The sequence below is a fragment of the Rhineura floridana genome, chromosome 7 (assembly GCF_030035675.1).
Source record: "Rhineura floridana isolate rRhiFlo1 chromosome 7, rRhiFlo1.hap2, whole genome shotgun sequence".
Classification (NCBI taxonomy): domain Eukaryota; kingdom Metazoa; phylum Chordata; class Lepidosauria; order Squamata; family Rhineuridae; genus Rhineura; species Rhineura floridana.
This window is the reverse complement of record NC_084486.1, coordinates 67,239,266-67,527,623: the sequence shown is the minus strand read 5'-3', so window position 1 is coordinate 67,527,623 and position 288,358 is coordinate 67,239,266. Positions and strand designations below refer to the sequence as shown.

The 288,358-nt window shown below is 41.8% G+C and overlaps 4 protein-coding genes across 10 annotated transcripts in view; 3 read left to right on the top strand and 1 right to left on the bottom strand.

Moving 5' to 3' along the window:
* BAG3 (BAG cochaperone 3) overlaps nt 1–24,145 on the top strand; it is a 25,117-nt gene extending 972 nt beyond the window's left edge. Inside the window, exons 2-4 of the mRNA XM_061635834.1 lie at nt 19,034–19,387; nt 21,402–21,767; nt 22,881–24,145. Of these exons, the coding sequence (XP_061491818.1) occupies nt 19,034–19,387; nt 21,402–21,767; nt 22,881–23,651 (1,491 nt within the window). The 3' untranslated portion in view covers nt 23,652–24,145. The remainder of the gene's footprint in view (nt 1–19,033; nt 19,388–21,401; nt 21,768–22,880) is intronic.
* A 49,974-nt stretch (nt 24,146–74,119) lies between these two features.
* INPP5F (inositol polyphosphate-5-phosphatase F) lies at nt 74,120–163,934 on the top strand. Of its 2 annotated transcripts, none has more exons than XM_061635833.1 (20): nt 74,120–74,233; nt 97,415–97,495; nt 115,841–115,977; nt 120,115–120,243; nt 125,288–125,455; nt 125,623–125,679; nt 126,443–126,641; nt 127,612–127,791; nt 129,078–129,145; nt 129,677–129,801; nt 130,237–130,314; nt 132,529–132,649; nt 133,029–133,157; nt 150,009–150,126; nt 151,101–151,299; nt 158,994–159,065; nt 159,204–159,277; nt 159,815–159,943; nt 160,792–160,879; nt 161,298–163,934. In XM_061635833.1, exons 1-20 carry the CDS (start codon nt 74,137–74,139, stop codon nt 162,460–162,462), a joined length of 3,414 nt encoding a protein of 1,137 aa, XP_061491817.1. In that variant the 5' UTR covers nt 74,120–74,136; the 3' UTR covers nt 162,463–163,934. The 2 variants fall into 2 exon arrangements, with proteins under 2 accessions (XP_061491817.1, XP_061491816.1); XM_061635832.1 differs by lacking the exon at nt 74,120–74,233 and adding an exon at nt 97,762–97,841 and having other exon boundaries at nt 97,424–97,495; nt 161,298–163,933.
* Nucleotides 163,935–170,555: 6,621 nt separating this feature from the next.
* On the bottom strand, nt 170,556–204,523 carry MCMBP (minichromosome maintenance complex binding protein). 2 transcript variants are annotated; one of them, XM_061635829.1, is made up of 16 exons: nt 204,126–204,523; nt 201,062–201,147; nt 199,263–199,403; nt 197,916–197,957; nt 197,077–197,178; nt 194,966–195,095; nt 192,573–192,724; nt 190,414–190,514; nt 187,804–187,976; nt 182,834–182,957; nt 179,433–179,550; nt 178,068–178,233; nt 174,503–174,636; nt 173,876–174,040; nt 172,276–172,364; nt 170,556–170,931 (listed from the first exon to the last, which is right to left on the bottom strand). In XM_061635829.1, the coding sequence occupies exons 1-16, from the start codon at nt 204,181–204,183 to the stop codon at nt 170,805–170,807; spliced, it is 1,908 nt and encodes a 635-aa protein (XP_061491813.1). In that variant the 5' UTR covers nt 204,184–204,523; the 3' UTR covers nt 170,556–170,804. The 2 variants fall into 2 exon arrangements, with proteins under 2 accessions (XP_061491813.1, XP_061491815.1); XM_061635831.1 differs by having other exon boundaries at nt 204,339–204,522.
* Nucleotides 204,434–258,770, top strand: SEC23IP (SEC23 interacting protein). Of its 5 annotated transcripts, XR_009764004.1 has the most exons (20): nt 204,434–204,679; nt 211,743–212,275; nt 214,175–214,376; nt 215,639–215,832; nt 222,427–222,516; nt 222,782–222,902; nt 223,742–223,831; nt 224,966–225,107; nt 226,103–226,311; nt 226,612–226,730; nt 227,343–227,504; nt 229,953–230,048; nt 244,063–244,278; nt 244,641–244,796; nt 246,066–246,168; nt 247,181–247,366; nt 249,429–249,591; nt 253,310–253,418; nt 255,145–255,636; nt 258,329–258,770. XR_009764004.1 is itself a non-coding variant. In XM_061635828.1 (19 exons), the coding sequence occupies exons 1-18, from the start codon at nt 204,499–204,501 to the stop codon at nt 253,389–253,391; spliced, it is 3,042 nt and encodes a 1,013-aa protein (XP_061491812.1). In that variant the 5' UTR covers nt 204,434–204,498; the 3' UTR covers nt 253,392–253,418; nt 255,145–256,873. The 5 variants fall into 5 exon arrangements, 4 of the variants coding, with proteins under 4 accessions (XP_061491812.1, XP_061491811.1, XP_061491810.1 ...); XM_061635828.1 differs by lacking the exon at nt 258,329–258,770 and having other exon boundaries at nt 249,432–249,591; nt 255,145–256,873; XM_061635827.1 differs by lacking the exon at nt 258,329–258,770 and having other exon boundaries at nt 253,310–253,392; nt 255,550–256,873.
* Nucleotides 258,771–288,358: the final 29,588 nt, after the last annotated feature.

Sequence of the window (288,358 nt, the reverse complement as noted above, 5' to 3'; positions counted from 1 at the left end):
GGCAGTGTTGTGTGTGTGACTTCCCCCCCTCTCCTCCTTCCCTCGTTATACAGTATTGTTGTGGTGACTCAGGAATAATGCTGTTCAAGGTTCTCAGTTCTTGGCAATGGAAATGGAGTTGGGGAGGGGACCCGCGGGGGACCGAAGACACTGAAGGGCACTTAGTAGCTCTGCTTAGCTTCAACTGATGATGGCAATGCTTGAAGGACAGCGGACGAGCACTTCCCTGAGGCCCTCTTAGCAATGCAATGCAGTGGGGCAGTGCCAGGAAAAGCCTGTCCTCCCCCCTCCTTCTCAGTACATGGCAATGCAGTGAGGCTAGGAGCTGGCTTTTGTCTCTGACGCACTGCAGTCCTTTTTATGTGCGTTAAATCATTTGATACCTCAGTCCTCGCAGTGCTTATTTAAAGTTTGCTAAGTCCACCTCAGCCTGTAAAGAGTAAACTTTTGATTTATTTCGCCAGGGTGTACACCTCAAGCATTGAACAGCAATTCTTTTAAACTCCCTTGTCTAGGGGGTTTCCTTTTATTTAAAGCACACACACACACACACAAGCTTGATCATGGAAGGATTCCTAAATATGTTACTATCAGTGGAAAAGGACAGCTCAGATTGCCACAAAAGGAGGCACAATTTTCTTTTTTTAAAAACTTTCCTCTCTGAAGTTAAATTGGATTGGTCCTGAGATGAGTAGATTATGTAAACGCACACACAATGTTTTTGTTCTATTGCAATTAATCTGCTGTTTGTTATGCAATGGCCAAATGACTTGTCTGAACGAAGAAGTTATTAGCATAGCAGAAAATAATTGTTGGGTCTTCTTCTGATTCATTTGCAGGAATTTTTGATATGTTTGTTTTAAAGAGCAATACAGTATTTGAACAATTGGCATAAGTGCCATGACTTTTTTGGAAGACATATTCATCTTGGTCAGAAGTATGACTTGCGTAGTTATCAGGGTCTTGTTGGGCATGCTGGAGCAAAGCTCCAAAGTGCTAGTTAAATATATTTGAGTGGTCTCACCCGAACAATGTTTTTATTTGGCTTTCATCCTAAAAGTCTCATACTTGCAGTTGTCAGGGAGGGTTCTCGATGTTCTGGAAAACAGCTTTCAGCTTTACTATTAAAAATGGTGCTGTGCCGGTGGTCTGAGAGCTGTAAAGCAAAAAAATCCTCAAAAAGGTTTTTGTTGGTTTCTTTTATAGATTTTTAAAAATATATTTTAAAAAACATTTATATGCCACCTTTTCGAATAAAAACCTCTCCAAGGTGTCTTACACTTGATGTATTCTTATTTTATTATGTAACAGAATAAAATAGTCCCCCATAAAACTCCCAAAGAAAAATCAAAATAACAAATTCTATAGAACATAGCTAACAAAAAAAAAACCAGTAAAAGATCCTTACAGCTAAATAATGTTGCCCATCTAAAAGCCACCTGAAACAGGTTTTCACAACTTTTTGAAAAAAAAGTGGTGGACTTCTGGATATCAACAAGGAAGGAGCTTCAGAGGCATGGGACCACCACAGAAAAAAACCCCTCCCTCTTGTAGCTGCCAATCTCACTGACTTAGGTGGCAGGCAAACAAGGAGGGCCTCTGTTGTAGATCTCAAGGGTGTGGGTAGGACAAGGTGGGTGCAGGCAGTTCTTCAACTAGTTGGGCCCCAAATGTTTAGGGTTTTAAAGGTTAAAACCAGCACTTTAAATTGGGCATAGAAGTGCACTGGTGACCAGTGCAGCTGATACAATAATAGTGTTATATAATGATCTGATCCTCTAGCACCTGTTAGGACTCTAGCAGCAGAAGCAGCCTTAAAAGTCAGCTCCACATAGAAAGAGTAATCAATCCTGGACATGACCAGGATATGGATTCCTGTGGCCAGGTCAGGCCTCTCTACATAGGGCTACAGCTGTTGCACCAGACAATAACCGTATGTTGAAAATGCCCCAGGGTTTCATATACATAACCAAATGACGCTAGAGGGAAAAATCTTCCTTAGTTCACTTATATTCACTTTCAGATATGGTTTAATTAATTAATTAATTGCATTTGTATTCCACCAGTATAACTAGGTTCTCTGGGTGGTTTATAAAGACATTCAAATATACAAATAGAGTTAGAACTCCACATGGCACACAGGAGTGGTTGTGGACATGCTCCTTCTTATAAATTAATACCAAAGATATTTGGTGCAATTTCCTTAACCTTACATAGTCACTCCAATGCACTACACTGGTACTAACTGTAACATTTCATCTTGACACTTTTTAACGTATTGCTAGTATCTAGTAATAGCTACATTGTTGTATCTTGCTGTATCAGCTCTGTGGAATAGGAATTGGGGGCATGGAGTTATAATAGTTTTGGTCCTACCTATGGCAACGAATCCAGAGAGTGGCATGGGAAAGTGGTTTTGGGCCATCTAGCTGTCACATTATTAGGTGCCGCAGGATGCTATTTTATCCCCAATGCTATTTAATATCTATATGAAGCTTCTGGGAGAGGTCATTAGGAGTTTGGGGACAAGGTGCCATCAGTATGCTGATGACACTCAGCTCCCTTTCCCCATAACATCTGAGTTGGGAGAGGCTGTGCTGGTCCTGGACTGGTACCTGGATGCAGTGGTGGGATGGATGAGGGGAGGTAAGCTGAACTTGAATCCTACCAAACTGAGGCTCTGCAGGTGAATGATTCTCGTGCCTGAAAAATTGGTCAATGGCCTACTCTGGACAGGACTGCACTCTCCCTGAAGGAGCAAATACATGATCTGGGAAGCTTCTGGATCCAGCTTTGTCACTGGAGGCCCAGGTAGCTTCAGTGGCTAGAAGCTTTTTTTAACCAGCTGAGACTGGTACAGCAGCTATGGCTGTTCCTGAACTGAGAGACCTTGACCACAGTGGTTCAGGAATTGATTGGTGACTTCAGAGTTGGTTTACTGCAATGCCCTGTATATGGGGTTTCCTTTGTGCTTGATGTGGAAGCTGCATTTAGTGCAGATTGCTGCAGCATGGTTACTGACAGGAGTGAGACCCTGTCAGCATATTACTCATGGTTTACTGATTTGCTCTTGGGCCAAGGTCAAGGTGTTACTATTAGAATATAAAGCCTTTAACAGCTTGGGGCCAATTAACTTGCAGGATCGCCTTACCTCATATATGTCCACTTGACCACTTCAATATGCGGAACTGGCATTGTTGCAGGTGCCACACAATACTCATTCTGCAGTTGAAAGAAAACAGTATTTTAGTGTGCTAGCACTTAAGTTTTGGGACTCCTTGCCTATTGATATCAGGCAGGCACCTTTGCTGTACTCTTTCTGGCATCTGCTTAAAACATTTTTGTTTAGCCAAGGCTGCCTAGGCATGTAGAAGTTGTATGTGTTTTAATCTGTTTTTAGTTTATTATTGATTTTAACTCGTTCTTGAATGTTTTTAAATACCTTTTTTATTGTCTTTTATTGATAATTTTAATGTTTTTTGTAAACTGCCTTGAGGTTTTATTACAATTGAGCAGTATATTAATTTTGTTAAATACTATTTGAAGCTTGTATTCTGCATGCAGAGATGCATGGTTCCATTTGCTGTTGAAAGTTCCTCCTCCCCAAAATCATACGCTGACTGAAGTATTTGAGAGGCAATGGAACATACATGGCTTAGCTTGTTCCGTGCTTGAATTCTGGCCTCAGTTTTGAATATATCAATTTTCACATTTTCCTAATAATGAGCTACATGTACATATTAAATTTCACCTTTCTGAGTGGCCTGAAATTATCTTGATCATGTTGGTGTACAGTTTCCTCTTTCTTCTAGACAGAAACTTACAAATGTCTCCCTTTCAGCATTTTCTGGAGAGTCTTGGGAACTGTGTATGTGCCAAATTCTAGGTAGCTTGGAAACAGTGACAAAGGGCAGAAAATTTTCCACTGTTATATTTTTCTTCAGAAAACTTTCCACAAATGGATTGTAATTAGGAGGATAAATTAAAATGAAAGGTACACATAATCTACACGTGTTAAATCAATCCTAGTTGATTTTGGACCTTGGAAAATTATTTAATGCGAAATTTTCCAAGATAACATAATTGTCTAGAAATATCTTAACCATCAGGGTATACATATTGACAGGAGTGATGTACAATTGTTCTTCCCTGTCTTGGATTACATGTGAAGCATTTCAGAACTGTCTCATTAGAAAATACCCTGTAATTTTGATACACCAAAAGTAAATCAGTCAGTGAACCCCAGTTTTCTGTTGAAACAAGCTACCTTAAAATAGAGGCAGGCCTACCAAGTTTATTGGTAACAGCATGTGGACTGCATGTGCATGAACTTAATTTATAGAATTAGGCAATTTGAAGTTCTTGTATGCGAAGTTATACTTTAGCTTGTGGAAGAGTAATGCAAATTTCCCCCTTCGGACATATCACATGAAGTCAAATATAGTACATGTTAAAGTTGGAAACAATAAAGCCATGCCCTCCTAGGAACTTTGCATTCAGTAGATTTGTTGCTCTGCTTCTTTGGTAAACAGTACCTTCAAAAAGCAAGTATCTTGTGGTTTATGTGTTTGTGCAGTTAATATGATCCTAAGATTTCTCACATCTGCCATAGGGTAAGTGCATTAGTGTGTGATGCAGGAATTGGATATGTTGAATCAACATATCCAGGTCCCCTGTCCCCCAGAACAACAAAAATCTAAGTGTTCATGCCACAGATGTAATATTTAGAGAATGTAATGTTTTTTATTTTGTGAATTTTAGATTGAGGGATATTATAATTGTTCACTGTTATAAGTTACAGCTAAGAGCTCAAATATATTGCTGGAAAAGTAGAGACCTCATATTCGCATTCCATTGATGAAAATTAGGGGCTTGTTGCATTTTATTTGACATATGTTATGTTAAATTAAATTAGGATTCATATCACTTGAGTTGCAGACATGTGTAACAAGTGGAGACATGGTGTACTGCTTTTCTCACCTACTAAAGACTCATTTACTGAGGACCAATTAATTGCTGCCATATGAATGCTGGTGAATATGTTTCTGTGTAGCCGCCGCTGCCCCATGTGGCCTCTGTAATGTGTAGGAACAGCTAACCACTTGGATTGGCTCTAACATGTGAAGAATCTTCATGGAAGCACTGCACATTCTTGGGAGTGGTTGGTGCTGGCATGGAGGCTCGTCATATAATGGGGGTGATCCATCTCATAAGCTTCTTCCACACATTACAGAAGCTCTGTGCAGTCACTGCCATAAGAAGGCCATTTCACTAGCCTTCCTATAGCTTTAAATTTTTTTTAACATATCTTTATTGCATTGATGTTCCCAGCACTCTTGAGTATATTATATGCTTTTAACATAGCACATGGAAAGGTTTCCTTGCTTTTCCAGGGTACAGACTGCGAAAGCAGGAATGGGAAACATCAATTTCTACAGTATTAAGTTAAGATGGTTGATCGCTGATGATACTAAAAGTGTATAGTCATTATCAGCACTCTTAATTAGACGGGCAATGTACTAGGCCAACTTGAAATTTCCCTACTTAAAAATTAAAGGTTTATGAATAGAAATAGTTTGTGATTATTACACTATTTTTTGCCATTTCTCTGAAAACAGTATTTTAGTTATTCACCAAAACATTAGAAAGTGGAGTGGAACTTTTAAAAAATCAATAGTTAATGTGCTTTCTATCCACTTGCAATAATGGAAGGTGTTGCTGCTGTGAATAAACTATAAATACAGGCAGCATGTACAGTGATGGAAATATATTAGTAATATTATAAATATAGAAGTAGGAAACAAATTGCGATAATGTTTGAAGAACTGGTTGGGAAATAATGTTTCATAGGAAAAGGAAATTGATTTTTCCCCTTAGGCTTGATTAGACTTTTGTTTTTGTTTAAATGTGTTGATTTAAAGTTGTGTTGTTAATTTGTCGAGAGAGTATAAACCATGGATATAAGACTATGGCCTAACATAGTTATTGGAATTTGCCAGTATGTCACACACATTCAAGCTATGTTGCTTGCAGCTGGTAACCTTGATCAGCATTGTGATTTCATGCTTTAAAATAGCAGAGCTAGGACTACATATAAATTCGCATGCCAATAAAGTGGCCTTAAAAGTAATTCTAAATTGTTTCATAGCCAATTTTAAAATATGCCATCTCCTGATTGCCATTTTGTGTGTTTGTGTGCAAGACCAGAAAGGAAAGAGATTTCACTGAGCCAGTTTTTTTCTGGTGAAAACCACTGACTCAATAGTGCTGACTAAGGAAAGTAATAGATTTTATAAGAATGTAAGAAGAACCCTGCTGGATCACACCAAAGGCCATTAGTCCAGCATCCTGTGCTCACAGTGGCCAGCCAGATATCTGTGGGAAGCCCCCCTCTTTTTTTAAGGCTTGGGCATGGCCTTTTAAAAGTGATCGGTATTTGTGTGTGTGCATGCACACATATGTCTGCACCTTTGCATCTTTGAATGAGCAAGGAAGTAGAATTCAAAGGTAGCTGTATGCCTCCCATATCACTGTGTTAGTTAATACTCCTAGGGAGCAAATGGAGTATCTTCCAAATATTATTTGGGCATTTACTTCCCTTATGTCCATCCTTGTGAACCTTACAGCATGTCAGGTTTGTCCCAATATCTGTTCATGTACTAGCCTCATAATTGGAACAGCTATGAGAGTTACCTACCAATGTTATTTTTAGGTCATCTTTGAAGACAACTTAAATCATTTGTTTCTAGACTTTGTAGAGTTGGTATGACAACTGATAAGTGTGTTTTCTTCATATATAATATTATTAATTATATAATTCTTAAAGGAAGAACCTTCTGTTTTAATGATTTTCTACCACATGTCATTTAGCTTGTTAAATTTTGTTCCTTGTACCTGCCCAGCTTCTAAGATACCTTTCCCACCCACTCCCCCAACATAATTTTGTCCCCAACCTGAGCCAGCAGTGGCCACAACAATCAGGGATTCTTATAACCCCACTTTCCTTCAGCAGTCCTAGTGGGCCCATGACCCACACTTTGAAATCTACATGACTAGGCTTGCTTACTTTCTGAGAAGCAGGCAGTTCTGGTTATTTATTTTGCATTGTGGCATTGCAAGAACCTTATTATGGCCCACTGAGCATTACAATAATATACAGGTTCACTGCCCTGCCTCTGAGACACATTCATGCTGTAAAAACAAATAACTTGCCAAAATTGTCTTCATCTTCCGCAAGAAAAAGTTCTTTGTAGCATTCTTTTTAAGGGCCTTATTTTAATCCTTGCTTTTAAGTCTGGTGAGATGAAGCAATGATGCAAGTTCTCTTTATGCAACATTTATTTCATCACCTTCTGATGGAGCCTACTTTCCATTTATAGGCATGTAGGGTGAATGGCTTGATATACTACAGGAAAGCCAGGGCATTGTTGCCAATGAGGGTCCATCTTTGTGCACAGACAAATGGTTTAATTTTGATTATTAAAATAATGTGGCGTAGTGGTTAAGGTGTTGGACTACAACCTGGGAGACCATGGTTCAAATCCCCACACAGCCATGAAACTCACTGAGTGACCTTGGGCCAGTCACTGCCTCTCAGCCTCATGAAAACCCTGTTCATAGGGTCGCCATAAGTCAGAATCAACTTGAAGGTAGTACATTTTCAACCAAGACACAGAATGTAATTGTGCATTTTCTGAGTTGCCTGGAGTTCTGTTCCTCCCTTGCCAGCATGTTATCAGTGGCACTGCTTCAGAAACAATCAGAAAGCCTGCTTAATTAGCATAATTAAAGTGTGAGATAAAATTAATTAAGATCTAAAAAGTAGACTGGTGCATAAAGACACTACATGATAATAAATATCATGGACTAAAATGAAAAATGAGTCAGCTTGGCTTTCTTGAAGTATTCTTGGCAAACACTGATTAACCCTGGATTGAATATACGCAAACACTAAAATGTGGGGAATGAGACAGTGCAAATCAAACACATAAATGCTTGCAAAATAGGTGGCCATAATATACTACAAGAAGTGTCTTGGTCGTTTGGGCAAGTAAGAGGGGAAATATCTTTGTCAGGTGCTTAAAGTCATATCAATGTAAAGCGCTTCTATATATAATATAAATAAGAGCATAGTAAACTGGCAGCCAGGAAGGAACAAGCCAAAAACCACTAGAAACAAGTTTAATGGCGGTGAATAGTTACTTGTTTCTGAGAGGGGTGGTAGAGGGAAGCAGGTGACGATTCTCTTTTTTTTCTGATTCTGGATCAGCTAGAGTTCCAGCTAGAGAAGTTATCCTCCTCTCTCTGTTATTTTTCTCTGATCCATTTGTTTATACAGACAAAATACTAGCCAGAAAAATGCACATGTTTAGGGCAAGAGGCAATGGGGTAGTAATAGAGGCAGGTGTGGCATTGGGAAAGGTTGGATCTGATGTCCTCTGACTTTTAGGTGTTTGTGCTAGCTATATTTTTGTAAAATTACTGTCTGAATAGTTTGCACTGAACAATCTGCACTCATTCTGTTCTTGTTAGTGCTGCACTTTCATCATGAAGTTTTGTCATAATTCTCCCGATCTTGGCTATTGACTGACTACCTTTTCTATTTTATTGACTCAGGCTGCAATCCCATGCAGTTACTAGGAGTAAGCTCCATTGAATTCAGTGGAACTTGCAACTTTGTAAATGTGCACAAGATTGCACTGCATTAATTGCAGCTCATAATTCTTGTATGAATGGAAAATGTACTAAGAGAGCAACAGCCAACTTTGACAAACCAAACCAAAATATGAAGACCTGCAAAAGGTGTTTGTGCAGATGTACCCTCAAATTAAGATTGTGTTGTAAATCTGGTGTCAGCAGAGCTCTTCTTCCTCTTACACATACTCTCAAATTAAAAATCATGACACTGACATACCATTGCAACTACTGCAGCATTCCTGCAAATTTCAAGATATGGCTAGATCGTATGAGCGTTAGCCTACATAAGGAGTACATGAAAGCTGGGCAAGATTCATCTCGCCAATGGAAATAACTTAAATCTGCTGTGGATAAATGTTTGCAGAATCCTCTGAGAGATAACATGGACTATGCAGGTGTATAAAGATTGTCATATTTACCTTTTATATTTTTGCTGTTGAAGGACTTTTTTCACATCTACACCATATATTTATGACACATTGCTTTTCCCAATGAACCCTGGCAGCTGCAGTTTATCCCTCACAAAGCTACAATCCCCAGCCCCCTTAATCAACTGCAGTTCCCAGGATCTTTTGGGAAAGCCATGTACTTTTTAAATGTATGATGTAGATGTGACCTCAGGTGTAGTGAGTATGGCTTAGATACTTTATTTCATATCTGACTGTGACTTCTTCCTGGGAAATCATATGAAGGATATAATGATGGAACATTTTTCTTCGTCAGCTGCACATTTGTTTATCTTACTGGTGACCTCACAATAGCAACCATACTTTTTAACAAGACTATTCTTGTGATTCCCCTCTAGCAAGTATTCTACTATGCTTTGGCTCTCCAGCATGTCTTTCCCTGGTTTATAACTAATAATAATAATAAATAAATATTTTATTTCTAGGCCGCCTATCTGGCCGCGGCAGCGGCCACTCTAGGCGGCGTACACATAAATAAAATATAACATATACACTTCATATAACACAAAATCAATATAAAATTAAGCTAAAAACCACCCATAGCTATGGCAGATAAGATTAGACTGTTCCCGGGGTCTTGTAGGCCTGCCTGAATAGCCAGGTTTTCAAGGCTTGGCGAAAACTTGGCAGGGAGGGGGCATGGCGAATATCATAAGGCAGAGAGTTCCAGAGGGTGGGGGCCACGATTGAAAATGCCCTCTCTCTGGTCCGCACCAGCCTAGCTGTTTTAACCGATCTTACTAGCAGGCCTCTGCTGAGTGAGGGCAAACTCCTTCCACAAGTGGCCTGCAGGTAAGAATAGCCTCTGATCCCTCCCTCTTCCTATATGTAATAGCCAGGAAGAATGGGTGGAAGTGTCTCACACAGAACAGGAAGAGGTGTCAGAAAGTCTATAGTGGCTTGGAAAGCCAAGAGAGGAGGAAGAGCATGCAAGCAACAGAATTATCTTCACACACTTCTGTCTCCATCCCCCACCTCTAAATGAGGAGGAGCTGGATTGAACCTACTGGCCTACCATTTTCCAGACCATACTATAGCCCTATTCAGTTGTTCACCTACACACTTTCAGAACGTATGGAGAGAGGAGTGGGGCCATGCACATTGACCTCACCCTCAATGCCCCTGCCCTGCTGGCTCCACTCTTGTCCTTTGTTCATTGGGTGGGAAGATCTGAAGGAGAAATCCTCACATGTTCAGCTGAACATGCTTCGAATTCTCCATGGAAATGGAAACCTCATGTGGTCCTGTTTGCATTGAAGTTTCTAAGTGAATGAAGCTGAGCTCCACACAAAATGTGAGGGCTGGAAATGGAACTGGTAGGGATAGTGGAGGTGGAGCTAATGTGCACAGCCCTGTTCCTCCTCCATGGGTTGGAGGCAAACCCCTGAACACAGTTTATACGTCTTCTTTGTATTGTTGTAGCAGTTGGCTTTCTGGTTTAAGAATGCCCGATCATGCAGTTCTTTACAGAGTGATTTCTATAAAGCTGTTGATTGAATATCATATAATACATTTTAATGCCTTTTAAATTGTAAGAATTAGAAATGTGGCTGGAACTTAGGGAATTGTTTAAGGTGTGTCTCCATTCCTGACACATACATAATTTAATAATCTCACTCCCTTCACAGCATTAGAGAAAGTGAGGCAGAGATAAGATGCTTGGCTTGGGCCATATGTGCTCATTTTATACTATTTCGTTATCACAGATTAATATTGGACTGTTGTGATATGTACTGATTTGATTTATTTAAGATAATTAAGATAGTAAACATTCCCAGGATGTTTTACATAAAACAAAAATAATCAAAATACAAGTAAATCAGATTCAGTAATCATAAATATACAATACATAAAAGGCAGCAAGATCTTAAAAGCTGAATGAAAACAATCACTCAGGCTAAAATTGTGCCTGAAGGCCCTTGGAAAATAAAAAAAATCTTTACCTAGCACTGAAAGGACAACCAAGTTGGCCCCAGACATATATTTGTGGGAAACGCATCCTATTACAAAGTACCATTAAAAGCCAGCTTTTGTTATAAGAATAGTAGCCTGGAACTGAGAAGGAAAGTTCTGTTTTGGCCTGGAGGCAAGGAGAGAGCCTTGCCTCCGAGTTACAGTAACTTAGTCAGGGAAGTTCAAGCAAGCTGATTTAGCATCCTGCTACATCCATTGATTTCTGTCTCATCCACTGTAAATCTTGGTCACTTATCAATTTCAAGTTAAACAAGAGAACATCAGACTCCTTCTGGAAGTGTTAAGCCAAGATAAGATCACCTAAAATGTCACTCCTTCCTTTCCCCCCTGTCCCCACAATAACTAATGAAGAGGTTTCAGTGGTCTGAGCCCTCCACCAGAAAATCCCAAAATATATGTTAATCTCTTTTCTCCCATCCACCTGGTTAGCAGAATGAAGGCGCATTTTTAGAAGCCGTTTCTCAAATATTTAGGACAAACTTCCCTGGTAGCACCACTTAAAAACTTTTTTTAACACTCATTCACTATCAGGAAGACTTTTAGTCTTTTATTCCAATTAATTATATTAAACTCAGATTTGGCCATAAAAGCTGCTAGAAGCCAGCTCAGATTTAGGGAGCTTCTCTCCAAGGAGAGGGCTTTTCTTTCTCGTAAGGATTCTTATGGGCAGAGCAATCCAACTGCCGGGCAGCCAGCGGAGGGGGGGCTTGCGGAGGAAAAGCCGGCGGAAAGCCCCGTGGGATCCTCCTCCCGTATGGGAGCTCCGCGGAGTAAGCGCTCTCCATAGGCGTGAATGGGAAATAAAATGAGTTGTTTTTTTTACTGCGCCGGCCTTTTAGCTGGCGGAGTTTGAAGAGGGATCGTGACCCGGTGGAGGGGTCTGAACACGAAAAGGATCTCGCGTAAGTCCCCTCACCGCAGCTCTTTCTCCCGCCATGCCTCCAGAACGTCCCGTTTTCGGGCCTTCTGCAGGCTTCCGCTGGGCCTTCGTCCGCCGAGCTGGCCGTCCCCGGTGACGTCCAGAGGCTCCTAATGGAGCCATATCTCTGCTGAAGCGGAGTGCTACAGCCGGGACCCACACCATCCGACCCACCGCAACCCAGCGGAAGGTTGAGTTGGATTGCGCCCTAAGGTTGCAATTTGTGACAGACCCCCTCCATTTGCAGTTGCAAGGAACTGGGGTCTCTCCTTCGTAGAACAGGTTGCATGCCCTTCCTTAATATTGACTCTCCTTTTTCTGGAACTCCTTTTTCCTTTGTTACTTTTGTTGTACCGGGATAGCTCAAGGGAGACACAAGCAAACTCTTCTGTGCATCACGTACCAAAATACTCTTTTGCCCGTATTTCTATAAGCTTATCTTACTCATCTCAAGATACCATTTCCTTCACTTTCAATCCAAAATCCCCTTTACTCTCTGTCTCTTCCCATTTCCTCCCAGACTTTTGTACAAGCCCCGTCAAGCTTCTCCGCTGGGTCCCCCCCTCCTGTTTTTCTACCTTTCCTGTTTCTGTTAAGAAGGCCAAATATCTCGCTTTGTTAGCTGCTTTGAACTTTCCAGACGTGAACTCTTTGCCTCTTCCCAGTCACCCCCAAACCTCCCTCATTTATTCAACTTACTAAATGGTGTCTGTCTTCCCTTCTTCCCCCTCTCTAAAGTCTGCTACACCTGTGTAGTTTCTCTGTGGTATGTTGAGCCTTAAAGCTGATGTTTTAGAATCCAGTTTCCTTTATTGCTGTGGGCAGACAGCCCCCCCTTCCCAATACTTTGCTTGACCAGGTCTAAGTCTATGTTAGCTGGCACAAAAATATGTGAACATATGTTAATTTCCTTTTGATAAAATAAAATTACTTTTTATTTATTGTTCTTGTTAACCCTTGGGCTGTCAAATTCTGGAGTTCGTTCAGAACTCATTGTTAAAAGATTGTAAAAGGAGTGTCAAGGTGGCATGTGAGGATTGTAGGCTTGTGTGCAAACTGCACATTTCATAACAATCTCATAAATGGTAGCCACCAGCCTGGTCTCAACATACAAGTAGGTACATACTCTGAACATGTTGGAGGACTGAAATCCTAAGTGATTATTGCCAAGTCCATCAAACATACTTTAGCTTATGCCAGTGTGGTTTGTAAAAAGTAAGCTTTTTAATAAGAATTATACTTATCAGTTTCCAAATGCAAACTTCCAAGGTAAACATAATTTGCTGCACATAACAGAAGCTAAATCTTAAGATACTTGTATGATAATGCTGGAGGAAGTACATTTCAGAAGTATGAGTGTCATTCAAAAAGCATTTAGTGAGAAACTTTAGGAGGCCAAAATCATAGTCCTTGGTGTTGTGATGGAAGTTTGGAAAAGTAGGCAGTGTCTGCTAGAGACAGATCAGGTGTAGGCTGTGTAGGCCTCCCAGTAAAGCAAGGCTAGACCTTTGGTCTGCAGGCCTAATCTGCCCCACCTGGCCTCCCCATTTGGCCTGCAAGGCTGTTTTGGACAAACCATGCCCACCTGCCCTACACCTGAGACTGACATATATAAGGTGTGGGGTAAGTGTGGGACTTGGCCAAAAGAGGTTTTGCAGGCACTAGGCACTTCTGAAGCGCTGAGCACAGGGCTTGTAATAGCCCTGTATAGCATCTCCCAGCTAGTTGTTGGGTACTGCTGTGCAATACGGCTTTGCAGGCACTACCATTTGGGAGTTACTGCAAAACCACTTTTGGCCAAGCCCCACCTTTACATGTCTTGGGAAGGGCTGAGCACAGGGCTTACAAAGCCCCTTGCACAGCAATTCTGAAGTGCTGTGGAAGGGAATTTGACAGGTGTAAATCACCTGATGTCATTATATGATTGACAGCTGTGTTGGCCTGCCCACCTATCAAATTTGACCCACAGGGGTAGGTAGGAGATAAGGATCTGGACCATCAAACCAAAAAGGTTTCTCTGTCCCTGCTCTATTCCAGAATGTCCCAGGGTTGTTTCATTCTCATATCAATTTTGTGGTTGTTATTGTCCTGCACTTCTACTCAAGTACTTGGGCTACTGGCACGTATCAGAAATAATAATTACAGAATACAGAACAGAAACAATTATAATAAAATGTAATACTAATAAGCAAGTAACAATATAAAACTTATTCTATTTTGGCCAATCTGTTCACCTCTCTGAGCCCTTAAGAAAATTCCCAAACCTACTAGAAGAGTGTAGCAAAAGCTATAGGGAAACAGCAGTATATTACTCCTTTTTCTATTACATTTTGTTTTTAAAATGAGCATATGGAGGGTATAGTATATATAAACCACCAAGAAATACCAAATCATTATAAATGCCAAGAGTTGAAATAGCAAAGAAAATAAAGAAACTTGATGGATTCCTTTTTCAGGACTGGTTCTAAAGGATCTGGGACACATTATATATGGTGAAGCTTAACCCATTTGATTAGATATCAGAAAAGGAGAGAAAAAGGAGCAGGACTTGCTATCTGTTTTTACTGTATTGTTATACAGATTAAAATGTTTCATCAAAATTATTGACATTATGAGACATGTTGAAAAAGCAATGACATATACATAATCATTTTTAATAATACATAATTAAAATATTTATATATTAATATAATTATTTTATTTTTTAAAAGTAGAATATAATACAGAAATACAAGACTTAGTTTCAATCCCCGATTCTCCATATGATGCTCTTGCTGGTCTGAGCAGCTGTAAGAAGTGTATTAACAGGTGTACAAGTTCATGCTGTTCCTTATAAACCCTCTAGTATTGCAATACAATTTTACTCCAGCCAGAAACTCAATACAAGCAATTAACCTCTGCCCTTCTTGTCAGTCCAGTTGTGTTACATGTTCAGGTTTTTCTGAGATTGACAGTGTATATATGTGGGACTCTAAAAGCAGCACATTTAGAGAAAGTATACAGTTGGCATTGCCTTGTTCCAGTGGTTTCAGGAGATAATTTAAAGGAGTCGTCACAGGTAAAGAAGACTTTTCCAAGGACTTCTTCATTTCTGACAAGGGTGGATTTTTTTAAAGGGCGAGGGAGAGGACAACCATGAGTTGGGAGAGCTAATAGTGCAATCCTATACATGTATACTTAGAAATAAGTCCCATGAAGTTTGCTGTATAGCAGGGTTGGGGAACCTTTTTGGCTCCATGGCCAGTTCCTTTTCAGGATCTGACTCACAGGGTGATCGGGGACATAAAGGGGGAGGGGAGAGACTTGGAAAATCCTCTTCCAAGTCTATTAAAGCCCTTTGCCTTTTCATTCTTGGCAATTGGGGACTTAAAAGGAAGAGGGGAAGACTTGGAAGAGATTTTTCTTATTAATCTTTCCCCTTTACGTCCCTGATCACAGAGATTGAAAGGGGATATGCAGGGTGACTTGGAAAAGGCTTTAAGACAGCCTCCACTTTCCCATTTGAGCAAATGGGAGCACAGGAACTGTCTTAAAGCCTTTGCAAAAGCATCTTTCAAGTAGCTTGAGCTGCTTCAAATGGTGTTTTTGCACAGGGCTTTAACCCCATTCAGCAGATGAGCAGGGATTAAATCCAGCTGTCTTGTTCCTTGCTGGGAACAGGATTGCGTAGCCAAGGCAGGAGTAAACCCTGTCCTCCCGCCCATCAGCTTAAGTCTCTGGTAGGGAGAATGGCGTCAGGGGCCATAGTTGGCTCAGAAGCCAGAGATTCCCCACCTCTTCTATATAGAATTGTAACCTGAGTTATTCAGATTTCCTAAATGAGATGAGGAAAGTTACTATTTCTAACCATTGTTCTTCCCACAGACATGGAGGATAGTGGGGAATATCTATTTCACTGTGAGATTAAATACTGTGAAACACTTAAGTACTGTAAGTGCTTGTAAATACACTTTGCTTGGTAACCTATGGCAAATAAGAATGGCTTCTAAATTATGACTAGCACAGAAAGGTTTGTCAGTTGAAAGAGCTGATTCTTTCACTTTCCAGGCTGTCAGTGGGCCACTGTTAAATAGAGGTCAGTGTGAACAGGAACACTGATAACTTTTGTGGGTAGTAACTTTTTTTAAAAAAATTGCAAATTTGTACTATCCACTCATATCTTTTCTTAGTTTATTCTCATCTCCTGGCATCAACACCTGAAGATTATAAATCTCATCTTCTTAAAACCTTCAGATAGGGTCAAACTCTGTGTGATGGTGATGTGTGTGTCTATTTATTTATTTTTATTTATTATTTGATTTATATCCTGCCCTTCCTCCCAGCAGGAGCCCAGGGTGGCAAACATAAATGCTAAAAACACTTTAAAACATCATAAAAAGATCTTAAAATACATTAAAACAAAACAATGTTAAAAACATTTTTTAAAAAGCTTTAAAAACATCTTTTTTTTAAAAAGGGTTAAAAACATTATTAAAGAAAACATATTAAAAGCAATTCTAACACAGACACAGACTGGGATAGGTCTCAACTTAAAAGGCTTGTTGAAAGAGGAAAGCCTTCAAAAGGTGCCGAAAAGATAACAGAGATGGTACCTACCTAATATTTAAGGGGAGGGAATTCCACAGGGTAGGTGCTGTCTCTTTAAATGCAGGCATGTTCTGTGGAATAGAAGTGCAATTTAAGGAGCAGTGAGAGAGAGCCAGTGTGGTGTAGTGGTTAGAGTGTTGGACTACGACCTGGGAGACCAGGGTTCGAATCCCTACACAGCCATGAAGCTCAGTGGGTGACCTTCGGCCAGTCACTGCCTCTCAGAGGAAGGCAACGGTAAATCACCTCTGAATACAGCTTACCATGAAAACTATTCATAGCGTTGCTCTACGTCAGGATCAGCTTGAAGGCAGTCCATTTCATTTTTCAAGAGCATATGAATGAGGGGCTGTGAACCTTCTGCCACCTCCCCTCAGCCACTTCCCCTCTGGCTGCTTTTTACCCAGTAGGGCTTACTTCTGGTTTAAGAGCCTGACCTGATGGGAAGTGGGGAAATGCCCTGGAAGACACGTGTACTGTAGTTTGGCCCTTTTTGAATATTTATCCTGTAAGCAACAGCAGTACTTGTTACCTGATCTCACTTGGAGATTCATCTGGAATATGAGCCCAAAATAGAAAGGGCACTGCAGGAAGAGCTTCATTAAAGGTCTGGGGGGGTGGGGGGGATTTCTTGTTTAAAGTTCCGTTTCCATCCTGTATAGTGTTAGTATCACATTACAAGCATATTTAAGCTTGAGAGCCTTTATCTTTCATTCTCTCTGAATGTTTTTTCTTTTGATCTTCCTACTTGTACTTCCTTTCCCCCACACTTTCACTCTCACATTGTTGCAGCTGATAAACTTATTTGATATTTGGTAGATCTATCTGTATCCACCATCAGTAACATTTTTAAAATTGCAACTAGAAGGACGATACCAACAATGTCCCCCACATTGTGTCCCATTCACTTAGGTGTTTTAAACATTTCTGTACTACCAATTTTATTGTGGAGAAGAATATGCTGTTTTCAGGCATTGTTTGTGAAGTTGTGATGATGACACCAGGGAAGATACATAAACTTCACTCAGAGTTTAAACAAAATGGCACATTTTGCAGATTTGATAGAAAATTGCCCTTCAGTTTTTAAAAAATAAAAGTTCACTCTTAAGAGCAACCACTACAGCTCTGACTTCAGTTTATTGAAATGAGCATGTGCAAATTCTCACTTTAAGCAAACCTAGAAAGCAGCTGTAGTAAGATCCACAGGGGTTAGCTGATCAGGGGCTGTCTTCCAATCTCCTTCTCACTTAGCTTCACAGCCTTCAGTATTTCTAGTATCCCTGTTTCTGGCCTGTATCTCAGCACACAGTTCTTCCTGTATCCGCACTCTGGAAAGATTTGCTGCTAAGCAGAAGCGGCTGGTGGGGCAGCATTGCTCACCTGGCTTCCTAACATGGAGATTGTGTCAGTAACAGAAGGGAGGTTGGTAGTAGCTCAACTACTGCACCTTCACTATACTGACCTCCCTGCTGCCTCGTCTCTCCCCCTCTTAGTTGCTGGTAGCAACTTTATTGGGAAGCTAGGTGAGTTAGTGCTGCCCTGCTGGGCCGGCTGCTACTGCTGGGTGTGACAGACCTTCCTCGTAGTTGTGCCGTGCTTCTGAGCCTCCCTAATTCAAAACTGGAATGTTGCGCTTTTCTTGTCATGCTCAAAGAGAGTTTGAACTATCACCCTGGAGAGTGGAGTTGTTGACCCTTTCATCTAATGATGGCATGCTCCAACATCTTGTGTTGAATCAACAGTAGGCGCTGCTGCTTCAATACTGGGGAAATCTATTGATGCTGCACACAAGCATTGTACAGAAGATTGGGAGGATGGGTGGAGAGGAGATCTGGTAGGACCCTGAGATTTATTCTAGGAACATAGGAATCTGCCTTATACTAAATCAGGATGTTGGTCTATCTAAATCTGTATTGCCTATGCTGATTGGCAGCCGCGCTTCATTGTTTCAAACAAGACTTTTCCCCAGCTCTACCTGGAGATACCAGGGACTGGATCTTGGCACCTTTTGCATGCAAATCACATGCTCTGTTGGTGAGCTACAGCCTTTGGCATAGACCCATAGTTTGTAATACTTTGCCTTTCACCACATAGCTCTTCTCTCCTTGTCCCGTGAAACAATTTTTTCTATGCACTGCATCAGCCACTGGAAGGTAAATGATAAGGCTGTAAGTCACACAGATCTGAGATCTTTTTAAATCTCTCTCAAAAACTGTATTGAGGTATGTCAGTAGTTAATATCTCTTAACTAAACAACACAATAGAATAAAAACATATCACAAGGAACAAGTTCTGGTGTGTAGACTGACATTATTTGCTAACAACTTGTTCTTAACTGTATAGATCCCAGCTTCTAAATCTGCACTGTGTGATCTGTTTGTTTGTCTAGGAAAGTCAATCATCAGCAAATGGTCCATCTAGAAATAGTCCAAACCAGTCCCAAGTCAGAGACGGAAACATGGGATACCCAAAGCTTCGTGCCGGTTACATCCTCATTCCAGTCATACATGAAGGTGGAGAGAATAGACAGCAGCGTTCATACTATCCTGGCTATCAGCCTGGCACGCGAGTCAAGGCAGACACCATTCCCATCACAGGACGGGCCCCATCACCTCTAAGAGGAAGCTTTGCCCGTTCGCAATCCCCTGCTAGAGGACCTGCAGAAGCTGGCCAGACAGATAAACAATGTGGACTGGCAACAACAGCTGCAGCAGCCCAAGTACCCCTCTCACATGGATCCGAGGTAAGTTGCCAGAATTGCTGTGGTGTGTTTTGCACTGGAATCTTTGCATGGTTTAGAATTTAGATATTAGCGTGGATGTGAGTTACAGTGGCCACATAATAGGCATTTCCTTTACAAGGTTTACAAGGCTTGTTTTATTGTTTTATATTATTATTTGTATTTTAAATTGTTTTTAGATTTTTAAGTGCCTTTTACGGTTTTAAGGTTGTGCATAGTTTAATTGTATTTTAATTGTATGTTTTTCTATGTTTATAACTACATGTAGTTCTATTTGTAAGCCTCCCTGAGTTCCAGTTTGGAAAAAGGGTGGGGTAAAAATAAAGTTTCAATTCAGTTCAATTCAATTTCCTCCTGTACTGTCAAAATATTACCAATTTCTTATATGCCCTTCCGCTATACACTGAGGCAGTTGACAGGTTTTGTTTTTTCCTCCAGCATCGTGTGTATAAAACGAATTTCATACAGGGTTTTTTTGTTAAATAAATATATAAACATTCAGGGCATAACTCGTATCCAGCGTACTGATCAGTTTTGAAGGAGATGCATTCCATTGTAATAATCTGTGCCATAGATTCACTACTTTCAGAGATAACTAGACAGTATTAAAAAGGAATTTGTTATTAAATTGATCAGGATATAGGCTCTGAACCCTATAAAATAGACAAGTTTTCTTCACCAAAGTAGATCAGACAGTGCAAGTCTGTGACAGTAAAGGAGAACTGGACTTGTTGCATAAAGTTTAACCCTTCTCTTTCAGGAGAGAAACTCTGAAATAAGGCTGTACATGATTTTCAGCTGTGAAAATTTATACATGATTTCTATTTAAAGCTATAAAATCTCAAATATTTTCTAAATATGATCATAACTACCTCATTCACCAATATGCTGTGTTCTTTGGGGTTTGTCTGCAGAGCTGCCCATGATTACAGGGCATCTTTTTTGTTATGTCTTTAATATCTTTTTTATTATGTTGTGACAAATTTTAAATCCAAAAGGTGGAGTTTCAAGTTGTAATTTTTCCACTGGTAAAATGCAAGAGGAATTGTAGTGGAACATAGTGCTTGAAAGGGAAGGACAATGCTTTGTTAACACTGCATCAACTCTGGCTGCAGCACAGATGTCATGCAAAGCAATATATGACGTACAAATCAGCATGTGCATTTACTCAGATAGGACCACTTTGATAGTTTTGTGCTGCACTCATTTTTTACATAAGGATGATTGGAAAGAGCCACTCAAAGAACTTCAGCGTTTATTCCTTCTGAAATTTAAATCACTATTTAAATTATATATAATTTCTTTTTTCATTCAGTTTGCCCCAAGAACATAACCAGAAATTATGGTGCTGAAATGGGCATGTGCAGTACATCCAGAGCCCTGTAGCTTTGTATATGACAGCTCTTGCTAAGCCTTTAGTCACTCTGTTAAGCCAGATGCATCAAAGCTACAGAAGCTCACTGTGCATCTCCTTAAAGCAGTGGAATCTGCTGAGTCAGAATAGTGACAGAACATGTTGTCCAATCCACATTTGCTTTACTAACTATGCCTCATGAGCTGTACATCTCTTTGATTTTTTCAAAATTAATTTGTTTGTAACTAGTTATTATAAAACTATTTAAAGTAATAACATAACAGGACAACTTTAAAGAAATCATTTCTTGATTTTCACATTTTTCCAGAGTTTCCAGATTAGGGCAAGGAAGAGATCCAGAGGGAGCTTTTCTTATGATTAAAATATGCTACCAAGTGCACTTCAACCTGCTTTGATATGTGATAGTTCTTCAATCCCCATGTAGAATCTGTTAGTCCAAGCATTGTGTTGTGACATGATATTTGTAATATCTATATCAGATTAGGCAAATCTGCCCAGGCTCTGTGCCACTTGGCTACTGTCATTGCAATATCAGAGACTTACAAACCACTGCTTTAAATACTTTTAAAATCCTGTTTGAAAGTTAAACTTATTGCAAACATGATAATAGACATTATTAATAAACGTTTTTTCCTCTGGCAGTCTCCATCACCTGTACCGTCTGAATCACCAACCATTTCCCCTCAGTCATCAGGCAGGCCCGGTTCAGGAAGCCACCAGCTCCCTCGTGGATATATTCCTATCCCTGTGATCCATGAGGGAAACGTTCCAAGGCAACCATCACAAACCTTTCATCAGGCACAGAAGACACATTATCCAGCCCAGCAGAGCGATTACCAAGCCCACCACCCAGTGTATCACAAAATTCAGGTTGATGATCTGGATCAGAGGCCACAACGGGCACAGTCACCAAACAGGGTGCCACAAAGAGGTTCAGCAAGTCGTGAAAGTTCACCAGCTAGAATCCAGTCTCCAACTCTCAGAAGAGTGCAGTCAGTGAGACCTCAGGTAGGTGCAGTGAGCCTATACAAGGTCCTTTTTTGATTTTCATTAGCAATTATTCTGCTGATTAATTCAGTTAATGAATTCATGACAGATTAAAAATTATAGCTCTGTTTTTAAAAACTGAAACTGTATCTGGGCTTTGCCATAACACATCAAAAAGATCTTAACTTTTGTCTGTTCGGCACACTTTGCTTTTATAGTCCCTGTTGGCTGTGGGAGAAGCGGTTCAAGAATTAGAGTAAAGATTGTATTGTGCAACCATTTCTCCTCAGTTGAAGTAACCTTCTGGAGTCTTACTGATAAAGCCTTATTACTGAGGGTTAATTTATTTTATGTACAGTTCAGTTGAGGTAGCTCAATAACTAGCCTTTTGAACTTTTTGCCTTATAGGGCAGTGGCGAGGAACATTCTGTTTGGTCCACGGCACGGTATGGCCCAAACCATCCTGGCCTGCCCATCACCTGATGTCATATGACATCAGGCACTGGGCAGGTAAAGCTGTGGTACCAAACTCTAAGTGTACTCCCAATTCTCCCTTTCTAGCCACTGGTAGAATTCAGCACTTTCTGAATTTGATACAGCATAAGAAAAAGCCTCCAAATTCAAAACGCACCAAATTAAATCTTGAGAAAAGTGTCAGAGTGCAATTAAGTGTTTACTCCCAGTTCTTCCTTTGCAGCTGCAGCCACAGCTTTAATTCAAGCTGGGGCTGCAATATCTTCCTTTGAATAGGGCATATTTTGCTCCCCTCTTGTAGATTCTCACTTTTTTTTGTTCTTCACGTTAAAAAATTGATTGTTTTCCTGTTGCTGTCTCTTCATGTTCCTTTACTGCTCTTCATGCCTATCATATCCATAGACATTTCTTTTCAGGCTGTGGCCTATTCTTTTGGCTATGTTATGATTAAAAATAATGTTGTATATGTGCAAGGTGAGTGTAAACCCTTATATACAAGCTTATATATAGTATATAAGCTATGACTGACCATTCAAAGGTGACATACAGTATCTGAAAATGTTGAACTCAATGTTGTCATATTATTTAAAGCTGAAATCCCTGTACTTGTTTTCTTGGTTCACATTCACCACCAATCAGCATGTTTTTCTCATTCCTCAGGCTTCTCAGCCACAAATGCCAACACAAGGATCACCACCAGCTCTGCCATCTGATGCCAGGCTTGAAAACAAGGCAGGCTCATCTGCAACAGAGATTCCTGCTCCATTCATCCCCATTCAAGTCATTCGTACAGATGCAGATACTAAGCCACCTCCACAGAAACCACCTCCTACAGCAGAAAATGTGGATAAAAAGATTCCTTGCCCTCCTAAAGCTGCTCATGTAGAAGAAAAGCTTGTCCCACAGGAACATGAACCACAGAAAACTTCAGAAGTGGAAGAACCTCAGAAGCATCCAGGAGTCTTGAAAGTTGAAGCCATTCTAAACAGGGTACAGTCACTGGAGCAGGCTGTCAGTTCCTTTCAAGGTAAGAAAAATGACAAAAAATATCTAATGATAGAAGAGTATTTGACCAAAGAGCTCCTGGCCTTAGACTCTGTGGACCCTCAAGGCCGTGCAGATGTTCGGCAGGCCAGGAGAGATGGTGTAAGAAAAGTTCAGAATATATTGGAAAGACTTGAACAGAAATCAGAAGATGCTCCAGAGCCCATTCAAGGGGATGGACTTCAGCCACCTTTGCCTGAGAATAATCCACTGTCCCAGGAAAAAATGGATGTTGATCCTATGGTAGAAAACCTTACCAAGGATGTAAGTAATGAGAATGCCAAGGAGCAAATCAAAATGGAAATGAATCAGCCTGAATCTAAGGAAGGAGTAGTCACCAACCTTGCCAAAGGAACAAATACACTTGAAAACATGACTGAACCATAGCCACATGCAAAAATTAAAGTCCTTGGACTGTTTAAGTTAAAGTGTGTGTTAAGTGAAATTTAACTTGCATGCATTTCAGGAGCTTTGCACCAATTGGTTTTTAATAAACATAGCAGCTTTGGACACTGTAAATGGGGCAGATGTGGGAGCATAAGGGGAAAAATGTAAACTATATTCTGTATATTGTTCAGAAGATGCGTTTGAAGAATATATTGTTAAACGGTTGCTTTCAAACCACCCAGCAAAAAAGATGTCTTGGGTCAATATCAGCAAGTGAAATGACTTACGTAAAATCATTACCTAACCACATCAGAATAACATGCCTTTTTTTAAAAAAAGACACTCTTAAGGGGAAAAATGTTTTCAGTATTAGGCGCTTTAAGTAATGTTGCCTAGAAAGTGTGGTAAGAAATCATAGAGATATTTATATGTATTGAGAACTTCAGTGCTATATTTTAAATGGGAAGAGAATAAAAAATACCATAGAAACTTGATGAACCTGTGTGGTTTATAAATGGGAAATCTATCTGTATTTCCGAACCATGATTATGTATTTCTAAAAATAGGTTTCATCTAATACTTCCTCCCAGCTTAGGAAATGCCTACTTGCACATGCTTTCTAATCAGTCTGTGATTTGTCACATTTACATGCATTCCATCCTGACCTAGCTGAAATGCCTGAAGAGGGACACACAAAGAATTCAGAGTTGCACAATCAGATGATGAGGTACACCCAAAATACAGAAATAACACACCTAAGCAGCCATTGTTGTTATTCCATTCAGGTTAGAGATGTAAACCATAATCTCAGCTGTTCCATATATAAGTGAAAGTACAGAATTGGTGCAAGTGAAAAGTGCTTGAAGTACAGAAGGACTTGAAGTTGTAATGATAACGTTTTGACTTCATTTGACATTTTGGTTACAAAACCATGAGATCTGAAGACCCCATTAGGATTTCAGAGATATGGGCTGATTGGTTCACCAAGAATCCCTTGCTAAAGATCTGTTTACACAAGCAGTTATCATTACATGACAACGCTTGAAGTTCTCTCCTTCCTCTAATAATTGCTTTATCTGACCAAGGGCTGAGGAGGGTTAAAACAAAGAGGAAAGGGGAAAATATTTTGAATAACCATGGTAATATCAGTAGGTGGGGGCAGTTGTGTGTATGTGTATGCTAAATAATTCTACCTGCTAGCCAATGCATTCCTGAAAATGTCCCTATGACCCATTTTTTATAAATATTTCACCCAGTTGAGTTCAAAATAAGCTTGGTTGATGAAAAATAACATTGCAGGGCAATTGTAGTACAGAATCAGCAGTGCAGGATCAGTTAAGCATCCCACCCACCATTTTCTCTTCTTAGGACATTCTTGTCACACTTTCATGCTACCTCTGCATTTGCTGACATAATGAAACAAGGTGTGTGGTCTGGATTTAGAGCATTTGTAAAAAAAACCTGAAGCAAATTCAGATATGTAATCTTCTGTATCTTGGGAATTGGATAAATAAGCACCCTGTAGGGGTTCTGCTACCACCTATTGTAAACCCTGATGGAGACAAGTTTATGGCATAATCTTCAACCTGTCAACTTGCGAGGACAGGACTGAAAAGATGTAAGGACCACTGGGTGAGGTTTTGAATGTTCCTTGAATTGCATTGTAACAGGTTTGAGCAATCTGTTGCATTGCAATTCAAGGGACACTGCAGACCTCACTATTGTCATAGCTTATGACTAGTGTACTTATCAGTCCATAGACCAGAGTTATTTATTTTAGTTTCACTTTGAGAGTCAACAAGGTTATATTCAGAACACTACACTTCCATTGGCAATACCATCATTCCAATATAACACAGTTTTTATATGAGCTCACCAGCTGCATACTCCTACAGATTTCATTTTGGCAGAGGATACACAGCTGACATCAGGGAACAAGAATATTGATTAAATTAGGGGAGTCACCCATAGTGACTTCCCATTGCAATATATAAACAGGAACTCTCTTGCTTTGTCCCTTACACATATGAAAATGGAAAATGGACTGCCTTCGAGTCGATTCCGATTTATGGCGACCCTATGAATAGGTTTTTCAGGGTAAGTGGTATTCAGAGATGATTTACCATTGCCTTTCTCGGAGGCTGAGAGGCAGTGACTGGCCCAAGGTCACCCAGTCAGCTTCATGGCTGTTTGAGGATTCGAACCCTGGTCTCCCAGGTTGTACTCCAACACCTTCACTACACCACACTGGCTACACACATATAGACACACTTTTATATGTCATGCTAAAATGATTTCTCCTGGGTTATTCAAGAAGGCAATCCAAGACTCTTTGCTACTGTCATTACAACTTAAATGCCTCTTCAAGCAATTTAAAAAGAAAAACAACTTGTATCTGAGATGAGAGTGCTCCATTCTTGAAATTGATAGGGTACTGTTAAAAAAAATAGTTTGCTGTGATGTTATTTACTTATTATAGGTATTCTTATGAAAATTATAGGTATTCTTATACTGCCCTTTAAATGTTCCCAGAGCAGTTATAAGAACCAATAAGAATAAATCAGTTGAAATGTAAATACAAACAAAATATAATAAGCAAAAAGTCACAAGATCACAAAAGCAGAACAAAGCAGCAGTATTTTCTTTGATCAAAGTCAGTGATGCTAAACTCAAGATACTTTTATAGCAAATAATGAACAGGAGGTGTTGGGTCTTAAGTGCAGAGGTAACTACTAACACACTTATCCTTCACACAAAACTTTGATGCAAGTTTGGTTTGAATAAGTTTAACGAATATGTTGAATAGGTTATGGCAGTGCCATCTATCAATGAGTTTTGTAGTCTAAGTCGTATCATGCCAGCATAATATTGACTCTTGGCTATATCACTTATAGCCAGTATGTGGATAGTGCCATTAGATGCTTTTGTCACTAGATGACCCTGGACTTAGTTGTATCTAGATGGAAACAGAGGTTCTGTTCTTGTGCTAAGAGAGACAATAAAGTTGAGCCTTCCATGACATGATACAGGTCAACAATTAAATCCACAAATTAGAAAGACAAAGACACAGTTTCTGCACCGGAAGCCTTTGGTTTTACTAATCCAGCAGCATGGACTGAATGGAAAAATCTGATTGCTTTCACATAGCCATAAAGCTCCACAAGGAGGTAGGTATGGTGCAGATAAGTTCAATCCTTTATGTTATGGAAGCCAGCAATGTTTATAAATCCTTCACATTTGCTGAAGAGTGCCATAAGCACATCTATGAGAGTGTTCTGGCCAAATGTGATCCTTATTTTGACCTCAAGAGGAATGTGGTTTATGAGAGGGACTGCTTTTATCAAAGACCTTAGAAGCCTAGGGAAATTGTTTTGTCATGTGTTAAGGCCTTGTATGAACAGGCTGAATACTGTGGGTTTGCTGATAAAAATAGAGGAACACTTTAAAGATTAGTACTTGGAATTCTAGACAACAAGCTTTCTGAAAGAATGCCGCTCATGGACAATTTAATCCTTCACAGAACTATAGAGGTGGCAAGGTGATCTGAGTTGATAAAGACTCAGATCAGGGAGCAAAAACAATTTGGGAGTGACTTGGAGGAGCTAACCTCGACTGCACAAAATATTTAAAGCAGCCGCCGCCATTTTAAGAAGGGTAAATTTGTGTGCCCCCACCTCCGGTTCCTTTTCCTTGTGTAGTGTTTTTAGATTTGAAAGCCTGAGAACAGGGACTGTCTTATTACTGATCATTGTGAGCTATTCAGTGAGCCTTTTCTTGGCTGAAGGGCAGAGTAAAACACTTTAAATAAATAAATTCACTCCTCAATTGTCTGCAAAAGCAGCATAAAAGAGCCCAGAAATAGCAATTCGGGCATTTCTAAAGCTCTCATGAGCAAAAATGCCTAGCCTTTCAGACAGCCTGTAAAAGAATAACATTAGAGGGAGTTGTCCAGGTTGAAGACCACAGTGCAGCGAGTGTTCAAAAATGGGAATACCTGCAAGACCATCTCAACAGAGGCACAGCCATTCAACCTACCACTGAAATCTACCCTATCCTGGGTTTGGGGATGAGATCAGGAGGCTGTCTTTACAATAATAAAATACATGATCTCGAGTGCATCAATCTTAACAGTTTTATGATGCCAGCAAGGTCACACACAATGGTTGGCAACAGCTATGGACTACAAGGAATTCTACTACAACTGCATGGTTTAGAATGGATGCCAGTTGCATTCTGCTCCAGAATACTTCTGAAAACAGAAAAATGCTATGTACAAATTGCGAAGGAGTGCCTTTCTGGTGTTCAGGCATGCTAAACCTTTCACAGCTACCTATGTAGCCTATCTTCTTTCAGTCTACACACAAACCATAAACCCTGGGTGGCCTTTATTAAAGGGAAAAAAACTTTGGACTGAGTGCTATTACAATATCAGCATCTTCTAAGAATAATGATAATAATGAGGTTCAACCTAGTAGCTGAGTATGTTCCAAGAAAAAGTTGCTCACAACAGCCACCTTGTAATAACGCCTCACAATGCAAGTTACAGGGGTGTATTAAAGCTTACATTTATGCTGTGTGCTTCCTTATCAGCATCATAGGTTTCATAAGATCAAAACAGCAATTCATGGGGATACAGAACTATTTATTATTAAATTTGTATCCCACCCTTCCTGCCAATGGAACCCAGGGTACCAGACATCAAAATGTTAAAATAATACAATTTAAAATAAAATAAACACATATAGAAGTTAAAAACCACCTAAAATATTTGAAAACATTTAGAACATCTAAAAATATTTAGAACAGCAAGAATTCTTACAGGTCATTGTCTGAGGGCACATGATGCAGCAGATAAGCACATCTGGGTCTGGTCAGTGCCTGGGTGGAAGACCACACAAGGGAAGATTGTGTATGCTGCTTTTGTGTTCCATGATCAGGAAAAAAATGGGATATAATACTAAATAAATACATATAGTACACTATCAGATGAGAATGGCTTAAATATCTTAGCAATGTTTCAGAGAATCATTTGACTGTGGACAACTAAGTGAATTAGAAGACTATGGAACCGAGCAGAGGGACGGCAACCCTGGACTTAATCCTCAGTGGGGACCGGGACCTGGTGCGAGATGTAAGTGTTGTTGAACCGATTGGGAGCAGTGACCACAGTGCTATTAAATTAAACATACATGTAAATGGCCAATTGCCAAGAAAATCCAACACGGTCACATTTGACTTCAAAAGAGGAAACTTCACAAAAATGAGGGGATTGGTAAAAAGAAAGCTGAAAAACAAAATCCAGAGGTTTACATCACTTGAAAATAATAATAATAATAATATTTTATTTATTGGTCGCCTATCTGTCCAGGTTAGTGGACACTCTAGGCGACTTACAATAACAAAAAGCTATACATAATATACATATACAAAAACAAACCACAGTCCTAAACAATTTAAAACCAATTTCCATTTAAAACATCATAAAATTAATCCTCCTTAATCCCACAAAAAAAAAAAAAAAAGCAGCACACAAAAAACAAACAAACACCCAGGCCACCCCAGCCAGCCGGCTTATGTATCCCTCCAAAGAGGGACAGGTGGTAGCAATCAGTCCCAGCTGGCTGGGTACCTGGGGCCTGGTCCTGCAGGATGCAGGTCTGCTTGGAAGTTGTTTAAAAACACTATATTAGAAGCTCAACTGGAGTGCATACCGCAGATCAGAAAAGGTACCGCCAGGGCCAAGAAGATGCCAGCATGGTTAACGAGCAAAGTCAAGGAAGCTCTTAGAGGCAAAAAGTCTTCCTTCAGAAAATGGAAGTCTTGTCCAAATGAAGAAAATAAAAAAGAACACAAACTCTGGCAAAAGAAATGCAAGAAGACAATAAGGGATGCTAAAAAAGAATTTGAGGAGCACATTGCTAAGAACATAAAAACCAACAACAAAAAATTCTATAAATACATTCAAAGCAGGAGACCATCTAGGGAGGCGATTGGACCCTAGGATGATAAGGGAGTCAAAGGTATACTAAAGAACGATAAGGAGATTGCAGAGAAGCTAAAAGAATTTTTTGCATCTGTCTTCACAGTGGAAGATATAGGGCAGATCCCTGAACCTGAACTAACATTTGCAGGAAGGGATTCTGAGGTACTGAGACAAATAGTGGTAATGAGAGAGGAAGTTCTAGGTTTAATGGACAATATAAAAACTGACAAATCACTGGGCCCAGATGGCATCCACCCGAGAGTTCTCAAAGAACTCAAATGTGAAATTGCTGATCTGCTAACTAAAATATGTAACTTGTCCCTTGGGTCCTCCTCCGTGCCTGAGGACTGGAAAGTGGCAAATGTAACGCCAATCTTCAAAAAGGGATCCAGGGGGGATCCCAGAAATTACAGGCCAGTTAGCTTAACTTCTGTCCCTGGAAAACTGGTAGAAAGTATTATTAAAGCTCGATTAACTAAGCACATAGAAGAACAAGCCTTGCTGAAGCAGAGCCAGGATGGTTTCTGCAAGGGAAAGTCCTGTCTCAGTAACCTATTAGAATTCTTTGAGAGTGTCAATAAGCGTATAGATAGAGGTGATCCAGTGGACATAGTGTACTGAGACTTTCAAAAAGCATTTGACAAGGTACCTCACCAAAGGCTTCTGAGGAAGCTTAGCAGTCATGGAATAAGAGGAGAGGTCCTCTTGTGGATAAGGAATTGGTTAAGAAGCAGAAAGCAGAGAGTAGGAATAAACAGACAGTTCTCCCAACGGAGGGCTGTAGAAAGTGGAGTCCCTCAAGGATCGGTATTGGGACCTGTACTTTTCAACTTGTTCATTAATGACCTAGAATTAGGAGTGAGCAGTCAAGCGGCCAAGTTTGCTGATGACACTAAATTGTTCAGGGTTGTTAAAACAAAAAGGGATTGTGAAGAGCTCCAAAAAGACCTCTCCAAACTGAGTGAATGGGTGGAAAAATGGCAAATGCAATTCAATATAAACAAGTGTAAAATTATGCATATTGGAGCAAAAAATCTGAATTTCACATATACGCTCATGGGGTCTGAACTGACGGTGACTGACCAGGAGAGAGACCTCGGGGTTGTAGTGGACAGCACGATGAAAATGTCGACCCAGTGTGAGGCAGCTGTGAAAAAGGCAAATTCCATGCTAGGGATAATTAGGAAAGGTATTAAAAATAAAACAGCCGATATCATAATGCCGTTGCATAAATCTATGGTGCGGCCACATTTGGAATACTGTGTACAGTTCTGGTTGCCTCATCTCAAAAAGGATATTATAGAGTTGAATAAGGTTCAGAAGAGGGCAACCAGAATGATCAAGGGGATGGAGCGACTCCCTTACGAGGAAAGGTTGCAGCATTTTGGGGCTTTTTAGTTTAGAGAAAAGGCGGGTCAGAGGAGACATGATAGAAGTGTATAAAATTATGCATGGCATTGAGAAAGTGGATAGAGAAAAGTTTTTCTCCATCTCTCATAATAGTAGAACTCGTGGACATTCAAAGAAGCTGAATGTTGGAAGATTCAGGACAGACAAAAGGAAGTACTTCTTTACTCAGTGCATAGTTAAACTATGGAATTTGCTCCCACAAGATGCAGTAATGGCCACCAGCTTGGATGGCTTTAAAAGAAGATTAGACAAATTCATGGAGAACAGGGCTATCAATGGCTGCTAGCCATGATGGCTGTGCTCTGCCACCCTAGTCAGAGGCAGCATGTTTCTGAAAACCAGTTGCTGGAAGCCTCAGGAGGGGAGAGTGTTCTTGCACTCGGGTCCTGCTTGCGGGCTTCCCCCAGGCACTTGGTTGGCCACTGTGAGAACAGGATGTTGGACTAGATGGGCCACTGGCCTCATCCAGCAGGCTCTTCTTATGTTCTTTAAAAAAAACTATTATACCCAACTAGGAGGGAAGACGTTGGACAAGGTCTAACCAAATGCACTGCACTAGCCAAGCAGGTATGTGGCCTAGTATTGGAAACCTACATAAAGATTACATAACAAAATCTTATCCTTTGCCTATTGCAGAATAGATCAAAGTATGGGAAAGGATTTTGAGTCCCTATACTCTTTCCCAATAGACCAGCCGTATCCAACTTGGTGCCCTCCAGCACTCTGGCTGGGGCTGAAGGGAGTTGTAGTCCAAAACATCTGGAGGGCACCAGATTGGCAAAGGCTGTGTTAGACCTTGGAAAAGGCTAGCAGCTGACCGGTGTGAAATGGAAGGCCCAGGTGATTAGATGGTGAACACCACTAACAGAAAACAACTTGGAACACCCATAGTGAAGAATCCAGTTCCACAGCAGCCTGACTTGGAAAAGTTGACACTTCAAATTCCAACGCTAAGAGGAGTTATGAATATTTCTATAATTGGTGCAATTCAGTTCATTACCTACCACATTTAGAACCTGGAAAAAGAGTTTATATCGAACAATGGAGAAAAAAAATCTCAGGCCCAGCTCCTGTACAGGAAAAAAAAAGTCCAACATCATATTTTGCTGAGACTGAACATGGAATACTTCACAGAGACAACTCGAATCAGAAGAGAGAGAATGGTAAATGCTATAATACAAGTGGGTGTTGAACTCATTTAAAAAGCTGTCTGCATCAAGTGTGTATATCATGTGGAGTGTGCTGTAACTAAGAAGCTTTTCTATTTACATAATTGCTTATTCTTGTATTAAAAAAACAAGAAAAGTTACAACATATGCCTAGCATTTATTATGAACTAAGCAATTCATTAAAAAAAAAAAAAACTAGAGCCGTGGGAATGCTCTTTTCCTATCAAATCCTTTTGTTGCTATGAAAACAGCCTGTAGAGTACTTTGAGCTTGAACTATTTTTCAGTTTTACTGTTTTGTTTTGGCAAGAATTGTGCTTCTCTTAATTTGGGACAATTCCATGATGCTGTGTTGGGATATCTTATAACTCCCCCACCCCTATCATAAGTTTTTTGTTGTATTCAGTCCAGGTGCTTCTCTTGACATAGTGGTTATTGCTGTTGCAGGAATATTGTATGTTCCTAGCACCGAATGCACTTTATTTTGTTCCTTTAAAAATGAGGGAGTGCATCCATTGCTACTATACTTGCTGCCTGGAATGTTCTGTAAGTGTCATGACCAAGTTCCTGGTGAAAAGTCATAGCACCTTTCAGTGGTGACTGGTGTCCCTTGGGACTGGTGGGGCAGAAGGCAGGGAGCCCACCAGTAGGTGGAGCTAGAGCCAATGACAAAGCCAACTAATCCTAGTTTTGTCTCCCACTGCTTCCCTGCTTAGTTCTACAAGGATAACACTGGGATTAAGGAGGAGGAGGAAGCTGACAGCCAATGCCACCCACTATACTAGTTTTAAGTAAGAAGGCAGCCAGATGGGGGCTAGCTGGGGCAGAATGAGGTTGGTGGGGCTGTGACCCACTTGCCCTAATGGACCAGAGATCAATGAGTCTATGAGATTTGGGGTGCATTATTTCATCAAATTAACAGATTGACAAATCAAGGTGAGTAGGAGCCATATCTTGTTCACAGATCATAATTGTACAAAATGGCTATATATTCAAGTTCCTGCTTTCAACAACCAGAAGGATCTGTGGTGGCAGGGTACAATGCTAGTAACAATCAGATGGGACCTTAGTCTGTATCAGTATAGAGTAGATTTTTTTATCCAAATCTGATCCACCTTCCTGCAGTAGGAGAGTTGTTAATATACCCAATAGTCTCAAAATCTGTAGTTTATAAAACCTTGAGTCAGGCAATATTGGAATTTAAAATTCTAATAATTCCCCCCCATAACTTACACCACTAGGCCCATATCCTTCCCACAACTGTTTGTCTATTTTTGCGATGTAATACTTTTGATTTTTTTTTCTGTAAAACTGAAGATTTGAGGGAATGGTATGACATCATGGATGTTTTTATTGTTAAATTGCTTGGGAATGTTTCATGGGAAGCGATTCATAAATGAAATGAAATGAAACAAATAGTTCTTAGCTTAAAGAAAGTCTCTGGCTTCTGGGTGTTAATATGATAAACAATATAATTACTGTCATTCCTGTATTCCAATTAAATGTCACGTCCTCCCTTCACATAACCAGGCCTCTGTGCTTGCACCTTAAATATTTCCCACTCACGTACACAGCTGCAGTATCTAGACAACAGTATTTGTTTGTGTTGTTATTTACGTCTTTATATGCTAGAAATATATTGAGTTCTGTCAATTATGTTTATGTTCTCTGAAACTATTATCATAATCAAATGTTCATATATTTGAACTAATGGATAAAGAAGTATGTACAGTTAAATAACTTGATTTTGCATTACATTTACATTCATTGGACTGCAGCTGCGCCCTGCTTTGATGTTTTCAAAAAGGTGTTTGAACTTCTTACATTTCTAAAACTTTTCAACTCCCTCCTCTTGTTTTAATATGCCAAAGTTTGTTACACATTTTAATGGGTTTGTGTGTGTCTATGTGTTATCTTATATTTTATATCCTACTGTTGTTTTGGCTTTTAACCATGCAGGTATTTTGGAGGGGAAGGGTTTGCTTGTGCAATAATTTATATTTTGACCTCTGTTTTGGTGCTTTTAAATATATATAAATGTCAGTGCAGACAACACTAAGCTAGATGGACCAATGGTCTAGCCCAGTATAAGAGAGCTTATTTCATAGCATCTGTTTAGTGCCATCAATGTGCTAGAGATACTTGCAACACAGGAGGGTAGAAATCAGGGACTGACAAAGACAGAGTGGGATGAAGGCTAGTCAGGTTGCCAGAGAACAGTATGCAAAGATAGAAGATCATCAGAGTTATACAAAGCCTGACCTTCTGGTTTCAGTAACTTCTTTCCCTCCCCCATACAGCAGAAGTGAAAGGTGCCCCCCCAAATTGGAGAAACCCAGGATTTATAGCTTATAGTAAGGGTAGAGGCTGGTTTGGATTTCCATCCAAAAATACACACACTTCTCCACTCAAGGTTGCACCAGAGGTCAGTCTACTACAAGATGCTCCCAGACCTCCTCCCAGCCAAAATCTAGAGCAAAAGTGCATTCTGAAGTGATGTGCTCCATTGACTTCCATGCAAACATTATGCATTTTTAAATGTTTAAAAGTAAAAGTAAAAAATATTAAAATACATGAAATAAGACCTGAGTTAGAAAGAGCATGAACTGTTCTGTTTGCTGTTACCTTCTGGGAAGAAGGTTGGATAGAGGGGCATCTGCTGCCCAGTCAGATGTGGTCTAATCCTGGATTTCTGTACTGATTTTTATGGATTTCACTTCTGCCCAAGGGATGTAAAAATGGCTTCCAATGAAAAGCCAGAAATAATCTATCTTGACATTAAGAAAGGCCAGTCTGATCATTTACTGTCCCTCTGCCCAATCATATAAAGACCATACAAACAGAAAAAAAGGCCCATCCCATCTATCTTTCATGGAGGAAAAGGCAATCATCTACTGATCCTGATGACTATGTTCTATTTCTACTGTCAGTATGCTTCTGAATTGCAGTTGCTGAAAACCACAGAAAGGGAGAGTGCTGTTATCTTCTGGTCCTGCTTCTGGGCTTCCCATCTGGTTGGCCACTTTGAGACAGGATGCTGGACAAGATGGGCCATTGGCTTGATCCAGCAGGGCTCCTCTTAAGTTCTTAACTTTAAAGGAAAAGGAACCCTGTATGGAATGTAGCAATCCTACTGTATAAAAGCGGCACCATGTAATTATAGCTTTCTTGCTATTAGTGCTCATATAAGCTGAAACCACTCAGATCAAGCATAGGGAAGATGAACTATGTTAGCACTTGGTGCATTTCTGCTGTGTGTGTGTACTGCCTTCAAGTTGATTTCGACTTACGGTGACCCTATGAATAGGGTTTTCATGAGGCTGAGAGGCAGTGACTGGCCCAAGGTCACTCAGTGAGCTTCATGGCTATATGGGGATTTGACCCTTGCTCTCAAACTTGCTAAAGGTGCAGGTTCCAAGTTGCAGCAAAAGAAGGCTGGCCCTCTGAGGGCTGTGGTGTGGCAGATACTTTTGCAAATATGAAAATGGAAATGGCCTGCCTTCAAGTCGATCCCGACGTATGGCTACCCTACTCAGCTTGCCACAGCTGCACAAGCCAGCCCCTTCCTTGTCCGCAACTGCCAGCTGGGGGGCATCTGGGCTCCTTGGGACTATGCAGCTTGCCCACGGCTGCACGAGTGGCAGGGCACATAACCCCTGAGCCACTCACTGTGGGGGTGATCTTTAGCTGGCCCTTTACACCCAGGAAACATGAGTGGGGATTTGAACTCACAGACTCTGGACTCCCAGCCAGGCTCTCCTCCCCACTGTGCTATACCATCTCTCCTTGCAAATATAGTCCCTGTTAAAAAATTATCCAGGGTGCAGCAGACCAACCTACGCTCCACCTAGTTTGGTCATGTATCAGTCTCCTTCCTCATCCCCCCACCCCCAACATGACGTTCAAAGGAGGCACACCCGCCAGATATCTGGAGCTGTTTGCTGAAATCTGATTCATTCATTACCAAAAAATACTCAAAAGCAATACATACTGTAAATACTCAGCCATATAATCACATGGGATCGTAAGCCTGCCCCAGCTTGCAGGAGTCAGTCAGGGTAACAGGCCCAAAGATCAGAGAAAACAGTCATTGTTCAGGATCTAAGGAAGAAGCTTCCACCTATCGTTCCAGCATCACAGGATTATTCACCAGCAAAATTCTGCAATCCTACCTTTCTCATCCTTTGTGAAATGTTACACAGGCCTGTAACCTAAGCAACAAAAGTTCAATTTTCCCTTAAGGCAGGGATAGTCAGTTGTTGGTCAGGAGACTGGATCAGGCTCCTGGCAAGACAGCATTATTTCCCAAGCTTTTCACATCTAATGAGCTTTAATTGTTTGTCTTACTGCTGCTTTATTATTCTGCTGCGTTGATTGCTGTTGTTTTACTACACATTTATGTTTTATTGTTGGATGAAAAATTGCCACTGAGGGGTGATGTATACTTTATAAAGATAAAATAAAACTAAAAACTAATTTTAATCAAGGCATAATCATATTTTTGCTCCCAGTTTCAGTTGTAATGAAAATGGTTCTCTTTTGCAGTATACATGAGAGAGTGAAAAAGATTCTATGCTTTTAATGTTGGGGATTTGTATGTAATAGCCCAGGCAAAAGATAAGACAAGTAATGAGACATCTTGTATATTTTGCTGTAGTTTGTTGATTGGGCAGTGGCCAGCTATCTCATAGCTCATTCTAGAAAGGCAAAGAGCCATCACTAGGTGACCTTCTGGGAATTTGTTTCTCAGATTACAATTGATGATCTCATGCAGCTGAAACACATTTGCTCCATACCTGAATTTCTTTCTTCACAGGTGAGAAACCTATAGTCCTCTATCTGTAGCTGGACATCGACTCTCATAATCCCTGATTCATTGGCCATGCTGATGGAAGTTGGGAGTCCAACAACATCTGGAGAGCCACAGGTTCCCCGTCTCTGCTATAAAGGAAAGCATCACAGTAGAGCTGGATTTACAGAGACACCAGAGTACAATTGCTTCAACTCTACTGTCTTAAAGAGTATCCACATCTGGGTTGAGGTAGGCAAGGAAAGCATGTTCAGTGCTCCCAAGCTGAGAGAGAAAAGGACATAGGTCTTCTTCCTCTCCCCTCCTACAAATATGCCAGGGATTTTGGGATATATGCATGCAGGGGTGTAGTTGTCCAGGGTCTCTGGGTGTCTTAAACCCCTTACATTTTTGGGAGCAGGGTCCCAATATCTCCAGGATCTTACAAGCCAATCAGCATGAAAGGGGACCATGTTAGCCACTGAAAAGAGTCTTCTAACATGCTTTCTTGTCGTTTCCTGCTCATTGGAGCCAATCAGAGTGAAAGGAGGTGAGTCAATTACTGAGAAGACCCTTCTCAATAGCTAAACCTCTCCCATTTCATGCTTATTGGCTCCTCGGAATGTCATGTTGTTGTGGGAGAAGCAGGTGTGTTTTCACAGCTGGACACTTGGGACTCAGTCCTGTTACTTTTTTTGCAGACGGCCCCCTCCTCTGTCTCTACAGCAAATCAAGTTGCTCAGTTCCCAACTGCCAAAAGTGCCTTTCCTGGTTGCCTTGGGAAAGAAGAGAGAGTCAGGAGGACCTGGGAGATAGATGTTTACATAGAGAGGAGGGTAGACAGCCAAGCCCAGGTACCTTCATATGAGCCCTGCAGGCTCAGGCTGCCAGCCAGCAACAAGCTTTGGGGAAGTGATTGGGGCTTGCTTTTAAAAAAGGTTGTACAGGGAAGTATGGAGCAGTATATGGGTCCTTGCATGCTGAAGATGCTGTTGTCTACCAGCGAGTACTTCCTTTCCTTTGCCCCAGGGAGGAGTTTTTCTGGGGGGTATTGTTCAAGGGGAGAGAGAGAGAGAGAGAGAGAGAGAGAGAGAGAGAGAGAGAGAGAGAGAGAGAGAGATTTTGTTCAATGGGGAGTTGCTCCTAAGTAAATGTGCCTTGGATGGCAGCCTTACAGCTAATTCCTATACATGCTTACTCAGACGTATGTCACACTGCATTCAGTGGGACTTGCTACCAGGAAAGTGTGTATCTCAATAACAACTCATGGAAAACTCATCATCATCAGAAAACTCTGACAATGCAAATGAAATCCCATGCGACTGACTGTGTGTGTGTGTGTGAGCTCCACTCTAAAGCAGTAACTAGAAAACTTCTCAGATTGGTACCTTACTCTTTTGGAGTAGAGAAAGTGTATTGCTAACTTTTTTTTAAGCCAAAAAAAGGGGGAGAATGTGTGGTTTTGTTCCTGCCCAAAGCCAGGAGTTAAGGAGGAAAAGAGAGAGAAAAATAAGTTAGGGGAGGTGTGTGTGTGTGTGTGTGTGTGTGTGTGTGTGTGTGCAGTTCCATACCAGTGGCTGCGAGTCTAGATGTTTCTGTTGGGGAGGTGGAGTTATGTTACTGTAGGTCTTTCTTTCACTTGCTGATCTTACATTGGTAATGCTACATTCAGTGCACAATCAGGTATTGTGTTTCAGATGGAGGGGATTGAAAGTGATTTAAGATTTATAGTGATTGGTTCAAATGTGCATGCTGGGATAAAATAAAAAATTAAATAGTTAAAAATCAAGTATTGATTCATTTGTTGTGGTTATCTATTAATAGTTCATAATAACTACAGAATTTTTTTCTTTTTCATTTCTGAGCAAAAAGGATTGGAAATCCCCACTCAGACATGAAGCTCATTTGATGCCCTTGGGCCCAACCTATCTCACAGGCTTGTTGTGAAGATATATAAGGAGGTGTAAAATGGCTGCAAAGGGGAACTTAGGCTGCAATCCAATACTTACTTATCTGGGAGTAAGTCCCACTGAACCCAATAGAGCTTACTTCTGAGTAGACATGCACTGGATTGCAGTCTTAATGCTTCTGTCATAGGCATCAAACTTTGTTTTCCTAAACCAAAATGATGTATCTTTATAAAGGAGGGGACATGTTTTGGTCTCTACCCCCTACTCCCCCTTAGTACACCTCCAGGCTTCAACCAATCTGGCATGATGGTGTTTAGATGCATGCATAAGTCCCAGTTGTATTAAAGTGTGTTTACTCTCAGCAGGGCCGGCGCTGGCGTGTTTGGCGCCCCCCTGCAAATTATAAATTGGCGCCCCCCTGCAAATTATAAATTGGCGCCCTTACCTTTTATAATTTTTTGTGTTCATTTTTCAATTCAAATGTTAGTAATTTATTATTAATTTTTCCAGGTGTTTTAAAAAAAAGGTTTCTGGGCTTAGGGGCGCCTCTGGTGCCCCTCAAGCGTTGCGCCCTCCTGCCATGCTTACCTTGCTTACTGAGTTACGCCGGCCCTGACTCTCAGATTGACGCGCACAAGGGGCCCTTTCACCTTCTCTGCCCCTTCCTCACAAGAAAGCCTAGGCTATAATCCTGTACTCACGTACCTGGGTGTAAGCCCCATCAAACACAAAGAGAATTGCTTCTCTGAGTAAGCATGTAAACCATGGGATTTTTTAACATCCACCCAAACTTACTGTGTAGTAGAATCTGCAGAAAATAACTTAGAAGGTTTACCTGATCTCAAATGGAGATTACAAGGAGACAGAACCCACTAGCTAAGTGCAGGGCCGGGGGGGGGGGGGACAGCAACTCTTTAGGACCACAGGGATTTATTTATATCCTGCCCTTCCTCCCAGCAGGAACCCAGTCAATCACAGAGACTGAAGGCTTATTTTTATTGAATAAAATACCATTTTATTATATTGCCACCCTGGGCTTCTTCGGGATTAAGGGCAGGATGTAAATTCAATAAATAAAATAATCTTAGAAGAGGACGTTTTTGTGAGGGGGCGTGGTGTGATTATTATGAAGGGACCCTGCACATCTGAATTTGCCGCTATGCTACTGTATGCATGCCTCTTTTGTACCTTATGTCTGGTCACCAGACACAGACTGAAACCTCTACCCACTTCACATACAGTATTTTGCTAAGAGACTATTTGCTGTCATTTTGAGACATCCATCCATGCTTCTTGCACTGAGAACAGACAAGAATGGGTGTTGCAGAGTGTAGTCTTCGTTCCTTCTTTCTTCAAAGCGAATCCCAAAGCAGATTTGATTTGATGGGAGAAAAAAGGGCTGGTTGGATCATTTTACTTTCCATGTAAAGAAGGAAAATAACTAAGCCAGTTTTCACAATCTTAATTTTGCAGGCTGCACGTTTATGTCCGGAAATATCTTCTGACTGAAGTTTCTCCCAACTCCATAAAAGTCAATCCATTATGCCCCCATTGTACTCATAAACATTACCTGTCCCTCAAAGTACTGAATGTTAACCCCTCCTAACACTCTTATCTCTTCAGTCACCCTCAAAATCAGAAGCAATCAGTCCAACAAGAACCATTCTTAAGAGGCCAAAAATACTTGTTGAAGAATAAGCTTTTACACAGCCCATGGGAGAGGTGGGTAGCTTTGGAAAAAGATGGAAAATTGTTTACATCCTTCACAACAAAAAACAATTGGGAGGCACTGTTTTAACTACCAGGGCACTGTTGTGACGAGTACTTAAGTAAAAAGTAACATGTAACTTTGAATGTAGGCATCCTCCTTGGAAAATTGTAATCTCACCCCTCCATTCTCCTTTCAACTTGGCATCAGTAATGGAAATGACAATGCTTACATCATGGAGATTATGTAAGGTTTAACTGAGGCTTGAAAAATGCTTTTAAGATGTATGAACGAAAGATGCTGTACAAGATCAGACATCATTAAGTCCCTCTAAGTTAACGCCTCACCCTTAGGTCTAAAACCACCAATTCCAAGGCAATGCTTCTTTGAACAGTTTGGCACAGTCAGTGTGATTCCTTTGAGGTCCAATTACAGTGTTATATCCTGCTGTCAAATTTTCGACTATGCAAAGCTCCAAATCCTGTCCAGTCAGCACAGTATGCACCATTAATAATTTGACTAATGGGGAAGCAGAGGCTATTCATGATGTGGTGGTGATGGAGCAGAGGGTGGGGGAAGGGAGGGAGAAACATTTACCAGGTTATTCAATGAAAATATCATCCCCATTTTCCCCTTACAGTCTCATTTTTAATTTTCATATATAGTTAACGTGTTCCATATAGTTTTAAAGATAATTTCCCACAGTTGCATTATCTGGCTATAGTTTCTCGAAATGGCATTTTACATATGAGTAAAACAAGCAGAAGTGTGGTATGCAAGATGACTCAGAATTTCCCTATTTTTCCTAATCGTCAGTTAAAGACCTCTCCAAGAAAATAGACAATAGGTTAATGACCCTTTATCATACATGTGGAGGAGCGTGTTTTATGGCTTTGTCTGTTCTATCAGTTGCTGGAAACCGAAGGAGGGGAGAGTTTTGCACTCAGGTCCTGCTTGCAGCTTTCCCATGGGCAACTGGTTGGCCACTGTGAGGACAGGATGGTGGACTAGATGGGCTATTGGCCTGATCCAGCAGTCTCTTCTTATCATAGAATCATAAAATAGTAGAGTTGGAAGGGGCCTATAAGGCCATCAAGTCCAACCCCCTACGCAATGCAGGAATCCAAATCAAAGCATTCCCAACAGATGGCTGTCCAGCTGCCTCTTGAATGCCTCCAGTGTCGGAGAGCCCACTACCTCTCTAGGTAATTGGTTCCATTGTTGTATGGCTCTAACAGTTACGAAGTTTTTCCTGATGTCCAGTCAAAATCTTGCTTCCTGTAACCTGAGCCCATTATTCTGTGTCCTGCACTCTGGGACGATTGAGAAGAGATCCCGGCCCTCCTCTATGTGACAACCTTTCATGTACTTGAAGAGTGCTATCATATCTCCCCTCAATCTTCTCTTCTCCAGGCTAAATATGCCCAGTTGTAATCCTCCCAGTTATGTTCTTATTCATGTATCTATAGCTGAAGTAAAAAACCCAGGTGTTAAATTGCAATTCCCTCCCCCCAATTCCATTCTGGTGGTTCGCATAAGCACAATTGACAATGGAAATGTACAGACATTATACTGTTGCGCACCTCCCCCAATCTCCGAGCGGTGAGATTTTGGGGGTGCCTGCACCCATCCAAGGTTTGGTTTCCTTTGGGAAGAAGGTCAGAGGAGACTGCGGAGTCTTTATGAAATATGGTTTATTTATTTACACACATTCCAACCTGAGCTCAGGGATGGAGGGGTTCAATGCATCAGCAGTCCAATATTCAGCTTTCCATCTGGGTGCAGGGGCATCCTATAGCCATCATGCAGAGGGATAGCCTCTCTGCATGCCTGAACACACTCCACAACTACCAGCACAAAACTCTCCTTGGCTCCAGGAGGGGGGGGGCAATGCTCTCCTGAAGAGTTTCCATAACAAAAGGATCTTCCTGGCCCATTTCACCAGTTGCCAGGGCAACTAAATAGGCCCATTAACTACCTGGCCACTCTTATTATCAAAACAAAGGACTCATGGGCCAGCAGAGCCAGTTCCTCATTCCAAGGTACAGGATTCCAAATCAGGGGCTGGAACGGTGACCCATAGAAATCATCCATGCCACCCCCCATGCTTATAACAATACTGTTGAACTCAGAAACATTCCCTTAACAACCCTGCCAGTTTTCATGGTGATATTCAAAAAACTCAGGGAGAATCTACAGGTTAAACTAAAAAAACTGGTGTAAAGAAACCCGAAAGTGGTTTGGACTTTTTTTCTGGGACGTTCTTTAATTTTTGCCCTCTAATTGTAAAACACAGATGAAACTACAGAGCTTGTAGTCCTATTCATTTTATTGCCCCATCATGTGAGGTGCTCCTTTTGTTGCTTTCAAGTTAAAAAACTCAGTGGTTTAATTTTTTAAAAAAATATTAAAATTAACATTATGGTCAATCACTATGCACTCAAACCACAATCAAAATGGCCTCTGGGAGTAAAAGGACTACAAACAAGACAGCAACAAGGAGTCTCCCTGTTTGCTTTGCTAATGAGGAGGTGCCGGTGGGGAGGGGGAAGCGGAAGTTTGAAAGAATGCCTGGGAACTGTTTGCTTTGCATCTGGGGTCCTGCCTGTTTGCTTTGCTGATGAGAAGGTAGTGAGTGGGGGGCTAGAAAGAAAATGAACTGGGTGTCTGTCTGTTTGCTTTGCTACAAGGAGGTGGTGATGGGGGGATTATTAACAGTGCTGTTATTTCTAAGGAGAAAAGAATGCAAAATAGTGACTTCAAAAAATTGCGGGGGAAAACCACTCCAACAAAATTGTAATCACCTTGGAATCATCAAGCAGATTCCATGGTTATTCTCTACTTTATTCTCTTGACAAAGGTTTGCATGTAATGTTTAAAAAAATTAACAATTGTGATATCTAAAGGTGGAATTGTAAGTATGATTGCATGGGAGTAAATCACATTGAATTCTGCAAAGAATCAATTTGCAGGGAAGATGAATGCCACAGAAGTCCCCTTTTTAAAGAAGATAATCCTGAAAAGGGATTGAAATGACACACATGACAACACATTCATGCTATGTAAGTTTGCACATTGTGGTGTTATGCTGGTCACAAGAATTGCTGCATGCAAAGCACACTTTAAGTAATATATGATCACATTTTCTTAATGCTAACAACCTCAAAGAAGATAATAAAGTTAAAATTACAGATTTTTCTTTTCATTTATTGGAGGGGGGAATATGTATTTTATGGGCAATGTAACAACTTCATTCAATTTAAGTTTTATTCTTCTAAGCTCATCAGATTTTGTTCTTAAAATAAAGTTTCTTCCCAGTTTACCAAATGAGAAAGCAAAACTATTAATACAATTCTATAATAAAAAACCCTGTCTGCATATATTTCTACCAAACTCTAAAAAGCAGGGATATTAGCCAGCTATAGTGAATGTGCTAACAGAGCGGGAGACCAGATCTCCTCTCTAAGATATTGTACTACTCTATAAATTTGTAAGAGAGCCAGTGTGGTGTAGTGGTTAAGGTGCTGGACTATGACCTGGGAGACCAGGGTTCAAATCCCCACACAGCCATGAAGCTCACTGGGTGACCTTGGGCCAGTCACTGCCTCTCACCCTCAGTGGGAGGCAATGGTAAACCCTTCTGAATACCACTTACCATGAAAACCCTATTCCTAGGGTTGCCATAAGTCAGGATCGACTTGAAGGCAGTCCATTTCCAGTTCACAAATTTGTAAAAATGCAAACACAATTTGGGTTGGTCTTTCACAGTCCAATCTGCTTCCTGTGTAGCTTGGAAGAATTTGATAACGTGCCTCTGAGCACATGGTGAGTGCTGGTAACACCTGCCATGAGCCCAAATAACAGAAACAAGACATATGCTATGCTGGTTTTGTTATAGCATGGAGAAAGCAACAATATAAAGACAGTTGACTGATATTTCACAGTCTAATTCACTTCCTGTGTAGCTTGGAAGAATTTGACAACATGTGCCTTTGAGCATATGGTAAGTGCTGGCAATTATTTATGGGTGTCTGGCAATGAATTGTCACATGTTATGTTGATCATGTTATGTTGGTCACAGGTAACTTTCCAGAAACCATTTTTTCCAAAGTTTCCAATAAACATTACCATTTGACACTTATCCATGAAATATTAGCTCTTTATGTATATTATGCAATTGGATTTTTTGTTATTATTAATACTTTTAGAGAATGCAGTCTTGCAAGACTGTTATGTTGGTCACATGTTTAAAATACAATAAAAACAAAGCATTTAAACTACCTGTGGCATACTTCTTGATTATTTTTGTAGGGAAGATCAATCCAGTTAACAAATGAACAGTTAATGTTAATTGGAGTTCAAATAATATTAGGTAAAACAGAAAATGTTTTACAATTTACAGAAGCTTACAAATGTTATGTTGGTCACTACGGAATTGCCCCACCACAATATCTGTTGGAGAAACTGCCTGGGGACAAGATCAAAGCTGATAAGAGGCTGATAATGAACACAAGCTTTTGATATGATCATAATTTTCACCATCTGCTTGACCAAAGGCTGTAGAAAACTTGCAAATAGATACAAACTGTTAATCTAAGGCAGGGATGGAGAATTTGTGCCATTCCGGATATTGTCGGCCTATAACTCTCATCTCATGCTGGCTGGGGCTCATGGGAGTTGGGAGAGGCAACAACATCTGAAGGTCTATAGGTTCCCCATCCCTGAGAAGTGTCAGCTGATCTAATTGGTGCTCTTGTTAGTTCTCAATGCTAGGAAATTGAGCTTTGTCTGTAGTTCATTTAAACACATTTAAACACACACACGAGTCAAATTTGAACCGATAACAAGATATTTGTATTAGTAATGGAATGTAACATAAAATGCTCTTCACCCTACTCAGGATTTAGGATACACAGGATCAGAATAATTTAAAAACCTACTGATTACAAATATCCAATTGTTAAAATCAGTCATAAAACATACTTCTCTCAGATTATTTGTTTATGTCCTCATACTTATATCCTACCCTTCCTCCCAATAGGACCATAGAGTGGCTAACAATAGAGCACAATAATAAAAAAATCATAAAAAATATAACAATATATACAAAGTAAGAAGGCTGATTACATTTCAGAGACCTGCATAAGCAAAAAGGTTTTCATTTTACACTTAAATGAGGCCAACAAGGGGACAACCAAATGTCATTTGGGAGGGGGGCTACCACAGAGAATGCCCTATCTCTCATTGTCACCAACCCAACAGAAGCTAAAGTGGAAATAACGAGCAGGGCAACCCCAAAAGATCTTAACAGATTGGTAAAGCAGTACTGGAGACAGCACTCTATTAGGTCCCACATGATTTAGGGCTTTACATGTTAATAGCAGCAATACCTTGAATTTCTGGAAGTTCACAGGCAACCAGTGTAAAGATCTGAGGATAGGGGTAATTGATCAATCCTCCCTTACTGTCCCAGATAACAGCCGAGAAGCAGCATTCTACACTAGCTGCAGTTTCTGGACCATCTTCAAGGGCGGCCCTATGTACAACACATTGCAGTAATCTAATTTTGGAGGTGATTAGCGCATTGGTAATTGAGGCCAACCTGACATGGTCGGGGAATGGCCACAGCTGATGGACCAGCTGGAGCTGGGCCTACATATTCCTTGCCACTGAAGAACTTGAAGCTCCAGTGATAGTTCACAATGTAGGAGATGTGAACCTGGTCTTTCAGGGGGAGTGTGACACCATCCAGAAATCGTTGTCTCCATAATTCCCAGCCCCAGGAACCATCTATGTCTGTATATTTTACATTTTTAATATATATATATATCACAAGTATGATCTGCCAGTATCAATTTACACATGCCAGCATAACAGATTTTAGTAAGTCACAACTACCTTGCACACTAAGCAAAAATTACAATGGTTTATAAGAAATGGCTTTTTGTGATTCTCCATCCTCCTTAAAAAGAATTCGGAGTCTGATTAATAAGCTCTTAATTTTTGACAAGAAGTTCTGCAGGATCACAATCTTCAAAAGCATGCAACCTGCCAGCTGATGGATGGTGCAAGCAGACTGAGTGGTGAAGCAAACTGCAAGCTTGCTCTGCAGGAAGATCAAATGAATCTGAGCAAACAGTCTCAAATGAGGGTGTGGCTATCTTGGGAGGGTTGTCAAGGGGGATGTGAACTTAGTTGCATCAAGAGCCAGCCTGAATGATGCATGCATCAGCTCAGCTGGTATGATTGCTTTGTGTTCCTGCACCTTCATGTCTATAGCAGAAAGGTGACCCTGGGTTATCCTGTTCCAACTAGCCCTTGTTTTCAGAGGTCCTGGGGCCACAATTCCAGATACATTTACCCAGGGAGTAGGTCCCACTGAATTCAATGGGGCTTATTTCTGAGTAGATGTATGTATGATTGCACTGAAGACTCTCAATACCTTTCATTCCTTGTCATGCCCCATCAGAACCTCAAGAAGGGAAGGTTAAGAAGCAGATTGTGCATCTATCACAGCTGCTCTGGGAAAGACAAGGCTTCATATTGTATATGGCAGCAGCTACTCATATACTAGGTCAGAGTGAGCTAGAATAAGACCAGTTACCAACCGAACCATACATACGCTTGAGTTAAGAAATTTAATACCATTAAATGGTCCTGCAGTTCCTCACACCTGGCATTTCACCACATTGAGGGGGTTATGTCAACTTCCCTAGTTTAGAGCCTAGGATAGGGAAGATCTGGGTTCAAATTCCTGCTCAGTCATGGATCTCAGTCACTGGGAACCTGGAGACCTGATGTTTATTTCCCCACCCTTTACATTACTCTGCTGAATACCATTTATACTGATGGGAATACATGCATACATGCATTAATCCGCGTACTGCAAGTAATTATTAAGAGAGTCCTGAGGGTGGGGAGGTTTCTGACCCTGTCAGGAGGGTCATATGTGACACTGGGAGCCTTTCTTGTCAAATAGTTTAGCAAGCAAGGTGAAGAACAAATATTACATTCTGTTGATTGGTCCACTGGTAAGTTGTGCTAAGGTAGCATGCCCCCACCATTGTGAAAAAGGCATATTTTGGGCTGATGACATAGACCAAGTTTGCACATTCACTTGGCCATAGATTAAGGTGGAAGAGTGGGTATGTATGTATGTGGTGTTGCTGCTACATAATAGGTAGCATGTGGCACAGGCATCATGTGAGTACATTCTTACATACAGATGCTTGAGCCACAAGATTTTCCTCCACCTCAAAAAGAGGGAGAGGAGAAAGATTATGCAAAGTGGCTCTACTTTGGTCAGGTTATACAGAGTGAGTTCTGTGGGCGGGTTGGTTGGGAGGCAGTGTTCCTCCACAAGCAATGGATCCCTGGCCATAAGCATGTGAATCTGCCTGTCGTTTTCTTGGAATCCTGTTGCATTGGCAAAGTTTCCTCAAAGAAAACTCATTTGTGAGATAGACACTCTATACCTGGGAAGATATATTTTGTAATATTCACCAGCAGAGGGCAGTTCACTACCATTTATATGAGAATAAGGCTTCTCTATCTTCCTCCTTTCCCATCCAGAAATGATTACTTGTTTGTAGGCTGTTAATCATTACAATTATTTCATTGTATGAAATATTAGATTTAACCCCCCCCCAAACTTGGAATATACAAAACTTTAAAAAGCAGTTTATGGGAAGCATGAATTGTGGTAGGGTTCAGAGTGAAGGCAGAAGCTCACAGAAAAACTGCAACAACCAACTTGTGGTAAGGTTGGTAAGTCACTTCTGCTCTACTTGCCTGCAGTATGATTTGGCTTTAATGGAGATAAAACATATTTTGGGACATTTATAAACTGACATGTCAAACTTCAAGATTCAGATTTAGAGATGTTGCTGTATTTTAAATGTCTAATCAGCTAAGTTGTTGTGGGAGGGTGAGTCTGCAGAACTAACACATCTCTAAGATGGCAAAATTCTCAATATATTTTTTACAATTGATTGATAGAAGGAAATGAAAAATTGAGTTAATGAACAGCCCACGTACCAGTTCATATCTTAGAATATACAAAATGTATACACATCATGAAAGCCACTGAAGAAGACTAACTGTCAAAACACGTCTGGCTATGGTATACGTTGTCCATTCTATGGGCATTGATTTATGTACATTGGCCACTGTTTACAAGTTGCCCTTGATTTCCACACTGATATTGCCTTGATTATATTATATATCTTGTATTTTATTGTGTTTGGGCACTGATCTGTTTACATATTCTTTGGCCATCTTTTTAATACTATATGAGAACACTTATAAGGATTTTATATTGATTGTTTATATATATTAAAGTTTTGATATTATTTTATAATAATGCATTTTATGTCTGTACCTTAATTTTGTTTTGGAGCACTGTTTTTGCATTAAGGTAGATTTTAACTTCACAGTACTTGTAGCTTCCTATGTCCCACAAAACTGGGAAAGCACCAATGGCAAGTTAAAAAAAAAGGTGCTTGAAATGACATTTATTTCAGGAGCAGAGTTACGGAACAAGTTCTTCCTCAGAGCAATGTCCCATGCCTTTGGTGTGAATTCCTTCTAAAAATGTGCCCCCGAGGAAGCATTTCTTCCAAAACATCTTGGGCCTGCAATAAATTTTATTTCAAGCACCTGGATTTTCTTCTTCTTTTTACCTACCATTGGTACTTTCCCAGTACCAACACGTGAATGCCTACACCCAGGTAAAGGGGTTCAGCATGTCAGTTTCTGAGTATTATATTGGTAATAAGAATCAAAGCGATATATATCTATCTTTTTAGACTCTTCCTAGATAGTCCTCCCCATTCATACTTTGGGAATGATTAATTACCAATAAATATGGGATGGTCTCTCTCTCTTTCTCCCTCTGGCTATGTTAAAAATTTTTTTTCCTTTGCTTATTTGTTCTTTTTTAGACTGGATGTAGGATTGAGCATGGCTGAATAACAGGCTCACAGAAGGAAGGAAGTGGCAAGTTCTTAACAGCACAATCATAAATGTTTACTCAGAAATAAATCCCATTGTTTTCAATGGGGGATACTCCCAGGTAACTGTATATAGGACAAAGTTCTCAAGTTCAAAGATGTTTGGTTCTTCTTACCAGGATTAATCTTTATTTATCACATTTTTATACCACCCTTTGTCCAAAACATTGAGGACAATGTACATGTTTCTTCCCTCCTCCACTTCTGTTTGGTTTTACAAAAGACCGTGAATTAGGCCTGTCCTGAACCCTTTTGGCTTCCAGTCAGCTTCATGGATCAGTGGAGAATCTGAATCTGAGAGCCCCCCCAGATATAATCTAACTGCTATGCCACACTTGCACTCAGGTCAGTTTTCTCTAGGTCAGTCTCTTTACACCGGACTTCTTTTGGAGGAGTGGGGAGACCACATTTAAACGGTTTGGAGAGAATATATGGATGAATTACACTTTTGGGGCAGCTGGCCCAGCACCCACCAAGCCAGTATGAAAACTCTGATTTTTTTTATTGCCAAGTCCTTTTTGATGAATACAAAGCTGTCTCTCTGCTAAGGTTATGAGAATGCGCTATACATAATTGCACAAGCAAAGGCAGCAGTAAACATTTTTAGCTTTCACGTGATAGAGATAAGCGATTCCATTTTTATGACTATAATAAAATAGCCTCAGAAGGAAGTGCTATTCTTTTTCATCTTTCTGATTACCTCTTTTGAGAATTAGAAACATTTCATTAAGAGCATGCTACTTAACAATGCAGAAAATATTCTAAAAGTAGCAACTGATACAAAAGCAGCAATGGAGGTTCCCTTCAGGCTCCAGACAGATAGGGAGACCTGTATGTGATGACGGTCTTTATTTTAACAGTCACCTGTTGATCCACTTTTTTGTGCTTGAATAGGCTCTCTCAAAGTGAGGTGCATGATATAAAACCAGATTAAGATTCCTGAAAGCTGCTGATAATAATCTGTGGATGCTCCAGGCATCTAGATCTCCCAAACCTTTGCAAAACAGACACACGTTATAGGTATATCGGACAGACATGCTTTTGCAGCAGCCAGCAAGGCATCTTCAGATTCATTTAAGCCTCTTCTAAAGCCATTAACACCTCCTTAAATCATTCCACTCTCAGGGACTTCCCCCCCCCAATGCATTAGAATGATGAAAAAATACTGAAGTTCACACTGATTTCTTTTAACTTCCAGCAAAAAAGGTCATTGCTACAGTAAACCCACTTTAAAAATGGTCTAATTAAAAGGAAGAGAATACCTGGTGGAAAGACCGAAAATGTTGAAGATCTTGGCAATTACCCAAGCATCCTTTGGGTAGTTAATCTGGATTTTGCGCAGCTCATTTGATGAGTTCACAGCATCTAGTCTGAAGAGTCATTCTGGCAGCCTGTATCATTTGTACATCATGGTGGATTGAATGTGGCCGTTTTGCAAAGGCTTTTTTCATAGGAAAACCACTTTAGTTGGGGAGGCTACATAATTATTGCCTGCTCTTATCAGCCATATGCAAATAGATATGCAATACCATTAAAACCTAGAAGAATCTATGACACTATTGCCTGGGCTCCTGCTGGAGGAAGAGCAGGATATAAATTTAATGAATAAATAAAATATTGCCCAACTATGGTTAAGCTCCAAATTAAATGTAGTCTCTGGTCCTGCAGCCAGATGATTCATAGGAATCTTCCTGCCTGCTGTTGCAAATGGATCACAGAAGATTTCAGCCAAAAAGAAAAAGAAAAAAAGGCCAAGAGAAAAAAAAACTTAAGGTAACAAGTGTGCCATTCAGAACTAAAGGCAGCAACCCAGCTTTGGCCTTTCCTTGCACTAGTCATTCCAATATCCTCTATTGTACATTTCAGCCTCACTTCAGCTCTGCCAACCTCTTAGCCCTGTTTGGCTCTTGATTGCGGTACTCAGAGTACTCTGAATCCAGGGGCCAAAAAGCCAATGTCTGTGTTGTGCTTTATTCTAGGTTAGGACCCATAATGGCATGAAACCTATCAGTTCAGGGTTCTGCTGTGTGAGTGTAAAATTTTAGATAGATTTTGTGTGCGCTTCCTGATCCTATGCACGTTGTCTAAAAAGTAAGTTCCACTGCGTTCAAAGAAACATACTCCCCAATTAGGGTGCATAGGATAGTAGCTGGGCAAAGCAATCCTAAGCACTCTTCCACACTGTTGGCAGGGGTTAGGATGTGATGGAAGTGCTGGTGGAGAGGCTCTGCTGCTTCAGAAGCTCCCCACTGCATCCAGCAAAAGTATGGTGGGATGCATGCTACTGCTGGCAGAAACCAGAGTAAGCCCTGAAATGGGTAGTTGCGGGTAGGGTAAGAAGCAGGGTCAGCAACGGATCTGTTCAACCAAAGCCAGCCTATTTCCTGAGAGCTGGCATAGCAGAAAAGAAGAATTACCTACGACCCTCTACCTGCAGGAGCCAGCAGGGTTGCAAATGTAGCAGGGAATCTGCTGCACTGCTGTGGCCACTGCCTGAGTTTGGTTCTTTAGACATTGCTTTAAAATGGGAGTTTTCCTGATCCCTATGAAGAGGTCAGCTTAAAAGTTAATTAAACATCAAATTACATATATACATCTAGGCACTATGTCCTTGCCTGAGAATACAAAAAATGGTTAGTGAAGATGGAAGCAGGGAAAAAATGCAAATATTTTGCATATTCATGTCTGGAAATATAACAACTAGAAATGATGATGCTTGGTCATAGGTAGGTTACTTAAAATGACAAAGTTGCTTGGGAACTGAGCTGGAAAACAAGGAAGGATGCCAGAGAAAGGAAAGGAATGGACGCTAGATTAGAATGATTTGGCATTTGTGGGTTTAAATCACATTATTCTGGACTTTTGCATTGATTAGGCCATCTATCATGTTGTCCCAGCAGCCAACAGCACAGTAAACACATCATAAAGGAAGTGTAATGATACCCCAGTTTTTGCCAGCTCTCCTTTCCTTTTATGAAAGATGTGGTGCCAATTCTCAGCAAATCTGACTGCACTTCAACAGGATGATTGTGCCAAGAATTCATGACCTGTTGTCTGACCTTGTAGCTCTTCTATATGAAGAGCAATGTATAGCTTAAGGCCCTGTAACTAATACTGAATAAAATATCTAGAAAAGAGATAAGAGCACTATCTTCTGAGACAAATGCATCTATACATTTGCTTGAATACAAATGATAATCTAAAAAGCTTCCCAATGTATCCCCCTGCTTGGGTAGTGGTGATTTGTAAGGGATGTGCTAATTTGTAATAATTTAGCAATGGCATATTATTCCATCTGATTTGCCCCCAGGCAGAGCTGCTCACTTGCTCAGTGTCCACCCCCCATCTATGTAGATCAAGTAGCTGATGTAAAGCCCCCATTTTATAAAGGTATTTACAACCTGATCTTGTTGACCTGCTTTACCTGCAGCAGCACAAGCTGTGACTTGCACCACTATAGTGTTATTCTATTTCTAGCAAGAGGAGCAGAGGTGCTCAGCGCTGAACAAATAGCCAGAAGGGATCCAGCCATCTCTCTGCTCTGTTCCTGGCTGAGAGGTATTAATAGCTTTATTATAAAGAGGCAGGGCTTGTTTGGTGTCCAGAGTCGATACCACATGTGGTGCCTTGTTCTTTTGCAATGGTGTTAGGACTCTAATGTCCATTCCTATAAACTGCCACATTCTCTTTATTGTGTGTTGTTTACCAGCTACTCAGCTGCAGCATCTGCTACTATATTTGTAGCTGCAGCATCTGTTACTACATACTGGGCTCCTGCTGGGAGGAAGGGCGGGATATAAATTAAATAATAAATAAAATAAATAAATACATTTACAAAGGGACCATTGGGAAAATAACTCCTTGGGCACTCAGATCACTCAACATCAAATAAAATATGAGAATAACAGCTAACACCCCCATTATGAGAATATTTTTTTTAAATAAAACAAACAAGCTATTTACATATTTACAGTTAATTGGGTGTTAGAACAAATTAAACCAGAACTATCATTAGAAGCTAAAATGATGAAACTGAGGTTATCATACTTTGGATACATCAAGAGAAGATATGATTCACTAGGAAAGACAATAATGCTGGGAAAAACAGAAGGGAGTAGAAAAAGAGGAAGGCCAAAGAAGAGATGGATTGATTCCATAAAGGAAGCCACAGACCTGACCTTACAAGATCTGAACAGGATGGTTCACGACAGATGCTCTTGGAGGTCGCTGATTCATAGGGTCACCATAAGTTGTAGTCAACTTGAAGGCACATAACAACAACAAAGCACAACTACACAGGCACACATCTGTCACTTACAGGAACATTCCGGTATAAAGTATCCAAGTCTAATTCATTTTATATGATCTCGGATATATACCAACAGTGAAAAACATTTTAAAAGTTCCAAATTATACTTCTGCTTCATGAAACGAGTGAAGGGGAAACAAGTTTTCTCATACTGCTTTTTTTTTTTTGCTCTGTCTTCCTTCTCTTAATCATATCAGTAATAAGTTTACACATCATGGCAATGTACCATAGTTTGTTAAATCACTCTTGTTCAACTGAATTATTTGAGCATTACATTTGGCTGCTATTAAGATTAATTTTTTTAATTAGCAGATTTCCCATGGGAATTATGATGTTGTGATTGTATATAATTTTTAAGTTAGAATTTGTAATGGATTCAATGGTATATTATATCCAAGCAAACCTTGTATAATATTAATAATTCTACCCACCCAGCTTATGATTTTCTTACATTATTATCTCCCCCTCAACATACCACAGACTTTGTATGTACAGAGCCAGTTCAGATCTGTCGGAAGGCAGAGCTGGGGTCCCAATCCCGGGGAGCTGGATCCCGGAGAGTTGGGAGAAGAGTATTCGGATGGATGGCAGAGGGAAGGGGGAGGAACTTTGGAGCGAAGACGAAACAGAGGAACTGCCAGTGATAAGGTCGCTTAGCAACGGGGAGCCTGAGCCCTCCCTGGACATTCTCACGCCTCCCCCTCTTTCAGGCTCAGAGCAAGAGGGGAAAGAGGGAGGTCTGCTCACAGCCGAAAAGCGGGGAGGCAGTTTACCATCAGCCCCTCCCCTATCCCCCATCCTGGAATCGGAAACTTCAGAAGAGGAGGGGGTGATGCTTCCCCCCTCACCGCGCACACGCAGACAGCTGAAAAGACAGGAGAGAAGGGGGGGAAGGCGGGCAGTACCTGAGGGGCAGTTAAGGAGGAGCGAAAGATTGCGTGCCCGTTTGGCCCCTTCTTAAAGAACAGGCGGGAAGAAGTCCCTTGCTCTGTCAACTTTCTCCCAATGCCGCAGGACCTGTATCCCTGTATTGCTTCATGAGAAAACGCAGTCTTTGTTTGGACATTACCCTAATAAAACACGAATTAACTACAGCCGTTGGTCTGGTTCCTGAGTCACATCCTGGGCCTGACAAGATCAGATCCTATTAAAAAACTGGAAAACAGAGGGAAAGGCAGGATAAAAAATGAGTTATTCCCTTTCTGACTTTCCATCGAAATCCTATGTAATAATCAGAGGTGTAGTGGAGCAGGAACATGGGACCTTTCTGTTTCCCAAGAAGACGAGCGATGATGTCATTATGTTAGAGTGCCAGGGTAACGGATGGCCCCTCCTTGCTCTGGCAAGTAAATGAAGCAATAATGAGGCTTTCAAGTTTGTTTCCACCAATTAGCCGAGGGGAAAGTTGGAGAATTAGGAAAATAGTCAAGCAGGGGTTATAAACTTCTTTCCATTTCTTTGATGAGATTCCTACTGCTAGCAGATTAAATGGTAACATTTCTTGCAGGATTGTTTGCATTTCTAATTAAAAGCTAAAGGTTGCATTTTGGCTAGCTGAACATCTTCAAAGGTCACTACAGGATTCCTTTTGGTTGTGTGAAGTGACGTATAAATTGAATAGACTAAATTAAACTAAATCTCAATGGAGTAAGAAGCAAGTACTACCGAGTTCAATGGAACTAATACCCAGGAAATGATACAGAATTGCAGTCATGCTGTCACTTACATGCTGTCAATTGCAGTCATGCTGTCACTTATAGGCAGCATGGGACAGAGGAAACATTTCAGTACCAAGAAATACTTGACCGCCTCCAGTTTTTCGTTCTGCTATCAGGGCAAACAGCATAGTCCTTCAGACAGTATTACTATCTGTTGCACAACCCTACAGCCATACAGTGTGGCTGTCTGCACTAGCTCAGTGCTCCCTCTACTGCTGCCATTCTTGAGTCACATCCTCCATCTGGTCTTTTGACTGGTGGAACCTCGGTTGCTCCTCTACTCCTAAGGACTGCATCAGGTGTGAAAAGAAAAACCTGCTTGATGTCTGGAATTAATAATAGCATCTGCGGTACAGAAGAGAAAGCAGTGGACAACAATCAAAGTGTAGAAGTGACTATTGTACTATTTTATGTATGGTCAAGAAGAGCTTGGAAAAGTTACTTTTTTGAACTACAACTCCCATCAGCCCCAGCCAACATGGTCACTGGACTGGGCTGATGGGAGTTGTAGTTCAAAAAAGTAACTTTTCCAAGCTCTGCAGATTGTTACAACAGCAGTGCCCTGGGATAATCTGAGACACATGGCAATATTGTTTCAGTTATCAATTTATGGTTATCATAGAGTCCTAGAGCTGGAAGATAAAAAGAACAATGTCCAGCCTTTCATTATAACCTGGTATAAAATTGTCAACTTTTGTTACTGGCTTCTTGCCTTTAACAGCAACTTGCCATGCACACATGCATATCTCCATGCTGTAAGAAGCTTCACTTGCTGACAACTGCATTCCAAGCTGCCCTTAAAAGCAAAGGAGAAACGTAGACTGGATTCCCCCCGACTAGTTAGAAGTACCCTAAACCAGTACAAAACCCCACTGAATGATTATGATAATAATAAACATCACACATACACAGTACACTTTGATAAATATGTTATTTGCTCAGTTGCACATCATATAATTAAACAGTGACTAAAACTGAGGGAAACTAACCTCGGCCTGGCAAAGAAAAGTCAACCAGGTTATTTATCTTGGTGGCTGCCATTTTATTTACCCACAATGTCTCAAACATGTAATTGTTCCATTGTGAATCAGATGACAGTTGCAGCGGGAGTGCCTTTTTTGAGGCAGCTTTCATTTATTTATTTAAGGTATTTATATAATATACCACGTAACTAGTGAAGTCTCTAAACGGTGTACATAAAAGTGATAAAAATCATACAGTGGGTACAGTCAGTTAAAACAGCCCCAAAACAACATCTAGACTAGAGCATTCTGGGTAAATTCAATGGTAGTTGCCAAGAGGCAACTAGTGACAAAAATCCCCATCAAAGCCAGTATGAGAAATAAAACAATAGCAATACATGTGAGTAATTAAATAAATAATGAAACAAATGAGATATTTGATAACAAAAAGAGTTGAAGGACTGAAACAAAAAACGTTCAGGCACACCTGAAGATTAAGGTTTAGCAGTGAGTATTTGGACTATTGCTAGTTTTTTTATTTATTTATGTCAATATGGACTTTTGGTAATGAATGCAGTTGAATTAAAAAAACAGGCTGCTTCTGAGCACATTCTGAGCCTAAACACTCATTTGCAGTACCAGAACTGCACTAAGCTCACAGTTTTTTCACATAAAACTCCACACCTGGTTAACTTTCATTTCAGCAGCCTATGGCTCTAGACACACTAGTTGCTTCAGAAGCAGCTAGGCCATTTTATCTGGCTGTGTTTTGAAATTACTCTGCTAACAGCTGGACACATCTTCTTTCCCCACTGCTGATTAGCCTGAAGCGTTTTCATTGCATATACCTAGAGTAACAACAGGGTTGATAGCCAATTAGTTTTGACGTCTGTGTGAGGTAAACTGCACTGGAGCTGCAACTTCTTAGTTTTGGGAGGGAAAGAGGGCAGAGTCTTACTAGTGTTGTGTGTCTCCACATTCAGAAAATGAAGGTGGAGGCACACTGAAGTCAGCACAACTGCAAGTATGTCTCTATCCCAATTTAGGGTGGAGAAAGTGATTGTGTTGCTGATGTTGTTCAACAACTGGGAGTCAGAAACTCTTGCTGATTTACTGCAAACCATCCAGACATCTACCAGTAGATGCTAATCCACCTTCTGCACACTTCTGTTGTACAGGACAAATGTATAAGGAGTCTGGAGCTTTAAATATTTTGAAGTATTCTTAAAAAATGGAAATCTGGGAAGTTACAGAACTGTTTATTTAACCCAAGTTATTAGTCTTAGAATGGATGAAGGTATCTTGATTTCAGATGACTGAGGGAGTTAACTTTTGGTACCCTGTATCTTCCCCATTCTATCCCCTCTCTCTCCCCTTTATGCCATTATTCAAGATAGAATAATGAGCTCAGCTCCTGGTGAAGAGCATTGCTGGGCAAAGTGACCCAGCTTCTCAGTTTACAAGGTGGTTTTATATTTCTTGTGAAAAAATACTGCTGACTATTGAGATTGCTCTGAATGGCTTTGTAGCCTAGGTCTTGGAGGACTTCCTAATGGACACCTAGAAGCATTATACTTGTTATGGGTTGGCAGCTGCCCCAAACTGTAAAGTAAAGTGAGGCTGGCAAATCAACTACATCTGATCATACCCATTACTAGACTGTGAATACCATGTATTTTCTCTCATCATGCACAAGGTCCCTTACATTATGAGCCTCCACAGAGGTAAATCAAGCACATTAAAGCAACTTAGGGGGTGGTAATATTATTACATTGCTCTGTACATATGTAAAGTTAATTTAATCATCTGTCCACCACCTGACAGCTAATCTGCAGCATGTTAACTGAATTAATCTAATGGAATAGGTTCTGCAGGCTCTTCTGTTACCATAAAGGGCCTAGTTTGACACTAGGAAGTATGACAGTAAGATAAAGCCAACGAAGTTATAGTAGAGATATATCCTTACATGAAAGGACAAGCTTTCAGGTTTCATAAAATCCCTTAATGCAATTACCAAATTTATTTTACTGACTCTGCTCCTGAGCTTCTAAAAGCAGGATGCACAGAAGTATAGCAAGTGAAAAAATTCCTGGCACGTTTTTATTTAAGCCCCAACCCCCCCCCCCATTCTTTTGGTGTAGCATTCCAAAACTTCTTATAGTTGAGACATATTCCCCCTCCCCATTAAAGTTAGAGCTGCACTTAATTCTTAAAGGCAAAAAACTTTTTTAGATTATGTAAGAATTCCTTGTCTTTGGGGGGGGGGCAGGAACAACCAACCCTTGAATTTGGGCATGAGTCACTGTTCCAGGTGTGCCTGTTTATTGGTTTGAAACCAAACCAAAGTAGTGACTCATGCAGGACACAGTGGGCAGCCTGCTTTGTGGGTGGGGAGAGACACAGGAAAGGGATAATGAGCAAACCTGCTGGACAGGTTGACCTAGCAAATCTCTTTTGTTAGGAAAAGGTAGGTTGCCATGGGAGCCAAATAGTTAGCAGATTGCTTCTCCATACAGCAGCTTTTGCCAGTCTGGTGCCATCTAGATGTTTGGGATTATAACACGAATCAGCCTCAGTCAACATTACAAAATGTTAACAAGCCTCTAGTGACCTCCTTCTAAAGGACACCAAACCTGATTAAGTACTGTGCCCCTGGAATTTCACTGCCTGGAGAAGTGGGGTCTATGTAGTTGTACTTTTACGTTCCAAGGAGCCTAAAGTGATTTTGCTTATTTATTTCTCAAAGCACTTTAGGCTCCCCCTCCCTTTCCATACAGTTTGGAAAGAACTACAGTCAAAGGAAAGCCCTGTCTGTTGGATTTCTGCCATAGGAAGATTGCGAGAAATATTTTTGCAGCCAGAAAACAAGGGAGCCATCCCTAGATGAGGATGTACTTAATTATGTTTGAAAGGGAGATAGCTGCCTCTTCTCAAGTGATTAAAGTAAAAAAGGTAATAAGGTGGTTAAGTACTCAGTTAAAGAGATTGGGATATGTGATCCTAGACAGGTATCAGAGGCTCACCACCAGAGTATCACTGTCTCACAACAAGATCATTCTTTTTAATGATCTAACAAGAAGGTTTTATTATTGATTTGCTGGTGTTCTCCTCCTGACCCTACAAATTCTTCTCCCTATTTAATAATCGTATCTCCAAACCAACAGTAGAAATGTCAAGAGGTGCATGAAAGTTGAACCAACAATATTTTTCTTTTGTCATGGGAAAATCAAATGCTACAACTGAATATTCTTCAGCTTCCTACATTTGAGCACCTCTGAAATTTTATCAGTTAGAATACATTTATTCCCAAATATCACCATACATTTATTTGCAAATATTCATAAGATTTATCCAGTGCCTGGAAAGACTACATGGGTTGCACATGCTCAGTGTGCCAACTGATAAATCCTACCAGCAGTTTGGCAATCCTTCACAAAACCTGTGTTGTGTACACCCCAGTCTCCAAGTGGTGAGAAACTTCAGAGAGTGTTTACCCTGGGTTCAGTTTCCTTGGAATGAAAGTGTTAGATTTGGAAATAAAAGGTGTTTTGATATAAGTGTAATATCGGTTTATTTCCTCATGACCTACTTCTAACCTTCCAGTGGCTCTGATAATAAAAGCCTATTCAAGCTGGATTATGCCTTCCTGATCATATATTTTATGCATAGTTGCTGTAATGGCCTATATAATGTTGCCATCCTGTATTACAAAGACATTCCTTCATTGAATTATGTGCTTGCAGGCCTTGACACGTATCTCGTTGTAAAACGTAAAATGGATGTCTTCCTAGTTTAATGATCTTGCATGAGTCTGTTCTTTCTCCCACACTATCTGCCTTTGTTTTGCTAAAGTCTGAAGCGCTTATCTCAAGGTCGCATATCTGTGTGAGCCCCTCTCTCAGGAACCAAGATGTGCCTTACTTTGTTATTCTAAAGTACCCCTCTTTCCATATCTATTATGTTACTTTGTCTAGCAAGAAGCTGAATGTCCCGGCTCATTCTTATCTCAAAGCACCCCAATTCTGTTCCTTGGATGTTACTATGACTAGCAATATTTTATGCAATTCTATGACGTGTAACCCCCCTTGCTGTTATCTTAAAGAAACTATATAATCTCTGTCTTTTCAATAAACGGGGTTCCCACTTCTGAAAGGCATCTTGCTTGAAGGTATTGGGTCCCCTTTGCAAAGGTAAATCTTGTGTTGTGTTATTCTTGGCCTCTGGTAGTGGATAATTGCACTCAACTCCGTACCTTCCCGGGTGTATGTGAGCTGAGGAGACAGTGACGGCTTGCGTGTTGGGTTTGTGCTTAACAAAAGTCAGTAGAGACTGTGGTGCCTCGATGCTATATGGTTTTATTTACACATATATACAATTTGAACTTAAGATGGTAGAACTTCCAACATTAATACGCCAACAGATCTTGTATTTTTCCACCTTCTTGCTCCAGACCAGACAAGCAAAAAACCAGCTCCTGGGCTATTGTGCTCCTGCATACAAGATGACCTCCAGCCAGGTGACGGGGAAAGGCCTATCTCCCCCTGAAACAGCATCACCAGCCAGTTGATCCTATGGCAACATATCTGTTCTTGACCAACTCTTTAGACATGAAAATAGGGTGCTTAACAGGTCGGCTAGCGCTATTAACTTAAAAAAGAAACTGGGTTGACCACTTCAGCAGTCCCCTCTACTACAGATTCCCATCTTACAAATACAAAATCACAGGCTTGAAGGGGATCCACAGGCATCATGCAAACCATCCCCCAATCCTATAACATCCTTACAGCTCATTGGATCCTGGAACTGGATATTCATAATCAACAACAGTGTTTTTAAACACTTTAGAGAGATTAATTTGGAAGTCTTATTATCCATGATCCCCCTGAGAGAAACCACATGTAACTGTTTTTTTATCAGCCAATAATTTTAATGATAACGTTTTACTGTTTTATATTTTATTGTATATATTGCAGAACACTTCCATAATATATTGTATGAATTGGCAGTATATAAATACTAGTATAAATAAAAATAAACAAAAATACATGTCAATGGAATCACTAAAGTTGAAATTGTATGTGCATGTGCTTGGAAGTCAGTCCAATTGAGTTTAGTGAAATTTACTTCTGAGTAAGCATGCATAAAATCAGGGCAGATGAAATCTTTCAGTTTTACTGAGTGAAAACATCATAAGAAAAGTACCTGTAGGGAGGAGGTAAATTAGTATTTTACATAAATAGAATTGCCCCAGACAGCATGGCCAATGGACAGGGATGATGGGAGTTGGAGAGCCACTGGTTACCCATCCTTTATCTACACCATTTTAAAAACATCAATTTTTGTTTTCATTTATTTATTTATTTATTAAATTTATATCCCACCCTTTCTCCTGGTAGGAGCCCAGGGCTGCAAACAAAAACACTAAAAATACTCGTAATAAAAACAGACTTTAAAATATATTAGACATATATTCAAAAACATATTAAAACATATTCAAAGACATCTTTTTAAAAAGCTTTAAAAACATCTTAAAAAGCAATTCCAACACAGACACAGACCTGGATAAGGTCTCTATTAAGAAGCTTGTTGAAAGAGGAAGGTCTTCAGTAAGATAAAAGGGATAGCGCCTGTCTAATATTTAAGGGGAGGGAATTCCAAAGGGTAGGTGCCACTACACTAAAGGTACACTTCCTATGTTGTTGTTGTTTATAGCCTGCCTTTTGGCCAAAGGCCCTCAAGGCGGCTTACAAAGAAAAATAAACAAGTATAAAAATACATCAATAAAAGCAATACAATTTACAAAAAATTAAACTAAATAACAAATAATATTATTAAGACATTATTATGTTGTGTGGAACAGACCTCCTGATAAGATGGTATCTGCAGGAGGCCCTCACCTACACAGCGTAGTGACTGATTTGGTATATAAGGGGTAAGATGATCTTTCAGGTATCCTGTTCCCAAGCTGTATAGGGCTTAGTACATCAAAACCAGAACCTTGAACTTGGCATGGTAGCTAATGGGCAGCCAGTGCAATTCTTTCAGCAGCATATTGTACCAGTTGCAGCTTCTGGACCAACCTCAAGGGCAGCCCCACATACAGCGCATTATAGTAATCCAGCCTGGAGGATACTAGTGCATGGACAACAGTAGTCAGGCTATCCTGGTCCAGAAATGGCTGCAGCTGTCTTACCAGCCGAAGCTAGTAAAAGGCACTCCTAGCCACTGAGGTCACCAGGGCCTCTAGCGACAAAGATGGATCCAGGAGCACCCCCAGATTATGGACCTGCTCTTTCAGAGGGAGTACGACCCCATCCAAGCTCGCAGCTGACCAATTATCTGAACTTGGGAACCAGCAACCCACAGCACCTCTGTCTTGCTACGATTCAGACTCAGTTTATTGGCCCTCATCCAGCCCATCACCGAGTCTAGGAGCCAGTCCAGGGCTTTCACAGCCTCTCCTGATTAAGATATTACAGAGAAATAGAGCTGGGTATCATCAGTATACTGCTGACACCTCACCCCAAATCTCTTGATGACCACTCCCAAGGGCTTCATATAGATGTTAAACAGCATGGGGGACAAGATGGTACCCTGCGGCTCCCCACAGCACAACTGCCAAGGGGCTGAAAGAGAATCACACAATGATATTCTCTGAAAATGACCCTGGAGATACGATCGGAACCACTGTAAAACAGTGCCTTCAATACCCATCTCACCAAGTTGGCACAGAAGGACACCATGATCAATAGTGTCAAAATCTGCCAAGAAATCAAGCGAGAATAACAGGTTTACACTCCCCCTGCCCTTCTCCCGATAAAGGTCATCCATCAGGGCAACCAAGGTACATTCAGTCCCATAACCAGACCTGAACTCAGATTGGAAAGGACCAAGATAATCTGTTTCATTCAAGAGTACTTGCAATTGCTGCACCACAACCCTCTCAATCACCTTCCCTAAAATATTTCATTGTCAGTGTGTATAAGATATGGGCCCCCTGACTTTTGTTACAAGTTTGTCCTGGGCCACCTGGGCCAGTGCTAATTGAGGTCTGATTACAGTTAGGTTCCAGAAGATATAGTTTCTCACAGGTAATACTTTGAGACAGAAACGTGTAATTTCTGCACAATGGTTTGCCATTAGTATCTGATCACCTTTCTTGTGGCTCAGATCATGTCACCTTTCCTAAATTCATGCCTTGGGTTCCTACACAGACCCATATTCAGCACAAATTCCTTGTCATTAGATTTAATAGCTGCCATTTTATCCCTGCCCTTATTTTTCCATCCTCATCTTTGCCTGCAACTCTATTCCTCCATCTTTCATATTCTGCCACTCTAGAGTTTCCCAGCTTTTCAAGTAATTCCTCCTATTCTCCCTGACTTGGAACTTCCTCCCAGAACACCTACTTGGTACCAGGGGCGTGCATGCGTGCATGCGCACGCACACACACACACAGAGGCTGAACATAAAACAGAAGGGCTCTTGGCATGAACACTCCAACAGATCTTGCTCCCCCATTAGCCTTCTGGAAATGGACTGTCTTCAAGTCAAATCTGACTTATGGCTACCCTATGAATAGGGTTTTTGTGGTAACCATGTGTTCTGAAAATATGTGTAGGTGAACAACTAAATGGGGCTATAGTATGGCCTGGAAAATTGTAGGCCAGTAGGTTCAATCCAGTTCCTCCTCCTTGTTCAGAGGTGGGGGGTGGAGACAGAGAGGTATGTGAAGATAATTCAAGGGGGTTGCACTCCCCTTAAAAGAGCAGGTATGCAGTGTGGGAGTTCTTCTGGATCCTGCCCTGATGCTGGAATATCAGGTGGCTGCGGTAGCCAGGGGTGCTTTTGGCCATCTCAAAATGGTCTACCAGCTGCGTCCGTTCCTGGAAGCATCTGACTTGGCCACGGTGACACATGCATTGGTAACATCCAGGTTGATTACTGTAATACACTCTATGTGGGGCTGCCTTTCAAAACGATTCGGAAACTACAGTTGATCCAGAATGCAGCAGCCAGAATGCTAACTGGAGCACGGCGCAGGGAGCATATCACCCCTGTGCTTTATCGACTCCACTGGGTCCCAATTTGTTTCCGAGCCCAATTCAAAGTGCTGTTTTTTTTTTTAAATTAATTTTTATTCCAATTTTCAAAACCAAAACAATACAAAAAGAAAACAACACAAATCAATAACTAGTACAATACAAAAAGAAATATATATATATATAAAAGAAAGAATATTGACTTCCGATTTGTCATAGTTCAGCTATAAATCTATAATATATAACAAACCTATCTCTTAATAGATTATAAAATCACCTTCCTCCAACGGTTATCTTAGTTGGTTTCAAATCTCATTAACATCATATCATTTTAATCTTCCACAAAAAGTCAAAGAGAAGTTTCCAATCCTTGAGATATATGTCAATCAATTTTTTTTTCTAAATAAACATGCCAATTAATCCAACTCATCAAATCTACTAAGTCCAGTAATTTTAAATCGCTCTTCTGTCATTATCCATATTGGGTCCATCTTCCATCTTCCATCTTTACGCACCCAAAAATCTTGCTGTCATAGTCATATAATAAAAGTCTGATAGGAATTTCCTCCATCACAGATATTTTCTTGCCATCAAATCCAAACGTATCACTGAAGTATTGTTGCAAAGCCGCATCTCTGTTCCTCTTTTCCACATGATACACTAGTACATCTCTTGAAGGTTTTTCCATTGACACAAAACAGGGATTAATTCTGTTAACTTTCTCCATTTCAAGTTCCATCAAATCCTTCCAGTCCAAGAATTTTTTTGAACCGATAATATCTTTATCTCCAATCTCTTCAATTCCTTCAGGGACAGCGCTGAATTCCAAACTGTAATATTTGTCTCCAGGATCCATCACAGCCAGGAAATCCAAATCTTTTGTCATGTCCATAATTAAGCCAATCTCCATAGTTTGAACCTTGCCTTTAATTTCTCTTTCATCCTTTTTTTGTTTTCCAGATCTATCTTTATTCTCCTTTCTCATAGAATCCTGAATTTCTTTCAGCTCCTGTCTCATTTCGTGAAATTCAATTCTCCACGCTTGTCTATTATTTCTCAGTTCATGTTTTATTGAGTTAATCCCATTCATTATTTTCTGAAACATGTCTAAAGATAAAGTCCCTTCTTGTACATCCATGATCTTCTTAATTGTCATTCTTAAAGCCAAAGGAACAAAACTCCTTCAATTTTCAATGTCCCAAACAAAGAGCAGCTTATTTCTTTAACCAGTTACAAAGGAGTTAATCTTTCCAACAAACTAACGTCACACGCTAGACAGCCCTTATCTCTTATCTGCCCGGAAGTGTAAGAACGGCTTTAGTTCACAGCGTCGAAATAGCTAGTAGCAGAGAGAATGAGCAGATTCGTCAAAAAAAAAGTAGTTCAGGAAAAATAGTCTCAGCCATAAATCAAAAAGATTTCTTATCTCTTCCAATCAGAAATCTCTCGTCCGTTGTAATCTTTAAAATGCTATTTTCCATGTCAGCTTTTTGCAATAAAAAAAAAGATAAGCTATTTATATTTTCTTCCCCCTTAGTTCTGTGAATAAAAAAAAGGAAAGTCTTACCTCACCTAGGTTATCTCAATTGCTGTTACTTTGACAAATCTCTTTAGCTGTATAGATAAGAAAATGATGAATGTAGACAGGAGGATGTTTGCCTGTTAATCCGTATAAAAAAAAAGGGTCACTTATCCAGCTGAGCTAGCATAAAAATCCTCGCTCTGTCTGAGCTGCTGGAAGACAGACAATTCTGACGAATTCCAGACTCCAACAATCAAAACAAAGCTATGTGGGAAATCTCACGTTTCTTCTTTAACCGGAAGAAATTATTCCCAGTCAGAAAAGAGCCTTCTGACTGAATTTAAACTGGATAAGTTTCATCCAAGACGGAACTCGTCTCAGAGGCTGCACAGGCGTAGGGATCCTCCTGGGAAGTCAATTCAAAGTGCTGTTTTTGACCTTTAAAGCCCTGAATGGCCTTGGACCAGTTTACTTAAGGGACCGCTTACGTCCATATGTTCCTTGCCTGCATCTAAGATAATCTACCTCTGGTCTTCTCTGCGTGCCTGGAATGAAAGATGTTAGATTGACAGGCACGCGGGAGACAGCCTTTTCAATTGTGGCTCCCAGACTTTGGAATTCCCTGCCCCAAGAAGCCTGTTTTGATCCCTCCCTGATGCCTTTCCGGAAACTTGTCAAAACTATTTTGTTTCGGAGAGCCTTTGGTTGGGACTGAAGGGTCAGCCTGACACTGTTTTAAGCTTTTTATTCTTCATTTTTAAATCTTAAGTTCTTTTAGTCTCACTTTTCTATACGTGTATGCACATATATACATGCATGTTTGTATGTGTACGCATAATTGCATTTTATGTTATGTGTATAATGCATTTAATGTATTTTAATAGTATTTTATGCATTTTAATCTACTGTAATGTTTTGTGTTTTTATTGTGTATTTTATTATATATGTATGCATTTTTATTGTAGCCGCCCTGAGTGCCCTATTGTAGGGCAGAAGGGCGGGATAGAAATATTTTAAATAAATAAATAATAAATATAAAACAGGGTTGGAGGGGACCTAATGGTGGTATCTAGACTAACCCCACAATCCTATAACAATATGTAATCTGCTCTAGCTGACTACTTCCAAGGTTCCTACCCAACATGATTTGAAACTGAAGGCAGTCAGAAAGTAGAAAAGTTGCCAGAGGGAAAAGGATGCGAATGGCAGCATTGCCTTTCATCATTACTTGTGTTTCATCAGCTCACACATTTCCTGTTGGCCAGTAGCTTCCAATAAATCTAAAAAATGCAAAACTCATTTGATTGCTGGCATGACCATGAAATCCCTGTCTAGTTGTCAATTCAAGGACTACACAGTGCAAGAGAGCAAATACTGCAATATTAAGTCTGTGTGTGCAGGAATCAGCACACCAAATTAGATCAAAATAAGCTTTGTCCTTGGATGTGTGCACATTACATGTATAAACATGCACTGGATTATGCTGAACATTTGGTTGGTATAGTTTAGATTCTGGTGACAGCTTTGCCCATGGGATGTAACTTTACATGAATCCTCTGAGAATAATTTCTAATTTTTTTAGGTATCAGAAATAAATGTTTAATCTTCAGATCTATCTTCTACTCCAGCTGAATATCCTCCACCTGTCCTTGCTCAGCAAGAAAGAGAGAAAAATAGATTAAAGATTGCTTTCTGTCTCCAGATAAGAAGGGCTATGAGTTAGAATGAAAATAAAATGAAGACGGGAGAGGAAGAAAAGAGACCTTGGCAAAATAAGATATCTAAAACTGAAAGAGAGAGAGAGAGAGAATGCGTGTGCATGTGGTAAATAAGAAAAAAAATCTGATATTTCCTGCACAAATTGTTAGGATGGATCCACCCTACAAGCTGTTGCGCTGCAGCCAACTCAGAAGGGACAGGAAGGGGGGAGGCATGAGTTTCAGGTGCCTCCGCAGCCAGAAGAAGCAGAGTTGGGGATTGTTGTGTCTGAGCAGGATCGTGCGGGAGGGGGGCAGCCTGCTCTCCAGCCAGTTCCCACGAGTAACGCCCTTTCTGAGGAGCCGAGTGCACCGCCCCCAGTTGATGAAGAGGACTTGTGGGGGGAAGCTTCAGAGTCAGTGCCAGCTCCTCCCTTGCCAAGCAGTTCCCAGGATTCCAGTGTGGCACCGCCCCCTGACCTCGAGCCCGTTGCTCGGGAGCAGGTGTCTTCAGATGAGCCGTTGGATGCGCGTCCCCTGTCTCCTCGTTCCCGTCACCGTGAGAAACGGACAGGGCAAAGACAGGAATTACGAAGGAGTCAGAGATTACGTTCAAAAACATTTCCTATATAAGCCTGCTGCTCCCAGTGGGGGTCGTTGAGTCAACTTCCTTCACACGCTGCAGAGCATGTCCAGAGTATAGTTAGGGACTCTAGTGAGTTAGCGTAGGGTTTCCTATGAAGCGCAATGCCTTTGATGTATCCATTACTCTAATAAAACAAGATTTACTTGCACACACACTCCAGCCTCATTCTTTCGGCTCTGGACGGGACACAAGCTAATGTACCATCCTAACCTCCATGCCAGCATTGCAAGGACACTATGTGGCATTTCAGGCAGCCATGCTGGCACAAACATTTAAAATGAGGGTTTAATGGAAGATGTTAGGTCATGGAATAAAAGGAATAACCTTCAGAGGAAGATTAAGCAACTGAAATATAAAACCTATAATATAAACTCTAACCATGCATGTTCATTCAAATCTCTTATTGCAAAAATGTTTCTCTCTCTCTTTCTTTAGCATGCTTCAAAAGTGTAAACTGTTTACAACTGCTACAACTTTTAAAATCAACAGCATGTTAAATCCCAAATGACCTGCTCCTTGCCTCAATTTAAACAACAGCACGCATACCAGTCTAGATGCAAAGCAAGGCTGATCTCATGTTCTTGACTTGTGTTAAGAAAGTATATTTCAATTATAATATACAGGGTATAATGTCATTCTGGCTTTTGTGGTAAAGCAATATTTCCTAATGGCCCTCATCCGGGTGCCTACTTGGAAGGAAGCTGGGAGGCTGGCAACAAGGGAGAGGGCCTTCTCAGTGGTGGCCCCCAAATTATGGAATGATCTTACTGACAAGGTGCACCTGGTGCCAATGCTGTTATCTTTTCAGCGCCAGGTCAAGACTTTCCACTTCTCCCGGGCATTTTAGCATATGTTTTTAAATTGTTTTTTAAAATGTGTTTTTAAATTTGTATATTTGTTTTTAATGTTTTTAATTGTTGTAAACCGCCCAGAGAGCTTCGGCTATGGGGTGGTATAAAAATGTAATAAATAATAATAATAGAAACTGGAATAAACCACATCATTTTATGCAAATTTTATATTCAGAGTTTATGTTCAAGTTCTAGTTTGGAAAATGTTTAACAATGAAATCTAAATAGCATCCAGGTTGTTTAGGTTTTAGCATTAAAGTAAAACAATAGATTGTATGCACTGTGACTTTGCCTAGGTAGAAAGTGCTTTTTTTCATGCAAGTCAGGGTATCCAAGCCCCTCTTCTTCCGCCCTCAAAAAAGATGTCCCTAAGATTTGGGGGATCCTCTGAAACATAATAGGATATCACACCTCAATGAAAATTAGGTGCCCTGGCTTGTGTGACCAAAACTGTTTTCCAAAGAGGCAAAGCCGCTGTTGGATAAACTCATTGTTAACAATGGCGTTACCCAGAGATTCAGCCTTATTGCTATTTTAACTTGACTCTTAGAATCTCCATTTTATCTTGAGAATCTGAGCCTTGGGCACCAAACAGCAGCCATATTTACTGCTGCCATCTATTAATATAGATCAGAGGTAGCCAATGTGATGCCTTCAAGATGTCAAGAATAATAAAGCTTCCCCTTCTCAATATATATTATTATGCTCACTCCACTTCTCTGAATAGAAAGAAATTCCAGGGGTGTAGTTGTGGCATTTACAAGGTCACTGAAGGGTTATTGCTATTTTGTAATGTTTGCATTTATTTACAAAAACGCAGGCTGAACATAGGTAGAAGCACATCTCAAAACATCCCAAAAAACAGCCAATGCCCACCACTCCCACATCAGATTTCTAGGTAGACAGCCAGCATCCTCAGTTTGTTTCAGAGCCCAAACTCAGTCCTCTGTGTCTTTTTCAGTCTCTCTTTGTGCAATCTATCCTTTTTCCTTCTAAGACAACCAGATCACATCAATCTTAGCTAAGAGGTAGGCTGGGAAGAGGAATCCCCCTTTTGGGTATTTTCTAGCCATTTGGCAGGCCAGCTACTGGGAGGAATCAGCCAATTTTCCTAAATAAAACAAGGTACTCTGGGGATTTTGCCAGGACATTAAGGGCAGCCTTCAGCTGTATTCCTGGAACAATTAACCCCTTCCCATCAAAGCTTCGAATCTTACAACACTATGCAATATTTAATGCTATAAAATGATCACACATTTGAAAATTACATGATCAATTTGTTGCTCTACAAGTATGATTAATTCATGCTGAGAAGAGGTTTGGATTCTATTTAAATGTGTATTTGCAGGGTTTGGACTTGTTCCTTCAACAAGAGGCCTTTAAATGCCAACCACAAGACACAATCAATTATTTTAATTCATCGTATACCCATCTGATATACCTGAAAATATCATTTGGTAAATAGATTATACTATGGAAAGCTAAGTAAGTGCATGATCTGAAGAGATGCCCTAAATTTTAAATTAGTGGGATTTACAAGCATGCAGCTCAATCCCGGAATATGGCTCAAAGAACTTGTTCTGCCTGATGAATATAGAGAGGTTATAGGTTCAATCCCCGGCATCTCCAGCTAGGTCTGGGAAAGACCCCCTATCTGAAAAGAGCTAGAGAGTTGCTGCCAGTTAGTGTAGAGAGTGAGACAGAAAATACTGAACAGTCTGACTCAGTATATGGTAGCATCCTATCATACATTCGGAGGAACTATATGATGAAGAACCAGAAATTTTAGAATGTGAGGTGAAAGCTGCTCTTAAAATTCTTGGAAGAAACAAATCACCAGGAATAGATGGCATACCAATGGAGTTGCAACAAGCTACTGAGACTGAATCTGTCCAAATTTTGACAAACATTTGTCAAGAAATATGGAAAACTAAACAATGGCCCACAGACTGGAAGAGTTCAATATATATCCCACTTCCAAAGAAAGGGGATCCCAGAGAATGCAGTAATTATCGAACTATTGCCTTAATATCCCATGCAAATAAAGTAATGCTCAAGATTCTACAAGAAAGGCTCTTACTACATATGGAGCGAGAAATGCCATATGTCCAAGCTGGATTTAGAAAGGGAAGAGGCACCAGAGATCATATTGCAAACATATGTTGGATAATGGAATGGACCAAGGAATTTCAGAAGAAAATCACCCTGTGCTTTATAGACTACAGCAAAGCCTTTGACTGTGTAGATCATGAAAAACTATGGAATGCTTTAGAAGAAATGGGGGTGCCACGGCATTTGATTGTCCTGATGCACAACCTATACTCTGGACAAGAGGCTACTGTAAGGACAGAATATGGAGAAACTGATTGGTTCCCCATCAGAAAGGGTGTGAGACAGGGGTGTATTTTATCACCCTATTTGTTTAATCTGTATGCAGAACATATCATATGGAAAGCAGGATTGGACCAAGATGAAGGTGTGAAAATTGGAGGGAGAAACATCAATAATTTAAGATATGCAGATGATACCATACTCTTAGCAGAACCCAGTAATGATTTGAAACGAATGCTGATGAAAGTTAAAGAGGAAAGCACAAAAGCAGGACTACAGCTGAACGTCAAAAAGACTAAAGTAATGACAACAGAAGATTTATGTAACTTTACAGTTGACAATGAGGCCATTGAACTTGTCAAGGATTATCAACACCTCGGCACAGTCATTAACCAAAATGGAGACAATAGTCAGAAAATCAGAAGAAGGCTAGGACTGGGTAGGGCAGCTGTGAGAGAACTAGAAAAGGTCCTCAGATGCAATGATGTATCACTGAACACCAAAGTCAGGATCATTCAGACCATGGTATTCCCGATCTCTATGTATGGATGTGAAAGTTGGACAGTGAAAAAGGTAGATAAGAGAAAAATCAACTCATTTGAAATGTGGTGCTGGAGGAGAGCTTTGTGCATACCACGGACTGTGAAAAAGACAAATAACTGGGTGTTAGAACAAATTAAACCAGAACTATCATTAGAAGCTAAAATGATGAAACTGAGGTTATCATACTTTGGACACATCATGAGAAGACATGATTCACTAGAAAAGCCAATAATGCTGGGAAAAACAGCAGGGTGTAGAAAAAGAGGAAGGCCAAACAGAGGGTTTGATTCCATAAAGGAAGCCACAGACCTGAACTTACAAGATCTGAGCAGGGTGGTTCATGACAGATGCTCTTGGAGGTCGCTGATTCATAGGGTCGCCATAAGTCGTAATCGACTTGAAGGCACATAACTACAACAATAAAGTTCCAAATACATCCAGATACCTTTTGCCTTTTCAGTTGTGATGCCCAACTTTGGAGTCTGCTTCCAAGAAAGGCTTGCCTGACATCAGCACCGATGCCTTATTGACACCAGAGGAGTATCTTTCGATTTCTTGTTGTATAATAATTTTACTTTTCCATCAGGTTTCTTCTTCTGCTGATGTTTTTATATGGTATTATTGTTTGGATTTTTATTTGTTTAGACTTTGCTAGCTGTTCTGAAGAAGTGGTATATAAATCCTTTTCATAAGTAAAATTTGTTGTTATATGCCTTCAAGTTGATTACGACTTATGGAGACCCTGCAAATCTTTTTTGGATATATTCATAGGGTTTTCATGGTAACAGGTATTCAGAGGTGATTTACCATTGCCTTCCTCTAAGCCCATGACACCTGGTATTCCCAGGTCTTGCATCTCAGTACTAACCAGGCCTAGGCCTGCTTATGTTCCGATATCCAAAGAAAAACTAGCATTGATTTTAATAGGGCAAATCCGCTGCTTTAAAATTATTATTATTATTATATCATTAGGGTGGTCTTCTGGTCTGCCTTCTTAAAGCTGTAGTAAGGAATCTTCTGAGATATTTCTGGCACTGACATTTGAGCAGCTGTGTGTATATTTATTTGTTTATATCCCTCCTTTTTCCAAGGACCTAACAGCAGCATACACCGTTTTCACCTCCCTCATGTTATCACAACAACCACCTGGTTAGACCGAGAGATAGTGACTGGCCCAAGGTCACCCAATAAGCATCGTGGATTAATGGCAATTTGAACCCGAGTCTCCCCAGTCCGAAATTTAACCCCCCCCCCCGAATCTTACACCTTTTCCTGTGCAGCTGCATGAAGAACACTGTCCGACAAGAGGTAGAGTAGGCAGAGGAAGAGAAGCGAACAAGCATAAATCACAGTGCTTTCGTTCTAGCTGAGTAGCCGTTTATATATGCGCGACTGCCTAACAGGAACTTCATCAACAGAACCCTCCTTCTCTCTCTCTTTGTATATGTCCCCTTCTTTATTCTGTTTAAGGCTGAACGGCTGCCGCAGCGCCACTGGGGCCACCACTAATCAGGGCACAGTGAAATGAATAATTAAAAAAAAGCTTGGCGGAAGGAGTCACGTGTCCGGTGGCTGGCGCGCGCCGGAACCCGTCCGGCCTGTGCAAAGCACCAACAGGAGTGACGGTAGCTGAAGGAGGCGGGCAGAGCCGGATGTTGTGTGCCGGGTTTGTGCGTGGCCTTGTCACTGTTCTCGAAGTAGCCGACGGCGTCTGAAGGATTTGTTCGGTGCTGGTGCTGGTGCTGTAGTGCGGAAAGGGGGGCAGATCTCTTTGCCGCGCCCCCTAAATCCGGCGGCTGGTTGAGGCGCGGTCCTTTTCCTCCCCTCCCTCTTTTTCTCCACACATTCCTCCCCCTCCCCGCGCTTTTCCTTGCACTCGCCCAGAATGGAGCTTTTCCAAGCCAAGGACCATTACATCCTGCAGCAAGGGGAGCGGGCGCTGTGGTGTAGCCGCGCTGACGGCAGCCTCCAACTCCGTCCGGGTGAGTCTGGCTGGTGGGGACGAGAGATCAGGTAGAAAGGGGCGCGCCGCCGCCGTTGTCCAAACGGGATTAGCCCCTTTGGCGGGAGGGGGAGTAGTAGTTCTCCTCAGATAAAAGTCTTGAGGGCGGTGGGGTAGTGGGTGGGTCTGCTGGCTGTCTAGTTGGTTCGGTGTGAGGGAGCTTTGAGCCTGGGTCGCTCAAGGGCGGCGGGAAGGAGGGGCACTTGCTGCGGGGCCCTCAAGCGGCTGGACGGAGGAGGGATGCTTGACGCGTTCTCAGTGTCGGTAGAAGTGAGAGGAGAGATTTTGATGGACCCGCCTGGGGAAGGCGCACAAGAGGCGGGCGAAGGTGGAGGCTGCTGGCTCACACGGCGGGGTTGAGGGGAAAGAGGAAGTTGTAGGAAAGTGCAGGGCAGCAGGTTCCTGAGAGAAGAGTGCGGGCAAGGGGGACTCTTGCGTCGTATCCACCTGGTTGGGTGAACATTTTGAATTTGGGATGATGACTGACCATCTTAAAAATGTCTATTTTTCCTGTTTCTCCAAAGAGACTTAAGGTAGCAAACAAACAGTAATACACACAGAATAAACAAACATGACCCCTACCCTCTCCCGTATGTGCTCAAATCATTAAACTAACAATATCCTTCATAGTTCTGCCTTTCATTATTTATAAAGTGGGTGACAGAACATGCAATTAATTCCTTATAGCTTGACCTTGCAGATTCATCTAGGACTAGGTTAAAAAACCTGGGATGATCCTGTTAGATCCATACCACTGTTAAGTATACAGAGTGTGTTATAGTATAACTGGGGAGGTGGACTTGTGCTGGTCACAGGTCTGACCCATTGAAAGAATCACCCACACTTCATTCTCACCCTTCTCCCAAGATGGTATAGTTACACCAGTTCCCCATGTCCTTTCAACTGTAGGTACATCCTGTAGCTTGCTGTGCTAGGTTTTTGAAGATTAATGGAAACTGTATGGAGATGCTTGCTAGATTGGCATGTCAAATGACATTTAAAATATTGTGCTAAACATGTGGATTTCCCCTTGAGCTTTACCTAGTGTTCTAGGACCTGAGTTGAGGGACTGGTTGGTTTTAGTCCCACAGTGTTGCTATCTGACCGCACAGTGGCATGCTGTGAAATGTTTACAGAGAACTTGGTCCCAGGCTATGGTCTGAAGGCACATGTGGCCAGCTCCCTGCTGAAGCAGGGTCAGGTCTGGTCAGTGCCTGGATGGGAGACTGCCTGGGAACCATATGTAAGCCCCCTTGGGTTTCAATCATGAAAAAGAAAGGTGGGGTAGAAATGTAATGAATAATAATAATAATAATTTTGAGGGCAAATTTGCTTATATTTGCTTCAAACTTAACACCATAGTTGAAGCAGGTCAGAGGGGAGGTATTTAGAGCACTAGCTGGTTAGTGTTCTTGGTTTCAGTTTCAGTTATGGTGGCCTGAGTTTGCAGACAGGACCCTTGACATTTGCAGGGGTGAGGCTCAACCATTGACCATCCTCGTTTAAATGATCTCTGTGAGAAGGATCAACTGGTTGGGTCCAGGAGTGGCTAATGCCTTGTTGCAAGAGGGTGTGATGCCTATCACATTAAGTGTGTGTGTGTGACCCCTCCTGAAGAGGCCCTCCCTGGACCCAGAGGTGTTGGACCACTACTGAGCAGTTGCAGATATCCCTTTTTTGGGAAAATAATCAAGGAGTGGCAGTTCCAACTGTACTTACTCTTGGATGAACAATCTGGATTTGCACCTGGGTATGGCACTGAATCTGCTTTGGTTGCCTTGTTTTATTATTTATTTATTTGAAGTATTTTTATCCCACTTTTCAGTTGAAAGGTTCCCAGAGTGACTTACAACAATCAATAAGATGGTCCCTGTTCTCAGTTTTACATTCTAAAAGGAGTGAGATGCAAGATAAAGGGATTGGGAAGGAGGAACAAAAAAAGCTAACTTAGGTACTATTACTTAGCTATGAAGGCCTTGTAAGTGTTCTTAATAGCAGAGTGAGGTGAAGCAAGTCTCCTGCAGTTGCTCCTCCTTTGGTTGTTGGATGGGGTGAAGTTGGTCTCCCCCTTGCAATGATGTTCTTTTTGAGAGGCTAAGGAGCATCTTCTTAATGGCCTTTAGTCTCCTGGCAGATAGTAGAGGCCAGAGTGTGGTGATGATGATGATGATTTATTACATTTGTATACCGCCCCATAGCCTAAGCTCTCTGGGTGGTTTACAACAATTAAAAACATTATTGTGAGAGAGACTGGGGGAGTGCTGCCTGTACTCAAATTACAGGGTAATTCTCATCAACCTCTACATGGCTTTCTGTGAGTTGGGTGTTGGGGGTACTACTACAGTGGTGTTAATTCTTACTTTGCAGAAATAATGTTGGAAGACTTCTGCTTGGCCCCATGGTATTTGCGTGGAGGGGGTCCACAGCTGTCTGTTTTGTCCTCGGTGCTGTTTAACATATATATGAAACTGTTGGAAGCTGTCTGGAGATTTGGAATGCAGGGATATCAGTATGCTCTCTCCATCTGTCTGATTCAGGAGGGAATGTGCAGGGGCTTGACCAGTGTCTGAATGCAGTGATGGGCTGGATGAGGGCCAGTAAACTGAAGCTGAATCCCAACAAAAAGAAACTTCTGTGGATTGGTGGCTCTCGTGTTCAGAAATTAGGTAGCCAGTTGTAAATAAGGTATCACTCCCCTTGAAGGGGAGTCTGCTTCTTGATTCCAAGCTGTCACTGGATGTGCAAATGGCTTCAGTGGTGTCTGTGCCACTTCTGGGTAGTTTACTAGCTATAACTGTTCCTGGATTAAGATAGCCTGTCCTCACTTTCCACACTTTAATAACCTCTTGTATAGTCTACTGCAGTGCACTTTATGTGAGACTTCTCTTGAAAATTGTCCAGATGCTGCAATTGGTACAGGATATTGTAGCTTGGTTGTTACTGGGTGCAGCTGGACAGGATCATAACATTCCAATCCTGAAGGCATTCCACTGGCTGCTGGTATAAACTGCCAGACCCAATTCAGGATATTGATATTAGTCTATAAAGCCCCAAAATGCCTGGGGCCTAGATTTTGGACAGTGTTTTTATTTATTTATTTATTAGATTTATGTCCCACCCTTCTTCCCAGTAGGAGCCTAGGGTGGCATTTTTTTCCTGACACCCCAAGCTTTAAAATCAGCTGGAGAGTCCATGCTCATGGTCCCACTGACCAGTGTGGCAGGCAAGACAGTGACATGAGACAGGGCAGTGCCCCGTTTGTGGAACTCCCTCCCATTTGAGATATAAAAATCCTACACATTACCTGTATTTAGTGACAAGTAAAGATGTATTTGTTTAGGCCTTTGGAATATGATAATGTTGACGCTGGTTGGAGCTGAGGTTTAGTGTTGCTGTTTTATAATTTTATTCTGTTTTGTCCATATTTTATATTTCTGTTACTATGTTGTAATCTACCCTGCGCTCCAGTCTGGAGTAAGGGTAGGGTATGGAAAAACAAGATACACATGCTGGGTTTTTTGGAAAGGCAGGATATTTATATGCCTCAGTGAAATGTCAGGCTCGCTGATCTAAAATGTTGCTCAACCAATTTGAGAAGGGATATGTAGGCTGGGGGTTTGCTTGAGCTAGTTAAGTTGATGGAAGTGCAGTACCTTCTGAAGTGGATGGGATTTGTGAAAGGATGCTGTTCCACTTAGGAACATTGGGTGGATTAATGGCAAAGTCCTTGACTGAATTGGTGGATAAGCTTGCTGTAGAAGGAAGTAGGTAGGAAGGATCTCATCTGGTGAAAGCCAAGGTAGAACAGGATGGCTGGGTAAGCAGAAAAAATGAAATACTTGATCCTGTCAAGAATAAGTAGGAACATGTCAGTTTTAAGCCTGAAATTTCCCCTTCCATTTTTTTCCAGGGGTCTTGGAAAGTGCAGGCCTGAAAAGCTTAGATTTCTGGTAATGGATTTCTCTCTCTATGTGTGTGTTATAGTTCAGACAGGTGAAATTGATGTTGTCTCATGTTCTGAAGTAGTATCAATGACACTTTGCTGACACGACCTACAAAAGGCAACATGGTGCTTGGTATGTTACAGTGTTTCCTTTACAGTATTTGGTATACTGTTGGAAATTCACATATGTTTTTGAACACTGTTCTGTGTATGTGTGTAATACAGCGTTCCCCAATCTGGTGCCCTGTAGATGTTTTGGGCTAAAACTCCTGTCAGCCACAGCCACCATTAGTGTGCTATCTGGTGTTGATGGGAATTGTAAGGGTTGGAGAAGGCTACTGTAATAGGGAGACTTTACTTGGTACATTTTTCTTACTGATTTGCAAGAAATTATGATGTTAGAGGGTATAACATATATAGAAGTGACTGTGCACCTGTTCTTTGTAGATATATTTCTTGCTTCATTGGTATTTTCATGTGCTTTGCTAACACTCATTTGTGTTCAGTTTGTGTACTAATGACCTATTGGAATGATATCAAAGTTTTGTTGCAGTGCTTTTGTTTGCTCAGGGCATGATGTAGATCAAGGATGGCAGAACCTTTTTTACAGTGCTGTAACTAGGCAGGTGCAACAGGTGCACAGGCACAGGGCCCAGGACGAAGGGGGCCCTGAAATGGATTTGCTGAAATGAAAATTATTTATAAACAATTGTTATACCGTATTTGTTTTATTATTATTTCCCCCCCACAAAAAAAAATTAAGGGGCCCAAAAATAAAACCTTGCACAGGGCACATGAAAAGCTAGTTACGCTACTGCTTTTTTACCCTTGTTTACTTGTGGTCAACCTTCTGGGGCCTTCATTCCATTGGTGGGTGGGGCCAAAACCAATAGCAGGCAGGGCAACAAATATGAGTCTTGCCTCTGTTACACGACACAGAGGCACACAAGTGCACCTTAAATCCAACCAGGCAAAAATTATTTTCATTTCTTTTTTCTGTTCTCTTCTCTCTCTCTCTCTCTCTCTCCCCCCCCCTGCAAAGTTCTTATTAACTTTTTTTTGGCATCAATTCCATCAATTCATAAAAGCTCTCTCCCACACCAGAAATTGCATCAAGAAAATACTGATGAGGATGAGTGCTTGTCAAGAGCTCTCAGGATCTTGTTAGCCTGTCTGGCAGTGGTACTTAGATGGGTTTTTCCTGGCCGTCTGGAGATCCTAATGATTTAATCTTGGAACTTGTTCACATAAAACACGTGCTCTGCAGTGAGGAATTGCTTTTCTCTTGTATGTGGAAGGAGCTTTTCCTAATACTGTACTGAGCCTTATAGATACTTCTGGAGCAGTGATACTGTTTCAGGATTCTACACTTTTTGGTTGACCTTTGTAGCTAAACCAGAATTTGTTGTTACCAGGGGACGGACGGACACACACACACACAGGTTCCTGACTGTGCATACTTAGCCATCTTCAAGTTGGGAAGATGGACTTGTTAAGTACGCTTCTGAGGTGCCATTATAGCAACCAAGCAATAGTCCTCCCAACCTTGTATGGAGATTACTGTGTACCTATGAGGATGATCCTTGCCCACGCTCCCCCCTTCCCCAGCTCCAAGATTGAGAGGAAGGCTGGGGCATATCATGTTTAGCAGTGGACAGCCACATGTTTGCTGTGTTGGGAACAAATTAGAACCCTGTACTATTTGCTGTTTTAAGTTCCCATTCTGCAGCTGCGAGCTGGGGAGGGCTCACTTTCTGCAGTCACCCTGAGACTTAAGCTCTGAAAAGTTTCAGAGAAGACTTTGTCTTCACCATTGGGATGGGGTTTGTCAGGGTTCTGGTGAGAAGCATTTTTTGCTGGCTATCAAGGCTAGCCCAATTTGTGGGCCCTTTGAATAAGAACAAAGTAATAACTTGTGCTCTACGCTTGTATTTTACTTATTAGAGTAGATGATGCTTTGAAAAACCGTTAGTGGAGCTACTGAGGGATGCAGTCATTATCTTGCTATGTCTCCATAGAACTAGCTTTGCAAGATGACAAGTAAAATATTTTTTCCCGTTTAGACAGTAACATGCTGGCCAGCTTCTCTTCCACTCATGAAATGGCAACCAACAGTTCTCGTTGGTTTGCAGTTTCATGTAGTTATGCATTCTGTTACTACAACTACTACTCATGAAATACAGATGTAATTACATAGTCAACTGGTCTGTAATTTCTAGGATCCCTCCACTGGATCCCTTTTTAAAAATTAGTGTTTCGTTGGCTACTTTCCATTGCATGATGAAATAGCATTGGGATAATGTATACATGGGAAAAACTAGACCTTACAAGGTAAATATGGGGGTTCAGACCATGTATTTGCTTTTATGCAGGTTTGGGCTGCTACAGGCACTTGCCTTAAAGGACTGTCTCTTGAGTGGTTCTTTCTATCTGCATTCCCACATCTCTGTTCTGACAAAGATCATCCATTGCATGACCAAGACAGATTCTGTCCCAGAACTGGTTCTGGACACAAATAGAAACCGGTGCAATTGACCCATTTCATCCAAGTATGCGTGGATATAATCTTAGAATTATGATAGAGGATTTACCAGTGTGTTGCCATAAGTAACAATGTCAATAAAAACAATGTAAAAGAGGTGGAATTCACTTATGTAAATAAGAGTTTATCTCTTAAGATCTGTTACTCTTCTTGGATCTCTCAGCAGCTTTTGATACCATTGACCATGGTATCCTTTTGGACTGACTCTGTGGGATGGGAGTGAGAGGCACAGTGGTTCTACTCCTATCTGGGGGATTGATTCCAGAAAGTAGAATTTAATGATTATACCTCTGCCCCCTCACAATCCTGCTATAGGGTGAAGCTGTTGGGAGTGGTTGCTAGAGAATTCAGAGTGCCATGTCATCAGTATGGTATTGAATTTTTTTTCTCGTTTTGTTGATTGTCTTTTAATATGTTCACAGCCATCATTCTTTTGACCCTTAAGCAGCCTGCCTGGTAGGCTGGGTTTTCAGTGGATGTGATGTGGACACTGTATAAGGTTTTGATTTACAAAGATGATAGAATTGGCTTAATGAACGTGTTCAGGTAGAGATGGCCATCTAAGGACCAATATTATCTGGATGCCTCCAAAAGGCTAAATATGTAAAAGCAGTGCCAGCCCTCTTTTTTATGACTGTTGGGTTAAATGATGGCATAATAGTTTAGTCTGAATTGTAGTTGGCAAAAACTGTAAAGAGAGAGAATACATGATGACCGTGCTGCATAACATGCAAAACCACAGTTAACATGCAATTAATTATGAGAGCCCTACTTATGCTTAAGAGAGCCAGTGTGGTGTAGTGGTTAAGGTGTTGGACTACAACCTGGGAGACCAGGGTTCAAATCCCCACATAGCCATGAAGCTCACTGGGTGACCTTGGGCCAGTTACTGCCTCTCAGCTTCAGAGGAAGGCAATGGAAAACCACCTCTGAATACTGCTTACCATGAAAACCCTATTCGTAGGGTCGCCATAAGTCGGGATTGACTTGAAGGCCATTTCCATCCATCCACTTATGCTTAAGTGAGACTCAAATGTATTATTGCATGCAGATGTCTTAATACTTTGTTTATTGGGAGGTTCTATTTTAAGCACTCTGACAGGTGTACAGCTTTTGCTGTCATGAAGCTTACATCTATGATTACTGAATCTGTTTTGAGGCAAGCACAAATCTATTTGTGTCATACTTACTCATCTTCAAAGCTACATGTCAAATTAACAACTTGCAAAAGTTGTCAGGAAGGAATTTTAAAAAAGCATTCTGAATATGAGGGTGACAAACCAACTTTATGACCTAAAATTATTGAGTATTGGAACATATGGCTGACTCAATTCCTCTATCAAGTTTGAATCCTTGCTGAAAGTTTACTAGTATATGACCACATTCACATATATAACTATAAGTGTGACTTTCTGACTTATGGTGGCTTATTGGGAATGAGCAGAGATCACCTACTTTTATTTATATTTTATTTAGTTTATTACTTATTTATAAGCCGCACTTTCATAAAAGTATATCAAGGCAGCTTACAATTGCAGAATTAAAAACCAATAAAAACATCATTAAAAACAATGATTTGAGCAGGATAAACAAACCAGGAAGCATTGGGTTCTCATTATGTTTGAACCAGGGATTGTGGTTTAAGAACATAAGAAGAGCCTGCTGGATCAGGCCAGTGGCCCATCTAGTCCAGCATCCTGTTCTCCAAATGCGGCCGCACCATAGATTTATACAACAGCATTATGATATCGGCTGTTTTATTTTCAACACCTTTCCTAATTATCCCTAGCATGGAATTTGCCTTTTTCACACCTGCTGCTCACTGGGTCGACATTTTCATCGTGCTGTCCACTACAACCCTGAGGTCTCTCTCCTGGTTGGTCACCGTCAGTTCAGACCCCATCAGCATATATGTGAAATTAAGATTTTTTGCTCCAATATGCATAATTTTACACTTGTTTATATTGAATTGCATTTGCCATTTTTCCGCCCATTCACTCAGTTTGGAGAGGACTTTTTGGAGCTCTTCGCAATCCCTTTTTGTTTTAACAACCCTGAACAATTTAGTGTCGTCAGCAAACTTGGCCACTTCACTGCTCACTTCTAATTCTAGGTCATTAATGAACAAGTTGAAAAGTACAGGTCCCAATACCGATCCTTGAGTGACTCCACTTTCTACAGCCCTCCGTTGGGAGAACTGTCCATTTATTCCTACTCTCTGCTTTCTGCTTCTTAACCAATTCGTTATCCACAAGAGGACCTCTCCTCTTATTCCATGACTGCTAAGCTTCTTCAGAAGTCTTTGGTGAGGTACCTTGTCAAAAGCTTTTTGAAAGTCTAAGTACACTATGTCCACTGGATCACCTCTATCTATATGCTTGTTGACACTCAAAGAATTCTAATAGGTTACTGAGACAGGACTTTCCCTTACAGAAGCCATGCTGGCTCTGCTTCAGCAAGGCTTGTTCTTCTATGTGCTTAGTTAATGTAGCTTTAATAATGCTTTCTACCAGTTTTCCAGGGACAGAAGTTAAGCTAACTGGCCTGTAATTTCTGGGATCCCCCTTGGATCCCTTTTTGAAGATTGGTGTTGCATTTGCCACTTTCCAGTCCTCAGGCACGGAGGAGGACCCAAGGGACAAGTTACATATTTTAGTTAGCAGATCAGCAATTTCACATTTGAGTTCTTTGAGAACTCTCGGGTGGATGCCATCCGTGCCCGGTGATTTGTCAGTTTTTATATTGTCTATTAAGCCTAGTAAAAACCTAACTACTGTATATTCATATTTGTTACTTCTAATAGCTTGTCTGTGAAGTGATAAGTATTGAATGCCTCAAAAGGTGGTGCACAAGAATTGGATGAATCAAGGCAGAAAGTAAATTAGCACTTTTTGCTAAAGCAAACACTTAGGTTGAAAATTCTAGTTCAGTGTTCATTCTTGTATTCACACTTGATAGGGTACTCCAGACAGATCTAGTCAGTAGACAAAAGCTAGTTCATGCGTACAACTCCATGTTATATATTTTTAAAAAGTATTAATGTCTTATTTTTAAAACATAGCTGGAGAAGGTACAGAAAAGACTTCCCTACAGCTAACAGGCTTCAGTACAAGGAAGGATAAACCATGAGGGACTTCATAGTTTAGAACAGCCTTCACCAGCTGGATGCCCTGCAGATGGTGCTAGCTATTTTGGCTGGGGCTGATGGGAGTTGCAGTGAAATGTCTGGAGGGCACCAGATTGGGGAAGGCTGGCTTAGACCATGGACAGAATGATAATAGATTTTTTTCTTCATTTAATATAACTTGGTCAGCTATCAAAAACATTTGATGTTATATTCATCATAAACAAAAGGACTTATTCATAGAATGAATAATTCACTTGGGAACTTGGCACCACAAGATGAGGTACTGGCTACTGGTTTAAATGATTTTAAATTTGTATGTATTCATGGAGGATACGTCCAAGCTGTACTAAAATAACATAGCCACAATCTTTCTGGATAGAAGAGATGTCACCATCAGATACACTGTGGACGGTGGCATTGGTGTTCCAGATAAGTGTCAGCAACTAAGGCAGATGGCTCTGATGCCAACTGTCTCATTGCCTGCTCCAGGAACATCTTGGCAGGTGGCTTTGCTGGCAAACTCACTCTTATAACATGCACAGTGATCCTAAAGACAACACTGATGAAAACTAGCCCAACTGCCTCCTCAGATACAGCCTTTCCTTCTCCAGGAAAAATGTGTTCTTTCTCAGTCTGGGGAGGGTGCCCCCCACTCATCATCCTGGGCTGCTGCGATGACCAAATGAATTGGCCTAAAGTTCTTATGATGGGCTGTGCCTGAGAAATTATGCAGCAAGCTGCCATGGTGCTTATCTAGAAATGAGGAAAGGGAGGGAGGCATTAGAATTCTGTTTTGTTCATGACTGTCGAGTAGCCAAAGATCTCTGAGAAAGAGGGCATTTATGTTTCCTGCCCAATTTCTGAGGTTGGCCAATGGTAAGAGGCCAATTCCAGTCCTTGATAGCAGACAAGGTGTTCAGGTTAGCTGCTGGGGTTCACAGAGGTGGTAAGGGAGAGATGGAGAGGAACCAAACTCATGTTTTGTGGAACAAACCACAGGGTTTTTTGCTCCTGTGCCAGCTGGGTACTGGCTTGTTCAACTTTATGGTTGCATTCAGATGCAAAACTAAGCCCTAATTTGTTTTAACTATGATTTGTTGATGTGACTTAGGGCTTTGTTGTCCAGATCATTTTAATAGTGGTAAAGTACCAGGCACTTGTTTCGTTTCATTGTTTCTGAGAAACTAGCAGTATCAACAGATCTATTCAAGTTGTCTAAATACAATAGGAATCAGGGTACCAAAGCAGCTGGCACCAGAAACATTTCAAATAGTGTTTAAATTGCCAGTGTCTGTAGACAAAAGGTCATCCGCTAGGTCTGACCTCTTCAGTCTTTCCAGTGTAGCTTTTAACCTAATCTTTTTTCTTAGAATAGATTTTTTCCTCATATAATTTTATTTTGAAATAAAGTTAAAATACATTTGTTCTGAGTAATAGTGTTACAAAACATTCCTTCTGAATAGCAATTTTAGTTTAAAGCTAAAGTGCCTTCATTTTCAACCTACATAGCACTGTTTCATGTTCCTAAAACCTTGATGGCATAGCCAACAGATATTTCTATCAAACTTTAAAAAGCAGGGTAATTGGGCAGCTATAGTGAATGTGCTAGGGGAGCAGGAGACCTGATCTCCTCTCTGAGATATTGTACTGCCTAAAGTCCAAATTTGTCAAAATGCAAACACAATTTAGGTTGGCCTTTCACAGTCCAACCCACTTCCTGTATTGCTTGAAAGAATTTGGTAACATGTGCCTCTGAGAATATGGCGAGTGGTGGCAACACCTGCCATCTCCAAAGATGGAGAATTACATTTTTGTGTATTTGTTGGTGTTCTTACTTTGCTTCTTTTCTGTGTTACTACTGTTTCTACAGAGAATCTAACCTAGAAAATTATATTTCCCTCATTATTCATCGTAGAAATCTGTGTCAAATTTATTTTTATTAATTTCAAAGCCTTTTTATTGGTCAGTGACATGTGGTGGTGAAGACAGCCTTTTGTGTTCCAAACTGGAGGCTATGTTCTATTTTGGGTGCATTAACAGTTGAATCTGAAACTGCAGTTCGATGTAAAATCAGACTGATTACAATTCATTCATTGGTGATCGCTTGTGGCTGAGTAAGATAGTTTTCCAAGATAAGGTCTTTAACAGAGGGTCCGTAAGTGACTGTGGAGGCCAATTCTGGATCCACACTGCCTCCCACAGTGAGGACATAGGTTTCCAGATGGAAGGTGGTCACGATGAGGATTTGTTTGACGTACCTTTGGCTTAGCTTGTTTGTCCCGTTCGCCCTGTATTCATGCTTCTTCGAAGTCCACAGCACCTTTGATAATAGCCGACCTCCATTTGGGATGTTCATTGGTCAAGACTTCCCAGTTCTTGATGTTCATGTTACATTTTTTTAGATTCGCTTTAAGAACATCTTTAAACCTCTTTTGCTGTCCACCGATATTCCATTTTCCATCCTTAAGGTGGGAGTAAAGTAGCTGCTTGGGAAGACGGTGATCAGGCATTCGAACAACATGGCCAGTCCAGTGAAGTTGATGTTGAAGAATCATTGTTTCAACACTTGTAGTCTTTGGTTCTTTCAAAACGCTAACATTGGTCTGTCTGTCTTCTCAAGTAATTTGCAGGATTTTCCGGAGGCAGTGTTGGTGGAATCTTTCAAGAAGTTGGGAGTGGCATTTATAGATGGTCCATGTTTCACAGGCATACAGTAAGGTTGGTAGTACAATGACTTTGTAAATAAGCATTTTGGTCTCCCTGCAAATATCCCCATCCTTGAACACTCTACTCTTCATTCGGGAGAATGCGGCACTCGCAGAGCTCAGACAATGTTGAATTCAGTATCGATGTCAGCTTTTACAGAGAGATGGCTGCCAAGATAGGGGAAGTGATCAATGTTCTCCAGCATCACACCATTAAGCTGAATTGATGATGCTACAGAAGGACTAGTTTGCACCTGTTGGTGAAACACTTTGGTTTTTTTAATATTAAGTGAGAGCGCAAGCTTTCCATATGCTTCTGCAAAGACATTTAGGATAGTTTGAAGATCTTTCTCTGAATGTGCAAAGACTACATTATCATCGGCATATTGAAGTTCTATGACAGAGGTTGACATTACCGTACTTTTTGCTTTCAGCCTACTGAGATTAAAAAGCTTTCCATCTGTTTGATTTATGATTTCCACACCAGTAGGAAGTTTCTCCTCAATAAGGTGTAGAATCATAGCAATAAAGATAGCAAATAAGGTCGGAGCAATGATGCATCCCTGTTTTATGCCTGATCTGCCTATGAATGGATCACTCTGAAAGCCATTGCTATCCAAAACTGTCACTGTCATGTTGTCATGAAGGAGTCGCAAAATATTCACAAATTTATCAGGGCATTCAGTTTTCAGAAGGATGGTCCGGAGAGCGGTTCGATTCACAGTATCAAAGGCCTTAGTCAGATCAATAAATGACATATATGAAGGTTGATTCTGCTCCCGGTATTTTTCCTGAAGCTGTCGTGCAGTGAAGATCATGTCCACTGTCCCCCTGGAAGGGCGGAAACCATTTTGAGATTCTGGGAGGACATCCTCTGAGATGGGTAAGAGGCGATTTGCGAGGATCCTTGCAAGGATTTTACTTGCGGTAGCAAGAAGAGAGATACTTCGATAGTTCCCACAATCTGTTCTATCCTTCTTAAAAAGGGTGATAATTATGGCATCCCTAAAGTCTTCCGGGATCTCCTCCCTCATCCAAATTTTTTTGATGAGCTTATGAAGTTGTGTAAATTCAGGCCCACCTTCTTTAAAGACTTCAGCAGGAATCTCATCAGGTCCACTAGCTTTGTTATTCTTCATTTGATTGATGACTTTACTGACTTCATCCAAATTAGGGAATACTGCAAGCTCGTCTCTAGTTTGTTGTTGTGGAATTTGCGAGAAGACCTCACGAGCCACAATAGAGTTACGATTAAGGAGGTCATGGTAATGCTTTCCAGCGCAGTGCAATAGTCTCTTTACCCTTAAGAAGTTTGGTACCATCCATTGAACGTAAGGATTCGTACCGTGATTTGTTGGTCCATAGATAGCCTTTGTGGCATTAAAAAAGCCCAGTGCATCGTGAGCATCTGCAAAGTGCTGGATTTCTTGAGCTTCTTTATCCACCAGGCATTCTAAGTTCTGTAGTTCTTCTTTGGACCTCAGCCTTTGCACTGGCATAGATTTTTTTCTTAGCAGCACAGTTAATGTCTTTCTGTCATATCTGGAAGGCTTTCCTTTTCTTGTCAATGATATTGTTGAGCCCCAACCCTCTTGTGAGGGCCTGGAAGGGGGGGGATATGAATTTGAGGCTTCTCAGCTGTCAGAGGGCGAGGATGGCCCAGGAGTTGTTGAGACTCCACAAGACCTTGAACGAGGGAGTAAGGAGGATTTCAGCCGGGGAGAGTGCACTGCCCCCAGACATGTCAGAGGAGCAGCTGGACGATGAGCTGGAGCGGGCGTTAACTCCCCCTTTACCCAGTGGCTCGTGGGATGAGTCCAACACTTCGCTGCCACCTGACCTCGAATCTCTGGCTAAGGAGCAGGTTCATTCGGACAAGGTGTTGGAAGCACGCCCCCCTTCACCATGCTGTTGATGCAGGGAGAAACGGATGGGCCAAAGGCAAGAATTGCGCAGGAGCCAGAGAGTACGCTCCAAGACCCTGCCTATTTAAGCCTGCCGCTTCCGGGTTGGAGCTGCTGAGTCAACTTTCTTTCAACGTTGCAGAGCATGCCTAGAGTGCAGTTAGGGAATTCTAGTGAGATAGCTTAGGGGTTTCTATGAAGCGCACTGCTTTTGATGTATCCATTACTTTAATAAAATATGATTTAATTGCACCCGCGTCTCCGTCTCCTGGATCCCGCTCAGAATAGGACAGTTATGTTCAATCTCACTATCATTCTCATCAAACCAATCCTGATGTTTCTTAGTTTGGTATCCAATAGTTTGTTCACATGCTGCAATAATGGATGTCTTTAGTTTAATCCAGTGTTCCTCAACATTTTCAGGGAGTTCTGTCGGTAGATGTTTCTTGAGAGTTGTTTGAAAGCAGGCTCACTTAATAGGATCTTGAAGGGCATGGATGTTCATTTTACACCTTGGTTTTCTTCCTTGGAGCCTACGTTGAGGAACAATATTAATGGCCATAGTGGATCGAATTAATCGGTGATCTGTCCAGTAGTCATCAGCACTCGTCATGGCCCTAGTGAGGAGTACATCAGTATGATCTCTGGCATGGACGATTACGTAATCCAGGAGATGCCACTGTTTTGACTGAGGGTGCTTCCACTGTGTTTTAAATTTATTTTTCTGGTAAAAGAGTGTGTTTGTAATAACAAGATTATGCTCTGCACATTTAGTCAAAAGTAGAATGCCATTCAGGTTGCTATTGCCAACTCCTTCTTTCCCAATGGTTTCTGGCCGTAAATCAAAATCATGCCCAACTCTTGCATTGAAATCGCCCAAGAGGATAATTTTATCCTCCTTGGGTATCTCTGATAAGATGGTGTCCAGCTGGTTATAAAATTTTTTCTTGATGTCTTCATCAGCATCTAATGTTGGTGCATAAGCACTTAGAATAGTTGCCTGCTGGTTTTTGGCAAGTTTTAACTGGAGAGTTGAGAGTCGTTCATTGATGCCAATAGGAACTTCTGACAAGAAATTCACAAGATCATTTTTAATAGCAAAGCCTACTCCATGTATTCGTCTTTCTTGTTCAAGCAGTCCTTTCCAGAAGAAGGTATAACCTCCTTTTTCTTCCTTCAGTTGTCCTTCTCCTGCTCTTTGAGTTTCTTGGAGTGCTGCTATGTCAATATTAAAACGTCTCAACTCTCTTGCGATGATGGTAGCCCTGTGTTCAGGACGTTCACTATCTTATTGTCCAGCAATGTCTCTCCATGTTCCATTGTCTTTTGCAGCCGCTAAGTGGTGACCTCACTGGACATGGTAATCCAGTCAGGGAGAGAGATGAGGCAGACTATGTTTAGGGCAACTTTTCTAGCCCCCTTCCCATATGGGGTGAGCAGAGTGGATCCTGAATAGGACTGCTCAGTCGTGGATATAGCTGCCGAACTAGTCAACTGCCTCAGTCCTTGAGCTAGGACGACTGAGTCTGTATCCACTGCCCATGTACCGATCCATGACTAGGGCTTCCGAATTTCACAGTCATGCCCCTGTCGCCATTCGCCGATCGCCAAGGGACTTTTAGTTTGGTTTGGTTGGAAGACGCCTGTGCATGAGTTTGTTTTATATGGGGAGATCAGTGCCTGACGATCCACACAGAATCTTGACAGAAAAAGGCTTTGATCCAGTGGCATGGATACCATGACGATTGGAAGTCTTTTATGTGCTGCAACCTTCATCCGCCTTCACAGCCATTGTTATTCTCCGCCTGTTCTGTCATTGAGGACTGTCTTGGATCGTTCTTTGTCTGGTTCCTCTCCCTTGACCTTATCGCCATGGGTGACCCTGCTGGGAGTACATGACTCCCGACGGCATCGCTCACAGGGTTCATTGGAACACACAAGCACACTCACCACTACAAGGTGACGATCCAGCGAGGGGACTGATTACAATATGTTGCTACTTAAGCAATAACTCTAGCTTTTGGAAAAAACACACTTGGCCTGCCCAAGATGCATGTTTTCAGCCTGCTGTGCTTAAATGACTCCACTTAAGGAAAGGTAGGCATGGTCAGTTAAAAATATAGAGCACAATTGTGCTAGAATATATTTCACCTCCCATTGTTTTATTTTGTGCAAACCAAGACACTCCTCATGTCCATTGGAAACTATTCTGCAGACTTCCGGGAAGGGTGACTTCGCTTGTGCCTGCTTTTTGAGACTCTCGTCTCAGAAGAAGCTTAATCAGCTTAAAAATCAGTCAGCACGTTTTTTTTTTGACTGGTGAAGATTTTCTCCCGGGCAGGGAGAAACGTAGAGATCAACCATAAAAGCCTGTTTTTGTTTGGGAGGACTGGATCTCATTAATTTATGAGAGAAGGTTCAGCCAGCAATGCCGGAGGACGTCCATCAAGCTCTAGCTGAATAAGCGATACGTTTATCTTTTTTTTAAAGAAGAACGGACTTAAACAAGCAAGCATCCTTCTTTCTATTGTTTTTTCATTTGGTTTAAATCATTGCAGCAAAAAGAGATTTGTCAATGAATCAGCTATAAAGATCTTCTGGGTGAGTTAAAATTTTTCTCTTTTATCCACGAAACTAAGGAGGAAAGAAATTGAAAAAGCCTATCTTAGTTTTTATTGCAAAAAGCTGGCCGGGAAGTGCATTCTAAAGATACAAACGGAAGAGGGATTTCTATTTCGAGGAGGGAAAAAAAATAAATTAAATTTGATTTATGAACTTTGGAGCATTATATGTTTGGGACTATTTTCTTTTTGGTCTATTTCATTTTGACGAATCTACTTGTTCATCACGCCACTAACTTTTTTGAAGCTGGGAACTAAATTTGTTTTGTATTCCTGAACATAAGAGTTAAGGCAGGCTGTACTGTCTACACTGTGACTTCATCAAGTCTGGAATATTACCCAATTGTGACTGAAATAATTTTTGTTTTTGTGGTTTTAAGAATGGCAATCAGGAAAGTGGCTGAGACCATGGAAGAACTTATGTTTCAGAAAATAATGGATGAGATTGAGATAACGAAACAAACCCTGACACAGGGTAGACAGGAGATGAAAAATGAATTTAGCAAAATGACGCAGGAGTTTAAAGAAATAGTAGATCTTGTGAGAGAGGAGATTGTTGAGATTAGAGTTGAGAAAAAAAAATTAAAGGGAAGATACAAGCTCTGGTGAATGGAACAAATGTAGAATTGGAAAAAGATCTGGAGTTTATGGATACTAGAAATAAAGTTTACTGTTTGGAACTTAACGTTTTCTCTGAAGAAATCAATGAAGATAATAGAGATAAAGTTATCAATGTCTTGGATAATTTTATGGACTGGAATGATGTGATGGAGCTTGATATAGAAAAAATCTATGGAATTGACTACAGATATGTGACAATGGAAAAATTCTTAAGAGATGAGCCAGTGCATTTTGTAAAAAAGAAGAACAGAGATATGACTTTACAACAATATTTCAGCAACATATTCAGAATTGATGGCAACAAAATATTTGTGATAAAGGAAATTCCCATCAGACTCTTATTATATGACTATGGCTATGACAGCAAGATTAATATGGGATATTGATAATAGAAGAATGGATACTGAAAATACTGGACTGAACAGGACTATTGAAGATGGAAGATGGAATCAATATTGATAATGGAAGAATGGCTGTTGAAATTATTGGATCAAACTGGTTTGACGAGATGGATTAATCTATATGTTTATTTGGATTATGGCTATGATAACAAGATTATTATGGGATACTGATAATGGAAGAATGGCTACTGAAATTATTGGACTTAATAGGATTATTGATAATGGAAGAATGGTTATTGAAATTATTGGACTTAACAGGATTATTGAAGATGGAAGATGGAACTAACATTGATAATGGAAAAATGGCTATTGAAATTATTGGACCTAACAGTTTTGAATGAGATGGATTAATCGACATGTTTATTTGGAGAAAAAATTGAAAGATATATCTCGCAAGGAACTGAAACCTCTCTTTGACTTTTTGTGGGAAGAATAAAGTAATGTTTATGAGATTTGATGATTAATTAAGATAACTACTGGAGGAAAGTGATTTTATAATATAATTTAGGAGACAGGATTGTTATATATTGTAGACTTATAACTGATCTGCGATAAATCGGAAGTCAACATTTTATTTTATTGTTTAATTATTTTTGTTTTGTTTTTTGTCTTTAAAAATTTGAATAAAAATTAATGATAAAAAAAAAGAATAGTCAGTGCCATTATTCCACAATTGCTTTTGGATTTTTTTTGGTGTTGCAAAATGTTGGTATACTTGACATATTCACAGAAACAGAAGCAAAAGAAAATTATTTACTATAGAAAATTTCCCTAAAATTGCAAAGTAAAACATATTTAAAGTGATTATGTGAACTCTATCAATTGTCTTAATATTGTTGCTTTCTCCCTGCCAAAATGAGATCAGGGAGATCTCATTTCTTGTTGTGTTATTTGGGCTGATTGCAGGTGTTGCAGGTGTTGCAGCCACTCACCATATACTCAGAGGCACATGTTACCAAATTCTTCCAAGCTACACAGGAAGTGGATTGGACTGTGAAAGACCAACCCAAATTGTGTTGGCATTTTTACAAATGTGTAGGGGCAGTACAATATCTCAGAGAGGAAGTCAGGTCTCCTGCTTCTCTGGTGCATTCACTATAGCTGCCCAATTTCCCTGCTTTTTAAAATTTGATAGAAATTTCTGTTGGTTATAGGCACGTTATTAAACTGCAAGGGTTTTTTTGCCTGTTAGTGAATTTCTCTGCTTTTTTAGTCTGGGAGGTAAGAAATGGGATCCTGTGCCAGTTTGCTGAGAATACATTGATCAGTTGCATGGTTACTGAGTTCAATGGGATTTTCTTCCCTGCATTCATTCTTAGGATAGGTGAAACTGACCACAGGGGATGGGGAGAAGAGGAGAAGGAAGGGCAGAGGGGGGGAGAGGATGGGATCAGGCAGGAGGGGGAGGGGAGAAGGAGGACAGGTTTCATCATTTGCATGTTTATTGAGTTTAGTGGGATTTACTCCCATGGAATCATGCTTTGGATAGGTAAAACTGACCATGGGGGGGGAGGAGAAGAAGAGGGAGGGAGAGCTGAAATAGGTAGGGGAGGAGGAAGAAGGAAGAGGGGAGGGGAGGAAGAAGGGTGGAGGAAGGGAGAGGAGAGGGTAAGGAGGGAAAAGGCAGGTCTGATGATTTGCATGCTTATTGAGTTAAATTTGATTTACTCCCATGCAATCACGGTTAGGATAGGTAAAACTGACCATGGGGGTGGAGGAGGGGGAGGGGAGAGGAGGGGGAAGGAGGAGGAGGGGAAAGGAGAGGATTGGAAGGGAAGGAGGAGGGGCAAAGGAAGGGGGAGGGAAGGGGCAAAAGGGAGGTGATGGGAGGGAGGAGGAGGGGAGGGCAGGTTTGATCATTTGCATCCTTTTTGAGTTCAGTGGGATTTACTCCTGGGCAATCATACTTAGGATAGGTGAAACTGATATGGGGGAGAGGGAGGAAGAGGAGGGGGAAGTGGAGGGGAGGATATTGGGTGGGTGGGCACTGGGCAGAGAGGAAGCCCCTTTCCTTTCCAAAAGGAAAACATTGTGTCATTGTTTTTCAGGGTTTCCCCAACGTTTTTATTCTACAGCAGGCACAAAGTTACCCAAATTCCACATCAGAGTTGTGAGAGTTGCTAGGAGATGCCCTGTTCCCCTCATAGAGCTTTAATTAGAGTGGCTGACTGTCAAACCACTCTGGCCATTAGAGCTGTGTCAGGGGACTAGGAGTCTTCTCTCAGCACCCTTCACAAACTACACTTCCCAGGATTCTTTGGGGGAAGCCATAACTGTCTAAAGTGAAATAAATGTCTGGTGTGAGTGTGGCCCCCTGATCAGCCAAGCCAAGCAGCCGTGAGTCTGGCTTTTAGAACACTGTGTAGTTTATTAAAAAAAAAGCCCAATGCATTTTGGACACTGGATAATCTGGCCTTCATCAGGGGATGGACTGGTCTGCAATGTTCTTTTCTAGCAAAATTGCTTGAAACTATAGACGACTATAATACAGACTTCTATAATTTCAAGCAATTTTGCTAGAAAAGAACATTGCAGACCAGTCCATCCCCTGACAAAGACCAGATTATCCAGTGGCCGAAACATGTTGGGCTTTTTCTGAAAATAAACTACACATTTTTCAGTATCTTGGGATTTGTCCCTTTTTATTTCTGGCTCTGTGGATGCTTGCCACTTTCTGTTTTTGGATTTTGCTTTTAGAACACTGACAGTGGTTCTTACTGAGCATACCTGGATTTTTTGACTCCAATGCTAAATTTCTTAAATTAATTAAAAATTGTCCAGGCCTTTTTTTTAACCTTTAAACTGCAGAAGATGAAGGTCAGAGTATGGGGCAAGGTCAGTAATAGGATTACAGGTACTCTGTGAACATGGCTGATTTTTAATTAATTTCAACAAATTATGAGAACAATGACAGAAAAAAATCCAAGGGATCTGTTTTTTCTCTCTTTTTATACTTTCAAGTCTGGATTCTCTCTGACTGTTTTGTGTATCTCTGTGAAAATTTACAGGGTTGTTAAGCAAGCATTTCTGAGTTCAGGACTATAAGTTTTGTAAGGTTTTATTTCTAAATGAGCTTATGGGAGCTTATCAGAATGGCATGGGGGTATTTTCAATTTAACATTGCGGAATGAGAAAAATCCATGCTAGCTACAGTAAACAGGCATACCCCGCTTAACGTCACTTCACTTAACGTCGCCTCGCTATAACGTACATGCTCCATACGTCCCCATACCCCGCTTAATGTTCGTGCACTTCGCAATAACGTACACTGTATTGGCATGACGCCGCTGCCATCTAGTGGTGATTGCGTGCAGTACAAGTGAAGACAATTGCTTCACTTAAAGTTTATTTTCGCTTAAAGTATACTCTCCGGTCCCATTGCGAACGTTAAAGCGGGGTATGCCTGTACAGCAACTCTTGTGGCTGTATAATGATCCATTAAGAAAATGGCTATTTTTGGTACGTTGTTTTCCTTGAAATCAAAATTATTTATGCCAAGCATAACTAATTCCCACTTAGGGATTTGTAGGAGTCTCCAGTTGTTCTGATCCACCAAACTAGATATGAGCAGACAGAAAAAAGTAAGTACAGTAGCAAGATGATACTATATACTCTTCAGAAGTTGGCACTACTGTGCCTGCAGTATTTGATCTTAATAGCTGGTTAACTTACAGTTCAAGAAACCTATACTCTGTCATGGATGGTGGCAGCTTTTTTTGTTTGGGCAGCAGCATGCAGGATGTGGACAGAGATAGAGCCAATGATGAGCGGAGCCAGAGACAAAAGTGTTCTGGATTTAATTAATCTGGAATACAGACCTTTCTTCACCATAGCTGCCCCAGATTAGAATTCCCCACCCCTACTCATTGGATAAAGTAGAAAAACAGCCTTAAATGTGTATTTATAAAAACAATTGTTCTCAAAGAATATAGAAAGAGTGAGAAACACTTTTAAAAGCCAGGAAAATTAAGAAGTGAATAGGAAGGAATGAACATTGGTGGGATGGAAGAATGGGGCAGCTTCATGGGGCATAGAGGGCCCCACAAAATGAGGTCAGGGCTGCAGGTTGCTCACCTGTGCTGTTTGGGAACACTACTTACATGCAACGTGTTCCCTTAGTGTGATATTCAACAAACTTTTGCAGGAACTAAACAACAGAAGTCTAACAAACAGATATTTGAAGGATTCCAAAACATGATGCTACCCCTAGTGTATGCAGTGCCTCAATTTTCTGTATTGATTTTTACAGCTATCTTAGGGTAGATGCAGCTTCATAGATTCAGATGTAGGTTTTTCCCCATTATGCAGAATTTACAGTCCCCATATAGCACTATGAGTTTTGAGCTGGATTTCTCAATTTTTCGATGCCATAGGTGTTTAAAAACATTTCTGCAACTTGTTGAAATCATGGGTTGCATAATATTTTGGATTTGTCCAAATATCTCAGTTTTGCAGTAACTAAAGAAGTCTAATAAAAATCACCACACAATAGGGTGGTAAAGCCAGATGTTTGAAGGTCTGTAATACATTTCTACTGTATATTCTGATCTGAATAAACAATTTTTATAGTCAGGAACAAAACTGGTGGACAGAGAGGCATTCATGCTTTAAGGGTGTGCCATCTTCACTGTGAACTGTAAATGAGTCATGTTTGTGCAGTAAAGGTATTGCAGGGACCTCTTTTCGAGTAGTATAAGAAGAAATTTCATAAAATTATTTTATGTTGGAAGTTAAAGCAAGCATTGAAGAAAGCATTTGGGTCCCTGCAAGTAGAAATGCGGGTATCGGGAAGATCACCCATCCCTTGTTCCCTACTGTCTACAGCAAACGGCATATGGTGGGAGTAGAGAGTCAGCTATGCTAGTCCTCATTCCTAGTATGAAGAGGGAGCAAGAGAACAAAGATGCTCCCTACACCCACTGGATTGCCTTCTAGTTGGAGCAGACAACCTTATCTTTAAAGATGAATTCTTTTTTAACATCCCAGGGTTTCAGCTTCAGCAAAATACTATAGTATCAAAACAATAGAGCCTGTGTGTCTTCCAATGGGATCTTGTTGGATCCAGTGGAGAGTGACTAATTTATAAAATTATGAGCTCTACAGGGCGATGGGTAGCAGTGTTTTTTTAATTAGCTAGAAAAATATATGTTGAAATAATCTACTATAGGGATGAACAGTTAGAGGCCTTGCTGTCAAATCCCAACCCATGAAGAGGTGAGATGAAAAAATGGCTTGTTTTTAAATTGTCTTTCACAGATTCTAATTTCCATTTTTTTGTGTGAAATCCCCCCCCCCAGCTACTGACCTGCTTCTGGCCTGGAATCCAATTTGCCTGGGCTTGATCGAGGGATTTATTGGAAAAGTTCAGCTTCACACAGGTATGAATGTTAAAATTCTTGATTTTCCCCCAGAATGATAGTTAACGTTAAGATTGCTATGTGCTAATAACTCTCCTGAAATGTCTTTACTACCTACAGTTGATAAAATTGAAGTGGGCTTTATCAGTGCCTCTGTTAGGTTGATTTGTCTGACACTTTCATTTGTTAAACTAATAAATGGCAGTGTCTGAATCGGAACACATAACTAAATGGCTGTCTTTACATATACAGTGGTTCATACATATCTAATGGTTTGTGTTTTCAAGATCTGAGAGAAAGGTAATGCGGGGGGGAGGAGAGGAGGAAAAAAATCTCATTGCGGATGGAATTTCATTAAGCTATAGAGGTAAGTAAAATGGATGCTTTAGTTCAGCATTCTCAGATATAAATGCAAAATTATTGTAGATACTGAATTAAATTTGGATTGTAAATAAGGATGACTAATAGGGTGCTACAAATGAAATTAAAAATGTGGAGAGGAAGATGCGCAGTTTTAGGAGCATTGATTACTAACATTCTTCACGGTCTGCCTTCTCATCTAGTTTCCTCACACACCATCTGCTTCATGTTGATATAGGAAAAGCTGGAAAACTTGCTTCTATTAATGGAATAATATTGGAAATCCTGCCAAAGAAACAGCTCACATACATTGAATATTTCAAAAGTGATGTTAGCATGCTTCAGATTTTCCTTGGCTTTTGCTCTGGATTTTTCTAGCTGACCTTTAAATGCTAAGTACTGTTAACAAGCAGTATTTCTTTGTGAATTGATATTGTGTAAGAAATGGAATAAAAACTGCCGCAAAGCTCTAGAATGAGTTGTGCATGTTAAGTTAATAATCATAAAAACCCACTCATCTGATTTTCACCTATGTCTGAAAAAACTTCCTTTGATACTAGTTTTTATTTTTTTAAAAAAAATAGAGCAGTGATATTACTACTGTCATGGAACAAAGATGGATGCTAGTGACCCCCATGTGGTTGCTCTGTTCTGCTCAGACTTTATGGGCACAAGGTCATAGAGATTTCACTCTAGGGTCCTAACATCTGCAGGTGCCATCACATCTTTTCACAACTGGTATTTGGATATCTACAAATCATGAGTAATGTGCAAACCTATGTGCTTTTGCAGTGGTGTATGGGTAAGAGCTGCTGTGAAGAGTAGTACAAACATCTGAGCCACTTGCTTGCCTCTGAAATGGAAGTGGTGTTATTTCTGTGACAGAACAGTAATAGGAAGCTTCTTTGACTGATATATGGAGCTAGGTTGGTTTCTCCCTTGTCATGAAGGCATGTGGGACTGCACAGTGATATAGAAATAGAAGTTATAGTTTGGCTGCCCACAGCCTAGTATCGGATAGTAGGACAAAGTGGGAGTTAAAATTCTAATGAAGATATTTTAACATCAAGGTTGCAGGGAGGAGTCATAGAAAGGAATAATCCATCTTCCACGTGGAACCTGAGATGGATTGCCTTTGTGCTTGTTGGGGCTACTTACGGGCTTCTGAAGGACTGTCATGCTCTGAGATGCGTGGAAAAGAAATGGCCTAGAGAGCTGCCACCATCAATCTCCCATTGGTGTCCTCTCCCTCCTCCAGCTGTCATCACTTCTGCGTAGCCATCTTGCCCTGAAGGAAGTAGAGAAAAAGCAGTAACAGCTTCCTCTAAACAAGCAGTTGTCTTCCATTTTGTTATAACTCCTCACAATGCTTATTGTTGTAATCATCTTATGTAAACCATTTCATGAAGTCCACATCAGCAAAGAGGTATATAAATATTATAAATAAAAATAAATAAGAATGATTATCTCCCCACATTTTCTGATATAGATGCAATTGATTAAGAATATAAATAAAAGAAGAGTCCCACTGGGCTATATGTCAGTTGGTGGAGGCAGCAGGTATTTGAAGGGAAGACTGGATTCAGTGGAATAGCTGAGAGACTGACCTGGTGACTTGCCCTTGTGGGGGACCCTAGGAACACTTTACTTTCTTTTACTGGAATAAACAACATTAAAAATGACACAGCCTGTGAGTTCAGTGAATTTATTACATGCAAGAATACAGTGGTTTCACAGAGGAAAGAAAAAAGACTGACTTCTCCAGTGATGCCCTCAGAATTCTTTTAAGGCTCTATAGATGAAAACAGAACAGTTATGTAACATAAGAGTACAACTGGTTAGAAGGAATCTCTTATCTGGAATTTATCATATTTATTTGTGTAATCAGAGCCATTCTGCACATTGCACAGAATTACGTAGTAAAAGTCTGGCCTGTACTGCTGCAGATTGGGGAGATCATATTTCTGAATGGTGGGGATTATGGGAGTCGTAGTTCCAATCTAAGTTAGTGGAAAACTGAGGCTAGAGGACATTAAGAATTTAGTGTTGAGGTTTCATTCTTGTATTTTTCTCTTTTCTCAGTTTTTCAATAAGGGAAATAACATACTATTTTGTTTGTCTTCAATTGATAACAATTGACACTACTTGTTCAGATTTGTTGTGATGTATTCAAGTATGTTCATTTCTGATGTCTTCAGTGTAGCTAAAGAAAGACTGTATAGAAAGACTTCTCTGTTGTCTGCGGTGCAGCTTAGATGAAGCCTCAGTTTTCTGAGTGTGCTGAACAATCTGTTAAACACAGAACTTTCAGGATTAGGTTATTAGCACTGCAGAACCCAGGTTAAATAAAGTATCTGATTAGAATTTTATAAGGAGGCTTGGCATGATGTGTCCAAGTTAACAAGAATACTGCATCACCACTCTCTCAAAAGCAAACTAACAATTATTGATTCTTTGAGGAGCTAAGCTGGAAACATTGCTTTATTTCCTTGCATCATGGAGCCCTGTGGTAATTTTGACTTGGACAAGTTGTAGAGCTTTGATACCATGCTTGATTCATTGATTAAAAGCACAGGCCTTGAATAAATAAAAAGGTCTCTTGGAAGCTTGGAACTGTAGGAGGAAATATTGCTTTCAGGACACTGGGTACCTTTTAAAGGCTTTCATATTCGCACATGCTTAATTAATAACGACATTGTTTCTGCAAGTTTGCATGTTCTTTTGTAACAATTTCTGGTCCTTCCTAAAAATAGCTCTGAAAAATATTTTTTAAATAATTGACTATGACTAAATCAAAGACTAATTTGCTTCTTGATGCAAAGGAAAAATTGAATGCATTTAGCATCTCTTAGAAAGAAGATATTTATTCCATGGTCAGCATACAAATGGAAAATCCACTAATTGTATTGCAGATTGACAATACTTGCTTTGAAAAAGCAAATTGCTGATGTATCTCTTAGTCTTGTTATATGCTGAGGGTTCTATAAATATAATTAGAGAGTGGGGGGAAGCATATTAGGATTGTAGGGATGACGAGCAGTCAGTGGTTTTAGGATCATATAGGAAAGCGTGATTTCTCTTGGGTTTTTTTATTTAAGGTAATGATTTTTACATGGTTTTAAAAATAATTTAGTAGAAGCTTAGCTTTATCTTAATGTTTATTTTTGTACAATAGCCTTTAACTGTTTTGCCTGCTAAACAAACAGAACCTATATACCTAACTGTTTTCTAAGACTGCTTGCTACAGAAAGCATTAAGATTTTTAATTTGGTGTTTTGTATTATGCTGTGGGTTGTATCCAACATTATAAGAGTAGACACATTAAAATTAATGGACATGACTAACTAAGATCCATTACTAAGAAGTAATGGCATCCAACTAAGCAGTTCTGCTAGTGCAAACATTTTTGGCTGTGCAACAGATCTTCCCCTCCCTCTCCTCTCCTTGCACCCCCCAATATGTTTTCATAAAAGATTTAGGGGGTGTGCAGGGGGGTGAGAGGTAGGAGACGCACATTGCACAACTGAAAGTGCTTGTGCTAGCAGAACTGTTAAATTGGGTACCTCTCATTAATTTCAGTGGGTCTGCTCTGTGTATAACTTAGGGCTCATCTACACAGGGTTTTACTGTGTGTCTGGTGCTACTTGCATCCCCTTTTAATTCACATGGTTCACATGATGTTACTGACAAACAAAAGCTATCACACAGTTTCCCCCCTGTAAATCTGTACTAACCAGGGTTATGGAGTCAGTACGCTAGACCTTCAACTCCGACTCCTCTATTTTTCTACTGTCCGACTCCTTCATAAATGGCAAATGTATAATAACTAGTAATAACAAATTTACTGTAGTAAAATGGTAGTGCAAGGCATTTCATCACCACCACGTGAATCCAGAGCTTGGAAAAGTTACTTTTTTGAAGTACAACTCCCACGAGCCCAATCCCTGGGGCTGATGGGAGTTGTAGTTTAAAAAAGTAACTTTTCCAAGCTCTAGATTCACGTGGTGGTGATGAAATGCCTTGTGCTACCATTTTACTACAGTAAATTTGTTATTACTAGTTAATATACATTTGCCATTTATGAAGGAATTGGAGTCGGAGTCGGTACATTTCTACCAACTCCAACTCGGACTCCACCCAAAATTGCTCCCGTCTCCGACTCCACGACTCCAACTCCACAGCCCTGGTACTAACCCAATCCTCTGATAATCTGAAAAGAGAAGGAAGAAAAGTTTTCACTGTATCTCTAGGGCTTGCACATGCTTTGCTCCGATGCTTTTAGGTGGGTGTGTCAATCGTTCCCTTCTCCACCCCAGTGTCTCCTCCCTTTGTTCATTTTATTTCCTCTAACTTACAGCTGCTCTCCCCCATTCTGCAATGCCTTTTTATGTTGCTGCAAATGGTGCCTTTATTTTCTTTTCCCCCCTAACTGGTGCACAAAAGCATAACATGGCTCAAAGAGAAATTTGTATTTCAGCTGTATTGTACCAGTGAAAATACAAATAATTGCACTTCTGGGTTTTTTTTTTTTTAATGAAATTTGCTGGTAGAACAAACTGAGCATGCTCGGTTGCCAGGTAACAAGAGGGAGTGGAAATGTTAAATTAGAGGGCATGGTCTTTAGGAAACTGTGTGATTGATGCTTCCTCTCAAGTGTGACTAGAAAACACCGTGTTTGCAGCTGGCATTGAGCCTTTACTGTGGACGGGGCAAACCGAAAATGGAGGGAAAAACAGTGTCTTTAGCACGAAGTTATGCTCCCATGTAGATAAATCCTTAGTTAGATTCAGCCATGTTTCATGCTTGCTGTTTTGTGGGAAGATTCTCCTAAATGCATTTTCTTTTTTTAAAAAAAGATCAGTAAATAATGCACTTCCATTTTTCTGGCAAGACAGGAAAAGGCTGAGGAGCACCCTTTGTGTTAAGTACTCTGGAGTAGCACCGCCACCACATCCTCCTTTAAAACCACCTAGATCTGGACAAGGAAGTCAGCTTCAAATGTTCAGGGAAGGTGTGAGGCTAACAACTGTGCAATATTTTCCATAGGAGGTATACCATCACTGCGGGGAATCAGTTCCACCTATCGTGCGAAGGCAAGAATGTTTTTGAAGTCAAAACTAGGGGCGTCAGGCCCCTCCCACTCTCCAGTTCATTCTTGCCTTCGTACGAACAAGTTTGTAATTCTTGACAGCGTAGCTTTAGGATAAGTTTTTTCGTATTTTTGTGACGGAGAGGGAGGTTTGTGTGTCTAGTCTGTACCTTCCCTTCCCTCTGTTCTGTCTCAACTGTTTTCTGTTCCTGGGAATTTTCGTTCGGGGTTTTTTTCCCCTTACCTCGTTCCTTCCCAGTGAATTGCCTCACGGCTCTCAGAGAGACCGTGGCAGCGGCTCCTTCACCTTCCTGGGGATTTTCGTTTGGGGTTTCTTCCCCTTACCTCAGGTAGACCGCGGCTGCGGCTCCTCTCGTTTTTTCTTCCCCAGCAAATTGCCTTACGGCTCTCAGGGAGACTGCGGCCGCAGCTCCTTTTGTCTGTTTCCCCTGTAATTGACTAATGGCTCTCAGGGAGACCGCGGCTGTGGCTCCCTTTGTTTTCAGGCGGCGGTCGCAGTTCTAATCTGTAGCTTGCGATCGCGGCTGCCTGGTCATTCTGCCTTCTTCTGGCCGTTTTTCGGTTTGCTTGAGCCCGTGCCAGTGGATTCCTTTGAACTTCGGAGGCTCAGTAATGATATGGGAGACCGCGGCTGCGGTTCTCCCTCCCTCAACAAGCCACCTTACCTTAACTGAGAGCTCGCGGCTGCGGCTCTCGGTCCCGTCACAGGCATTTGGAGCTGGTGGCGGCGGCTCATTTTTCCCTACGTTTGCTGTGCCGCCCGGCCGCAGAGTTCGCCTCTGAGGCTCTCTTATTAAAGTGCCGCCATTGCTCCTTTACCCGTCCCCAGCTATTCTGATTGGTTTATTTTCCCGCCCTTTTTGCGGGTGCCATTTTGTGTGCGCTCCCTTCCCTTTTCTGTTGTCTAGTCAGTTATAGTACCAAAGGGGGGGCTTATTATATTACCGGGCCTGTAGCTGGCCGAGCCAAGTTTCTTCATCAGTCCTCACAGCTTGATCTACTGCCTTGGCTACTGCTGCTGCGTCTTGCAACGTTGTTATCCACTGCATTATCGCAAACGTCCAGGCTGTTGATTCTTCACCAAGCTGCCTTAACTGTGCACTCTGCCTACGTGACTGTGTACACAGACTCTTGATAACACACATTCCCAAAGCTGTGTGACAAAGCTATTGATACTGTGCAAGCTGGGCAAATATCTCTAAGACTACTCATAGTGTACATTCTGCCCCATCGTGGCAGTGTACTCAGCTATCTGCCAGTGCATTCTGCCCCAGTCGTGTGCCGTGTACTGAGCCTGTTCTAAGCCTGTTCATACTGTACATTCTGCCCCATCGTGGCAGTGTACTTAGCCATCTGCCAGTGCATTCTGCCCCAGTCGTGTGCCGTGTACTGAGCCTCTTCGGGTCTGTGCATTCTGCCCCAGTCGTGTGCCGTGTACAGCTACCCTAATATATATATGATGGCAGAACAGCCGGAGACAACCCAGGCGCCCATGCTGAAACATCATACAGAGACAAGCCAGGCGACCAAGCCTAAACCACCGAAGGCGGTCAAACATAAGCATACGAAAGCGGTTGCCAAAACAAAGCACCTCTCTGGCTACAGCACTGCCAAACGGCCTCGCTATGTCTCTGTTCCGACTCCTCAGGGGTCAACCCCTGCACAGCTAACTACCCTTTTTCGGTCTCCTGATGCTTCCTCTGACGAGGAGGATTTTCCGGGCTTTCCTGAGCAGCCAACGATCATCCCACCTGGGGCTTACTCTTCTACACTACCTGTGGGGCCGCCCATTCCGCCTGCCCAAGAGCAACCGTCCACAGTTCCAGGCCTGCAACTGTCCCAGGAGTTTATCTCACAACTCCAAGGCATGCTCTCGTTCTTTACTCAGAGACAGCCACCCTCACAACTTCCTGCTATCCCTCACCACAGCCAGGACCAATTTGTACACAGTGAGTCAAACCCATCTGGTTTCCCTAACCCGTTTGACGTTGCCAGGGGCAGGTTCGTTGATGACGCCTTTGGTGAGGAGGAGTCCGCTTTCGCGCTGCAAGACGATGGAGATGAATGGAGTGACCATTCTGAGCATGAGCAGGACACATCCTATCGCCTCTTCGACGCCTCAGACTACCATCCTCTGGCGCGCAGAGTGTTGAACACCCTTGGCCTTCAATCCACTCCAACTGCTTCTTCCACTCCCGTCCTAAAGGGGGCTAGGGTTTTGAAATCCCCCACCCCAGCTGAACACTACCTTCCCGTGCCAGACCCCATCGCCAAACTGGCCAAAGACGAATGGGCTCACCCTCTACAAGCACGCCGATTTAATAACATTGCGGACAGACTTTACACTTTGGCCCCGGACTTTGCTACCAAACTGGCCGTCCCTGGCATAGACGAGCCTATTTCTAGCTTAGTTTCCAGATCCCTCTTGCCAAGGGAGGGACAATTTCATTTAAAGGATGCTACTGAGCGGAGACTGGACTTTGCACTACGCAAAACTCATGAGGCCACCGCCTTTTCCATGCGTGCATCAACCTCAGCCTCTATCTTCGCCAGGGCAGCGATGATGTGGCTGGATGACCTCATAGAGGGTCCCAATCCAGATCCTGTTTCAATGCGCAGATCGCTTATAAAATTGCACAAAACAGCTACCTTTGTGGCAGACGCCACCTTGGATGCGAATCAACTAGCAGCACGCGCAATGGCATCTCAAGTCGTGGCCCGACGGACCCTCTGGCTTCGTCACTGGCAGGCCGACCCTACTGCCAGAGTTAATCTATCACGGGCACCTTATGCTGGGTCATTACTTTTTGGCGAGGAAGCACTAAAAGCGGTCCTTGTTGACCCTAAGGACACTCAAAAGCCCGTCTTGGCCACTGTCAAAAACACGGAGCGCAGACCCTTTAGGCGTTTCGCTTCATACCGCATGTCTCAGCCCTTTCGAGGAACGCGGCCTGGGGGACGAGGCCACGAGTTCCCTACATATGATTTCCATTCCTCCAGTGGAGGCTGGAATAGACGCTTCCAGGGTAGAGGTCAGTACCAGGGTCGTAGAGGATCTTCAACGTCCTCATTCAGGGGAGGGTCTCGCCAGCACAGACAGTTCTAAGGCAATACCAGTTGGGGGCAGACTGCTTCTGTTTGGCGGACAGTGGCTATGCCTGACTCAGGTCTCCTGGATCAGAGATCTGTTTAGTTATGGATATTCAATTGAGTTTTGGGCAATACCCCCAGACAAGTTTCATCCCTCCCCTTGTCCCAGGGCACCAGACAGGCACTGCATCATGCAGACAGCTATACAGCACCTCTTGGACATAGCGGTGATAGAGCCAGTCCCCACTGCAGAGAGGTCGGAAGGGGTCTACTCCCTCCTATTTGCTGTGCCCAAACGAGATTTATCATGGAGGGCAGTATTGGACCTCAAGTTTGTCAACCGTTTTGTAACATATCGCAGGTTCAAAATGGAATCCCTCCACTCCATTACAGAAAGTCTGCAAGAAGGAGACTTCCTGGCTTCTATCGACCTAAAGGAAGCGTATCTCCATTTGCCCATTTGCATAGCTCACAGAAAGTTCCTTCGGTTTGCCTTTGGCCACCAGCACTTTCAATACAGAGCGATGCCGTTCGGCCTCTCCTCTGCTCCTAGAGTATTTACCAAAGTGCTACTCATCTTAGTGGCTTATCTCCAGATTCAGGGGGTCCATCTCTACCCATATCTGGATGATATTTTAATACGGGCAAGTTCGAATCAGCTGGCTCATCGTCATGTAACGCTCACTCTCAATGTCTTGCAGGCCCACGGTTGGCTAGTCAACTTCGACAAAAGCCATCTACAACCAACGCAAAGTCTGCAGCATCTGGGTGCAATGTTGGACACCCGCCAAGCGATGGTGTTCCTATCATCAGATCGCATAAATGCTATCACAGACATCGCAAGATCTCTGATGCACAAATCCTTCGCAGATGTCATGCTCCTAGCTAGGGCGCTCGGAATGCTCATCTCTACTATCCAGATTGTACCATGGGCTCGAGCTCATACTCGCCACCTCCAGTGGGCCTTGCTGCCGTTCCAACACGACATTGCCAGCTCAAACCATCGAGCAATTCCCTTAAACTCAGCACTCCGCCTTTCATTCCGCTGGTGGACGAGGGTCCAACATCTTTCCAAGGGCACTCCTTTCAGAGAACCCCGTAGGACTGTTGTCACTACAGATGCCAGTCTCATCGGCTGGGGAGCCCACTGCAACTCCCAGTATGTTCAGGGGGTCTGGTCCACAGCAGAGCAGACTCAGAGCATCAATTGGCTGGAGCTAAAGGCTGTCCACTTGGCCCTACTTCATTTTCAGTCTCTGTTCCCTTTGGCCCATGTCCTCATTCGAACGGACAACATATGTGTAAAATCACATTTGAACAGACAGGGGGGCACCAGGTCCCGTCCTCTGCAGGACCTCGCTTTCCTCATCTTCAGCTGGGCAGAACATCATCTACAGTCCCTGAAAGCAGAACATCTCAGAGGGATCTGGAATGTGACTGCAGACTGGCTCAGCAGACAACAGGTTTTTCCGGGAGAATGGAAACTCCATCCAACCATTTTCCAGCGTCTCCAGTGTCGGTTCGGCAACTTCTCCATCGACCTGTTTGCTTCCAGCCGCAATTGCCAGCTTCCCAGGTATTTTGCCCGATATCTAGACACAACAGCGGAAGCAGTGGATGCTCTGTCAACACAGTGGCCAGACGGTCTTTTGTACGCCTTCCCTCCAATACCATTGTTAGCCAAAACCTTGAGGAAGGCGCGGAGCGAGAGGGCACAACTGGTTCTGATAGCACCATATTGGCCACATCGACCGTGGTTTTCGGAGCTTCTTGCAATGTCAGTGACGGATCCTTGGACACTTCCAGTCAGGCCAGATCTTCTGTCCCAGGGCCCAGTGTGGCATCAGGACCCCACTTGGCTCAATCTAACAGCGTGGCTTTTGAACAGGGACATTTGAGGTCAGCTGGCCTGTCTGACACTGTTATTGATATTATCTTGGCCTCGAGAAGACCATCTACCACTCGCATTTATCAACATACTTGGGTTGCTTTTTCCAAGTGGTGCCAGTCCCACCATCACGATCCATCCCAGGCCACCATGCAGCAGGTGCTACAATATCTCCATAGTGGCTTTATGGTGGGACTCAGACCCAACACATTACGTCGACATGCCTCAACTTTGTTGTCTATTTTATCAGTGTCTTCTTCTGGTGCGACTATTGCCTCACATCCGTTCATCAAACGCTTTCTGAGGGGAGTCGCCCTACAATCTCCAGCTGTTGCCCATTGGTTTCCATCATGGAGTCTGTCGAAGGTTCTGCAGGCTTTGCAACACCCTCCGTTTGAACCCATCAGAACTGTGTCTCTACGTCTGCTGTCCTTCAAGGTCTTGTTCCTGATCGCAATCACCTCTGCGAGAAGAGTTTCGGAACTGGGCGCATTGTCTTCTGCTCGCCATCTCTGTGTCTTCCATAAGGACTCTGTTGTACTGAAGACTGATCCCTCCTTCCGTCCCAAGGTCGATTCAGTTTTCCATTGCAACCAGGACATTGTTTTGCCTTCCTTTTGTCCGAATCCTACCCACCCTCTTGAGAAGGCTTGGCATTCGTTGGATGTTCGGAGGGCTCTCAAGACCTGCCTGTCTAGGACCCAGGATATACGAAGAACTGAGTCTCTGTTTGTATCCTTTAACCCACGTTCTATAGGGCATAAAGTAGCTAATTCCACCTTATCCCGCTGGTTGCGTGCATGTATTACCTTAGCTTATGAGTCCCTTAAGCTTCCAGTGCCAGCTAGCATTACAGCTCATTCAACTAGGTCAGCGGCTACTACGGCTGCTTTTGCTACCAACGCTCCTGTTGCTGATATTTGTAGGGCTGCAGTCTGGTCTACCCCTCACTCGTTTATAAGGCATTATAAAATTGATCGCTATGCCTCTGCTGACGCCTCTTTTGGCAGACGAGTGTTGCAACAGGTTCTTAATGAGGATTAGCATGTGGGTGGTCCCTCCCTGTATGGGCTGCTTTGGTACATCCCACAGTGATGGTATACCTCCTATGGAAAATGTACTATTGGTCTCACCTGAAAGGTGATTTTCATAGGAGGTATCCCATCACGACCCTCCCAGTTGGAGGATGACGAGATATTTTCTAATGTGTTATATATTACTGTTACACTATTATATTTAAATTTAAGAGTGAAGTCAAGACTTCTAGTTCTGTTATATCGCTATGTTGGAGTCATGTTATTATGCATGTTACTATTGTGTTATTTTCCTGCTGGCAGGCCCGTTGGCCTTGTTCTTGTATTCTTAGATATTTCTCTTTAGACTCGCTGCGAATGAACTGGAGAGTGGGAGGGGCCTGACGCCCCTAGTTTTGACTTCAAAAACATTCTTGCCTTCGCACGATAGGTGGAACTGACTCCCCGCAGTGATGGGATACCTCCTATGAAAATCACCTTTCAGGTGAGACCAATGGTACATTTCCTGCTAACTAATAAAAAGAATGTTTAGAAGAAACAGTAGGGAGAGCTAAGGTTTTCTATCTTGTGCTTTGATAGCATCCTTACTCCCCCCCCAAAAAAAACTACAGATAAAATACATAACACAGTTGTGAACACTGCCTTGAGCAGTGTATATAAACAATTGCTATGTTAGTAATGGCTTGCCTCATCTTGCCCATCATGAGAGCTGGCTTTATAAGCTTTAATAGTTGGCTCCTGCCACTGAAAGACATGGGCACACTTTGGCTGTTGCTGAAAGCAAAAGGAATATCCACTGTGTTGGAATTATTGGAGACTTGGCACTAAAATATACCAAGAGGGAGTATAATTCTAAATATATATTGGCCTCTACATATTTTTTTGGGAGAGGGGAATTCCAGTTCATCTATCATAATTTGAAGAACATAAAACTAAATAGCTTTGGGGGCTGAGTACTAAAAGGGTCTAACTTCAAAAGTCAGTAGAATAGCCCTGAAAAATCCTTGCTTATTTAAATGGAAAAAGTGACATTTTGAAGCTAAGAAACGTAACAGTGATTAAGTAAAAATATGTTGTACACTGTGCTGATATTATCTTTCCTGTTCACGTTAACTGGCAACTGTTAATGTGAGTGGAAGATATATGTCACAGAGATCTCTGCATGCTGTTTTTCAGTTTGAACTGTGAAGGTCTTTAAATAATAATTGGCTGAAACAAGTTTCATTGTTATGAATCCCCATTTTTTCAGCATCTTGAAATATCTTCTTTGTTTTTGTGATTGTATTGTCACATGTGCACACCTTAAGCTCTGATCTGTTCACAGCAGGGAGTTCACACGTGTAAAACTGGAAAAATGGATAGATCTTCCTACTTTTTTGGTGATGTGTCAGCCTCAATTGTAAGTGTTCTGGCTTTCCAGTTTCACATGCAAGGCATTATATCTCCTCCCCCCCCCCGGTGCTGTATTGGACAGTAACCTAAGGATAACACTTCAAAGACTGTTACCTTTAGGCTGACTTGTTATGTAAGCTCTAAATTTTATTCAGCACAGACATTTAGTGGATGTTTCCGTCTGTCTCTGAAATGAATTCACTGTTGCTAATGTCCAAACTAGTAAAATTCTAGTGTGAAAATTATGCTTCAGTTAGACTGGATCTTACTGTTCTGTGAGTGAAGATACTAAAACAAGATGTCTGTTCTGACTGTCTTGTCTCTTGGGTGTCGGTTGCATCCATTTATGCAGAGAAAATGAAATCTGTTTTTTAAATATTTTAAATTAAAAATATTTTATTTAAATTAAAAAAAATGAATCAAACTTTTGAGTGTGGCCTAGCCCCTCCTTTTATGTGAAGATGCTTTTCTGTCTCATGTGTTGCATGATTGCTGTCATAAAGAAGGATGAATTGGAAGTGCTTGTCTGTGATCTTTAGAACATAATTATAGATGGCTGAGTTCAGTTGCTAAGTCAGAATCCTGCATGCATTTATATCACTGAACTTCAGTTTCTATTTGTCCTGATACTCTCCAAGACAGAATGTTGTTTACATTTATTGGCTGTGATTTATAGGTACTTGTATGTACTAACAGGAGAGCTGCCAGCCAACCAACCAGGAAAAACAGTGGCTGAGTCAGTCTTGTTTTCTTGTTGGGCATTGTTGGCTAGCAGAGGTAGTGAACTGGCTTCTCCTGATCTGCTAATTCATTTCAAAATGACTCTTTTCCTGTGTATGTGTTAAAAGCATGCTTGGGGTAGAGGGGTGGGCTCTGGCAAAAAATAGAGAAAAGGTGGCTGTGGTTCAAGCAGGCAATGGGAGCCTAGTTGGTGACCCAAACAACAGAGGTCCTAGCCATCAAGATAATGATGGGCAGAGTGCAGGATAGCTCTCTTTGACTAGGCAGATGAGTTTCCCCAACCTCTCAGAGAATTCCCATTTTCTAGCCAAAGGTGAGCATCGTAAGGTCAGACATGGAGATGATGAGGCACAGCTAGTAAGCACTGCATAGTCAGGAAAAGCCACGTCATGCCAAGGATAGCATTTCTGTTTCTGTATGAGAGAAAAGATGTGAACAAGGGCCTAGGTTTCATCTTGTGTGCATGAAGGTGAGAGAAATGTTGCATCTCCTTCATAACTTCTTGTTTATATAATGTATGTGAGTGACTTGCGATTTTGTTTCTGTGGTTTTTTGCTCGCTTGAAAATTCTGTTTGGTGCATAGATTATTTCCTGCTTTCTGACTATGACATAGCTGTCTGAATAGTGTTGTGGATCTGTGGCTTTATGTTATATGATCACAGGGAGGGCTCCACAAATTCTGGTTGGCCTTGCAAATTTCTATTCTGCCCTTCCTCCTAGAAGGAGCCCAGGGCGGCAAACAAGAGACAAAACATTAAAAACATCCTAAACATTTTTCTTTTAAAAAAATCTTTAAAAACATCTAAAAAAGCAATTCCAACATAGATGCAGACTGCGATAAGGTCTCTACTTGTTGAAAGAGGAAGGTCTTCAGCAGGTGCAGAAAAGAACAGACAGTGCCTGTTTAATATTTAAGGGGAGAGAATTCCAAAGGGTAGCTGCCACAACGCTAAAGGTCCACTTCCTGTGTTGCTTGGAACAGACCTTCTGATAAGATGGTATCTGCAGGAGACCCTCACTTGCAGAGCACAGTGATTGACTGAGTATATAAGGGATAAGACAATCTTTCAGGTATCGTATACCAAACCCAGAACCTTGATTTTGGCCCAGCAGCTAGTGGGCAGCCAGTGCACTTCTTTCAGCAGTGGGGTGACATGTTGGTGATATCCTGCCCCAGTGAGCAGTTGTGCCACTGCATTTTGCACCAGCTGCTGCTTCCGGACCAGCCTCATGGACACTCCAATAGAACTCACTACAATAATCCAGCCTGGAGGTTACCAGCACAAAGATGGATCCAGGAGCACCCCCAGGCTACAAATCTCCTCTTTCAGAGGGAGTATGACCCCATTCGAAGCAGGCGATTGACCAATTATCTGAACTTGGGAGCCGCCCACCCACATGACCTCCATCTGGCTAGGATTCAGACTCCATTTGTTGGCCCTTATCCAGCCCACCACCAAGTCCAGGCCTGCACAGCTTCTCCTAATTCAGATGAAAATACATTGAAATAGAGCTGGTACTGCTGACACCTCACCACAAATCTCTGAATGACCACTCATAATGGTATCATATAGCTGTTAAACAAATTGGTACCCTGCAGCATCCCACAGCACAATTTCCAGGTGGTCAAAAGACAATCTACCCAAGTGTTATTCTCTGAAACCAACCCTGGCGATAGGATTGGAACCATTGTAAAACAGTGCCTCCGATCAAGTTGTGGATGAGTGTAGTCTTATTGTGTATCGATCTGGCGTTAAACATCAGCGTGCACAGGCCAGTGGGCACAGCAGATGAGCAACCAGGAACCTGTCAACGGGAGGAGTGGAAGCACAGAACAATGCATAGATAGCCTTGCTCTCGTCTTTCAAGATAGTGTTATCACCTTCCTAGGGCTATACCTCTACCCATGATTACTGAAATTGTCCCTCCTTCCCAAGACTCTTCCTAAACACATGATATAAACACTAGCAACAGCCCACCAACAAAACCTACCAGAGCTAGTTATCCCAGTATGCCTCTTAGAGAATTGGGAACAATATTACTGGAACTACATCAGACCCATGTAATATCTTTCACACAGGGCACATGTACTCCCCCCTATCTCACACTCAGAGAGGGCTAGCCTTTGGCCAATTGCAAACTCTCTCTCAGAAGGTATCTGGCGATTTCCTCCTATCATACAGTTCACTGCACAGGCTCTCACCCACACATCAGCCGTTCACCCTCCCCACTACCATCCTCCTCTAGATTAGTTTTAAAAAATGGAAAGGGGTAGTGCCCTGGCCCTTGGGACTCCCCAAGGGGTGACCCTGCTGGTGGCAGAGGGCTGCTTGGCTTTTATAGCCCGTGACCCAGCCACACTGAAGATTAACTGAAGCAATAGAATCCAACTAGTAGGAATATTTAATGTGAACATGCTGCAGACCACCTGAATGAAGCTCGTAGACCACACAGTTTGGGAACTTCAGGGTCTAGGGCAAACATTACTGCATAAGCAATTTTTACTTTGTTACCAATTGTCAGTTTCTATAGTTTTGTCAACCATAATTCTGTTACATGTAAATGGATTGTTCTTTAACTATATAACTTTTTTGGGGGGAGGGCAGAAATTTTTAAGTCAAACGTTTGTAAACATAGGTGGTGAGAGATGACTCCTCCTCCAGCCTGTTAATATTACAGCAAAGGAAAAATTATTACACCATCACAGCAAATTTGAAACAGTTTTGCAGGAAGAAGATATGAGAGAGCTTGAATAAACTCAGGGGAACTAAATAGCAGAATGCAAGATGTCTAAACTGATGACTTTATGATCAGAAATCTTGGCGCAGGCACAATTTATTCAAACATCGTCTGCTGATGTGTGTTCAGAAAGAGTCACATTTAATATAACCAAGCAAAAGGATCTGATTATTCTGTTTTTGGACTTAAGTCGTGAAGCAATCAACAGTCTTTTGTTAGCTCTTCTATACAAATATATTTGCTTACCAAAGGTGTTCAGTAGTAAATATTTGCCAAGAAAGTTATGAATTATTTCCTTCCGTTATCAAGCCCAAGCTGCTGCCTATCAACTGAAAAATACAGGGCTTATCCTTTTGCTATTTAGAGCCATGGAAACACTATGGTTTTCTGTGTATAACATTTAAGTCCAAATTTCACTCTTTAGTCTGGACTAGTTCCCCCCCCATTTAATTTCATACACACGCACACACCAGGAATATCATATTATTGAACAATGTCTTTTAGAAAAGGAAGTACATACTGTCAAGAACTTGCAAGTTTCTACCGGGGTTAACTCCCAAGCCCAGGGCAATTGATCCCAGCCAAGCACAACCCGTGCTTCCCTTACCAGGGCTGAGTTAAACCAACAACAACCCTGCAAGGTAGGTAGATTGCCACCCCCCCCTTAAACCAGGTCACCCACTCTGGGCCAAGGGGAAACCCAAAGTGACAGAAATAGACCTGCCAAGGATTCCAAAAGACAAGAGCCCTTGTCTTGGAGCCTTAGGGCAAAATACCCAACTATATGGTAGTCTGTGGCTAATTGGCCAAGGTGCTGGATTCAGAGCCAATTTCCCCTTGAAATGAACACACTGGTAAATAAGAGGTAGTTTTATTAAAATAAAATATAAGTGCAAAAATAGAGCAGTAAAATAATTCCTTAAACCATACATCCCTAGGGCTAGGTAAAAATACAAAAGGCAAAGAGTTCAAGTCACAGGTAATAAATAACAAAGCTGTCTAGCCTAATCTATACTCACACAATATAGATAAACCAGCGGAGTAACTTCAATGTTCCACATCTCCCCAGAGACATACAGTCTGGATAGCAGATGGAAGATGGAACCCCAATATCAGGTAGCACCAAGGGACATTGGGGAACAAAGACCCAGAATCACAGTTCTGCTTTTATGGGGAAAAGCCCAGCAATAGCCAGGAATTAATTAGCCAGTCGGGGCTTTCTGATGATGAAATCTTCTGGAGCTTTTGCGCCTAATGGTCACACACTTCTCCAGCTTTCCCAGACCTGTGGCCTTGGGGTACCAGTCTCAGGCTGATAAGCAGGTGTTCTTGCCAGTGCCTAATTAACTGAGTTCAGCTGTGAGAACTGACAGTCTTATGGCCTCCCAGAGGCCCTAATTCAGGCAAGATGTTCCCCCACAATTCCTTGCCACAAAACCATTTTAGTTAACAACCTTACAAACCAGGCATTCTTGACATATACACGAGTATTTTGTAGTTGAAGAAAGCCACCAAATTTTCCATGGCAACCTTGCTACTGGCTCTTTGGGGAAATGGTTTTATGCCTGGGTTAGGGGGTGGGGGCTATTGAGGACTACAGGGTGGAGCTCTAGCTATTTTACCTCTGGCTGTTGCACGGAGAGGGGCATAGCTCTGGGTATTATTATTCTGATACCATTCTGCAGTTCTATAACATTCATTTTCAGACTTCCAATGTCAGAACAATACAAAGATTTTCTTGCTAATGGGCTTTAATTGAGATGTCTTAATTTAGCTTGAAGTGTAGCTGTTAACTGCGAAAATTAATAATGGGTACAACTGTGATGTTAAAGGTTTCATATTAAAATATAGCTTTATTGAAATATTTATGTAATAGGATGTGTTGCATGATATAATATTCTTACTAATACTTGTATTATCATTTAGAGTTCATATGGCATGACTACATTCATTAGATTAAATAATAAATAAAAAGATACTTCCTGAACTAATAGATTTGAATTTGTTATAGATTTGCCTTGGTGGTTGATTCTAATTCGTCAAAAAGCAGTGGTTGGCAAACTTCCAGGAGATCATGAAGTATGTAAGGTAACAAAGATTGCAGCAGTACCACTCTCTGAAGCAGAACCTCAGGATCTGGATCTGGAGGTAATATTAAGACTCTGATTACTCTGATGTCTAGCAGTTGATAAAATGTGTGCTTATGTGCAAAACTAGGGATCCCTACATTTGTTTAACCTCCATCTTTTATTATCCCTCTTGTGGAAATATTTTGTGCTTGAAGCCAATAATTCTGTGTGGAAACAGTGGATTAAAATGCGAATGATACTGGGTTGAGATGAGAGCTGGTACCGGAACTGAGACATGGTTGAATTGAGCAGCTATTGTAGTCTTTCATATGCTGGAGTAGATGGATCTTTGTCAGCAAAGCAATTCTCATGTTAACACATTTCTTCAGTATCTACGTAGACAGTAATGTGGCAGCGATTACTATTGGGTGCTGAATTGGTAATAGAAATTATTCTTCAGGCATCTGGAATATTCCACACTCTCCCCCACCACTCAATTGCCACATTAATACATGGTTTATTGAATGTTCAAAGAACAAAATCAGTCTGCTGTTGAATTATTCTAGGTTCATTTGCACAGTGTGAAAGTATCTGAGTATCTTTTGTGATGGGCCTGTGGTATGATTTAGTTGTACAGATTACTGATAATTATACCAATTATGGTAAAAGATTAAACATAATCATAGGTGGAAGATGAAACTGGATTTATTAATGGTAGAAAGCTCTTAATGAATATACATAAATTATATATTCCATATATTGAAATTATAAAAGCCATATAGATTATTACTTTTGAATACTAAAAAGGCTTTTGATTATGTAGAGTGAAACTGTCTATCAAATATTATATACATTTGACTTTGGAGATTTCATAAGATGTATTAAGATGATTTTTGCAAATCTTGGTCCATTTATATTTGTAAATGAAACATGAGTGGATTTTTTTCACTCCACAGGGTTAAGAATGTCCACTCTCTATACTGTTGTTTGCATTTTCAGTAGAATCGTTGGTTGAGGTTATTCAAACAGGTCCAGAGTTTAATTGGGTTAAAATTAGAAAAGAAGAATGCAAAATTAGTCTATAAACAGATAATGCAGCATTAACTTTGCAAGAGCAAGTAAAAACATTTGGCAAAAATACTAAAGGAATTTGATGCTGGAGGAATTTGAATATCTCAGGTTATAAAATCAATTTAACCAAGTCAGAATAGCTGGGATTTAATTTAAGAAAAAAGACAATGGGCAAGATACAGTGTCATGACAGCAGATGCGATGGGTCTTCCCTTTCCACTTCCCCCTGCGCCCCCTACTTTGCTCCAGAGGATCACCCAAGATTCTGAAGCAGATTTTGGGGGCACTCAGAGGGCTGCAAGGGGAAGGAGAAGGAGGGGAAGCCTTGTTTGTGCTAGTAGAAGTCTGTTGTGCAATGGTTGTATGTTACCTGATATAACTTAATACCATGACTGTTACCTGTTTATCAACATTCCATTGCAAGTTACTACATTGGTCATCGTGAAATGGCAAAATCTGATAAAACTTTTTATGGGTAGGGGAAAATGCTACAGTTGGAGCCAGAATCTTAATATTGAGCAACTACAGCAGAGGGCCTAGCATTCTTATGTGTAATGCGGTACACAAAACATCCATGTTGTCTTATCTGAAATAAGCTTAGTTCTAGCTAACTAAGCTAGAATAATAAAAACCTAACAAGTTGTAAATACCTCTTTGGTTCTGAAGCCAAAAATAATTTATTATGTATAAAAGTTGAGTTCAGATATTTCATCTTTGACAGAAACCCACTCTAATGAAGAGCTTCAAAATAAAGATCCTTTGGGCAATGTGTACAATCGGGAGAAATATGGATTGACAGAATCTTAATACTAAATTGGGAAAGAAATATAGTGAAATAGCTGAGGAAATTGGGCAATAGAGTAGACATATTTCGATATCTGCACATTTGTCCCATCCAGAGCCGGAACTACGAGGCTGAGACGCGGGTGCAATTAAATGTCGTTTTATTAAAGTAATGGATACATCAAAGGCATTGCGCTTCATAGAAAAACCTGCACTAACTCACTAAAATCCCTAACTACACTCTAGACATGCTCTGCGGCGTATGAAGGAAGTTGACACAGCAGCTCCCCACTGTAAGCGGCAAGCTTAAGTAGGGAACGTTTTTGATCGTAATCTCTGACTCCTTTGCAAGACCTGTCTCTGCCCTGTCCGTTTCTCACGGTGGCGGGAGCGAGGTGACGGGGCGTGTCTCTAACGGCTCATCGGAGGACACCTGCTCCTGAGTAACGGATTCGAGGTCAGGGAGCTGCGTCACGCTGGTGGCATCCTGGGAACTGCTTGGTAAGGGAGGAGTTGGCACTTTTGCTGGAGCTTCCCCCAACAGGTCCTCAGCAGCAACTGGGGGTGGCGCGCTCTCCTCCTCGAAGATTGCGCCATCCATGGAACTGGCTGGAATTCAGGCTCACTTCCCCCCCCAAGGTCTCACTCAGACTCAACAACTCCCAAGTCTTCTGTGTCTCCTGGCAGCGGAGGCACCTGAAACTCATGCCTCCCTGCTTCCTGTCCCTTCTGGGAGAGCTGAGGCTCAACAACATTGAACATCAGAATATGGCTTATTAAGGGACTGCAAAATTTGAGATAGTGTTCCTTTGTATCTGTTGTTAGAAATCAGTGATGATGACTTTATAAATTTATAACTGATCAGAGCACAACAAAGAGAACTTATCTAAGTGGGAAAATGATTTAATGAAAGTCATTACTCAGGAGGTATGAAACTGGACTAGGCAATATGTTTCTCACTCCCCCACCCCCACCCAATCCATCTTGTATATAAACTTCAAGGAAAACGTCTTCTGCAAATTATTATTTTGGTGGTATTTAACCCCTTCTATAGACTCAAGCAAATCTATCAAGTATAAATTAGTGCTGGAGATGTGGTCCTAGATGTGCTCTCAATATAATATATTTTGGATAATGTAAAACTGAAATCATAGATATAACTGATGCGAGCTATTGATTCAGTAGTTTTGTTTATGTTAAAGATACAGGGCAGTGGATGAGAATAAAATGGTAGAACATTTATTGATAGCAGCACATATGGCTATGAGCATGAGATGGAAAAGATTAATCCACTATCTGGTGATGAATGATGTTTGAGAATTTGGGATATTGCCCATATTCTTAAACTCTCCAGTATGAAGAGCATAAGAGAAGAGAGGCAGTAAAATGATTGATTTATTCTGAAGTTGAGTCTCTTTATATGTACTATAGAGGGATCAGGATGTTACACAGACATGTTTTTTGCTGGAGGTGTTTTGATTTTTCAGTTATGTCTGTCTGATACTGAAGCAGTTCTATATGTCTGAGATATTTTGAAAGTTTATAAGGGTGACATCCAATGATGTCAGCCCTCTTGTGCAGTAGACTTCTGCTTCTTCTCTTCTCCCTGCAGCCCCTGTGTGTCCTCAGAATGTGTTCTTGAGGATTGGGGGAAACCCCTGGAACCCACTGGAGAAGATGCACGAGACTGCAAGGACAATGAGTCCTATTGCATCTGCTGGTGCAACATTGGATCTCACCCAATGAGTTTTGATTCTAAATGTTGATTTTCTTGGAGATTTTGCAAATAAAAAAATGCGATTAAAAATACTTTCTCCCACATAAATCTGCCTGGTGGTTAAGATCCTCATCGTCAGCCCTTCTCTTGGTGCCCTTATCATTCAAGGTTAAACAGTTGGCTACTGGAACAAAGTACGTTTCAACAGTGGCATCCAAATTCTGGATCTCCCATTCTAGTCATGTTTGTCCGGCACCGTCATTGTTATTTTTAGGTGCTAGACAAAGTTTGTCCTGTTTTTTTTTTTGGGCGGGGGGAGCGGGGAGAATCCATGATATCTGGTCAGCTTAATTGGATGGTGGTTTTAAACATTTTTACGTTGGGGCCTGCTGTTTTTATCATCTGCCTCTGCTAAATTTGTATTTTATTATTTTATTGTTAATAACCTTTGTTAACTGCTTTGAAGCATATATGAAAGGCAGCATATAAATTCCCTGAATCTTTCAAAAAATGGATAAGAAATAGGCACATGTTGGCTTTTATTTAAGCTTGTGTGTTAGTTTTAATTTATTTAACATTAATTTGATGATACATACTTCATACGTTACTTGTTTAAGCATCATATTAATAGTATTTTCTTTTCAGCTCTGTAAAAAACATCATTTTGGAATATACAAACCAGAGAGGATTACACAATCACCAGATGACTCTAAATTTCTGCTCAAGACTTTCACTCAGATTAAATCGAATGTTTCTGCTTCTAATAAAAAGAAGGTGGGAATTTTTGTGGGCTTTGAAAGTGTATGTGTGTGTGTTGCTTATAGAGTGGTGTAAAGGCTAGTCATGTATGTATGTATTATCCTGTTTTTCCTCCAAAGAGTAGCTTATTAAGGTTTCCTGCTATTCAGATATGCCACACATTCTAAAAAAGTATCACTGGTTCCATTTTGCCTCTTTATTATTTGTTTTCCATTCCGCCCTGTGGATAATGTCCAGTTGTGGCATCCTATTTGTACAGTGGACTTCTGCTCATGCAAATGGGGCTTCCTCTTCCTCTCCCTGCAGCTCCTTGTACACCCCTAAAATCTGGAGGGTTGGCTGACCCTTCAGAGTAGATGGGCGTCGTGAGTGGCTGCAAGGGGAGATGAGAGAAAGGAGAAACCCTGTTGCATCTGCTGATGTGACATTTGTTGTTACCTTTTGCCTCTAAACACACTGGAAGCAGTTTCTGCTATCTTTATTTGTCCCTTGATCCCTGTAATCAGACTTCTGAGCTCCAGTAAAACTTCCCTCAATTAAATTACTGACACTCTCCCTTGCTTCACTCATTACCTCTCTGGTAACTTGGATATGGTGGGTCATTTCCTCCTACTTATTTAAATTCATGCCCAGTGGTCAAAATTATATTCATCTTTTCCCCAAAGCTTTTCTCTTTTATACTGTTCTTATTCATTTGGTGACTCCATCCATCTTGTTGATCAGGCGTAAAGCCTTTGAAGTCTTTGATTTCTCTCTTTCCCTTGCTCCCCATATTCAGTCCTTCACCATGTCATATTATTATTGCAAAAACATGTCTCTTCCTCTCTGCCCCATTAGCAAAACTCTGGTCCATGCTCTGGTCATGTCTAGTTTCAGCTGCATTTTCTTCTATCTGATTTGCCACATCTTAGTACACTTGCCTATGTCTCTAACAGGGTTGGAGAACTGTGGCCCTCTACTTGTTGTTGGACTCCCAATTCCCATCAGCTGCAGCCAGCATGGCCGGTGCTGAGGGATGATGGGAGTTATAATCCAACATTATTTGGAGGATCACAGCTTTCTCACTCCTGGTTTAGAACTGTGCACCAACGTTCACCTTTGGTTGTTCACACTATGACGTTGCTCCTTAGATCCTTATGCTGACATCCTGTCTGCTTCTATATCCAGCACAAACTTCTTGTCTTTACCTTCAAGGCTTTTTGTTGCCTTGGCACCCCTTACATCTTCATCCTCTTATTCCACTGTATCCCTGCCAGTGACTTTTTATTCACAGAATCTAGAATCATAGAATAGTAGAGTTGGAAGGGGCCTATAACGCCACTGAGTCCAACTCCTTGCTCAGTGCAGGAATCCAACTTAAAGCATACCCAACAGGTGGCTGTCCAGCTGCCTCTTGAATGCTTCCAGTGTTGGAGAGTCCACCATCTCCCTAGGTAATTGGTTCCATTGTTGTACCGCTCTAACAGTTAAGAGGTTTTTCTGGATGTTGTCTACCTTCCTGTAACTGGAGCCCATTCCATGTCCTGCGGTCTCGGATGATCAAGATGAGGTCCTGCCCTTCCTCTGGGAAGTTATGGCAATTTTTCAAGTATTTGAAGAGTGCTGGAATATCTTCCCCCAGTTTTCTATTCTTAAGGCTAAATATGCCTAGTTCTTTCAGTCTCTCCTCATAGGGCTTTGTTTCCATCATTCTTAAAAATGTGGTGTCCAGAACTAGACGCAATACTCAAGAAGAAGCCTAATCAGTGCTGAATAGAGGGGAACTCTATTCATATGATTCTTAAACTATACTTCTGTTAATGCAGCCCTAAAATATCAATTGCCTTTTTTGCAGCCACATCACACTGTTGGCTTATATTCAGTTTGTGATCAGCAGTAATCCCAAGATTCTTTCTGCATGTAGTATTACTGAGCTAAGTATGCCCCATCTTACAACTCTAAATTTGGTTTCTTTTTCCTAGGTGTAGAACTTTGCACTTATCCCTGTTAAATTTCATTCTGTTGCTTTCGGCCTAATACTCCAGCCTATCAAGGTCCCTTTGAATGTTGTTTCTGTCTTCCAGGTTATTTGCTATCCCTCCCAATTTTGTATCTGCAAATTTGATAAGCGTTCCCTGCACCTCCTCATTCAAGTCATTAATAAAAATGTTGAAGAGCACTGGGCCCAGGTCCAAGCCCTGCAATACCCCTTTCATTGCCTCCCCCCAGTTTGAGAAGGAAACACTGATAAGATTCTGTATTCATCCCAGTTACATTACATTCAGGTTTCCTGCTCCCTGGAATGACTCCATCTTTTCTTTGTTGGAACTTTCTCCCAGAACAAATACGTAATGCTGCCCTTCCCTTCAAAATCTCTTTTCAAAAGAGCAACCAAACTGATCACAGGAGCTGAAGCACCTTTCCTACATTAAAAAGTCTAAAATGTTTTGGGGAAAGGGAAGACTGAATAAAGATGTATCAAAAATATTCATAGTTGGAATTTATAGTGTTCATAATTTATTCATAATTACTTACAGAAAGTGGATAGACTTTTTCCCCCTCAGCTGGCTCTTAGTCCTTTCCATCATCGGGACAGTCTGTACCCAACCCATTGTTTTTTTATAAGATAAAATTGCTCAGTAAACTGTGAAAAGTGTCAAATTTGATGCAGTCTGATCTTTTTACTTCCCTCCATGCACCAAAATAAAGGAATGTATTGTGGATGCTGCATGAGCAACTTATGCTGTGTAGGAAAACTGGAAGTCTTGTTATCTCCCCTGACTTGAAATCTGTAATAAAATTAAGAGTTAATGTTTTGGCTACATTTTGGACCTGCTGTAACATAACACCCTATGCTTACTTGTCTCTCTGCCTGAATTTCAGGAGCAAGGCTTCAGATTAGTAGTTTACTTTTATGGCTTACTCATCCACTTTCATGATAGCTATGGATGAGGGTGACAGCTGGTATAGCACAGTGGGGAAGAGAGCCTGTCTGGGAGGCCACAGTCTGTGAGTTCAAATCCCTGCTCGTGTCTCCTGGGTGTCAAGGGCCAGCTAACGATCACCCCCACAGTGAGTGGTTCTGGGGTTACATGCCCTGCCACCTGTGCAGCCATGGGCAAGCTGCATAATCCCAAGGAGCCCAGTAGCCTCCCAGCTAGCAGTTGCGGACAAGGAAGGGGCTGGCTTGTGCAGCTGTGGCAAGCTGAGCAGGCCCTAGCCAGCTGGAGAGGACTAGCCTCAGAGGTAGGCAATGGTAAACCTCCTCTGAATACCTCTTACCATGAAAACCCTGTGAATACAACCAAAAAAAGGATTCATACAGTTGCCATAAGTCAGAATCGACTTGAGAGCATGTAACAACAACAATGGATGAGGGCAGGGGGAGAGAAAAGTTGTTTAATCAGTATATTTTTGGATATAAATATTTTAAGGGATTACTTAGGTCTTTCACTCAGATCCATGGATTGTGTTTATACTATAGTCAGCATGGATTTTTCTCATTCCGCAATTGTAAATTGAAAATAGCCCCCATGCCATTCTGATGCTTCCCATAAGCTCATTTCAAAACAAAACCTTACAAAACTTATAGTGCTGAACTCAGAAATGCTTGATTAACAACCCTGCAAATTTTCATGGCAATACACAAAACAGAGAATCAAGAGTTCAAAGTGTAAAAAGAGAGAAAACACCAGACTCCGTTTTGACTTTTTTTCTGTCAGAGTTCTCCTAATTTGTTGAAATTAATTAAAAATCAGCCATGTTCACGGAGTACCTGTAATCCTATTACTGACTTTGCCCCATACTCTGACCTTCATCTTCTGATGTTTAAAAGTAAAAAAAATGCCTGGCTAATTTTTAATGTAAGAAATTTAGCATTTAACTCAGTGATAAGGCTGGGCATGCTCAGTAAGAACAACAGTCAGTCTTCTAAAAGCCAGATTCACAGCTCCTGGGTTTGCCTAATCGGGACCACACCCACACCAGACCTTTATTTCACTTGAGACAGTCATGTTGTTGTTATGTTATAAGCATGCAAATAATCAAACCTGCCATCCCCTCCTCCTCCCTTGTATCACCTCCCTTTTGCCCCTTCCCTCCCCCTTTCTTCGCCTCTCCCCTTCCATTCCCCTCCTTCTGCCTCCCTCTTCTTTTGCTCCCCTCCCCCCCAGTCGTTCTTCTTTCTACTCTCCCCTCCCTCCTCCCCCATGGTCAGTTTTAGCTATCCTAGCCATGATTGCATGGGAGTAGATCCCATTGAACTCAATAAGCATGTCATTGATCAGACCTGCCTTTCCCCTCTCCTCTCCCTTCGTCCTCCTTTTTCCCCTCCCCTCTTTCCTTTTTCCTTCTCTGCTGACCACTCCAGGCCTCCCTCCCCAAGGTCAGTTTTACCTATCCTAAGCATGATTGCACGGGAGTAAATCCCACTGAATTCAATAAGTGTGCATACGATCAATCCATTCTCAGCAAACTTGCACAGGATCCCATTTCTTACCTCCCGGCTTAAAAAGCAGAGAAATTCACTAATAGGCAAAAAAACCTTGCTGTTTAAGGACATACCTATACCCAACAGATATTTCTATCAAACTTTAAAAAGCAGGAAAATTGGGCAGCTATAGTGAATGCACCAGGGGAGCAAGAGACCTGAACTCCTCTCTGAGATATTGTACTGCCTTACAAATTTGTAAAATGCAAATGTTACCAATATATTACAAGATACACAGGAAATGGATTGGACTGAGAAAGACCAACCCAAATTGTGTTTGCATTTTGACATGTTTGTAGGGCAGTCCAATATCTCAGAGAGGAGTTCAGGTCTCCTGCTCCCCTGGTGCATTCACTATAGTTGCCCAATTTCCCTGCTTTTTAAAGTTTATTTTAAAGAAATATCTGTTGGCTATAGGTATGTTCTTAAACTGCAAGGTTTTTTGCCTGTTAATGAATTTCTTTTATTAAAGTAGTACAAGAGCAAATGTGAGGAAGTTTACTGTTAGGCAAGAACACTAAAAGTGTACAGACTAGAGGTTAATTACACGTTGTTACATTTTCCCACTCAGTCTGATATTTTGTTTCACAGGTTAAAGAAAGTAAAGAGAAAGAGAGACTGGAGAGGCGGCTGCTGGAAGAACTATTCAAAATGTTTATGGACTCGGATTCTTTTTATTATAGCTTGACTTATGACCTAACCAACTCTGCACAAAGGCAAAGTGCACGTGAGAAGGCTAACTTGCCACTTTGGAGGAAGGTAAAGATGTCTACTGAAAAATTGTTAGTTTGAGCAAACTCTTGGATGCCTGTGTGCATGTATCTCATTTGAGTATTTCTTATTTGTTCTCTGATAAGGGTGTGCTTGCCTAGGGAAATGCATTGTTCTGTCATCTTTTAATGGAAAGATTTTAATTTCTTTTTCAGGTCGATGATAGATTCTTTTGGAACAAACACATGATAGAGGATTTGATCAATATTAATGTGAGTAATATTCTGTATGAATATGTACTTTAGAACCTATGCACAGAAAGTAGAAATCTGTTCTACTTTCTTTGTTCATACTGCTTAATCAAATTAATGAATAAGGAGTTTTGTTATGCTTCATGTGACACTTCCGAACTTTCCGTAATACAGATACGGAAACTAGTGCAGAATGGTGAATTGAAATGCCTAAATAACATTTTTATTTGTTTTAATCTCTTCTGTAATCCAGTTTAAATGCTAGTTTTCTGTAAAGCATGGGTTACAAACCAGAGCCAACCTTTTGAATACATATTCCTCCACCATGACCCCCACCCTCACAAATGTGATTTCTTCCTTTCCTTTCCTTGTGTTAGCTGTGGCTCTGCATTATATGTACACCAACCTCTACCCTCTTAGTGTTCAGGGGTACTGTTGCTACTGGTCCTGCTTAGATAAAATTGTCTTGAGTTCCTCCTCCAACAGATGCACTGGCCAATGGCTGTGTGCTGTCTGTGCTAGGCTGAGACACAAGATTCTTCAAAAAGTCTTTCCAAAGCAGATGAGCTAGGCAGATAGAAGGACAATCAGGCAGGCAGACCTTTTAATTAGATCACCACAGTTGCTGCCTGTTCTGTAGACAAGCCCTGACTTCTACTGAATGATCTTACTGGTCTTATATGCAAACTTTAAAGTTTAGAGTTAACATTTTAGACTATTTTCTGCTTTTTAACTTCCATGGAGAGGCAAATTGTACTTCCTTTATTTCTTTTTAACTTTGTAGACATCTGAAGTGGATTTTTGGATTATCCCAGTCATCCAGGGATTTGTTCAAATTGAAGAACTGGTAGTTAATTATAATGAAGCGTCAGATGAGGAGAAGAGCAGTCCTGAGACACCAGCTCAAGAGTCCGTCTGTGTGGATGATATTCACCCATGTTTTCTTGTGGCACTTATCTCACGCCGCAGCCGCCATAGAGCTGGTAAGCATGTGCAGTCCAAGTGCTTAAGAAATCCATGATGTCCTAGTGACTTTGTTTAATTGAAAAAGCTTTTAAATTGGCATTTTTGAGCTGGTAAACAAATGTTTCACAAATTTATTTTCTAGTTACATTAATCTTCTGTATTACTTTGGGATAATGAGATAGAAATTTTGCTGTCCAAGCTACAATATTTATATTCATCTGACCTAGTTTCTAGGCGAAGGGGAAAAAATTCACTTGGATTCTAAAGGCAAATTAACTTTAAGAATATTCATGAAAGGAAAGCTTCCCCTTTCTCCTCCTCTGCTCTCCCCAGTGCCCCAACAGTCACCTCTGCTTCCCCAAAAGCCTTTTTTGGGCACAAGGGGCTGCTGGAGAGAAGAGAGGATGGGAAACTTCCCTTCTGTGAAAATCTTTAATAACTGAGGACCCAAGACAATAACTTATTGTTTATTTTTTAACATACAGAAGCTTAGAAACTATTACATATTTCTAATTGATTTCTCTTACTGATGAGCTGTTTGGCAGGCAAGAACAGCTTTCTTTCCCAACTGCTTATCAGGGCTTGCAATCTTTTTGCTGTATGAATAAAAAATGGAATAATAAAAATGGAATATATGCCATGTCTCTCTCTCCCCTCCCCCAACATTCTGGAGTTAGTTTGCTTAGCTTATTTTCCTCACAATGAGTACACAGTGTTGATTTTATCTAGTGTTGGAGTTTATTATAAATGTGCTAGATTTGGTTCACAGTAGTTCTCTGAATTTTCAGATTGATTTATTTCATTTCAGCCATTTAATTTCCCCCCAGAGCATCTGCTGCAGGGATAATCTACTGATAGCAGTTTTGTTTTTGATTTGAAATTTTTGATCTCTTTATATTTTTACTGTAAAGGAGTAATACTTAGCAGCTGTAACTTAGGTGGACAAATACTATGGTTATTATTACTATATCTTTTCTTTCTTGTTAGGAATGCGTTACAAACGAAGAGGTGTTGATAAAAATGGGAATGTGGCAAATTATGTGGAGACTGAACAACTGATTCATGTTCATAACCACACCCTCTCTTTTGTTCAGACAAGAGGCTCTGTGCCTGTGTTCTGGAGTCAGGTTGGTTATAGATACAATCCCCGGCCACGACTAGACAAATGTAAGTGTTGGTACATTATTAGTAGCTTGTGCTTTTATTATAGTGTTTGATAGACTTAAATTTTTATTACTGCTTTTTAAAGCTGCATTTCATGTAGATGTAAAGGTGGTCACTTATGTCCCCTTTACATGTACCTAGAGCATTGTCATTGCTGTCATCTTCATAGTTCCCATGTTGCTCCAGGACATATTAAGCAGTTGCTCACATAGTTTAGTTTTACATTTGTCTGACACACAGCTGGCACACTTCCCAGATGGAAAGTGCCACTTAGGTGCATTGTGCAAATGCTATAAAACTGAACTACACAGGTGAAAGTGTTATACATTCTTAGACTGAATTGGAAGCAACTGTGATGTTCCAGGTACATGTAAAGAAGGGTTTAGTTTAATAACTTGAGCCCACTACCTTTTTTTGACATTCTTCTGTGGAAGCAACCATTCTGCAAACTAAATTTCTCTTGGCATCTTGAAACTCATATGTGTGATGTGCAAATTCTGCCATATTTTCCTTGTCTTTACATTGGGAATTTGGATTACTTGGCATTTAAGTTCATCTAAATTTTCAGCAGAGTTAACTCTGTTCCCATTAGCTGTGCTGACAAGCTATTTTCCTTAGATCATTATATAGAATCAGACCAAATGGCCCACCTATCTTAATACAACTGAATCTGAAAGTCTTGAATGTGGCTGTCGAGTTAGATCAGTTGAATTCCCTAATTGCATTGAGATGCCAGGGATTGAACCTGAATTGTACTCTGCCACTGAAAGTTGGTTTACCACCCACTTTCCCATAAAGCACAGCTTCTCAAGCAAAGAGAAGACAAAATCACATTCTTGCATGCGGATTAAAATACCTGTGATAGTGCTGAGTTTTAATAGTTAGGATTTCTTAATGTATTGCAAAGGTACATCTCCAGAGGGCTTTCTCTCAGGAAATTAGATGCATCTGGTAGTGAAGATGGGTTTTAACAGCTGGTTGGGATAATAGCAGGGCCTAGCATCAGATGAGATGTCATCATGTAGTTCTGTACTGTGTCATAAGAACTTTGTAGTAGACTTCTTGTGGAGGTGTGCTGAATAAGAAGCAGGAGTCCATATGGAAAGATGTCCTGATATTTAATTATTCACCAGAATTGCCCACATACATCACATTGCAGTAATTTGCTCTTTCCTTTAAATGGTTTTCCACAGAGTCCTGTACATACATAGTTCCAATATGCCCCATTTGAATACTTATAAATGTGCCTCTTGCACCCCCTAAACTTCATTAACAATGTCTCTTTGCAGGTGAAAAAGAAACTATTCCTTATTTCCGTGCACATTTTGAAGAACAGTTGAAAATTTATATGAAACAGGTGGGTTTCCAAATTCTTCCAAGATTGTATGTTAAAATTTGAAACTATTATAATCTTTGGGTATAGGTTTTTAAATTTAAAGAACAAAAATACATGAGTGTTTGATCTTGAAAGTTATTACTGCTAACAATAAAAACAAAGGCAACCATTGTAACAGCAATAACAAGAATAGACACTGAGATGCTTGTGAGCATACCGCCTTTGTATACCAGAGAGCATCTCAGTTACTGCTGCTGCCCAAGACTGGTGTCTGTGCATGTGTGTACTCTTTTTCTCCCAATCCTGAATGTTGGAGAGCTGGAGGAAAAACTGTTCCAGTCATGGAATTCTCCTTGCCCTGATTAGTCCATAATGTGGGAGTATATGTAATTAATTGATAGCATGGTGGCACTCTAAAGGACACAAGTACTGATTGAGCTTCTAGCATTTATTGAGAGAGTGCTTAGAAATCACATAGAGTTCTTTCTGGACCAGAAATGTTTGTACTTTCAATTGACATGTTTGCATTTTTATTTTGCTAACTTTTAACAGATTATCATTAACTTGGTGGACCAGGCTGGACGAGAAAAAATTATTGGTGATAGCTACCTTAAACAAGTTTTAATGTACAACAATCCAAGCCTTACATATGTTTCATTTGACTTCCATGAACACTGGTAAGGCTCAAAATATCTTACTATAGCAATTTAATACTAAAATGCTAAATCATAACATTCTGTTTCATTATATATGTTCCTTGTAAACTGGTATAGAATGGCAGGTGTTTTTCAGAGTTTAATTTCTCAGCTTTAGATGCTTCTGTGCATTAAACATTTCAACATCTTTATAAACTGTCATTTTGAAACATCAGGTTTATACAAATATTTGTATAAGTGTATTTTTGTGTGTGTTTATACAAATTGATACCAGAGTGAGTGGCCATGAGGAGGACCCATCCTCATTTTATCAAAAAGCAGATGCAGCTTTTCAATTTGATTAGTCTGGGTTTTGTAGCAGATACTTGAAAATGCTTTAAAAAAAACCCTCTCAAATTTTGTGCGGTATAAAATATAGAGCTGTACGGTAAATTGTATTTTCTTTGTACCTTTTAGCCGTGGAATGAAGTTTGAAAATGTTCAAACTTTGACAGATGCCATTTCAGACATAATCACTGATGTGAAGTGGTGCTGGCAAGTATTAAGATGTTCATTTAACTTTGAAAATACAATAGTTTATGCAGTTCATTTTCTATGTCCTTTCTAACCTTGTAATGGAGCATAAGTTACTTGGTAAGGTCCCTTACTCTGGGTTGTGGCCTTACATTTATGGAACATGTTGCTAGCTGGAGTACATGAGGCACTGTCACTGCAGGCTTTTAGAACAGCACTGAAGTCTTATTTGTTGTTCGTCACATATTCTTAAATAGGTTTTATTGAATAGATTTTGTTTAGGTTTAATTACTGAGCTGGATTTTTTTTTAGCATTATGGTTCTGTTAATGGTTATTTTAGTGTTATGCTTTATTGTTTTGATGTTCCTGTTACTTATTCACTAATAAGCAAAAACCCCTTACGGTTTAAGAACTTTCCTATAGCCAACAGATATTTCTATCAAACTTTAAAAAGCAGGGAAATTGGGCAACTATATGAATGCACCAGGGGAGCAGGAGACCTGACCACCTTTCTGAGATATTGTACTGCCCTACAATTTTGTCAAAATGCAAACACAATTTGGGTTGGTCTTTCTCAGTCCAATCCTCTTCCTGTGTAGCTTGGAAGAATTTGGTAACAGGTGCCTCTGAGCAGAAGGGGGAAGGGAGGAAAAGGGCAAGTTTGATCATTTGTATGCTTATTGAGTTCAGTGTGATTTACTCCTGTGCAATCATGCTTAAGATAGGTAAAACTGACCATGGAGGAAGGAGGGGATTGGAAGGGAATGGGGATGGAGAAGGGGAAGGGAGGAGCAAAGGAAGGGGGAGGGAAGGGTCAAAAGGGAGGCGATGGCAGGTTTGATCATTTGCATGCTTGTTGGGTTCAGTGGGATTTACTCCTGTGCAATCATGCTTAGGATAGGTGAAACTGACCTGGGGGGATGGGCAGGAAGGGGAGGGAGTAAAGGGGAGGAGATTGGGTGGGTGGGCACTAGGCAAAGAGGAAGCCCCTTTCCTTTCCAAAAGGAAAAACATTGTGAACAGTATCATTCTTTTTTGGTGTTTCCCCTACCTTTTTATTCTACAGCAGGCACATGTAGTCTCCCACCCAAATTTAAACCAAAGCTGCCACTGGCCACATCTACACCAGACCTTTATTCCACTTTAGACAGTCATGGCTTCCCCCAAATAATCCTGGGAAGTGTAGTGAAGGGTGCTGAGCGTTGCTAGGAGGTGCCCTGTTCCTCTCACAGAGCTTCAATCTGACCGTTAAAGTACTCTGGCCACTGGAGGTGTGTCAGGGGAATAGGAATCTCCTCTCAGCACCCTTCACAAACTGCACTCCCCAGGATTCTTTGGGAGAAGCTGTGACTGTCTCAAGTGAATAAATGTCTGGCATGGGTGTGGCCTCCTTATTAGCCTAGCGAAGCCAAGCAGCTGTGTCTGGCTTTTAGAACACTGACAGTGGTTCTTACTGAGCATGCGCTGGCTTATCATTGAGTTCAGTGCTAAATTTCCTAAATTAATTAAAAATCAGCCAGGCATTTTTTTTTTTTACTTTTAAACTGAAGAAGATGAAGGTCCTAGTATGGGCAGGATCAGTAATAGGATTACAGGTACTCTGTGAACATGGCTGATTTTTAATTAATTTCAACAGATTATGAAAACTTTGAAAGAAAAAAGTCAAACGGGGTCTGGTTTTTCCCTTTTTACACTTTGAACTCTCTATTCTGTCTGACTGTTTTGTGTATTGCCATGAAAATTTACAGGGTTGTTAAGCAAGCATTTCTGAGTTCAGGACTATAAGTTTTGTAAGGTTTTGTTTTGAAATGAGCTTATGGAAAGCATCAGAATGGCATGGGGGGTATTTTCAATTTAACATTGCGGAATGCGGAAAATCCACTCTTGTGGCTGTATTACATAAAATTAATTAGGAGAGGTTTGGACAAGACTTAAAGTATAGGTTAACACCATGACATTCCTGTCCAGTCTTCACCAAGTGCAGTACAATGTTCTCTATAAAGCATGATGCAGTTAAATAGAGTGGGTAATGTTTTCTGCTTTAAGTGCCCTTTTCCATGGGCAAGTTTCTTGAAGCAATTTTCTGAATTTCTCCTATGGCATGGAAAAATTCTCCCACATGTAGGTGAGCACTATAGACTGGGTTATTCTGGTAAGACTATATTTTTCTATGATAAAGAATATAGGATAATTCTGTTTTAAGCTTTCTATTTTTTTTTTTGTTTTTTTGGAAGGGTGGACCAAGCTGGAGTGATTTGCAAGCAGGAAGGAATTTTCCGGGTTAACTGTATGGATTGCTTGGATCGGACCAATGTTGTCCAAGCTGCTGTTGCCCGTATAGTTATGGAACAGCAGGTATTAGCATTGAAACTTTAATAGTTAACTATGTTAAATGTAGTCAATGATCCTTAACTATTAGGCCAGTATAGAATGTGTGCATAGTTGATTCATCCTTAAATTGCTTCAGAATAATCCTCCTTATGCAAAGCATGATCTTACTGGAAAACACTAGATCTAGGGATGTCAGAATTGTTAATGATTGTACAAGTAATATGGACATTCATTTTTCTCCTATTAACCATTGAGACATAGTTCTCCAAATGCCAGACAAAAATTGCATGTGTAGCTTCTGGAGAAAGATAATATGATCTTATTATAAAAAACAACTTTGCACTCCTTAGAGTAAAACAAAGAAATAATGGTACTAAGTAATAACAAATAAATTAAATTCCAGTTGAAAAAGTTGGGTGTGATGCCACCAGAACAACCACTGCCAATGAAATGCAATCGAATCTACCAGATCATATGGGCTAACAATGGCGATGCCATAAGCAGACAGTATGCTGGAACAGCAGCTTTAAAGGTAAAAATACTTTACTTGAAGTGAAAAACCCACACACTGTTTGTAACTTATTTCAGAATTGTAAACTGAACTTATAGCAAGAGCATAACAGGAATAGTTTATAAGGTATACACTTGAGCTATTGTTGTCTTATTTGGTACTTTTGGATATTCCTATAGAAGTGTCAGTTAATCAAACAAGAATGACTTAACTCTGCATTCTGACTGGTTGGTAAAGACTAGTGTTTAATGTCCTCTGGATTCGTGGCATATTATATTGGAGGCAGAGGGTTGTATTCAATGTGGCACTAAGTTGAACATTCTGCAAGGAGTTTTCCTTGGACAACAGAATGTTCTTCCCCTCTCCTCTCCCTATGGGCCATTAAATCTGTTCATTTCATCTCATTTTCATTTTATTAAATTTATATACCGCCCATAGCCGAAGCTCCCTGGGTGGTTCACAACAATCAGCATAAAATACAATGAAACACATATTTAAAACAGTTTTTTAAAAGCTTAAAATTTAAATTTAAAAACATAAACATTTTTACAGATACTAAAATGCCTGGGAAAAGAGGAAAATTTTAACCTGGCGCCGAAAAGATAGTAATGTCGGCGCCAGGCGTACCTCGTCAGGAAGACTATTCCATAATTCGGGGGCCACCACTGAGAAGGCCCTCTTTCTTGTCGCCACCCTCCGAGCCTCCCTCTGAGTAGGCATCCGGAGGAGGGCCTTCGATGCTGAGCATAGCGTACGGGTAGGTTCATATCGGGTGAGGCGTTCCATCAGGTATCGTGGTCCCGCGCCATATAAGGCTTTATAGGTTAAAACCAGCACCTTGAACCGGGCCCGGAAACATATAGGCAGCCAATGCAAGCAGGCCAGAATCGGTGTTATATGTTCGGACCGCCTGGTCCCCGTTATCAATCTGGCCGCTGCATTTTGCACGAGCTGCAGTTTCCGAACCATCTTCAAAGGCAGCCCCACGTAGAGCGCATTGCAGTAATCTAGTTTAGAGGTTACCAGAGCATGGACAACTGAAGCGAGGTCATCCCTATCCAGATAGGGGCGAAGTTGGGCCACCAAATGAAGTTGGCAAAAGGCACTCTGTGCCACCGAGGCTACTTGATCCTCAAGTGACAGTGAAGGTTCTAAAAGAACTCCCAAACTACGAACCTGCTCCTTCAGGGGGAGTGTAACCCCGTCCAGAACAGGTTGAACATCCACCATCCGGTCGGGAGAACCTCCCACTAACAGCATCTCAGTCTTGTCTGGATTAAGCCTCAGTTTATTAGCCCTCATCCAGTCCATTGTCGCAGCCAGGCAACGGTTCAGTACATTGACAGCCTCACCTGAAGAAGATGGAAAGGAGAAGTAGAGCTGCATGTCATTAGCATACTGATGGCAACACACTCCAAAACGCCTGATGACCGCACCCAGGGGCTTCATATAGATGTTAAAAAGCATGGGGGACAAAACTGACCCCTGTGGAACCCCATACTGGAGTACCCAGGGTGTCGAGCAGTGCTCTCCAAGCACTACCTTCTGGAGACGACCCGCCAAGTAGGAGCGGAACCACTGCCAAGCAGTGCCACCAACTCCCAAATCAGCGAGTCTCCCCAGAAGGATACCATGGTCGATGGTATCAAAAGCCGCTGAGAGATCAAGGAGAATCAACAGAGTCGCACTCCCCCTGTCTTTCTCCCGACAAAGGTCATCATACAGGGCGACCAAGGCTGTCTCTGTACCAAAACCAGGCCTGAAACCCGATTGAAATGGATCTAGATAATCGGTTTCATCCAAGAGTGTCTGGAGCTGGCTGGCAACCACTCGTTCGAGGACCTTGCCCAGGAATGGGACATTTGCTACTGGCCTGTAATTGTTAAGATTTTCTGGGTCCAAGGACGATTTCTTCAGAAGTGGTCTTACCACCGCCTCTTTCAGGCAGCTAGGGACCACTCCCTCTCGCAATGAGGCATTAATCACTTCCCTGGCCCAGCCAGCTGTTCCATGCCTGCTAGCTTTTTATTAGCCAAGAGGGGCAAGGGTCCAACTTAGAAGTGGTTGCACACACCAATCCAAGCACCTTGTCAACGTCCTCAAGCTGTACCAACTCATCCAAAGAATCAGGACAAGGCCGTGCTCTGGATACCTCATTCGATTCAACTGCTGTAACATTGGAGTCTAAGTCCCGACGGATTTCCCCCAACCCTTCAGAGCAGATTTGGGGAGGGTGCAGGTGGAGGAAGGAGGGTTAATTCCCTTGCACTAGTTGAAGTTGTTCCGCTAGTGCAAGAATTTAGTTGAATACCATCAGGGGTGTTAAAGATATGATACAAGATGTCGTAAACTTCTTTGCCATTTCTGATAATCTTTTAATTCATTGAATATTAGCCATGTGGGTTAACCTTTTTCCCCAGGTAGCATGCCATCATGTGGGTAACAGCGCCACCTAGCATCTGAAGGCAAGAATGTATTGAAGTCAACATCAAGCCCCTCCCACTCCAGTTCATTCTTGCCTTCGTCCGAGGCAGTTATATCCATGCTTAGGGTAGCATTTGTAGCTAAGTTAAGTCTGTGTGAATGTTGTGAGTGAGAGAGTGTGGGACTAGGTTGTGCTTGCGAGTTTGTGCTTCCACTTTTCCCTCCCCTCACTTTCACTGTTCTTATTTTGATATAGTTGGGGCTTATTGGGGTTTTTGTTTTGGTTTTCCCCATTTTTTCCTGCCCTACCTTTTCCTTGCCTTTTCTTTGTTTTGGGGGCAGCGGTGGCTGCTGTTCCCCCTCAGGCAGAGACGTTTCTTCGTCTGCTGAGCCCGCTCCCACAGCTTCCTTTCTTCCCAGGCAGCGGTGGTGGCGGCTTTGTATTTTTTTTTTTGGCTGCTAGGAGCTTGCGTTGCAGCTCCTTTTCTTGCAGCCGTTGCTGGCGGCTTCCTTCTATTAGGAGCCCGCGGCGAAACCTATTCTTGCCGCCAGCTTCCTTTTTACCCAGGCAGCGGCTTCTTTGTATTTTTTGGCTGCTAAGAGCTCGAGTTGCGGCTCCCTTTATTGCAGACTTTGCTGGCTCTTTCATAGAGTCTCCTGTGGTGAGGATTTCTCCACCCGGCTCGCTACTGCGCCCATCAGGAGACCACGTATGTGCCCCCCCCGGCTCTCTACTGCGGCCATAAGGAGAACATGGCTGCGCCCCCCCCCGGCTCGCTACTGCAGCCATAAGGAGGATGCGGTGGCCGCTCTTTATTTCGCTGCTGCGGCGGCTTCTTCACGTTTATTTTTACGCAGGCAGCATGCTTCCCCTGCTCCACCTGGAGTTTCTCTGGCTACGTGACGGCCGCCATTGCACCTTTGTTAAACGACCTGGCCCTGACTTCGGGACGGTCTCCATTTTGTTTTAAATTTTCCCGCTGTTTTTCAGCGGACGCCATTTTGTCCGTTGCCTTTCCCCCGCTCTTTTAGTTTAATGAGACTTTTGGCTTATCTCCTTCTGGCTTCCGCTCACTCCTTCACGTTTTCTGTGTGTGCATTGTTTCAGTGAAGTGGATATTTAGACTATATTGTTCTAAGGTTTGAAATAAATAAATAAATAAATAAATTACAGAGGCCCTGAACAGACAGGCTTCTGCATATTAACTGGACAAGAGCAGGACTGCGCCTCTCATGCTGAGTATGTACTTGAGCGTGGTTGCCTTGCACTTAGTCGCCAATAGTGCACTTGGGGTTGTACCGCTTCCCCCACCTGTGGGCATGTACTGAAGCCCCTCTCCACACTGCACCCCCCACCTCTGCGTGTGTTGGTGACAGTTACTTCACCCCCCCACCTTTGTGCATGTATATGATGGCGGATCAACAGCCAGAGGCAGCTCATGCAACGGGCAAACCAACCACGCAAGGCCCAGTCACATCACAAGTCTACTAAGCACAAGCAACCCAGACTCCACTCCAAGGTTGTTGCTAAAACCAAGCACTTGTCTAGCCACAGCGCTGCCAAGCGAGTAAGATACGTGTCTGTCCCCGCTTCAGAGGATGCTGGCCAAGAGAGATTAACAGCCCTCTTTCATTCGTCTGAGGATGACTTTGAAGGGTTTCCTAGCCAACCACCTTTGGACTGTACGTCCCAACCCATATCAACGACTAGGGCTAATACATCTCACCAGCCTGATTAGACCTGTGCAATTTTGCCTCAACAAGGGCAACCATCTCTGCTCCACCAAGTGCAGCCAGTGTCCTCAGATCCTCAGATGACTGCTCTTGCCCCTGTACTGGGGTTGCAGTTGACACTGGAATTTCTCAGTTGCAGGACAAACTGAGCTTCTTCTCAGAAGTGCAGTCACGATGACAGGCGAATGCGTTGCTTCAGCAGTGTCCAGCAACAATCTGGCACTATGGGTCATTGCGGCTGCAATGATGTTCATTCACCATCCTCTCCAAACCCATTTGATGTCGCTAGAGGCAGGATTGGCTCTGAGGTTACCGGTTTGGAGGATCCATTGTATTCTCTTCAAGCTGAGGGAGATGAGTGGAGCGGTGATTCAGAACTGGAGGAGGATTCATCCTATTGCCTTTTTGATTCAGCTGACTATCCTCCCCTTGCTCGTAGTGTTCTGGACACCTTGGGCCTCCAACCTTTACAGACTGAATCTACCACTCCCCCTGTGAAAGCGGCCAAGGTTCTGAAATCTCCAAGATCGACAGATCATTACCTTCCTGTTCCAGTTCCCATCGACAAACTAGCCAAGGAAGAATGGACTCACCCGCTGCAGGCACACCATTTTTTTGTTCTCGCCAACAGACTCTATATCTTGGCTCCGGAGTTCATGAATCATCTGAACGTCCCAGGGTTAGACGAGCCGATTTCTAATTTGGTCTCGAGGTCCCTCATGCCGAAAGAAGGGGACTCCCAGCTAAAGGATCCTTCTGAGCGGTGGCTAGACTACGCCTTGCGTAAAAATCACAAGGCTACCGCTTTTGCTATTTGGGGCTCTGCTGCAGCTTCCATCTTCTCAAGAGCTTCTATGATGTGGCTGGACGAACTCTTAGATGACCCTAATCCAGGTCTGGTCACGCTAAGAAGAGGCCTGGTGAAGTTGCATAAGACTGCAGCATTTGTGGCTGATGCCACCTTAGATGCAACTCAGCTGGGAGCATGGGCTCTAGCAGCATAGGTGGTGGCTCGGCGTACACTTTGGCTCAGGCACTGGGATGCTGATTCTGCGGCCAGGGTCCCTTTTTCCTGGGTCATTACTTTTCGGAGAGGAAGCCCTCAAAGCGGTCTTGGTGGACCCCAAAGATAATTGAAAGCCAGTATTGGCCACAGCCAGGAAGGATGATCACAGGCTGTTCAGATGCTTCGCTTCATACCGCTAGTTTCAGTCCTTTTGGAGTATGTGGCCTGGGGGATGGGGTTGCGATTCTTGATCTACCGAATTCCATCCTTCCAGGGGATCCTGGCGCAAACAACGTTTTCAAGGCAGAGGTCAGTATCAGGGATGTCCAGGTCTCCTGAACTCCTCATATGGTAGAGGAGCTCATCAGCACAGACAATACTAACGCCATCCCTGTTGGAGGCAGATTGCTTCGGTTTGCAAACCTCTGGCTGCGTTTGACACAGGTTGCTTGGGTCAGAGATCTCTTCTCTCACGGCTATGAACTAGGGTTTTGGTCAACCCCTCCAGACAGATTCCTTCCATCTCCTCTTCCCAGAGATCATGGCGCTGGATCATGCAGGAAGCTATAGTTCATCTCCTTGACGTAGCTGCAGTAGAACCAGTGTCATTAGCAGAGAGGGCAGAAGGGGTTTACTCCCTCCTGTTTGTTGTTCCCAAACAAGATCTGTCATGGAGGGTGGTGCTAGACCTCAAGTTTGTCAACCGTTTCGTGAAGTATCGATGATTCAAATTTGAGTCCCTAGCGTCCATTATAGAAGTTCTACAGGACAGGGACTTTCTGGCCTCCATCGATCTCAAAGAAGCTTACTTCCGCATACCTATTTGTCCTGCTCACAGAAGTTCCCTACGGTTTGCTTTTGGCCCCCAGTACCTCCAATACTGGGCAATGCCATTCGGACTCTTGTCGGCCCTGAGAGTCTTCACCAAAGTGTTGCTCACCCTGGTGGCTTTCCTCCACCTCCAGGGGGTGCATATTTATCCCTATTTGGACGATTTGCTGATTCGTGCAGGATCCAGGGACCTGGCCCGTCTTCACGTTCACCCTCTTGAGGTTCTGCGCACCCATGGTTGGCTAGTCAACCTTGACAAAAGTCAACTTCAGCCAACTCAGCTACTGTAGCATCTGGGAACGATATTAGACACCAGACCGCATTGTAGCCATCAGAGAGATGTCACTGTTCCTGAGACATCGCTTGAACGCGGATGTGATGCTTCTGGCAAGGGCTCTGGGGATGTTTGTTTCCACCATCCACATTGTACCATGGGCTCGGCATCATACTCGATGCCTCCAGTGGCCCTTACTGCCTTTCCAGCAGGACATTGCCATGTTCAACCACTGGGTAATCCACGTGGATCCTGCCCTGCGGGTTTCCTTCCAGTGGTGGGTGACAGTCCAAAACCTCAGCAAGGGAACTTCATTCCGAGAACCAGACAGGACTTTGATAACCACAGATGCCAGTCTGTCCGGCTGGGGGCCCCACTGCAAGTTCCAGTTTGTTCAGGATGTCTGGTCCAGCGCGGAAATGAGTCGGAACATCAACTGGCTGGAACTGAGAGCTGTCCACCTGGCCCTTTGACATTTTCAACCTATATTCCCTTTGGACCATGTATTGATTCGGACAGACAACACCTGTGCGAAATTGCATTTGAATAGGCAAGGGGGAACCAGGTCACATTCCCTCCAGATGGAAGCGTCTCAACTCTTTGACTGGGCCGAAATGCATCTGAAGTCACTGAGGGCAGAACATCTCAGTGGTGTTTTGAATGTGACGGCCGACTGGCTCAGCAGACAACAGGTGATTCCGGGAGAATGGAAACTTCACCTGGTGGTATTCAACCTTCTCCAATGGCGGTTTGGCATCTTCTCAGTGGACCTGTTTGCTTCCAGTCACAATTGCCAGCTGACTCGGTACTTCTCCAGATATCTAGACACGTCCGCAGAATCTGTAGATGCACTGGTGACACCGTGGCTGGACGGCCTGCTATAAGCCTTTCCCCCAATACCGTTACTGGGCAGGATGCTGAGAAAGCTGCGACGTGAAAGGGCCAGACTGGTCCTGATAGCCCCGTACTGGCCTTGCCGGCCGTGGTCTCAGACCTGCTCTCTCTTTTGGTAACAGATCCTTGGAAGTTGCCAGTTCGGCCAGAACTTTTGTCACAGGGTCCGATATGGCACCTGGATCCCGAATGGCTCAGTCTGACAGCTTGGCGTTTGAGCGGGGACATTTGATCTACGCAGGACTATCCCAAGAGGTTATTGATACCATCCTGGCATCTAGAAGACCGTCAACGTCTCTCATCTACCAAAGTACTTGGTTTACATTTTCCAAATTGTGAGAGTCCCAGCACTTCCAACCCTTTCAAGCTACTGTGCAACAGGTGTTGCATTTTCTACATAGAGGTCTGAAGATGGGTCTTAAAGCAAACACCTTGCGTCGCCACGCCTCTACCATGTCTTCTATTTTATCCGTTTCATCTCCTGGCATTCATTTGGGTTCACACTCACTTATCAAACACTTTTTGAAGGGAGCTGCCCTACTGTCGCCGGCAGTATGTCACCGTTTTCCTTCTTGGAGTTTATCAAAGGTCCTGCAAGCACTACAGCGCCCTCCCTTTGAGCCCCTTCGGTCTGTCCCATTAAGACTGTTGTTCTTCAAGGTCCTGTTCCTGGTGGCGGTCACCTCAGCAAGAAGAGTTTCAGAGTTGGGGGCACTGTCCTCAGCGCGATACCTCTGCATCTTTCATAAGGACTCAGTTGTATTGCATCTATACCCGTCGTTTCGCCCCAAGGTCTATTCAGCTTTCTACTCCAACCAGGACATTGTTCTTCCCTCGTTCTGTCTGAATCCTGTCCCTCCACTGCAGAAGGCCTGGCACTCGCTAGATGTCCAGAGGGCCCTCAAGATCTACCTGTCTCGAACCCAGGACATAAGACTAACGGATTCATTATTTGTATCCTTTCACCCACATACTCTGGGTAAAAAAGTTGCTAACTCAACCTTCTCTTGTTGGTTGTGCGCCTGCATTGCATTGGCCTATGAATCACTTAAGCTTCCAGTGCCAAGTAAGATCATGGCGCACTCGACTAGGTCAGCAGCCACTACGGCTGCTTTCACAACCAACGCACCTCTTGCAGAGATTTGCAGAGTGGCTGTATGGTCTACTCCAGATTCCTTTATAAAACATTATAAGATAGACTGGTACGCCTCTGCCAAGGCCTCTTTTGGGAGGCATGTTCTGCAACAGGTTCTCTCTGACAAGTGATCAGTGGGTGGTCCTTCCCTATTGGGGGCTGCTTTGGTACATCCCATGTGATGGCATGCTACTTGGGGAAAATGGACCATTGGTCTCACCTGAAGGGTGATTTTCTCAGGAAGCATGCCATCACTGCCCTCCCTGTTGGAGGATGTCTGGGTATTTTGTGCCACCTTTCAAATTATTACTGTTCAGAGTTGTACTGTTTTGGACTGTGTAATCACGTCAGGACCTTTCTAAATCTGTTACAAGTGAATGTAGTTCTGTGTTATGATTTGGGACAGTGTCTCTATTTTCCTTGCTGGTAGGCCCGTGGGCCTTTTGTATTTTCTCAGATATCTCACTTCAGATTCATCACGAATGAACTGGAGTGGGAGGGGCTTGATGCCCCAGGTCTTGCCTTTGGACGCTAGATGGCGCTGTTACCAATGTGATGGCATGCTACCTGAGAAAATCACCCTTGAGGTGAGACCAATGGTCCATTTTAAGGGCTGTTCATAGGATATATGGACTAATGTGGCATAACTGACAAAAGACCACTCAATAGCCTGCTGTGAGAGATTTGTGTATCACTTTGAGGGCAAAATCCCTTGGGTCTGTGCTGAACTTGATGCCACAATTAATTCACGTCTGTTGGAAGTCCCTGGAGCACCATTGAATAACACCTTGTGGGATCAGAGTTGGTTGTTGCAGCCTGAGGATGTGGATAGGATGTTTGTGGTGGTGAGGCCAACAACATGCACTCTTGACCTTTGCTCATCAGGGCTGATAAAATCTACTAGGAGAGGATTGACTGGATGGGCCAGGGTGTGGTTAGTACCTCATTCTGGGAGGGAGTTATACCCAATGCTTTGAAAGAGGCAGTTGTGCAGCCCCTCTTGAAGAGGTCCTCTCTGGATCCAGAGGCTTTAGACGACTACTGTCCAGTCTAATATTCATGTCCTCCATCATGGTCAATAATGTCAAAAGCCACTGAGAGATCAAAGAGAACCAACAGGGTTGCATTCCCCCAACTCTCTCCTAATAAAGTTCATCAATCAGGGTGGCCAAGGCTGTTTCAGTGCAAAAATTGGGCCTGAAACCAGATCAGTAACTCAGGGGGTTGGGAATTGGAAGCACTGTAACATTGTGGTTTCACTCCTACCAACTTGTTCAGGGTTGCTACCAGAAGTTGCACTAGGAGGCTGCTGTTTGGCCCTGTAGCTTTTGTCTTGTGGGGTCCTGCAAGAGTCCATTCTGTGCTATTCAACATCTATATGAAATTGGTGGGAGCTGTTCTCTGGGGATTTTGAGCACGGTGCCATCAGTGTGGTGATGACACATAGCTTTATATCTACGTTCCATCGCAAACAGGAGAGGCTGTAAAGGTGTTGGACCAGTGTCTTGAACCAGCGGTGGACTAGATGGTGGCCAATAAACTGAGGCTGAATCCTGATAAGGAGGCATTGTGGATGGGTGGCTCCTGTGTCTGGGAATTAGGTGTACAACCTGTTTTCAGATGGGTTGCAGTCTCCCTGAAGGTTTGTAGTCTGGAAGTATCCCTGGATTCCAGCTTGTCACTGTGGTCTTAGATGGCTTTGTGGCTAGGAGAGCTTATGCCCAACTTAGGCTGGGTTGCCACCTACAGCTGTTCCTGGATTGGGATATGCTGGCCTCAGTTGTCCATGCTCTGGTGACCTCCTGCCTGGACTACTGTAATGTTCTCTGTGTTGGCCTGGCCTAGAAGATAGTCTGAAGGCTACAGCTAGTGCAGAATGCGGCTAGTAGGTTGGTAAGTGGGGCAGTCCGATGGGACTGTATGTCATTGGTCCAGACGAGAGAGAAGGACTTTGCTGTAGCACCGGAGTGTCTTTCAGGCACTCCAAGGGTAGGCATCTGCCTATACCACACATGGCAGATGCCAAAGGAGGCTGAGGGAGGTGCTACCAGGAAGAAGAGGGGATTACTATCCCAGCTCCTGGCTCCTTGCATTGCTGCTGCTGATGACGACCTTACTTAGAATGAGAGGAGAGGGCTTTTCGTGGCACAAAAAGAAGCAAGGCTGCAAGGAAAGGCTGCTTTCCCCCTTCCTTCTTGGCAGCCAACCTGCCTGCATTTCTTGACGCCTGCTTTGCTGCCACTTCCTTTAAAAAAATATTCTTATTTGAGAGGCTGCCCAGATCTTGCCTTTGGCGCAGACGAAGCCAAAGAGCAGTGAGGAAGCTCAGGACTTGCTCACCCCCCATCTCTGAGGCTAAGTGTGTGTGCCAGTGTCCCCCCTTTCTTTCACCTCCATTCCTTCCCCTCAACCTCTCTCCCCAAGATGCTGTAGCACTTGAGAGTTTCTTCCCTCCCACATGCCCAAATGCATGCACGTCTGCAGATGCTTGCAGGAGGGGCAGATGTGTTTGTGATCTGTCTTCTGCTCTACTTTCATTCTCTAAGTGCACGCTAACCAAGTCATCAGTTCTGATGATCATCCCAAGGCCTAAAAATGCTAACTTCCCTCCTCAATCTATCCATCCTTTTGTCTTCACAATCTAGTATCCCTACCACTACCACATTGCTGGTTTGTTGTTGTTGTTGTTGTTATTAAAAAGCTCAGCAGGTTGGCTGAGGCTGGGGTCCACATACTGCAGATGAAATGTATGTATTTATTTTATTATTACTGCATTTATATCCCAGCTTTCCTCCAAGTTGCTCAAGGTGGTGCACGTGGTTCCACCCCTTTCCATTTTATCCTTACACTAACCCTGTGAGGTAGATTGGGCTGAGAGACTGTGTCTGGCCCAAGGTGACCCAGTGGGCTTCATGGCTGGGTGGGGATTTGAACCTGGATCTTACCCCAACACTGTAACTCACTGGTGTTGGGAGGCAGGACTGTACATCTTCAGACTATCGGGGGGGAGGGGGATCCCAATTTGATTGGACCTTTGCATTAAGAAAAGAAAGCAACACCTTCCTGTCTGCAGGGAGCTTTTTATGGAAAGGGATATTTGGAGACGTGATTTTGCCACACACCATTTTTTTCCATTAATAGAGGCTAAAATTACAATGGGGGGGGTCACAAACTTTTTTGAGCTTACAAAGGGGGTCCCGTACTCTTAAAAGTTGGGAACCACTGCTCTAGATGGTTTTGTGTTTGCATGTTTGGGGGTGGGGAATGGTAAAAGGAGAGAGCAGAAAAGTACATGTGGTGATAATTACCTAATTAATAATGGCCATGCACAGCAAGCAAAAATAAAACAGTAGATAACAGGTTTCCTGGCATTGATAAGTATGTGCCATAATAAATGTTTTCAAGGTTCAAGACTCTGTTGTGTTAGAGACTAACACTACTACCTCTGAAGAAAATATCTTCACCTTTCTCCACTGTTCCATCCTAGTTGTATCTTTCATCAGATTTTATGCTAAAAAGTAATGAACTGCTTAATAACTCAATTAATAAAGTCTAAATGTTTGACGTAATTGTGTTTTACCAAAGTAACTTCTCTTCAACATTGCTGATTAATATTCCTAGCCACGGAGAGGTAGTCTGATCAAATGCACTTACAGCGGTTCAGTTTGAGAGAGACCACTCACGAGACTTAAGATGTTTTTCATGGTGTTTCTGATCCTGAAAATCTTCCTAAAAATTAAACCTAAAATTATTTTTCTAATGACCTGATTATCTTGGTAAAATTTTCAGGTAGCTGGATTGTTTGGGCCATGGTAAGCTCTTCAAGGCTGAGATTGTGTTTTATTGGGTGACCTACGATGATATCTACTCAGTTGTGTGTTGACCATTGAACTGCACTGTCACTGAGTCTGTTTTCCATCAAGTCTGAAAAACTGTAACTAGGGGGAGTTATGTCTTTGCCCAGTCTGGGAACGGACTGCCAAGGCCGTTGCTATGGTAGCCATCGCGATAAACTGGGAAAAGTTCTAGCAGCTATCTGTGTTAAGCTGAGTCTTCTGTGTATTGCCTCTGAACTGAGAGGTTGTCTTCTGTGTACCTTTGGAGAGAGATGTACCAGAAGGGGGGTGACTGAAGAAACTCTACATGTATTTACTCTTAAGCCTTTGGCCGTAATGTCTTAATAAAGACTCTTAACATGATCTAATGCTCTGAAGAAGTTTCTTGCTCAACTTAACTCCAACGTAATGTATGTTGTTTCACGCAACAATGCACACACGTCAACAGGGTTATGGGCCCAGATCCACAGCGCATTACACGGGAGTAAGTTGCTGGTCTGAACGGCAGACGGAGTTCCAGAGGGCAGCTTGATTGATTGTACCAGACGGAGGTGAGCAACATGGCTGTAAACCTGTCTGGGGGAGGCTTGCCAATGGAAAGATTGACGGAAAAGAATTATGGCAGCTGGAAGCCGAGGATGCAGGCTTTGCTGATAAAAGAGGATTTATGGGACACAATAGATGGACCCACTCCGGCGGTACTGACTGCGGCCTGGACGCGTAGAGATCAGAAGGCGCAGGCTTTTATACTTCTGGCTCTATCTGACTCTCAACTGCTACACGTGAGAGATGTTACAAACGCCAAACAGATGTGGGACGTGTTGGAGGCTCTTTATGTGCAACAGACTGCGGGATCAAGATTGTGTTTGGCACGGAAGCTTTATCAAATGCGCTTCATGGGTGAGTGCGAAATGTGTGAGCGTCTCACGGAATTCAGACGCCTGTTTACTGAGCTGATGGACCGAGGCGTCGAACACTCTGAACTTCAGAAGACCTATCTGATCCTGGCTTCGCTCGATGGGACTTGGAATAATATGGTCATGGCTTTCGAAGCCATGCCTGACGGAGGTCTGAACGTTGCGTTTATTGAGGAAAAGCTGACCCAGGATTGGCAGCGGAGACAAGAGGCGAAAAGTGCTGAGGAAAAGCAAAGAGCCAAGCTGAAAGAAGAAAGCAGCAGCAGACAGGAAAACAAGCAAGAGCATCAAAGGCTGAAGGCTTGTTATGCCTGTGGGGCTCGTGGGCATCTCCAGCGGGACTGTGCAGTCAAGCGCAACTCCAGGGACGGAGGCTTGAAGCAGGGAAGTGTGAACTTTGTTTGTAAACAGAAGCCACAAACTTTAGCACCTATTGACTGGCTTGTTGACAGCGGGGCAAGCCATATATTAATCAAAGACAGAAGTTTGTTTTATGCTTCAGAAGAAGTGCAGGATTTTGTGCAACTTGCGGATGGATCACAGTAACGGGTGGAAGCCCGAGGACTGGTGAGATTTAATAAACTTGGGATAATGTCAGAATGTTTGTTTGTTCCGGAATTGGCTCATAATATTTTATCAGTTCAAAAACTGGTGAATTCTGGGTATTGTGTAACATTTGATAGAGGAAAATGTTTTATGCAGAGAAGAGACAAAGTTGTCTGTCAGGGTTTTATGACACAAGGGCTGTTTAGAATGACCGTGGGTGTGAAGTGTGCTGATGCCTTGAGTTTAATGGGGCGGAAAGAGAATGACGGTCAGAGCTGTAAGAAGACAGCTGTTAAAAGCACACAGCCACAGTATTCATGTAATGCAGTCAGGCTGATGCCTGAAAGAGTGCATCGCAGCCGAGTTTACAAGCCACAGGGTAAGAGACGTGGCAAACGTGCACCTAGAGCACAAGAGAATGCATATTTCAGAGTTTGGTGTCCAGAAACACAAGTGCAAACATTTAAACCAGATCTTGACATAAATCTGAAAGGCACGAAGACAAACAGTCTGGTTTTGTCAGGAGCAAAGACAGGAGGTCTTGAATGTTTTGTGGATGCAGATCATGCAGGGGAACTGAGCAGTCGTAAGTCAACCTCTGGCATAGTTGTGATGTGGCACGGGTCATGCATTGACTGGAGCAGCAAGAAACAAAATGTGGTGGCAACCTCAAGTGCAGAAGCAGAGTATGTGGCTCTATCACAGGCCTGTAATGAGCTACAATGGTTCGCAATGCTCATGCAGGAGATAGGCATTGATATGCAGTTTCCGATTACTGTATATGAAGACAATCAGACCTGCATCAAGATAGCCACATCAGAAGCTCATACCAAAAGAACAAAACATATTAGTGTCAGATACTTTCACGTGAGGGATTGTGTGCAGCAGGGGTTTGTTGACCTAACATTTTGTGACACTAACAACATGGTGGCTGACATAATGACCAAGCCGTTGTGTGAGGAGAGATTTGGCAAACTGGTGACAAGGCTTGGAATGAGCCAAAGTTTGATTGAATAAAGTTCTAGCTAAATGTACAGAGATGTTTTGAACTGTACTGAAATGTAAGCTGTATTGCAAGATGTATTGGAGAAATGTATTGTTGTTATTGTTGTAATGAGTTACAGACATGATGGGAAAAAGGGGGGATTGTTGACCATTGAACTGCACTGTCACTGAGTCTGTTTTCCATCAAGTCTGAAAAACTGTAACTAGGGGGAGTTATGTCTTTGCCCAGTCTGGGAACGGACTGCCAAGGCCGTTGCTATGGTAGCCATCGCGATAAACTGGGAAAAGTTCTAGCAGCTATCTGTGTTAAGCTGAGTCTTCTGTGTATTGCCTCTGAACTGAGAGGTTGTCTTCTGTGTACCTTTGGAGAGAGATGTACCAGAAGGGGGGTGACTGAAGAAACTCTACATGTATTTACTCTTAAGCCTTTGGCCGTAATGTCTTAATAAAGACTCTTAACATGATCTAATGCTCTGAAGAAGTTTCTTGCTCAACTTAACTCCAACGTAATGTATGCTGTTTCACGCAACAACGCACACACGTCAACATTGTGCAACAGATTTGTGCCTGCGTGCAGTGGGACTTCCTTTTTCTTTCTTCTCGGCTGTAGCCCCCCCAATCTGCTCTGGAAAGTCCTGCAACCCTCCAGCACAAATTTGGGTGGGTGTGCAGCAATTACAGCAATAAATAGACAAATGTAAATACCACAGTTGAAATAAAAAGTGTAAATATAAAGAAATGTCTGTCTGCTTACAATAGGGAGAAACATATTTTTCAATATCAGAAGTACCTATATTTCATGAAAGTAATAAAAGGAAACCAGTTATTGCTAAATATCTCTTTCTCCCTCACCCCTTTCTATCCCTGTGTTCCATGAGCTTCATCATTTCTGCTGCTGTTACACACCTTTCCTAACTATTTATTCTTTGATAAGGGGCAGGGAAGCACTTCTTCATTTCTGGGCTATTAGGATTTTTGCGTTAACGAATTCCAAGTGAGTTCTCTTTTATTAGGGCGAAATTGTTCTTCTAAATATCTTGACAAAGTTGTTAGGGGTTTCAGAGGTATAGTTTAATATATCATCAGTGCTCTCGTATGGATCACTTCCTTCCGAAAAACTTCAATTGCAGGGCAGTCCTGCCAAATATGTTTAAAATCAGCTCTTTGGGATCCATACTTCAGTATATACGTAGATGTTATTCAGCACAGAACGCCTTGCTGTTAATACTATATATCGGGGTTCTCAAATCTTCTACTCAAAGCCTGCTTGAGATGACCGAACATTATTGAGTCCCACCAGTTACAAAATGGTGGTGGCAGACAGAGGCAGACTTTGGCATAATCAAATGGAAACCACTGATCTTTTCTACTTGTCTGATCCATCTTTGGAATTGCTAAATTCTTTGACACAGCATTTCCTTTATAGCAAGAGGTTTCATACCTTAGTTTTCTTCAAGCTATTTACAGAGATTTGCTCTTGAGGTATCATGACAGCCTTCCCATTTGAGGCAGAATTTGCTTCCTAATTAGGATGGTCTGAGTGGAGAGATTAATATCTCTCCCTTCCCACCCATGCATGCCTTTCAAAGTATCCCCATGTCCTGTAATTTCTTCTCCATTCTCCTTTCACACTCGTTTTTCCCCACCCACGCAACTGCCAGTTACCTTCATCCCTGCTCCCTTGTCTTTTTATATTCTCTTCATTCTTCTCTGACAGCTTTTCCTCGCTTATCTTCTTCCTTCTTCCAGTTTGTTTTTGTTTGTTGATGTTTAATAATAATAACTGTTTACCTCACTTTCTAATTTCCTTCAACATCTTTTGCCCTTTCCTTCAGAGGAGGGAGACTGTCCTTCCCTCCCTGCCACCCTGAAGTTCTGTCTCCTGGCCATTGTTTCTCAGCATGCAAAGAGTTAATCTAATCAGAAGGCTGTGGTACAACTAAGAGATGGGAGAGGCAAGTGAGGAGGCACTGGGTAGGCTGTGACACTGAGGCCCACCTGAAAGTGGCCCAAGGCCCACTGTTTGAAAAATGTTTACATAGATCTTGTGTTTAGGCTCTGCAAATACATTTTATAGCTAAGGAGCATATTTCAAATGGTGCTCCTTAAATATGTATGATTTAATTTTTATCTGAGAGGTCACTTTCGAGTTCTGAAAGATGCATGTCCCTTAAAGAAGTAAATAAATGTTTAAAGTTGAGCACTGTTAAAATATCTCTTACACAAATAACCAGTACACTGAATATTCAAATATGTGTTTTGTGTAATAGGGTGACTTCACAAGGACTGGTGAAAGGAAGCTGGCAGGAGTTATGAAAGATGGTGTTAACTCTGCAAATAGATACTACTTAAACCGCTTCAGGGATGCTTATAGGCAGGCAGTCATAGGTAAGATAGTTTTAATTGATTTTCATTCTGAATAATTGTCTGCTATGCGTCTACTGAAATTTCTTTTCATTTGGCTTGCTTTTAAAAAAAAAGGTTAAATTTATGTGGGCGTATACTATTTTGACCTACAGTAGGGCCCCACTCATACGGCGGGTTACATTCTGGACCCGCTGTAAAGCGGAACTCATTGAATAGAATGGCACGCAATGCCTGAAAACTGCCGTAAAAGTGGAACAAGCGCCGTATGAGTGGGGCTTTAGTCTAATTGCATCTAATTGAGACCGCTGTATTAGTGAATTGCTGTAAAGTGAAGTGCCATGAAGCGGGGCCCTACTGTACTGTACTACTCAATAGGTCAAAATCTTGAACTTTTAAAAAGTGTGAATTAGACTGATTTTTTTAGCTGACTTTTCTAGAAGTACAATAGGGCCCCACTCATACGGCAGGTTACGTTCCAGACCCCCGCCTAAAAGTGAAACCTGCCGAAAAGCGGAACTCGGTCAATAAAATGGCACCCGATGCCTGAAAAATGCCATAAAAGCAGAACAAGTGCCTTATGAGTGGGGCCTTACTCTAATTGAAAGCCGCTGTATTAGCGGAACGCCAAAAAGCAGGGCCTTACTGTAACAGCAATAAATCTCTTTCCACTAGTAATTGACAACGTTTTAGTACTTTGGCCTTGATAAAAACACCTTTTTTGTTTTTTTTGAATATTTTGGTTCATTTCTTGAATTATGGAGGAAAAGGTAGGGGAGGCTCGTTGTGAAATCCACTTATTGCCTTTGTAGATAAGGAGGGCAGACCCCCTTGTAATTTGAGCATTGCTTTGGCCATGCTTAATAATTTTAAAACATCTAAATCCCAAGGCTCAGACATATAACTTAATCAAAGCAGCCCATTTAGTGACTTACTCCCAGCTTTATTCCTCTAACCCTATGATATCTTTATACATTCTGTGTTTTTTGTGTGTGTAGATTTAATGCAGGGCATTCCTGTGACAGAGGATCTCTATTCCATATTTACAAAAGAAAAAGAACATGAAGCATTGCACAAGGAGAATATGAGAAGTCATCAGGAACTGATAAGCCAGTTATTGCAAAGTTACATGAAGTTGCTTTTACCAGAAGATGAAAAATTCCATGGTGGTTGGGCACTTACTGACTGCGACCCAAGGTATGCAGAATATTTTAGGGTTATATAGATCTTAAAATATTATGGTGTCTTTCACAATTGCCAAATATGTAATGAGGTGGAAGAGGGATACAGTGGGAATCAGGGAAGAGATGAGTCTTAATCATTTTTCAAGCAATTAATGGCTGTATTTGCCTGTTGTGCTAAATCTGGTTCATGCACTCCATGTCCCCCCATTTATTTTGCTGTGCATCCCCCAGGCACCTGGTTGGCCACTGTGAGAACAGGATGCTGGACTAGATGGGCCACTGGCCTGATCCAGCAGGCTCTTCTTATGTTCTTATGTTCTTATGAGAACTGGGTGTGAAAGCTTTTTTATTTTAGTTTTTGCCTAAAAGCAGTTTGTCGTATCTTCAGGCACAACAAACTGTGGGCAACACTAACTGGTTGATTTCAGTCACAGAAACTGTGGCTTCTGAAATTGGGTTGTAGATATTAATCAGAGTTCCCAGTTTGGATGACACAGGATGCTTCCCAGAGAGTCTCTACTGTCTCTCTCTTTGTTCTCAAATGAAGATCTTTTTATTTCCCCTTTCTCCTGTGTATGGAAAGATGATATCACGTGGGTAGGTAGCTCCACCTAGCAGTTGAAGGCAGAAGAGTACTGTTGATTTTTGTGGGAACTTCCTGTCCTGTGTAGCTCCCAGCTCAGTTCTCTTCTGCCTTCACACACAGCAGTTGATTGCTCTCTCTGCTCTGTGTTGAGGCCTGTATATTTGTCTCGTGTATTTGTATTATACCTTTTTGTGTTTTCCTCCTTCCCATCTTACTTTTCTCATCCCTGTTTTTTTTTTAAAAAAAGATTTTTTCCCTTCCCCCCTCCCCTGGAGCCCTTCCGCAGAACGAGGCAAGCCAGCAGGTGATTCCCCTCCTTTCCTCCATCCGAACTGCACAGGGGTGGGAATCTTGTAAGGGGCACCCTATGGAGGACTTAACACCTCCTCCCTTCCACCTGGACCGGCTCACTACTGCCACTCTCAGCGGCAACCCCCCCCCCGGAACTCACTACCCACGGAGACGGGAATTTACCAACAGCGTTTTTAAAACATCAGCGCTCCCTCCCCCACCTCGCAGCAGCAGTGCTCATCACACAAGCCCTAGGAGGAGTTTTTCTCCATCCTCCTAAACCAGTGGCGCAGTCTTGCTGTTACGGGCCGCAATGAGGTGTGCCACCCCCCTGAAGCATCAGCGAGAACATAGATGCTTCGTGCCTTCCACCCCCTGTAAGACCTGCTGCATGGTTGCTCCATGGGGAAAGCAACCCGCAAATTGGAAAGAGAAGAGGCCCAAGCCGCTCCCGTCCAAACCAGGAGCAGTGCTACCACTGTTACCCAGACAGGCCTTAGGGCCTTCATTCGGGCTGAACATCCAGACGGAGATGGCCATAGCCCGCCCCTCTTCCGGCAGGCTGGAGGTGGCTGAGGCAATGAATGTAGCGGTCAGGGTGGCTTCAGATGACGCAGCACCCATGGCTTGCAGGCAGACTGGCCAGACCAGGCAGTTCTAGTGATCATAATGCAGACGAGGGGAGGGACTCATACAGTACTGCTTTCAGGACTTGAAGAGACCAAGAGTCACTGTCTGAGGAAGAAGGCATACAAGCCCATCCTGGCTTGGAATTGTTTTTTTCTACCAGATCCTCACCTGAGGATTTCATGGGTTTTACAGACACGTTTGTCTCTTACCAAATGATCCATGTTGGGGAAGGATCCCAGCCCCCTCCCTACCCCCCACGCTCAAATTGCAAGGAGGGGCATATCATCCCTGTTGTGCACAAACTCAGCCTCTTCAACTACATTTATTGGCTCATACGCTTCAACAGTTGAAGGATCAACTCAGGGCTTCCCTCTTAGTGAATTTGGCCAGAGATCTCTCGGGCACAATATCCTCTATACAGCACCCCCCTAGGGACATGTCAGGGACACAGGGAGCGCAGGTGTCTTCCTCAGCCATCCTGTCATCATACCTGCGACCTACTACATCTCACAATTCACCTGACCCTTACACTGCCACTCAAGGTAGACACGTTCAACCTACAGAGGAGACACCTGTTGACCCAGACAATGAACTGATTGTCTTAGACGAAGAGGACTGGAGTGGGGAGCCAGAATCGGAAGAGATTTCAACCAATAGACTCTTCCAAGAGTCCCATTTCCTCCCCACCTTGTGCAAGGCAATGGAGTCCCTCAGCTTACACTCCCCTGAAGACCCTCCAGTCCCAACAATGTCCAGGATCTCGACAGTGTGTCCAGACCCAAAACCTAAGTCCAGGGTGCTCAAACTCCCTGTGTTACTGCCTAAAGTGATCAAATTCGAGTTTGATGTCCCATTACAGTTCAAGAAGTCGGTGTCAACTGCTAACAAATTCTATACACTGGAACAGCAGATTATGGACCAGCTGAAAGTCCCACTAGTGGATGCGTCCATAGTTAATATTCTAAATCCTTCCTTGAATCCTAAAGACTCAGATGCTCATCTCAAGGCCGCGACAGAACGCAAACTGGACCAAGGCCTCAGAAGGGTACATGAGGCTAGTGCGCTTTCTGTCAGAGCAGCAGCAGCATCCTCGTCTTCGCAAGAGCTTCTCTTTTATGGCTAGATACCTTCTGGATGGCCCACAACAGGACCCTACCAGAACACGCAAATCCTTGTTAAAAGTCTCTCAGGCAATGACCTTCATGGCAGATGCATCCATGGACGCCATGCAGTTTGCAGCATAGTCATTAGCAGTGGGTGTCTTCACCTGTAGAACCCTATGGCTGCGTCACTGGGAAGCAGATGCCACAGCTCACTCTAACCTTGCTTCAGAACCCTGCGTGGGAGGTAAGTTATTTGGCGACGAAGCTCTAGCAGGTGTTTTGAAGTCCAAGGACAAGAAAATCTATGCCCTCTTCCAGGAAGAGAGGACAGAAGGCAGTTTTGAAGAGCCTTTCACCCATATTCACAGTCACAGTCCTTTCGGAATTCTAGGTCATTGGGACGAACTAGGGAAACCTGAACAAATTGCCCCTTCTGGTGTAGACAACGTCCACAGACAAAGGGCCAACCACACGTTCCCAATAGACCGGTTTGGAACCCAGGCACGAGGGAACAAACATCAATTCTGACGCCAGCATCCCTCTGGTGGGAGGACACCTCCAACGCTTTGCTCAGTGGTGGAGGGACACGTCATCGGACCAGTGGGTATTATGTACCCTCAGAAAAGGCTTGAGGCTGGAATTTACATCCCGCCTGGTGAGATTTGTCCCATATCCTCTCTCGGCGGCTCAATACAAAAGAGCAAGAACCCTCCAAGCGATTGCCCATCTGCTCCAAATATCAGCAATAGAACCAGTCCTGATAGCAGAGAGATTTTTGGGAAATTACTCAATTTTCTTTACAGTCGCGAAAAAAGATGGGCCGTTCAGGGCGGTACTTGACCTCAAGAACCTGAATTGAATACATACAATACCGCAAGTTTTGCATGGACACCTTGCTCTCAGTCAAGGAGGCACTGAGAAAAGGGGGCTTCCTCTCCTCAATTGACTTGAAGGAGGCCCACCTCCACGTCCTCATCTCCCCCCCCCACAGATGCTACCTCAGGTTCGCAGTGGGGAACAATCATTTTCAATACACGGCCATGCCCTTTGGCCTGTCGTCTGCCCCCAGGGTATTCACGAAGATCATGGTTGCCCTGGTGGCACACCTCAGGATGCAGGGAGTCCACATATTTCCTTACCTAGACGACTTCCTCATTTCGGTCCCCATCGCTAAGAAAGGCCTGGGAAGACCTACACATCACCTTAGCCTGCTTGAAGGATCATGGCTTCCTAATCAACCAAATCAAGAGCCACTTAGTTCCTTCCCATCGCATTGTACATCTGGGGGCCACTATAGACTCACAACAGGGGACAGTACGGCTGGCACAAGACAGAATCAAGATACGTGCTGCGGTATCACATCTTAAGATTTCCACATCAGCAGACCTGATGCAGCTGGCCTCAGTGCTGGGGTTGATGGTAGCAGCTTTCCAAACAACTCCTTGGGTACGTCATCACTCTCGCCCCCTGCAGTGGGCATTTTCGCCCTTTCAGAGTGAGATAGCAGCCGGGCAGCACCGGAAAGTGTTACTGTCACCTGCGGTTTGTCAGTTCTGATGTGGTGGGCGCACGAACCCAACCTACTCAAGGAAGTACTATTCCAGGACCCCCCTATGTATAGTGATCACATCAGATGCCAGCCTATTGGGCTGGGGTGCCATTTGCAATGGTCAGATGGTGCAAGGAACATGGTCACCAGAGAAATCCAGGCTTCCAATCAATTTACTGGAACTTTGGGCAATCCGCCTGGCACTGACACACTTCTCACATGCCAGATGATTGGGGGCAGTACTCGTCAGGACAGACGTGTCCGCCAAATCACATTTGAACCGTCATGGGGGCACGCACTCTCCCCTTCTCCAGAGAGAAGCTTCCCTCATCTTCCAGTGGGCAGAAGAACATCTGGAGTCACTCACTGCATAATACCTCAGAGGGGAGGACAACAGTCAAGCAGACTGGTTGAGTCGGGAGAAAATACATCAGGGGGAATGAAAGCTACATCCCCTGGCCTTTCAGGCAATACTGGCATGCTTCGGCAGGGTCAGAGTAGGCCTTTTTGCCACCACTCTCAACTGTCAAGTAAAGAGGTTCTTTGTCAGGTATGAGACGCCAAAGGTAGAGGGAATAGATGCTCTCATGGCATCATAGAATCATAGAGTTGGAAGGGGCCTTGTTGGCCATTGAGTCCAACCCCCTGCTCACAGCAGGAAATCCACAGCTAGAGCATCTCCTGCAGATAGCTGTCCAGCCTCTGCTTGAAGACATCCAGCGAAGGGGATCCCACCACCTCCCTAGGCAGTCGGTTCCATTGCCGAACTGCCCTTACTGTCAAGAAGTTCCTTCTAATGTCCAATCTGAATCTACGCTCCTGCAACTTAAAACCATTAGACCTAGTCCTACCCTCTGGGGCAGCAGAGAACAAATCTGTACCCTCCTCTATGTGACAGCCCTTCAGGTACTTAAAGAGTGCAATCATGTCACCCCTCAGCCTTCTCTTCACCAGACTGAACATGCCAAGTTCCTTCAACCTTTCCTCATAAGACTTGTTCTCCATACCGGCTATCATCCTCGTCGCCCTCTTCTGAACCCGCTCTAACTTGTCTATATCTTTGTTAAAATGAGGCGCCCAGAACTGAACGCAGGTCAGTTATATGCCTTTCCACCTCTTCCAATCCTCCCCAAAGAGATCCAGAAAATCCGAGTTGAACCAGCAATGGTCCTGCTGCTAGCTCCTTGGTGGCCAAGGAGACCTTGGTTTCCAGAACTTATTGACCTATTTGTCGATCCCCCATGGCGAATTTCTCTCAGGAACGATCTGTTGTTGCAGGGCCGATTTCTCCATCCAGATCCCCGGCTGGCTGGTTTTTCATGTGTGGAAATTGAATGGCAATGTCTCTTGAAGAAAGGCATTCCGATGCAAGTTGTGGAGACAATAATGGCCTCCAGACATCCTTCTACCGTTCAAATATATGAGGCCACATGAAAAGCCTTCTTGTTTTGGACACAGAAACAAGGCATAAATCCAAGTAAAGCACGTATTAAAGAGATCCTCTCATTCCTGCAGCAGGGCTTAACAATGGGACTCAGTCCAAACACGTTGAGACGTCAGGCTTCGACTTTGTTGTCAATCCTATCTAAGTTTCCCGAAAAGCCATTGGGTTCTCACCCATTCCTGAAGCGTTTCCTTCGGGGGGGGCAACAATATTGGCACCGCCTACTGTCCATCACTTCCCATCTTGGGACCTGCACAAAGTTTTAATGGCCCTGCAGAAACCTCCTTTCGAGCCTTTAAGCCAAGTACCTCTCCATTTGCTATCCTTTAAAGTCCTGTTCGTTGTGGTCATTACTTTGGCCCGTCATGCGTTTGAGTTGAATGCTCTCTCCGTAGATAAGAATTTCTGTGTTTTTCATAAGGATAGGGTAGTACTTTACACTGCCCCTTCCTTTTGTCCTAAGGTTCTATCTACCTTTCACTGTCAGCAAGAGTTAGTACTTCCTTCCTTCTGCCTTAAGCCTGTCCACCTCACAGAAAAGGCGTGGCACTCACTGGACGTGAGAAGAGCTTTAAAAGTATATATCTCCAAAACTAAGCCTTTTCGTAAGACAGATAGTTTATTTGTTTCATTTCATCCAGTTTCACTGGGTAACAAGGTTTCAACCTCCACCCTAGGTAGGTGGATCAAAGCATGTATTACCTTGGCATACGCTTCGCTGTGACTTGGCGCGACCAGCCAGGATTGTGGCTCATTCCACTAGGGCAGCAACCACAACAGCAGCATTCTTGAGAAGTGCTTCACCGATGGAGATATGTAGAGCGGCCACATGGGCCCCTCCCAATACGTTTATTAGACATTACAAGATTAATACATATGCGTCCGCAGAAGCAGCCTTTGGGAGGAGAGTGCTACAGCATGATCTCTCTGACTGTCAATGAGTTCAGCCCAGCAATATTCCCACCCTACATGGTTCAGCTTTGGTATGTCCCACCTGATACCATCTTTCCATGCACAGGAGAAGAGACTTTTGGTCTTACTGTGAAAAGGGTCTTCTCTGTGCATGTCAAAGATGATATCAGGGCCACTCCCTAGGAGGGCTGGGCTGCAACCAAGGGTACCTTGTAGACCTCTAGCAGAGAGTGTATGAGTGCTGTTGCTTTATGTTATATGTCATGTTTCCTGTCACTGCTCTCAATAGTAGTTACCTTGTCATCAAGACCTGAGCTGGGAGCTACACAGGGCAGGAAGTTCCTGCAAAAATCAACAGTGCTCTTCTGCCTTCAGCCGCTAGGTAGAGCTACCTACCCACCTGATATCATATTTGACATGCACAGAGAAGACCATTTTCATGGTAAGACCAAAAGTCTCTTTTAATCTCATTTTGTTTCATCTCTGATGACTTTTATGCCATTTTTTAAGATTCTGCCTATCATTTTTTGTCTGTTTTTAAATTGATTTGCTGTTTGTATTTTCTGACTTTGAGCTGCCCTGGGAACTTGTTTGAAAGGAGGGATAAAACTCACCATAATAATAGATGCTTCAATAGTAATGTGTAAAACTGGTAACCATGTGGAGAGGTTAGATCATGCAGGATGTTACCACACCAGTGCCCTGGGGACTAGTATGGTAACATGCCTTGTGATCACGCACAAATAATATTATTGTGGCATGGGATTTGGTTACAGTGAAGCACAATTATGTATAGTTACATAGCATGAAGGTTGACCTTTCTATTTATTTTATTTATATATTAAATTTGTATCCTGCCCTTCCTCCCAGAAGGAACCCAGGGTGGCAAATAAAACACTAAAAACACTCTAAAGCTTAAAACCTAGACCTGTGAATGGTACCCTGTTACCTCATTAGATTAATGTACTTTGTGAAATACACAATAAAATAAAATTTTGAAGTAGAAGAGCAAGATTCCTGGATTTTATTGACAGATTATACTAAGCAATGCATCCATAAATATGGTTCATTGTTGTCATAACAGTATAACTACTAATTGGCTCCATACTTGTTGTAGGGTGTGTAAGGCTTTAGAAAAGTGGCTGTAAAATTTCCACATAATAACATGTAAAATCTGTTCATTTTTGTTTAGCCTCATTGATGCTACTCATAAAGATGTGGATGTTCTTCTTCTTCTTTCTAACACTGCATATTATGTAGCCTAGTAAGTAAGAATATTTCTACTTCGTGCTTTGAAAACACAGATATCAGGACATTGCTACTGTTTTTTATTGCATTGTAATAGGATTAAGGTGTGAGTCAATCCAGATCTAACTCTGGGCATTGATATTTCTTTGTCTAGTTATGATGATGAAGTAGATAAAGTAAATCAGTACCAAAGGCTGAGCCTTGAAGACTTGGAGAGAATAGAAATAGGTAAGACTCAAAAGTAATTGCATTTTAGCTAATTCTATCCCCATTTCCTGGCTAGACTATTAAGGTATTTGTCACAATAATTGAAAACATATGAATAACAGTCTGAAAGACTTCTCTCTTATATATAGAGCATCCAAGATTTGTTTGTTAATTTATATGCTCCCTCCTGTTGTCAAGGATAGCAATACAAGAGGTGCAATACCAAAAGGTAAAGGAAGACAGAGAGCTATCGCTAGTCGGGCGGTATATAAATTTAATAAATAAATAAATAAATAAAATAAAGACAAGAGGAAAACAGCAAATTCATTGTACCAACTATTTCATTATGTGTAATGAAAGTACATAATAGAACAGCAAAAGAACATTCTAGGAGGACAGCTGATCTCACCTAAGTCAGTGGAGGGGGTTCCACTGTTTCACTTTTCCCTGTGATGCAATCAGGTAGAATAGCTGCTTATGAAAAGAGCCGAAAGGTTCTGAAGTGTTATTTAAAAAGTACCTTCTATGATCCTAAAAATAATAATGCTTTTTAAAAAGGGCCTGAACCAACTCTCTTTGGGAAGCCCAAGTTCTCGTGCATGAGGCTCCATTATAAATACAAAGACACAAGTGGATATTTCCATACCCTAAGAGCTGTGATGCGCAACCCTGAAGAGGATGGAAAAGGTAACACACTTCTACAAAGTGTTTAGAGGAGAGGTATACCACTTTTTTCAAGATGTTTCTGAGTGCCACACAAAGAAGGTAGAATTTAATTGTAAGAATTTAGCTGAACAGTTAAGTGTTTAGATAACAAAATAGGTTCACTGAAAACAAGAGGGAAATGAAATATGTTTTTTTAAAAAAAACTTGAGTGGAAAACCTCAGCACTTACATTTCAGAGCCTGACTCTGATGGGGTCAATTAACAGTTGATTAACAGGTTTATATAGATGATAACTCATGTGTGGTGCAAAGTACAGTGAATTAGCAGGTGAGGGTGTTCAGCTCTGCCTTCACCTAAGACTTTTCTACCTGTAGTCAGTCCCTATATCTGCTGTTCTACTTTTGCTTCCTTCAGTATCTGAGAGAAAAGTGGGTGGAAGTACTGACTGCAGAAGAGAGAGGAGCCTCCCTTGTTTATATGTTCCTTTCCTTTGACACTTTCAGTGGCACACACATCACCTGCTGTACATTTGAATGAGGCAGTTCTGTAAGATTGCAGTTAATCAAGAGGGGATGAGAATTCATCCTATCAACACCTAGGAATAGTCCCCATTTTTCTGTGTTTGTGTTCAGTTATATAAGTGCATTAATGCTTAAGCCACGGTGCCAAGTATAGGAAGATGGGTCTCTCTCATTTCATGTTCCTTATGTTAAAATAGCTCCCTTGGTGAAACCGGTTGAAAAGCTTCACTTAAATGAAAGGCACAAGCTTCTAAAAGCTTGATTTTCACAAAACAATTTTCACAAAAATGTAATGTGAGAGATTAGGCTCTATTCAGGAGCATGATGGATCAATAATTTGTATTTCAGACACTCTTCAGTGCATTGCAGAGATGCTGCGAATCACAAAACAAGCCATGAGTCTAGATGTGCCCATCATTGAGAAAAAACTGGAGAGGTGAGTTTACCAGAATTCTTGGAAGCCCCAAATCATTTGAATCATGACACTTGTACCTAGTTTCTTAACCAGTAGCTGTCATTAAGGCTGATCTACCTATATATGTAAATAAGACATAGTACCCATCTATAAGTCTTTAAGACTGTGCCCTTTGGGGGATGGGTGTGGCTTTAGACCAAAATAGACATTGAATGTGGTTGGGAGAGCAAGTCCACAAGTAATGTTCCCTCTTCAACAGGTTCTGGATGTGCCTTCAGTGCCTAACTGTATAGGAGAAAAATCTACAGAAACTAGTGCTATGCTTAAGCCTCATTAAACAAAATATTATTTACTAGAGCATGTCTGTAAAGTAATGCATAAGTATTCTGTTTGAATATGTGTATTGCAGAGGAAGCTATTAATCTTCTTAATTCTGCAGGAAAAGCAGTAAACCCCACGAGGACATCATTGGCATTAGATTGCGGAATAGAGGCTCCCTGGCTCAGGGAAAGAATTACTTAATGAGCAAATTCTCGTCTCTTAATCAGAAAGTGAAACAAACCAAATCCAATGTAAACATCAGCAACCTTAGAAAGTTGGGGAACTTTACGAAGCCTGAAATGAAAGTCAACTTCTTAAAGCCCAACTTGAAAGAAAATCTTTGGAAATCTGATAGTAGTCTTGAAACTTTGGAAAATCCCATGACAGATACTAAAGGTAATGTAGAATCTGACATTGAAATCTCGTCAGATAATGACTCATTCCATTCAGATGAGTACCTTACAAATTCTAAATCTGACGATGACCAGCAGTTCATGGACTCCTTAGAGAATGTGGGACAGATAGATTATGTCCTGCCTAGTTGTGGTATCATTGCCTCTGCTCCTCGGCTAGGCAGTCGGTCCCAGTCTATAAGCAGTACTGACATCAGCATTAGCATTCCTGTTCCTTCAGAAATCCATGTGGCACACTATGAAGACCAAACTAACAAGTCTGAATCTGAAGGTAAAAAACCATGGGAACCTCCTGCTACTGACAATGCCGTAATGGAGTTCACTAAGCCGATTGATGCCTACTGCCACAGATTTGTGCAGGATGCTCAAATTAAGATGACAAGTGTTTCAGAAATGGAGATGAGTTCTCGACAACCTCAGCAAGAAGTGGACCATGTTAGCAATAATGCTTCTAAGAAAACTGAAACTTGCTTGGGAAGAGCTAGTGAGGCTCCTTCTAGACCATCTAAATTGGATGTACCATTTTCTGAGTTAGGATCACAGTTCTTAGCAGTTGAAAACACTAATGTTTCTAGGTCTCATAATAGTCCAGGCTCCTCATCCAGTGTTCTTGAAGCTGAGTCAGGGTTTCATATGACCCCTTCACCAGCTGAAAGTAATGGCAGTAGAGCAGTCTCTCCTTTTGCAAAGATCCGTAGCTCCATGGTTCAGGTGGCTAATATTACGCAAGCTGGTTTGACCCAAGGAATCAACTTTGCAGTGGCTAGAGTCCAGAAGAGCCCAGCCGAACCAGAATCTGTAAATGAAATTCAGCAAAATGAACTGCGAGAAATGTTCACCCAGTGTCAGACGCGAATAATTCAGATCTAGAGATCAAGCTGTTCAGATCTAAGTTGTACATAGAAAAAGTTTGTAACATCTCCTTGCAGGGGGAGGAATAAACCAACTGCTGCTAAGTATTGGTATAAAAAATGTCAGTAACTATGTTTACAGAAAGGTTTCGGAGTAGTCAATTAGATTCTGAACAGGTTTCAGAATTAACCTCAGGCAGCTGACTGGTGAAGGTAAACTGTATTAAACAGGTAGCTCATACACCAGTGGTTGATGTGCATGTTAGTTTGTGTGATCAATTGAACAATTATCTTTTGAGAACAGTTTTTATAGAGCTACTGATTTATGTAGAAGGGGCTGGTACTGAACACCTGTTAACGTTATTAATCCTGCACTGTACCAGTGAACTGTTTTACTCACAGATGACATTCTATTTATTTTTCAGACTAACTTTTTAATTTATATTTTTAAATTTGTGTTCTTGATGTTCTAGCTGCATTCCTAAGGAAGTGGTCTCTGTAGAGGATTTAAATATGTATGCACAGGGGCTTACTCTCCTTCCTCTCTCATCAATTCCTTGTTTCTTCCTACCTCTGTTAATAGCTATGTTATCTTGGAGCAATCTAATACAGTAATGACTAAAAGCTTGCAGGGCAGCTGCTGAAAAGGTCTGTCTTACTACAGAAAATCATTTAAAAAACTTAGTGTGTCTGTAAGCTATTATGTCTTGTGTGATGAAACTGACACCTTAGGCTGAAGCCTTTTTTGAGGAAAAACAAAGATCTAACTTAAAACAATGTTGAATGTCAGGTATGTGCTAGTGTATTCATATAAGAAGACATAATATTGCATAAACAGAAGCCCAAACTCACCCAAAATAACTTAATCTGAAACATCCATGAAATCATACAGCTGATACTTAAAATCTGATTAATGCAAAGTGTTTCAAAACAGTTGTAGCTGTAATCAGTTGTGAGACCAATTCTGGCTGTGTCACAGTACTGGTGGAAATGAGGCTGCATCTAAATGTTTCCCCTGGGAATCTGATTAAAAAAACCTGATGTGTAAGAAATCAATACCTACAGCTCATTCTTTTATTTCCAGAAGAGTCTTGTGGCTGATGTTCTATAGTAGAATGTAGCAACAGAAACAACATTGGGTTCAGCTATCTAATGCTTCATAGCCTCAGCAGTCCTCATTCTAGAGCTAGGGTTTCTGTTTGTTAGTACATGTGTACTATAGCTAGGCTGCATGTACTGTTCTAAGCAGTTAATGAGTGTCACAATAGTGGTATGATGTCATTTAATATCTCTACTGTAACATAAGTGATCATCAACTTAACCAGATTGTCTTTGTCTGATCCTTTTGATACTGTTCCCATTTTGTTATTTATTTCTTATTACAGTAATGTGTATTCCTTTTTTTGGAGTGTCTGTATAAATTTGTGAGTATATTTAAAATAAAATTGTACTGTTTTAACATGGGAGACCTATATAAGAAATATTTTAATAAAAAATTCTAATAGCATGCATTTTGGTGTATGTGATTTAAAATACTTAGGTCCTTTTTAGTTCTTGAATTTCTAAGTAAATACGCCTTTCCCCACTATTGGTCTAAAACTGGTTCAATATCCAGTATCAGTCTTTGGCCTAGTTTGCATATAATGCTTAATAAACCATAGTTAAAGCTGAAGCATCTAGCAGATGATCACTTAAACCTTAGTTTAGTACATCAAAGAATCAATATGTTTTATGCTGTTTTTGAATACTTTCTGTGCTGGTCATTCACCATAATAAAGAAAGATTAACTGATTGATCAAAGAATAGTTAAAGTACAAATGAGAGCCACCAAGTCTTAAATGGTTTGAAGTGTTTGCTACCCTTCACCCGCAGCTCTGTAACTTTTGGGTGGTGACAGCACCTTAAGTGTAGTTAAGGGGTGGAGGTTGTGGCTTGCATATAACCCTAAGTTATAGTTAACATTGACTAAGGTTTATAAACCAGCTACCAACTTTGGTTAACTAGTGACCTTTAACCATAATTAATAAACCATAACCTACTGGGCTAGGTTCACACATAATGCTAAGCCATGCTTTAATAAATAATAGTTTAGTGCAGGCTTTCCCAAAATGGTTGATAATTGATCTGCTGGGGTCAGTAGTACTGAGCAGGAGTGAATATAGACCTGGGGGTTGAAAAGGGCCTAAGGGGGGAAAAGAAGTTTATGAAGGATAGTGTGAAAAATTTAATGAGGAACTATGAGCCTCAGAAATAAAGGGCATGGGCATGTACAGCGTGCATCCCACTTGCCAACGAGGAAGCTCTATTTAATAAGATTTGACAATACAGTACAACATTTTTCTCAGAACGTGCTGCTTTATTTTACTTAATTTTTTTTCATTTTTGATTCCTCATAATGGTGATTGGTGATTAATAAATGTTGACTATATATTGATATTTCTACATTCCTAAGAATTTGAGATGGGATTGATGACAACTTTTTAAGCTTGTCAAAGGTACAGTGAGCTCAGAAGTTTGGGAAAACCTGGTTTGGCATTATATATACAAGTGAGGCCTTTGTATTCTTGATTCTTCAGATGTTGTTCGAACAGTCAGATATGTAGTCTAAAGAACTATTCTTTCTATTGTGAATTGTTTGGAAGGCACTTTGAGGGTAAAGTTGCTTGCCTTAGTAGCAATCTTGATGCCCCATGCACATCTACTATAGTCCCCAGTGAGGTGTCCAGTGCAACATCTGCTGCAACTTCTTGGGATCAGTTTCAGTTGATGTGGCCTGATGACGTGGATAAGGTGCTTGTGACAATGAGGCCAGCAATGTATCCTCTCAACCGTTGCCCTTTTTGGCATATTAAATTGCCGAGGAGGTTTGACGAAATGGATCCAGGGTGTGGTCAGTGCATCTTGGCGAGGGGAAGTGGTCCCAGCTGCCCTGAAAGAGGTGATGATCCAATTGCTCCTGAAAATGATGATCCAACCACTCCTGAAAAAGCCCGCCCTAGATCCATTGGTTAGTGACAGCTACAGCCCAGTCACAAATACCCTCTTTTTAGGGAAGGTGATTGAGAGGGTTATGGTGTAGCAATTGCAAGTACTCTTGGATGAAACAGATTACCTTGACCCATCCCAATCTGAGTTCAGGCCTGATCATGGGACTGAATCAGCCTTGGTCACCCTGATGGATGACCTTTATTGGAAGGACAGGGGGCGTGCGACCCCCTTGTTCTTACTTGAACTCTCAGCGGCTTTTGATACTATTGACCAAGGTATCCTTCTGAGCCAACTTGGTGAGATGGGTATTGGCAGTACTGTTTAACAGTCGTTCTAATCCTATTTCCATGGTCGTTTTCAGAGAAAGCATTGGATGAGTCTTTCAGCCCCCTGGCAAGATGAAGGCACTGTGGGTATGTGGTTCCCGAGTTTGGATAATTGGTCAATTGCCTGCTTTGGATGGGTCGTACTCCCTCTGACAGAGCAGGTTCATAGTCTAGGGGTGCTCCTGGATCATCTTTGTTGCTAGAGGCCCAGGTGACCACAGTGGCTAGGAGTGCCTTTTACCAGCTTCGGCTGATGAGACAGCTGTGGCTATTTCAGGACTGGGATAGCGTGATCATTGTTGTCCATGCACTGGTAGCTCCAGGCTGGATTACTATAATGTGCTGTATGTGGGGCTGCCCTTGAGGTTGGTCTGGAAGCTGCAATGGCTGCAAAATGTGGTGGCACAACTGCTTACTGGGACAAGGTATCACTAATATGTTACTCCGCTGCTGAAAAAACTGCACTGTCTCCCATTAGCTACTAGGCCAAGTTCAAGGTTCTGGTTTTGGTATACAAAGCCATAGCATCTTACTAGGAGGTCCATTCTACACAACATAAGAAGCGGACCTTTAGTGTAGTGGCACCTACCATTTGGAATTCCCTCCCCTTAAATATTAGACAGGCACCACCTCTGTTATCTTTTTGGCACCTACTGAAGACCTTCCTCTTTCAACAAGCCTTTTAAGTAGAGACGTTATCCCAGTCTGTCTGTGTTGGAATTGTTTTTAAAGATGTTTTGTTTTAATATGTTTTAAACTCTTGTTTTTAAAATGTTTTAGAGTGCTTTTAGTATTTTTATTTGCCGCCCTGGGCTCCTTCTGGAAGGAAGGGTGGGATATAATTTTAATAAATCAAAAATAAATATAGTTCTAAGGTTTTAGAAAAATCATTAGTTTGCAAATACTCGTTCTATTCCTTGATTTGGTGGCTTTCTTTGAGGGGTTACTATGTTGGATATCTTCATTGATTTGCCTGACCCTCCCAAGAGGGTAACCAACCATACTAGAGAGACTTGCCACTTGCTGTGCCTCAAGGGCAAATATAGAGTCTAAAAGATTCCAAACATCGGATGTCACCTGATTAGACATTAGTTGATTAAATCTGCAAATCTTTGCATATTAAAAAGCCTACTATTCTTGTATAAATGTACAACACACCAGTTATGGGGCATTTCATCTTGTGAGAAAGGGAATGCTTAACATAGCATCTGGTGCTAATTATTTTAAAAGTTTAGCTTTAATACAAACGTTTAAAAGTTGCATGATGAATGGGAAAGGGAATTTTTAAAAATCAAACTGACTAAATTTGAAATCCTATGGATTACACAAGTTAATTCATTACTTTGTAAAGAGAGTAACTATACGGAAATATGCTATATCTTTAAAGAATTGTGCTTGTCTTGGTAATAGCCATACCGTTGTGTTTATTTTGGCAGGAAATTTTTTGCTCTTGAGTTCCTAGTCAAGAATGATACTCAGGAGCTATAAGACTTGTAAATGTTGGCACTATCAGCCAGTCTAGAACATTTTCAAATAGGGCTCCTCAGAGGCTTAAGGAATCTCTCAACTACCAGTGGTAAACATGTTTCTGTGAGAGATCTTTCTCATCACCCACAATCTTCCCTTGCCAACTGTGTGTTGGACCCCAGTGAATATTTTTAACAGGCTCGGCTAGCATCTGTATTCTCCTGAAATGTTCCCTAGCGTCCTGTGCAACACACTACAGACAAGAGGAAGGATTTCTCTGAAGGTAGAAAGCCAAAGCCTGATGCATTCTACTTTGAGAGAGTCTTGACGTTTTCATTCCTCTTGGGTTTTCTTCTGAAAAACAGAATGCTATTAATTTGTCTTCGCAGATATTGCACTGGGACTGTTTTGGATAGAATTTTCAGGAATGTGCTCTCCTAAATTGGTTTAATGGGAATTCAGAACCTTGTCCCAGCAACTGAAACTGTTTGACTAAGTGCTACACAGAATGTGGCTGTGGAATCTACTTGTACTTACGGTATCAGTGAGTTTAATTAGTGTTCCCTCTGCCCAAGCTGCTGTTAAATGCTGTCTCCAAACTGCTGCTGTTTTGAGAGTATCCATCATGCCTCTGAGTGGTTAACAAACCTACAGGTACCATGTTACTGAGGATCTACTGAGGTACCAAAATTTGAATTTTGGGAAGAATAAAACATAGACTTGACCATGGCAAGTTCCTTTTCTACAGGAGATGGAGGGTATTCTTGAATGGATTGGTCCTCCTGTTCACTCCAATGGGCAGGGTATGCAAACCAGACCTAATTGCCATACTATGTGGGAGACAGCCTCTCCCAATTTTGGGAGCAAACAGTGAATAACTTTGGAAATGACTCTTTGATAGCAAAATAACAGGAAAGAGGAAACAGAGGTATGGAACTTCCCCAGACCCAGGTAGTACTGGCTGAAACCCTGAGAGCTATCCCCAGTAGTGACTATCACCTCTCCAGTGTGGGCTGAACACTCTCCATCTAGCCACTGTATAAAAGGAATTTACTGTGGTTAAGTCATTTCTGTTTTCCTCCTATGGAGGAGAGTATCCTCAAACAGGATATTCAAAATTGTACCCATCTCCAGGTGGGGTCCCCTGCTGCAACTATCACCTAAATTGAGGCTGCTGACTGAAGGGCACCTCTGAAAGCAGCTTCAGAAGAAGCAAAGACATTCAGCTCATCCTGATAATTATGATGACCTTGGGGCTGCCCTACAGGTGGCCGGAGCACTGCTACTGAATGCAGCTTAAGTAGCGGTACTTCTAGTGAGTCTAGTCAAAGAGAAAGTGATTCGTCTGAGGCCCAGAAGGGGATGCTTCATAACACAGGGAATACAGATTTTGATTCACCATACTAGCGTGGCTTTGAATACTTTCTTCCCCACGGTTTTTGGGTGGAAGGACACAAGTAATTCTTCTGGATTGGCATGGCACAACCAGATGCTGGAGGTCAAGCCCATACTCTGCCACCTGCAAGGGTGGGGGTTGAATGCATCTTGTATGCCCTCAGAAAAATAGAGTAAGTAACAATCATTCTGTTCCTGGAGTCTGATGTTCCATTCACATTATTTGTGGAGCTTCTGGAGTAGAGAAAAACTGACTATCCTTTCATGAGAGCAACAGAAACTACAGCACTCTGTTGCTGCAGAGCCTCCACCGTTGGCTTGAGGCTTTGCATGTGTCTTTCTGGCTAAATATCCTGGGACGCAAAACAGATCTGATTTGTTTTGGAGAATCTAAATATCTTTTGCCTTGACGACATTGTGTAAGAAAACTATCTTCAATCAGACAGGCCAGTAAGTTTCAGACAACAGCCTTCCTGGATACTTTGCAATCAGCCAATTGCCCATGGAAGAAGCTGCTCTAGCTAAGTGAAATGTCTGTTCTCCTCTGACCTGGCAGGATACTGGCATCCCGTTAGGGAGTGTATAGGTTCTATGTTTATACTGCTGTTTAATGTGACAGCAAGGACTAATAAGACTTGAAGGTGGTGGCTTTTCTTAGGCGGGGAATAGAGAAGTTTCTTCTTGACTTTTAATTCCCTTAAAACACTTTCAAATGCTACCCGTTAAATAGTTCTACCTGTCAAATAAAGGAGTAAACCCAAATTATCATCCAAGTATACACTCCATTTATTACTCAACTAGTGCCATGTAATAAAGGGAGTATATACCCCTCTTGAAAGTGGTCCACGGGGGTCTGAGGGTCTTTTGCCTCCAACTCACTAGCCTGATCCAGTTCCCTGATCTGGAGGAACAGGCTTTTCTGGTGTTCGCTTTGGAGACAGAGGTTGCTCTGCTAAATAGAAATATTTTGCTGCTTCTCCAATTTAGTGGTTTCAGAAAAGAAAAAAATAAGGTAAGCCCTTAGTGTGAAGTCTCCCTTATCTCTGTCACAGGAAAAAATGTGGAATAATTCAGTTTTAGACTGAATAAAGTTCCATCTCTACACAGTAGAGGAAAAGGGATGGTGAGGGGACTTCCCACATTTTCCTAAGCTGAAAAAAACTTGGTATCTGCAGCACTAGGACCTTGATCATAGCCAGGTGTTGCCAGCAAAATTTGACATGCAGAGCTGAGGGGACTCTAGTGGACCAATGCCCATCACTTGCTTTGGAGGCACCACACTGTTTAAACTATAGCTATGCACCTGCACACAATGACCACCCAGCAGTGCTCAGGCTCATATGAGTTTTCTGCCTGGGCTTTGGTTTCCATACCTCTCTCTGCATAAACCCCTTTTAGGACAATTCACCAAGGAGTCATTTGGTAATAAAGGGAAAATAAGAAGGAAGAGGATGAAAACAGGCAAACTGAAACGTTCAGCACAGTTCTGCTTACACTCTGTCCTTTGGAGCTAAGCAGAACGGGGCGAAGGCTTTCTCCCACACCATAGGGTAGTGAGTGGGAAGAGAAACCATTCAAGGATACTTTCCTTCCCTGTAGAAAAAATGGTAAATACCTCTGCATAATGACAAAACCTGTAAACATTGAGGACTGGATAAGGAACCTGTACCCTTCCAGCTGCTTCTGTTTAATAACACCTTATGCTGGCAGGGGCTGATGGGAATCACAGGGTCACACTGCAACTGTATTGGATTAATGTTAATTCTCTCTTTCTATGGAGCAAGTTGTATGCAGGCAGGGGAAGCGTTCTCAGCAGTTCCATGAGCTACATTTCCCACTGTCGCCTCAAGCTCCACTCTCACCCAAATAAGGTAGTGAACTGTTACACTGTGAGGCTTTAAATGAAATCCCTGATCTTTAGTAAAGACAGACACCATTTTTATAGTAAACTTTAATACCAAACATTTTTTCCATAGTTGCTGGATGTTACAAAACAAGCTCCAAAATTTTATAATCAGTGTTAATCTACTGAACATCATAAATTGTGTCCAAGGGTGAGAAAACAGCCATAGCTTTCTGGTACAAATTATCTACAAAACCCAATATAAACAAGCTAGTCCCCTTGGTCTGAGCTCCACAGATTTAGGTAAAAGTTAGTTATTAAAGCAAAACAGATGCTGTAGCTTTAGAGTTCATTTCCATTCACACACTTCTGCTGCTGTAGTCTTGCTTTACGTTGTGCCTCCAATTGCTTTGCTCTAAGCCATCTCTCTCTTGACAGTGTAGTCTGCCCAGCACTCAGAGAAAGGAACCTGCAGACCAGGAAGATGATTTGTAGAGATATAGGTTTAATTCTGCTATTGTAATCTGTGAGATGTGTAACTGGTTACCTTATACTACAGAACCCCACATTACAGTTAAGCCTTTAGGCCAAGACGGGGAGCCTGTTGAACTTCCATAAGCCCCAGCAAGCATAGCCAACAGACAAGGAAAATGGGAGGAGTCCAGCAAAATCTGGAGGACCACATTTCCCCGTTCCTGCTTTTAGACTTTAGAACAGTTTTTCCCAACTTGGTGCTCTCAATGTTTTGGTTAGCAAATCCCAGCATCCCTGGCCACTGGCCATACTGGCTGAGGCTAAGCTGTAATCCAACATCTGGAGGGCACCAGTTCAGAAGGCTACTTTAGAGATTCTACTTCCAGTGGCAACACGTTGTAAACCTTCACACATCTCTACAGTGCACCACCTCTTGTACCTACTAACATTTAATTATCTAATTTCTTTTCCACTAACACTGGCAATTTACAACTAATGTCACTAAAGAAAATATCCTGCTCTAAAGCTGCCACACAGCGGCATCCCAGAAACCACAATCCAAATAGGATGCTTCTAGGTAGCCATAGGCAATTCAGGTGGAAGGGAGGAGATGGCACGATGAGCCTATCTAGGGCTTTACCAATCAGTATCCCCATCCCAAAAAAATGTATTTCAGACTTTCCTACACTTAGACAGCATCTGGACCTTCCTGTCTTCAAGGGCAGACCCCAAGAAAGTACACTAAACAGAGTTAACAGATCATGGAGGATAGAAGCTAGATTTCAAGAACAGGCAGTGGCAGCTAACCACAATTAATTTAAAAAAGGGACTCTTTGCCATAGCTGCCACTTGCCCATGCAGGAGCAAAGATTGGTTCTCAGGCATACTCCCATAATCCTCTGTAAAGATCTGCATGTCACAAACGGTCTACTCAAGCATGTGATGCAATATACGTTATTTGTAAGACCCAATTATTCTAAATGACATTTACTCGGCAAGGTAGGTCAAGTATTATCACGGTTATTTTCATTTTTTATGATAGTGATTGTACTATATTTACAATGTACTTCATACATTTAGCTAGTATCTGCTCAGAATCCAGCTTAGAAACAGCCAGCAGTTTGCCTTAAAAGAAACCCTCAAGCTTGAAGAGGAAAAAAAGATGAGTGACAATCTAAAAGGAAATGGAGGAAGGTAAATGAACAACAGGGAACAAGGTCCAGGAAAAGAGGCTGACTAGTTAAAGAGCTAGGTCAAAGTAAATGGTCTCTTGGGTAAGCAACTCTTCAGTTAACTAAGAAACTTTTATGCAGTTGCTAAACTTCATTTGTGCTCTGACCTTGCTACAAGAAGAGTTCTGTGAAGATCATCAGCTGTGATACTCTCAGGGTCATTTTTACGCATTTCCACAAAATCATCTTCTACTGCCTGTGGAAGAGATTGTGTTTTAATTAAACGCTGTGATCAAGTCATTATACTATCCTAATGTCTAAGTTTTAAATATGTTAGAACTACATAGCAAATTACCTTGCTTATAGTATTGCAGTTTTGAGGCATGTTGAATTCTAAGTAGGAAGGCTTTTTAAATCTTAATTTGTAAATCACACAGAATATCAAATTGAAAGGTGGGATACAAGTTTTCTAAGGCAATGAATCTACCTTTTGGGAAAAACAAATGTGGCCTGCCCAAGATGCATGTGTTCAGCCTGCTATGCTTAAGCTATTCCACTTAAGGAAAGGTGGACACGGTCAATTAAAAACACAGAGCACACCTAGAAATTTGCTAGAATGTATTTCACCTCCCACTGTTTTATTATGTGCAAACTGAGACACTCCTCATGCGCACCAGAGACTTTTCTGCAGAATAGTCAGTGCCATTATTCCACAATTGTTTTTAGAGTTTTTTTTAGTGTAAATTACACAAAGTGTTGGTGTACCTCACAGAAACAGAAGCAAAAGAAAATTTATTATAGGAAACTTCTTACTTTGATTTGCAAAGTAAATTAAACACATTTAAAGTGAATATCTGAACTATATCAACTGTCTTAATATTGCTGCTTACTCCCTGCTAAAACAAGATCAGCACAGCACGTCTTGTTTCTGTTATTTGGGCTGATTGTGGGTGTTGCCACCACTCACCATATGCTCAGAGGCACATTACCAAATTCTTCCAAGCTACACAGGAAGTGGATTGGGCTGTGAAAGACCAACCCAGATTGTGCTTGCATTTTTATAGATTTGTAGGGCAGTACGATATCTCAGAGAACAGGTCAGGTCTCCTACTTCCCTGCTGCATTCACGATAGCTGTCCAATTTCCCAGCTTTTTAAAGTTTGATAGAAATATTTCTTGACTATAGGTATGTTCTTAAACACCTTTTCTATGCTACTTTTAGCTACTCTATTTGGGTAGGAATGCAGTGAAGTATTAACAAAACCTTCAATTGAAAAATGAAATATAGTTCCAAGTTTATACTTTGCTTTCAAGTTGCAACAACTGATAATGGCCAAAGAGCCTACAAGGAGCTCTGATCCTTTAACAGTGTTCTACAATGTGAAGAGAATGTTCTCTCTCACTCATGAGAAGATCAGACCATGTTTAGCTACTTCTTTGCTAATACACACTGCCTGTTTATTGGTACTATGTACCTGTGGTACCTGCACTTGTTTCTTACAGCAGCAACATAACATTTCTAGGAAAGTTCTTCATGTTTTTCAGAAGGCAACAGGCTGAAACTAGCAGCCATTTCTGAAGTTCAAGAAAATTCCCAACAGTAGATTCCCTTCTATAATTAGGGCAGAGTTTCGGTTCTGGTTCATACATATGATTTGTGAAAAGACACTGCTTAAGTGAGAGATGTGGCAGCTTTGATGGAATGATTTAGTCTCAAACTATACACTCTGTTGCACAGCAGATTCTGGCATGAAATGGTCTCTCTACCTTAGTCACTTCATCAGATATACTGTAATCCAGCATCCTCAGCAAGCTTAGATAAATGCGGAACTTGTTGAGGATGGATGGCAGCACGGCTGTGAGAAGGCTGCTCATGTACTCCTCCATGTTGGGGGGAATAAGCTGTGGTTGCAGGTGGACCTGGCAGTCTGTCTGTGGAAAGAAGTTGCACAGCATCACTTCTCTTTTTCATTGTTATCAGTTCCGTAACATGACTGATGTGTAGCCTTTTTTTGTAACAAAACACAAAAATGGTTAAGACAAAACTAAGACAATCCTAAAGAAATGTACTTGCTATGAAGTTCTAACTTCAGTCGCTTCAAAGGAGTGGAGGCTCAAGAACTAAACTAACTGGCCTGTTCTCGTCATCTATGGATTGAACCACATGCACAATTGACTGAATAAAATCCTTTATGTTATCCAACCACTATGCTACTCCAGTCTTTTCCCTTCATTTTAAAGTAAATCTGAGATCTTAAATGCAAATACAGTCTTTCACTGAAGAACAGCACTGAAAGTAATGACTAGTGATAACACACAAGATTAGCTGGCTTTGCTCTTCATGAAGCTATCAAATCCAGATGAGGGCTTGCATAAAGTGCAATATTGCCATACCGGTAGGAGTGATCTGCCCTCTGAAGTGATAAGGACATTAATGTTGCATGGGAATTCCATCTGGTGGTAACTGAAGTCATAATCCACTTTCTGCCAAGTTATCAGGTGGCCCAGTGCTGTTACATTGTGTACACCTACAGAAACAGAAGAAATCCTATGCTGTGTGGGTACAAAGTCTTCAGATTGAAAGCAAAATACAGTCTTTTAGTGATCAGCTGACAAGAATAGTTATTCTTCACAGTATATTAGTGTCTAGGCATAAATCATCTACTTAAAATCACAAGAAAAAATAAATGCTTCAGGATATGCACTCTACTCTAGAACTTGACTGAAAAGAATCATGATTAATAAATACAGATATTTTTGTAAAGAGACAAAGAATGTGGAATAATATTATACAAAAGTATATTGCCTCTGCTATATACTAATTGGGGGATATCTGAACTGTTCATTAAAAGATGTCTTTAACCACCAAAAATGTCAGTATTCTATCTATGAATTCCAAATATTGCAGTACCTGTTGAACTCTCCAAGTAGTAAAATATTAAGGCTAGCAATGCCTACTTTTCGTCACCAGAAATGAGTCATTTGAATAGGCAGAGTGTTAAAATGGAAATAAGAAATAAAATTTAGTGAGAGGTTTCAGGTTCTATGAACACTCTTCTCCAAGCTACAGCTTTTGTCCCCAGAAATTCCACTCTCCTTGCTTATTCATTCTTCCCCTGTGCCTGCCAAAGTGCTGCAGTGCTCATTTGCTGGGGCATAAAGTACAAGTTGTGTCCACCTGAAAGAGTGTTGCAGAACCCTTTGTGGCCCAGGGAACAAAACACTACCGCAGCATCACTATGATTCAAAGGTTTATAAGAGACCACACACGTGAAGCTCCAGACAGTGGACATGTATTCCCATTAATCAGGAAAGGACATTGCTATATTCTTTTCAGCTTCAGAAAAGGAAACAGCCACAGCTCAGAGGAGCTATCTCTTACACAGGGGCAATTACTTTTCCATTTTACTGACCGTGCTGTGCCTACTAACATCTGTTTTGAAAACAGACATGCACTGCTTGAGCATTCCTTCATTATGTGCTTGAGAAAGTGTGGTAGCAACCTGTGCTGTGGGCAACTCGTTCTTCATATTTGTAGCCTCTTTGCCAGGCAGCAACCAATGCAGACTAGGCCCTAATGATATGCCCTTTTAAAGATAACTAACATGCAGATATAGTATGACTATGTTATTTTATGAGATGATAGCCTACTTCAACAGAAGCAGAAAACTGCTGGCAGCAAAGTTAAAAATTGTTAAAGTAAGCAAACTTGCATGTTCCCTTTAAGGGTTATTTGGGGAATATCCCATGTACCTGCTTACCAGTGATGTAACTTCCTAAAAGGTGGGGTTACCTGGCTTTCTCTTCCTCCTTTATCTGGTAGTTTTTTGCATATTCTCCATTAAGCCTGAGTACAGTGAAGCATGCACGTGCTCCTCTCCAAGATGACCATTATTATGGACTGAGACTCCTTTTATTTCATCTAAGCTAGAGCCTATGTTTCTTGAACATATGAAAGGTCGTGAGTAAACATTCTTTATCTTTTACTTAAGAAGACTGTGTCTGTAATTATTTGTGTCTGAAGGAAAGGGTGGACTGGTTGATTCTCATCCTGCTGATTGCATTTATATCTCTGCTAAGAAATAGGACCACGAAACTATTCCTATTTTACATATATTTTTAAAATACCAAACAAAAATAGCCTTGAAATTCAACACAGGGATTATAAAAATAGCTTAAGAATACTATAAAACTTTAAAAACCTAAGCTCTATTTGAAGGATGTTTCTACTGCTTTAAGCCAAGAAACATAACTGATGGAAACCAGAAGCCTTACTCTCCCAAGAATGATCCATTGACATAGTGAATAACAAATTTAAGTTTCATTTTTCCTTAAGACAGAGTTCTTCAGTGGGTGCCTGGGGCTATATCCAACAGCTGGTTATACTGAATAACAAGTTAGCAGGATATGTAGAACTGCTCAAGCTAGAGCTCCCCCCCCCTCCCCGGAAGGCAGCAGTGGCTCAGCAAAGGTGAAAACAGTGACTTTTAGAGCAATGAACATTCACTCCTCCAGTGGGGAAAAAGAAAGTAATTCCTTATTAAGTCTTAACAAAAATGAAGGAATGCTCCTACACTAACTGTGAAGTGTATCAACTGAAAATAGACCAGATTTCTTTGCTTATCTGACACAAGATAACAAATCAACAGTTCCAGGCACATGCCAGGCTGGCCAGAACAAACAAGACATGGTGTAACTGGAACAATAAATGCAAGTGTTCAAGTAATCGTTTTAAATATAAAGCCCCTTTAAGTTTCTGTTTGAGCCCTGAGCGAAGTTTTTGTAAACTGCCCTGGAAACTCTGAAGGGAAATATACAAATCTTTTAGAAACAATCAATCAAATAAATAAATAAAATTAGGGTTGGTCCAGACTTGCCCTTCTGTGAATAGGAAGGCTTATTCCATTGGCAGAAAGAACTTGGAACCAGTATATGTTCCTGCTGAAGGGAGGGGGGGAGAGAAGCAATTTCCATCAATTTTCTTCCTGCAGCACCACCTCCCAGTGGGAATCAGCAAAAAGCACCTCCTCCCCTTCCAGTGGTTGCACCCTTGGCAACTGTTGATTCAACTCCCTTATCTTGATACTAAGAATGGGATTCTAAGGAAGATCTGATTTTTTGTAGTACCTCATGTTTAGGTATTCAACTATCATTGTGATAATCCATAAAAATGTAACATGGGTTGTAAAGTATGAGAATTTGTTATTTGTTATACTTTGCAGAGACAATGGTTTGGATCCTAGGTTGCTACTCTGTTCATGAAAAAGGGGCAATTTCCACCAAATTTTCTTGTCTAACACCACCATATACCTACAAAACAGGTTTCAAAGGGAAGAAGGGAAATCCCTGTTCTGTGAACATGAACTCTGTTCTGTTAATGGAAGGAAAGTTAGAATACAAATCAACCAAGAGAAGCAACCTTGGTCTCACTGACATCCAGTTATTTCAAAGAACAGGATAGGAATGTCGACTTAAGAATGCACACATACCTTTTTGGGGAAAACTAACATGGTAACTAGCACAAAGGGCCTGACCATGTTGGCTGCAGCTGTTGGGAGCTGAAGCTTACCTGTTATGTAAAACAAAGTTGCCAGCAGCCTCAGAAAGTGAGGACAGCACCACTTCTAACCAGAGCAAATTATATGAAACAAAACTAAAGTAGGCCAAACAGAAACAAAAAACAAAGCTGCCATAGAAAATTGAGTTCAGATTCTCAGCCCCAAGCAATAAAGTTACAGTTTGGAGCCAGTTAGACACACTGTCCAATTAAACTGACAGAGGTGATAACAAAAATGGGTCAAGTGAGGGATAACTGCGTAAAATAATGACAGTGCTACATGAACAGCCACCTCATTATACTTTCTAAATGCAGTGATCTAGTTTTTTCTTAACATATATTTTTTTTAATGCAAGAGAACTTTGTATTGGAATAATGAATGGATGACATCCAAATACCAACCTCTAGTGTCAAGCTGTCCTTGCTCGAGCAGAGTCTCATCTATGACAAGGGAGGTATTGCTTGCCAGCTGTAGTACTCCACTGACCAAGCGGTTAGCTGTGTAGTCCTTGTGTGGTTTAAACCGTAAGCAGTTCATGTTCTCTATGGTCATTTGCAGGCGATAGGACTATTAAGAAAAATGGATGTTGTCAGCTAGAATGTGTTCCTTTTAGGAGTGATGGCTCTAAGGACTAGATCTTTATCAGGCCCCACCCCACGGACCAAAGTTGAGATGTGGACAGGACAACCCACTGGTCAATCACATGACATCATATGATTGACAGGTAGACTGTCCCATTCACCATTCATTCAAAATCATTTGCACTGGCTTCACAGGTTTGGGAACCATAGCACAAGGGATGTTGCCAGCCCTATACTTTGGAAGCCTCCCTGTGCTTCTCCTTTCTACCCCTGATGTCAGAGATGGAAAGGAAAAGCACAGGGATGCTTGCAAAGAGCAATGCTGGTGGGAGAAACAGTTTCCATTGCCTAGAAACTGCTTTCCTCTCCTTGAGCAAGGTGCACTCTAGTAAAGGAAGAGTCAGGAACCACCTTTATGCTCCTGATTGTTCCTTTGAAGCCCTGCCTTTACCCGCCCTACACCTGACTTTGTGTATGATGTCAGGTGTAGGGCGAGTGGGCATGGCTTCTCCAAAAGGGTGTCATGGGCCAAATGGGGAGGCCTAGCAGGCCAAGTTTGGCCTGCGGGCTAGAGGTTCCCCACCCCTGCTTTAATAGACAACTGGGGCTATTATATTTCACTAAAACAACAACAGAGATATAACAAGTGGGTAAGGTTACAAAAGCCAGAATCCAAAGGAAAGGTCAAATAGCTGCAAACAACTATGAAGACATCACAAGCTGAGAGGGGAATACAAATCTTTATTTTCAACACACCCACAGATCTGTGTCACTAGTAAACTTTTTTTTTTTAAAACAACTACAATGGGTAAAGGTTTTGTGTATCACTTTTGAAAGATTTAAGACCTACATGTTTCTATTCTCTTTTCCTTAAGGCTCCAATCTAACATGTGCTATATTACCCTTGAATAATGATGTTGCATAAGACAATATAAACTCTATTGCAAAATATATACTATAGAATTCCACATACAGATACCATGTATCTACATAAAGTGTGGCCCACTACTACGACCTAGGAGTTGAATGTATTGACATAACTCTTCTAGGTATATTTCCAACATCACCAGTTCTGCACCAAAGCATCATATCAAAAGCATAGGTGGCTACTGTATCAACATAACCATATAAGGTGAACTACTACACAATCAGTCATTCCACAAAGTATTTAAATATAATTCTTACTGCAGGAACTAGCTGCTGAATAATACGGTATATGTGTTCTGTGAAGACACTATTTCTTGGGCAGCCACTTAAGTTGACAGTGAATTTTCCCAGAGGAAGGACATCTCTTCTTGCATAGCTAGATAACACACAAAAGAGAAGTTGAGTATCTTGAAATTGCTAGAGGGATTACTGACAAGTGCATGATCCTCCCATTTCATTATTTTTCAAGTCAGACAGCTAGATGTCTCAACGCCAACAGAAAGCTTGAAATTTTTTCTTTTCACAATTCTGAAAAGTGAGCTTCCGTTGTATACATCTCAGTACCAATAGAGGCCTCCACTTCATATATAAACGGCTATGGATTATTGGAAGCACATGTAATGATCTCTACCAATGGAGAAAAAGCTGAACTATTTGAGCCATATGATCATACAGTAGCATCCTCTGAGCTTTAAAAATGAAAGCAAAAAAGAGATACTGTAACTATGGAAATGCACTTTAAGGGCTGTTGTCACACACAGTACTCTATAACATTAGTCACCAACCTTTTTGTGCCTGTGGGCATATATGCAAATAAGAGTAATTATTGTGGACACCATATAGACACTGCAACCAATTCTACTGACTACAATAGAATACTTTCAATCCTAATTTCAGCAGAGGAGGGGGCTGGAGTACCTTATGGGTGCCAGGAAAGGCATCTGTGGGAACATGTGAACCAAACTGGCAACTTCTGATCTACACTCTAAGAACTTTTCAGTACATGCTACAGTTGCTTAAGTGGGGATCAGTTGCTCAGGCAACACAACTATTTCTATTGAGGGATGGCTGAAGTAGCTTCAAATGCTGGCTCAAGCCTCATCTTTCATTGCCTTCTTAAGGAGAGTGCACCTGAGTCACAATTCTGGAACGTTTGGTTATAATTTTAAAGTACTTATTGGGTGAGGAGCAAGGAAGAAGTGCAATTCCAGTTAATTTCTCCTCGCCTCATACTAAGAGTGTGAAAAACAAAATCCCGAACCTCGAACCCCTGGGTGGAGAGAACTAGTTGTGGTAGAGAGACCCACATATCTCCCTCAGGATTCTCAACAGCCAGCTTCCCATGCAAGATAATATGTAGTCAGACTCTTAAAAAGTGGTCTCCAGTAGTCAGCCATAATGCTTATAAAATAGATTCTTGGATTATATGTTCTATGGATAGGGACTCTTGGGTGAAGAAAGACTGTATATGAATCATTTCCAGTTGGAATGCAGGGTGTTAAGTGCCCTAAATTAAACAAAAAGAGTTCCCAAATCTACTGCTAAATTCTAGGACTATCAGTGACTAGAGATGGTCTTCCAGTGGTCTAGTGGAAACACTACTGCACTTGGAAACAGAAAACACGTTCAAATTCCATTTCAACAACATTTATTGCAAACTATTTTTATTACACATCAAGTTTTCAGAATTGTTTACCAGTTGGAGAAAGTTACGATGAGCCTGATGAGGAGCTCTGAAAGTGAATGCTTAAACATACATAAAATATAATTGACAGATGATCATTCAAATATAATCTGAGTGCTAACATGATGTGGACAATAATATAAACATATAAACATAATATAAAATGTTTAAAAGATGATCTATCAGTTACAGAAAGCTTTTCACATGCCAGTTACAATCAACGTTAGAACACATGGTTAGGTACTTTTTTAAAAACTAAAGTGTTAACTACTGAACACTCATAGCTAGTTATTGTATTCTCATTTTAAGATGTATTATATTGTTTTTTAGATGTAACCCACTGTAGGACCTTAGGGTAAAATAAATAATAATTTGCTTGATCTATTGTGTTCCATTTCCTTACAAGAAACTGTTTCATCCAAGTCTAAAAACTGAACCAAATGAGGATACATAAAATATTCAGCTCCAGAACTTCCTGATAATGTCTTGATGTTAGCCCAGTCAAGAGGTGAGCAGAAGGCCTAACCTTGAATATAGGGCATAATTTAAGAGAAGTAAATCTGGACAATTTTTGTCCATGATGCACCACCCTTGAGCTCTTGTTTATCGTTACAGAAATGAGCTGCAGTGAGTCTTGGGCTCATGGGTTCTCCCTTCCTCTTCTGGGACAGTCAGCAGGAACAGTTCAGAAGCTTCTGTGTGTCCGCTTCAGACTAAACGCTGTTAAGTATCATGGTCAAACTGAACCAAACTATGGTTAGTCAAAACAAGCTAACTTCAAAACTTATGAAGCTGGCTTGTTTCAACTACTTGTAGCAGGGGCAGGGAACCTTTTTGGCTCCACATACCAGACCCGTATCAGGATCTGCCTTTTGGGCCAAATTTCACAGGTGGGCAGAGCTGCACACCTATCAATCACATGGCATCATTATGACATCACATGATTGGCAGACGGTCGAATGCGTACACCCACCTGTCAAAATTTGTTTGGTTTCCCTTAAGTCTCCACGATTGGGGAGTTAAGGGGGGGGGGAAGCCTCCCTGTGCTTCCCTTTTCATTCTCCTCAATTGAGATCTTAAAGGGGGAGGGGGAGACTTAGAAAAGCCTTTTCCAAGTTTCCCCCATTCCCCCTTTAACTCACCGATCATGGAGACTTTAAGACAGCTCCTGCATTCCTGTTTGAGCAAACAGGAGGGCAGGAGGTATCTTAAAGCCTTTGCAAATGTCTTCTTCAAGTAGCTCATGTGCATGCACGTGCTGCTTCAAAGAGCTACTGTTCACAGGGGTTTAATCTCCACTTGGCTGGAAAGCAGGGATTAAATCCTGTTGTCAGGGCTGTGTAATCTTCTGCCCTCCTGGAACAGGATCATGCAGCTGATGCAGGATTAAACCCTGTTCTTCTGCCCATCAGCTGACTTCACTAGTGACGTCAGCGGGTGGGTGGATGTGGTTTAGGGAAAATGGCCTCACAGGCCAAATTGGACCCCTTGGGAGGGCATGTCTGGCCCAAAGGCCACAGGTTTCCCATGCCTGACCCATAGGTAAGATTAACCACAGTTTAGGATTTGGATGCAATGCTGGACTGTGGTTTAATGAAACAGAGCTGTGCTGGAGGAAGAGAAGAGAGCACATGAGGCTGAAGCTTGTACACATAACAAACTATTTATTGTTTGTCACACCCACACAGGCCAAATACTTTGTGTGAAAGCATCCTAGAGTGGTTGCTTTAGGGAAGCACCCTGTTAGATTGCTTGAGCAATGAAATAACCAAGGCTATCCCTGCATATTTGTTTCAAGACATTAAAGTTTCTGTCCGGTTATTAGTTCACAGCTATTATTTCAACTCTTTGAGCCCCTGAAGGAACACTAAGAATTTGATGAACTGTTTGCTAAATATTAGATTTATAAAATGGTTGTACAGAAAAAGATTGGTTTAAAAATGAAATATTCTCAATAGGTGACTTTGTTACTTACACTGTGGAAATGAGATGCAATATAAGGTACTCAGCAGCCAGGCTGTCTCCCAAGAAGGCATGAGTAAGGAAGCCAAGAAGTTCTGCTCTGACCGGTGACAGTTCAGACATAAAGCTAGAAACAACTAAAAAATAGTAGGTAGCAGTCAGAAATATCATACCGTAACATTCTTTGCATACAGTTTAATATCATCTGAAGAAAAGAGACAGGTCAACGTACAACCCTATATCCAGCATGTTAGTCTCTTGCTGTAACTTTGCCTGAGTCAGAGCATTATACTTTGTTCAACAGTTGAGGCAAATGTTCTCAACATAAGGCCATTACTAATACTGTTATAGCTCCAACATAACTTCTCTGTTGTTATATATTTCAGTAATGACACACGTTGACCAAACTTAAAATAATCTTGTTTATTCCTTGTGTTATTAAATAAATAGTTTTGGTATAACATCGTGCTTGATCTTTGGCTGGGATATTACAGACCAGAAGTGTGGGCAGAACAAATACCAAGCTGGGAACAGTATCAATGGTGGCAGCGGTGAAGGGATAGTGTAACAGCAGCAGGTATCCAAAAGCAACCCAGGGCTATAATCTTTAAAGGCAGAAAGATACAGGGGGGTTGTGGCCTGTAAGTGCACCAGACACTACGTAGCAATCAGAGGAGGAGACTAAGGCACAGTCTCAGGGCAGTATTGCGTTACAGAATGTCAGGTGGTGGTCCCTAGTAGTGGGATTGTGAGAAACCTATGCTGGGGCCACGTGAGAAATCCATTACAAGACCAGACACAGAGTAGGGGTCTGACAGTCACACCCACCACTGATATGCAACTCCTGGAGGGTTGGTCAAGGGTGAATGCAGCCCTCAGTTAAAAAAAAAAAAAAGATTACCCACCCCTCTGCAGATGAAGCTCATTTCCCTGAATACAGTTTTTGCACAAGGAAAATAGCTCTGCTGCATGGGGAGGTGTCTCTCCAGATTACAGCCCTCATTTCTAAAATGTGGATAAAATTTGCCAAGATCCAGCACCAACAGTTTATCTGAGCGCTGTAATACATGAAATCAAATTATAATCTGAACTAAATATCTATTGGGTTAAAGATTAGGATTGTACCAAAAGAAACAATTAATGACAACAAATATGCATGGAGCTCTTCTTTATTACTTTTGGTTACTTTTGACACCAAAGAAGAAATGGTTTCTTTTCAACAGTTAATTTTCCCCCAAAAAAATTTCAACCAATCGGTCCATCTGCAATCTGGGTTGCAAAAGCAATACATAATTATGCAAGCTAGAATATTATTTATATGTGTGAATGTGTTTAAACAATAGACAGATTACATAAAAACACATTTATACACATTAGGAGGCATCTGTTAGTGCAAGGAACACAGAGCTCCAGAACACTACCACCATGAGGCAAGAAGAGTAAAGCTGGATTTGGATCTTGCATGGAGAGATGGAGGCAAGACTATAACTGGAGGAGGATTCTGCACTTCAGACTGGCCTCCATGAACCTATCTGGCTTTGAGTTTGAGAGATCTGCTGCTTAGCTTCTGGTGTGTGGGTGCCCTCTGCAGGACAGGACCAATGAGCACACATGTAGCTGGAACACTAAATTTGGGGGGATCCCACTCAGTGGGTACATTTGCATGTTACTCTAAAGCATAGTTTAGTGCAATGTGAAAGAGTAGGACAAGCATCACATTTGTGTGCTGCCCTCAACCTCTTCCTGCACAGCTGGGAGGAGGAGTTTGGACATTTCTGCTGTTGCTGCTGAAATGCTGCTTGCCAGGTCACCTGGATCCAGAAATGTGCTTAGCCTTAACTATTATTGGATTAAGCATGCCATCCTAAGTAACTATGGCTTGAAGTTTGTTTGTCTGAAAATTAACCATGGTTAAAATTAACCACAATCTCTATGATACAGCAACTATAATTATGCCAAAGTGGAAGCTGCATGGGAAGACAAATAGGAGCCCAAAACCCGCTGTAGCCAATCACTGCTCTTTCACATAGTGCTAAGGTGCAGTTTAGTGTAACATGCAAACGTAGTCATTAAGCTAGGGTGCTGTATGTGGATTACATGTTACTTTAATCATGTCTGCTTTTTAAATCTTAATTTATAAATCATACAGAATATCAAATTGAAAGGTGGGATATAATAGTTCTCTAAGGCAATGAATCTAGATTTTGGGGGGAAGAAACACTTGGCCTGCCCAAAATGCATGTTTTCAGCCTCCTATGTTTAAACCACTCCACTTAAGGAAAGGTGGGCATGGTCAATTAAAAACATAGAGCACATCTAGAATTTTGCTAAAATATATTTCACCTCCCACTGTTTTATCTTGTGCAAACTGAGACACTCCTCCTCATGTGCACCAGAGATTTTTCTGCAGAATAGTCAGTGCCATTATTCCACAATTGTTTTGGGAGGGTTTTTTTTAGTGTAAATTATGCAAAGTGTTGCTGTACTTCACATATTCACAGAAACAGAAGAAAATAATTTACTATAGGAAACTTATTATTTTGATTTGCAAAGTAAATTAAACACAGTTAAAGTGAATATCTGAACTGTACCAATTGTCTTAATACTGTTGCTTCCTCCCAAGATCAGCACACTACTTGTATTCTTTCTGTTATTTGGGCTGATTGCATGTGTTGCCACCACTCACTATATGCTCAGAGGCATGTTACCAAATTCCTCCAGGCTACACAGGAAGTGGATTGGACTGTGAAAGACCAACCCAAATTGTGTTACCTTTTTATAAATTTGTAGGACAGTACAATATCTCAGAGAGGAAGTCAGGTCTCCTGCTCCCCTGGTGCATTCACTATAGCTGCCCAATTTCCCTGCTTTTTAAAGTTTGATAGAAATATCTGTTGGCTATAGGTATGTTCTTAAACAGCAAAGTTTTTTGCCTATTAGTGAATTTCTCTGCTTTTTAAGCCGGGAGGTAAGAAATGGGATCCTGTGCAAGTTTGCTGAGAATGGATTGATCATTTGCACGCTTATTGAGTTGAATGGGATTTACTCCCCTTCAATCAAGTTTAGGATAAGTGAAACTGACCAGGGGGAGGAGAAGGGGGAGGAAGGGATGAGGAAGGGGGAAGGAAGAGGTAGAGTAGGGTAGGTTTGATCATTTGCATGCTTTCTGAGTTCAATGGGATTTACTCCTGTGCAATCGTGCTTAGGATAGATGAAACTGATCTGGGAAAGGGGGAGGGAAGGGGAGCAAGGGTTGGTGTAAGGAGGAAGGTGGAGGGGAGGAGCTTTTATGGCTGGGAACTGGTCAGAGAGAAAGCCCCTTTCCTTTCCAAAAGGAAAACATTGTTAACAGTATCATTATTTTTGGGGTTTCCCCCACCTTTTCATTCTACAGCAGACACATGTAGTCTCTCACCCAAATTTAAACCAAATCTGTCCCTGGCCACATCCACATCAGACCTTTATTCCACTTTAAACAGTCATGGCTTCCCCCAAAGAATCCTAGGAAGTGTAGTTTGTGAAGGGTGGCTGAGAGTTGTTAGGAGACACCCTATTTTCCTCACAGAGCTACAATCACCAGAAGAGGGGCTGACTAACTCTGGCCACTGGAATAGGAGCCTCCTGACAACTCTCAGCAGCTTTCACAAACTACACTTCCTAGGATTCTTTGGGGGAAGCCATGACTGTTTAAAGTGGAATAAAGGTCTGGCATGGGTGTGACCTCCTGATTAGCCAAGCTAAACAGCTGTTAGTCTGGCTTTTAGAAAGCTGACAGTTGGTTCTTACTGAGTGTGCCTGCACTTATCATAGACTCCAATGTTAATTTTCTTAAATTAATTAAAAATCAGCCAGGCATTTTTAAACTGCAGAAGATGAAAGTCAGAGTATGGAGCAAGGTCAGTATTACGATTACAGGTACTCTGTCAGCATGGCTTATTTTTAATTAATTTCAACAAATTATGAGACTACTAACAGAAAAAAGTCCAACAGGGGTCTGGATTTTTCTCTCTTGTTTTACACTTTGAACTCTAGATTCTCTCTTCTGTTTTGTGTATTGCCATGAAAACTTAGAGGGTTGTTAAGCAAGCATTTCTGAGTTCAGGACTATACGTTTTGTAACATTTTGTTTGAGCTTATGGGAAGCAGCAGAATGGCATGTGGGTAATTTAAATTTAACATGGCAAAATGTGAAAAATCCATGCTGGCTATAGTATACAGCCATTCTTGTAGCTGTATAGTGCAGAAGCAGCAGCATCTACTTTCCCTCCAATAAAATTGGGAAATATGCAGTCATTAATACGAGCCTTTTTGGAAGCTGGCTTCTGCCTCAGACGTAGCATTTAGCAAAGCAATAGCTGCTGTAGAAGAAACAGGACTTACTCAGTACTATAATTAAGAGCAATATCGTCTGCTTCCATTCCTTTTCTGAAAAGCAGCTCATTTGGAATTGTGAATCCTGTTTACAATGAATCCTCATTACATGGTTTTTCAAGCCAAGGGACTCAAATATATTTTAGTACTGTAATGTCTTTTCTATATTGATCTACAGCTATGTTTACAAAAGGACTTGATAGGTTTCACTAGGATTTCATAGTAAACTCCCTAGCCAAAACAGAAACAACTTATATAAGAAGTAGGAAATGCTGAAAAAATAGAAGTGCCATGACTTAAAATCAAGCAGGGTTGGGCAGTGGTTATTGTGCTATAGGGCTGGTGTGGGGGATTTTTTTTTTAAGGAATAAGCTTATTTAAAATCATGATTCTCAAATAAAGAATTACAATGCCAATGTGTCTGCAAAAACTGTTAAAAAACCTTCTTCCTAAAATCAAAAACTTAAAAGATGGTCAAAGGCATACCTCTGTGCTTTTAATAGGACCCTGGGAACAAGCTTACTTCTTTGTGTATGAGGAAGTGGAAACAATAAAGTCCAGTGCAGACATTCAACAGTAATGACGTAATCTTGCTCTTAATAGCTTACTTACAGCTCTTGCTTTCTTCTTCATTGAGACAGGCAGGCAATAATGGATTTATGTGTTGAAGTTTCTGTGCTAAAATCACATGGATTCTAGGAACTAATGAGGCTGGAGGACTATGAACCCTTTGTTCTTCCACCGTGTCCATACAATCCATAGATTCCGCCGGAGATGAGTTCTCCCTAGAAAATAAAAATAGCTGAGCTTATGACACATGTAGTGCAGTTATATAGGTGCCATCAATGAATATAACATATAAAATCCAGAGTTGGACTAAAAAGCATAAAACATAAAAATTAGGAGGGGCAGGTCCTACTAGGTTTCAACCACACCTAGAATAGTCACCATGTACTTCTGTTGGAGGAAGCCATAAGATCTACAGTGGAAGATATCACATCTAGTAGGTCTCTTTACTACAGTACTTGAGGCCAGGATGGAACAGCACATGCTTGAAAGGAAGAAGGCAACCTGGCTGGAAATCCTTCCCACCACTGCACATACACAACACTGCCAGGATTCTAAGAGCAATGCTAAGTGGAGTTTGGTGTGGAGGTAATGTTGTGATCGACTGCCACATCCCAAGCCCTCTTGGTTCACACCAGCCAGGGCAAAAAGGTATGTGTGTTCATCATAACTTTTTGCTGTGCCAGCTCCAGACTGGTATAGCTGAGGGGCTCAAGGATTCGGTCCCTTGGGGGGGGGAATCCATAGGGTCCTGCCCTGTTTGGGGACTTTCTGTCCACCTGGGCAAAGTAGAGGCATCCACCAGACCTGAGATGGTCCATTACCTGGTCCATCCCATGTGGGTCCATGGGCACCAGACCACGCCTCCCTTTCCCTAAACCTCAAGGAGACATCTTTGCTGTCAAACTCTGATGGCTGGTCCACAGGCCCCTTGGGGGAAGCAAGAAAACCCTAAGGATATATCCTCACAGCCAGAAACCCTGTTACTTCAAAGAAGCCAGTGGCTACAGAAGGCAGCACCGGCCTTTTAACTGCCCAGGAAGGAGCACTCAGAAAGTGGGGCATCTAGTCAATAACTATCTAGACCCGCTAAAAACTCAGTTAGTTGCTCCAGGACCTCACTGAGACAACTTGGAAGTTTGGCTTCTGCTGCAGAAGCACTATCCATTGTCCTTGAACTCTCTCCAGGGTGCTGACTTTGCCTTGCTGTCCTGCCCGCCTGGAGAACCAGGAGCTACCACCCTTCCCTTACTTGTGCCATCAAGTCTCCTCATGCTGGGCATCCCTGAGGATCACAAGAGGTACCTATGCATCCTCCTAACCCCGTCCCCAATGAATACAGCTACTATTCACAAGAGACTGTGCTGGTATGTCAGCCACATAGTGTGCAAGGGTCAGAATCTATGCCAAGAAATTGGAATAGAATGAAAGTTAGCACCTAATCTTTATGACATCTTACTAAAATTTTACATTCTAAACTCCAGAGCATAAGCCTTAAATCATTAAATAATTTCAATATTTTTAAAGAACTCTATGCACACACAAAAATTATGAACTTGATATCAATTGCCAGACTGTTCATCTCCAGCTTAACAAGTCACTTTTCATTAATCACCTCTCTGCTTGGGGGTGTCCTGGTGCCCACTGGAAAACAGTGGCGTGTTTGAAATGCAAGATGTAGATGCCAGAATCAAAGTAATGCAGACACAGCAGTTGATGATATATTAAGGTGGTTCATACTTGTACAAGTGTCATAGTAATCCCATGAATTATCTCAGTAACAAGCACTGCTGAGTTTACAGAACTGGAATTTTGACTAAGAAAATAATTTACCATCTCAAGATACATTTGATTTGCTTGATACCACAGCTATCAAGAGTTAAATCAATCTGGTACCTAACAGCACTTTCCCCTCTACATTAGCTTTGTTCCTCCCATCACGTTTGTGATAAGCAGAAATAGATTGGTTGTGCAGGGTTACTTAGGCATGTGTGGTTTGTATGATGGTATCAGATTGAAATATCAGTGTTTTAAACAAGTGAAAACAAGGATGGTACGTAGTATGTTTTTAGAGGAGAAAACATTATGAGCACACTGCTCTTAATGTAGCTTGTATCAGTTATTTTCCCCAAAAGTATCCAGAACTCATGGTGCTCTGTGGTGTAAGGAGAAAGAAAGGCATGTGCAACTGTCCCAAATGTTCTGCCTACACAATAGTAAAAGCTGAGGTCAGTTTGCTATTGGGAAACTGCATTATCCTTGTTCTTGTTTATATTGTGTGTTTGGTTTATAGAATATTTCATGATCTTCATGGTGTTTACCTCCCCACAAATTCTATGAAACAGGTCATCATATTTTCATTAAGTGGGAAATTAAGTGGGCTGAAAGATAGTGACCCCCAAGAACATACGGGCACACAGAAGAGGGGTGACTCAAACCCAGATTTCCCAGATCCAAGTCTCCATCCACTGAATCATACTGGAAGCAATGCAGGATCAGTTTGGGGCTAGCAGCAATTTTCAGAACAAAGTTATTGGCAATGCCACTACCTATTATACAAATTATAAATAAATATTTGTATTTATTTGTTGATTAAATGTTCATGCTGTTTAATCTTCATTATAATGATGGTAAATGTGGATCCTAAAATGTTACCTTTCTTCGTTGTTCACCATATTTAGGATTGGATCGACAGATAAAATCCCATACACCTCAAGAACATCATTCACCTTGAAACTATCTCCGTTTTCATATATCTGTCACAAAGTATTTTTAAGAGAAGGTAGAGATTATAATAATTTAATGCAAAGAGCTGCGTTTAGACACAGATAAATCAGGGTTTACTGTTACAGAATGAGCCACAGCAAGTAGGGATGGATGAATCTGTCAGTTTTGGTTTCTCTCAGTTCCTTATTTTTCTAATCTTAAATTCAGTACTCCACATTTCTGTAGCATTTTGCAAACTTTTTTAAAAAAATCCTCATGAAAACCTATCACTTTAGCACTCATTTCTTAATATGCACATTTTTGAATGCACTTTTGCCTAAAATACACATTTTTGTAAAGCATTTCTCCAACATAATGCATTACTGTATGCCATTTCACTAATATGTACATAAAGCATGCATAGGTTCCCCTCATATAAACATTATTGTACACATTATTTGGTTGGAGAACTACATCGCAAAATTCAGAGAAGTGAAAATTTCAAAGGATAGCAGTCTTTTGGGTAGGGTGAATTAGGTAGGTTCACATTAGCAGTGTGAATGGAATTGAATTACCCTCCCTATTTCTAACAGCAAGCCACATGCTCTTGCACTTTCTCCTTTTATTTTGTTCAGCATGGCTGCAAGGAAGAGATCAGAAGCCTTTGCTTCTCTTTTGGACTAAAGGTAGCTTGTTGTGATGTCTGAATGTAGACAAAACTGTGGTTAATCTTGGCTATAGTTTACTGAAAAAAGCCCAATTTCGAACCTTGGATTATGAAGCTTGTTTTAACAAACTATAGTTAAAATTAATCACAGTTAGTAATGCCAAACTACGGTTGCTCAAAAAGAAGCAAATGCCTCAGATCTCCTCTTTGAGGCCCCGCTGGAGAAGAAAGTGCACAAACCTCAGGCTCGCTGCAGTTCATTCCTATAACAATCAACTATGTTTATCATTGCATCCGAAAACAGCCAGAGTGTTTCTCTAGCAAAATCATGTAGCAGTTATGAGCAGAAACATAACTGTACATCATGTCATTCACTATTGCATAAGCAAATTGTGTGTAGATACCATAAGAGGAAGCAGGAAGTACTGGCCTATTGCACAGGACATTTTATTATACCTGCCACTTCCTGTCTGCAGACATCTCATGTAAACTAGCTGCACTTAAATCACATCCATTGTTTTAGCACTGAACTTTGTTCTTTACAGAGGAATATCAATCATTTTAGAACTATAAAGCAATAATGGCCACAGTTACATGACACACAGTCTTGTTATTTCCATGCAGAACACCCAGTGCATAGAAACAACAACTGTTGGTTCCTTTCTTAGCTCAAGCTAGTTTTGGTGACTTCCTACATTAGGGCTTTAAATATTGCCCTTCATTGTGTAATATGTAAATATCATGCTACTTCACCTATGTCAACTTAGAGAAAATATGTGATCACATTTTTTTTTAAATTGAACATATAACCTCATATGATCACCTGGAGAAATAGGATTAAAGAAACATGGCTTCTCAAGTGTCTGCATACATTAGCACAATTGCAACTACACAGAATTCTCAGGGTCCTGAGTCATAACAATATATCTTAAGTCAACACTGCCATTAAGGATTGCATTAAACTGTCAAAGTATATTGTACCTACTAACATTGATGCTAGCACAATATATATATATATATATATATATATATATATATATATATATATATATATATATATATATATATATATATATATTAATATAAAGAAAAAAAATTAGGTGTTATTATGGTGCCTTAGTGTAGCTGCCCCAAGTGCAGGTTTCTGTTTTTTTAAGAACATAAGAAGAGCCCTGCTGGATCTGGCCAAGGCCCATATAGTCCAGCATCCTGTTCTCACAGTGGTCAACCAGATGCCAGCCTGCAGGCAGGGCCTGGGTGCAATAGGAATCTTCCCAGGTGATTCTCAACAACTGGTATTCAGAGGCATACTGCCTCCATCAGTGGAGATGGAACATAGCCACTGTGGCGAATTGCCATTGGTCACCTCAATATTTCACCCACTGATTCAACATATTAACAATGCAATCTTACTCTAAATAGTGCTTGATAAGCTTATTACCTTCACAAGACATGCAGGGCCTTTCTCGCCTGGGAGTGGAAAGTTTAAATCTAGTGGAGGTGAGCAGTTTAAGGAGACCATCTGATGTCTTGCAGAAGCTTCTGTTTCTAATCGCTTTGGCTCTCCACTCCCATGGATATCGGGTATACTTCCTGCAATTTATTTATTTATTTATTGTATTTATATACCACCCCATAGCCGAAGCTCTCTGAGCTGTTTACAGTAACTAAAAACATTAAAAACAAATATACAAATTTAAAAACACATCTTTTAAAAACAAATTAAAACACAATTTAAAACACATGCTAAAATGCCTGTGAGAAAAGTCTTGACCTGGTGCCGAAAAGATAACAGTGTGGGTGCCAGGTGCACCTTGTCAGCAACATCATTCCATAATATGGGGCCACCACTGAGAAGGCCCTCTCCCTTGTTGCCAGACTCCCAGCTTCCCTCCGAGTAGGCATTTGGAGGAGGGTCTTGGATGTTGAGAATAGTGTATGGGTGGGTTTGTATCGGGAGAGGAGTTCCATCAGGTATTGTGGTCCCAAGCCGTGTAAGGCTTTATAGGTTAAAACCAGTACCTTGAATTGAGCTCGGAAACATACAGGCAGCCAATGCAAGTGGGCCAGAATCGGTTTTATATGTTCGAACCGTCTGGTCCCTGTTACCAATCTGGCCGCTGCATTTTAAACAAACTGCATTTTCCAAACTGTCTTCAAAGGCAGCCCCATGTAGAGCGCATTGCACTAATCTAACTTGGAGGTTACCAGAGCATGGACAACTGAAGCCAGGTTATCTCTGTCCAGATAAGGGCGTAGCTGGGCCACCATCCGAAGTTGGCAGAAAGCACTCCGTGCCACTGAGGCTACCTGAGCCTCAAGTGACAGAGACGGTTCTAGGAGAACCCCCAAGCTACGAACCTGCTCCTTCAGGGGGAATGCAACCCCATCCAGGACAGGTTGGACATCCACCATTCGGTCAGAAGAACCACCCACTAGCAGCATCTCAGTCTTGTCTGGATTGAGCCTCAGTTAGAAGTTAGAAGAAACAGTTTCCATCATCCCAATCTAAAATTGAAATTAAAACTTTTTCCAGCTTTTGAAGGAAGCTTTAAAACTCCATCGTCATCTGAAAGGCTACAGGTTACTCATCCCTGCTTTAAAATATGCTGAATTATAAGGACTGGGACAAAACAAAGTAAATGTTAGAATTAGTGTGGTTTTGTTCTTCATGTACTTCTCAAAGTGCTAGAAAATAGTTTTATCTCCATGCAGATGAAGACATATATGGTATTAAATATCAATGACAAAAAAAAAGACTGAATGATGAAATTTTCACACATACACAAATCCTTGACAGCCCAGCCCTTTGCTTTTGCAGCAGACATGTAAATTGGGCTGTGTGTCACCATTACAACACTAAGAATGTAAGAAGAGCCTGTTAGATCAGACCAATGGCCCATCTAGTCCACCATCCTGTTCTCACAGTGGCCAACTGTAGGAGGCCTGCAAGCAGGATCTGAGCAAAACAGCATTCTCCCCCTCCTGCGCTTTCCAGCAACTAGTATTCAGAAGCATACTGCTTCCGACAATGGAGACATCATTGCCATCAGGGTTAGCAGCCATTGATAGCCTTATAGTACCCAATGCATCAGCTTCTATGCTAATGCTGCAGCTGAAGGAAGATTGCTGAGAATCAGGTGAAGGCTCCTTCCATGAGCAGAATGTGACAGCCCTACTTTATTTCCCCCCCCCAGCTCCATTTAGCTTCCATGGCTAGTAACAGTTAATAAATTTACCTTCTCTGACTTTATATAGTTTAATTCTTCTCTCCCTCTAGCACTCAGAATCTTTCTTGCTTTAACAAAACACCATTTATGCAAGCATGACAAGAAGCCTGCCAACTGCTGTCTTTGTGGGAAAAATAAAGCTAATTGTAAATGTGGTGCTGCAGATCCCATGGAATACTGGTGAATGAAACTTACAGCTGCTCTTTCAATTTCATTCAGGTACACTCACTCAGGATCTTCAGGACTATGGCATACCCAACTACTAGGGTCACACACCTTACATGACACAGTATCTGTGGACTGGCCCAATCCAGTTATTCAAAAAATGAGGGAAGGGATATCACACAGATGGCATGCCACAAAAACAAAACAAACAAACCAGGGCTGTATCCTGCTAAGTCATACTCACAGCAGACCCACTGAAACCAATAAACTTATGTCATGACTACTTTGTCTACTGATTTAAATCGGTCTAGTCCAAGCATCACTTAGTCAAATACAACCCACGGTTTCCTAAGCCACACCACTTTAGTGTATTTTGAGGATTCATTCAATGAAGAATTAATCATTAAAAAAACAAAATAATCAATGCCTCAGCTGATACCCAGATGTTGCTCTCTCTGTTTAGATGGATGCAACTCCGTATCTTCATCTTCCTCATAACTCCTCTTGTGGCGACTTGGTGTGTAGGATGTTGAAGGGCAAACTCGAGCTTGGCTTGCACTGGTATAGGCGTAAATTTTAAGTTAAGGACAACAGTTACTGATGTGACAGTTACCCAGCATAATTTAATCTAGTATTTCACTTCTATGTAATTATTTAAAATAAAAGAAAGTGGGGCAACAAGGCACTGTTATGGGCAGTATGCAACAAAAGAACATATACCAGATAATAATACCCTGTCACACATTCCTCAACACAAATGCACCACAGCTGTGTATATTCTCTAATCACCCTATGGGAGATTTTCCTTTGAATAGTTCTACAGAGATCGGGCTCAAATGAAAGAAGGAGAAAGGTTGTAACTCAGTGGTAGAGCCTCTGCTTTACATGCAGAAGGTCTCAGGTTCAATCCCTGGTATCTCGAGGTAGGATTAGGAGAGACACCCATCTGAGACCCTGAAGAGCCTCTGTATTCTCTTCTCACCAGGCTCCTAAGGAGGCAAGTGCCTTCCCAGCAATAACACAGATGAGGGAAACACTAAGGCACTATCCAGGGCCAGTCCAAAGTCAGAATCCAAACAGAGTCTACAACAACAAAGGGTTCAGGCAAGAAGTGTGATCAAAGCAGGTCAAAATGTAAATGTACTGCCTTCAAGTTGATTCCGACTTATGGCGACCCTATGAATAGGGCTTTCATGAGGCTGAGAGGCAGTGACTGGCCCAAGGTCACCCAGTAAGCTTCATGGGTATGTGGGGATTTGAACCCTGGTCTCCCAGGTCGTAGTCCAACAGTCAACCAGAGATCAGCAGACAGATCTGGTACAGAGCTGGTGTATAGACGTTGTTCCATTAGCTCTTCTAGTGTAGCAATGGGTTTTTTATGCTGGAGCTGCTGGAACCATACCTCAAACCTCAGCTGACTCCTGTTAATCACTTCTGGGCCTGCAGGCGAGCACTGCTCTGGATGGGCCTGGTTTCCAGCTAGCATTCAGCCTCGATGTCAGACATCAACATTGTTCAGCCTCGATGTCAGATGTCAAACATGCCCTGGGTGCAGATGCCCCTTCCTCGGCCTTGTCACAGGACCCTGGCTTCTCACATACAGATGAAGCTTGACCCAGCACTGGGTCCAAGAATGGAGCCTCCTGGTTTTCCTTGATGAGGAGTCTCCCAGTTGGGGCCTGACACGCTATAGGTCAAAACAGATAATACTGAGCTAGACAGACCAATGATCTGACTCAGTATAAGTCAGCCTCCTATGTTCCTAAGGGTGTGGAGAAATCAAAAAGGATCCTAGGCAAGTGGCAGCAAGCTATATTTGGCTTCCATGGCCTGAGGTCCTCCATCCCTGAATTAAACTTTTACTAGCTTAATTGCATGGTATTGTCAACAAAATTCCAGATCCAAAATGTTACTAGAAGTCTTTCATAACACTTGCTAAGCTGCCTCATGCTTGTCTACTTCTCAAAAAACTACCTCTTTTCTAACTTATTGTCACAATTCTCTATTGCCTAAAGCAGAGCAACACCATCTAGTTCCACCAAATACTTCTTGGGAACATTTTCTATCTCATTTAATAGACTCTAAGAAAGTAACAAATTATACCTAAAATCTAAAAGTTGAGCCTCAATTACAGGATTCTTCCTCAGCTAATTAGTAATTATCTAACACACTTCCACCAGCATGTCTTGCTGAGTAATTTCACTCACTCATTCATTCATTCATTCACTGGTTTTGAACTGTATTCAAATTTGCTGTTGCTTTCTCTCCCAGGAATTTAAACTACCATGCACATTACACTTGATAGAATTTACCACTGAAAAATTGCCTTTTGGATTAACAATAAAAGTGTGTCCTAATTTGCAGAAGACTTCAATTTAACTGTATTTTAAAATAAAAAATGTGCAAAACTACTCAGGTGCTCATGTAAAATTCCTATACACTTTTACAGAACTAAAAAGAACTTTAATCATTATCATTTTTGTTCACCCCCATTGTATAGTTTTTTCTATATATCAGAATACAGCTTAGTTATAGAACTACAAAGGATATTTCTTTCACCCATGCTGATTCTCCAGGCACTGGAACACAATAAAAAGTCTGTCTGTCTCCAGTGACTATTTGTTTACGATTTAAGTCTATTTCTTGGTGAGGCTACAAAAGAATCAAGTAACATTGTACATTAGAGTACTTTAATATGCAAAGAATGTGTAAAGTTGTTGTAAACATGAAATATTTTATGTGAAATGCTTTAAACCTTCTTAAAGAAAAAATGAACTACTAGATATATTATTGGGCAATGTTTACCTCAAGCAATTCTAAGGGAATATTTTCTGTCCTACTGAAGTCTCTTGCTCAGCTGTCATTGAATTTAATGTATTAGGGTGCAATCCAACTCACCTTTCTGCCGGGCTGGGGTGAGCTGGATGCTGGGGATCCTTGGCGGTGCTGGCAGGCTCCTGGCTATGCTGCACTGTGCCCTCCACCATGGCTGAGCCGTGGCACCGCCAGGAGCCTGCCCACACTGCCAGGAATCTACCACGGATGGCCAGCCCAGCGGACGGAGGGCATCTGAGTGCCAATCTTTATGTAGCCAAAATGGCATAATTCATACAAAAGAAGAATGTATGTTTGATGGAACCCTGTAAATTGTTCCTTTCGGGAGAGGTGCAGATGAAAAGTAGCGGAGGCACATATAAAGGATGATTTGTTTTTATTTTTGTTGTAACTGGCAAGGTTCAGGTTTATCCCCTTAAAAGTAGATTTTAAAAAATAAATAAAACTGCTAGATGTTTTACTCAGAGATAACAGGACAAAAAAATAAAATAATGGATACTCAATTTGAATAAACATATAACTATGTTCTTCCTATGTGCCATATTTTCACTTACCCCACATTCTGCTACATCTCTATATTTCCCAAAATTCAAAACCTGTTGGAAAGAAGAAAAATGTGAGATCACTGTTATATCCTATATAAGTTCACACCAATATATTTGCTTAACAGAAAAACCTCCTGGCTGAAGAATACTCAATTGTGGTTATGCTCAATATACTGTAAGTGTGCATCAGTGGTGCGCTACATATCTCAAAATAAAAATAGATTCATTTAAGAGTTTAATATGGGAAAAATTGTGGCCTATGTTCCCTACTTAAAGCAGCTACAAAATACTCCTAAAAATGAAGACCTAAAAGGAGTGCTGCGATTGCCTAGTGTGTAGCTAACCACATAGCTCTATAATGTGGCTATGCTGAACTAAAAAAATCTATGAGGCTATACAGAATCTTCAAAACTTGATTATTTGAAGTTCATATAAAGAAGAAAACACTCTTTCATTGGAAGCCATTTATATTGTGACCTTGCTTCTCAAGAGGCACAACTGAACCTTCTGCCATGGTAATATACAAAGCAGTTCAGCTGAGAGCAAGATAGCATTTCTATGCCACAGACATGTCTATTTCTTAAAAGACACTAAGGCCTAAAGCTTGTGCATATATGCAGTCTTCTCAGTAGGAGCAGTGGTAGGTCTCATCCCCTGAGTGAATTGTATCATCATTACATATGCCAACAAAAGAACTACCAAAGTTTGGAGCATGATGATGATGTGCCTATTGAGAGTCCAAACTGAATGGAGACTCTTCCTCCAGCCATGTAAGGAAAATGGATCCCGCTCCTTTCCTGCATGCTCTCCTATTTTCAGATTACTCAAGGGAGGTGTGCTCTTCATTAATGAGCTGGTGAGTTTCATAATACATTGTATATACAGATTAGAAATACAAAATAGTGAAGAATACATCGTGAAGGAATTTGTGGTAGCAGGGCTAATGATTGTGTTGCTATGTGATGAAGCCCTTTTAACTCCTACTCAAAGGCAGGCATTGCTTCTCCCACCCTGACCCCATTGCATTCTGTCAGGGATTGCTGAAGGAACTGGTAGTGGACAGGAATAAGCATGGATTGGTTGCTGATACTCTGTGCACGTCAAGACAGCAGGGGAGAGGAAGCAAAGTGACTAGGTTTTGTTTCATTTCACATAGGGCTTTTGTCAAAGCAGAGCAACTTCTGCAAAAGCTCCACATAATATGGAACAATCAGTGGAGGATTTGGGAGAGGATGTAGATGATGGCAGCCATAAATAAAGGCAGACTAGCAAGGCAAGCACACTGAAAGGAAGCATGTATGTGTGTGTGTGAGAGAGAGAAAGTACTAAGGACCATAATAAAGAAGGACCACTTACACGTGATTTAGTATGTATGTCAATTGTTTCATAAACATTCATATAAAATTCAGGATCAAACATATCTTGAACCATACAACGGAATTTCACTAAACTGCTTGGCTTCAGATAATGTAGAGGGACATCATTCAATGAAGGTATCTGTAAAAGTAATAATAATAATGGATTGCTACTATTCATGTGGGGTATATAGAATTTAACTTCCTAATCATTAATCTAATATAATCTTAGTTGATACAGTATTCAAGCGAATCAAAGTAAATCAATCTATAAAAAGTTTAATAGCCAATATTTATATATTCTTCAGTAATCCAGCAGCAACCTTACTGTTCATTTACATGAGTCTGTATACATTTTGTTAAGGTCACAACAGTTTCACTAGGCAACACAGATACGTTTTCTAAGATTGGTCCAGCTCTTGAGGAATCATTTGCTACTACATTTGGACCTGAGAAATGCTTTGGCATATTGGTTGTCACTTCTGTTAAGCTCTACTTGTCCTTTTGTAAAATTTATCAAAAACCATTTTGAGCAACAGTGATAAACTGTTTGTTGTTGTTATGTGCCTTCAAGTCGATTACGACTTATGGCGACCCTATGAATCAGTGACCTCCAAGAGCATCTGTCATGAACCACCCCGTTCAGATCTTATAAGTTCAGGTCTGTGGCTTCCTTTATGGAATCAATCCATCTCTTGTTTGGTCTTCCTCTTTTTCTACTCCCTTCTGTTTTTTCCAGCATTAAGGTCTTTTCTAGTGAATCATGTCTTCTCATGATGTGTTCAAAGTATAACCTCAGTTTCATCATTTTAGCTTCTAGTGACAGTTCTGGTTTAATTTGTTCTGACACCCAATTATTTGTCTTTTTTGCGGTCCATGGTATGCACAAACCTCTCCTCCAACACCACATTTCAAATGAGTGGATTTTTCTCTTATCATCTTTTTTCACTGTCCAACTTTCACATCCATACATAGAGATCGGGAATACCATGGTCTGAATGATCCTGAGTTTAGTGTTCAGTGATACATCTTTGCATTTGAGGACCTTTTTAGGTTCTCTCATAGCTGTCCTCCCCAGTCCTAGCCTTCTTCTGATTTCCTGACTATTGTCTCCATTTTCGTTAATTATTGTGCCGAGATATTGATAATCCTTGACAAGTTCAATGTCCTCATTGTCAACTGTAAAGTTACATAAATCTTCTGTTGTCATTACTTTAGCCTTTTTGATGTTCAGCTGTAGTCCTGCTTTTGTGCTTTCCTCTAACTTTCATCACATTCGTTTCAAATCATTACTGGTTTCTGCTAGTAGTATGGTATCATCTGCATATCTTAAATTACTGATATTTCTAAACTGTATTAATAAAGCATGGTACCCTAATGACGCAAACCTTTGTTTTCTGAATTCAATGTATGCCCTTCATTACAACGCCTAATTGCCAATTACCCAAATTGTCTCCCAGGCTATCACGATGCTGCACTGTAATCACACTTCAGTTCAATTCCAACTAAGCCAACACTGAGTGTCATTCAAACAAGTTGACATCAGAAATAAAGCTGCTCTGAAATGCTTATTATTCTGCTCCCATACGCTCCTGTAGTTTTTCCATTTTGATCATGCCTAATTCTAGCCACAGGATGGTTAGGACTGTTCTGCCCATCTACTTGGAACTTTGCAATCATTTTAGTAATCTCTTTCAGTCTGGTTAGGAAATTCCTTACATTTAATGCTATAAGAAAATCTTGTGTAAAAAACAACAATGGATAGGACCTAAAGATACACATAAGCAAGCACAGTTTTACCCAGTTAGTTGCATTATTTTCTTTCAGTTTCTCTCTGAAGTATTCTGTTACTTTTCTCTCCCATTCAAGATTTGGACCATTTTGAGCTAAGAAAAAAACACACCAAATCAAACTATTTCAGTACATTCAATAATCCAATTTTGTATTATTAGTACAATAGAAATTTTGACCAACTTGCACACTAAATTTTTGCAAGTATATTTTCAGATAGCATTATTTCTTGGAGAAAATAAAGAGCTTGCTTCAGTTAGTAAGGTTATCAACTGCTGCTGGTCACAATTGCTTACTACTTCTAGTACTGGAGACCATATACCTCTGTATATCAAATGCTGGGGATCATGAACAGGGAGAGTGCTATTGCACTCATGTCCTACTTGTGAACTCCCCATAGGTATGTATCTGGTTGACCATTGTGAGCACAGAATGCTGTACTAGATGGGCCTTTAGTCTGAGCCTGCGGTACTTTGTATCCTACCTTTAAGTTTAACTTACTAGTATCAACAAAATAAACCTTCTTTGCATCACAGGCACAAAGTAACTGAGCTACAGAGAGCAAAAGTAGTCTATGCCTTTATTAAGTATGACACTGGAAGGGTCCAATGTGAAATAATAAAGTTGTTACCATCAGAGTGCATGGTCATGTGAACAAGTTTTTTTAGCGTCCACTAGCTCAGTGGATTACCCATTAATGGCATGTTGTAGCCTATCTTGCAGCTCCACTAATGCAACAACCATATTTTCTGTACTTCATTACTCCCACTGAAATTATCATAATACTCTTACACATTAGAATACACAATCAAGCAAAAGAAGGGACAGTTTGTCTTAGGAACAGTTCAGCACTTTCTGTATCCAATTCCAAGCTGGAAATTTACTGTATATATTTAGTGCATCATATCAACTGAGCCCTCAAATATTATAGTCTTAAAATTATGGAAATTGAGCATTTAGACCAGAGATAGGAAATGTGTGTCCCTCCAGATGATGTTGAACTCCCAGCTCTCATCAACTCCAGCCAGCATGACCAGTGGTCAGCGATAATAGAAGTTATGTTCCAGCAATACATGGAGAACCATATGTTTTCCATCCCCTATTTAGACTGTAGCAATGATGAATAGATGCCAACTGAAAATACAATTTAGGCAAACTTTGCACTTTCGAAGTTCTAGCTTTGTGTATTGAATACAAGTAAAATAAACATGTTAAAATAGATCACATTCTATAGCATCAGGAACTTCCAATTCAAATTACTTTAGGCAAAGCAGGCTAATTTGCATATGATTTTTTTCTGGAAACTTTTCCAATTAAAATTTCCCCAGAAAACCCACATCACTGTTGAATAGTATTGATATATACTTTCCATGTCATGACGAACCACTGTCCTTCTCAGTTAACTAATTAGCCCTCTGAAAAATTATGTGCAGGAGAGGACAATCCAAACCCCAGCTGGCAGCAGTGGCACATGATGGCACCACTGTTGACTGCTGCATCTGCAGCCTTGTCACTCACACTGATCAGAGCGGAAGGGTAGTGGGGAGGTAAATCACTATGCCAGCCTAGATATGGCTTAATCCTATCAAGTGATGGCAGTGGGGAGGCTCGGGATCCAGTGGATCCTGGGCCAGCTTAGCCCCTTCTCCAGAACATGCCATTTTGGTATTTCCACCCACCCAGACGTTCAGTGGAAAGAACAGAAAGTTCTAGCTGGGGACCTGCATCCAATTCCCTCACCACCACCGCCTGGTGCAAAGGAGGGGGGGGTTGGACAGCAGTCGTCTTAATGTAAATAATCTTGCTTAGTACCCTTACATGTGTACAAGAAAGCCACTTTCATAAGTGCTTCACTATGTACATACACATTTTGTAGTGAAAAAGGCATTAGAGGTTCTATTAATTAAAATGTGTAAGTTTTACAAGTTGTTATTATAGCAGCCTTTCGGTATGCATACTGATTATGAAGATACACTAAGAAACCCACACCCCCTGTGGGATACAGTAGGGCTCCGCTTTACAGTGCTTTGCTAATACAGCGGTCTTAATTAGGTGCAATTAGACTAAAGCCCCACTCATTCGGCGCTTGTTCCGCTTTTACGGCAGTTTTCGGGCATCGCGTGCCATTCTATTAAATGAGTTCCCAGGCATTTTAGCATGTGTTTTATATAGTTTTAAATTTTTAAATTGTCTTTTAAATTGTTTTTTAAAAGATGTATTTTAAATTGTATTTGTTTTTAGTTACTGTAAACCGCCCAGAGAGCTTCGGCTATGGGGCGGTATGCAAGTATAATAAATAAAATAAATTATAGCAGGGGTACGGAATGTAACCAGCTGTATGAGTGGGGCCCTACTGTACATATAACCCAATCAGATACCCCAGTAACACTCATGAGGAAGAAAACAAGTAGAAACCAAAAGACGTGACATTGCCTAACACAGCTTTAAGATGCACCCAGCCTAATGCCATGTCCTAGCCTTATTTTGACCTCGTCGAGTATGCTTATCTGGTAATTAGCATTTAAAAAGAGGGATGCCAAAGCTGAAGGCTGCCTGGAAGCCTTGTAACTTTCAACTCGCAAAACCCTCCCCTCCCAGAGCGAAAGGAACACTAGACATGCTCAGGGACACTCTCTTCTTGCTTCTAGTCAACCTCCAGGGATGAGCACCGGCGCTTCAAAACGGGTTCCAAAGCCAAGTTCTGCTCTGCAATTCCGTTCTGCCCGCCCCAGAGGGGGAGCTTGGGGTTTGCTGCGCTCTCATCTGACAAGGCCAAACTCCACATAAACGCCTGGCACGGGCGGTCAGCAATGGCCAACTAGGCCCTCAGCACCTTGAACTCTCTCCATGACCACCCGCAGCCGCCACTTTTTTCCTGATTGTTCCCGGCCCAGCTTTACTCTTAGTCCCGGCTAGAAGCTCCTTCTCTCACATTTGTCTTCCCCTCAAGTTCTTTTGACACTATGAGGTTCACTCTTTGCTTATTTGTCTCCTCAGTATCGGCACAGTTTACACAGCTTCCCACCACGCTCCAGCGCCCATCTAAGTTCCTCTCCCCCCCCTTCCCCCTTACCGAAGATGCCTTGCACGATACTGAGAGGGCAGTTCAGCCAGTCCGCCACACAGGGCATCTTTTCGGTTCTTGGACCAGGAGGCACACAGGGTAGTGCGGTTTACCGATGGTCACACGGTCCCGCTCAGACGCCGGGCAATGGCGCGCGAGCTAGGCGGACTACTGCTTCGGGCGGCGGCGATAGCTGTGCGACCAGGCCAAGCTAACTCCTACCTTCGCCTCACTTCACTTCTCCTCAGCGCGGGCTCGGGTTGGCGGGAGAGGAGGGAAGAGGGCAGCGACTCTGGCGTCGCCATCTTAGAACCGGGCGGAAGGGGCAGGGCCAGTTGTGAGAGGAACAGAGAGAGCCTTGAGACGTGGAAGTGCTACAGTCATGGCTACCCCGAAAGCCTCTGTGGCCGGTAGCGTCTCCTCGGCTGGTAGCGGCACTAACTTGCTTTTCTCTTCGTCGGCTACCGAATTCAATTTCACTGTTCCCTTCATCCCAGTAAGCCAAGCCCCTGCTGCTGCTGCTGCTGCTGCAGCCACCTCGGGGCCTGGTCTCCTGCCCGCAGGTAACCAGGCTGAGGGCTTTGGGGTGGGGGTGATGGTGTTTGGGTGAATCTTATTTCTTACAGAGCTGTATATATATATAGCCTCGAGGCAAGTAAGGATATCTACCCATGTGTAGGTGGGTGTGCAGGATAACTCACCCCACCCCTCCCGGTCTTCCTTTGCGGGCCGGAGGGCTCAAAGTTGGGATAGATGCACGAAAAGTCGGCAGAGGGGAGGGAAGAGGGATCCTGTGAAAGGCTCTTTTTGGGGGGGGGGCTTAAAGAAAGTGCTGCATTTGGCAGACGTGAAAGGAAGTGAGTCGATCACTTGACTCTACGCTGAGAAGGTGTCGTGGCTCAATTTGTGCCAGAGCTCGGCTCCAGTAGTCGCTGGTCAACACTGTAGTTGGCACAAGAATAGATAGAAGCATTATTGGCCAAGAGCCGACTGCATTTCCCTTTATCAATTATTATTGTTGTGAATTGTCGCTTTGCTTCTCTTAAGATTTACATAGAAATGTCACAGGCTTCGTGGATTTCCTTACCATTTGGCCCTATTTTTCCCCTTCCTATAGCCACGTGTATATTTGTCAGATTTGTACATCTGATGACTGGAGTTTGCAAACGTTTATACTACAATAAACCTGTTAGTCTTTAAAGAGCCACAATGTGTACCATTGAGTAATTACAGCGACTTTGCCATCATTTGAGGGAAAGGCCTTCCAAATTAATAAGTATTATTTCCATACTGACTTGTACCTTGGTATTTCTTTTTCTTGAAATTAAATTATTATTATTTATTATTTCAATTTATATACCGCCCTTAGCAGAATAGCTCTCAGGGCGGTGAACAAACAAGATAAAATACAATATATCATAGTAAAAAATCACAAAAACATGTACAAACAAACAACAGAAAGCACAACAAAAATGAAATACAACACAAATTAAGAAGGATAAATATTTGAGGCATGTGTGTTAGGAATTGATTCTTGGATGGGAGAACTTGTTATTGATATGGGTCTCTTGGGAAGATTATGGAGGATTTATAACACTAAGAACTAAGACATGGGAGAATAGCATAGGGATGTTGATGGGCACTGATGTGAGATAGAAAATTTCCCAGTGCTTTTATTTTTCTGTTGAAAACTTTGTTTCATAAGTTCATATATAAGTTCATAATGAAAGGATGCTAATTGCAATTTTAGGCAAGCCTGGCAAGCTTTCAAAGTTTTTGGCTATTATTTATTAAATTTTTATTTTATTTATTTAAAATATTTCTATCCTGCCCTTCTACCCTATAATAGGACACAAGGGCAACTTACAAAAATAAAATCAAACATGTACATAATAAAATTGTAAACAGTAAAATCACAAAAACATTAAAATAAATTTAAAATACATAAAATACGATACACACACACACACACATGTATAGGGATTGGTACTAAAGGGACTACAAAGGTAAATTTTAATGCAGAAGGCATAAAATCAGTATCAGGCTCTGCCTTATAGCCCACCCTTCCTCCCAGTAGGAGCCCAGGGCAGCAAACAAAAACATCATACAAATATATTAAATATATTAAAACAAAACATCTTTAAAAAAATATTTTTTAGAAAGCTTTAAAAACATCTTAAAAAGCAGTTCCAACACAGACGCACACTGGGATAAGGTCTTTACTTAAAAGGCTTGTTGAAATAGGAAGGTCTTCAATAGATGTCAAAAAGATAACAGAGGCGGCGGCTGTCTAATATTTAAGAAGAGGGAATTCCAACGGTAGGTGCCACTACACTAAAGGTCTGCTTCCTATGTTGTGCGGAACGGCCCTTCTGATAAGATGGTACCTAAGGGAAGCCCTCACCAGCAAAGCATAGTGATTGACTGGGTATATAAGGGGTAAGATGATCTTTCAAGTATCCTGGTCCCAAGCTATATAGGGCTTTGTACACCAAAACCAGAGCCTTGAACTTAGCCCGGTAGCTAATGGGCAGCCAGTGCAATTCTTTCAGCAGCAGGGTGACATGTTGACAATACCCTGCCCCAGTGAGCAGTCGCGCCACTGCATTTTGCACCAGCTGCAGCTTCTGGACCAACCTCAAGGGCAGCCGCCATAGAGTGCATTATAGTAATCCAACCTGGAGGTTACCAGCGGATGGACAACAGTGCTCAGGCTATCCTGGTCCAGAAATGGTCTCAACTGTCTTACCAGCCAAAGCTGGTACAAGGCACTCCTAGCCACTGAGATCATCTGGGCCTCTAGTGACAAAGATGGATCCAGGAACACCCCCAGACTACAGACATGCTCTTTCAGATGGAGTAAGACCCCATCCGCAGCAGGCAACTGATCAATTATCCAAACTTGGGAACCACCAACCCAATCTGTCTTGCTAGGATTCAAACTTGATTTATTGACCCTCATGCAGCCCACCACCAAGGCCAGGCACCAGTCCAGGGCTTGCACGGCCTCTTCCGATTCAGATGTTGCAGAGAAATAGAAATGGATATCATCGGCATACTGTTGACACCCCACCCCAAGTCTCCTGATGATGGCTCCCAAGGGCTTCACATAGATGTTAAATAGCATGGGGGACAAGATGGTACTCTGCAGCACAACTGCCAGGGGCCGAAAAACAATCACCCAATGCTATTCTCTGAAAATGACCCTAGAGGTAGGATCAGAACCACTGTAAAACAGTGTCTCCAATACCCATCTCACCAAGTCGGCTCAGAAGGATACCATGGTCAATAGTATCAAAAGCTGCTTGGAGATCAAGTAAGAACAACAGGGTCGCACTCCTGTCTTTCTCCTGATAAAGATCATCCATCAGGGAGATGAAGGCCAATTCAGTCCCATAATCAGGCCTGAACACAGATTGAGATGGGCTAAGGTAATCTGTTTCTCCCAAGAGTACTTGCAATTGCTGCACCACAACCCTGTCAATCACCTTCCCTAAAAAGAGGGTATTTGTGACCGGGTGGTAGTTGTCACAAACCAGTGGGTCCAGGATGGGCTTTTTCAGGATCACTGCCTCTTTCAGGGTGGCTGGATCCATTCCCTCCCACAATGACACTTTGACCACACCCTGGATCCATTCAGCCAAACCCTCTCGGCAAGCTTTAATAAGCCAAGAAGGGCAAGGGTTGAGAGGACATGTTGCTGGACGCATCGTCACGAGCACCTTGTCCACGTCATCAGGCCGCATCAACTGAAACCGATCCCAAGAAGTTGCAGCAGACATTGCACTTAACACCTCACTGGGGACTACACTAGATTTGGACAGGTTATCAAGATTGCTACGGAGGCGAGCAACTTTACCCTCAAAGTGCCTTGCAAACAATTCACAGTGGGCCTCCAAATGGTCTAAAACTCCATTTCCTGGAGTTGAGGAGTTTGGCTTTGTTTACTAAATAAAAGTAAAATAAACATGCACAATTAGATCACTCTCTCGGGTCTCTGAAAATTTCATAATGCAAATTATCTTACGCAAATAAGCTTAAATTGCATAGGAAGTCTTTTCTGGAAAACTTTCCCATTCAACATTTTCCAGAACCCCCCATCTGTTGGTGGGGGTACAAATAGAAAGTGCAAGTGTATGACAGTGGGTGTCACATTAGGAAAGAGAGAGAGTAGCTTCTTTGGGGAACCAGCTAGGTTGTTAGTTAGTTTATAACGGTGGGGAGTCTCAGATCCATGGACCAAAAATAGGCCTGGTACAGGTCCTAATTTGGTCTGCAAGGCTGTTCTTCACAAACTGCTTGCTAGCCCTACACCTGACATCATATGTGACATCAGAGGTGTGGGGCAGGTATGAGCATGGCTACAAGGGAACAATTGGAATTTAAAGCAAGCACTAGATTGTTCTTTTAGTGCTGAGAGGAAGTGCTGTTTGCAGTCAGCTGTTTGGCAATGATAGGCAGCCCCATTGGGATTGGCTATGGTAGGGTAGCGTAGTGAAGTGTTTAGATTCCTCTTCAATTTGGAAGTGGTTTGGATTCCTCTGCAGAGTAAAATGCTCAATTTGCAGGAAGCGGTTTGAATCCAAACTGCTAACTACAAACAGCATTTTTTCCTGTGGTGATGGAAACCTTGATGATCAGCTGATTATTGTGGCTTGGGCACTTAGTGCATGGAGCTATGCAAGTTCCATCAATCAGCTGATTGTTGGGGATGAAATAGCTCTGTGTGCCAAGTGATCAAACACCAACAATCAGCTGATCTTCGGTGCCAGCAAAAAGGGCAATCTGATGATGTCAGGTGATTGATGGATAGCCCCACCCACCCAGCAACCTTGGCCTGCAGAGAATGGGGGGAAATAAGGTTCTGGGCTGCTGGCTAGATCCATTTCCTGTATAGAGATGAGGCATTTTCTAGGGTCAGTACTGTGGAGAGCATATTTTTGAGCCCTTAAATCAGGCTGGCAATATGCTTGAATCACTCTGCTATACTCCATAAACAGGCTGGTTTGAGGGAAACTTCCCTTTTGTTCAGTGCATGTTTCAGATTCTATTTTTTTGTTAGTAAGTTTGATCAAGGGGTGAATCCAGAGTAAATGGGTATGATGAGGCATGTTTAGTTTTACAGCTAATAGAAGGTCCACAATGTTCCTACTCTGACTTTTTAAATAAATGAGCAGCATGATAGAAATAAATTTTAGAGTGTCTTTTCAGTTGGCAATACTTGTTGCTTAAGCAGTAGATGTCTCTGTAGAATTTCCTGCAAGAAACGTTTCATGTTTGAACAAGTGCCGGGACTGGGCTTGATTGTGGCCACTGGTGCTGGTTTCCTGAGTGTGTTCTGTGCTGATCTGTAATATTGATTATTGAACTATGATTTTTGCTGATAATAGTGCACAATAAATGCAGCTACTGAGAAGCTGTATCACGTCTTGGAGAATGAGGTTTTACCTTGAATGTAGGTTTTCTAAGATATCAATTCCAAAAGTTTAGAGTCATCTGTTAAATTGACAAAACCACTTGGCCACCTTCTTCACTGACATTTTTAATGTGTTAGGCTTATGCAAAAATAATTACAGACTATCTGCTCTCTTTTACAGAAGTACCTTTTTACCCTGGCCTTTGAGATATATATATTTTTAGGGACCACTCCAGTTGCGATTGTAATTTGTTTTAAACTGTTTTTAATGTTTTATTTTACATTGGTGTAACCCTTCCTGGGATCTTGTGGGGAAGGGAAGGTTGTTGTTGTTATTGTTGGTATTGTTATTGTTCCACTATCAATCCTAAGAGCAACTTAAAAGAACCCTCTTAAGATATGCTTTGGCCTGATTTGCACATCACACTAAGCCAGAGATGCATCCTCAGTGGCTGCTTTCCAGTCTCGGGACTCTCTTCATTTTGATATTTACAAATCATGAGTCTTAACATTTTCTGGAAGCGCTGTGAAGACATTTTATTTAAATACTTATTTATTGTCTGGAAATAAGTACAGTTTTTAAAGTAGCATATTTTGTGTTTAATTATTTTATTGTGAATGTTTTATATTACAGTAATTTTTCCTGTGTGTTTTCATAAGGGTATACAAATGCTTGTCACTTGTGGACAAGCTGGGCTATAACCCCCCCCCCCCCGCCAAAAGACCACTATTACAAGTAATTCACTAACAGTAGTTATTTGATTAAACCTAAAGCATCAGATCTAATGCAGAAATGGTGAGTCAGTTATACATCATAATTAAAGTTATAGTGCCAAACAGAGAATTACTAGATTTCCACAAGACCTATCTAATGTAATTAGTATCCAAATTCAGAAGACATATCCCATGGAATTCCAGTACCAAGGGGTGTAGTGAAAGCGGGGCGCTCCTCCCCATCTGCTCCCACTGTCCTAGGAGTCAATCCCCAGCCTTGGGCAATTGATCCCAGCAAATCCTAGTTTGCCAAGGTTGTGCACATCAACACTAACCCTGCAAGGTAGTACTGCCACCACCCTTCAACTGGTTAGCTACTCTGGGGCAAAGGGAACCCCAGAGCCCACTAAAATCACCTGAGCCTCTCAGGACCAGAGTCTAGATACACTCCTGGCCCCTTCTGAAGTCTTAGGTAAAAACGTTTCTCTGTTACACGGTAGTTGTGGTCAAATGGCAAGGACTGAATTTAGGAACTGACCCCTTTCTCTGGAATAAACACACGTTGGTTTAAAGTAATTAAAATTTATTAAAAAGTAAATAAGTAAAGCATAACAAAGGTTACAAAAAGCAAAAAGGTACACACAAATAATTTGTAGCAGCAAATTGAATCCTAAAACCATACACCCAAATGGGTAAAGTATTTAATAGAAAAGGTAAAATAAAGTTTCTTGGCACAAATCAAAATAACAAAGCTGTTTGTCTAGCTATACTTACAAGAGCATAGGATCTCTCACTGAATAGCCTTCTTCCCCTCAGGGAATTGTAAGTCAAGATGTAAATGGAGCCACAACAGAACATCACCATAGGCAAGGTGGTGCTCCAAAGTGGGACACCAACCCCAAGTTCTGAGCCTCCTCTTATGGAGGAAAATTCCCTCCCAGCCGGAGACAATTAACCAATTGACATTTTCATCAAAGGGATGAAAAAACGATGTTCCCACAGCATCTGGGGCCTCCTCTTAGTTTCCCATAACAAAGCAAGGAGTTTTACAGCCTTGATGGAACCAGGCCCCTTCCACTGATAAGAAGGTGCAAAATTACTGTAAGCTGGTACAACTGTGTTGTAAAAATTACCCAGTCACCGTGATGAAAAAACATCAAAGTTTTAACTGCTTGCTAGCAGGCTAACAAGAAAGATGTCAAGGGGAAGAATTCCCCATAAGGCTTTTTGAGTTAGCCATTTTAACTGCAGGTCAGAGTAAGGCTGGCAAGCTGGCATGACAAGGGCCATAAAAAAATCCTCTGCTATCATCTTCCTGATAGAATATGAAGGATGAAAGCAAGTCCCTGACTTCCTTTATCGTGCCTACTTTAGAACACACAAATTGAGAAAGCCACTCTGTATAAAATCCATCTCTGTGTTCCCCATCCACTACAATGGGGAATCTATGTATAAGCTTCTTTTTATTTAAATAATGCTTGTATCCTTTGTTGCAGATGATACCACTGATGTTGGTGAAGAAGACAGTTTCCTTGGCCAGACTTCTGCAAATCCTAATCTCCCACCAACTTTCAGTTATTTCTCCCAGGTTCCAAGCAGTGGTGATCCCTTTGGAAGCATTGGGCAACCGCCCTTAGGAGCAACATCCCCATCCCAAGCTGAAAAATCTGTTTTCGCTAAGTCTCCAGTTTCTCTTCCACTTCTGCCTGGATCACAAGATTGTCCAAATGCTTTCTCAGCTCCTCTTTCCAAATCACAGCCTTTTAATACACCACCCACTTCAGGAATCGCCTCATATCAAACCCCCCAGCAGACTGATCCTCCACCAACTAGCTTTTCAACGCCACCTCATGGCATATCACAGCAAGGCTACAATCCGTATCGTCATACTACGTTAAGCAGTAGAGCCAATCCTTACATCACTCCACCACAACTTCAACAGATACAAACACCCACCCAGAGTGGCCAGGCTCCTTCCTCTGTACCACCCACACACATGTATCCAACTCCTCCGGGGCCACTGCCACCAGTACGGAAAGTGTCTTTTAGCTTTTTGGAATTGGTATAAAACTTTTAAGGGCTGTGCAGTGTATTGCTTCTCTAGTGATCTAGCTCCCCACTGCATCTTCTAGCAACTCCATTAGTTCAAAGTAGTAATTATAAAATCTAGGAGGAGGGAAAGAGAATTGGAAAAGTCAAGATGTTTCTGCATAGATGCTACATAGGGTTGCCATTTGACTTATGAAAAAAAACCCTTGGTCAGTTGACCCAGAAAATATCAAATGTGAATCAAGTATTTTACACCATTCATTTAGTGTGATAACGATGAACCCTGAGAATTATGCTAAGTACAAAAACTCTTCTAGAATATTCTTGGGTTGTATTCAGTGTGGCACTAAGTTGAGGGAGGGAGGAGGGGGAAAATTTCTTTGTACTAGTTGAAGTCGTTCCACTAGCACAAAAATTTAGTTGAATTCGGCCCCTAGAGTCCTGGTCACTTCCTGAAACTGAGCAGAGCACCATGCCTCTTCAGTTGATTTGATGGTAGTCTTGACTCCTGGGCTTTTTTTGTCATATGCCATGTTAGGTGGCAGGAGCAACTCGCCCAGTGGAGCCACTCACCAGAAGGGGAAGGGACAAAGTATTTATTTATTTATATATTACTTTGTTTATTACATTTATATGCCACCTTTCCTCCAAAGAGCTCAAAATTATGTACATAGGTCTTCCCCTCTCCATTTCATCTTCCCAACATCCCTGTGAGGTAGGTTATGCTGAGAGACAGTAACTGGCGCAAGGTCACCCAGTGAGCTTCATGGTTTGGGATTTGAACCCTAGTCTCCCAGGTCATAGTCCAACACTAACCATTACACCACACGGTGGGTAAGGGCAGCAAGGTCAGGACTGTGTGGATGCACCAGTGGATTCAATTTGGTGCTCCCACTGGTGCATCTGTAGAGCCCAGACTTTGCCACCGTCTTGTCCCTCTCCCTTCAGGCAAGTGGTAACAACTCTGCTACCAGGAGGCTATTGATGCAGTTCTGCCCCACTGGGTGACCTGTTTCTGTTACGGTGGCTTGGGGGGGGGGTTGCTTCATTCTGAAATCAGTTCAGAAGTGCCTGTGGTTATAGAACATGGCGAAAGGGAGAAGCTAGGCCATGTAACTTAACTAGGAGTTAAAAGGCAGAGCATACTCTCTAGAAAAAGTTACTGGGGCAAATATATTTGCTCCTAGGTTTTAAGGATATGTGCATTATGACCTTGACTCCTGCAGGGCTCTCATTCCTGCCATTGCTCTTAGGTGATATTGTGAAACAAAAAGAAAAATAAGATTGTTCTTGGTTTTTTTGAATATTTATTTTTATTTCCTTTATACAATTACTCTTTTAAAAAAAATCCAAAGCTGTTTACAACAGTAAAATAATACAATAGCACAGTAATAAAACATCCATAAATCAATAAAGCAACACCATTACAGTATGAGAATCATTAAAAACTGGCATCAGTGGTCAGAGAAATAGTTTGTCTATTACTTGATTTGGTTAAATATTAACAATTAACAATATATGATCAAAATCCAAAGATGCCTACAACATTCTGAGGCTAATTTGTTTTTGCATTTAACTTGGTAACTTTAAAACTTGGTTTGTATGGGGTGCTGATATGGGGCTTAGCTGTAGGCTCCAGCAGCCCCAATCTTGAATCAAGCTTGAAATATAATTAAATTGTAATCAAACTTAGGGAATTGAGAAACTCAGAATCTTATTGTTGGATCTGACCAGTGCCCAATTTTATAGTTAATTTTTTTTATTAGAATAACGTACATGGTAATTGTAATCCAGAATGTGTTTATAATAGTCTGGAACTAAAAAAATAGTAAAACTTGGAGCTAAGAACTACATATATTTAAACTGGTTTTATTTTCAGTTTTCTTCACCTCAGTCAGCATTGTTACCTCAGGCCTCCATGTCAGCAGGCGCGCTGGTGAAGGCACCTCCTGTCTTGTTACATAACCAGTATGAGCCAGTTCAGCCCCATTGGTTTTACTGCAAGGAGGTTGAAAGCAAGGAGCTATGGATGCCATTCAGTGTCCTAGATTCCACAACTCTAGAGGAAGTTTATAACTCTGGTAAGATTTAAAAATGGCTCTGCATCTTTCCTTTATGTGATGGCTTTTGGGCTTTGAACCTAAAGAGAGATAACAGCCAGCTGGTGATAAACAATGAGGGGGCAAATTTGTATGCTAGCCATTCCAAATCTGGTGCCCTCCAGATGTTTAGTCTGCAGTTCCTGTCAGCCCCAGGTAGTATGGCCAATGGTCAGACCAAAACATCTGGAAGGCATCAGATTGGGAAAGACTGCTATATACATTCAAGCATGTTTGCATATTCTTATGCAGGTTTTTTTTAAAATGGGAAGGTGGTACATGGTGGATGATGATCCCACATTCAGATATAAGCATAATGTTTCTACAAACTTCATGTCCTGATTTTTTTTCATAGTCAGTTCTTTGTTTCATTCATCTTGGCACCTTCTGTGCGGGAAGGCAGAAAAGCATACTTTGCTGGCCAGGAGACGATAGAGGACAAAACACTCCTTCATACATGTCAAAGAAAGTTGACTGGCCTTATTTTGAGCATTGACGATTAATTTGTCATTAAATGCAGATAAATTTCAAAATCATTATGGCTACATAATAAGATCCAACATAAATTAAAGAGATAAATAAAGGAATAGCCAATGACTTTCAGTGTGTGTGTGTGGGGGAAGGGTTTAATGAAATAAGTGGTGGTTATTCTGCAGAGTGCATTCCACTTAGAATGCAGTTTTATTTAACATAAGCAATTGACATTGATCTGTTCCAATTATGTAATAGTTTGTGTATTTAATGTTTTGTTATATGCAGGGTTGCAAAGAGAAAATGAGTCCACCAGCCTCTTGCTTTTCTTAGTTTTCATACGATTTCTCCTGTTTAGTCTTTCTCCCATTTGGGGTGTCTCCTGAGCTTTCTTGTTGTGTCAGTTTTCCCGTACTGTTAGTGCTGTACTTTCCTATAAGCATCATTCTTCAGAGTAATGCCGGCCATTTGAAGCTGACTGGAATTATTGTCTGTGAGAATGCTTGTGTATTTCACATTTTGTGAAATAAAATGATTTCCACTAGGGGACAAAGTGGAACAACTGGGAAAAGAGACATACAATAGCAAGTCTAGAAATCTTTCCAAAATGCCATGTTTCTCTGTAACATATTTGGTTTAACCTCACAGTTTCATTGTTCTGTATAAAACTTGAAGAGACAGAAAATACATTTTCCACTTGTTTATAATAAGCACAAGTTAATCAATTGGAAGACGAAGATGCCAGGGTAATGATTTTTTTTAAATACTTCCAGTGCAACCTGATCCAGAGAATGTGGTCTTGAGTACTGATGGAGGACGTTATGATGTTTACCTGTATGATCGAGTGAGGAAAGCTGTGTATTGGGAAGAAAAACAGTCTGAAGTGAGACGATGTACTTGGTTTTATAAGGGAGATAAAGACAGCAGGTTCGTTCCTTATACAGAGGATTTCAGTGAAAAGCTAGAGGTGAGTGTTTTTAAATTGGCTGAATAATAAAAAACGAAATTCTAAAAGTGCAATGGCAAGCAATTCCAGCAAGGAAAAAAGGGGGGGAAACAACAGAAACAGCCAATGTGGCTTCACAAAAAGCTTAGAGAGGACAACAAAAAGACACATGCAGGAAGTGGAAAGGACAGGCCACAAATGAAGAGCACAGACAGGTATCACGGAATTGCAGGGATGGTGTCAGGAAGGCTAAAGCTGAGAATGAGCTGAGGTTAGCGAGAGATGCTAAAAGCAACAAAAAAGCTTTCTTCAGGTATGTCCATAGTAAAAGACAAGAGAAAAGAAATGGTGGCACAGCTACTCAATGAGGATGACAAAATGCTAACAGATGACAAAGAAAAGGCAGAAATCCTCAATTCCTACTTTGGCTCAGTCTTCTCCCAAAAAACAATCTGTGACCCTCCTGGGAAACATGAAGTAGAAGAGGCAGGATTGGAGCTTGAGATTGATAGACAAATGGTCAAGGAATAACTAATCTCCAGGTTCAAATCTCCAGGGCCCGATAAACTGCATCCTAGAGTATTGAAGGAACTGGCTGAAGAACTCTCAGAACCGCTGTCTATTATCTTTGCAAAATCATGGAGGACTGGTAAAGTGCCGGATAACTGGAGAAGAGCTAATGTCCCTATCTTCAAAAAGGAGGAACCGGGGAACTACAGACCAGTCAGCCTAACATCAATCCATGGAAAAACTCTGGAACAGATTATAAAGCAGTCAGTCTGTAAGCACCTTGAAAACAATACAGTGATTACTAGGAGCCAACATGGATTTATGAAGAACAAATCCTGCCAAACAAATTTTATCTCATTTTTTGATCAGCTAACCTCCCTTGTAGACTGTGGGAATGCTGTGGACATAATATATCTCGACTTCAACAAAGCTTTTGACAAAGTGCCCCATGATATTCTGATTAGCAAGCTAGCTAAATGTGGGCTGGATGGAACAACTATCAGGTGGATCCAGAGTTGGCTCCAGAATCGTACTCAAAGAGTGCCTATCAATGGTTCCTTCTCAAACTGGGCAGAAGTAACGAGTGAGGTATCACAGGGCTTGGTCCTGGGCCCAGTGCTCTTCAACATTTTTATTAATGACTTGGATAAGGAGGTACAGAACATGCTTATCAAATTTGCAGATGATACAAAATTGGGGGGCATAGCTAATACCTTGGAAGACAGAAACAAAATTCAAAGGGACCTTGATAGGCTGGAGCATTGGGCTGAAAACAACAGAATGCAATTCTACAGGGATAAATGCAAAGTTCTACACTTTGGAAAAAGAAACCAAATGCACAGTTATAAGATGGGGGATACTTCACTCAGCAATACGACATGTGAGAAGGATCTTGGAATTGTCGTTGTTCACAAGCTGAATATGAGCCAACAGTGCGATGTGGCTGCAAAAAAGGCAAATGCTATTTGAGGCTGCATTAACAGAAGTATAGTTTCCAAATCGCGTGAAGTATTAGTTCCCCTCTGTTCAGCACTGCTTAGGCCTCATCTTGAATACTGCATCCAGTTCTGGTCCCCGCAGTTCAAGAAGGATGCAGATGAACTGGAACAGGTTCAGAAGAGTGCAACAAGGATCATTAGGGGACTGGAAACCAAGCCCTATGAGGAGAGACTGAAAGAACTGGGCACATTTAGCCTGGAAATGAGAACACTGAGGGGAGATATGATAGCACTCTTCAAGTACATGAAAAGATGTCCCATAGAGGAGGGCCAGGATCTCTTCTCGATCGTCCCCGAGTGCAGGACATGGAATAATGGGCTCAAGTTGCAGGAAGCCAGATTTCTACTAGACATCAGGAAAAACTTCCTAACTGTTAGAGCCATACAACAATGGAACCAATTACCTAGAGAGGTAGTGGGCTCTCTGACACTGGAGACATTCAAGAGGCAGCTGCACAGCCATCTGTCAGGAATGCTTTGATCTGGACTCCTGCATTGCGTAGGGGGTTGGACTTGATGGCCTTATAGGCCCCTTCCAATAATAAATGATATAATAAATTTTATTTCTAGGCCGCCTATCTGGCCGCACAAGCGGCCACTCTAGGTGGCGTACAAGATCAAGTAAAATACAACATACAAACTACATAAAAACCCAAGAACTACAATGTAAAACGAAACCGAACCCACCCATAGCTAAAACCAATAAAATTAGGCTACCCCAGGGATCTTGTAGGCCTGCCTGAATAGCCAGGTTTTCAAGGCTTGGCAAAAACTTGGCAGGGAGGGGGCATGGCGAAGATCATAAGGGAGAGAGTTCCAGAGGGTGGGGGCCACGATTGAAAATGCCCTCTCTCTGGTCCGCACCAGTCTAGCTGTTTTGACTGGTGGGACCGAGAGAAGGTATTGAGTGGCTGATCTAGTCAGGCGGCATATTTGTTGATGCTGGAGGCGTTCCTTCAGATAAGCTGGGCCGAGACCGTATAGGGCTTTAAAGGTTAGTACCAACACCTTGAATTGGGCCCGGTAAACAACTGGTAACCAGTGTAGATCTTGTAACACCGGAGTGATGTGATCGCGGCGACGGCTGTTCGTAATCAAACGTGCCGCCGCATTCTGTACCAACTGCAGTTTCCGGACTGTTTTCAAGGGTAACCCAACGTAGAGCACATTACAGTAGTCTAAGTGAGAGGAGACCAGGGCATGTACTACCCGTGGGAGAAGATGGACAGGCAGATAGGGTCGCAGCCTCTGTATTAGATGTAATTGAAACCAAGCTGCCCGGCTCACTGCCAAAACCTGAGCCTCCATGGACAGCTGGGAATCAAGGATGACCCCGAGGCTGCGGACCTGGTCCTTCAGGGGCAGTTTTACCCCATTGAGCACCAGGTCTAAAGCTCCTAATCTTTTCCTGTCTCCCACGAGCAGTACCTCGGTCTTGTCAGGGTTTAGCTTCAGCCTATTTCCTCCCATCCATTCACTTACTGACTCCAGGCACTTGGAAATGGTCTCCACAGCCAACTCTGGCGAGGACTTAAACGAGAGATAGAGCTGGGTGTCATCCGCATATTGGTGGCACCGCAGCCCAAATCTCCTGATGATGGCTCCCAGCGGCTTTACATAGATGTTGAATAGCATGGGGGCAAGGATAGAACCCTGTGGCACACCACAATTGAGAGGCCAAGGGTCCGAGACCTTATCCCCCAATGCCACCCGTTGATGTCTGTCTGAGAGATAGGAACGGAACCACCATAGAACAGTGCCCCCTATTCCCATTCTCTCCAGATGATCTAAAAGGATACCGTGGTCGACGGTATCGAAAGCCGCTGAGAGATCCAGGAGGACGAGGAATGCATGTTCTCCTTTATCCAACACCCTCCTTAAATCATCCACCATAGCGACCAAAGCTGTTTCAGTTCCATGACCAGTCCTGAAGCCAGACTGGAATGGATCCAGTTAATCTGCTTCATCCAAGTGTGTCTTTAACTGTTCGGCCACCACTCGCTCGATGACCTTGCCCAAGAATGGAAGATTAGAAACTGGGCGAAAGTTGTTTAAATCTTGGGGATCCAAGGAGGACTTTTTCAGAATGGGCTTTATTACCGCCTCCTTGAGGGCTAATGGCACCACACCTTCTTCTAAAGAAGCATTCACCACTGCCTTGATCCCTTCGCTCAGTTTCTCTTTACAGCCCAAAATGAGCCATGTAGGGCAAGGATCAAACAAGCAAGTGGTTGGCTTCACAGTAGAGAGCACCTTGTCCACTTCCTCAGAGGGAAGAGGCTGAAACCGATCCCACCAGACTGGAATGCAACTGGCCGACTCTGACACACTTCCTGTATCCACGGCATACGGAATCGCACTCTTCAGATGCTCAATTTTATCAGCAAAGTGTTTAGCAAATATGTCACAGGAGGCTTTAGAAAGTTCCATGGGTTCCTGTGCAACTGGACCGACCAGGCTACGGACCACTTGGAACAACCTCCTGGGACAACACTCTGTGGATGCAATAGAGGCAGCAAAGAATTCCCTCTTTGCTGCCTTCATTGCCACTTGGTAGGCTGCAATTGCTGCTCTAACCAGTGTCCGATCGTCTTCAGAGTGCGATTTCCGCCACCGGCGCTCTAGTCGTCTCACCTCCTGTCTCAGACCCCGCAACCGTGGAGTATACCAGGGTGCAGTCTGAGTTCTATTCAGGGGGAGAGGACGTTTCGGAGCCACCCGGTCAATTGCCCCGGTGATCTCCCTATTCCACTCCATCACCAGGGTTTCGACCGGGCGACCTTCAGACAACTCCAAATTCCCCAGTGCATTCAGGAATCCCTTAGGCTCCATCAGGCGCCTGGGACGGACCATCCTAATAGGTTCCTGTCCCCTGCGGAGGGTGTGCGGCAATGAGAGATCTGTATTTACCAGATAGTGATCTGACCATGCCACGGGGTTAACAACAACAGCCCCTATTTTCAGAGCACTTCCATCCCCTCCCGAGACAAACACAAGGTCAAGAGCATGACCGGCTACATGGGTGGGCCCCGTATTACTAAGGTGCAGTTCCCAGGAAGTCATGGTTTCCAAGAAATCCCGAGGAGCTCCTGTGAGAGCTGCCTCAGCGTGCAGGTTAAAATCCCCCAAAACCACTAGGTTAGGGGACAGAGCCCGCACATCCGCAACAACCTCAAGCACCTCGGTCAGGGAGTCTGCTGTGCAGCGGGGTGGGCATTACACAAGCAGAATTCCTAAACTGCCCTTTGGGCCCAACCTCCAGTACATGCAGTCAACAAACGTGGTCTCGTGGAGAGGAGGTCTGGTAACAATCAAAGACTCCCGATAGATAATTGCCACACCCCCTCCCCGCCTACCAACCCTCGGCTGCTGTGCGTACTGGAACCCGGCCAGACACATGGCCCCAAGCACCGGGGCTGAGGCCTCGTCCAGCCAAGTTTCCGTGATGCACAACAGGTCTGCATTCTCATCCACAATCATATTGTGGATGAGTGATGTCTTCTGAACCACAGACCTGGCATTACACAGCAGCAGTCGAAGGTCAGATGGAGTTGTACATCCCCCAGCTTTCTTCTGGCTGTGAGCAGGCCTGGAACGGGATGGATATAATGCATCTATCCCTCGTTCCCCTAAATTGGCATGGCCTGCCACCTACACCTTTCCAGCGTCTGCCGCCTAGCCTCTTAATATCGTGGCCTCCCACCCTCCCCACCATAGCCCTCTCCACTTTGCACATAACCCCCTCCGCGCCTGTCGCCCAGGCAGGCCTCCCTACCCCCAGTTAAGTCCGTCTAGCTGGCTGCAGTTCTATCTTGCTGCCGAGTGGCTCCTTCTCCTTATTGACGTCAAGATATTATATCGACCTCCTCTCATAGACTGCTCTCCGTGTCTTCCACGCCGATGTAGGCTTCCACCACTCAGGCAGGCACCCAACCTTAAAACAACCCCCCACCCCCCAAAAAAACAAAACAAAAAAAAAGACAAAAACCCAGGCCACCTCAGCCAGCCAGCTTATGTATCCCTCCAAAGAGGGACAGGTGATGGAGATTAGTCACAGCTGGCTGGGTACCTGGGACCTGGTCCTGCAGGAGGCACGTCTGCCAGGCAGGAGTCCCACTGGGAAGGGTGGTGGAGGTGGTGTTCCAACAGCAGCAGCAACAGCAGGCTCTCCTTCCCTGGGTGGCGATGTTCTCCTTCTTCCTGCAGGCACTGGGTCTCCAACTCTACTATTCTATAATTCTATGATGGCTATTAAAATTAGAATTTGAAGAGGTCAAATTTTATGAGGAAATAAAGACAAAATACTGTGGACTGATGATTGAATGTGACAAAAACTGGTCTGCCATATGTAACAGTGATGAAAATTACTACTGTCGGCATCATACATTGGCCAAAATTATTTTTGTGTATCTGAAATACTGTGTTAAGATAGGTGTTGTATTCTTCATCTACCAGGTCCTAGCTATATTTCTGATAACCATATAGGAGGTTATTTGCCTGTTTGCCATTAAGTCTAACTAGAACTTAATGTTGTTGATGTCTGACCTGTTGTGGTCCAGAAATTCAACAGCAGAGTACCAGAATATCTAAGGCCTGAGGGGAACTCTTTGCCTCTTCCTAGTAACTCTTGCTTATTTTTTTGTATTTTAAAATAACAAGCCAAATTGAGAATTTTGGCTGGCAGGCAGGCTGTACATACATATGTACCCCAAAACAATAATATACATAGAGTGACAGGTGGCATCGCATGAGTGGACTTCTGCTTGTGCAACAGGACTTTCTCCTCCTCCCTGCAGCCCCTCAAATTGGTTCTGGGAGCACATGGGAGGGATCCTCTGGAGCAAGTTTCAGGGGTATAAGGGGGATGTATACAGGGGGAGGAGAGGAAGGGGAAGCCCTGTAGTTCAAGCCAAAGTCCACATTATGCAAGTGGGTGGGCATTGTTGGATATCCACACAAAATACATGAAATACCTGAGTTTTGATAGTATAGAACTATCAATAAATGAAAATTGTATGAGCTTCTTTGTATAAGTTTCTATCCTTTGACATGACATCTCAGTGCTTAAGAAGATTTTTATGATTTCACGTAACTGGTCTTTTTTCAGGCAGAGTATAAGAAAGCTGTTACCACAAATCAGTGGCATCGACGACTGGAATTTCCAGGTGGAGAAACTATTGTTATGCATAATCCTAAGGTAAAAAAAAATCATTGGTCAATGCATTGCCTGAATGGTTATAGCAGTATGTTAAACTCAGTGTAGCTGAGCCTCTGCTTGCAGAAAGCACCTCCCCCTTCTCTAGTTTCCCACAATCTCACCCTCAGTGCCACAGTGTATGCCACACAGCACTCATGGTGGAGGTGGCCAGGGAATCATCTACCCACCCTCTCCCGTGGGTAGATCTCAGGGTGCAACCCAGTGTGTTTAAATGTGGTGTGTTGTCCATGTCTTTTCCCCCCAGGTTATAGTTCAGTTCCAGCCTTCTGCAATACCAGATGAATGGGGTACCACACAAGATGGTCAGACCAGACCAAGGGTGGTAAAACGTGGGATTGATGATGATCATGAGGAGATTCCAGATGGTGAGTGGACCAGGGGTTGGGACAGAGGCTCTCATATTAGCTTCTTTTCTTGTTCTTTAATATGATGGTGAAGTAGAGTGATTACCTTTTGTATCTCCTAATCAGCATAGCAGATTTTGATCCACATTTCCTCCTTTTTGGGTTGAAAAGGGGCTCTGAGAGCAAAGGAAAAAATGAGGTAGTTCTCTGCTCTTTCTAGGGATGTACTGTATATTCAATATTTTTTTCTGGGGATCCTCCCATGTATTATTTGTTTTATTTACATTACAAATTTTAAGCTGCTTTTTCATCCCACAGGGCCCTGAAAGGAGTGAACAAAAAAGTAATACACTTTCATGAAAATAAAAATTGACAAATGTGCCTTTAGAGAAATGATCTAATGACTTAGCTATCTCTGTAAAAATTTCCCAAACTGTTCCTTTTGTGAATGCTGTTTGTGTCTCATGTGTGGGGGTGGGGAGGGTCCCTCTTCCCTGCAGCTAATGATGTAGTGGGCTGGTTCACTGACCAGTTGCTCTATAGCCCAGTTGGCTGTGCTGGATGGTTTCTTGGGGCACGACCTTGAACTGGACCAGACAGGGAAACCTTTTCCCTTTCATCCACACCAACTATGGTGCTCTGCCCCCAGGCTTCAGCATTTAATGCAGGGATAGGAAATCTGTGGCTGTCCAGATGTTTCCCAAACATTTCCTTTGGGTGGGAAAATGTTCCCAACAGTCCCAGCCAGCATGGCCAGTGATCGGAGATGATGGGAGTTGTAGTCCAGCAATGTCAGGATGGTCATAGGTTCCTCATCCCTATTTAATGAAAGATTCTGCTATTTCTTTTCACTTTTTCAGGTGAGGTGTCTGAAATTGATCATTTGGTATTCATGGTCCATGGCATTGGCCCTGTCTGTGATCTGCGATTTAGAAGCATTGTTGAATGTGGTAGGTGTTTAAACCATGCCATATATAGAGACAATAAGACACACAATTGCTGATAATTTCATGCTATAGTGCAGGGGTGGGGATCCTCAGGCATGGGGGTCAAATGCAGACCTTTAGGTTTCTCTGTCTGGTCTTTGAGATTTCCCCAGGCCATGCTCCTCTCCCTAGACCAGCTCCTCACTAGCCCTGTGCCACATCATTCCTAAGTGTTTTTGCCTGTCTGGAATGCATTATTGAACTGATAATGCTTCTTGCTTGCTCAGAGGGGGGTGGTGTAGAAGCCACTGACTTTTGTGTGGCAGGAATATAGCCTACAGTCCAAAAGTAAGTATCACATCCGGTGTTCTGCTCACTTGCTGTCACTCTTCCCACCCTTTTTTACCTCTCACCTTACTCACCTTTGGCATGTGACCACTAGAAGGTTGCCCACAAGGAAATCTGCCTTTTGTCCTGAAAAGGTTTCCCTACCGTGGCCATGTTGTCATATTGTCATGAGTACTTAGGCTTTTAGGGCAAGCCACGCATTCTGTGTCATGTGGGGACAGCTTTAAATCACTCCAGTGGGTGTTGCATAAAAATAAATTCCTTTCTAAATGGAATTAAAATGTATGTGCATGGAAGGGGAAACGAATGGATGTACTATTTTCTAAAGGGAGGGCAATGTGTACTATATTGGTACATTACAAGCTCTGTGAGGGAAATTGGTATTAATTGATTTTTTTTGTTGATGAACTTATTTTGTAAATAGAAACCATGACTGCCAAACAGTCTGAAAAAGAGAAGAGAAGGGATGGTTGGGTGAATTGCTCCTGAAGCCTTTCCCCAGAGAACTATCAATGTGGTCTTCTAATGTTTTAAATGGATGCCACTTCAAAATTGTCTGAAATACTAAAATCAAAATGTGATTGAAAACATGCAAAACTTCAACTCTCTCTAGTTAATTACTCAGTTTTTTGTTGTGGTGATGGTTTTACAAATCCATCTTTTTATCTAGAGCATGGATTGGAAAGTTTTGGTTAAATTAGTAAGTTTTGGAAGTTTAAAGTACTGTCATAAAAGATACTTGGACACACATAATGGCTGTCAACTTACGCATTTAACCTCTCCTACTCTTCCTTTCTTCTGTTTTTAAAGTCGATGATTTTCGGACTGTGTCCCTGAAATTGTTGCAGACACATTTTAGAAAGTCAGTAGAAGAACTTAAAGTGAGCAGGGTCGAGTTCCTACCCGTTCATTGGCATAGTGCTCTGCATGGAGATGCAACAGAGGTGGATAGGTAGGTCTATGATACAGAACTGCTATACCAAAATACAATTCTTGTCCAAAGTACTTCTAATATGTGTTAGAAGGGTTGATTTGTTGCTTGATCATTCATCACTGTCCCACAGATGAGGAGCTGAGATAGTAATATGGTACAGTGCCAGCCATTAACCTTTGCTAATATTTTAATTGAAAAACTTGCCAAATGTACATTGCAGCTTGGGAATGAATTACCACAAGAAAAATAGTCTTATATACTTAACTCTTCTTGTCCCATTAAAATAAAAGAAAGCAGTAAATCCGGTTTAGCTGATGATATTAAAAGTAATTATAAAGTAATAGCCTTACAGATGTTGGATGTGTTCAGGCCTTGCAATAAACCATGGCATATCATACTGGAAACAAGCCACCGGGAGCCTCAGACCTGTGCACTCCTCCTTTGCTCCAGCTGCAAGAAGATGAGAACCTTTTGCTTCTTGATTAGCCACAGTTTAGCATTAACATCCAACCACAACAAAATGTGGTTACTCTATGGTTTGTTAAAACAAGCCAGTTTCAAGCTATTGGATATGAAGCTATCTTATTTCGACAAACCAAACTTAAGCTTAATCACAATTTAGGGGTTGACTGTAATCACAATTTAGAGTTTGGATGTAACACTAAACTGTGGCTAATCAAAAACAGAAGAAAAAGTTTCTGATCTTCTCATAGTCACACCAGAGGAGGACAGAAGGAGATGTATGCACACCCAAAGCTTGGTTTAGCAATAGTTTATTTTATATGTGCCATATATTGTATATTTAAGTTTATTGTATGTGACACTCGAGTATAGTTAGTGTAGTTAGGGAGGGAACCAATTTTTAGTTAATTCTCCTGCCCCTAAATCTGCTTCAGAGGGTTGGGGGACCTTGACGATATTTAATAACTGTTGGATTATCCTGTTTTAGCAAAGCTCTTGAATCACTCATTGAGGATGTTTTAGCTATTTATCTACTGATTTTGTGTTCCCAGGAATATTAAAAAAATAACTTTACCAACCATTGGACGTCTGCGTCACTTCACAAATGAGACACTACTTGATATACTGTTTTACAATAGCCCCACCTACTGTCAAACAATTGTGGATAAAGTAGGATTGGAGATGAACCGTCTATATGCACTTTTCATGAGCAGAAACCCTGACTTTAAAGGAGGAATCTCCGTTGCTGGTCATAGTTTGGGTAATGCTGTAACTTTAAAACAAACAAAAATGATTAGCTCTTTCAGCAGTAACTAATTTTTTATTGCACAGTTCTTGATAGAAGTTGTCAAATGATTGATTTGTGAATTCTTGGGCACACTATTGCTGTAATCTTGTTTGCATGAAGGAAACACCTCTAAGTTATCTGAAACTGTAAATTGTTTCCGTTCTGTCAGGTTTGAAAGGTTGAGAGGTATATGAAAGAGGTGAGCATATGACTTTCTGTTTCAATCTGGACAAGATTAAGGTTATCCTGAAATAACTTGTTTTGTGTCTCCAGGTTCCTTAATATTATTTGACATACTGTCCAACCAAAAGGACTGGACTTCCACAGTTAATTCTGTGACTCCTGTTGCTGCCAATGGTGTTGTGAAGGATGTGGTTGAATGTGATCAGCAGGTATTTGTACTAAAAAACAATGTCCTTAAAACTTAGGTGGTTGTAGTAACCTGTTAAACTGTTTAAACAATCTTCTAAATATTGGAAATATGCAGCCTAGTCTATCTGCGTTGTACTCATGAAGGCTTCCTGCACAATAAAGATCCCTGGAAGATCAGGGTTCTTGTGCGGGGAACTTCCATTAATAGAAAAGGCTTTCTTGCTGCAGTCGTTACTCTAAGACACCAGGAAGTGTCATGGGGGGGGCAGGAATGAAAGTTACAGCCCTCTTCTTCATGGCTGTAATATCTGAATAAGGCTATTGTTCAGCAACCGGGACCACCCAAAGAATCCACCAGCCACACATGGACGGTTATGGATTGACCTTCTACATTGATCTATGAAATGGAAAAATATATATGATTTAATACAAAGAATGTAAAAAAAAAATAGGGACAAGCAAACCACAGTTGGTCTACATTGGTTACCTGAAAATATTTTTTGTGTGGGGGTTAACAGCTTCTTCTTGTTTTGTCATAAATAAAGCTATTGTTAAGTTAAATTTCACTGGAGATATTTTTAACTTCCGCATAAAGTTTGGAATGATCATTTATCATATTTTCTTTCTTTAAGATGACAGTGGAGTCTAATTCTGCTGGTTCCTTGCATTCTCCTTCCAATGATGAGCTTGATGTGGAGGATGATATCCCAACCTTGCAGAGAACTCTGGAAATGCTTAGCTTGTCTGAGTACATTAGCACGTTTGAAAAGGAGAAGATTGATACAGAATCACTGGTATTTAAATTAGCATTGAGAGGCAGAAAGTTAATACTGACTGCTGCTTAATTTTGAAAGAGATGGAAATGCTTAATCCAGGGATGGATAATCTGTGGCCGAAGGACCATGTACAGCCCTTTACTTGATTTCATGCTGTTCTTTTCCTAATTTCATGGCATGAAACAGGGAGAAAAGGGAGTGCCCCATACACTTTTGTCTCTGCCCTACTCACTGCCAGCATGTGGCAATCAACAAATTATCCCTGAGAGAATGCAGCCCTTGACAGAATAAAAGTTCCCCATCCCTGATATAATGGTTTGGATATGTGACAATAAGGGAGGTGGGGTTCAGAAACATTGAAAGAATGAATGGAGAGGTTTACAGGGCTTCATGGGTTAGTTCCCCTCTACTGAACAGCCACATCTCCCGCCATCTGTGGTGGATCATGTCAGAAGTAGTTCTGTATGCGTACCAATGTATATATCTTTGTAAGAACATAAGAAGAGCCCTGATAGATCAGAACAAAAGCCTGTCTGCTCCAACATCCTGTTCTTTCAGTGGCCAACTCGATGCCTATGGGAAGGCTGCAAGCAGTTGCTGAATGCAACAACACCTTCTCCCCACCTGTGATTCCGAGTCACTGGTATTCAAAAACATACCACCTCCCAACACTGGAGGTAGAAGATAACCATCATGGCTAGTAGCCCTTGTACATGTGTAGTATTTTCTGATGCACAGTGGTTGGTGAGTCTCTGACTGCTAGGCTGGTTTGTAGGGGGCAGGGTTAGCTCACATGTTCCTGCAACCCCCTCATATGTTAATCCAATACACTTCAAGGTCTGTGCCTCTGAACTCCTCTACGTCTTAGCCTGAAATTTCTTTGAGCAAGATGTGAACAAATGTATTACCCTGCACTAGGGTTGCTACACTTTGTCCTAACTTAATTAGTCTCTTTCCATTCCACTAACTAGAGCCTTTCAAGTAGCTTCTTTAGTATAACAAAAGTAAACATTGGCCTGGTTTGCACATAACGCTTAGCCAGCCCATGGCTTAGTAAGAATGAGCAAGCATGGAAGTACTCAGAAGGAAAATTGCGGATGTTTCACTCCTCCCCTGATCTTAATCCTGCTGCTGTTGAGTTTCCTGGAACTAAGCCATAGTTTGGCTTAGCATTTTATATGAATCCAGAGTTGTGACTTGTCTTGCTGCTAATAAACCGTGAGCTTGAAGCCAAGGCTTGTTCTTGGTTTACTGCTTGTAGTTTGTCTGGGGAAGACAAACCATGAGCTTGGTTTCACACATAATGCTATACCAAACCACAGCTTACCTCTGGGTAGTTCAGCCACAAGAGGATCAGGACAGGAGCAAAGTGACTGTGATTTTCCTTCTGGGTACCTGCACACTTGCTGATTCTCACTAAGTCATGGTTTGGGTTAGTGATGCATGTGAATGAGGCAATTGACTTTCATACCGGTGTTCTGATAATTTTGAAACAAACACAAAATAAAGATCTATGTTAATACACATTGACTGTATTCAAGTCTGTGGGCCATGAAATATCTAGAATGGATCTGTCAGTATAGCACTTGATCTTCACTGATCATATTCTCCACTGATCATGTTCACTGACATCCCTGTACCTTCAGAAAAGTTTGGTTTGTCCTTTTCTGATGTTTTGTTCACATATCTTTGTCACATCTCTCTACCTGTGTTCCCACCTTTCCCAACAACTACCTATTTCCTAGGGAGGTCTGTCTCACGAGGGACATGATCTTGGAAGACGTTCCCCTTTTCATGAGACTTGTTGCTAGGAGCAGGGAGGACATCTTTGCATTTCCTTGATCAAATTTCTCCCCTTTCCTTTCAGTTTACCAATCTCTAATCTATAGGTGTGTAATTGTTTTTATTCTTAAATAGCATCAGTCACGTATATAGCACAGTACAAATAATGTCAAGATAGATGCCTGCCCCAAGGGGCTTACAATATAGAATTTAGCATTTATTTATTTATTGCATTTATATACCCCCTTTCCTCCAAGTAGTTCAAGGTGGTGTAGATAGTTCTATCTTACCCATTTTATAACATCCCTGTGAGGTAGGTTAGGCTGAGAGATGGTGACTGGCCCAAGGTCACCCAGTGAGCTTCATGGTTGAGTGTGGATTCAAAGCCTGGTCTCCCAGTTCATAGTTCAACACTCTCACCATTACACCACACTGGCTCAAGGGAGAGAAATGGAGACATGGATAAATGGGTGAATAATATGCTATTACTTCAGCTACATAGGTTTAGGCTTACTTACACTAGTATATTTGGATATGTCTTGCACTATTTGCTTTGATGGACATAGTCACAATTTGTGATTATATAATTTTGTTGAAATATGTCTCTGTTGCTAAAATATATAAATACAAGGAAACTGTCAGCTTCTTGGGAATAAATAAACCTTTATTTTTTGTTTTTTAAAGCTGATGTGTACGATTGATGACCTGAAGGAAATGGGAATACCTCTTGGGCCACGAAAGAAGATAGCAAACTTTGTAAAAGACAGAGCAGTCAAACAGGTAGGTAATGACTGCATTGCAAGCCAGAGCTATTGCCATCTTTTTTTTTGCAGTAATATTTTGCCACAGAGCTGTTCAAAGAAGTACAAATAGGCATGCTTATACATGAAATAAAAACACCCATGTTCAATGTCCTCAGTGTCAAAACTTCAGCTTTAATCAAGAGTATTCCCAGGAGTTCAGATAGAAAGCTGGGCAGAGACAGTAACATTGTTAAACTTTATCATGACTGTCATTGTAAGCTTCTCTTATTAGCTTCATGCCATAAGTAGGATAATAAAGTGTTGCTCAAAGTAGAATAATAGACTGGCATGCTGTACTTCCCAGAAATCTTAAGACACAGTATGCATACAAGGCAAAAGTAAATAGCAATTGAGAGAACAACAATCCCTTAGTTGCAAAGTTTTATTTTACAGTACTATTTTTTAAACTACAGTGTTACATTGAAATCGTAGTGTCTCCAAAATAGGCCTCAAAATTAATACCCGATTCACAAATTAAGTGCTTTGATTGAGAAGTATTAATACTTTAGTCAAAATTAGATACAATTGAAATACTGTGAACTTCAGTATTGGTTACATCCAGCTGAATACAGATTTAAACCATGTGTCAGTTATCTAAGAACTTGGAATGAAACATCGAGATTTGTACCATTCAAGAGTGTCACAGATACAAGGCATGAGTTACAGCCTCAGAACTTGTTTTACCTAAATCATGTGATGTGGCTTGAGCCATAGATTAGCCAGTTTTTTAAGTGCAGAATCTAATGAAAATGGATATCATGTCAGTGCTTAGAGATCTTAGGCTGCTAGTTCATTTCTGAGTGCTTGTCTGAACTATCAAGTGCTGTATAGTGAGAGACCCCAGAGGATCTGAAGAACTGTCTGCTCCCATATGAATTTCATTGAATGTTTTGACTGATTGATCTTTAGCTGTGACCTGATTTAGGTGCCTCCATCTTCTGGGGGGAGATGAGGGCTATGAAGGGCAGTGGCTTCTTTGTGGCATCACCCAGATTGTGGTACCCCTCTCCATTGTTATTTGTCAGCTACCTTCTTTGTTTCTTGTTAGGCACCATTTGAACACTGTGGCAAGCTTTTAGTGGTATTTGACTGATTGGATTTAATCAATTTGTCATGTTATATAGGTTTGTTGAGTGTTTTTTTTATTCATAGAATCATAGAACAGTAGAGTTGGAAGGGGCCTATAAAGCCATCAAGTCCAACCCCCTGCTCAACGCAGGAATCCAAATCAAAGCATTTTCGACAGATAGCTGTCCAGCTGCCTCTTGAATGCCTCCAATGTCGGAGAGCCCACTACGTCTCTAGGAAATTGGTTCCATTGTTGTATGGCTCTAACAGGAAGTTTTCCATATGAGGCTGGCCATCACTGCGGGTATTAGCTCCACCTATCATGCGAAGGCAAGAATGTTTTTTGAAGTCAAGACTAGGGGCGTCAAGCCCCTCCCACTCTCCAGTTCATTCTTGCCTTCGTACGAACAAGATTGATATCTCTTATAGCGTAGCATATAGCTAAGTCTTTTGTGTTAGTTTGTGTATTTGTCTGACAGGGTGTGAAGGTTTTGTCGTTTGTGTGTACCCAAGTGCTTTCCTTCCCTCTGTATAGTGTCTATCTCTGTTTGTTTGTAATTCCTGGGGGATTCCCTTGGGGGGGGGTTCGCCCTTTCCCGGCCCGTTTTCCAGGCTTTTTGTTTTTAGCCTTGGATCTCAGAGAGACTGTGGCTGTGGCTATCTCCATTTTACGCGGGAGCTTGCAGCTGCAGCTCCCAGCTTTGCCCTCCATTTCGTGCCTTCATGAGTCACGTTTCCCCTAGGAGGCCATTCTGTTTTCGCTGCCCTCACGAGCTGCCGCGGCGTTTTGCTTAGGGAGCGTACTTAAAAATTCCCTCCGGGAGCCTGCGGCTGCGGCTCTCGCTTGGGTGATTTTTTCTCAATTGATTTGTTTCCAAGCCCCGGCTGTGGCACCCGGACTTGTGGCTTCAGTTTTTGCCGCGAAAGTCTCTGTAATCGGCGGCGGCGGCTGCTTTAGCGGCTACGGTGCTCCCTTTTTACGAGCCGCGATTGCGCCCTTCAGACCTGGCAGTCACACACCCTCGCACCTCAGCGTCCGCCATTACTCTCGTCCTCCGCCATTTTGAGTGCTCCTTTTCTCGCTCCTTTACGGGTGCCATTTTGTTTGTCCCGTTTTTTCTTCCCACCCTTTTTGTTTAGACTTTCCTGCACTAAATAAAGGGGTGTTTTTACCTTGAGAGGGCTTTTCTTGTATGTGAGTTTCAGATAGGACTAGTTAGCTCTACAAGGGTTCATCTCTCACCTGGCCTCTACTGCTGCCTATTGCAAAACTTCGCCCCCTGCAGCTATTGAACGTACCTCCGCTGTTCCATCAAGGCTGTGCCTGTGCAATCTATTTGTATGTACTAGGCGGCTGATACTGCGCAAGCTGTCTGAACTCCCCACTCATGGCCGTCTCTCAGCCAGTTGCTCCTGTACAAAAGAACAACTTATTTGAACTGTACATTCTGCCGCCTCCGTGGCCGTGTACCAAGCCTGAAGTCTAGTCTGCATTATATTGACGCTGTTACCATCATACATTCTGCCCCCTCTGTGGCCGTGTACTTAGCCATCTGCCAGTGCATTTTACCCCCTCTGTGGTCATGTACTGCGCCTGTTCGGGTCTCTACATTCTGCCCCCGCTGTGGCCGTGTACTGCACCCATAGTGAATATAAGATGGCGGAACAGCCAGACATGTCTCAGACAGCCAAGCAGCAACCATCTAAGGCAACTAAGACTAAGCATGCCAAAGCACTGGCTAAGACTAAACATCTTTCCAGCCACAGCAAACCCAAGCGTCCACGCTATGCTTCTGTTCCGAACCCCACCACAACAGCCCAGGAACAGCTAACGGATATATTTCATTCCCCCGCTGCTTCTTCTGACGAGGAGGACTTTGCTGGCTTTCCTATTCAGCCAACACTTAGCCAGCCTCCTCCCGTGTTGCAGCCCAGGGCTTATCCTCCAGTTCAGCCCACTGAGCCACCTACTCAGGCACAACCAGCTGCCTCAACGGGGCTGCAGCTGTCTCATGATTTTCTTTCACAACTTCAGGGCATGCTGTCATTTTTCACTCAAATGCAGTCACCACCACAAGTTCCCGCCATACCTCAACGCACTGTGGACCAACATGTATGTCATGAGGCGAACCCTTCCTGCTCCCCAAATCCTTTTGATGTAGCTAGAGGGAGATGCATTGATGACGCTTCGTATGGGGAGGAGTCAACCGTTGCTGATCATGCTGAAGGAGACGAATGGAGTGACTATTCGGAACATGAGGAGGATACATCGTACCGCTTGTTTAATACCTCAGATTTTCAGCCTCTAGCATGCAGGGTCGTTAACACCCTTGGTCTCCAATCTGCTCCCTCAACAGCTACCGCTCCAGCTATTAAAGGGGCCAGGGTTCTCAAATCCCCTGCACCAACTGAGCATTACATCCCGGTGCCGGATCCCATCGCTAAACTGGCCACCGAAGAATGGTCTCATCCATTCCAAACTCGCCGCTTCAAGAACCTGGCTGACAAACTTTACTCCCTAGGTCCTAACTTTACCACCAAGCTGGCCGTCCCAGGCATAGACGAGCTGATCGCTAGCCTAGTGTCACGATCTCTTTTGCCTAGGGAAGGAGAATCCCAATTAAAGGATGCTACTGAGCGAAGATTAGACTTCGCTCTCCGCAAAAATCATGAGGCCACTGCTTTCTCCATGCGAGCCTCCGCATCGGCTTCCATCTTCTCCAGGGCAGCAATGATGTGGCTGGATGATATTCTAGAGGACCCTAACCCTGATCCTGTTTCTCTCAGAAGGTCTCTGATAAAGTTGCGCAAGACAGCAGCGTTTGTAGCTGATGCCACTTTGGATGCCACTCAACTGGGGGCATGAGCCATGACGGATCAGATAGTCGCTCGACGGACCCTCTGGCTTCGCCACTGGCAAGCTGACTCTATGGCTAGAGTGAATCTTTCTAGGGCTCCTTACTCCGGATCTTTGCTCTTCGGCGAGGAAGCTCTAAAGGTAGTGCTGGTTGATCCCAAAGACGCTCACAAACCGGTTTTGGCCACTGTCAAGAACATTGATCATAGGCCTTTCAGGCGATTTCCCTCCTTCCGCACTAACCAGCCCTTTCGAGGAACGTGGCCAGGAGGACGAGGCCACGATTTCCGATCCTATGACTCCAACTCCTTCAGGGGAACCTGGAACCGACGTATCCAGGGCAGAGGTCAGTACCAAGGGCGCAGAGGTACCTCATCGTCCTCATATAGGGGAGGGTCTCGCCAGCGCAAACAGTACTAATGCACTTCCTGTTGGTGGCAGACTATGTTTGGAGACCAGTGGCTGCGTCTGACTAAGGTCGCCTGGATCAGGGACCTTTTTTGTTCTGGCTATGCAGTAGAGTTTTGGGCGACTCCACCAGACAAATTCCATCCATCCCCTTGTCCCAGGGTGCCGGCCAGGCACAGCATCATGCAGACAGCTATACATCACCTGTAGGACATAGCGGCGATAGAGCCAGTCCCTACAACAGAGAGGTCGGAAGGGGTGTACTCCCTCCTATTTGCTGTGCCTAAACGAGATTTGTCATGGAGGGCGGTATTGGACCTCAAGTTCGTCAACCATTTTGTAACATACCGCAGGTTCAAAATGGAATCCCTCCACTCCATTACTGAAAGCCTGCAAGAAGGAGACTTCCTGGTTTCTATCGACCTAAAGGAAGCGTATCTCCATGTGCCCATTTGCATAGCCCACAGAAAGTACCTTCGTTTTGCTTTTGGCCCCCAGCATTTTCAATATAGAGCGATGCCGTTCGGCCTTTCCTCTGCTCCGAGAGTATTCACCAAAGTGCTTCTCACCTTAGTGGCTTACCTCCGAATTCAAGGGGTCCATCTCTACCCATATCTGGATGATATTTTAATACGGGCAAGCTCTGAGGAGCTGGCTCATCGTCATTTAACGCTCACCCTCAATGTTTTGCAGGCCTTCGGATGGCTTGTCAACTTTGACAAAAGCCATCTTCAACCGACCCAATGCCTGCTACATCTAGGGGTGATGTTGGACACCCTGCAGGCGATGGTTTTTCTGTCTCCAGATCGCATAACTACCATCACAAACATCACGAGGGCCTTGATGCAACAAACAACCGCAGACGTCATACTTCTAGCCAGGGCGCTCGGAATGTTCATCTCTGCTATCCATATTGTGCCATGGGCTCGAGCCCACTCTCGCCACCTTCAGTGGGCTTTGTTGCCTTTTCAACAGGACATTGCCAACTCCAATCATCGCATAGTTCCTCTGAGCCCCGCACTGCGCCGTTCATTCCGCTGGTGGATGAGGGTCCAACATCTTTCCAGGGGCACTCCATTCAGAGAACCTCACAGGACTGTTGTTACCATGGATGCCAGTCTCATCGGCTGGGGAGCACACTGCAACTCCCAGTACGTTCAGGGGGTTTGGTCCACAGCAGAGCAGACTCAGAGCATCAATTGGCTGGAGCTAAAGGCGGTCCACTTGGCTTTACTTCATTTTCAGCCTCTGTTCCTTTTGGACCATGTCCTCATTCGAACAGACAACACATGTGTAAAATCACATTTGAACAGACGGGGGCACCAGGTCCTGTCCTCTGCAGGACCTAGCTTCCCTCATCTTCGTCTGGGCAGAACAACATCTACAATCCCTGAAAGCAGAGCACCTCAGAGGGATTTGGAATGTGACAGCCAACTGGCTCAGCAGACAACAGGTTTTTCCGGGAGAATGGAAGCTTCATCCTACCATATTCCAGCGTCGGTTCGGCGTCTTCTCGATCGACCTGTTTGCTTCCAGTCGCAATTACCAGCTTCCCAGGTACTTTGCCAGATACCTGGACACAATAGCGGAAGCAGTGGATGCTCTGTCAATTCCGTGGCCAGACGGTCTTCTGTACGCCTTCCCTCCAATACCGCTGTTAGCCAAGACCTTGCGGAAGGCGCGCAGCGAGAGGGCACAGTTAGTTTTGATAGCACCATATTGGCCACGCCGACCATGGTTCTCGGATCTTCTTACAATGTCGGTGATGGATCCTTGGACACTCCCAGTCAGGCCAGATCTTCTATCCCAGGGTCCAGTATGGCATCAGGACCCCACTTGGCTCAATCTAACAGCGTGGCTTTTGAACGGGGACATTTGAGGTCGGCTGGCCTGTCTGACGCTGTTATCGATATTATCTTAGCCTCGAGACGGCCATCTACCACCCGTATTTATCAACATACTTGGGTGGCTTTCTCCAAGTGGTGCCGCTCTCACCACTGCAATCCATCCCAGGCCACTATGCATCAGGTGCTGCAATATCTTCACAGCGGTTTTATGATGGGACTCAGACCCAACACTCTACGTCGACATGCGTCCACTCTGTCGTCTATCCTTTCAGTGTCCTCCACTGGTGCCCCTATTTCCTCACATCTGTTCATTAAACGCTTTCTCAGAGGCACTGCCTTACGCTCACCGGCAGTAGTCCACCGTTTTCCCTCGTGGAGTCTGTCCAAGGTCCTACAAGCTTTACAACGTCCTCCGTTTGAACCCCTTAGGACTGTGCCTTTATGTCTACTGTCCTTCAAGGTCTTGTTCCTGATTGCCATTACGTCTGCCAGACGAGTTTCGGAACTGGGCGCATTGTCTTCTGCCCGCCATCTCTGTGTCTTTCACAAGGACTCTGTTGTGCTGAAAACTGATCCTTCTTTCCGTCCCAAGGTCAATTCAGTTTTCCATTGAAATCAGGACATTGTTCTCCCTTCATTTTGCCCGAACCCTGCTCATCCTCTAGAGAAGGCTTGGCATTCGTTGGATGTTTGGAGGGCTCTCAAGACCTACCTGTCTAGGACCCAAGAGATTCGACGAACGGAGTCTCTGTTTGTATCCTTTCATCCAAGGTCTATGGGGCATAAAGTAGCCAATTCTACCTTATCTCGCTGGTTAAGGGCATGTATTACCTTAGCATATAAGTCCCTTAAACTTCCAGTTCCAGCTAATATAACAGCTCATTCAACTAGGTCAGCGGCCACTACGGCTGCCTTTGCTACCAACGCTCCTGTTGCTGATATTTGCAGAGCTGCTGTTTGGTCTACTCCACACTCGTTTATAAGGCATTATAAAATAGATCGTTATGCCTCTGCCGATGCCTCTTTTGGCAGACGAGTGTTGCAACAGGTTCTTAATGATGATTAGCATGTGGGTGGTCCCTCCCTGTTATGGGCTGCTTTGGTACATCCCGCAGTGATGGCCGGCCTCATATGGAAAATGGACCATTGGTCTCACCTGAAGGGTGATTTTCATATGAGGACGGCCATCACGACCCTCCCAGTTGGAGGATGTATAGATATTTTACTAAGATGTTATATTTTACTGTTACGCTATTGTATTTAAAGTTACTAGTAAAGTCAAGACTGCTAGTTCTGTTATATCGCTATGTTAGAGTCATGTTATTATGCATGTTATTTTCCTGCTGGCAGGCCTGTTGGCCCTGTTCTTGTATTTTTAGATTTTTCTCTATAGACTCGCTGTGAATGAACTGGAGAGTGGGAGGGGCTTGACGCCCCTAGTCTTGACTTCAAAAAACATTCTTGCCTTCGCACGATAGGTGGAGCTAATACCCGCAGTGATGGCTGTCTGTGACGGTCCTTTCCTGGCTCTCCCTGTCAGGTTACTACCTGCTCGTGGCTACTGCCTGTCACTAGGCACCACCAGGGACTCCACCAGTCCGGACCGTCCTTTTTTATGGTTTCTCTCTCCGCTCTAGCATAGCCCTCACCAGATCCCCCTGCTAGGCAGCACCACCAGTCACGTTCTATAACCAGTATCCCCAGAGACTCTGCCTGAGTCTCTCTCAATCAGGTTACCTCTGTGACTGCGTGCTCAAGCTGTCCCACTCCCTTTGTATCAATGCAGATACATATATTTCTGGTTTGCTCTGATTACTTGTGGTGTTATTCTTCCCTTCACCGCTGCCACCATTTGTTACCCTTCAGCCTTGGTATTTACCTTACCCTCCCTTCTGGTCTGTGAAACCCCAGCCAAGGATCAGGCCTTTGGTAAACCAAAAGTATTTATTAAATAACAAAGATAACAAAGATTACTTTATAAAGGCACTTAAGCATATGGTTACATCTATTCCTGAGGTACTGGTCTTAGTATTAATCCGAACTCCACACTCTCCTCTCATAAACCCACCAAACAACCCTCTAACGTCCACACTCCACCTCACATCCACCTTCCACCTCACATCCACCTTCCACCTCACATCCACCTTCCACCTTCCACCTCACATCCACCCAGATTTACCTGACATCCTTCCATTTATACTGTCAGCCATTTTAAACATTCAGCCAATCATCCAGCATTCTACTGCCCGTTCACTCCCCCCTCCTCTTTCATTCCACTTACCATGTATCTCCTATACAAACAGTACTTACCATATATACACTAATAGAGGAACATCACACCGTCCTCATATGAAAATCACCCTCCAGGTGAGACCAATGGTCCATTTTTCCTGATGTCCAGTCGAAATCTGGCTTCCTGTAACTTGAGCCCATTATTCCGTGTCCTGCACTCTGGGACAATCGAGAAGAAATTCCGGCCCTCCTCTGTGTGGCAACCTTTCATGTACTTGAAGAGCGCTATCATATCTCCCCTCAGTGTTCTCTTCTCCAGGCTAAACATGCCCAGTTCTTTCAGTCTCTCCTCATAGGGCTTGGTTTCCAGTCCCGTGATCATCCTTGTTGCCCTCCTCTGAACCTGTTCCAGTTCGTCTGCATCTTTCTTGAAGTGCGGAGACCAGAACTGGATGCAGTACTCAAGATGAGGTCTAACCAATGCAGAATAGAGGGGAACTAATAGTTCACGCGATTTGGAAACTATACTTCTGTTAATGCAGCTTCAAATAGCATTTGCCTTTTTTGCAACCACATCGCACTGTTGGCTCATATTCAGTTTGTGATCAACAACAATTCCAAGATCCTTCTCACATGTCATATTGCTGAGCCAAGTATCCCCCATCTTATAACTGTGCATTTGGTTTCTTTTTCCTAAGTGTAGAACTTTGCATTTATCCCTGTTGAATTTCATTCTGTTGTTCTTTGCCCAATGCTCCAGCCTATCAAGGTCCCTTTGAATTTTGTTTCTGTCTTCCACGGTATTAGCTGTGACCCCCAATTTTGTATCTGCAAATTTGATAAGCATGTTCTGTACCTCCTCATTCAAGTCGTTAATAAAAATGTTGAAGAGCACTGGGCCCAGGACCGAGCCCTGTGGTACCCCACTTGTTACTTCACCCCAGTTTGAGAAGGAACCATTGATTAGCACTCTTTGAGTACAATTCTGGAGCCAACTCTGGATCCACCTGATAGTTGTTCCATCCAGCCCACATTTAGCTAGCTTGCTAATCAGAATATCATGGGGCACTTTGTCAAAAGCTTTGTTGAAGTCGAGATATATTATGTCCACAGCATTCCCACAGTCTACAAGGGAGGTTACCTGATCCAAAAATGAGATAAGATTTGTTTGGCAGGATTTGTTCTTCATAAATCCATGTTGGCTCCTAGTAATCACTGCATTGTTTTCAAGGTGCTTATAGATTTACTGCTTTATCATCTGCTCCAGAGTTTTTCCATGGATTGATGTTAGGCTGACTGGTCTGTAGTTCCCCGGTTCCTCCTTTTTGAAGATAGGGACAACATTAGCTCTCCTCCAGTCATCCGGCACTTTACTAGTCCTCCATGATTTTGCAAAGATAATAGACAGCGGTTCTGAGAGTTCTTCAGCCAGTTCCTTCAATACTCTAGGATGCAGTTTATTGGGCCCTGGAGATTTGAACTCGTTGAAAGTGATTAGGTATTCCTTGACTGTTTGTCTCAAGCTCCAATCCTACCCTTTCCACTTCATGTTTCCCGGGAGGGTCATAGACCCTTTTTAAGGAGAAGACTGAGCCAAAGTTTGAGCACTTCTGCCTTTTCTATGTCATTTGTTATCATTTTGCCATCCTCATCAAGTAGCTGTGCCACCTTTCTTTGTCTTTTACTATGGATGTACCTGAAGAAAGATTTTTGTGCTTTAGCATCTCTCGCTAACCTCAGCTCATTCTCAGCTTTAGCCTTCCTGATGCCATCCTTTCAATTCTGTGATACCTCCGTGTACTCTTCATTTGTGGCCTGGCCTTCTTTCCACTTCCTGTATGTGTCCTTTTTTGTTTTCAGGTCGTCTCTAAGCTTTTTGTGAAGCCACATTGGCTTCTGCTGTTTCCCCCTTTTTCCTTTTTGGAATTGCTTGCCATTGCACTTTTAGAATTTCTTTTTTTAGAAACTCCCATCTTGGACTCCTTTTCTCATTAGGTTCGCTTGCCATGGAACTGTACCTACAATTGTTCTGAGTTTATTAAAATCAGCTTTCCTGAAGTCCAGGGTGCATGTATGGCTACTCTCAGCTTTTGCTTCTGTTAAAATCAAGAATTCAGGTATGGTGTGGTCACTTTCCCCCAGAGTTCCCGTAACTGCCACTTCATCCACCAAATCATCTCTATTGGTCAGAAACAAGTCCAGGATAGCTGATCCTCTGGTTGCTTTCTCCACTTTCTGTAGGAGAAAGTTATCTCCGACCCAAGTCAGAAATTTCTTGGAGGGGCCGTGTTTGGCAGAATTTGTCTCCCAACAGATATCGGGATAATTGATTCCCCATTACTACTACCTCATGCCTCCTCAAAACATTGGCAGTTTGCTTTTCAAAAGTTACATTCTCATCTTCTCCTTGATTGGGTGGTCAGTAGTAGACTCCAAGCACCATGTTTCTTTTATTATTTGCCCCATTAATTTTAATCCAGATAATCTCGGTGGAGCGACCAAGCTCATCTTCCTGTATTTCTGTGAAGGGATATATATTTTTAACATATAGCGCGATTCCACATCCCTTTTTATTCCTTCTGTTCTTTTTGAACAAGTTGTATCCTTCAATTGCTGTATTACAGTCATAGGAGTCATCCCACCAAGTTTCAGTTATAGCTATCAAGTCGTAATTACCCTCCTGTATTAAGAATTCAAGTTCGTCCTGCTTGTTTCCCATGCTCTGCGCATTAGTATACAGATGTCGAAGACCATGTATTTATCGCTTGGCTTCCTTACTACATTTTTCTGTTACTGAGCCCTAGAGCCAATCTCTCTGTTCCCGTTACTGTGCACAAGCCTTCATCAGTCGTTACCACCAAGTTTACATCTTCCTCCCACTTAGGATTCAGTTTAAAGCCCTCCTGATGAATTTCTCCATGCTGTGGCCAAACACATTCTTCTCAGTCCTTGTGAGATGCAACCCATCACTTGCCAGCAGTCCATTTTCCAGGAAGCACAGCCAGTGGTCCCAGAATCAAAATCTCTCACATCGGCACCACCTTCGTAACCATTCATTCACACAGAGTATTTTTCTTTCCCTTTCTACTCCTAAGTACTGGAAGGATGGATGAAAAAACTATCTGGGCCCCAAAGTCCTTGAGTTTCCTTCCCAGAGCTTCAAAGTCTGTTGTGATTTCTTGACTTCCGGGAAGGGTGACTTCGCTTGTGCCTGCTTTTGAGACGGGCTCCCGCCGCAGAAGAAGCTTATTCAGATATAAATCAGTCAGAACATTTTTTTTTTTGACTGATGAAATTTCTCCCGGGCAGGGAGAAACGTAGAGATCAACCTCAAAAGCCTGTTTTTGTTGGGAGGACTGGATTTCATTAATTTATGAGAAAAGGTCCAGCCAGCAATGCCGGACGGACTTCCGAACAAGCTCTATCTGATTAATGCGATACGTTTATCTTTTCTTCAAAGAGAAAACGGACTTAACAGGCAAGCACCCTTCTTTCTGTTATTTTTTTTACTTGGTTTAAATTGTTGCAGCAAAAAGAGATTTGTCAAATGAATCAGCTTTAAAGAACTTCTGGGTGAGCTATAACTCTTCTCTGTTATTCACGAAATTAACAGCTTATCTCTGTTTCTATTGCAAAAAGCTGTCCTGGAAGTGCATTCTAAAGATATAAACAGAAGAGGGATTTCTATTCCGAGGAACATTATATTGTCTGGGACTATTCTCTTTTTGGTCCATTTTATTTTGACGAATCTGCTTCTTCACGACGCCACTAACTGTTTTGATGCTGGAAACTAAATTTGTTTTGTATTCTTGAACATAGAGAGATAAGGCAGGCTGTTCTGTTTATACTGTGATGTCATCAAGCCTGGAATATTAACCCAATTGTTGCTGAAATAAGAAGTGGTTCTTCTTTATTTTTGTTTTGTTTTGTTTTCGTGGTTTTAAAAATGGCAATCAAGAAAGTGGCTGAGAATCTGGAAGTAATTATGTTTCAGAAAATAATGGATGAGATTGAGATAACGAAACAAACCCTGCGACAGGGCAGTAAGGAGCTGAAAATTGAACTGAGCAAAATGACGCAGGAGCTTAAAGAAATAGGGGATCCTGTGAGAGAGGAGAATGAGATCAGAGATGAGAAAAGAAAAAATAAAGGGAAGATACAAGCCCTGGAGATTGGAACAAATGTGGAATTGGAAAAAGATCTGGAGTTTATGGATATTAGAAATAAAATCTACTGTTTGGAATTTAACGTTATCTCTGAAGAAATTAATGAAGATATTAGAGATAAAGTTATCAATGGCTTGGATAATCTTCTGGACTGGAATGATGTGATGGAGCTTGATATAGAGAAAATCTATGGAATTAACTGCAGCCATGTGACAATGGAAAAACTCTCAAGAGATGAGCCAGTGCATTCTGTAAAAAAGAAGAACAGAGATATGACTTTACAACAATATTTCAGCAACTTATTCAGAATGGCTGGCAAGAAAATATTTGGGATAGAGGAAATTCCCATCAGACTCTTATTATATGACTATGGCTATGACAGCAAGATTATTATGGAATACTGATAATGGAAGATTGGACACTGAAATTACTGGACTTAACAGGACTATTGAAGATGGAAGATGGAATTAATATGGATAATGGAATAATGGCTATTGAAATTATTGGACCTAACAGATTTTGATGAGATGGATTAATCGATATGTTTATTTGGACTATGGTTATGACAATAAGATTATTATTATTATTAACGAGATGGATTAATCGACATGTTTATTTGGAGAAAAATTGATAGATATATTTCTTAAAGAATTGAAACCTCTCTTTGACTTTTTGTGGAAAGAATAAAGTAATGTTTATGAGATTTGATGATTAATTAAGATAACTACTGGAGGAAAGTGATTTTATAATATAATTTAAGAGATAGGATTGTTATATATTGTAGACCTATAACTGATTTGATCTGTGACAAATGGGAAGTCAACATTTTATTTTTTTGTTTAATCATTTTTGTTTTGTTTTGTTTTTTGTCTTTGAATGTTTTATGATTTTGTTTTGTATGTTTTATGAAAATTTGAATAAAAATTATTGTAAAAAAACAAAAAACAAAGTCTGTTGTGATTTCTTCATAGCTTCATCTGGTAGTATCATTTGTTCCCACATAGATGAGGAGAAAGGGATACCTGTCGTTGCCCCTTACCCACCCACAGAGCATGAGGGAAGAGCGACGCTGCACAGAAGCCCAGTTTGAGGCACATGATTTTCATCCACAGATCAGAGGAGCAAAATCTTCCCCTGCTCCTCCCCCCAAGTAATGCTCAAAAGTAATGCTGGAAACATTACAGTTACTCCACAAAAGTAATAAAATTACTCCTAGTTCTATTACAATCAAAATGTAAAGGAATTACCCACTCGTTCTGCAAAAAAGTAATGAATTACAAGTGATTCGTTACTTCTAATGAATTACTTCCAAGCTCTGGTTGAGAGTAATATTTAATATAAATAGGATAGATCAGGTGCTGGTGGTTTTTCTCCTTCCCCCTCCCCCAGTTTTTAAACTCTTTGCATCAATAGGAACGGAGAAAAGCAGCACTGGAAAAAAAGGCAGCAGCGGATGCCTTGATACGGAATCAGGAAGAAGCTGCTCAGGCAGCAAAGAAGGTGGCCAGTTTTACTGCATCTTCAGAATCTGGTATGCTCCAAGATCAATTCAAGAGAAAACTTCCAGTTGGAGCTTCAGTTTCATCTGCACATATAGACTATGAATATTTTGAAGTGGGTACTGGTCAGGTACGTTTTATGCAAATTAAAATAATCCACATCATTCCTAATGGATGCAACTCCCTCTTTATAGCACACGGTCCTGTCCACATGACCAGGTCATACATTGTGCAAGGAGTGCGACCCTGGCCCAGAGAATAATGGCATATGATACACCTCAGTTGCTGAAGTACAAGAGAATATAGTGTGCATACCACCTGTTCCACAGTAACATTTTTTTAAAATAAAGTATGTTTTGGTTAGGCTTGTTTTGTTTTTCTCAGACGAGACTTCCTGTATCTGTTTTGTGGGATGTACCCATTGATCTAAAGTGGGCTGGCTAACATATGAAGAAGGTATTGGTCATCATTTGATTATACTTTGCTTTCCAGGTGTCTGTGGTATACAGTGCACTCGACTTTGAGCCAGAAAAATTCTTTGCTCTGGGTTCTCCAATTGGTGTATTTCTTACTGTAAGAGGAGTGGAAAAAATCGATGAAAACTACAGGCTCCCCACTTGCAAGGGATTTTTCAACATTTATCATCCGGTTAGTGAGAAGTGCAGATTTTCAGTCACTTTCAGTGAAAGGGCTATAGAGTGACTACCCATTTAACTCCTAATTGCACCTTTTTAAAAGCTCAGGAAAACAATATGCTAGACAGGAACCGATTTCTGGTACACTTTCAGATACTTCTGTAAGAATGTATATCTAGTTAGGAGTATTAAGATGATTACTAAATCCCCTTATGTACAGTGGTCCTGATCTGTCATGCAAATCAGTGGAACAACAGTGCAAACCTATACATGTCTATTCAGAAATAAGTCCCATTTAATTCACTGGGACATACTCACAGGTAAATAGTTATATGATTGCAGCTTTAATTATGTTGCATCTCTGCACTGCATTGTGGTCACACTTTTAGTTGCATTATTAAATTTTATAGAAGTATTTATTTTTAAAATAGGTTTCCTGTCATTTTGTTGTTCTTGGTTAATAATATCTCAGCATATTTTATATTTGCTCTCTGCTTGTTGCTGGGGAATGGGAGTAATTTCTTCCTGCTTTTAAGTTTTTAAATCTATTTGGATAGATGTTAATATTATTCATCTTCCTGTTCTGGTTTGAGTTGGTCCTTGCAAATCTAAATTATGAGCCAGTTTGCTTTAGCAGAAAGATTGTATGTACATACAGAACTTTGTGTGCACCTGTCTCTTTGAGTTCCATGTTGGATGAAATTTTGTGGGTATTTCCTAAACAATGAAAAAAGTGTGGCTTCTTCCTCTCGCTTGTCAGAGCTCTTGTATATGGATCAGAGATTGTGTTCCACAGCACAACTGAATAATGAACACTTAGATTTGATTTTCACCTTTTGGGTTTTTTAATATGCTAATAATTGCTGATAGGTTTTTTGTTTGGAGGTGAGTGTTTTTATGTTTTATGTCAAATTTTGATGACCATTCTTAACAATTTTGTGTGTTTTTAAACTCATTTGTAAGGTGCTTGGACACTGCCCTGTTTTAGGCAACTAACAAGTTGAAATATTAATCAGAAGTGTATATGCACCATAGTGTGCTTGCAGAGCTATGGACAAATCCAGTCTGTGAATTACAATTGTAATTTGAGGAGCATGCCCAGTAATGTTTGAATAGCAGATCCCCGTGCCATATCACAGCCTTTTCGCCTCTAAAACCTGTTTGCAATGTGGCATCAGTAGCTTATGAGAAGCCAAAGTTCACTTTGATGCGTGGAACACATGATTGGATAATGACTGTATTTGATGCCTAAATTTATTATCACTTTCCTTTTTGTTTCCAGCTAGATCCAGTGGCTTATAGGCTAGAACCTATGATTATTCCTGATTTGGACACAAAACCAGTTCTTATTCCACATCACAAAGGCAGAAAAAGACTTCACCTTGGTAAACAAAGTATATTAATATATTTTCTAATATATTACTTGAGTATATAAATAGTATGTAGATCAGAGGTGGGGATCTGGTCAGAGGGCTGAATCCAGAACTGGCCCACCATTTTGACAGGTAAACATGATGTCCTACCTATTAATCATCTGAGCTCAGGTAATTCAAAGTTGAATTCTAGCAGAGGATACAAAGGAAGAATCTCAAGGAAATGCCCCCTTTTACTGTCAAAGAGCAGGCAGCATTTCTCTTATTATAATGCTGTGGGACCACTAGGATTGAAGGGAAGCCACTGATTGCTCTTTGCAGCAGCAAAGGCTTACTGTGATTTTAGTGATGTGAGTGCTTAGATTGGAGGTAACAGACCTCCATGCCTGATGTCAGGTGACTGAGAGGTGGGCATGGTTTGCCCAAAATGACCTTGCAGGCCAAATTCAGAGGCCTATGGGCTAGAAGTTCTCCACTATTGTTGTAGATTATAATACACCAACAGAAGAAAGTCATTTTTAGAGATAGAGTTCATTCTCAGAAATGAAATTCCCTGTGATTTAATTTTACATAATCTCACTGACCCTTCTGAAAGAGAAAATACTTCACAGTGCATTCCCCACCTACTACATTTCTCCCCAAATTATCATTTTTTTCCGTTGGGCCTTGAAGGAAGAATGTATTTTCGGGGTCTTCGCATGTCTTGGTATGGTGGATAAGGAGACATGGTAGTAGTATGCTGTGATGTCTCTTTATGAATGCTGTTTTGCATTATTGTGTTTGTGTAAGATCATAATGTCCTAGCGCTCTTAATGTATTTCATTTATTGGTATCAGCTGCCAAAGTACTAGTTGCATCAAGTTCACTTTAGAACTTTTAAAAAAGCTCATTTCATAGAAGTTATATTCAGTTTTTCCTTCTAAATGTTCTCTAAACAAGTTGGTGCCTCCTGAATAATGCTTATGCCTTATAATTCATCATTTTTGTAGTGTTCCTAATTGTTGGAGAATGGTTCTGTTTTCAGAATTGAAAGATTCTCTTTCTCGGATGGGATCAGACCTGAAGCAGGGTTTTATTAGCTCGTTGAAAAGTGCTTGGCAAACCCTTAATGAATTTGCACGTGCTCATACTTCCTCCATTCAACTCCAGGCAGAATTGGAGAAAGTGGCTCATCAGATTAAAGAGGAAGAAGAAAAAGATGAGGTAGAAGGTTAGTTTGTGCATGACTGTTATTTTTCAGTAATTGCTATCAGATTTAAGTGATTGGAACATGTCCCAGGTTTATCATTCTTTTCATTAAGAAGTTAAGTTTGACCCCTTTAGGCTTACTTTAGATTCTTACCTGTCACTTCTGACTCTGAATATCAAACCCTGTAGCCTCTGAACAATTCTGCCAACACATCATCTTATAATATTTAATTTATTTTAACTTTGAACATTTTGTCTGAAGGATAGTTCTGTCTCACATTTCTTGCTGCAACCCTTTCAAACTTTTGTTGGCCAAATTAAAAGCATAACTTTGCTAGCTCCACACGTTTCATATACTGACCATATACATATGGGGTATCTCCCTTGAAATGAATGGCCATTGTAATACCCTCTTCAGGTAATATTCTTTTGGGTGACGAGTAGTTTGTCTGTGGTGAATATCGTTTTTGTTGCGTTTGTCAAAGCCCCAAGATATCAAAACATGTGCTATTATAATCAGATGGAATTAATGTACTTGCATTGGCAAGTACTGAAGACCTAAATTACACAAGCTTGATTGCAGCTTTTCCTTTTAGCTTTGACTTTTAGGTTTGAACAACAGACCCCAGTGTACATTATCACAAAGTTCTTTTGAACCATTTCAAGTGTAGTTTGCCAAGTAGCATGAAGAACTTATGAGACACATAAGTCCAGAGGCTCCTTTGGGTATCTGGATCAAGTTGCGCAATTTAATTTGGATTTGGGAGTGTGTGGTTTTTTGCTTTGCTTTTGCTTGTGGGGGCGATCCTGACTACTTTTTCATTAGTGAACTAATATGATGACATCCACATAAATATTGACTGATGTTTTTGTTCTTAACTATTTGCAAACTTTGGCATACCATGGCCAATACTTCAAGCTTTTACCACTGTGTTCATTTAGGAGGAACCCACAGCTGTAATAATTCAGACCATGTTCCAACAGGTTTATTTATTTATTTATTATATTTATTAGTCACTTTTTTTCCAAAATGAAACTCAAAGCGACTTACAAAAAACAAAAGAAATACCTCAAAAACATATACAGAATAAAGATAACAGTACAAATGCATACCAAGCAAAACTCAATACAATAAATAGAACAAAACGATAAAAATCGCAGCACACAATACAACTCAAATATAGATTTTCTGCTACCCCCCTCCTGTCCCCAAAATGCAGAACCTACTAGTTCAACCATCATAGCCAAGAACCCCCCCCCCAGGCTTAGGCTACAGGGAGCCCCACTTCAGGTATGTTTGGTGGCAGAAGCCACCTTGGAAACAAACAAACAGGGTGTTGCCAAGTTGGAGATGGAGGCAGGGCGTCTCCACGGATGTAGGAAGGCCATGGGGCAACCCAGTGGGGGCCCCCACCTGTGTGGGTCCAGAGGTGCGGCTTCAGGTGGGAGCTCTTAATATAGATCTTGCAGCTGGCATAGGAGCAGGCATAGATGGCCGTCCATTTGGGAGGCCAGAAGTGGCGTCCCCGCTTGGGCTCGGTTTCCAACAGCTCCAGCGAGGAGGAGGGCAGGGTGAGCAGGCCCCCCGGGGCAGAGGCCTGGGAGAGGAGGCTCTCCTCGAAGAAGCCGGAGGTACTTGGGTGTGGATGGAATTGATACTGGAGCAGGTGGGCGAAGGCAGGGTGGTAAGGCAGCAGTGGCTGCAGGGCTGCTCCCGGTTCTCAGAGGTCGCCAGGAGGTTGTCGGGCTGAGCGGTGGCATCTCCGCGCCGGGAGTCTGCAGGGAGCCAGAGGCCAGCATGCAGAGCATGGGGCTGCCCTTCTGTTTGATCCCAGGACAGGGCTGCAATGCCAGGCCCATCAGGGGCCCATAGTCCACCTCTGTAGTCCATCTCCATCTCCAGCTTGATGCTCTCCGCCGCAGCTTGTTGCATTCTTTGCCTTTGTGCGTCAGTTGAAAACCCTTTAGTACATTTAGTTTGAAACAAAGAAGCTGTAATGAAGAGAGCAGAAAGGGAGAACTAAGAATTGATCAAAGGTTTAATTTATTTTGTAATTCTCATGCTCTCTTTCTTTCTGTTGTAGCAGAAAAGATAGCTGAAAGTCCAGATCTTTCGAAAGATGAAGACATGACTATAAAAGTTGGTTTGCTAAATGGAGGACGCCGCATTGATTATGTACTGCAAGAAAAACCCATAGAAAGTTTCAATGAATATTTGTTTGCCCTACAGAGTCATTTGTGCTACTGGTAATAATTTTTTATCCTAATATGATGCATATCTATGCAACTTCAGGTTCTTCTTTGTATTTATTTTAGCTGTTTCTGTGCTGGCTTTTTGGATTTGTATGCAGTAGCATTGCTGTAGCTTACCCAGACAGGGTGGGGATGAAATTGGGACCTTGCAGTTGCATCAGAGGGAGTGCTGAATCGGCAGTGGCACTCCCGCTGATGCAGCTGCATGACTTTGATTCTGTTCCCTTCCAGCCTCTGCTCTGTCCAGGTAAACAGCAGCAATGAAGATGTCAGGTGGGCAGCTGTGCTCCAATCACATGGGCTGCTACTGGTTGTATTCCACCCCTGCCCCTCTGCATTATGCCTTCCACACTGAAGAACAGAACATTACAGTAAATATATATATATCAGCACACAACACAGTTTGCTGAAGATAAAAACCCATATATCAAATTGCACCTTCTTTTGTTCATAAGAAAGTCGGTTTTGTATCAGATACTTTTTTAACTGTAACTTTTTAGCTTGGCTTCGGTTTCTCAGGAATGGAATAAATTTGCTTACAGCACACTCTTCTGGTTTGTTGTGCATGGCAGAAAATAGATCAGTCATTGTAGTAATGTGGTTTCATCAGTAAACCTGCTTAGGAACATGCCACACCAGCTTGAAGCCAAGGGATGCTGTCCCTGTATCAGTGCTGTGATGGCAATCACAAAACAAAATGTGAAATGCTGCACTCCAGGCAGACCACTGGAGGGTGCAAATGCTGTGCAGCACAGCCTTCTGCAGGAACCCCACAAGCCTGGAGCTGTCTACAGCGGTGTGGTTTGATGGAGAAAATGAGGACTTGGAGTTAGGCCTGAGACTGTGTTAACGTTTTATTGAAAGCCTTGGGTACAAGAGAAATATACCTGATGTATACCAGTAAAAAGTGCTTTCTCAGAGGCAAAAAAATAGTTGTTTTTAACAGTGTGGTTATAGATAATGAGGGGTGTGTGGGCATTTTAAGTGTGTATTTATTTCTCCAGTGAGCATTAGGACACCCCCAAGTGGGTATTGTCTTCCTCTCCTGTTGCTTGAGGTAGGAAAGAGTTAATACTCCAAAGGACTCTCTGTTGTCAAGCTTGTTCTCTCTCTCTCTCTCTCTCTCTCTCTCTCTCTCTCTCTCTGTCTGTCTGTCTGTGTGTGCGTGTTTCCTGTGGGACTAATGCTAGAATCTGTTTTGCTTGGTCTATGCTGAGAAGATGATTGTATGTTATTCTCCATAAGGTGGTGGTCTTGAGCTTTTTTAAATCATTTGGTCAATAAATTTAAAAGATTAGTAGGCTTCCTAAAAGTCCTTTTAAATCTCAATAACAAGATGGGGCTAAATGATTGCTTGCTTGTTGAGCTCCATTTGTTATCCTTGAGGGAGAAGACAAATAGAACCCTTTTCTATGGATGTAATATTTACAATTGTTTTCTGCAATCGGCAGTGTAAGGTTGCGCAAGTGCAAGGGTTCATGTAGCAGACTGTCACTTTTTCTGACCTCCATCCCTCCTCCCAATTTTTTTCCTTTTTATATAGTGTCTATTCAGCAGGAACTGTGTTTTCCCCCTCAATCTTTGTACAACTCGTAGAAAACTTTATAAATAACAATAACAATGATGATTAAATTAGACATCTATGGAGAAAGAATCTAGCATTAAATGCACTGCGTGAATGATTGATGTTGTGCATGTTTGGGGATGGTCTTGTTCAAGGTTAACTTGGACAAATTTTATTTGACATTGTTTTTAAAAGTTACTAAAAACTTTCAATCACATTTTGGATTGTGTAGAGCAGGTAGATTGATTTAAATCAAGGCTATTTAGATCATGATTTGAATCATATTCTAAATAAGCAAGAAAAAGACCAGTTTAAATAAATTTCCCATTGATAATTTCATAAACAGTGGTTCAGATCAGATTACTAAACTATGTTAACTTACAACTAAAGTATTATTTACATGACTTTGATCTTAGCAGCAGGCTTTGCACCTGCTTTTTTGACTTTATTTATTTATTATTATGTATTTATTAAATTTATATCCCGCCCTTCCTCCCAGAATGTATACATTTTGCATTCTTTCCTTGTTTACTGAGAGAAGGAGTGTCTGTCTTACAGCTAGCTCTCCTGGTAATGTTTGAGGTTAACAGTGAAGTCAGTAGTGGACAGTGCTGCTGCCCCACCACGCCTTACTTGACCTCCCAACAGCTAGGTTGCTGCGGCTTACTAGGAAGGAGAGGGGCAAGAAGGCAGGGAGGTCAGTGTTGTTCAAACCCACTGGCAGGAGGACTAGATTGACTCCATTGATGCATTTTTACTATGCTGACCTCCTTGACACCTTGTTCCTTTCCCTCTCCTTCCCTGTAAGTACCAGTGACTCAGCTGTTGGGAGTTCAGGTGAGTGCCCCACCCTCACACGCAAAAATACAAACAAAAATGAAATGCTCATGACTGATAGGTAGGATGGCCAGGTTGAAAAGAAGACAGGGATTCTACACCTTAATAAGAATACAGAAGAAGGACTTTTGGCAGATGTAGATTGAAGCAAAGATAGAGCAAAGCAAAGTTTGATAGTTAATGGGTAGGCTAGAGCAGTTGATTTTCAGCAGGTAAAAATGAAATGCCTATATTTGGAAGGTAGAATGTAAATATTGATATGTGAGAAATGATCAAATTGGTTCTTCTTTAACATGGTGTTTCTAGTAGAGATGTTAATGAAGTTTAGTGATTAACTATAAGGCTAACATGTTTATATTCAGATTATTTAATATTAACTTTGTTGTTATTTAAGAGAAACTTAATATTTACATTGTTTAAAAACACTTTAAATCAATTTATATCCACCCTGGTGTACAATGATTTATTGTGGGGCATGTGGATGTTTGTGTATTGTAGAAGGAGGCTGAAGTACATGGTCTTTGATTTCTTGATATTCAGCTTTATTACATTTTGGTGAACAGTGATGTTGAAATGGCTAGCAATAAAGTTCAGTGGTAGAGTGACTATTTTAGTTATTTGTTTAACAAAATTTATATACCGCTTGATTGTTTTAGAGGTGTTTTTTTTTTAACAAAGTCAAGTACTAGGTCAGAACAGAAGTTAAATAAGATGAGGTGCTGCCTATAAGACTTCTTGCATACTAGAATAAATCATAATAATTTGTTAATATTTTCATTTATACTCTAGTTCTCTTCTTAGAATTCAAAGGAACTCAATGTGAGCTGCATTCGTAATTCAATAAAATAACACAATAATCTTTGATTTACTTTGCTTTTAATGATGGCATTAATAGCCAGAACCTGGAATGAAAATAAATCCATAAAAGCTCATCTGAACAAAAATGTTTTAGTTTATAGAGGATGAAAAAGACCACAGTTCTACCCATAGAATACAGTGAATATGCCCAAGTAGTCTATATTTTTATTACGCTTGTAACAGTAAAGCTGGTATGATGTCATGGAATGTAAAGTTAACACACAAGCTATTGAGGAAATGAAGCTGTCAGCATCAGAATGTTTTAGGTGTGTGGGAGGAATGGTTTTGAAAAGTAATAAAAAGAACAGATTACAGTACCATGGTGGCAAACTTTCAATCAGCAAGATTACATAGTTGGGCATTTGCTGCACTTGGAGAAAGGAATGCTGAATAGAATAAGGCCGTTTAAAGTAAGCAGTTCTTTGGCAAATCAGCAAATATTTTTATCTTCAGGGAATCGGAAGACACTGCTTTGCTTCTCCTAAAAGAAATATATAGGACTATGAATGTTTATCCTGAACAGCCACAACATTGATGTAAGGATACCCATCATTCAGAATTTGTAAGTAATATATAAATGCAGTACAAGTTGCCTCTTCTTGAGAGTGCAGAACTTCTTTTGTAAGATAGGAAAGTCATAGAACTCCTCTCACTTTGTGAAATAGAAGTTTTAAATAAATCAGTGTTTCTCTTAGTGAAGAGTTGCCAGCATGCTTCAAACGCAGGACCTATTATAAACTTTTTATTTAAAAACTATTTCCTGCATATGCATGAGGTGATTTTACAGTGTTACCTTCTTTTGTGACCTAAACTGGAAGTATATGTTACTTTGATCATCCAACACTGTAAAAAGAACTTACATAAATGGTTTTTGGGATGTTCTATTATCCAAAGCCAAATTCCAATGTATCTCGGGGTAGTGAGATATTGTAAAACAAATCTGCGTGTGTGGGGGATCAGAAGGACACTAAAGGCTACTTTCCTATATCAGGTTTTGTTTGAGAACACCTATGGCACATTTTTTACTTCCACACATTACATTGACTGGAATAAATGGCACCCCAATGGCAAAAATCAAAACATTTATTGGGATGCTTTGTGGAATGATTATTGGGTGCTTTTTCTGTGGTGCTTATCTTTTAGTGACGTGCAAATGCATTTGTGTTCATACATGTGCTAGCAAAGCTTCCCTTCTCTTTTTTAAAAAGAATTATTCTACCTGCCCTCAGGGGAGGGAGGGAAATACAACATAAAATAAATCCTAAATGTATACATATCCTTTCAGGATTAAATTCTGAAACACTGAACATCATTTTAATTTTTATTCAGTGGATTATCAAATATGTCAGCTCATTTAACTCCAGTCTGTTATGTTCACTTATCATGGTAGCATTGTTTAGCAAGAAATGTGTACTGCAAAACATTCAGTTAAATGTGCATTTGTGTGTAGACTTAATGGATTTGAATTGTACTAGGTATTTGTTGTATGCTTCTTAATTGGGTGGCCCTGCCAGTTTCCCTAAACTCACTATGGGACCAGTGTATAAAATATTAAGCATCATTTACTTAATAGCTTAATAATTTATTTTATGAATCACCTGTTGCAGTTATAGTAAACAAACAAAACACAGCTCTAGAAATTACTCTAATTACTCCCAGGACTCAATGATATATACAGTTTGGCTCACACCATGTTGCTTCATGACATATTCATGTTGTGCTTGTTAAGTGAAGCTGCATTTAAAATATGCAGATAAATGCCTCTAATCTTATGCACTACATGGTTTCTAACTTAAATATAAACTCCCCCAAGGAGCTCTCTGTATAAATAAGAATTGGGGTGGTGGTGGCCTGTACTAGCATATTTAAGAGAGCTTGTAGCTAAAATAGATGACAAAAAGAGGTGAGCATACCAGCTGTCTGCAGTCTTTACACTGCTTCAGTCATAATAGCACATTGTCCTTAAAATCATTTTACTGGCTACTCCCTCAAAAGAGCGTAATTTGACTACTTTGTTTTTCTTATTACAATACTGCAGCAAAATGAAACATACACTGAGGCATGATCCAGTCTGGGTGGGCACAAAGAATTCTCAAGGACTCACTATAGCCCTGTTTTCCACTAGCGATATAGTTGGCCATTAGAAGCACACTGGGTGGCTTGAGCACACTTCCCATCTCCTCATCAAGCCTTCCCTCTTGCCTCAATGCGTGTTAGTTTGATAGTCACAGCCCCTGACACAAACTGCTATACCTTATACCTCATTTTTTTCCCCCATTCCCCCCCAGCATTTCTGATCGTTCTTCTGGCTTGCCAACAACCTTTTGAAGAGGCATCACCAATTCCATAGTCACAGATGGCAGAAGTGGTTTCAATCTACAACCTTCAAATTCTGTACTCCTTTTTATTTTAAATTAACTGGGGTGGAGGAAAAGAAAATCAAGCCTGCACTTCAGAGTACACATACCTTTTTACCAGCCGTGAATCATTTCTGGAGTAGTTGCCAAACATAAATGACCCTTCAAGAAATGTGTGGCATGCAAATTAAATCTTTCTAATCTGTCTTGGTCAATAGATTTATCAAATTCGTGTTTTCTACAAGGGCTGTTTTTTTAAACAAAAACAACATTGTTGGTAAACAGCAATAACAACTTTTCATTTAATAAAACAACCATTTCTCCCATTTCTTTAAGAAATGTGAACTTAACTTCAGACTACTTTACTGCAAATCTACATAAAACCATTTGTATTTGCTGAAATAGAGCAATTTCTTACACCTGGTAAGCCTACTATTAAGATTTTATAACAAAAAGTCTCCTGAGCCTCTTGGGAGTTTTTTTTTTTTAAGCTTGTGATATGAACTTTAACTCTCTATATTGTAGAAAGCTGCTCCAAACTGGTTCATCACTTGTACATCTTGCTCTGTGTGTTAGTCTACAGAGGGAGGGAGTAGAAAAGGATGAGCCAAATAAAATAATCTGTTGGACACTGGCAATCAGGCTGTGGCTTGAAGACTGGATTTGCAGAAATCAAATATGTTTATGGCCCTGCAACAGAAGATGAGTGTTTTGAGGGTTAGATTCAGAGGGTGTCTTGGCCTTTTCAAAAACACTCCCGCTTTGACCTAGTGAAACATGTGATGGTTAAATGGAGAAGCTTCTAAACACTGGACTTCTGTTGCTTCTTTGCTGCTGCTTCTCTTTTTTTCTGCATAGTTCAATTGTTCACTAAAATGAAATTGTGACAGTTTATATTTGCTGGTCTTCTACATAGTGGATTGTCATGGATAAATAGCTTTTTTGAAGAAAAAGTATGGGTTTTTGATGGTGTATCCACATACTTTTTTATATAAACTTCGTTGCAGCATTGGTCTTGAAGAATGAGGTACAAAATAGACAAGGTGGTGCTGTAACTGTTTGGATCAGCTTCTGCCTACTGTAAAGTCTCTGCAGTTTAAAAACTTGCATATTGTTAGATTAAGAGAACTTGTTTCATTGCAGTATATTAACCTTTAGCTATTTTATAACTCTTTATAAATATAATATTGTGACTAATATTAAAAGATACAGTGATACCAGCAAATGTTTATGCTTTTCCCCTGCTGTGATTGTTCCTGTATCTGAGAAAGCAACAGGATGTTTTCTGTGTTTTTTCCCCCTCGTCCTGAATATTTGGTGCTCCATTCATCACAATGAAATTTTCCTTCAGTCATTTGTTAAACCAGAACAAATTTCTATGAGAGGAATGCAGGATGAAGCACCTTCTTGTCAGATAGCATAACAAGTGGAAAAGCCCTTCAATAAATCCTGGATTAAAGTTGTCTCTGAACAGGTTTCAGAACTGTACATTTGGTATTCAGAATGTGTTCTCAGTCGTCCTGGATAAAATACCAAAGAATGAAAGATGAACAAAGGTTTTCAAGAAAAGACAACAGTATTGAGTGTGTGGAGTATACTGAAGTGAAATTTGTAAAGGCAGACAAAATAAATGTAATGTTAGCAAATATGAAAAAGACAAGGGTGTAACAGTTTTTTCTTTAAGGTAAAAGTTTGTTAGGAATTTCATTTGCCTTTCACTTGCTCAGTATTCTTTAGTGCTCTGACAAGAAATAGCTGCTGAAACCTGATTAAACTTTTAATTGGTTGCATAGAACATAGACATAGTGCTTGGTTTGAATATTTTAAATTCACTAAGAATTTTTTTCTGGCAGGCATACATCTTTCTTTACTTCATTTGAATTGATGGAGAAGTAATCTAGATCTTTTTTATGATTTTGGATTTTGATTGGGGTGCTAAGGTTGCAGTTACTATTTTAACACATAGGGTTGTATTCAATGTAGTATTAAGGTAAATGTTTCCTTCCCCCATTAACCCCCTAAATCTGTTCTGGGTTTCCCCCCAACCCTCCGGAGCAGATTTGGGGATGGTGTAGGGTGCACATGATGGTTCTTGCACTCAAACAGTTATTTAGTTGAATACCGCCATAGTGCAAATATTGCCTGTTGAACTTCAGAACTGGCAACTTAATGTTTCTAGAATCATTAAGGCTGCAATCCAGTACATGTTTACTCAGAAGTAAGCTCCACTGGATTCAATGGGACTTTTCCCAAGTAAGTGTGCATTGCATTGCAGCTTAAATCTGTCCTTTGTGTAAATTCAGTCAGCTTTTTTCTGTTCCTGCCTTTTTATCCTGTGGGCAACATTCAGTAGCTGGATTCTGTCCCATTGTAAAACTGTTTGAGGTTCTACTGATGTGACTGTGTATGAAGTAGACATAATGGTGGATTTCCATGCAAACAATATGGAATAATAACCCCAGTCCCATGTTGGGGTAGCAATTTGGGGTAATCTTCCAATTCCACTAGAGGAGAGAAAGCACATGCATGCAAGAGCGGCTGTATTCACCACCTAAGGAAATGCAGCTGAGTGCTGCAGCTGTAAGCATCTCCCTCCCACTTCTCAACTTGATGATAAATGAGACTGATAGCAGTGAGGCTGTAATGGATTTGTGTTGTCATGTGTGAGCTCTCCTTCCCCCTCTACTGGCAGAAAAGAGGGAAGGGGCAGATACTGGGTGAGAGCAAAGAGAAGGAGTAGGCAAGGGCAGCCAACCTAGACCTAGCATCAGCACTTGGCACCCTTGGGCAGTTGTTGGGACACAGTGACACCTACTATGGACCCCTTAACTGCAGCCTACCTGGTGGCAGCAGCAATGGGCAGCCATTCTGATTTCCCACAAGGCCTTGGATCAGCACGATTTGGAAAGCATTGTGGGAAATTAAAACAGCCACTTGCTACTACCACTGCTAAACAAGCCTGCAGCCAGAGGTTCCTCAGAGGGCACTTTGCCAAGGGCCCCCTCAAATCTGGATCTCCCAGACCTTGTTACTATATTTTATTTCATTTTTATCATTTCTGGTACTCTACTTCAGTTAATACTAAATGATTGATGGTCATTTCTTTTGGGTTTAGAACTTGATTTTAGGTTCCAGTTCTCCCATCACTGCAATAAGCAAAACACTATTCACAGAAGGCAATATAGAAGATGCGTTTGGATCCTAATGAACAAAAACAACTAAGACCTGACTTTGTTCCTATCATGTTTATGACTTTTTTTGTTGTTCCTAACAGCGAAATGATTTCTATCTCAGGGAAGTTTCCTGTCGCTGAAGCTACTGAATGTTTTAATGTATATTTCAGTAGTTTGTGATAAAATTGCCTCTTGTAAAATGATGAAATTTTAATTTTGAGATGAACAATTCACATTTTTTTCAGTTTAGTTTTGTTTAGTTTTTGCTCTGTCTTGTGACTATATGATGTAAGTCAATGTGATTATGAAGTGGCTGTACATAACAAGTCCATGGAGACCAGAGTCTATAAAAACAGATGTGGAAGACGTCATCAAAGGTGCTTTCTTATTTATTTATTTATTTATTATTTGATTTATATTCCACCCTTCCTCCCAGCAGGAGCCCAGGGTAGCAAACAAAAGCTCTAAAAACACTTTAAAACATCATAAGAACAGACTTTAAAAACATTTTTTTAAAAAGCTTTGAAGAGATCTTTAAAAAAAAGGTTTAAAAACATATTAAAAAGCAATTCCAACACAGAAGCAGACTTATGGCCTCTCCTGAAGCCATATACTTCATCCAAATTGGAGAGGTGACTTCTACCGCTAAAGGGGTATATTGTGAGATTATTTATGGCAGGGGTGGGGAAACTTCATCTCATGGTCCAAACTTGGCCTGCCAGGCTTCTCCATTTGTCCTATGAGCCCATTTTGGGGAAGCCATGACCATCCACCTTATACCTGAAGTCATACATGTGGGGTGGGGCTTCAAAGAAAAATAGGGAGATTTTTTCTTTGCTGGAGTAAGACATGCTTCCAACCACCCACCAGCTGATGAGCTGTAGGAGCATGCCTTGCTCAACGAGGGAGAACGGAGGCTGCTTCCCTCTCCCAGTGCTACTCTTTGAGGCCTTCCTGCGCTTCTCCATTCCTCCTTCCCCACCAGGGAAGCTTGAGAACACCATGCAAGGGATTTTGACAGGTAGGTGGGACAAACAGTTGGTCAGTCATGTGGTACCATAACTACGCCATGTGATTGTCAGGTGCCCTGCCCACCTATCAGAGTTGGCCTACAGGATGGGGCCAGATAAAGAACTGTCCCCTGGAGCCATAATGATTCCCCACCTCTGATTTATGGTATCATGTTGAATAATGTTTTTAGAGATGCTGCAAACCAATTACTCATTATCTTTTGCATAGCTTACATTTGTTGAAACGGTATTGAAATATGTGTGTATGGGGTATGGATGACCACACATGATATTGCATCATTTGTCAATTTTCTACAATAAATGATTATTATTATTTATTACATTTGTATACCGCCCCATAGCTGCAGCTCTTTGGGCGGTTCCGAAGCTCTCTGGGTGTCCCATTCCCTATATATTTACTTCCTCAGCAGGTTTGGGCTCCTGCTGAGAGGAAGGGTGGGATACAAATTAATTAATTAAATAAATAAATTTCCAAATATGATTTTATGTTTCAAAAATCTTTTTTAAAAAAACTGGCATCAAGATTTGAATATTGAACAAGGTGGCATGCACCTTCATTAAGACGGTTGGTGAAGCTGTTTCTGGGAGATGATACAGTGCCTTGCAAAAGTAATCAGACCCCTGTCCAGTGCTCTCATATTACTGAATTACAAATGGTACATTGTAATTTCATTCTGTGTGATATTTTATTTTGAAACACTGAAACTCAAAATCAGTTGTTGTAAGGTGACATTGGTTTTATGTTGGGAAACATTTGTAAGAAACATAAAAAACTGAAACACATAGCTTACATAAGTATTCAGCCCCCACATTAATATTTTGTAGAGCCACCTTTCGCTGCAATAACAGCTTTAAGTCTTTTGAGGTAGGTATGTACCAGCTTTGCACACAGTGTCGGAAGAATTTTGGCCCATTTTTGGCAGATTTGCGCCAGGTCGTTCAGGTTGGTTGGACGTTGTGTGTGGATTGCAATTTTCAAAGAGCGCTATAGATTCTCAATGGGATTGAGATCAGGACTTTGACTGGGCCACTGTAGGACATTCACCTTCTTGTTCTTGGGCCATTCCAGTGTTGCTTTGGCCTTGTGCTTGGGATCACTGTCCTGCTGAAAAATGAATTTCCTCCCAAGCTTCAGTTCTTTGGTGGACTAAAGCAGGTTGCAGTATTTCCCTGTGTTTTGCTCCATCCATTCTTCCTTCAATTTTAACAAGATGCCCAGTCCCTGCTGATGAGAAGCATCCCCACAGCATAATGCTGCTGCCACCACCACCATACTTCACTGCAGATGGTGTGTCTTGAGGCATGGGCAGTGTTAGGTTTGTGCCACACATAGAGCTTTGAGTTTTGGCTAAAAAACTCTATCTTGCTCTCATCTGACCACAGAACTTTTCCCCACATCGCAGCTCGGGCACTCTCATGCTTTCTGGCAAATTCCAGACATGCTTTCAGATGGTACTTTTTGAGTAACGGCTTCTTTCTTGCCACCCTTCGATATAGACCAGAATGCTGGAAAGATATGGCTTTATTCTGTGCACAAAGGCATCTAATAAATGCTTGTATATAAAAAAAGATGAATTTCTGTATAAAATATATCAAAGGCTTTGATATATTTTATACAGAAATTCATCTTTTTTATATACAAGCATTTATTAGATGCCTTTGTGCACAGAATAAAGCCATATCTTTCCAGCATTCTGGTTTTTGACCTTTTTATATTTCCAGTGAATGCTTCACACTTTTTATCTTGTTATTATTCACCCTTAGATATAGGTCAGTGTTATGCAGAGCTCTTAATATGGTTGACTGGTGTACCATTATTGCACTCCCAGGCATTGAACTCTGTAGCTCCTTCAAAGTGATTGTTGGCCTCTCTGTGGCTTCTCTCACAAGTCTCCTCATTTGAGTGCTGAGTTTTGAGGGACGGCTGTTTCTTGATAGTGCCTGTGTGGTGTGATGCAACTTCCATTTCCTGATTATTGATCCAACTGTGCTCACTGGGATATCCAAACACTTGGATATTATTCACTAATAGGCAAACAGCCCTTGTGGTTTAAGAATGTACCTATAGCCAAAATATATTTCTATCAAACTTTAAAAAGCAGGGAAATCAGGCAGCTATAGTGAGTGCACCAGGAGAGCAGGAGACCTGACTTCCTCTCTGAGATATTATACTGCCCTACAAATTTGTAAAAATGGAAACACAATTTGGGTTGGTCATTCACAGTCCCATCAACTTCCTGTGTAGCTTGGAAGAAGTTGGTAATGTGTGTCTATCTGTTGGCTATAGGTACATGCTTAAACCGCAAGGTTTTTTTTGCCTATTAGTGAATTTCTCTGTTTTTTAATCCGGGAGGTAAGAAATGGGATCCTGTGCAAGTGTGCTGAGAATGGATTTATCATTTGCATGCTTATTGAGTTCAGTGGGATTTACTCCCCTGCAATTATTCTTACAATAGGTGAAACTCACCACAGGGGATGAGAAGGGGAGGAGGAGGAAGAGCAGAAGGGAGGAGGGGGATGGGAGCAGGCAGGAGGGGGGAGGGGGAGGGCGAGTTTGATCATTTGCATGTTTATTGAGTTCAATGGGATTTACTCCCATGCAATCATGCTTAGCATATGTAAAACTTACCATGGGGAGGGAGGGCTGGAGTGGGCAGAGGAGCAGGAAGAAGGAAGAGGGGTGGGAAGAAGGGAGCAGGAAGGGGGAGGAGAGGGGAAAGGCAGGTCTGATTATATGCATGCTTATTGAGTTCAATTGGATCTACTCCCATGCAATCATGGTTAGGATAGGTAAAACTGACCATGGGGGAGGAGGAGAGGAGAGGGAAGGAGAAAGGAAGGAAAGGAGAGGGAAGCGGAAGGAGGAGGGGGAAAGGGGATTGGAAGGGGAGGGAGTGGCAAAGGAAGGGGGAGGGGAGGGGAAAGAGGAAGGAGATAGAAGGGGGAGGGGAGGGTAGGTTTGATCATTTGCATGCTTTTGAGTTCAATGGGAATTACCCCTATGCAATCATGCTTAGGATAGGTGAAACTGACCTGGGGGAGGGGCGGGCAGGGGGGAAGAGGGTGGGAGGGGAGGAGGAGGGCAGGAAGGGGGAGGGGACATGGAGAGGAGGAGATTGGGTGGGCACTGGGCAGAGGGGAAGCCCCTTTTCAAAAGGAAAGCATTGTGAACAGTATCATTGTTTTTCAGAGTTTTCCCCACTTTTTTATTCTACAGCAGGCACATGTAGTCTCCCACCCTAATTTAAACCAAAGCTGTCACTGGCCACATCTACACCAGATGTTTGTTTCACCTTAGACAATCATGTCTTCTCCCAAAGAATCCTGGGAAGTATAATAATAATAATAATAATAATAATAATAATAATAATAATAATAATAATAAATTTAATTTCTTCGTCGCCTATCTGGCCAATGGCCACTCTAGGCGACTTACAAAATTGTTAAAATACAATTGATAAAATACAGTAATACAATATAAAAACAATACATCTGCAGCAACAATATTAAAATTGGGCAGGAGGCATTACAGTTATAACAATTAACCGTCCCCCGGATACCCCGAAGGCCTGCTGAAAGAGCCAGGTCTTTAAGGCTTTCCGAAACACATTTAGGGAAGAGGGGGCTGAGAGTTGCTAGGAAATGCTCTGTTCCTCTCAGACAGCTTTGATCAGAGTGGCTGACTGTTAAACCACTCTGGCCAGTAAAACCACTCTGGCCACTGCAGCCCTGTCAGGAATAGGAGTCTCCTCCCAGCATCCTTCACAAACTACACTTCCCAGGATTTTGGGGGGAAGCCATGACTGTTTCGAGTGAAATAAAGGTCTGTTGTGGGTGTGGCCACCTGATTAGCCAAGCCAAACAGCTGTGAGTTTGGCTTTTAGGGCACTGACAGTTGGTTCTTACTGAGCATCCCTGGGCTTATTCATTTTAATGTTAAATCATTTAAATTAATTTTTAAAAAGCATTTTTTTAAACTGCAGAAGATGAAGGTCAGAGTATTGGGCAAGGCCAGTAATAGGATTACAGGTACTCTGTGAACATAGCTGATTTTTAATTAATTTCAACAAATTATGAGAACTCTGACAGAAAAAAGTTCAAAGGGGTCTGGGTTTTTTCTCTGTTTTTACACTTTGAACTCTCAGTTCTCTCTGACTGTTTAGTATATCACCATGAAAATTTAGAGGGTTGTTAATCAAGGGTTTCTGAGTTCAGGACTATACGTTTTGTAAAGGTTTTGTTTTGGGAAGCATCAGAATGGCATGGGGGGTATTTTCAATTTAACATTGCGGAATGCAAAAAAACCATATTGGCTATTGTATACAGTATCTCTTGTGGCTGTATAATTTTGTACCCTTTTCTTAATCTATGCATTTGTATTACATTATCTCTCACTTCTGTGGAATGCTCTTTGGTCTTCATTTTCCTTCAGATTCATGGCCTGACCAGTGACCCTTCAACAGTGGGGGTTTTATCCTGACAATATGACAGCAACTTTAATGGTTCACAGGTGGAAGCCAATGGTAAGGTAATTGTGTCCTCAATAGGGCAATTTCATCTGTGTAAACTGGGAGCTTCCACAGCACAGGGGTTGAATACTTATGCAAACAATACCTTTCAGTTTTTTATGTTTTGTACAAACATTTCTCAACATAAAACCAATGTCACCTTACAATAATTGATTTTAAGTTTCAGTGTTTCAAAATAAAATATACAGAACGAAATTACAATGTACCTTTTTTAATTCAGTAATATGAGAGCATTGGTCAGGGGTCTAACTACTTTTGCAAGGCACTGTATATCAAATGTTTCTGAAAGTGAAGTCAAATCCCTAGAAAAAAATTGTAGTATTTGAATATTTGACCCAAATATTAGATATTTTAGCATCCAATGGCACAATTGTGGACAAATAGTAGTGGATAAATAAGGATTTTTTTTTAAATGCAGAACATTTTACTGTTTACCAGTGAGATTTAGTTTACACTTGAGGTTTTCCCCATCCTGCTTTTATCTTATAATGAAGACTATTTTGGGATGTATTGTTCTCTCTCCCATTGGCTTCCTTCAACTTTTATTATAGATCTGATGCTATTAAGTCATCAGTTCTGTAGCACTTCTTTTTCTATTTCTTCTATCTACCTTTCTCTTGCTATTTACAAAAAAGTAGAATTCCAGTTCACAAATGTCTGGAAAAGAGAGTATTTGCTTGCAGATCTACTTTTCCCAAGATCTTTCTTTCCAAAGAGTTTGACCAATTTGAAAATGAATTTCTCCTCCGTAAATAGACTTTAGTGCTGAAAGGGAACAGAGTATGAAGAACTTCTGATACCTGCTGTGTGCAGTCTGATGTTAAGTGCATGACGTGTTCAATCTCAGGGGTTGAAAATGAGTATCTTCTTAGAAGATTGGACTTTTAACATTGAAAAGTATGAATATGAGAATAAATATTTTTAATGTATAATGAATGTAGAAAGTCCTATGAACCATTGGGCAGATGATACTTGGGTGGCATGAATAGTCATGGTCCAGTCAAAGCAGCTCAATTAATCAGTCTATACTAGCAGGGCGCCTACTGGTGCTGTTAAGAAACTTTGATAGGCATCAAATACAACTTAATAAGACAAAATTTTAAAAGGTAATTTTGAAGCAGGCTGAGAACATGTGGTGTCATGGGATTTTAAGTAGAAGCGACAGAGGGCTAAAATGAGGGAAGTGTAAAGAGAAATTGAAAAAGAGGCATATATGAAGTTGGTAGCTCAATGTAGCAGGGTCTGTTGAGTTGAAAAGCACCGAATGGTTAAAAAAAAATAGTGTTCCTACTGTAAAATTCCAAAAACCAGAATAAAAGAGTCAACATTCAAGACTGCTGGGATATGGATGACATTGGTGTGCATGAGCAAAAGAACTTAAGGTGTTGTAAATCAGGATTAGTTTTCTTTGTAGGCAGTGAAAAATAGGTGAACAAATCCAGTGAGAACGTGCATAGAGCTATAATGGAAGATGCAAGGAAAATAGTAGATGCATATCCCACAGTATTTCTTTTAATGGATGCTTAAGTCATAGGAAGCTGTGCTGCAATAAAGAGTAAAAGGCAAGTGGTCATGCCAATATGGAAGGGACTGAGAAGGCAAAAGAATGTGAATCTAGAGCAGGTAGTGGTTTACACAGCTACTTTAAGAGATGCAAGCTATAATACAGATTTTTTTAAAAATATATAAAATGTAAATGTACTGCCTTCAAGTCGATTCCAACTTTTGGCGACCCTATGAATAGGGTTTTCATGAGGCTGAGAGGCAGTGACTGGCCCAAGGTCACCCAGTGAGTTTCATGGCTGTGTAGGGATTCAAACTGTGGTCTCCCAGGTCGTAGTCCAACACCTTAACCACTATGCCACATACCATATATGAAATACTTGAAGCTCAACTGATACAAAATGGCCAGCCATGCTCCTTTTTCTAGTCTCACTCACCTTGCTTCTGGCTCAACCGGCACTCTAGGCTATGAAGGAACATGGGCTGGTTCAGCTATAGTGTTAAACCATAGTTTAGCATTATGAACCAAAGAGTGCCTTGGGGTCATGCAGTCACCCTTCTCTAGTGTGGTCAAGAGGAGGAATGTGAAAACCTTCATTTCCATTTTAGATTAAGCTCAGCTTGTTGTATCATCTGAACTCAGAGAAAATCTGGGTGAATCACAACTACAGCTAATGGAAACCAGCCTACTTCAAACCATAGTTTATGCAGTTGTCTCCCCCCAACTAACCATAGTTAAAGTAACCACAGTTAAGGGTTTGGGCGATACTAGATTGAAGTAAACTTACATAGAAGAGGAAGCTTCCAATCTTATGCTTGTGCCATGGAGAGAGAGTAGCAACCCATTTTGCATTACATATGAACACAGTGTTATGTCAGAATGCAGTCTATTCCTGCTATATTACACATACAAATGTTACATTAATACAAATTCCTAATAAAATATAAACCAATATCAATTCCTTCTCCTTCTGACACATCTCTTAGTAGCCTGGCTCTTATCCAGACCCAAACACAGCTCACCCCCAAAATCTCATAGCAAATATGGTTCCTGGAAACTTTCTTTGGGAGTACAGTACACAATGGAATCAAGAATTATTGAAGCAACTGGTTATCTGTGGAAATGCTAATACAATGTTGGGTGAGGCCAGCTAATCCAGTATCCTGTTACCAGGTAGGATCATCATTCACCAGCGCTTAATTGATCAACCTAATCTACTTCATGCTGTGCTGTAAGCCGGCAGCTCATTGCAGTGCCCAAAGTGCCAGCAGCATTTACTCCAGAAGACTCAAGCAAGGTGCACCATGTTGCAAATATAAAGAAAAGCATTCATACTTGTTTTGTAACAGATATTCCAACTTGGACCAATTCAAAGGTCAACTGATTCACCTCAGGGCTGAATTAAAACATCTGGACCAATTCAAAGGTCAACTGGTTCACCTCACGGCTAAATTAAAACACCTGGAGCTTCCTCATTGATTATCATGAGGAATTTAACAAGTGGCTATAACTTTTTCACTTTGTCAGAATTGGATGAAATTTGTAGGCATATTAGCCATTCTGATTGGATGAAGCCTGCCAAATGTCAGACAAATTGTTTTAGAGGTTTTCAGAAAGTGAGGTTTTTTAAAAGTGGAAATTGCCTATAACTTCTTTGGCAAAACAGTATGGAATTCACAAGCATAGTAGCCTAATGAGGGTACGGATTCTGTTAAGCTTCAGATAAATAGATGCAGGGATATGTTTGCTTGATGGCTTTTAATGTTTTTTGGGAGGGAGTGGAGGGAAAACAAACAAAAAAAGATTTTGCTTCCCTCCCCCTGTCCTTTTGTGGATAATGTTGTCTTAAAAAAGCATGCATCATAGAGGTAACCCTAAGTAAGTAAGCTGTAATAATTCAGAGGGATAGGCTTGGAGGTTATGGAGTAATGAATGAAAAAATACTACTCAAACTGGCACTAAGGTCTCAGAAACTTTCATCCTTGATGGAATAGTGGATGACACTTTATTAAGAAACACTATATAATATGCTGCAAGGGGAACTTTTAGGGGTGTTTCCAACTGGTGTTCTTTCCCCTGTCCCCAGGATATTGTCTTCAGTTAGTTATATTTGTTGTGTGTGTACTCTGTGTCACATCCTCTCTGTTGAAGTAGTGTTTGGTGGATACTATACAAGCTTCCTTGCTTGTAAAACCTTCAAAGTACCAGCACCTCACTAAGGAGGAGAGGGTGTGTCTCCCTTGCTCTTTGTTCCAGGGTGAGAAGCCCAGCTCATCATTAGGCTTTTGAGTCAGAACAGTGGGAGAAGAAGTCAGACTGATTCTTCTCCCCTCCCCCAGCTACTCTCCCTGGCTACTTGGAGCTCAATGTCACCTAATTTGCTGGCCAACAGCACCTTTAGCAAAAGGATGGTGCCATCTCCTCCCTATACCAGCAGCCAGGGAGAAAGTGCTCGGGGGAGCTTGACTTGCGTTTTGGAAATTAAAGTGAACTCATCAAATCCTTGGGAAGTTGGTGTTAGCCACCCACAGGACAGGCAGCAGCAATGGAACATTTTGTGGTGCTACCCCTAATATTCCTTGGAGTGCCTCTGCTGGGAGGCAGTCACAAAAAGCAGTGAAAAGTACTGGCACCATTTCTGTCAAATTCCTTGTACGTCCCTCCCCAAAGTCCTAATTGGAAGTGAAAAGGAGAGCTCCATAACTCTCTGGTTAGAAACTAAAGCTGTCAGTCACAAAACCACTCTCCCCTCATCTCTGCCCCTGGCATTTTAATTATATGGAGAACTTGGGGGGGTATCAATTTTACAGGCACCAACTTTTTCTTTGTTTACTCTGAATCTCTAGCTAAGCCTGGGGAGAACCCAGTGCCAGTTTAGGCAGATTTGGGTGACCCCCTACTTCCCTTTGGATGACTCCCAAATCTCTACATATTAGCTTGATTTGGCATGGGATTTGTCTGAATCTACTGCACACCCTTAACGGACATATTGCCTCTGATCCTAAATGCAAAGCTCCTGCTGAGTTTCCAGTCCTATGTACCTATTAAAGGCACAGAAGGCTGTTCTATAATTAGTCTGGCAACCCTACATCAAGCCCCACACACCTGTTCCAAGATCAAAGAAACGGACTGGACAGGATAAGTTATGTTCTGAAGAGTGTAGTTGTAGGTGACACTATTAACATAGCACCTGACTTTCAGTTTCTCGATTAGAATAGTGCTATTTAACAACCATTGTAAAACAGACAAATATTAAGCTCTCAATCTGTGGTTTTTAATGTAGGAATTCCTATGACTATATAGGATCCCCAAGGAATTCAATCAGAATATTCAGAGAGAAAGGAAGCCAGTTGGAAAAAACAGTGATTATTTCTTAATTGGCACAAAAACATTTTCTCAAACTGTCTTGGGAGGTTTTGATACAACCCGTCTGTTTTATGGAGCTGGTTTATTAATAGGAAAAACATTCAGTTACATATCAACATATTTTAATAATCAGGAAGGATAATCAATTGAAAAAATGGAAATTGCCTCGGAAAACTATTTTTTTTTTGTACCAGCGATTTCTTTCTTATACTGGTTTGTACATTCTAACAAATAACTTCCACCAGTGTGAACATCTTATCTTCATTTTGTAATCAGTGCTACAAGCCAATAGATACAGTTGGAATAAGCATCCATGGGTATCTTGAGTGCAATGCAAAGATTTTAGTTGCTCTGTAAGCTTCCCCTTCCCCCTTTTTGCTGTAAAACAGGGCTGAGGAACCTTTTTGTTGCCAACTTTGTCAGGTGAGTGGGACAATCTGCCTGTCAATCACATGATATCATTAAGGGTAGAGCTGAGCATAGGGATGGCAGAGCATTCCTTTCTCCTCTCCCCATCAGCCAGTGGGGGTGAGGTGAGCCTGCACTGTGCAAACATTGGCTGTGCTGATGCCTGGGGGGAAAATGGTGCTCTTTGCTTTGGCTGCACATGCCTGTTCCCAGTAGGGAACAGGTGTGTGCAGCCAAAGTGAGTTGAATTTAATCTACTTCTCAGTTGATGAGTGAGGGTTAAATCCTGCTGCTTTGACTGTGTGTGCTTGTTCCCTGCTGGGAACCAGTAGCATTGTAGCAAATTCAGAAGTGCAAGGTCCTTTGTGATAGTCATGTCACGCCCCCTCACAGCCACCCCCCTTTCCACTTTCTCTCATTTCCCTTGCTGTCTGTGTTGTCTCCATGTCCGCATTCCACTACAACATACGTCCCTAGGAGCCAGTTAGCATGGAAGGGGAGCCTGTGTGTTAGCTACTGAGAAGTCTCTTCTCAGTGACTGACTCACCTCCTTTCATTCTGATTGGCTTGTACATAGGGACCTGAGTATGGAAGGCAAGGACTTTTCTCAGTGGCTAACATGTTCCTCTTTCATGATGATTGGCTAGTGCTTAGGGACCTGGCTGGGCCCCTGCACCCAAAAAAGTAAGACCCCCTGAGACCCTGAACAACTATACTCCTGCTGGGAACAGGCATGTGCAGCCAATGCAGAATTAAACCCCACCCTCCCAAATGATGTCAGCTGATTGACAAGTGAGTGTGGTTTGGGGGAAATGGCTTTGTGGCCAGATTGGCCCCCCTGGTGGGCCAAGATTGGCCCATGGGCCAGAGGTTTCCCATCCCTGCTATGGAGCATATTAGCAACATCACATGTAACTTTCCCCCTTTTTGGATAACAATTGTCATTTTTGTTTGTGGAGACCAACTGTATAAATATACGTGCTCACATCTGATGTACAGAAGTATGGGCAGTACAGTAGGCCCCCGCTTTACAGTGCTTCGCTTTACAGCGATACGCTAATACAGTGGTCTCAATTAGATGCAATTAGATGAAAGCCCCACTCATACAGCGCTTGTTCCGCTTTTATGGTGGTTTGGGGGCATTGCGCGCCATTCTATTCAATGGGTTCCGCTTTACAGCGGTTTTTGCTTTACAGCGGGGGTCCGGAACATAACCCGCCATATGAGTGGGGCCCTACTGTAGTAGGATAGGGCAATCAGACAAATTCATGAAGGGTAAGGCTATCAGTGGCTGTTATCCATAAATTACTATCTGTGAATTAAGGGTGTACTGTGGATTCAGACAAATCTACCTCCACTGTTGGAGGCAGTATGCCTCTGAATACCAGTTGCTGGGAATCGCTATCGCACTCAGGTACTGTTTGTGGGCTTACAAGAGGTATCTAGTTGGCTACTGTGAGGACAGGATGCTGGACTATGTGGGCCTTTGGCCTGATTCAGCAGGGCTGCTCTTACGTTCTCTGGACATGAACTAAGGTTTATAATCAAACAAGTACCTTGGAGTGTATCTGCCCAGGTGTAACTGGCCTCTATCTACGGTGTTTAAGAGAAGTCTCACCTACAGATGAAGGTTACATGTAAAATGGATTCCACCTTAGACTTGCTTCCATTCTGATGCTACGATCCGTACTCAAAAACTTGGATCTTAACTGTAGGGAGTTCATGGAAGAAATGTCCCCTGATTCCCCCCCCCCTTCCAGTTACCTGTGATCTGTGAAAACATTCTCTCATGAGCTAGCACCCCCCCCACACACAACAATGTGGATAGGACACGGGTTGCCTGGACAGAAGAGGAAGCTTCCCTTCCATGAACTATCTTAGGATCCAAACCCGTATACACCAAAAGAAGTAATGTTTTATTCTAGCCTTTCTGTGCTAATGTACACCTGAACAAATTCATTCTGATAGCTGCATTTGGGCATGCACATAATGTTCAGCCACAAGCACATATGTTCAGCCACAAACATAAAGCAAACTTGCTATTCATGTAGAACAGCCTTTCAGGATACTAGTGACTTTCCTTTTAGGAAGGCAGCTTCTGTCTAGACTTTCAGACAGCATAATTTTCACTGTCCCTTGTATTAATGTTTCTAAAATTTATAGAACAAATGAATTTCCTAGCAGATGGCTTCCCAGAGACAGTTGTATATAATTTTTAGTTTAGATTGTTTTTTTATTCCTGAAAGGTTGGCATTGCCCATATATTTCTTGTTTCTTTTCAGGAAGCAGATGATACCTAGTTACTTTCCATCAGTCTGTGACAGATTGTGCTGATCATGTACTGATGTCCAGCTGTCCCTGGCTTTGACAAGGCCATTTATAATCAAACAAAATACGGTAACTTGGTATTTTGAACTTGTAATGAAACAGCAGGTCACAGAATGACAATACTTAAGCATAATTTTATTCACCTTTCAAATATTTTTAGTGTTTCACAGACATTTCTCGTTCCTAGTATTGGGAAGGCTTTATCTCAAAGAGAGCAGAAGTGACTGCTGAGAGGGATTCTTGTGGATTATATCTAATTTTTCACAAAAGAAGTTAACCTCCTTCAGAAGGATTTACTACTCTGGGTGTCTGGTATGCTATACAACATTTCAATTTTTATTTTGTACCTAAAAGTGATTGGAAGGCCAGCATAATAAATGGATATTTCATGACAGTCTCTTTTTTTTTAATGTGGAGAGGGAAGCATCTTGTCAAAATATTAAAAGTTCCTATTTTTTTTTTGCTAAGGACTTCACTCATTTAAGCTGCAATCTTAGCCCTACCTATCTGGGAGTAAGCCCCACTTAATCTGGATGCCAGCTGTCTCATTGTAGGAGTTATTTTCGCATGGCAATCTATTTGCATCAGACAACTTTCCCCTCCCCTAAACCAGAAAGAATTGAGAAAACAGCTCACACAATTGTAAAGGATGTTTAAAATGTTTTTCTTCAGAGATTCCAAGGCACTTTGCATAATGTTAAAAATATGAAATACACCATACCATATGGTGAGTTCTGTACCTGTGAAGCTAGTAGAGTGATTCTTAAAAAATATTATAGAGTGATTTACAACTGCTGGCAAATGTCACTAGTTCTAACTTGCTTAGAATTTTCATAGTCTGGTTATGTGGGGAAGATGGGAGTAAGTTGCCCACCAACTCCTTTAAGTGTACATGGTGGGGAGGACAGAATGGAAAGAGAGGACAGCAACTGCAGATGGTATGCAGCAATTCCTGGTGGAAAGGCTAAGAGGTGGATGGGTTTCCTCCAACCAAGGGATGAGGAGTCTGTGGCCCTCCAGTTGTTGCTGGGCTCCAACTCCCATCACCGTGTCCAATAATGGAGGAGAAAGGAACTTGTGGTCCAGCAGCCTCTGGACGCTCATAGGTTCTCCATTCCTGCTCTAAACTTGGAACTTAAAACTCTTCTATGTGTGTAGATTCATGATCTCTGTCAAGATCCCTCCTTTGTTCTCTTTCAACCTCTTCCTCACAATCTGCTACTTCTGCAAAGATTATTCTGGATACCACTGTCTTGACACACTTCTGTTCTCACTTAACCATCTGTTATCAATTAACCATCCCTTGTGTCATTTACATTACATTTACATTTATTAAATTTATATACCGCCCGACTAGCAATAGCATGTCACTCTTCATACATGAGGAACAGTTTGCTTCGGTTTCCCAGAGCAAAACCATTTATTTCTAAATAATGGCAACTGCGTGCAAAATGATGATCAAGTGGTGTTTTAGTTTCTTTCCCCTTCCCTCTAGCGGGGGCCTGAGAAACAATATATTTGCTGTACATTTATCCGTCTTCTGCCAATGCTAGCCCTGCAATATTACATTCCTTGATGCTAGTTTTTCCTCTTCCACCCTCCATAAAATCAACAGCAGTACCTCCAATTGTGATAGGGACCTGACACCTATCAAGCCACATTGGAGAGAGAGCTTCTGTCTCCAGAGATAAGCCTACATGTTAAACATGTTAACAAGAGTTGCGGAGAATGTCCTGAAACAGTTGCAGAGAGTGTCCTGAAAAAAAGTAAAACAAATAGGATGGTTTACTGTTTGAGTATGAAAACGTTACCATACTCAGTGTTACCAATCTAGGGTATGGGGGTGAAGAAGATTGGAAATTAACTCCCAGGGTCACAGTTCATACCGCTAGACAAATTTTGACTATAAGTTTACAGAGTTTCCACATTCACCCCTTATTTGAGTGTTAATTTTACTCACATGTAAGCAAATGTGCAAATTCTGTTTGAATTCTGACAGTCCAGCTTTGAGTACCAATCTGCTATTTTCTTGTTCCTGATGGTTTGTGCAATTTCTGATTTGTGTTTTTTCCCAGCAAAAAATATAATGTAATTGCTAACAAAAATGCTAATGAAAATGCTTATGCTGTTGGCACTTGTTCCACTGAGTTAAGAATGCATCATCAGCTTAGAGGAAAGTTGATTATGAAGACAGTAACATAAAATTTGGAGTGGATTTTTTTTTAAACCCATGTGCCAATGACAGCCATGACCCACCACAAGAAATCAGTGCTGGTCCGAAAACAATGCGGATTGTTGGATTATGTCAAAATCCGGTAATAAATCAGATTTAGTGAATATTCTCTCCCATCCATAGCTTACCCCATTCCATAATAATTAACTTACTAATTTGTTTATATCTGATCAGAAAATAGAGACAAGGCACTTACAGAATTATAATTGTATCCAGCTAGGTGTTAGGGATGAAGATGTAGTGCTACATCACATCCACTCGGATGTGATGGAGCATTCTTATGAGATGGCTGTGACTTCCACTCTGGCAATGAAAAAGTTTAATAATTTATTGACATTGATCAGGGGGCAGATCATGATGCTATTATCATGAGCTGGTAAGTCATTAAAGGAAGAATAAGCATGATTTTGTTCATGGAACTCTTTGGGGTCAAATTGCCCGTTGTAGCGGTCTTGCTGACCTCAAAAAATGAAGCTTCTGTAGGCAAAGAGAGAATATTTAGTTGGAGAAAATAGAAATAGGTAACATCTTCTAGGGAAGATCAGTTCTGTGCCTTTCAAGTTCATCATGTCCTCCTGGACCTAATGCTGTCCATTATGTCCTCCTGGACTTAATGCTCTTTCCTCCTTTCCATTCACTAATTACCCATGTAAAATTATAGTATGTAAATTGCATTCATTTATGCTGAATTGTCTGATTTGGATCAAGTTAGTATGAGTGTTGAATTTGAATTTTCTGCTTGGTAGGTATGACCTCCAAAAAAATATCTTATATTTCCTTGCAGTGAATAGTGACTAAGAGCAAATAAACTGGTGACTACACTTCTTTTTTGTGTGAAAACAAGGCTACTTTCCAGAACAGAGAGAGAGAGTTAAACATAAAACCACTCTGCCAACTAATACCAATTAAATCCTGTGATTTAATTACAATGTTCAGCATTCCTGGTTTTTTTCTTGTTCACCTTATTTTCATAATCTCTCCCCAAGTAAATATTTTTAACTATGCAAAGCTACTTACAACCTCTGCAGACACCAAATCCTGACCCTCTTGAAATTAGTTGGACACGAACACAAGTCAATATTGAATCCAATATGTTGCTACTAAACATTAAAAAATTTCCATTCATTTATCGCGCACCAGACCTATTTTTTTCTCAAAACACTATTAAGCCTATAATGCATATTTACAACCACAGCAGAGTCTTGTTCAATGTGCAGGGGAAGACCAAATGTGGCAACAGAAAATGATCTACTTTCCTGTCTAGAAGGCCACACAATAAAATTTGAATGTTATTAATGGGAGGAGCAAACAAGAAAGTTCCTGAAATCAGACAAAGAAGGTTGAGGAATTCCTTGCAGAGTACAGGAATACTTCCTCTGGATTATTTATGAGGAAAAGCCAGCGCATCAAATGAGAGAGCACTATTTGAAAATTGATGTAATATAAAGCCTTGACAATTTGTGTTACCTCAGTTTTATTGTTTACTGCATGGACTGGTAGGCCATAATAATATAAAGCAATGCAATATACAAAAAGTCTTATTTTTTATTTAAAGCATTTTTATTATGATCTTCAGCTTACAGAGGTCAATAATAAGACACTCCTGCCCTCATACTTAAAAAAGTATGATACAAAAAAAAAAAAAGAATTGGGAGAGAGGGATGGGGACACAAATTCAGATCAGTAGTACTTTAGTTACATGGAAATTAAAAACACATCCAAAGTGGCTGCAACGCAGCTGGATATTGATCTTATTTATTTATTTATTTATTTTATTTAATTTATATACTGCCCTAAGCCCAAGGGCTCTCTGGGCGGTGTACATAAAATAAAACAGTCAGGAATATATAAATACAATAATACAATAAAATCAAGCCAACAAAGGTAAACAAAAATAATCAAACAGCAGCAAAATACAACAATACATATAATAAAATGCATTAAAATGCCTGGGAATATAAAAAGGTTTTCACCTGGCGCCAAAAAGATAGCAGCGTCGGCGCCAGGCGCACCTCATCGGGGAGACCATTCCATAGTTCGGGAGCCACAACCGAAAAGGCCCTAGCTCTAGTCACCACCTTCCGAGCTTCTCGATGGGATGGTACTCGGAGGAGGGCCTTAGATGTTGAGCGCAGTGTACGGGTAGTTTCATATTGGGAGAGGCGCTCCACCAGGTATTGCGGTCCCATGCCGTGTAAGGCTTTATAGGTCAAAACCAGCACTTTGAATCTAGCCCGGAAACAAATAGGAAGCCAGTGCAGACGAGCCAGAACGGGTGTAATATGAGCGGACCTTCTTGTCCGCGTCAACAATCTGGCCGCTGCATTCTGGACTAACTGTAGTTTCCGAACTGTCTTCAAGGGCAGCCCAACGTAGAGCGCATTGCAGTAGTCCAATCTAGAAGTTACCAGAGCATGAACGACTGAGGCGAGGTCGTCACTGTCCAGATAGGGACGTAGCTGGGCTACCAATCGGAGATGGTAGAAAGCATTCCTTGCCACTGAGGCTACCGGAGCCTCAAGAGACAAGGAAGAGTCGATAAGAACTCCCAAGCTACGAACCTGTTCTTTCAAGGGGAGTGTAACCCTGTCCAGAACAGGGTGAACATCCACCATCTGGGCAGAGAAGGCACTCACTAACAGCGTCTCGGTCTTGTCTGGATTAAGCTTCAGTCTGTTAGCTCCCATCCAATCCATTATCGCGGCCAGGCAACGGTTTAGTACGTTGACAGCCTCACCTGAAGAAGATGGAAAGGAGAAATAGAGTTGCGTGTCATCAGTGTACTGGTGACAACGCACTCCAAAACTCCTGATGACTGCGCCCAGCGGCTTCATGTAGATGTTGAAAAGCATGGGGGACAGAACCGATCCCTGCGGGACTCCACAATGGAGAGTCCAGGGTATCGAGCAATGTTCCCCAAGCACTACCTTCTGGTGGCGACCCACCAAGTAGGAGCGGAGCCACTGCCAAGCAGTACCCCCAACTCCCAACTCCGTGAGTCTTCCCAGAAGGATACTATGGTCGATGGTATCAAAAGCAGCTGAAAGATCAAGGAGAATCAACAGGGTCACACTCCCCCTGTCCCTCTCCCGACAAAGGTCATCATACAGGGCGACCAAGGCTGTTTCGGTACCAAACCCAGGCCTAAAACCGGATTGAAACGGATCGAGATAATCAGTGTCATCCAAAAGCCCCTGGAGCTGGCCGGCCACCACCCGCTCCAGAACCTTGCCCAGGAACGGAACATTCGCCACAGGTCTATAGTTGTTCAAGTTATCTGGGTCCAAGGAGGGTTTCTTCAGGAGTGGTCTCACTACCGCCGCTTTTAGGCAGTCAGGGACCACTCCCTCTCGCAAAGAGGCATTAATTACCTCCTTGGCCCAGTCGGCGGTTCCGGTCCTACCAGCTTTCACCAGCCAAGAGGGGCAAGGATCCAGCACCGACGTGGTCGCCCGCACCAGTCCAAGGATCTTGTCAACATCCTCAAGCTGCACAGACTGAAACTCATCCAATAAATAAGGACAAGACCGTGTTCTGGATGCTTCATTGAATCCAGCTGCTATAATATTGGAGTCTAAGTCCCGACGAATGCTAGCGATCTTGTCCTGGAAGTGTCCAGCGAACTCATCACAGCGGGCTACAGATGAATCTATAGTATCCCGAGGGCCAAGATGTAAAAGCCCTCGTACAGTTTTAAAAAGCTCCGCTGGGCGGGAGAGTGATGCCTTAATACTGGCAGCAAAATATCTCTTTTTTGCTGCCCTCACCACTGCTGTTTATCGCTTAGAGCAGGCACTTACCAAGGCATAATTGCATTCGTCGGGAGTCTGCCTCCATCTGCACTCAAGCCTCCTCCTCTCTTGCTTCATCACTCTCAGCTCCGGGGTAACTACGGAGTGTGCCTTGGCGTTCTCGGTCAGGAAGCTGTCTCTCCGCCTTCCCACCACCCCCTTCCTTGCTCACCCTTCCATTGCGCAGCCCCCCTCCTGAGTAAGAGGACCTTGCTGAGGTAGTCCAACTGTCCTCACCTCGGACTCGTAGCCTGTGGTGTCGGTAGGCGTAACGAGTTGCCACTGTCCCTCTGAGGAGGAGCTCTTGTGTGCAACAGTGACACTTTCTTCATGCAAGTAGGGAGCCTGCCCATCCTTATTTAAGGCAGGTAAGGAAGCATGTCTAATTGCTGCAACAATTGTTTAATGTTTTTTAATAATGTTTTTTAACCGTTTTAAAGTTTTTTTTTAAAAAAAATGTTTTTAATGCTGTTTTGTTTTAATGTATTTTAAGATCTGTTTTTATGATGTTTTAAAGTGTTTTGGTGCTTTGTTTGCTGCCCTGGGCTCCTGCTGGGAGGAAGGGCAGGATACAAATTAAATAAATAAACAATGTGTTAGTGCAGTATAGTCGTGCCTAGTTATTTCTAGTAATGATGCTGAATCCTGTGTAATCTGTAAGTTGATTCATGAAGTGCCCTGAACTGAAACATTCTATTAAATCTATTAAAGAAAAGCACACCCATGTGTCTGCATCTGTCTTCAACCAGTTGGGGCAAGACAAACCAGTTTGTCTTGGAGGCTTCTCACCAAGCCCAAACTCCCCAAATCCTTACCTTTCTTGCAATGTGTTCTCTCTCCAGTTTCCCTCTCCTTCCAGCTACTGGGTTGTTCACACACAGCAGTTGACAGAAGATGTTCGCAGTCACCCAGCAGCTTTGAGCCCTGAGCCTATCTCTCTTTTGATGCTGGCAGCTTTCCTCAAAAATGCCCTCCTAGACTTGTCCTCAGACCCTTCTGGCATACCCATCTCTACAGCTTCTCCATCTCCCTCACAACTAGTCTCTTGAGGACAAAATGTGGCATTGTGTTCAGTCTCATTGTTAGCCTTGGAACACTGCTGTATTTGTTCTATTGAATTAATGCTATCTATATTCTGGTAAGACCTGGGAGACCAGGGTTCAAATCCTCACATAGCCATGAAGCTCACTGGGTGACCTTGGGCCAGTCACTGCCTCTCAGCCTCATGAAAACCCTATTCATAGAGTCGTCATAAGTCGGAATTGACTTGGAAGGCAGTACATTTACATTTATATTCTGGTAAAAACCTATATTGTGTGTGTGGCAATGATACCTTGGGCACTAACTTGTTGAAAAACATCCAATGTTCAGGAAATAAATCTGGAGGGAACAAAATGGAAAAGTCTGTGATGATTTTGACCTTTAAAGCCTTGAATGAGTTGAAACCACCAGTTACTTGAAGGACTGCTTGCTCCCATACGAACCTGCCTGGGTACTGAGATAGGCCTCAGAGGCCCTGCTCTCTGAGTTGCCATTAAGAACCATCAGATAGGCAGGTATAGGGCGTTTTCAGTGGTAGCCTCACAACTTTGGAATTCTCCCCCTCCCCTTGAGGTATATGTGGCCCCTTAAGTTTTTTTTTTTAATTATTCTGCTCACCTCTTTATTGATGTATTTATGCTGGATTCATGTTTTAACTGCTCTTTGGTTGCTAATTTACCATTTTGTTTTAAATATTTTTTATTTGATGTAAAGCCAGTCATCGAGAGTTACTGTATATCCTAAAAAGTTGGGATATAAATACATGAGGTAGATAAATAGAAAGGGATGCTGGACCTGGTGGATCTTTTGGTCTGAACTAGCAAGGTCCTTTTCTTGTTCTTAGCAGTGATGGGTGGACATAATCAGAAATCATAATTAGCTTGTCAGTTATGATCCTCATATTGCAAGCTTGGATGAAAGTTCCTTCATATTTTGAGATATTGTAGTACATTTGAATGTTTTTGTGCATCAACAAAATACATATTGGGAATGTGTCATACCAGATATGGTGTCATGACATGATGCGTAACTATGTTCTGTTTTCTGATTGTTCATTTTCTTGTGTCTGGTGTTTTTAGTCATTTTGACATAGAGCAACTGGAGCCAGAGGGAGCGACTGCAGTGTGAGTTGAATTTGATGTACCTAGCAGGATTCATACAGTTCTTTTAAAGGTGTGGTGAGGAGCCTATGATCCTCCAGATGCTGCTGGATGGCAACTCCCATCACTCCAGCCAGCATGGCCAGTGGCCAGGGATGATGGGAGTTGGAGTTCAGCAACATTCAGAAGGCTACAGGTTCCTCACACCAGCTCTTAAGGATGAAGTTGTTGAAGGATGTCAGATCCAAACTTAAACCAATTGGTTTGGCAAAGACATAACTAAAGCAGAGGTGGGGAATCTTTGATCGTCTAGATGTTGCTTAACTACAACTCCCACCATCCCTTGTCTTTGGCCATGCTTGCTGCAATCCACAAATTTGACATTTACAGTAAAGGGTTGCTGGAATCAATATATGAGGATGCACTGTAACATGTAACATTCAGCGAGTGTACAGTCTCCAGTAAATACATATTTGCTGCCAGCAAAAGAAAATGGCATCAATGACATGCAGCAATTCCCTTTTACAGGCAACAAAGCAAGCAATGCTGGGTCTGTTATACTTCTCAGAGTAGATCCATTGACATCAGTGGGCTTACGTTAAGCCCATTGGTTTCAATGGGTTTATTCTATGACTAATTGAGCAGGGAGTTGAACTTGATGGCCTTACAGGCCCCTTCCAACTCTACTATTCTATGATATCATCCAGTATATTTTATTCTGATTGATGCATAATGGCATATGCAAGTTGTATATGATATAGGTAGTGAGCTAGTTATACCACAAGCATGATGCATTAAGGATTGTTATCTATGAGTTTTTAATTCTTTTAGTGATATCGTAATGTTTCTTTTTGTTGTTATTGTCTATATTTTTAACTTTTATTTCAAAAATAAATTCTATGGGTTTTTTATTTTTGTGTAAAGGAAATATATCAGTAACAGGCTCATTTGCGTTAGCTAAAAAAAGGTGGGACGGAAACCACTTGCTGAAAGAGAATTAAATGCAGTGGAAGCCCATTTTAATGCATCTTGTACCGCAGATTTTTATATATGGCGGATATGATAGGACGGGGCTGGCTTCTGCAGCTATGGCAAGTTGAATAGGCCCTAGCCAGCTGGGGAGGACTAGCCTCAGAGGGAGGCAATGGTAAACTCCCTCTGAATACCGCTTACCATGAAAACCCTATTCATAGGGTAGCCATAAGTTGGGATCAACTTGAAGGCACCCAGACACAAGTAAAACACTTTATACAGTAGAGTAGTTTTCATTGTAGCATAGAATCCCTATAAAGTGGGTGTATCCTTTGTCCCCAGCCCCCATGTTATAACAAGCTTTCACTGTCTCTCTTTTACTATTGTAGTAAAGGAGTGCTCCTCTAACCTGGTAGTAGTGAAAGGATATATGAGGAATGGAACTGAACATACTGAAGTTACACAGTAACTGATATTAATGTGATCTGGCAACAGAGATGGTGCTTTCAGACTAAGAATATACTTTGTAAAACTAGAGAGCCATCCTATGGCCCCATTGCACTGACAGCCTGTTATAACTAGGGTAACACTGGCATAACATAGTGAGGTTCCTATGCTTTCCCAGCAGAAAAGTTGCTGACTGCTCAGCCACCTGAGTTGTGCTCCTCCATAGCAGGTCCTGTACACTTTTTTTTTGCCAGTGAAATTGTGCTATCCTTGGGGTTCCACTGGTGGACAATCATGCTGGTGTAACTTGGATACTACACCAGTGCAGAGCAGGGTTCATCAGTGTAAATAAGGACACTTGTTTGGTATCCTATACTCCTCCACCAGAAGTAAATGGTCCATAAGATGATACCCAAATGTGGTAGAATTTGGCTGGATTTTAAATTTTGTCAGCTCAACCAGACAAGGACCATTATTTCTAAGGCTCAAGCTCTCCATTCCCCTTGTTAACTGCTCCTTGGTGGGGAGGACTGTGTTGTTTACTGATCATGCTCAGTTTCCTTTGTTAGGAAACATTGTGCCCCAGGTAGTGTTTTTTTTGGTAATAAAATAAAATAAAAATGAGGTGCCGGTCACAATCTTGATAAAAGTGCTGTGGGTGCCAGCAAAAATGGCAGCAAAAAAGAGGTGTCAAAAAAGCGCTAGCTCCAGTTATTCCACTACGAATTACCTGACATGTAGACAGACTGAGGTAAAGCTTGTATTTACATAGACATCTATGATTGGTGAATTTTAGTCTTCTCCTTCCATGACTGTTAAAAAAAAACACCTTGCCTTTATTGGCTAAAAAAGCCCTTTATGCCAACCAATGTTTGCAGGGGTTTTCAATCTTAGAGGAATATTAATATAGGAGATGGTTCTGTTGTCTGGGGCTCCAGTTGTTCCAGTTGGCATGTGTTCCATTATGTATATGGCTGTATTTTGAAAACTGCCTTTACAAAGAGATTTTAAGGGTGTATTTGCTGGTGATCACATGAAATAACAAACAATAACAACCAAGTAGCAAGCAGTGCAGACACACACAAACATGGAAATGGGTTCACTACTGGATAATTTAACTGAGTAATACAACTATTAGGTACCATGGCACTGCAGATTCAGCATAACCAATAACCAAGAGAAGTATAACTGCAGGTGAATTTGGACAGATTCTGATATATAAAGGCACTTAGCATTCTGGTTAATGCTTAATCATTAAGCCTATTCAAAATAAAAAATGTGATTTCAATATTATTTAATTTAAATATTGTTTAACTTTTTTTTTTAAAGGCACCCAAGGTGACTTAGAAGTCAGGCACACATAACACACAGTTTACAGTTCAAAACTTAATATACAAATAATGTATAATCCTAAACACTAACTAGGAAGTAAGCCCCAATGAACACAGTGGGTCTTACATCCAAGTAAACAAGCAAATGCTTCCTGTATAAAACTGAAGGGCCAGAGCAATCCAACTCAGGGGAAGCCAGTGCAAATTGTGTCGGAGCAAGAGAAGCCGGTGTAAAGTTCCACCACATCCAATTGCAGTTCAGGAGTCTCTGGGTTGGCTGAATGCTGACTCAGCCAGGAGCTGTGCACAGGGAACATAAGTCTGCTCTCCCAAATACCTCTACCGGGGAGTAAGCCCTCTCCATTGACTTCCATTGCTATTATTTTCTTAAATTGACTTTTTTCCCAGTGTAACTTTTGCCTGGATTGGGACCTGTAGGAGCGTTGCAAACATGAGTTGGATGTGGCCTAAGGCCCTGCATCTTGGTCTCTCCCCTTTTTCGGGACTTACGCCATCTTACACTGGTTCCACTTGCACGGGTCTTGGCTGAGCCGCCTAGCCAGGCTGAAGAACTTAAGTTGGTATAGCCTGACTGAGCCAGGACCCAGCCGGCTCAGCTGGAGATCCACCACATCCAACTTCCCTCAGCCGGGTGTAAATGCAAATTGGATTGTACCCTAAATTATTCCAAACTTTCCCCCAGAAATTATTAATAACTTTGATTAAACTTTTAAAACCTAGCTTCGGATATGTTACAATATTTTCCAAATACCTACCTCACAAATAATTGCATTTGACATTTTAAATCTAATCATTTATGTATTTGACACAGTTGTTTGGCTGAACCTCAGTTTAATTGCATTTTCCTTTTGGTAAGTTTCACAAACTCAACTGAAGCATTGTAAGATAATAGAAATGTCACATTTATCATGTTTTACATCAGGTATAAATGAAACTGTTGTTCAATATTCCATACCTGACGAAAAGCGTGTAGCACTCATATACAAGAAAAGCGAGAAACAAAGAAAGAATGATTGATGTGTATAATTGAACTTATTGAAAAATGTTAGTTTCAGTATATGGTGAAAGCTTGGGTCATTTCAAAGTTGGATTTTTTCAAGATTAACTGATAACGTATAATCAAGACTAGGGGAGAGAGAGAAAGAGATGGATGTATAAAATCTCTCTCTCTTCTCCACCTTGCCTGTCTTATTAAGTCAATATCTCACCAACAATGGAGCTCACTCATTCTGAGTAACCAGTGCACTGATACAGGCTTGTATCCACTGATGGCTTTGCTCACAAAAAACATTTCTGCTCATGCAAGGCACCCCTCTCTATTTTTGCCACTCACCTCTACCTTCTGCAGCTGTCCACACCATAAACTACACTATTCCAAAGAGTCCATCAAAGCCCAGGAGCAGCTTTTTTGGATGGTGGGGGAAAGAAACCGTGGTCAGCAGAGGGGGTCTGGTGACAATTGGATGTCTCACCTTGTTCAAGCAGAAGCCCTCTCCAAGAGGCAAAACTACAGTTGAATACAACACACATTTATTAGCTTTCTAAAATGCATCACTTTTTAGTTGTTCATATTTAAATATTTAATTTTTTAATTAATATTTATGCCTTCTCATTTCTCCCTACAAATGAATTCCAAGTGGCTAAAAATTCAAGGTGGTTAAAAGTGAAGACCACAGACTGCAAAATCCAAAATAACAGAGAGAAAAGCAGCAAGACACCCTGCGAAAAATCAAATTGCCAACTCCCCAAACAGCTTTTAAAGTAGTCCTGTTTTCACTGAGTGGTGAAAACTAAACAATTAAAAAATATACACTAGCTCAATGTATATTACTGAAGATTACTTAAGATAATCTGAAATAGTTTACAATTTAACAAAGGCTACTATGCCACATCAGAAGGAAGGGTCATGTTCAGTATTTTCCCCCTTTTTTGTTGCGTGCAGAAGCAAAGCATATAATTGACTTTGCAGCTTCACTGATTGATTTTAAAACCAACCCTTACTGATTAACTAGAGCTGGGCTGATGTTCAGGGCACCACAGTCTAGGGATCCCCCGTCCTCCAGTGGAGGCTGGTGCTCATTAGGACAGGGTGCAATCCAACTTGCGTTTCTGTAGGACTGAGGGGAGTTGGATGCAGTGACATGATCATGGATGAGAATGCAGACCTGATGTGCATCACGGAAACCTGGCTGGATGAGGCCTCAGCTCCTGTGCTCAAGGCCATGTGTCCAGCCGGTTTCCAGTACGTGCAGCAGCCGAGGGTTGGTAGGCGGGGAGGGGGAGTGGCAGTTATTTATCGGGAGTCTTTGATTTTTGCCAGGTCTCCTCTCCATGGGACCAAGTTTGTTGACTGCATGTACTGGAGGTTGGGCCCAAAGGGCAGTCTAGGGATTTTGCTGGTGTACCGCCCACCCCGCTGCACAGCAGACTCCCTGACCGAGGTGCTCGAGATTGTCTCGGCCGTGCGAGTCCTTTCCCCCAGCCTATTGGTTTTGGGGGATTTTAACCTGCACGCTGAGGCAGCTCTCATAGGAGCCCCTCGGGATTTCATGGAAACCATGACTTCCTGGGAACTGCACCTTAGTAATACTGAGCCCACCCATGTAGCCGGTCATGCTCTTGACCTTGTGTTCGTCTCGGAGGGGGGAGGAAGTGCTCTGAAAATGGGGGCTGTTTTTTCTAACCCCGTGTCATGGTCAGATCACTATCTGGTAAATATAGACCTCTCAATGCCGCACACCCTCCGCAGGGGACAGAGACCTGTTAGGATGGTCCGTCCCAGGCGCCTGATGGAGCCTAAGGGATTCCTGAATGCACTGGGAGATATGGAGTTGTCTGAAGGTCGCCCGGCCGGAACCCTGGTGATGGAGTGGAATAGGGAGATCACCGGGGCAATAGACCGGGTGGCTCCGAAACGTTCTCTCACCCTGAATAGAACTCAGATTGCACCCTGGTACACACCACGGTTGTGGGGTCTGAGACAGGAGGTGAGACGACTAGAGCGCCGGTGGCGGAAATCTCGCTCCGATGATGATCAGACACTGGTGAAAGCAGCAATAGCTGCCTACCAAGTGGCAACAAAGGCAGCAAAGAGGGATTTCTTTGCTGCCTCTATTGCGTCTGCAGAGTGTTGTCGCAGGAGGTTGTTCCAAGTGGTCCGTAGCCTGGTCGGTCCAGTTGCACAGGAACCCATGGAACATTCTAAAGCCTCCTGTGACATATTTGCTAAACACTTTGCTGATAAAATTGAGCATCTGAAGAGCACAATTCCGTGCGCCGTGGATACAGGAAGTGGGCCAGGGTCGGCCAGTTGCATTCCGGTCCGGTGGGATCGGTTTCAGCCTCTTCCCTCTGAGGAAGTGGACAAGGTGCTCTCTACTGTGAAGCCGACCACTTGTCTGCTTGATCCTTTCCCTATGTGGCTCTGGATCCATTTCAATCCGGTTTTAGGTCTGGTTTTGGCACTGAAACAGCCTTGGTCGCCCTGTATGATGACCTCTGTCGGGAGAGGGACAGAGGGAGTGTGACCCTGTTGATTCTCCTTGATCTCTCAGCGGCGTTTGATACCATCGACCATGGTATCCTTCTGGGGAGGCTTGCGGAGTTGGGAGTTGGGGGCACTGCTTGGCAGTGGCTCTGCTCCTACTTAGCGGATCGTCGCCAGAAGGTAGTGCTTGGGGAACATTGCTCGATACCCTGGACTCTCCATTGTGGAGTCCCTCAGGGATCGGTTCTGTACCCATGCTTTTTAACATCTACATGCAGCCTCTGGGTGCGGTCATCAGGAGTTTTGGAGTGCGCTGCCATCAGTACGCTGTTGACACGCAGCTCTACTTCTCCTTTTCACCTTCTTCAGGTGAGGCTGTCGATGTGCTAAACCGTTGCCTGACCGCGATAATGGACTGGATGAGAGCTAATAAACTGAAACTCAATCCAGACAAGACCGAGACACTGTTGGTGAACTCTTTCTCTGCCCAGATGGTGGATGTTCGACCTGTTCTAGATGGGGTTACACTCCCCTTGAAGGAACAGGTTCGTAGTTTGGGTGTCCTTTTTGACCCTTCCTTGTCACTGGAGGCTCAAGTGGCCTCGGTGGCAAGGAATGCGTTTTACCATCTTCGCTTAGTCGCCCAACTACGCCCCTATCTGGACAGCGACGATTTCGCCTCAGTTGTTCACGCTCTGGTAACCTCTAGACTGGATTACTGTAATGCGCTCTACGTAGGGCTGCCCTTGAAGACAGTTCGGAAACTACAGCTAGTGCAAAACGCGGCAGCCAGGCTGTTGACAAGGACCAATCGGTCCGCGCATATAACACCTGTCCTGGCCCATTTGCACTGGCTCCCTATTTGTTTCCGAGCCAGATTCAAGGTGCTGGTTTTGACCTATAAAGCCTTACACGGTGTGGGACCTCAGTACCTTGTGGAACGCCTCTCCTGCTATGAAACTACCCGTCCACTTCGTTCAGTATCTAAGGCCCTCCTCTGGGTACCAACTCATCAAGATGCCTGGAGGATTACTACTAGATCTAGGGCCTTTTCTGTGGTGGCCCCCGAATTGTGGAACAGCTTACCAGAGGAAATACGCCTGGAGCCTACGGTATTTTCTTTTAGGCGCCAGGTTAAGACCTGGCTATACTCCCAGGCATTTTAATGTTTTAATGTTTAATGTTAATTGTTCATCTTAATGTTTTAAATTTTCCTGTTATTTGAATCGGATTTTATTGTGACATGGTATTTTAACTCTGTTTTGTACACCGCCCAGAGAGCTACTAGCTATGGGTGGTTTAAAAATGAAATAAATAAATAAATAAATTATGGGCTGCAAAGAGAGACTGAGAGAAGGGATCAAGGTAGTGGTGAATGCCTCCTTGGGAGAAGGTGTAATGCCTTCAACCCTCAAGGAGGCGGTCATAAAGCCCATCCTGAAAAAGCCCTCCTTGGATCCCCAAGAGTTGAACAACTTCCGCCCAGTCTCTAATTTACCATTCTTGGGCAAGGTGATTGAGAGAGTGATGGCCAAACAGTTACAGACACACTTGGATGAAGCAGATTATCTAGATCCATTCCAATCGGGCTTCAGGACTGGACATGGAACTGAAACAGCCTTGGTCGCTCTGGTGGATGATTTGACGAGGGCGTTGGATAGGGGAGAACATGCATTCCTCGTCCTCCTGGATCTCTCAGCGGCTTTCAATACCATCGACCATGGTATCCTGTTAGATCGCCTAGAGGGAATGGGAATAGGGGGCACTGTTTTACGGTGGTTCCATTCCTATCTCTCAGATAGGCACCAACAAGCAGCATTGGGAGATGAGGTTTCAGACCCTTGGCCTCTCACTTGTGGTGTGCCACAGGGTTCTATCCTCTCCCCCATGCTATTTAACATCTATGTAAAGCCGTTGGGTGCCATCATCAGGAGATTTGGGCTGCAGTGTCACCAATATGCAGATGACACCCAGCTCTATCTCTTGTTTAAATCCTCACCAGAGTTGGCTGTGGATACCATTTCCAAGTGCCTGGAGTCCGTAAGTGAATGGATGGGAGGTAATAGGCTGAAACTGAACCCCAACAAGACCGAGGTGCTGCTCGTGGGAGACAAGAGAAGGTTAGGAGATATAGACCTGGTGTTTAATGGGGTAAGATTGCCCCTGAAGGACCAGGTCCGCAGCCTCGGGGTCATTCTTGACTCCCAGCTGTCCATGGAGGCTCAGATTTTGGCAGTGAGCCGGGCAGCTTGGTATCAATTACATCTAATACAGAAGCTGCGACCCTACCTTCCTGTCCATCTGCTCCCCCGGGTGGTACATGCCCTGGTCTCCTCTCACTTAGACTACTGTAATGCACTCTACGTTGGGCTACCCTTGAAAA

Excerpts from the sequence above, each read along its gene's own strand:
- MCMBP (XM_061635829.1), bottom strand. The coding sequence starts at position 204,183 with ATGCCCTGTGTGGCGGACTGGCTGAACTGCCCTCTCAGTATCGTGCAA. Across the intron at positions 199,404-201,061 it reads AAAATAATGCAACTAACTGG|ATACCTTCATTGAATGATGT; the intron begins GTAAAACTGTGC and ends TTACTTTTACAG. Across the intron at positions 197,958-199,262 it reads ACATACATACTAAATCACGT|GTTTTGAATTTTGGGAAATA; the intron begins GTAAGTGGTCCT and ends TCTTTCCAACAG.
- INPP5F (XM_061635833.1), top strand. The coding sequence starts at position 74,137 with ATGGAGCTTTTCCAAGCCAAGGACCATTACATCCTGCAGCAAGGGGAG. Across the intron at positions 120,244-125,287 it reads CTGCTTCTAATAAAAAGAAG|GTTAAAGAAAGTAAAGAGAA; the intron begins GTGGGAATTTTT and ends TTTGTTTCACAG. Across the intron at positions 126,642-127,611 it reads CCGCAGCCGCCATAGAGCTG|GAATGCGTTACAAACGAAGA; the intron begins GTAAGCATGTGC and ends CTTTCTTGTTAG.
- SEC23IP (XM_061635827.1), top strand. The coding sequence starts at position 204,499 with ATGGCTACCCCGAAAGCCTCTGTGGCCGGTAGCGTCTCCTCGGCTGGT. Across the intron at positions 226,731-227,342 it reads TGGTTGAATGTGATCAGCAG|ATGACAGTGGAGTCTAATTC; the intron begins GTATTTGTACTA and ends TCTTTCTTTAAG. Across the intron at positions 246,169-247,180 it reads CAGAAAAAGACTTCACCTTG|AATTGAAAGATTCTCTTTCT; the intron begins GTAAACAAAGTA and ends TTCTGTTTTCAG.